The sequence below is a fragment of the Dryas octopetala genome, chromosome 6 (genome assembly GCF_963921425.1).
Source record: "Dryas octopetala chromosome 6, drDryOcto1.1, whole genome shotgun sequence".
Classification (NCBI taxonomy): Eukaryota; Viridiplantae; Streptophyta; class Magnoliopsida; order Rosales; family Rosaceae; genus Dryas; species Dryas octopetala.
The window spans coordinates 1943861-2220567 of record NC_141371.1 but is presented as its reverse complement, the minus strand read 5'-3'; the positions used below and the strand labels follow the sequence as shown (position 1 = coordinate 2220567).

General features: G+C 36.3%; 37 protein-coding genes, 1 long non-coding RNA gene, 2 other non-coding genes and 8 pseudogenes across 51 annotated transcripts; 15 read left to right on the top strand and 33 right to left on the bottom strand.

The window, feature by feature from the left end:
* Positions 1–2008: 2008 nt before the first annotated feature.
* Positions 2009–4756, bottom strand: LOC147280948 (gibberellin receptor GID1C-like). Its single transcript, XM_086246646.1, has 2 exons — positions 4414–4756; positions 2009–3661 (listed from the first exon to the last, which is right to left on the bottom strand). Exons 1-2 carry the CDS (start codon positions 4450–4452, stop codon positions 2657–2659), a joined length of 1044 nt encoding a protein of 347 aa, XP_086102772.1. The 5' UTR covers positions 4453–4756; the 3' UTR covers positions 2009–2656.
* Positions 4757–9925: 5169 nt separating this feature from the next.
* Positions 9926–11018, top strand: LOC147280947 (histone H2AX). The gene is made up of 2 exons (XM_086249376.1): positions 9926–10241; positions 10652–11018. Exons 1-2 carry the CDS (start codon positions 10038–10040, stop codon positions 10871–10873), a joined length of 426 nt encoding a protein of 141 aa, XP_086105502.1. The 5' UTR covers positions 9926–10037; the 3' UTR covers positions 10874–11018.
* A 952-nt stretch (positions 11019–11970) lies between these two features.
* Positions 11971–14144, top strand: LOC147280946 (putative F-box/FBD/LRR-repeat protein At4g03220). Its single transcript, XM_086246448.1, has 3 exons — positions 11971–13017; positions 13437–13622; positions 13789–14144. Exons 1-3 carry the CDS (start codon positions 11971–11973, stop codon positions 14056–14058), a joined length of 1503 nt encoding a protein of 500 aa, XP_086102574.1. The 3' UTR covers positions 14059–14144.
* A 2188-nt stretch (positions 14145–16332) lies between these two features.
* Positions 16333–18951, top strand: LOC147280945 (stress regulated protein). Its single transcript, XM_086247364.1, has 7 exons — positions 16333–16651; positions 16989–17207; positions 17563–17649; positions 17897–18043; positions 18270–18296; positions 18390–18485; positions 18602–18951. Exons 1-7 carry the CDS (start codon positions 16415–16417, stop codon positions 18800–18802), a joined length of 1014 nt encoding a protein of 337 aa, XP_086103490.1. The 5' UTR covers positions 16333–16414; the 3' UTR covers positions 18803–18951.
* Positions 18952–19437: 486 nt separating this feature from the next.
* On the top strand, positions 19438–23516 carry LOC147280944 (DHHC-type zinc finger family protein). The gene is made up of 10 exons (XM_086247586.1): positions 19438–19630; positions 19722–19815; positions 20692–20786; positions 20892–21059; positions 21230–21302; positions 21407–21459; positions 21924–22015; positions 22100–22152; positions 22529–22654; positions 22866–23516. The coding sequence occupies exons 1-10, from the start codon at positions 19482–19484 to the stop codon at positions 23142–23144; spliced, it is 1182 nt and encodes a 393-aa protein (XP_086103712.1). The 5' UTR covers positions 19438–19481; the 3' UTR covers positions 23145–23516.
* Positions 23517–25648: 2132 nt separating this feature from the next.
* LOC147280943 (cyclin-L1-1-like) lies at positions 25649–29693 on the top strand. Its single transcript, XM_086247021.1, has 9 exons — positions 25649–25848; positions 25968–26129; positions 26243–26324; positions 26914–27054; positions 27307–27476; positions 28091–28364; positions 28713–29124; positions 29269–29307; positions 29409–29693. The coding sequence occupies exons 2-9, from the start codon at positions 25978–25980 to the stop codon at positions 29477–29479; spliced, it is 1341 nt and encodes a 446-aa protein (XP_086103147.1). The 5' UTR covers positions 25649–25848; positions 25968–25977; the 3' UTR covers positions 29480–29693.
* A 641-nt stretch (positions 29694–30334) lies between these two features.
* BON3 (Calcium-dependent phospholipid-binding Copine family protein) lies at positions 30335–36321 on the bottom strand. 2 transcript variants are annotated; one of them, XM_086246761.1, is made up of 16 exons: positions 36119–36321; positions 34712–34759; positions 34168–34316; positions 33979–34027; positions 33821–33877; positions 33273–33452; positions 33037–33171; positions 32861–32922; positions 32644–32740; positions 32447–32561; positions 32270–32346; positions 31659–31796; positions 31376–31540; positions 31179–31292; positions 30968–31064; positions 30335–30883 (listed from the first exon to the last, which is right to left on the bottom strand). In XM_086246761.1, exons 1-16 carry the CDS (start codon positions 36281–36283, stop codon positions 30756–30758), a joined length of 1776 nt encoding a protein of 591 aa, XP_086102887.1. In that variant the 5' UTR covers positions 36284–36321; the 3' UTR covers positions 30335–30755. The 2 variants fall into 2 exon arrangements, with proteins under 2 accessions (XP_086102887.1, XP_086102888.1); XM_086246762.1 differs by having other exon boundaries at positions 30335–30874.
* Positions 36322–38620: 2299 nt separating this feature from the next.
* Positions 38621–45461, bottom strand: LOC147280941 (uncharacterized). 2 transcript variants are annotated; one of them, XM_086246760.1, is made up of 6 exons: positions 45349–45461; positions 45136–45174; positions 40266–41500; positions 40065–40181; positions 39063–39951; positions 38624–38810 (listed from the first exon to the last, which is right to left on the bottom strand). In XM_086246760.1, the coding sequence occupies exons 3-5, from the start codon at positions 41457–41459 to the stop codon at positions 39094–39096; spliced, it is 2169 nt and encodes a 722-aa protein (XP_086102886.1). In that variant the 5' UTR covers positions 41460–41500; positions 45136–45174; positions 45349–45461; the 3' UTR covers positions 38624–38810; positions 39063–39093. The 2 variants fall into 2 exon arrangements, with proteins under 2 accessions (XP_086102885.1, XP_086102886.1); XM_086246759.1 differs by having other exon boundaries at positions 38621–39951; positions 45349–45460.
* Positions 45462–46892: 1431 nt separating this feature from the next.
* On the bottom strand, positions 46893–48825 carry LOC147280940 (Ribosomal L18p/L5e family protein). Of its 2 annotated transcripts, XM_086248069.1 has the most exons (4): positions 48737–48786; positions 48404–48541; positions 48105–48286; positions 46893–47484 (listed from the first exon to the last, which is right to left on the bottom strand). In XM_086248069.1, the coding sequence occupies exons 3-4, from the start codon at positions 48213–48215 to the stop codon at positions 47032–47034; spliced, it is 564 nt and encodes a 187-aa protein (XP_086104195.1). In that variant the 5' UTR covers positions 48216–48286; positions 48404–48541; positions 48737–48786; the 3' UTR covers positions 46893–47031. The 2 variants fall into 2 exon arrangements, with proteins under 2 accessions (XP_086104195.1, XP_086104194.1); XM_086248068.1 differs by lacking the exon at positions 48404–48541 and having other exon boundaries at positions 48737–48825.
* Positions 48826–48931: 106 nt separating this feature from the next.
* TRNAP-UGG (transfer RNA proline (anticodon UGG)) lies at positions 48932–49003 on the top strand. Its single transcript has one exon. It is a non-coding gene; the product is annotated as a tRNA-Pro (tRNA).
* Positions 49004–51262: 2259 nt separating this feature from the next.
* On the top strand, positions 51263–52379 carry LOC147280938 (uncharacterized protein At2g29880 pseudogene; annotated as a pseudogene).
* A 2515-nt stretch (positions 52380–54894) lies between these two features.
* Positions 54895–59702, bottom strand: LOC147280937 (uncharacterized). Of its 2 annotated transcripts, XM_086248798.1 has the most exons (3): positions 59585–59687; positions 58521–58676; positions 54895–58431 (listed from the first exon to the last, which is right to left on the bottom strand). In XM_086248798.1, the coding sequence occupies exon 3, from the start codon at positions 58314–58316 to the stop codon at positions 54984–54986; it is 3333 nt and encodes a 1110-aa protein (XP_086104924.1). In that variant the 5' UTR covers positions 58317–58431; positions 58521–58676; positions 59585–59687; the 3' UTR covers positions 54895–54983. The 2 variants fall into 2 exon arrangements, with proteins under 2 accessions (XP_086104924.1, XP_086104925.1); XM_086248799.1 differs by lacking the exon at positions 58521–58676 and having other exon boundaries at positions 59585–59702.
* Positions 59703–60929: 1227 nt separating this feature from the next.
* Positions 60930–66238, bottom strand: LOC147280936 (bifunctional 3-dehydroquinate dehydratase/shikimate dehydrogenase, chloroplastic-like). Its single transcript, XM_086246795.1, has 11 exons — positions 65984–66238; positions 65277–65509; positions 64604–64709; positions 64122–64340; positions 63480–63826; positions 63009–63072; positions 62731–62839; positions 62502–62645; positions 61797–61945; positions 61383–61545; positions 60930–61270 (listed from the first exon to the last, which is right to left on the bottom strand). Exons 1-11 carry the CDS (start codon positions 66002–66004, stop codon positions 61227–61229), a joined length of 1599 nt encoding a protein of 532 aa, XP_086102921.1. The 5' UTR covers positions 66005–66238; the 3' UTR covers positions 60930–61226.
* A 1544-nt stretch (positions 66239–67782) lies between these two features.
* LOC147280935 (bifunctional 3-dehydroquinate dehydratase/shikimate dehydrogenase, chloroplastic-like) lies at positions 67783–71011 on the bottom strand. The gene is made up of 11 exons (XM_086248015.1): positions 70997–71011; positions 70648–70883; positions 70446–70551; positions 69890–70108; positions 69439–69785; positions 69126–69189; positions 68931–69036; positions 68695–68838; positions 68273–68421; positions 67927–68089; positions 67783–67826 (listed from the first exon to the last, which is right to left on the bottom strand). The coding sequence occupies exons 1-11, from the start codon at positions 71009–71011 to the stop codon at positions 67783–67785; spliced, it is 1593 nt and encodes a 530-aa protein (XP_086104141.1).
* Positions 71012–73261: 2250 nt separating this feature from the next.
* LOC147280934 (uncharacterized) lies at positions 73262–76329 on the bottom strand. Its single transcript, XM_086246446.1, has 3 exons — positions 74697–76329; positions 73904–74076; positions 73262–73822 (listed from the first exon to the last, which is right to left on the bottom strand). Exons 1-3 carry the CDS (start codon positions 76327–76329, stop codon positions 73262–73264), a joined length of 2367 nt encoding a protein of 788 aa, XP_086102572.1.
* A 1313-nt stretch (positions 76330–77642) lies between these two features.
* Positions 77643–82191, bottom strand: LOC147280933 (uncharacterized; annotated as a pseudogene). The gene is made up of 6 exons (XR_015122821.1): positions 82008–82191; positions 80755–81916; positions 80580–80720; positions 79248–79802; positions 78557–78720; positions 77643–78447 (listed from the first exon to the last, which is right to left on the bottom strand). The product of XR_015122821.1 is annotated as an uncharacterized LOC147280933 (transcript).
* Positions 82192–86763: 4572 nt separating this feature from the next.
* Positions 86764–91272, bottom strand: LOC147280932 (uncharacterized). The gene is made up of 4 exons (XM_086248684.1): positions 89555–91272; positions 88530–89102; positions 87736–87896; positions 86764–87622 (listed from the first exon to the last, which is right to left on the bottom strand). The coding sequence occupies exons 1-4, from the start codon at positions 91185–91187 to the stop codon at positions 87113–87115; spliced, it is 2877 nt and encodes a 958-aa protein (XP_086104810.1). The 5' UTR covers positions 91188–91272; the 3' UTR covers positions 86764–87112.
* Positions 91273–92287: 1015 nt separating this feature from the next.
* LOC147280931 (uncharacterized) lies at positions 92288–102132 on the bottom strand. The gene is made up of 7 exons (XM_086246444.1): positions 101953–102132; positions 95030–96479; positions 93749–94285; positions 93420–93580; positions 92932–93310; positions 92568–92618; positions 92288–92427 (listed from the first exon to the last, which is right to left on the bottom strand). The coding sequence occupies exons 1-7, from the start codon at positions 102130–102132 to the stop codon at positions 92288–92290; spliced, it is 2898 nt and encodes a 965-aa protein (XP_086102570.1).
* Positions 102133–103668: 1536 nt separating this feature from the next.
* On the bottom strand, positions 103669–112010 carry LOC147280930 (uncharacterized; annotated as a pseudogene).
* A 1292-nt stretch (positions 112011–113302) lies between these two features.
* On the bottom strand, positions 113303–118428 carry LOC147280929 (uncharacterized). The gene is made up of 4 exons (XM_086246486.1): positions 116571–118428; positions 114930–115508; positions 114297–114469; positions 113303–114195 (listed from the first exon to the last, which is right to left on the bottom strand). Exons 1-4 carry the CDS (start codon positions 118318–118320, stop codon positions 113500–113502), a joined length of 3198 nt encoding a protein of 1065 aa, XP_086102612.1. The 5' UTR covers positions 118321–118428; the 3' UTR covers positions 113303–113499.
* A 1328-nt stretch (positions 118429–119756) lies between these two features.
* LOC147280928 (uncharacterized) lies at positions 119757–125622 on the bottom strand. The gene is made up of 4 exons (XM_086246487.1): positions 123589–125622; positions 122774–122920; positions 120990–121162; positions 119757–120852 (listed from the first exon to the last, which is right to left on the bottom strand). The coding sequence occupies exons 1-4, from the start codon at positions 125447–125449 to the stop codon at positions 120028–120030; spliced, it is 3006 nt and encodes a 1001-aa protein (XP_086102613.1). The 5' UTR covers positions 125450–125622; the 3' UTR covers positions 119757–120027.
* A 901-nt stretch (positions 125623–126523) lies between these two features.
* LOC147280927 (uncharacterized) lies at positions 126524–127478 on the top strand (annotated as a pseudogene).
* A 45-nt stretch (positions 127479–127523) lies between these two features.
* Positions 127524–130220, bottom strand: LOC147280926 (Transport protein particle (TRAPP) component). The gene is made up of 4 exons (XM_086246883.1): positions 130006–130220; positions 129434–129551; positions 129122–129353; positions 127524–127904 (listed from the first exon to the last, which is right to left on the bottom strand). Exons 1-4 carry the CDS (start codon positions 130155–130157, stop codon positions 127876–127878), a joined length of 531 nt encoding a protein of 176 aa, XP_086103009.1. The 5' UTR covers positions 130158–130220; the 3' UTR covers positions 127524–127875.
* A 12880-nt stretch (positions 130221–143100) lies between these two features.
* LOC147280925 (cysteine proteinase inhibitor 5 pseudogene) lies at positions 143101–143445 on the bottom strand (annotated as a pseudogene).
* Positions 143446–145794: 2349 nt separating this feature from the next.
* LOC147280922 (uncharacterized) lies at positions 145795–158473 on the bottom strand. Of its 2 annotated transcripts, none has more exons than XM_086249356.1 (13): positions 158341–158473; positions 157221–158261; positions 156760–156834; positions 151442–151597; positions 150412–150685; positions 150179–150278; positions 149971–150095; positions 149800–149881; positions 149580–149712; positions 148352–148515; positions 147141–147641; positions 146892–147023; positions 145795–146188 (listed from the first exon to the last, which is right to left on the bottom strand). In XM_086249356.1, exons 4-13 carry the CDS (start codon positions 151583–151585, stop codon positions 146038–146040), a joined length of 1806 nt encoding a protein of 601 aa, XP_086105482.1. In that variant the 5' UTR covers positions 151586–151597; positions 156760–156834; positions 157221–158261; positions 158341–158473; the 3' UTR covers positions 145795–146037. The 2 variants fall into 2 exon arrangements, with proteins under 2 accessions (XP_086105482.1, XP_086105483.1); XM_086249357.1 differs by having other exon boundaries at positions 146892–147020.
* Positions 151597–154749, bottom strand: LOC147280924 (uncharacterized; the record flags this gene model as incomplete). The annotated part of the gene is made up of 1 exon (XM_086246439.1): positions 151597–154749. A coding segment is annotated over exon 1 (2817 nt), but the record flags the coding sequence as incomplete, so codon positions are not given.
* On the bottom strand, positions 154667–156552 carry LOC147280923 (uncharacterized). The gene is made up of 2 exons (XM_086246438.1): positions 156180–156552; positions 154667–156069 (listed from the first exon to the last, which is right to left on the bottom strand). The coding sequence occupies exons 1-2, from the start codon at positions 156550–156552 to the stop codon at positions 154667–154669; spliced, it is 1776 nt and encodes a 591-aa protein (XP_086102564.1).
* Positions 158474–163246: 4773 nt separating the features above from the next.
* LOC147280921 (aspartic proteinase nepenthesin-1-like) lies at positions 163247–164530 on the top strand. The gene is made up of 2 exons (XM_086246437.1): positions 163247–163892; positions 163995–164530. Exons 1-2 carry the CDS (start codon positions 163247–163249, stop codon positions 164528–164530), a joined length of 1182 nt encoding a protein of 393 aa, XP_086102563.1.
* Positions 164531–165282: 752 nt separating this feature from the next.
* LOC147280920 (cysteine proteinase inhibitor 5-like) lies at positions 165283–165633 on the bottom strand. Its single transcript, XM_086246435.1, has one exon. It carries the CDS (start codon positions 165631–165633, stop codon positions 165283–165285), a length of 351 nt encoding a protein of 116 aa, XP_086102561.1.
* Positions 165634–166412: 779 nt separating this feature from the next.
* Positions 166413–174557, bottom strand: LOC147280919 (uncharacterized; annotated as a pseudogene). The gene is made up of 14 exons (XR_015122819.1): positions 174300–174557; positions 173727–173836; positions 173080–173150; positions 172887–172968; positions 172330–172445; positions 172058–172240; positions 171271–171744; positions 170839–170916; positions 169903–170003; positions 167850–167979; positions 167446–167726; positions 167121–167379; positions 166679–166756; positions 166413–166566 (listed from the first exon to the last, which is right to left on the bottom strand). The product of XR_015122819.1 is annotated as an uncharacterized LOC147280919 (transcript).
* A 1763-nt stretch (positions 174558–176320) lies between these two features.
* On the top strand, positions 176321–176392 carry TRNAM-CAU (transfer RNA methionine (anticodon CAU)). Its single transcript has one exon. It is a non-coding gene; the product is annotated as a tRNA-Met (tRNA).
* Positions 176393–176739: 347 nt separating this feature from the next.
* On the top strand, positions 176740–178733 carry ACP1 (acyl carrier protein 1). The gene is made up of 4 exons (XM_086246414.1): positions 176740–176910; positions 177386–177496; positions 177851–177973; positions 178442–178733. Exons 1-4 carry the CDS (start codon positions 176842–176844, stop codon positions 178562–178564), a joined length of 426 nt encoding a protein of 141 aa, XP_086102540.1. The 5' UTR covers positions 176740–176841; the 3' UTR covers positions 178565–178733.
* Positions 178734–179287: 554 nt separating this feature from the next.
* On the bottom strand, positions 179288–182452 carry CAND2 (Protein of unknown function, transmembrane-40). Its single transcript, XM_086247276.1, has 6 exons — positions 181996–182452; positions 180620–180811; positions 180088–180250; positions 179912–180014; positions 179732–179813; positions 179288–179648 (listed from the first exon to the last, which is right to left on the bottom strand). The coding sequence occupies exons 1-6, from the start codon at positions 182290–182292 to the stop codon at positions 179571–179573; spliced, it is 915 nt and encodes a 304-aa protein (XP_086103402.1). The 5' UTR covers positions 182293–182452; the 3' UTR covers positions 179288–179570.
* Positions 182453–184536: 2084 nt separating this feature from the next.
* LOC147280915 (uncharacterized) lies at positions 184537–191139 on the top strand. Its single transcript, XM_086246434.1, has 17 exons — positions 184537–184845; positions 184983–185247; positions 185347–185656; positions 186287–186359; positions 186546–186587; positions 186923–186985; positions 187306–187355; positions 187439–187466; positions 187940–188053; positions 188139–188199; positions 188890–188997; positions 189195–189316; positions 189529–189598; positions 190239–190277; positions 190460–190500; positions 190698–190827; positions 191021–191139. The coding sequence occupies exons 1-17, from the start codon at positions 184537–184539 to the stop codon at positions 191137–191139; spliced, it is 1944 nt and encodes a 647-aa protein (XP_086102560.1).
* Positions 191140–192268: 1129 nt separating this feature from the next.
* CSD1 (copper/zinc superoxide dismutase 1) lies at positions 192269–195069 on the top strand. The gene is made up of 8 exons (XM_086249332.1): positions 192269–192402; positions 193207–193299; positions 193386–193487; positions 193576–193671; positions 193925–193956; positions 194073–194148; positions 194405–194458; positions 194810–195069. The coding sequence occupies exons 2-8, from the start codon at positions 193224–193226 to the stop codon at positions 194830–194832; spliced, it is 459 nt and encodes a 152-aa protein (XP_086105458.1). The 5' UTR covers positions 192269–192402; positions 193207–193223; the 3' UTR covers positions 194833–195069.
* A 1839-nt stretch (positions 195070–196908) lies between these two features.
* On the top strand, positions 196909–200898 carry LOC147280913 (FRIGIDA-like protein 2). Its single transcript, XM_086247766.1, has 3 exons — positions 196909–197861; positions 199421–199596; positions 199691–200898. The coding sequence occupies exons 1-3, from the start codon at positions 197003–197005 to the stop codon at positions 200654–200656; spliced, it is 2001 nt and encodes a 666-aa protein (XP_086103892.1). The 5' UTR covers positions 196909–197002; the 3' UTR covers positions 200657–200898.
* Positions 200899–204165: 3267 nt separating this feature from the next.
* On the bottom strand, positions 204166–207929 carry LOC147280912 (putative nucleolar protein 5-2). 2 transcript variants are annotated; one of them, XM_086248654.1, is made up of 8 exons: positions 207843–207929; positions 207582–207623; positions 206745–206924; positions 206440–206604; positions 205652–205852; positions 204811–205311; positions 204589–204723; positions 204166–204510 (listed from the first exon to the last, which is right to left on the bottom strand). In XM_086248654.1, the coding sequence occupies exons 1-8, from the start codon at positions 207927–207929 to the stop codon at positions 204166–204168; spliced, it is 1656 nt and encodes a 551-aa protein (XP_086104780.1). The 2 variants fall into 2 exon arrangements, with proteins under 2 accessions (XP_086104780.1, XP_086104781.1); XM_086248655.1 differs by having other exon boundaries at positions 207852–207929.
* A 5052-nt stretch (positions 207930–212981) lies between these two features.
* NHX2 (sodium hydrogen exchanger 2) lies at positions 212982–218126 on the bottom strand. Its single transcript, XM_086246583.1, has 15 exons — positions 217719–218126; positions 216987–217293; positions 216747–216865; positions 216079–216176; positions 215868–215927; positions 215748–215794; positions 215464–215658; positions 215326–215372; positions 215090–215156; positions 214862–214962; positions 214647–214748; positions 214352–214490; positions 214181–214243; positions 213778–213861; positions 212982–213657 (listed from the first exon to the last, which is right to left on the bottom strand). The coding sequence occupies exons 2-15, from the start codon at positions 217158–217160 to the stop codon at positions 213334–213336; spliced, it is 1620 nt and encodes a 539-aa protein (XP_086102709.1). The 5' UTR covers positions 217161–217293; positions 217719–218126; the 3' UTR covers positions 212982–213333.
* A 7827-nt stretch (positions 218127–225953) lies between these two features.
* On the top strand, positions 225954–234373 carry LOC147280910 (Trimeric LpxA-like enzyme). 2 transcript variants are annotated; one of them, XM_086247601.1, is made up of 15 exons: positions 225954–226264; positions 226872–227102; positions 227486–227800; positions 228076–228183; positions 228649–228838; positions 229387–229649; positions 229882–230011; positions 230733–230812; positions 231358–231609; positions 231697–231773; positions 232172–232263; positions 232803–232885; positions 233178–233249; positions 233588–233713; positions 234106–234373. In XM_086247601.1, exons 1-15 carry the CDS (start codon positions 226130–226132, stop codon positions 234163–234165), a joined length of 2214 nt encoding a protein of 737 aa, XP_086103727.1. In that variant the 5' UTR covers positions 225954–226129; the 3' UTR covers positions 234166–234373. The 2 variants fall into 2 exon arrangements, with proteins under 2 accessions (XP_086103727.1, XP_086103728.1); XM_086247602.1 differs by lacking the exon at positions 227486–227800.
* Positions 234374–234501: 128 nt separating this feature from the next.
* LOC147280909 (uncharacterized) lies at positions 234502–236309 on the bottom strand. Its single transcript, XR_015122878.1, has 2 exons — positions 235131–236309; positions 234502–234807 (listed from the first exon to the last, which is right to left on the bottom strand). It is a non-coding gene; the product is annotated as an uncharacterized LOC147280909 (long non-coding RNA).
* Positions 236310–238065: 1756 nt separating this feature from the next.
* On the bottom strand, positions 238066–239254 carry LOC147280908 (uncharacterized). The gene is made up of 2 exons (XM_086248931.1): positions 238997–239254; positions 238066–238478 (listed from the first exon to the last, which is right to left on the bottom strand). The coding sequence occupies exons 1-2, from the start codon at positions 239086–239088 to the stop codon at positions 238265–238267; spliced, it is 306 nt and encodes a 101-aa protein (XP_086105057.1). The 5' UTR covers positions 239089–239254; the 3' UTR covers positions 238066–238264.
* Positions 239255–240078: 824 nt separating this feature from the next.
* LOC147280907 (ARM repeat superfamily protein) lies at positions 240079–249781 on the bottom strand. 3 transcript variants are annotated; one of them, XM_086249201.1, is made up of 22 exons: positions 249460–249781; positions 248375–248476; positions 247565–247708; positions 247399–247479; positions 247241–247310; positions 247030–247100; positions 246791–246954; positions 246621–246692; positions 246265–246502; positions 246014–246076; positions 245639–245926; positions 245083–245196; positions 244855–244981; positions 244598–244767; positions 244415–244519; positions 243660–243763; positions 243284–243578; positions 242904–243148; positions 241583–242086; positions 241157–241451; positions 240866–241049; positions 240079–240538 (listed from the first exon to the last, which is right to left on the bottom strand). In XM_086249201.1, the coding sequence occupies exons 1-22, from the start codon at positions 249577–249579 to the stop codon at positions 240459–240461; spliced, it is 3636 nt and encodes a 1211-aa protein (XP_086105327.1). In that variant the 5' UTR covers positions 249580–249781; the 3' UTR covers positions 240079–240458. The 3 variants fall into 3 exon arrangements, with proteins under 3 accessions (XP_086105327.1, XP_086105328.1, XP_086105329.1); XM_086249202.1 differs by having other exon boundaries at positions 244415–244516; XM_086249203.1 differs by lacking the exons at positions 248375–248476; positions 249460–249781 and adding an exon at positions 247819–248354.
* Positions 249782–250867: 1086 nt separating this feature from the next.
* Positions 250868–255540, bottom strand: LOC147280906 (putative serine/threonine-protein kinase At1g54610). Its single transcript, XM_086249204.1, has 8 exons — positions 255364–255540; positions 254507–254949; positions 253787–254071; positions 253357–253674; positions 252687–252914; positions 252130–252230; positions 251831–251948; positions 250868–251469 (listed from the first exon to the last, which is right to left on the bottom strand). Exons 2-8 carry the CDS (start codon positions 254876–254878, stop codon positions 251158–251160), a joined length of 1734 nt encoding a protein of 577 aa, XP_086105330.1. The 5' UTR covers positions 254879–254949; positions 255364–255540; the 3' UTR covers positions 250868–251157.
* A 797-nt stretch (positions 255541–256337) lies between these two features.
* On the bottom strand, positions 256338–259628 carry LOC147280905 (putative nucleolar protein 5-2; annotated as a pseudogene).
* A 1352-nt stretch (positions 259629–260980) lies between these two features.
* Positions 260981–264609, bottom strand: LOC147280904 (putative nucleolar protein 5-2). Its single transcript, XM_086246909.1, has 9 exons — positions 264514–264609; positions 264122–264221; positions 263883–263924; positions 263585–263764; positions 263282–263446; positions 262718–262918; positions 261894–262391; positions 261687–261821; positions 260981–261589 (listed from the first exon to the last, which is right to left on the bottom strand). The coding sequence occupies exons 2-9, from the start codon at positions 264197–264199 to the stop codon at positions 261209–261211; spliced, it is 1680 nt and encodes a 559-aa protein (XP_086103035.1). The 5' UTR covers positions 264200–264221; positions 264514–264609; the 3' UTR covers positions 260981–261208.
* Positions 264610–266582: 1973 nt separating this feature from the next.
* Positions 266583–270911, bottom strand: LOC147280903 (double-stranded RNA-binding protein 2-like). The gene is made up of 4 exons (XM_086247783.1): positions 270724–270911; positions 269635–269882; positions 268338–268557; positions 266583–268123 (listed from the first exon to the last, which is right to left on the bottom strand). Exons 2-4 carry the CDS (start codon positions 269878–269880, stop codon positions 266961–266963), a joined length of 1629 nt encoding a protein of 542 aa, XP_086103909.1. The 5' UTR covers positions 269881–269882; positions 270724–270911; the 3' UTR covers positions 266583–266960.
* A 624-nt stretch (positions 270912–271535) lies between these two features.
* On the bottom strand, positions 271536–274276 carry LOC147280902 (pentatricopeptide repeat-containing protein At3g12770 pseudogene; annotated as a pseudogene).
* A 1107-nt stretch (positions 274277–275383) lies between these two features.
* LOC147280901 (aspartic proteinase nepenthesin-1-like) lies at positions 275384–276435 on the bottom strand. The gene is made up of 2 exons (XM_086246433.1): positions 276036–276435; positions 275384–275898 (listed from the first exon to the last, which is right to left on the bottom strand). Exons 1-2 carry the CDS (start codon positions 276433–276435, stop codon positions 275384–275386), a joined length of 915 nt encoding a protein of 304 aa, XP_086102559.1.
* Positions 276436–276707: the final 272 nt, after the last annotated feature.

Here is a 276707-nt window from a genome sequence, read left to right as displayed (position 1 = left end):
ATCCAAAAAGAAAAAGAAAAACTTAGTCATTCTGCCCAAATTATAGCAGTCAAAAGTCTTACTTCAAACGTGGAACGGATGATCAGTACAACGTAAGTTTGATCTCATACTTTCTTGTTATTTTTAATTTTTTTTGTTATGGCCAAAATAAAATTCTCCTTTTCCTTCTGCACTTAACAATAGGAATAATGATAAATCTAATTGAACTCTCAAGCTATTTTATCGATTATTTGACATGTTCATGATATTTTTGTATTCGAAACTTGTGTACGTACGTAGCTCTTAATTAAATCTAATTATATTAATATATATCCTTGTTTTTTTTTTTTAATCTTGATAGGTCTACATATATATACAATTTCTAAATCTTAGCCTCGATCTGGCCGGCCATTATATATTAATCGTTTTGCTTGACTAGATCGAGCACTTCATTGAATCTTTGCACTCAAATTAATATCCTTGACATATAGTCCGGAGTCGAATTGATCATAACTCAAATTGTCATATATACTATCAAATATATTTATATAACAATCAAAATAGCTCAAGTGATTTAAACTACGTACGTCACTCTTCTTCTTTTCTTCCATAATGACTTTACCGGATTCAAAAGTCAAAACGATTAAGAATCAACAACCCAACTCTTACACTTTTGGGACCATATAGCATGCCTATTTTATATGTACCTGAAATATATACACTGCTCAGCTGTGTATGACAAATAAAAAAACAAGGTAGATTAGGAAAACATGGTTTGTATTCCATCATATTAGAAGTATGATGAAGACTTTCAATGCCTGAATACGTTTTTGTGTAATGCTGTCGTCATTTACTATATATATAATTTGTATTCTAGTTTTTCTATTTTTTTATGTACGTGTTTCTTTCATTGGTTTTGTTTGATCCTAAAATTGCCTCTACTTTGTTTTTTAATCATTATTATGTGGCAGGTCATGGTGAATGATGCACTGCCATGAGATACTTGTTTGATGTGAAAGTCTGCCCTAACTTATTTTCTACCCATTGGAGAACTTGTGTGGGATGCTAGTTTATTTACATAAATATGTTCTAGCTGTTCTAGACTTGTAGTAGTTAGATGACTGCTTTCTTGAAAGCGAGTTTGGTAGTATATGTTGGAGAAAATTCTCTTGAACACTCAGTTCCTTCTCTTCCTTCCCTAATTTTTTTTTTCTTCACTAATGATTATATTATGTGAAACATAATATAATGCGAGGACTTCTTTGCTTGGTGGTTAGAGAAGTGTAGCTTTTGTTATTTGGCACTGTCTCATTTCTTTTTATATTTTAGTGGTCTAGTTTTATTCTATGGACCAACCATTGCCGGCCCATGTCTCACTACCCAATATTATCCTGGTCCAACCTCACCCACTTGTAGCCTGTAATATGATTTTGTTTTTTGTTTTTTTACTTAAAAGTTAAAACCCCAAATATGACTTTTAAAAGATAAAACTTCATTTATTTTGTCTCCAAATCTATGACTAATGAGTAATGATCAGAAGCACTAAATTTTCACAGAAAATTATCATTTTTAAACTGGTCAGAAAACAAACGAGGATGAGTGATGATGGGGAACAAAAAAATTTATGCATGCATGATTGCAGCACTCTTAAATGTTAGAAGCAAGGGAGAGTAAGTGTACAAATATCAACAAATGAAACTTGGAAAACTGCTCAGGAAACTTCTATAGAATTCAATTCTATGTTCATGATCATGTTCAAGAATCATGGGTCAAGCCTCTCAACTTTATTGAGTTGAATGTTTGTGGGGAACGCACGTGACAAGGCCTTTGCCCCATTATTGAGTTGAGTGTTTAGTATATACAAAAAAATTGCATTACTCATTTGGTTTAACAAAAGAAATTATTCAGCAACTTCTCATTCTGCACTATTATCACTCAGTTTCACACCTATAATCCCCGTCAAGTATATAAACCATCTTTTGTCAACTTCCAAGGAATGAAGCTAAGTAAGCAACATTAATTCAAGCTTTTCTTAATAAGTAGACATAACAATTACATTTGCCAATACTGCCAATCATTACCATACCAAGAAACTGAAGAGCTTCAGAAACAATGGCAACGGTCAATACCCAAACATTTTATATAATCTAGAACATATTTGTATAAACAATACAAGATCACAAAACCATGGATGCTTTTCCATCCATGTTCAGAAATTAGATTTAGCTATATATAACATTAGCCAGTCACTGACTCATCGATCAGCCACTAAATATTACACAAACAATCCAGTCTTTCTCTTCACCTTGCCAGAAGTTGAAATCCATAAACTTAAAAGTTCGTGGGACTGCTATACGTAGTTGAAAAGATCCTGCTGTCTGCAAAGCTTTATTGAACCCAATTACCAAATTTCAGAAACTCTGATTTCCACCAGAACATGCTGATCCAGCCAGATGCAGATCCATAAATACCTTTGCAACAACCAAGCCTAGCCCTCCTCAGGCCAAGAACCAGACCCCAGCAGGATCTTAGTACCACAATTATCGGTACAACAGTAATTACTATAACTACACAATCTTACAAACTGCAAACAAACCCTTCGTTACGCCGGCCAAAATGTCAAGCTTAGGTTATATATATATATATAGATCACCACAAGTTGGCAAAGTCAATTCTATTAACAGTCGGAAGACTCGGAACACACAAAATTACTTATCTGATCCATTACCGTATAGAAATGGTCATTATTTGGCAGCAAGTAGAAACCAATTGTGGCTTGCTCAAGATATAGAAGTTTAACATTTTTTCCGGCCTTCTCAAGCCCTTTAGCATAAGCCAATTGCCAGTCCTGAACAAGATCCAAACCAGCTACCACAACAAGGCTCTTTGGGAACTTGATAGCTTCAAGGCTTTTACCCCTTGGACCAAAAGGGTTACATGCTGGATGGTCCCTATCTTCCCCTTCAGGGAGAAAAGCTCTCCAATACCAGTCTCGGTCTTGGATGGTGACAAAGTATTTCCCATCTAATCGCTTCTCAGATTCAGTTCTCTCCAGGCCACCAAACATTGGGTTGAGCAGTATATTTCCTAATACATCAATTTCAGATTCTACTGCTCTTAAAGCAACATTGTGTACAATGTTCCCACCAGAGCTATCACCAGCCAGATATATATGAACTTTTGAGTCCTTTGTACTTTGAAGCCAGGATCTAGAGCTCACCCACTTCAGGGCTGCCCATCCATCATCATAGGCACATGGAAATCGATTTTCAGGTGCCCGACGATAATTTACCGAGACCACTACAGCCTTGCAAATACCAACTAGTCGGCGGCACAGAATATCATATATACCACTGTTTGCAGAGGAGTGTGCAAAGCTTCCACCATGAAAGAAAATTATTACAGGAACAACTTCATCACTTGCAGGCTTCTCAAGATCAATAATATTCAGCTGAGATACAGCAGCGTTAGCTGGTTGATAGATTCGACTGAGTAGGCTCGTTTCACGGTCAATGATGACATCAAATGAGACAACCCCATCAACTGGTTTTGCATTGGCTGGCACTTTCCGATCAAGGAACTCTGCCAAGTGGCGGTTAAAAGTCCCATCAGGGCGACGAAGAAGATTGTAGGACAACTTGAAATTGGAGATGAGGACCCATGTATTCAATGGAACCACCATCTGAAAAGAGCACAAGACCCAGGAAATAATAGAGATATTAATTTCATATTTCAACATAACAAGATAAACATGACTAAAAATCGAGAAAAGAAACTAATACCAATGTAATCATATCTGAAAACAAAGCTTTTTGCTATGATTCATAGGGGCATAGACATCATGGAACCATCACAATTGAAGCATGTAAACACTTTGAAAAGAAAGCACAAAAATAGAAATAAACTGAAACATTCCCATAAAGCAGTGGAATTGGTCATACAGGCCGAAAATACATTACCATGTTCATCAAATCATACATCTCGAAGCTGAAGCTAAAATCAGAAAAAAAAAAAAAAAAAAAAAAAAAAATTCAGGCTCCTAATGACAAAACAACAGCTCTAAATCCATCACTCAACTCTATTTTGATTATCAAATCCAATCAAATCTCCAAACAAGAACAGCTCCAAAACATGATCTAACCTAATTTAGCAACAAAACCACGAGTGTAAACACACACGATGAAGAGCTCAAACAAGTAGAAAACAAACCCAACATCATATCCATGTCAAAATCCAAAAGAAAAACTTGTCAAAACCTGAGCATGAACAAGAACAAATACAGCTATCTATAACATAGTCACAAACCAAACCTCATATCACAGATAAACAACCATTACGATATCCATATAACATTAGAAACCCAAATCAAAGAAAAATCAGCAAAAAGGAATCAAACTTTCAGTCAGAAAATCCAAATCAAAGAAAAGTGGTTACCCTGGATTCATTGAGGTTGATTTCATTACTCCCAGCCATGAAACTGGTCTTGAAAAACTTCCACAGCAAAACCTTAGCTAGTAGAAAACCCAATATAGATCCTTTGGGAGCAAACCCACTCCACAAAAAGTTCACACATTCAAACTCTGACACGAATAAAACCAACAACCAACCAGACGAACCCAAGAACTTAACTTTGATTCTCTCAAAGATCCCACTTCCTCAACTCATTGGTCCCAGACAAAAACAAGCCCCTAACCTCTAGGGGAAAGCCTTTCACCAAATTCATGTGATGAAATGACAAATCTCACTGCAATAAAACAGAGCAATGGAGAGTGTGTGTGTTTGTGCGGGAGGTGAAGGATAAAGGGATAGTGTAGGTTAGTAAACGTGTAAGGATGAATGCTAACGTGCTCCTTAAGTGAACATGGACGCGAGAGAGAGAGAGAGAGAGAGAGAGCGGAAGGGGACAAAGTGAGCGGCCGAAAGAAACACGGTTAGTGGAACCCACCTATCCAAAAGAAATTAAATGCGGTAATTAGTTTTATGTTTTATGTTTAAGAATTAATTAATAAAGGAGAATTATTAATTTTTAATGAAAATAAAGAAGAAACAGAGGAATTTAAAATTTTGGATGGATGGATGGGGCAATAAAAGCTTCAGGGCGTGTGGTGGAAGGAAGGGCACGTGAGGACAAACAGAGTACGTCCGAACACAAGGTACTACTACTTTTGGCGGTGCCAAAATGACCATTTTGTCTCTCTCCTTAGCTTTTATTTACCGAAATATCTTTTTGGATTAATGTGAGTATCTATTTTTAAGACTTTTAGTAGACATTTTGCCACTAAATCATGATAAATTATTACGTATAACTGATACACGGTCATGTTATATAATTAACTTATATATTATAATGTGAGTAGACATTATTAATACTAAGGATAGAATCACTTTGATAACTAAACTGATTGGCTAGGACTGCTACTGAACCGACATAAAAGGAATGCCACATAAAAAAACCGCCACTGTACCGACATTTTCAAGTTTGATTGGGTTTGGTTGACGATATTGATGGTGTAGTTCAGATTTTTGGTGTTTTGAGGGAGGTGGTATCCAAATCGTTCCAGACCCCGATCGAGGCGGTGCAGTTTGGTTCACCAACCGAAATTAAAAAAGATGCAAACAACACCAAACTGATCGGCTCGGTAAGCAGTTTTTTATGGTAAAAAAACTCAACTTTAATTAATAGTATACCCTACAAATATAAACATGCCGTCCAACAATACATTTACACGTTAAATTAATTACATCACATAACAATATGTCGGTTATACTCTATAAATTTTTCTCAATTATGATATGTGTGTCTAAATGTTTTTAAAATTAAAAATTCATTAAATTAAAGTTTCAAACTTTTTTAAAATGAGTAAGTTGCATTTGTTTGTCAATTTCTTAATTTCATCTAAATATTTGTTTAAAATATGTCACGTTATATATTTATGAACAATACTTAGGTCACTCCTTGGGGGTACCTCAAGGTCACCCCATCCCCCTCAAATCATGATTTCAGCAATGTCAGCGCATAATCGGAACCGTTCACTTTTTAGATAACATATTAAAGATCATTTCTGCAAAAAATCAAATCAATCGGAAATCGTTAAGTTATATAACTGTTGTCAATTAAATAGAAAAAATAGATGGTTTTCAATTAAAGAGTGATTTTTTTACCAAACCGTTGATTTTTTTTATTTAATTGACAACAGTTATATAACCACATAATTTTCAATTGATTTGATTTTTTGCAAAGATAATCTTTAATATGTTATCTAAAAATTGAACGGTTCCAATTATACACTGATATTGCCGAAATCATAATTTGGAGAGGTGGGTAACCCAAGTATTTTTCTATATTTATTATGTCATATGACATAATAAAAATTGTGATATGTCGGTGAACAAAGCCAGGCGTACAAAACATCTTTGACATTAAAATTCTCATATATAGATTGATGTGATTATTTATTATGAGAATAACTTTATATACATTTGTTTTAATTACGTAAAAATTTCTCATGTTAGTGGTCTAATTAAGGTTCTATGAACTCGTTGCCAAAATAAGTTCTTTGAACTTCCCTTTAGTTGAGTACATACATTGCCTTAAATTTCTAAGGTTTTGCATAGCTCAATGACCATTTAAAGCCACAATTTTTATTATTTTTCCAACATAATTCGTTGTACACTTCCATTTTGGAGAATAAAAGCAAAAGATTATGATTCACAATCAATCAATCAATCACTCATGAGGGAAGTAATTGCTTCTTAAGAGGATATAATGCATGTGACAACTGACAATACTTAAACAGTAAGCCAAACCACTCTTTATGCTTTTTCCTCCTTCCAAAATCCATTTGGACAAGGTTTCACTGTCATATTTAGTCATTGTCATTAAGTCCATAACAAGCAGTGGCCTAAAAAAAAAAAAGTCCATAACAAGCAATGCTAAAGACACTTATATTTGAACCTCTTTCTGCTTTAATACTGTCATCAACTTTTTAATGAAAGCAATTTTACATGCTTTCATGATCAATCCAATGCATATTCTTTTGTATTCTGAACATTATTATCTTTTGGCCAGCACATCTACATGATTAGTATTTGTTACCCATTTATAGTGATCATTTGTGTAGTCTATTTTTTTCTATTTAAATTATTTTAAAACGTACATAGCTTTGTTTAAGATTAATTAAATAGGAAAAACAATTTTCATTAATTAAAAGTTAAGTAGACAGACTCATAGATATTTTCATGTGTGTGATCAATACAAGATCCAAAACCTATATGGGCAGGATTTGTAGAAGAGTAGCGTATGCCATTGGATATAATATACATGTGCCGCTCCTTCCTTTCTTTTTAAAGAGACAGTATGGTCTAACTTTCATTGTGTTTCTCATGAATCTCATGTGAGAAAACAAATATTTCTTTTGTCAAACATAAATTTGCATTTTGCATATCCAATATTGTCTTATTCCATTGTTCAATTAATTGAAAGTCCATAAAATTGATAAATTTATTTTTTATGTGATCCAAATTAATTTAGTACTGGTCCCAATTATTTTGGTGGACTGCCATGTCCTTTATAATTTAATTGCTTGTAAAGAAGTAGGAAAACTATTCAATACCAAAAGGAAAAAAACAAATAGTAGAACTTAATAGTAGTAGTATTGTAGTGATGAAGCAACCAAACGAAACAAGCACGCGCCTAGCATCTAGTTCTCTGTTCTCAAGTCAGTAGTCACTGTCCATGAAGCTCACTATCAATGGTCTACTTTGGGTGGGACTTTCACTATTATTATTGCAGACCAGTGGGTTTGGAAGCATTGGTGTAAGTGTTAGGTCAACAATTAGGAACAGTTTTTGGATTCTTGTGGCTTTTTCTTTTTCCTTTCTGCCAACTGATAAAAGTTTTGGAAAATAATTTCATTCATACCCACTCTCTCTTATTCACACCCAGCTGCCCTTAATAAGGGCATATTGTATCATGTGTATTTATATGGCCCAAGATTCAGCACATAGTACCCTTTCTTTTTCCCTCTATCTCATTATTTTTGTCTGTTTCTGCATTTTTGGCTCTCCTGTTGACACCTTGCTGTTCTCTCTCTCTCTCTCTCTCTCTCTCTCTCTCTCTCTCTCTCTCTCTCTCTCTCTCTCTCTTGTCATTTTGGGCCCTGCCTTGTTGTGGGTATTGGCTATGGGTGTTCATGGAATGGGCTTAGACATATTTGGGTCAAATTGGAGATGATCAAGCCCTATAATAGTATAATTCATATATGTGAACCTACTTAAGCAATTAAGATGCATGCTATTCATCCTACTAAGGCCCTGTTTGGGATTGCGGTGGAGGACCCAAAAGATACTATGGATGACAATTGTCAATCACCTACAGCATTTTTGGTGTTTGGTAAAAAAATAAAAAACTGATTTTCTCCACAATTCTCAACTCTCCACAACAAAAACAGAAAGCATATTTTTAGGTGCTTTTAAAAGCTGCAGTGACTCACAGCAACAATTATGATAATTAAAAAATGAATATTTGTACCTAGAAATTATGGGTAAAATAAAATATTCATTGTACCTAGGTTTCTAGGTACAATGAATATTTTATTTTACCCATAATACCTTCATTGATTTCTATAATTTTATTTGTTTATTTTAAATTAAAAAATATGTTCATTGTTAGTTTTATTTTATATTATGATAATTAATTATGATATTTTATGTACATGATTAAAATTATAATATACCTAACAAAATAATAAGCATACTTATTTAATAATGTTGTTCTTAAAAAAATTAATGCTAATAAAAATTTGTAGCAAAAAATTTCAAAAACAAGTAAAAACACATTTTATTTTTACCAAACAAATAAGTGAAATGCACTTTCAGCATCATGTCCATTTTAGTAATTATACACAGTCACATCATTTTTATATTAACATTTACCAAACACTTTGATACTGTTTTTTGCACTCACAATACTTTTGAAAACATAGTTTACCAAACACTTAATTGCTTTACTTTACAACTGACTTTATTTTACAGCTGTTTTTTCTCACATAAATACCAAATTGGCCCTAATTCATTAGGAAATACCTAGAAGCCTAGAAAGATTTTCCTATGGTGTGGAATTTGAAAGAGCGTAAGCGTTTGTTCTCTCACATTCTGCAATTGAATAATTTGGTTGTAATATCGCTATATGGTGTTTAATTATATTATAATACATGCATATTTATTAAGATTATATTTAAAAAATCTAAATCAATTGTGTGTTCATATTATAACACATAAATTAATAAGGATAGTCTTAAGTCACATCCGTTGAATGTATATACAATAAAGAGTGTCTCTATTAGTTAGAAATGGAATCTCTATCAAGAGTCCTTTTTGTCCTGTGATTCTAAGCCAACAAGAAAACATACTATACATGGTTGGTGCCTACTGGATCTCACCCAGTGCCAAAGCATGTACAGTAAAATGGTACTGTAAAACAGAGGGTAACAGTAAAATTTCCCAATGGTACAGCTTCATGCTGCAGCTCAGAGATTCGAGAATCATACTATGCGGTGGGGGCAGATAACCAATCTAGTGCATGCATGCTTGGACCAATTGGGCAACCAATCTATTAAGGAGCCATGCAGATAGGCCCATAACATAGCCCCAAAAAGAATTACTTTAGGCCCAGCCAAAATAATTTCTTGACTACGGAACGGCGTCATCTCATCGCTCCAGAGTCTACTGTCGCCTATTACAATTTTACAAAAGATAAACCCGCGAAACGAGAAAGTCAAAAGAAAACCTAAAATCGTGGAAAACCAAAAATTCAATTTCCCGCGAATTTCCAAAGTGGGTGCCACGCTGGCAATCCCCGTGACCGAACCATCCACCAATCAGCGGACACCTTCACGTCCTATATATTGCAAACCCCACTCGCGTTTCATTTCCAAACAACTCCATCACTCTTTCTCTCTCTCACTCGCACACCCTCTCCTTTGCCAACCACTTGGTCTGTTCTAGGGTTAGGGTTTCTTCGTTAAATTTGTGTGATTTCTTCGCCGATTTTTGATAAAATGAGTTCCAAGGAAGGTGGGTCGACGAAGGGAGGCAGAGGCAAACCCAAGGCCTCCAAGTCTGTGTCGAGGTCTCACAAAGCGGGGCTCCAATTTCCAGTCGGTAGGATCGCCCGGTTCCTCAAGGCCGGCAAGTACGCTGAGCGTGTCGGTGCTGGTGCCCCTGTCTATCTCTCTGCTGTGCTTGAATACCTTGCTGCTGAGGTTCGTTTAATTTTGCTTTAGATGGGTTTTCTGATTATACTTTTAATCGGTTTTGTGTTAGTAATTAGGGTTATGGATTTGTGTGGATTTGAGGTTTTATGGGTGATAATGGCGTGGCTTTGCTTTTGGATTCGATGGGCTTTCATGGTTTTAGGGCTTGGTCGAATTTCAAAATGATTTCTATTTTCTGGGGTTTATTGGGTATTGATGTCAGTTATGTTGGAATCCGATGGTTTTCCCATTTCTCTGTTCAAATGAATTGGATTTGGTTTCTTTAATTTCAAATTTGTTTGTATTGGCGGTTTTGATTTATTTAAATTTGAATTGTTTACTGATTCCGTGTAATGGGTAATTCGCTTTCAGAAATTTTGATGGGTCTGATCTGATTTTTTCTGTGAAATTGTGTTTAGGTATTGGAGCTTGCTGGGAACGCTGCTAGGGATAACAAGAAAAATCGTATTGTACCAAGGCACATCCAACTGGCAGTGAGGAACGATGAGGAGTTGAGCAAGCTTTTGGGGGCTGTGACCATTGCCAATGGAGGAGTGTTGCCCAATATCCACCAAACTCTTTTGCCTAAGAAGGTGGGCAAAGGCAAGGGCGATATTGGATCCGCTTCTCAGGAGTTCTAGGTCTCCCTTTACAAGGCTTTATTTGCTTCTATGGAGATGTTTAGATACTGAGGTTGTAACATATGTTGCTTTCTTTATTTTGTTTGTGTTTAGGCACATGGGATTTGAAGGTTATAAATGAATGATTCTGTTAGTCTTTGCTTAATTTCTGTTGATTTATAAATTCATATCTTTTGGAACTTGAGGAAAAAAATTGTTAATTCTGCTGAAATAGTTCATAGAGAACTCTCTTTAATTCTCAACCTTAGATTTATGGAGTGCCTATTGATTTATATGATCCAAATTTTATTTTGTCATAGATTTGAATCTGGTCAGGAAAAACAAGGTACAGTGTCGGGAGAACTAGTTATTGATGCAAGGTAGTGTATGTACTTGTCATTAAGGATGAACTGAGAACATAAATTTTGTACATACAAAATATAAGGTTTCAACATACATGATTACATGAAAGGTTTTTTTTTTGGCTAAGGATTACATGAAAGGTTTAGACCAAGAAAATACATCGAATATAGTCAAACGACATCGCGCATCAGTTGGACCACTGAACTCATTGCAGTGACAGCTATAACCTATAGTAGAAGATTGAAGCATCAGTACAAGACAAAACGACTTCCAACTGGAGACTAGGTTATGGGTCAAGCTAGTCTGACCCATTTAGCTGATGGGCTTAACAATTATTATATCCAGAAAGTCCAACAGAGTCAAACACCAGTTATAATCATATATATTATATACGCACCCTAAATTAACAAACAACATAAAATTTGGGTTCTCTGTGCTCTGCTTCGGGTGGGAACGCGATTGTCTTGGGTACAACACATGAATGGTACGCACTTGTATCCATCAACAATACTAATTCTTAGTTCTACTGTCTTTTATTTTGCAGTGTATATATGGATGAATGCAAATAATCTTTTGAATCAGTATTTTACTTCCCCTTACCTGACTTCTCTGTTTACACAACTTTGTTATTTTTTTTGATGATTAGATGGGAGCTGACCAATAACCTTTTTTAAGTTCCAATTCCCGTTTGTATCATATCCATAAATTTTTGGAAGGCAAAGACTAAAGAGGGTCCGCTGTAGTATATTCTACTAATGGCTAATTATCCAGCAACGAGGGCACACATGCGTATGCTGCGTAGCTTAATGGCTACTGCAAGTTCTGATGTTCATACTGAACGTACTACAGTAGACAGACTTAGTAATCTTCCAGACGAACTTACTCATCACGTTCTTTCCTTGCTTGCTATAACAGACCTCACCCGTTTTGGCACTGTATCCAAAAGATGCAGACAACTTTATCTGTCAACTCCGTCATTGAATTTTGGTGAATTTGTCCACACGGATTTATCCACGTGTGATAAGCGGTTAAGATTGTTGAATTCTTTTAATACGTTCTTGAATCTTCGTGGGGAGAATAGGATGCAGCACTTTCGTATCAATTGGTGTCCTCCTTTTAAAACGCAATGCTTTTGTGGTGATGAGAAATCTCGAATAATCTTGTTCATCAACAATGCCATAAGGTGTAAGGTTGAAGAGCTTGATGTTGACATGTCTTTTGAGGACACATCAACTCCATATGCATTTGCACTTCCATCTTGCATCCTTGTTTGTGGAACTTTGAGGTCTCTGTCGATGAGCACGTGGAATGCATTTATCAAAACACCCTCCGTGCCTTGTTCGTCTAATCTAGAATACTTGAATTTGACATATACTGATGTGGATGAGGAGTTCTTCAAATGGATCTCAGCGTCCTGCAAATGCATTAAGAAAATACATCTGGAACATCTTTATAGGTCAAGGAATATCAACATTCAAAGCTCATCTTTGAAATCCTTTAGCATTGTGTCTGGCAATGAACTTTGTCATCTTAAAATCTCAGGTGAGAAGCTTGAAGATATACATATAAACTGGTGGACTGGTTTACGTTGCTGCAAATCGTTAAATATTTTTGCTCCAAATCTTAAATATTTGGAATGGATCGGGAATACAGTTGATTACCAGCTGGGAAAATTATCCTGTTTAGAAAAAGCAGGCATTCTTCTGGTTCCTAAAGATGAATTTTACAAAAAGGAATTTGAGGTTCTTTGCAGTATACGCAGGGTTCAAGTTCTTACTCTATATGATGCTACTACCATCATGGTAAACCGACAACTCTTCAGGCTGAATTTTTTTCTTTTTGTCAACAACTACATATTTTGCAATTTGGTCTTATTTGGATTATAGTCTTTCCTGCCATGGTATGCAACAGAACTAGTTAATTTATGTATCTTAAATTTCAGAATCTTTTTAAAGTTGAGTGATGTCATTGATTTTACATTATTAATGGCCACACTTACTAGAATCAACATTCACATTTATGTGCTAGTTTAGTTTGAGGGATCAGTCAGAGAAGAGGGCTTTGTATTACTCTAACCAAGTAAGTAAATTAAGAAACATGATATGGTTTACCGTTGGCCAAGTAATATATGTTGTACTTGATTTTGGTGAATATGCTGCATATAGTTTTTATTACTTTTTTCCCTTTATTCTATTTAGATTTTTCCTTTATAACATTGCAGGGTCTGTTTGAGGGAGGATTCATGCCAGCGCCATTAGCTGATGTTTCCTATTTGCGTATTGATAATATTGACAGCTTTTTTGATAAGTTAGTCCCGGCAATGATCTCTCTTTTTAGGGGAATGCCTAATTTGAGTACTTTGTACATGAAATCTACTCCACAATGCAAATACTACTTGAAAGCTGATGTAAGTAAATTTTCATTTTCCCATTTTTCATTCCTGGAATTAGATGAATAACTGCATATTGATCATGGTTACTTAATAGTGCACTTGTCTTCTTTATATATGGAGAATTATTAGTTTCTTGAGATTTTTTGGAAATTTGTAATTGACTTGCTTGTTGTCTTTTCAGTGTTCTGGGTTTAATATGGAAGATTGGAAGTTGCAAAACCTTGCTTTTGTTTCTCAACTTAAGGAGGTAACCATAGAGCTTAATGAGTTTTCCATTGGATCTAACACAATCGAGTTTTCAAGGTTTATCCTTGAGCATGCTCAGAACTTGAAGAAAATGGTCATTGTTCATTCATCCCGGTTGCCACGATTGTATTTGAGGAAGTTAAAGAAAAGCAAGATGACTTCCAATGCCATAGTTGTATTCTATGAAACAGGGAAAATAAAGTAGAGAGGAAAAACAAGGCAGGTTGATGTTAATGCTATCGAAACTGCCGTGTGGGTGTTGATAGATCCATTGGTGGCATTTATATTGAATTAGAGGGAAAAATCCTTTTGTTTTTTACATTGTATTTAGAGGCTTGAGTACATCATCAATATTATTTTGTTCGATGTACTGTCACAATATAACTGAAGGATGTATTTCATCTATAAATCAATTGAGTATGACGGCTTTATTTTTTATTGCGTTCAATGTACCATTTCAATTGGATAATACGTGTTATTGGAAAGAAAAAAATTACTTAAGATGATTACATGAAAATGAGTTATTGAGAGACTGTTCAACTTGTAAGATTGAGAGGTAAATAGGATATAAAAGTATAAGAGCACTAAACGCATGTGTATCTTTGAGGTCTCTGTTCAACTTGTGGATCTTTGAGGTCTCTGTTCGTGAGAACTTGGAATACAATTTTTAAACCGCCTTCCTTAGATTGTTCGTCTAATTTGGAATACTTGAGTTTGGCATATTGTGAATTAGATGAGGGGTTCTTCAAATGGATCTCATCATCATGCAAATGCATCAAGGAATTGCGTCTTGAACATCTTCACAGGTCATATAATATCGACATTCAAAGCTCGTCTTTGAACTCCTTTAGCATTGTGTCCGCAAATGAACTTTTTCATCTTCAAATATCAGGTGAGAATTTTGAACATATACATGTAAGTTGGTGGAGTTATTTACGTTGCTGCAGATCATTAAATATTTTTGCTCCAAATCTTAAATATTTCGAATGGAGTGGGGATACAGTCAATCACCAGCTGGGAAAATTTTTGCATTTAGAAAAAGCTGAGGTGTATCTAGTTCCTAGAGATGACTTTGACAAGGTATTTGAGGCTTTTTGCAGTATACGCAGGGTTCAAGTTCATACGTACTCTTGAAGATACTACCATCCTGGTAAAGAGACTACTCTTCAGGCTGATTTTGTTTATTTTTGTTTTGTCAAAAACTACATATTTTGCGTTTGGTCTTACTTGGTTTATAATCTTTCCATGATTGGTGTGCAATAGAGATAGTTATTTATGTGTCTTAAATTTCAGAATTGTTTTAAATTTGAGTGATGTCATTGTTTTCACATTATTAACGGCCATGCTAGCTAGAATGAACAGTTGTATTTGAGGAAGTTAAATAAAAGCAAGATGACTTCCAATGCCACAGTTGTATTTGAGGATGTAGAGAAAATAAAGTAGAGAGGGAAAAGAAGGCAGGTTTCACATTTTCCAGAAGAATTTATGTATGCTAATACTATAGCAACTGTAGTGTGGATTTTGATATATCCTTTGTGTCATTTGTATGGATGTACAGTGTACTGTAACAATGCAATCGAAGTATGCTCTTTTTTTTTTACTGTGTTCAGAGTAATTCATCAGATCTCAAGGTATCAAAACACAAATTTATGAAAGATAAGGATTGTCATTCTAATGAGATAGCCTATACAGAATTCTAGGAATTTGCTTGAATTCCTTGAATTACCATTGTTATTTTGTTTTTCGAAACCAAATTACCATTGATCTCATGGCATGCATCAAAGATTTATACATTTTCCATTGGTTTGTATATAAAAGAAAAATTGCCTTCGATATGAATCTGGTCAGGTCGATCAAGCGTTTACTAGTTGGTTCTTGTTCCTCCACAGCTGAATAGTAATCACATAATCATGATTAGAAAAAAAAAAAAAAAACTTTAAACGATTACATGATATGATGATAATGAGTTATTTGCCATGAATAATGATAAAGTTTAATAATGTCTTATAGTATAGATTTATTTAAATACCATTCAAAAATGTCTTAAATTTTGGAAAAGGTCTTAAATTGGAATCCCGGCCCCTCTTCAATACTTCAATACAACAATATCCCGGGGTCCGAGCTTGTCCTCAACCAGTAATCTCAATATCGGCTCAGGGCCTAGAGGCCTACTTTGGCAGATTGAATTATGAATATGAGCATAGCAAGCTGAGAAAGCTGACATACAAATTAATATCACTCACATATTACATATATATTTTTTTTTGGGATTTACATGGGAAGTGTTTTGGGAATTAGGCAGAGATTTTACATGGGATTTTAGGTAATATATAATCCATACATACCACCTATGTGTTATTGTGTTATTAGTATCAACTGAGTTACGATGGTTTCAATTTTTCATTATGAAAATAATATGGAATATCCATTTTGTGTGGCTCAAAAGATTGCAACAAAGTAGTCCCAAAAACCGCATACTGTGCGTTTACAGAGTAAGTAATAGCCATTCTTTTTCATTAGTTGGTGAGGTGATGTGTTCTACTGGTCTGAACCTTCTTTGAATGGGTACTGTGGTGCATTATTATGCAGGAGCAGCAGGACTATCATATAGACCCCAACTGAGATTTCCCACATTTGGAATCATATGTTCATCATCTGAGGTTAGTGTATCAAGGGGACAAGTCCTGAAGCAAGTGGATAAGGAGTTGGCCAATGGGGATGAGAGGGCAGCTCTCTTACTTGTTAAAGATTTGCAAGGCAAGCCTGGTGGCCTCAGATGTTTTGGTGCTGCTAGACAGGTTTGCGATACTCTGACTCTCTTTCGCTAACATTTTGCTACACAATCAGGAAATGTTTGTTGCAGATTGTTGTTCGTTTCCCAGTTTAGGTTACATAAAAATGGCACTCTGGGTTTGCTGCTTTGCAACTAGTTTTAAGGAGTAATTTATTTAAGAAATTTGTTGAATGGGTTATAAATGCTTTGCCTTTTTGTTCATCATGCTCAAATTGTTTTGCAAATCATGGAGTTACATCTCTGTTTTAGGTTTGTAGATGAACTAGTGCATGTGTGTCAAATTACACATAGTTAGGTGTCTCTCTAATGTCGCAGGAATAAGTAATATAATGTTTGTGCAGGTACCCCAAAGGCTTTACACCTTGGATGAGCTAAAGCTGAATGGAATAGAAGCATCATCTCTTCTATCACCAGTAGATGCCACTCTTGGTTCCATAGAAAGAAACCTTCAGATTGCTGCTGTGCTAGGAGGTGTTTCTGCATGGAATGTGTTTGGGTTTAGTCCACAACAAATTTTCTATCTTTCTTTAGGATTGTTGTTTCTGTGGACTTTGGACTCGGTAACTTCCTTATGCTTGTCTAAGAATGTGTCTTGAGAATCAATATCAATGAAAATCTTAAGCTGATGTTGGAGGCACTAGCAAAGATATATGAATTAATCAAGATATTGTCACCATGTAATATGACATCAAGTATTTCAAATTATTTGTTCGCTTCATATATGTTTTGTCCATCCTAGTGATTTCTTGGTCTGTTCTCCCCTTTCTAGACTGCTAGAATGGGTTTCTTGTTTGAAGTCATCTCTAGCACTTGACATTTCAATTTTTGCTTAATTACAATGGTCATTTTAATTATAATAACAAAGAAGAATTCTTAATGTTTTTCATACCTTACTATGTCATCAAATTCTCATAGGTATCTTTCAATGGAGGAGTTAGTAGCTTGGTTCTAGATATGATTGGCCACACCTTCAGTCAGAAGTACCACAATAGGGTCATTCAAGTAAAATCTCTCTCTCTCTCTCTCTCTCTCTCTCTCTCTCTCTCTCTCTCTCTCTCTCTCTCTCTCTCTCTCTCTATCTCTCTTTCTCTCTCCCCCCCTCTCCCTCTCCCTCTTGTGTTAAATTCCTTCATTATCATATATGTTCTTTGTGTGTACCCACCTGTCTACGTATAGTTCTGAAATCTTCGTATCATGTTTATGAGGATATCATCATGAAGTGTTCATCTAAAAGAAAAAAATTTTGCAGCACGAAGCTGGCCATTTCTTAATTGCCTACTTGGTTGGTATTCTTCCTAAGGGATATACACTATCTAGTTTGGAAGCTTTGAAGAAGGAAGGATCTCTCAATGTTCAAGCAGGGACCGCTTTTGTGGATTTTGAGTTTCTTGAAGAGGTATGTTGCTTTCTTCAATCTGAAATATATGTTCAAAGTTCAAGCATCACTCTAGAGTATCCTGTTCTGTCATTGTTTTTTTGTGCCCGTTGGTTTGGAAGGTGGAAATGACTCCTCTTTTCAGACCTGTTTCAAGAAAAATGGAATCACTGTTTAAAGCTAGTCATTTTAACCGATGGGAGTAATGGCAGAACCTCTGATTTATAGAAGTCCCCATTGCATGCAGGTTAATTCAGGAAAAGTATCAGCAACTGTATGTTATCTACCCTTGATTCCTAAATTTCTTCTTACATCTCCCTTCTTTTGAAATGAGAAACGTTCATGAATTGGGAATGCATCTTATTAGACGCTGAACAGATTTGCATGCGTAGCGCTAGCGGGTGTTGCTGCTGAATATCTTTTATATGGATATGCTGAGGGTGGTCTTTCTGATATTAACCAGGTTTTACTTGATTCCATTACTTGGTTGGCTGTACAAATAAAGCTACAACAAGTCTTAGTAAGATGAACAACATTGTGCAAGAAGATACTAATTAGATGTGTTTGCTCTTAAAACAGTTGGATTCATTGTATAGAAGCTTAGGCTTCACACAGAAGAAAACAGATTCTCAAGTCAGATGGTCTGTACTAAACACCGTCCTAATTTTGCGCCGCCATGAAGTAGCACGAGCTAAACTTGCAGAGGCGATGTCAGCGGGGAAATCTGTAGGAGCTTGCATTGAAATCATAGAGGATACCATAGACAATGCAGATGTTTAATGCAGCCAGATTTTTGTTGATGCCAGAAACTTGAGCTCTGCTAACATTTTCTATTCTTTCATTTATCTTCCATGGCTGTATAAATATACCAACTTTGTTTTGCCATTTTTAGAGAATTTGTAATGAAGATGATGGTCAATTTAGAGCAATCCAATAATGTTGTAGAACTTCTCAGTTATCTCATGTGTAATAGTAATGTTCTAATGGTACTATATAGCCTTTGGATTATGCTTCCAATTCTTGGTTTATTTTTGTGACCTTTGTATAACTAAAGCTTTTGTTTTTCTTCCGGGTACGGACAAAACTCTCACAACTTAACTTTCTTATCTGAGTACAAAATTTTAAAGAAAATCACAAATACCTAATCAACTGTATGGTATAAATTCGTGATTACAAATGTTATAACTAAAATTTTCACACAAAGAAAGATGATAACTTTGCATTTAAAGACTCAATCGAAAGGTAAAATTTTTAAAGATTAGTCAAATTTTACTTTTCATTAAAGACTTTTCAACATTTTTTTTAGAATCTTTTACCAAAAACAGAGCCCCCGTAATTTACCAAAAACGCCCTCTGCAATCAGCCCCCACCAAGTACCCACTGCCAACCTACCAAGACTGCAAGTGCAAGTCGTCAACCCCCTCATCTCTCTCACACACGCGTAAAAGTCAGAGTGAGAATGGGCGTACAGTGGCTTCTGGTGTGCCATGGTTTAGTGACACTGCTCATTGTAGTATCCTTCCTCTGTGGTCAATGGCCCATCTTTCAGGGCACCCCCATCCAACGCATCCACCACTTCCTCACCTTCGGCGCCTACGATTACTTTCAGTACACCTCTCTCTCTCTCTCTCTCTCTCTCTCTCTCTTCCAATCACTCTCTCTTTCTGCTGGGTTGTTAATCTGCTGTTTTTTTTTGCAGGCGGTTTGTTGGGTTTGTGTTTGGGGCCAAGGGGACTAATGCGATTCTCTCCGTGGAGTCTTTCTGTTGTGATCGACCCAATCCAATTTTACAGGTTTTCTATTTTCTTCAAACAAATTTGTGTTAATTTTTGTGATTGAAACTGAGAATTGGGTTCTAATTGGTTGATTTTGTTCAGTTTGGTTGTGAATTTTGTGGGGTTTGGGGAGTTGAATTGTGGCTGCATTCACGGGTTGATTCACTGCTATTGGTCAAACTCCTTGTTTTTCTGGATGACCCAGTAAAAAGTTTTTGTTTTGTTTGGTCTGGTTTTCCTTTGTTTTTCACTGTATATGCATTTGCAATGTGCTCTTTGTGCTATTTGATAGTGCATTTTGTTAAATTTGCGGTTATCTTCTTGCTTAGAGTAAGGGCTGCGGGCGTTGAGATTTTGATAATGGTTATAATTGTTTATTTACTATGAAAATTGGCTTTTCCGTCAAAGCATAAACAAAAGTGGAATTCAATGTTTGAATACCTTCATGGTGTGTGATCCAGTGACGATATCAAGCTAATAAGATATCTTATATAGCTAGTAGGAAATCAGAAAGCGTGAGAGGAGAGGCAAAGTGAGGAAAATGTGGTAAAATTACTGAGAATTGAGAAATTGATTGAGGATCTGATGCTCCAAGTTACAATATTTCCACCTAATGATTTATGAATGTGCTCAAAAGTTAGGTAATTTGAAAGAATCTAGAGATGAAGGGATGAAATGAGGTTTGAGTTTTCTTTATTGAAGGGTTGTTGTCAAACACTGTAATTCGTGACAGGAATTAGATGGATTCCGTAAGGTATCATATTTGAAGGTATAGTGAGAAGAAACATGTATGTTTGTGGTTTGAAATTTTTACTTTTCAAGCTTCTAGATCTAGGAAAGATTTTTTTCTCTCTTAAATTCAGGATTAATCTTTAGTTTTCTGTTTCATTTCAGATCATATATCTTGCCATAGTAGGAGGAACCTATTACTTAGTTGCAAAGTCTTCCTTCATTTACATTCCTGGCTATTATATAAGTGAAATTCACAGGTATACATGAAAGAGACTGTTTACGTACTCCCTTATTTTATTTAGTGTTTTTTTATTCTCCCAGTTTTTAGCACTGAATGCCCTAGACATTTTGTGTTCTTGCAGGTACATAAGCTTGTTGGCTGTTGGCATCGGTGTTCTGCTCTTTCTATTAACTAGCTTTTCTGATCCAGGAACAGTGAAGGCTGATAATGTTTCTCACTATCTCTCTGTTTACCCTTATGACAATATCATATACTCTGAGAAAGAATGTTCAACATGCAAAATTCCAAAGTGAGTACAGACCCCCCCCCCCCCCCCCCAAAAAAAAAAAAATCCCTTTTTTTCCACACCGCAATTGCTTCAGTGATTTGTATCCGTATCCGAGTTTTTTTTTAATCCACACTAATTGATTTTTGTTTTTTCTTAATTTATCTTTTTTCCTTTCTTCCTCTGTGGTTCAGACCTGCCAGGTCTAAGCATTGCAGCATATGTGGTCACTGTGTTGCCCGTTTTGACCATCATTGTGGATGGATGGTTTGAAATTCTCCAAATTTTATTCTTCTTCCCCACCCCCTCTCCTATAAATTGAACATTCTATATGGTGCTTATTGTAAATTTAACGTTTGGTTTGATTGCAGAATAATTGCATAGGCGAGAGAAACACCAATTACTTCTTGGCTTTTCTTTTGTGGTGAGTGCTATCTGATGCACCAACAGTATGCGTGTGTCACACTTTGATAGTGGATTACGATGGGTAGCAAATCAGTTTTTACGGATTGGAAATGTAGACTGATAATCAAGGTTATCATCTACAATGTTGAAATTTAAACCATACAATCTTCACGTATAAAGTTAACATGTTTAAAATATGAAAAATTTTAGAGGTTATGATTATGAGATTTCGAATTTGTATATTGCATTTACAATTGCACTCTTGAAATTCACTGCAAACACTTGATAAGCTCCAAGCTATTGCCTTAAAATTTTCACAAATGTGTTGATTCCAAACTATGAATGAGCATTGTTTATCTTTGTTTTCTGTTTACTGAATTGCTCTGTCAATTTCAGCTTTATTTTAGCTGCGAGTAATATACTATACTCTTTTTGTTTGTTTGTTTGTTTGTTATGCATTTCTTTAGTGTTTTTTTTTTTCAGGCACACTTTACTTTGCATATACGGAGCAGTTGCCATTGGGTTAATTCTTGCTGGACAAGTTAAAGAATTTAGAGTTATTTATATTCTAACTGGTAAATTGATTTACATATCAAGCCTTGTAGTTGATGATTTTGTTGCATGTGGACATAAATGACATTCCTTTTTCTTCATTGCAGTTGATTATGGTGTAGAAAATTCTTTTCGTCGTTTATCACCACATGTTGTACAGGTGAGCTAATTTATTTTGTTTTGGCAATTTAGACAAGTAATAAATTTTAATGCTATCACAGTTGTTATTCATGGGACAGTTAAATTTAAATCGATAATAGTTCAATTTCTAAATGACAATAGAATTTCATCAGTTTTTTTAATACGATTCAAAAACATATTCATAATTAGTATAGTGAGTAAAATAAAAAGAAAATTTGCAAGCTCTATTAAGTGTCAAGCTGATTTGCCGAACATCTGGCTGAGCCTTTTGTGATGGTGTGTGCATTTGTTACTTTTTCGCATATGGATGTTTGTTTATTAATTTATTTTAATCAAGTATTTTTTTTCCCTTTTTCATGTTGTTCGTTGCTTAATTCTTTTATGATGTTTGACAGTGGATGTTGGGGGCCTACAACACTCAAATACTTCTCATGATGTTTCTTGCAATAGTTTCACTGCTATTGGCGGGTTTCTTTGGTTACCATGCCCAACTTTGTCTCACAAATACTACCACTAATGAGGTCTACTTCTCTATCTGACTTTGTTGAACTATTTAATTTGTTATCTCTTGGTAAAATCCTGAAACCCGCTGCCGGGGGGTCGGGTAGGGATAATAAGTAATGATGTGGGAATTGTTGATTGCTTTTCAAATAGTATATTTTGGTCTAGAAGTGCTAATATGTTGAACTAACTCTTAAAACTTATTTAGAGTGTGCACTTATTTTGAAACAGACTTTCAAGTGGCAAGAGTATGTAAGCTGGCAGAGGAAGCTAAATGAAGTGAGGGCAAGTTCTGCAGCACTCAAAGCAAGTATCAATGGGATGAGTAGTGAAAGAAAACCTCCAGAGAGCAAATGGAGAGCCATGTTCCGAAGATCCCCACTCGAAGATGTTGAGGTTGTGGTTAAGAATAACATGTACGATAAAGGATTCTTCCAGAACACTCTTGAGATCATCATTCCCCTCTCAAGAAGACAGTTGTGCTTGCGAACCAAATCAAAGTCTGGCTAAGATTGCTGTCCAGTCAATGTTGTATGCTTTGCTTCTTCTTGTTTCTTCCAAGCAATTGAACAGCTTCATAGCTGGTTCTCGCAATTTTCCATGCTGTAGATGGCCAGCAACAGCAAAGGAGTGAGCTTTGTCGGGTTAGATCTAGCAAGATCAGATGCTTGTTGTGGCCTTCTGTAACATAATATTTATTGCAGTCATCTGTGCCTGTAGGTTATGGCTGACTGGTTGTGATTCGTTTTAGGATATAATGAAGTACTTGCAAATACAATAGACATTCATTTTGTAATCTTAGCAATTAGCATAGGAAATTTTTCTTGTAAAGCTGACATTTTTTTTTTTTTGGTCGAATGACATTTTTCTTTCATTTTGTAATTTATGTGATTATTAATCACTTAGTCAAAAGAAGAATAATTCATCCTTCTATTCCAACTAAATAAGTGAAAGAGTGAGGCTATGCAGACCACCTTCAGCTGCTGAGTTGACCACCCTAATAAATTTTGAGTGCTGCTATTTGCACACCCTTATTTTTCTTTTTGCACACCCCTATTAAAAAAATAAAAATAAACACAAAGAAAAAGACCCTACAGCCCCTCCCTTTTTTTCTCTTTTTTCTCTGGTGCACACCCCCCCTTCTTCTTCTTCTCCCCCCTACCCGAGCCAAACAGCCACCACCACCAAAACAGCCCATCCACCAGTCCAAGTTTATTTCCTGAAATTCGATCCAATTTTAACCATATAAGACAACTTCCATGCTTATATGCACATTGCTTATATCAGTTTCCTTTCCCACTCGATCCAAATCATTCAAATCAAAGTCATCATTTCCAAATTCCCAGAAAAAAAAAAATGGCAGCAATCTCATAAATATAAAAAGAACCCATAACGATTTAAAGAAAGAATTACCCTAAATGATCAGTAACAGTCCTAGAAATCCTCATCTTCCTTCTAGTCCCTCTGTAAAGATCTTGCGAAAAAAAAAATTAGGAGCAGTTGGTTCGGCAGACCAGTGCCGAACCCGTTGGTTTTGTTCGGCAGGTGCCCACCGAACATACCAGGTTTGTTCGACGGGTACCTGCCGAACGAAATCGACGGGTTCGGCACTGGTCTGCCGAACCACTGCACCCAATTTGTTTTCCAGAAGAGCCGATTCCTTTCTGAGGCGCTTGGCTGGAAGCCTTCTTTTGATTTTTTCGTACAAGCTCCTATCTAACCTGGAAGGCCTACTGGAAAACCTGTCTCCGTTTATATATGAAATTTTTGAATTCTTTTGGCCCGCTCCTCCGCCTCCGCCGGAGCCAACCGCTGTAGAACAAATAAAAGAGCTAGCCTGGAACATCTTGGCAAAACTTAAAGAGGTCTTTATTCGGTAAAAAAGGAAGCAAAAGCGCAAACCCATTCATTTCTTTGCACCTAAAGGAGAATTTGGTGTCTTTCTGGTCAGTAATGGAAGCAATCGTCCCTACCGTCGTAAAATAAGAGCATCTGGCTCTGCCCATTCACAAGGACTCGATTCTATGTCCAAACATCACATGCCAGCAGATGTGGTCACCATCATAGGTACTCAAGATATTGTGTCTGGAGAGGTGGATAGATAGGACTACTAGTTGCTCGATCAGAAAAAAGAAGGTGGTGGTGGTGTTTGTGGTGCCGTGGTGATGGTGCATGCGGAGAGAGAGAGAAGGAAGAAGGTGATGGCTCGGGTAGGGAGAAGAAGAAGAAGAAAAAAAAATGGGAGGGGGTGTGTACGGGAGAAAAAAAAAATTGTGGGGATGTATTGTTTAAATGAATTAAGTGGGGTGTGTAAGAGAAATTTGTTAAGATTAATGAATTAGGGTATTTAGGTAATTGAGAGGGGTGTGTATATGAGAAATTTTAATAGTGGGGAAAGTGTGAGGGTGTGAAGTAAGAAAAATGGTGAAAAGGGTGTGCAAAAAGAAAAAAAAGGGTGTGCAAATAGCAGTACTCTAAATTTTGTCCAACTTTTTTATTTATTTTACCCTTTATTATAAAAACAGAATGAAATCATTCAGATTCATTCAGTGGTTATTTACCAAAACATTCACCAATATTCAGCAGATGAGTGTCGAATAAACACAAACATTTCGATAGATAACTGTCGAATGCCTTTTTCATTTCTATTTGGTGGTTATCAACCAAATAATCCACCAATGTTCAGCAAATAATTGTCGAATAATCATAAATATTTTGGTAGATAATTATCGAATGACTTGACGAACAAAATTGAAATTTTTTGTTTTAAGGGTAAAGTTGAAATTTTGAAATAGGGTAGTCAATTCAGCAATTTAGGGTGGTCGAAATAGCACTGGCCTAAGGGAAATGTGTACTGCTGATATTTGGGTCTCCCATGGGCCATGGTGTCTAGTAATAAAATTAAAGCCCAATAAAAAAGCCCAAATAAAAAATAAAAGCAATTCTCAAATAACATAAAAAAGAACTTAAAATACGAAACGGCGGCGTCGTAAGATCACAAAACTAAAGTAGAGTTCCACGAGGACCACGATCTTTCATTAGCTTCTGTTTGGGGGCCGAGAAAATTAGAGAAAGTGAAGGACTAGAAGTCTAGAACGATCCTTCAACAACTCACTGATCAAGATATTAGATTTGATATCTCTTCGTTCAACTTCTGGGCTGCCAAACCAAACCTTTCGGCTCATTCTCTCTCTCTCTCTGGGTTTAAACGGGGGTAAGCCTCTATTTGGTTGATATTAGTTTTACAAAATTTCTATTTTAGATTTCGAAACTTTAGTTTTTTTGATATTCGATTAAATTTTTTAAATTCTCTTTTTTCTGAAATCTTGTTAGGGTTGTTACGATGATATACACGGCAATAGACACGTTCTATCTGACGGATGAGCAATTACAGAACTCTCCGTCAAGAAAGGACGGTATAGATGAAGCCACGGAGACCACGCTCAGAATCTACGGCTGTGATTTGATCCAAGAAAGCGGCATTTTGCTCAGATTGTATGCTCTCACTAAGTTAATTTTGTTTTGTTTTATTTTAATGTTTTATCACTGTTCTTTTGCTTAAGGGTGCTGTTTGTCTAATTTTGTTTGCTTAATTTGATCACTTACAGACCTCAAGCTGTGATGGCCACTGGTCAGGTTCTGTTTCACCGTTTTTATTGCAAGAAATCCTTTGCACGCTTCAATGTCAAGGTATATTTTATTTTTGTTATATATATACACACACATTTACTCTTTTAACCCTTTTTTTGGATGCTTCCAAATTGTGAAAAATTATGAGGAAATGAAAAATACTTTTAATTTTAGACATGTTGATTTATGTTGGGATTGTGAAAGGCAAGTACTAGTACTTTCAACAAGCCCATGTAGTTGTGCCCGTGTTTCAAAATTGAGAGGAATGAAAAATTCTTTTAACCTTTTTCCTTGTGGTGTTTTTGTTTTGGGTAGTGAAGCTGCAAAGTACCATGTACCTAATATAAGCTGCAAGCCCATGTACTTTCTTGTTATGTTTTTGTTTTTGTGATTTCGGGTTTTTGATAAGTAATGAAGACATTTATTAAAAAAGAAGATGCACCCCTTGTTTACAGGAAGTAATCAAGCCATAGGGTTATGAACAGCTTTTATTTCTCAAACGCATGTTTTGAAATGTCTGTATGTGGTCTCCAATCTCTTATTTTGAGAATGAAGGATACATTGTTTAGTATGACTATAAGAAGCATACTATTGACAACTGTTGCATTAATAATGTGATGTTTTCACTGGGTGCAATGCGTTCTTGTAGAAAGTTGCAGCTAGCTGTGTGTGGCTTGCATCAAAACTGGAGGAATGCCCTAAGAAAGCTAGACAGGTGATCATTGTTTTCCACAGAATGGAATGTAGGAGGGAGAACTTGCCTATTGAGCCTTTGGACCCATATTCAAAGGTTAGTAGCTCCTATTTGTTATATGTGTATTGTACTACAATCATTGTTTTTCATTATCATCCTTTTGAGATCAAAGAATCAAATCTACTGCGTTGCAGCATAAATAGATTTCCTTTCCTGTCCTCCCCTCCCTCTTTGTTCTGCATAAATGATGTTTAGGCCATTTATTCCCATTGCATTTATAGAGGGCTATTGTCTTTTCCTTTAAAAGTATATGTCATGGTTTCAAGATGTTTGTCTTGTTTTTGACAGAAATATTCAGACTTGAAGATGGAATTAAGTAGAACAGAAAGACATATTCTGAAAGAGATGGGTTTCATATGTCATGTTGAACATCCTCACAAATTTATATCAAATTACCTTGCCACTCTTGAAACACCTCCGGATTTAACGCAAGAAGCCTGGAATCTAGCAAATGACAGGTGCTTCTCTCAAAATACACCAATTACTTATTTTATTTTGTTGTTGCTTGGTTTTTTACTTTTGACTTTGACACTTTTGAATTTGAAATTGGTGTTTATTTATTTAAAAGTTCTGTTTTACCTGGAATATGTTTGATTATTACTCTATTATGTGATGCTTATTGATGTAGTTACATTTTAAGAGATGAAGTAGGTGATTTACAATCAATTAATTAGAATTCCAAAGTCTGTTCTGTAGAGTGGGGCTGGAAGTGGTATGTGTATGTTTGCATGTGTATCTGCGAATTTAGGATGGATGAGAAGACCAATGCTATGAGCCTCTGCCCTGTGGTATAGCTAAGCTACCTTCTTCTGGTAGACTGGGATGGGATCAATAAAGCCAATTTGTAGAAAATAGAATGTTGAATTAAATGACAAAGCTTCACCTATATATTGAAAGTTGCTGAACTTAGAATATGTTGGAATTCACTTCATCCTTTCATTGTTCCGCAAAAGTTTGAGGTGTTTTAATGGTCTTTTGATTTGTAGTAGTTGGATTCTGTTTTTCACTAGAATATCTCAAGAATGTTGTTGGTTTAATTCTTAGTTTTTCTCCAACTTTTTACTTGGTGCAGTTTGCGTACAACATTGTGTGTGCGATTCAAGAGTGAGGTTGTTGCTTGTGGTGTTGTATATGCGGCTGCTCGGAGGTTTCAAGTACCCCTTCCTGAGAATCCGCCATGGTGGAAGGCATTTGATGCTGAGAAATCAGGGATTGACGAAGTTTGTAGGGTTCTGGCTCATCTGTACAGCCTTCCTAAAGCGCTGTACATACTGGTCTGTAAGGATGGAGATTCATTTACATTTTCTAACAAGTCATGGAATTCACAGTCCCAGTCAATTTTGAAGGTAATTATTTTTTTTTTTCTTTGGGTTCTTCCCTCTCCCCCTGTATTACTCAGGATTTATTCAGAGCTGGGGGCTCTACAATATTCTTTTTATCATCACTGCAGTTGCCCACTTGTCAGCATATCGTATCATGATACTGCAAATGCTGCTATTTTTCTCTAAGGACTGTTAAATTCATTCAATCACTTGCTTCTTATTGGTGGTTTAACAGCAGCACCGCTGGCTGTGACTAGAGAAAGGATAACAGCAAGGGTGGCAACTGCAGGATGAAGAGAATCTTCTCTATGTTGCTTCAGATTGAAATTACTTTAGTAATGTGGAGCTTTTTTTCTCATTGCTGTTCCGTAGGAAGTTCCTAAGAACACCTCACCTGCTATTGATGATACTTCTAATTCCAAGGCACAGACAGCAGCAGTCAATCCTGAATCTGGTGGATCAAAGGGTGTATTGGTTAAGGCAGCGATTGACAAGCTGAAGGAAACTAAAGAGAGTGATGATGAATCTAAGAGCATGCCTATTGAGGGAGAGGCAAGAGACGATTTCATTTTGAAATCCAAGTCTGAACGCAGAATGGAAACCAGTGGTGACAAAAGCAAGGACAGGGAAAGGGAGAGGGAGAGAGACAGGGACAGGGATAGAATAAAGGTCCGGGATCGTGATAGGGGAAGGGATTCCGACCGGGAGCGAGATCGAGAGGAGGCCGAGAGGGACAGAACCAAGGACCGAGGCCATCGTTCCAAGGATAGAGCAAAAGATTCAGGTTTGTTATGGGTTTTTTTTTCTTCGATTCATTGACCACTTGTAACATATCCATTTCTGCATTTGTTTTGTGAATGTCTTATTTCAATTTTTTTTACATCTGAAACTTTGTAACCTGAATTTCTATGTTGAATGCACAATGCAGGTGGGCATTCAGAGAAATCAAGACATCACTCATCCCGAGGTATGCATATTCAAGAATAGTTCATATGTTTGTTTCTTTTTCTCAATAGTGTGGCTGTGTGGTTTGAGTCCCATCAACTGACACTTATCCTTGTTTTGCAGATCGTGACTATCACAGTTCCTCCTATTCTTCACGGGAGAAGGATCGTCATAGATATCATCCTTATGCTTGAACTGATCATCAACACCTCTCTCCTTTTTTCTCCTGTACGAACTGAAAATATTTGGATTTGTTGGCAGAAAATGTGATGAAAGTGTTATTGAAGAATGAGAACTGTATTCGGGCTGGGTGTTCAACATTGATGTTTAAATCTTCATTCTGTTATTGGATAATTGAATTACTTATAATAATTACTCAACGGCATGAAAAAGTTTTGTTATTGAGAACTAATGTAGAACACTGATGGTTATTAAGGTGGTCTTTGAATTGTTCCTAAAAAAATTGAAATGGTTATTTAAGGACTACTTTTAAAGACAAAAATGATTTGCATTGCCTATTTTCTCATTGCCACAAGGGAGAAAATGCCTCAAATCCCTTGCGCATCAGAATCACACTGTTTTTCACTGTTGGTGTATGTCTTTCGTCAAGGATGTTTCCCTTGTGATACATGTGGGAATCTTTCCTTTGATTTTTTTTTTTTTTTTTTTTCGGTTATATTGTAAGGAATCAAATCATTGGCTTATCAGTTATAGTTCTAAATCATCTCCTCATTCTCTTACACCATTTATTATGAGCATGTTGAAAAATTATTGTTGGCATATTAAGTTTTCACACATTTGTTGCATTAATCATCATCATTAATTATCTTTTGAAATACCTAGTTCTTTAATATTAATTTTTTTGTTTGATTTAATAAAGAGGTTATAATTAAAAAAATTGGGCTTTGAAGAGGTCTGGTTTTTAAAACAAAAGAAATCACAAGAATAAATCACCAATAACTGTAGTTTTTTATTTGGTACTTCATTAAGGTTGCTGAAAATCCGAGAAAAGTACATCATAGAGCCAAGGAGGCCCATCTTCAATCAAAACGTGAAGGTCGGGAGGCATAAGCGCATTCTTAGTAATTTCCCAGTTACCTTCATGATGTACATATTGACATACAATAGAATGGAAATGACTAAATAACTTAAGAACATCTATTAGAGCACCCTAAAAAAATACATACGAAAAGTTCAATCAAGTAAAACCCACTCATAAGTGGCCAAAAAAGAAAAAATAAACCTCACTCTTAACCAAAACACAAAAAGGGAGGCAATACTAATCAATTAAATACAAAAAGGAAAATAATAAAGTCGTATTACCCATAACTATAAAAACTAAGTATCCAAATAATGTTGTGAGATTTGAGTTATGTGGCATTTGATTTAAAAGAATAGAATTGAAAGGGAAGGAAAAATGTATTTACAAGCGACACATATGATAATGTATTTACAAGTGACACATTTGATTTAGGCAGATGCTTGGGTTGCGTGGAAGGTGAGTGGCTTGATGTCTCGGCTGCGCATGTAGGTCAAGAACTGTCCAGGCAGCTCTTCCAAAAGAGCTTGAACAACAGAAATCTGCCCACCTGTTACAACTTAAAACACCAATGAATTTCTAAGATGCAGTTTAAGGTACTATGAATGTTGTGGAGAGAAAAATGGAGGTCATTTGTACTTACTATGCACGTCTCTCATGGGAACGAACTGTACAATGTCCCTTGTAGCTATACGACCAGTAGAACTCTCTAACCGGTGTCCATTGTCAGCATCAAGGATCTGCCAAAAACAAGAATCAGACCACAAGTTCATTATGTAGAAATCAAATATCTAGCAAAAAAGAAATGAAGATATGGTGAAAGTTAAAGATAAACAAAAGCATTAGTGCATTACCTCCATTTCTTTGAAATCTGCATTACCCACTCCAACTATTAGGACTGACAGGGGAAGATCAGATGCCCTCACCAAAGCATCTTTTGTTTCTTGAAGGTCTGAAAGGATTCCATCCTAGAACAAGATTGGCATTTATATTAATACTAAACAAAGATCACAGAAGACAGAAATGCAAATAAAATTCATCCTCCTCTTACCGTTAAGATAAGCAAGACAAAGTACTTCTTGTTGTTGTACTTGACGGACTGCCCAGCAATCTCCGCAGCCCTGTTAACCACTTGGCCAAATAAAGTGGGTCCCGCCAGAGTTACATTCTGTAGAGCACTGGCATAAGCAGCCATTATGCCTTCAACTCCTTCAACCTTATTAAATAAATGAAACAATTTACTAAGAAGGTCCAAGAATACAAGTTCAAATGTATTGAATAAGTCTGCAAAAGAGGGTAAAGAAGAATTGCAAAGAGCTAGATGGCTCAATTACCTCAAATCCACTTGCACTTCCATTCAAGTTAAAACAGTGTGACACAGCACCATTAACTGTCCTTCCTCCAAATCCCCAAGCAGGAAAGCGTTTATCAGCATCATAAAAATGAATGACTCCACCTACTTCTGTTATAGCCTGCAAATGATTCAGTTGATTAATCAGACAACATCCCAACAATCAATATGATTTCTTTAAATATTTAGGAACAGAACCACCCCCCCCCCCCCCCCCCCCCCAAAAAAAAATAAAAAAGAACAAATAATGACCTATGTATACAAAAATCCAATACACGTCTTCAAATAATAAGGTGGACAAGCTAGAACAACCAAATATTGGTTCCAGTTACAAAGAAAACTTGAACAGCCTGGTTTGATCATTTTTAACAAGCGTTTTACAGCAGTAGTAAACATATCAACTAATCATTCTCCCACTTTAAATAATGACTGTATAATATTGGTGTCCCATGCAATTATCATTATTATATTAGTGGCCCATGAGTTGTATATAGCTCAAGTGGCATTGGGTGAGATGGGGAAGGGGCTGGGAACCTAGGTTCAAGTCTCCTTTCTATTAGTGTAACTACTACGCCTATTATAGCACCTACTTACCTGTTGGTAAGAATTCAACCGGCCATAAGGATCGATATAGTGCAAAGAATCAGGACTTCGAGGATTTCCATTTGAAGCTGAACAAAATTCAATATTCACAGAATGAACATATATCAATACCATATATATGTAAAGTGAAAATTGAAAACCTATTCCAAAATATGAGAAGTTACTTACCCGTAAAATCAACAGCAACCATGAAGTTAAGCTCAAATCCACTAGAAATATAATCTAGAAAGCTGGATTGCTCCTTCTCACAAAATTGATCCACAAACAGCTGACCCTTCAAAGCCTATGTTGGCAAATTATAAAGAAAAAGTGTGAGTAAATTGACATGCAATACTAAGAAATCAACTGCAAGCTTGAATATACACCTTTTCATGACCACGATGAGAAGATGGAATGACAAAATTCACCCCACTTCTTTCTTTGTATAATTTTTCCAAGTCTGCCACTGACTTTTGGAGTTTCCTGTATAGGACCAAGATTTAAGTTCCAAAACATTATTCTATTCTTCTGGTCCAGGCACAAAGCAATGATAAGTTAAAAGCAAAAAAATAAACACTAGGCACAAATAATTTAAAAAATTACCCAATTAGAACATGGTTGCCATTGTTGTTGAAATCAAAACACTCGATAACTAATGGGTTATCCTGCATCAAGTTGAAGTTCAGAAAGTTACATGAATTTGTCTACCCTATTTGTCGGTTACCAGACTTATAGACTCTAATTTAACAGGTAGGCCAGAAATAATTTGACAAGCTTACCTTGCTTCCAAACTGCTGCATACTCAGGCTTAGTGGTTTCCAAATGGGATTTAAATTGTTATCTACCACTTCAGTCTTGCAAATCGGAACAGAACCTCCAGTCTCAACAATTCTAGATATTCTTAAGAAAGGATCCTAAAGTAAAAGAATGGAGAAGCAATTTAAGGATCATACAGAAATAGAAATCTGTATCCACAAGTAAAGAGATCACAAGACCGCTGTGTGAAAGCACATACACTTTTAGAAAAGAGGTCTTTGTTCTCCAAGTTGGAACAGTGGAATTTTATCTCAACAGAACTCCTAGAAGCAATTGTTTCCTCAGCATGGACTGTGAGTGTTCCTAAGTTTCTCAAACCTCCATGTCCAATTCTGTTATGGAGATTTAAGTTTAAACTCCGACTTTGTTTAGTCACAATCTGCCATTAAACAAGCGAACAAGTACACCCACAAAAATTGTTAGCATTTAGGAATTGATGACTAAAAATCTATGAAATCTGAGCCACTGATTTCAATACAATTCCATTGGCAAACATCTTTGCAAATAATTATATAGAGGAAAATACTACATGCTACAGCCTTATCTTACTTTAGCTGCATCAATGGTGAGCAGTGTAGCTAGAAGCTATATAACAATAATCATTACACCATTGAAATTTAAACTGGAAAATAAACATATACTCTGAAATATGAATTAAGCAACTCTATAGTCTATACACATACTGCACCAGCTCAATGAAAATAACCTATGTTTTTAATTGAGATATGCTGAATTCAAGGTGACTACCTCTGAAAGAACACAATTGCCTTCCCCAAGAAATTCTTGATCCTTCAAATTCAGTGTCTGCAGGCAACATAATAAGAAGGAACCTTCAATAAGATTTTTCTTTGGTTTTATTCGGAATGAAATGCTAAAATTGAAAGAAGAAAACATGTTATATGTACCTTCACAGGTACATTGTGATATTTTGTATCAACATCGTAAACATGAAATCTTCGGGGAGAACACACGAAAAGAAAAAAGGAACACGTGAGTCAAGCACAGCCAAATCAAAACCAACCTTACCAGATACAATTAATACAAGATATATCTTCAGAAACATTTAGGTGCAAAATAAAATCTGAGAAACTTACATAAGTGGCTGCACAATCTCAAACTGATATGCAACTCCAACTTTCTCTATCCATGCAGGACTCAAACTATTCAGTATTACTTCAGTTCTCCCTAATTCCTCTAGCTTACCATCTAATTTCTTTGCATAGACAACAACCATGGGGTCACTCTGCAATAAAATGAAAGAAGTTAAAAAAACTATTTCAGGATAAACCATATTACGATAAGTCTCACCACGATACAGTACCATATATGTCATACAAGTACATAGACATACAACCATAGATTGGAGAAAATAATTAATTTTTTAAACTCAATTATAAGTGTTCAAAATAATGTGATAACCCTTCCATGTGTTAGGTTAGTGATGATAGCACTCATTATTAATTTATTATAGAACAGGAAAAGGTAGTGCTCATATGACATTGTTACAATATTTTAATTACTATGCTAAACAGGTATAAACTATATATAGCAGAGTAAAAAATTATGCTGATAAAACCTTACTATTTAAATTAGTATGATATATATAAGGAGTAAGGTGACATGGATATATGAACATACCTTTGAAGTGATGTCACGATCACGCAAGTTAGATGCTGAAAAGGATAACTGTAGCACAAAATTGAAATACATGAATACATTTCAAAGAATCCATTGTATAGAAAACCATAAAAAAAAAAAAAAAAAAATGAAGACAACTAAAAACAAGAGAGCTATCCATGCATTTGAAAAGCCCATAGTGATCATATAAATGGCACACAAACATCAAACTTAGCGCATCCATCAAGTATTATATTTATATTGGGAATTTAACATTTATTTAATTAACATGTCGCAGCTTGATGGTTCAATGCATGTTTAAGCATGAAAGTATAGGTACTGTGGAGAGTGGATCCTCATGAAGTATAAGTAAAGACTTTTAGCCTGCTGGTACATCATTTAAAATTTAGCATTTGATGTCAAGGGGAGAAAGAAAAAGAAAGAGAGACAAAAAGCATTAAGGTTTTTGGAAACATTGAAATTCTAAAAGCTGGCCGGCCCCAGATAAGTAGCACATTGCCACACATCTAAGTGATAACAGTATTCTGAGAACAACGGTTTCGTCCTATATATATGCTCCCAAGTCAAATTGGCATCAACAAAATGAGAATCTTGCATGTTGGGGAGCTCGACATGCAGCCTGAGATTCTAGTCACGTAACACCAATCATTTGCTGTCACATCAACTAATGATTGTCAATGTTGTTATTTCCAAGGCACGTAGAGCCAAAATATTATAGTGAAACATAATATATATGTTGTGGACCAAATAAAACTTATTTCTGTCCTAAACATTAGAGTTGTTCAATTGTTGTAACAAAACCATTGACAATGTGCTTAAGTGGGTATTGAAAATGTATGTAATATATGGTATTAAAACCATCAACCAACATGACCGCAGATAGCTTGGGTTGACTTTTCCACCTTTATCTCATCAAACACGAGAGCACTGGAGATCTATTCAAAAAAATACAAAGAGAATAGATTTTTCAATTGATGGGCTATCCTATGTCGCAAGCAGCTACGTACACAATTCTTGGAACATTAATTTTGTAGAATCGAAATCCAATATTGTCTAAACAGCTACCACCTACCACCCAACACTTATAATAGAGGGGCACATAAATATATATAAATTTTATAAAAAAAAAAAGAATAAGTATTACAAAAATTCAAACCAGAAAAATTCCAAAATACAACAAAAAAAGTTAGGATTCTCAATGTAGGATATAAGAGAATATAAGAGAAAGCATCTTTTTTAGGTTTTATAAGCGAAAAATAAATAAAGAAAAGTAAAAACTAGTAAACATAGATGATAGACCCAATGCAGGTACAAAAATAATAACGTTTTATGATAAATAAAAAATTGAGACACCTCCAATTGAGAGAAGGTTTTGTATGATGGAAGGTGACATTGCATAGCATATACCTCCAATTGAGTGAACAGTGGAAAACTACCATTCGACCTGTGGAAGAACTCAACGGCGTCGTTATGAGCGCCGTCGTCGTTAGTGTTTGGCGCTGGTGTGGGCCTCTGTTGGGCCCCCCCTATGGCCTGCTTCCCTCCGCTCACGTCCGAAAAGCAACCCCCCATCTCTCTCTCTCTCGCTCTGCAAAAATCCCAAACTTTTATTGCTCTCTCTCTCTCTCTCTCTCTCTCTCTCTCTCTCTCTCTCTCTCTCTCTCCTCCAAATTCCAAAACCCTAATTATGTCTCTGTCCTCAAAATTGTAGATACGTTGCAGACTTGCAGTCTAAAAGTAAAAACCAATGCTTTTTGTTTTAGTTGAAACCGCCGGAAGATTACGCGTGTTTTTATTCAATGAACTTTGATCGCTAAGAAGGCATATATTTATAGCTTTGGGATTGTTTGGTTTCGCAGAAGCTTTCAAGTTTTCCTTACCAAAATCTCTATCTCTTCACGTTTTCGGTGTAACTAATGCGCTCTAATAAATATATTTTATAATATAAATAAATATTATTAATATTATATTTAAAAAAATTAATTATGTCATATAACAACATCCTCATATAATAAATTAATTATACCATATAACAATATATTATTTTAAAAAATTCTCTACTTCTCTTATATCAAGGAAATAAAATGACCCATTCATTAGTCTTCTCTTGTCCTTTCCTTTTTTTTTTTTTTTTCTTTTTTTAATCAAACAGTTTTATTTGTTATTTTTTTAAGAAGACACTTTTATTGGTCTTTCAGTACGAATCCTTTTAACTTTTAAGAGTCTTCTTATATGTACAAAAAATATAAAGTCTTTGAAATAATCGAAAAAGTTTAGAAATGGAATTTCCCGAGAATACACAATTACAATTTACAAACGTTATTTCTATAGAACTTGACAACTTGTTTGTGAAAATACTTTATAATGTCACGACTTGGAAATGAATTTACGTTATGAGCTGCCTGGACAGGCTGGACTGCAGCTTAAAAATTTTGTTTTTGTTTTTGTTTTTTTTCCTGCTGTACATTAACCAAAGAATAAACAATTTGTTTCCTTATTGTTTGGCCGCTCCAATGATTGAACTGGAGACTCGAATTCAAGTGTCTGGATTTATAACTACACCAATTCCTCTAATACCTTAGAGTTGACTTTTAATGATAATTTCACAAGAAGAGTGAAATTGAAAACATATTAAACTAGAAGTGTATGATTAAAAGTTTTTAAACCGCAAATGTAACATTAAAACATCACCCAAACCACAAGTACCATTTATGAAATTTGGCCAAATTTTGATTAAAATATCAAACACATATCCAAGTGATTCTCCATAAAACACTTGATCGATCTATATGTGCCAAATGCAATCGGAAGATTTCTCCTTTTCTTACCAGCTTCTTTAATTTGTGTGATTCTTTTCTCATGGTTCCGTTGGGATTGGATTAAAAGAGAAGCCAACAGTGGTGCGGATCGAGAGACGGACCTCCTTGCCCTCCAAGTTAGCAGCTCTGCCTGCATATATATGTTGGTTCTTCTTTTGTTCTTTTGATGTTATTTATCTTAATTTGCTCTTATTTTGCTTTGTTGGCCTGATTGTTTAATTTGCTGGTTTTATTAAGTTTAGCTCTTGTTTTCTTCTTTTGCGGGTTCCTTCCCCCTCTCCTCCATGCCTCTCTTGTATTTTTCTCCTCGATCTTCGATCTGCCTTTGTGGCTTACGAATTATATATCTTTGACCAAAACAAAAAATGACTACTTGTACCACTCGCGGCGTCCCCTTGGTCAATATTAATGAATGCATATTTTGAATGTGTGCGTTAATATTACAAGATAGATAGGATTATTTGCTTGGAAAGTACGTATGAATATCAATATACTTGCTTAATCTAAACCAATATATCACATGAAACTTGTGGTGTACGGACGTGCATCGTTGACTGTGGACTAGTCGGATCGGTCAAAGGAGATTCTTTTTTTTTTTTTTTTTTTGACATTAAACTAGCCGATGCATGCATGCATGAATATTGAGTTTATTATAATTTTTGGGGAATATTGATCGATGTCTTGGAATTGGAAGCAATTTCCAAGTTGATTCCAACATTTACCATTCTAATTTAATTGCAGTATTTCCCTGGAGGGAATTTGTGAGAAGCTAGCGGATGCATGCATGTATGGTCAAGTCAAATGAGAATGAAATCGAAGAGAAATAATGCAGCAATTCAAAGGTCTTTTCTTTTTTCGCTTGTTCCTTGCGCAATACATAGTTGATTGTTGCCCCTGTCCACACCTTTTAAGCTTTAAAGAGAGAAGGAGAGCAGCCCGTGTTGAAGTTTCCATTTCTGAGTGCCTACGGACCCAAATTTTCCAATTTAATTACCATGTGTAATTGGAACTGGATTATTACTCAAAACAATAAACGGCACAATAATCCCAAACCCTAAAATCAAAATTTTCCATAATGAACTTGTATTGTATTTTAAGTTTTTAACCAACAAAAAAACAAAAAAAAACTTGTATTGTATCATATGGACATGTTAGTGTCCAAATACTACTGACTTTCTTGGGCTCAACAACCAAATCCCCATTCTTCGCCGGCCCAAATGCAATCCAATTCTCATGCCCGCATTACGCCTTGCTTTGGTCCATTCAATCTTATCCGCATCCTACCAACATTTATCAAACAATACAATGAGCTATGATTTCAAATGCAAACCACTACGTTGTCCAAAACTTGGCTATCCTTTGCTATTTAAACTTGCTAAAGGCTAAAGCCATTAAAAACAACATAAAATCACAAGTTCAAACATTTATCTTTTTCTTCTTTTGCCAGAAGTTAAATATTTGTCATATGGTTTATTGTTTCTTTTTTCTTTTTCTTTTTTTAAAGAAAAACACAAATAAAAGAAAAGCCTCACATAGAGGGCTGTAAGCACTCCATTTAAGCATTTAGCGATAGGAGTATGATGGACCGGCAAAAGCATAGCGAGATGAAACTGGCGCAGGCACAGCTTCAGGCTTGGCCCCCTGGTTCAGGCTTGGGTTATAACCTAATGCAGCCTCAGCAGCAGAATATGTTGAGTATAATCTCTCTGTACGATCACTTTCTCTCCTTTGCAAAGGATCCCTCTCAATCAGGTAACTCTCTCTCCTTCCACCAACAGAGTAAGATCCTGAACAAGCATCCTCTCTCCTCTGAAGTGCCAGATATGGATCCGACGATGAACCATAATGGTAACCATAATATGGATCCCTTGCATACACGTCTACAGCAGTAGCAGATGTTTCAGGTGGCAACTCACGTCTAGCAGCAAGAGAATAAGCCGGGTACTCTTTCTCATTCAAGTAGAGAGGGTCAGAATGAACAGCTTCTCGATGTGCAGGGACAGCCTCCCTGTAAATGAGGTTTGTCTGTCTTAAGAGATGCTCTCTTTCATACTCTCTGTGGTGAGCTTCTAAAGCTGGAGTAATGATGTGAGGAGCCAAGTTTCTTCTCTCTCCCTGAAGACCATAAGCTCGATATTCCTTTTCAGTAAGGTATAAATCACGATTTTCCTCTCTCCTTACAGGTACCACATCCCGGTATGCAACATGCTGGTCCCTTTCATGAGATAACACTGGGTAAGCCCTAGCATCACCATTGGCATAAGGATCTCTAGCATGTGGATCCCTGTGTGCATGTGGCAGTGATTCTCTTACTCCCTCATGAATTCCCCTATCCCGATTTTTTGCCCCAAGTGGGGAACGGGTGGGTAGAGCAGTTGAATGGACTTGAGCTGGTCGGAAAAGTGCTGTCAGCTTCCTGACCTGTAAGGAAAATATTTATCATCATTCTAGAGCAATGATCACCTCACTCCAGAAAAAAATAATAATAATAAAAAATAAATAAATAAATAAATGGCGGGGGCGGGTCATCTCACTTGTCTAACTGTAAGTTCTGTTTTGAACTTGTTTTTCTCATTATAGTTTTCCTTTATTGCCTTCCTGAAAACACTCTCAGGTAGAGGTAGGCAATCTTTCTCCACATTGAACCGCACCTGAAGTTTGAAAGTCATCAGCACACAAATCTGGTTAACCATACAAAGAAAACAATTTAGGAGATAGATCTAAGAAAATGTGACCTGAGCAGGGAAGGCCCCACCAAAAGCTTTTGGCTCGATTTTTAAGCCACCAGAAGAGGATGCCTTGTAAACCCCATATAAAAGCTTAAGGTCAAAATCATAGAGAAAAAGCTTCAACCCAGGTCTGATACCCAAAACAAGGTCTTTTTTACCCATCGAAACACCCATGATACAATAATTGAAACAGTCTGGCTTTGTCTTTCCACTGCACATGAAGATCATACCACCAAGCTTTTCACTCTTTTCATCGTGCTTTTCTCTGTTCTTTTGACTCTTTACACCCTTTTCTGACCCATGGCGTTTTTCTGTATTCTTCTGTTTTTGTTGGCTCTTTCTGAGTTCATCAATCTTTCCTTGATCCTTTTGAGCCTGATTGCTCTTCTCAGTATGCTCTTCATTGGTAATATTCTGTTGGTTATCCTTTCTTGAATTCAGCTTCTTAGAATTTTCTGCTCTTTTGTTGATACCCTCTCTGTTACCCCTATCCCTCCTCCTTTTCCTCCCATGAGTCTGTGAACCACCTATAGCTTTGCTAGATTTCAAATTGTTATCAGGCGGAGGTTTCTTCATTATTTTAGATTTTCCCTTCAATGATTTTGGGGTTTTCTTTCTAGCATTGGATGCTTCTGCAGCAGAGGGGGTTTTCTTTTCAGACGAATCAGGTTTATAAGCCGCTTCTGCAGTAGAGGACATTTCCTTTTCAGCTGACTCGGGTCCACTGAATGCTTCAGCAGAAGAGGGGATCTTCAGTTCAGATGACTCTGGTTGGTCAGATGCTTCTGCAAAAGAGAGGATCTTCAGTTCAGATGAATCTGGTTTGTCAGATGCTTCCACAGGAGAGGGGATCTTCAGTTCAGATGACTCTGGTTTGTTGGATGCTTCCACATGAGAGGGGATCTTCAGTTCAGATGACTCTGGTTTGTCGGATGCTTCCACAGGAGAAGGGATCTTCAGTTCAGATGACTCTGGTTTGTAGGATGCTTCAGCAGGAGAGGGGATCTTCAGTTCAGATGACTCTGGGTTGTCGGATGCTTCTGCAGGAGAGGGGATCTTCACTTCAAATGACTCTGGTTTTCCGGATGCTGCTGCAGGAGAGGGGATTTGTTCAGATGACTCTGGATTGTTCAACACTTCTGTAGGACTCTTTAATTCCTTCCTGCTATCTGTTTCCATATAGTTATCATCATGTTCCATAGTCTACTAAAGAATCAGGCTCACAAAGTCAAATACATCCTGCAAATAATTTGCTATTGAAGTGATCTTTTGTTTTATATCAGAAAGGGAAACACACAGGGTTAACATAAACACAAAAGGAATAAACTGAAACGAGAAGAAACAAAATGAGTATAAATACAAAAAAAAAGTCACAAGCTTGCATGTAATGCTGATCCTGTTACTGCATTTATCATGAATGAAATAAAGAAATGATGACTATCTTTAACTTTTCACTTTGATTGTCTTGAATTTTACATAGTTGTGAAAATTATAGTCAAAATTCTGGAAGCCCAGGGCAATTATTAGAATTAAGACAACTGCTAAACCAGTCAAATCGCTGATCAGTTTCCTCTCAAACTTAGAATCAAATAATTTTGTCCAAATTAAACATAAACACCAAAGCAAGATGTTTCACCAACCATAATTTCAAGAAGACCAACTTCAACAATTAGACCAATAAACAGTAAATTTTTAAATCTTCTAGGTCATTCATTTTCCACCACACAAAATCCTTAAAATATTGTAAATTTTTTCTTTTGATAAGCAAATTGATTATAATTCTCTTACATCATTAACTATTTAATTTTATTTACACTTCTTTCCTCGATCATCAGCAGAGACTTATAAATTAAAGCTAGGAGACAGTAATGGTAACACAGGTAATATTGTAATCCAATAGACCACAGAATACTTCTTCAGTCAAGTTGTCAGTAAAGATAGTTGGTCTCTAATAGACCACAGAAGATATGATTTGTATTATAAGTTTATAACTAAACTGAAAGACTAAACAAAGGCTCGGTAATCACTTTACTTTTCCTTTCTTTTTCTTTTTTCCTTGTTCTGGCGCCTAATTACCAAAAGCATGAAGCAAGGCTTCAAGTAAATAAGATAGATACTCCATATAAGCGTGTGCACACGCACACTACACATATACACTCTGTAACAGGAAAGAAAAGGAAAGGAAGTGAAGGAAAAAGAATCTTCCACCCTTTTTTTTTTTGGGGGAGGAGACAGTAAATCCAATTGTGATTTGTGACTATTTAGCTAAGTGGAAAGGTATCAATGTCATTTCAAAGACCACTTAAGTCAGAATCCTCTTCCTAATATTTCAATCAGTGCATATAAGAGGTTTCTAACTTTATGCCCTTTTCCTATGTCAATCAGTTTAAATACTGAAAAACCACTAACTGTAGATGCACAAATCGTAGAAGGAGAAATGATGGATGGTAAAAAAAAATTGATCATCTACTAGGAGAGATTGATCTTTCAAAAATAAAAAAGGTAGAAAGAAACTCAAAAAAACATGCATGATTGGGTAGCTTTATTTCATGACAAACTGCATTGCAAGCATCTGTACATAATAGTTTAATTTGTACAGTTCGAATGCATAAAGTATTCAAACAAACACAGATATAACTGTGTGCATGTGTATGCGTATACTTATGTATATATGAATATATGTGCAGTGTACATACATATACATGCATGAATCTGTGTGTGAGTGAGTGTGTGCGTGTGTGTGTATTCATGTATATGAAAAGAACAATAAACTGCACACCATTATGCGGGTGTTATATCCCCCATTTATATACAACAACAAATACCCCTCCCGCCTCAAAAAAATAAAGTTATTGTAATTTCACAAAAAAATATGAGAACGGCAGATCTCTTTATCCATGAAACCCTTCAAATCCCAATAACTCTCCTTCTCTCTCTTGCACTGCTCCATCAAAATTGTTTTCCATTCTATTTTTCTCCTTGCCATTCCTCAAAGGCTCAATCCTTTGAAAATCATGAAGCTCAAGTACACCCCTGAGATCTATCCCTGCAGGTAATTATCCTGATTTTTCAACATCGTATCTTATGCAAGAGACACCCAAACCCAAAGTGTCAAGCGATATTTGTTGCACCCAGAAATTCGCCATTTGGATTGAAATGCAAGTTTCAGTTTAAGGTCTGTATCTCTGGATTTGGTGTGTTGTCTATAGGTTTATCTAAGCTCCACTATAATATGCATATTCTCAACCAAAATCACATTATCTTTGATGGTAGAGGAAGTGCCAACAAATTCAGAGTCAGACCAACTCTAGAAGACGCTCTACTGCTACTATAACTGCTACTATATTGTAGCCACTTAAACTAATAGTGTCACATTTAATAACACAGAAGACTCTAAATAAACAACCGAAGGCAACTTGTAATTGCTAGGTTCACTCCATTATAGCAGCAACAACCGTATATCCTAAAACACAAAATATAAGATCCGCAACGATGAAGAGTACTAATTTTACTAATGCAATTGCTTGCGCTCCTTCCAATTTCCATTTTGATTTGAATGCACTACTATATGCCTATACAGGTTGCAGTAACATATGGGCTTGTGATTTAAGCCTTTCATGATAGATAGTAAATACCAACTTAATTTCTTTATTTTACTTCCAATCTTCACACTTAATTAGATTTCACTACTTTAATCTAAGGAACCTGATTTGTTTATATTGATCTACTCAATTATGCCACAATGAATGACTAATCAAAATCATGACGAAGGATTTGACTACTGAATATTTTTCTGTACTTGTCGGCTGGGCAGAAACATGCTATACGTGCAACTTTGGTACATTTGAATAATTTCACTACCTCATTCTGAGGAACCCGCTTTCTTATAGTTGATCTACTCAATTAAACCGCAATGAATGACTAAAAGAAATCATGATGAAGGCTTTGACTACTAAATATTTTGCAATACTTGTCAGATGGCCAGAAACATGCTACATGTGTGCTTTAGTACATCTGACAGCATCAAGGCCAATTAATTTATTTACACACTTTCTTTTCCTGTTCTCTCGTTCTACCGCTATTACTGAGATTTAAATTATTTCCTATGTAACTCCTCTGGGCCGCAAAATAACGGTTAAAATCTAACGTTCAATATACCATTAGGTCTCCTGATTTGGAGAAAATGCCAGAACCTTCCAACATGACAAAAGAAGTGTGTGTGTCTTTGTTAGTTATTACCGGTAAATACGTAATCTCCCACCATAACTACTCTAGGCACAAGATAAAGATTACAAACACATTTAAAGCACTTAATATCTTTATTTCTCATACTTAGAATGCAATGCCAAAACTTTTTGGATCAAGCCTCACATAACCACATGTGGTGATGAAAGATATGCCCAACAAAAATGAAACCTAGATGCATATTCCCGAATAACAACAAAAAAAAAAAAACAAATCTTTGCTCATCTCGCAAGTGAAACCAATCATTTATTCAAAACCCAGTTTTGATCATGCAAATAATTTGTAAACTAAAATTACAATAAAAAAAAACACTGTTAGATGGACACATAGAGATGAAAAACTGAATTAAGTTTAAAACCGACCCAGAATCATGCAAATAATCAAGCAAACCTTTCGAACACACAATTCGACAAACCTCTGTTTGGCTGCCCATTAAAGAAAGAGAAGCAGAAAATAAACAATTTCCATGACTCAGATCTCATAGCATTTTTATTGAGCAGAATTATACGAGTTAAGTTCAATTTAGCCACAACATTAAAAGGGTCAATTCAGTGGAAAAAATTCATACTGAGCTTGCAAACACATGTATGTCAAGCACACTGTAAATTCAATATCCTTCCGTTTCCATACCTTTTTTTTTTCCAGAACAACCAAACAGATGCCAAAGAATCTGAAACCAATACCAAAATTAAAATTCTAATCAGTGAGAAAGATGTTAGGGTTAGAGAGAGAGAGAGAGAGAGAGAGAGAGAGAGAGAGAGAGAGAGAGAGAGAGAGAGAGAGAGAGAGAGAGAGAGAGAGAGAGAGAGAGAGAGAGAGAGAGAGAGAGAGAGAGGGAGAGTACCTTGGGGAAGCTTGAAGAGAAACTGATATAATCTGAGGAACGTTGCACAGAGAGAAAATCTAGAAAACGAACAAAGATAAGAAAATTATGAATGATGCGCTCTTTCTCTCAGTCTAGAATTCAGCAAATGACGAAACTGGCCTCCTTTTATACCTGCGATTCCATTACCGAAGCATATTTCGCGCACTTCTTTTTTCTTTTTCCTTCTTTTTAAGGCATGCAGAAAAATAGCTATCCCAAAAAAAGTTAAAGAAAGAAAAAGAAAAACTATGCCTCCTTATAAAAATAAATAAATAAATGTTTGTGTTATCAAGAAAACTAAAAACAAAACAAACTTTTCAATAAGTATGATTGAAAAGTTTTGGGGTAAAGGACTTGTAAAAAACAAACCTTTTTAGCATGATTGAAATGAGTAAATAATTTTGGGGTAAAGGACTTGTAATGCTCCATGAAGTAATACCTAATAACAAGTGTTTTTTCAATAAGTTCAATGGTGGGTATGAACGACATCTACAATTTTGTTAGGTTTCCAAATGACAATACAAGAAACACTTGAGAGAATGAAAATGAGAGGTGAGTACGAAAGACTAAGAATTGATAAAATTATAATTAAATGTTTTTTTTCTTTTGCTAAAAAACTTAATTATTTTCTCGATAAGGTTAAAATTATAAATTTAAATAAATTACTCGTAAGCCTAATTTTTGAAAGATTTTTATTGAAAGCCCAATCAAATAAAAAATTAAGGTTTCAGCTTAATCTGTCTGTGTACGTGGACGCAGAATAGAAAAACTACATTACCGAGTACTCGGTGTATGCAGATGCACTTGCTTGCAGATGATTTTTTTGCTTGCAGATGCGGGTTGTATCTACAAGCGCCGAGCGTTTGGTGGACAGTTTAAGTTTCTACTTAAGTTTTGAACCGATTGGGATTTGGCTTAATTTTCTTCCTCATTTTGAGCTTCTAATTAAGAACCCCTTCTCATTTTCCTCTCCCTCCCCCCATTTGGTATTTGATTAAAACAAAAACAAAAAAATGTTACTAAACAAACCATTAGGTTTTAAAAGAAATTCTTCATATAATATTGACAAAAACACTATTGAATAGAAATTCATAAAAGATTTCTCTCAAAACGACTCCACAAAATTGTCCCCACGTCATGCAAAGAGAAGTGTGCCATGCGACAGAAGGATTGGACTATATGATTTTGTGTAGCTAAATTTTAGTACTTTCTTCCAAATTTAGATATTTTCCAAATCAATTTTCTCTATAACCAAACATCATTTGTATTTGTCCAAATAAATGTATGGAATGAAATTCCATCTTCATTTCATTTCATTTTCCTGTGAACTACCTGTCCAAATTATTTAATCCAACTCATTTCATACCCCACGTGGCAGGCATTCAGCATGAATACTGTGCTGCCAAGCCTACGCGGCAGACATTCAGCAGAGTGTTGTACTGACATGCTGACATGGTCTGGCCACGTCACTGAAACACTGACCAACCTAAAACAATACATACTGAACATATGGCAATGAGAGAGAGCAGAAAGTAGTCACCTATATATAATCGATCATCGGAAATTGGCTATAACGCCTTTATAATCACATACAACAGTTACATACAAAACCTCCCAAAGGGTCCAAAGAAAACTAAAATTCAAAGGAAAAGGAAAACTAATTCAGTCAAGATAAATTTTAACATCAATCCCATTATCAATGAGGGATTGGACAACTGCTCTAATCTTCCCTTCAAACTTGTCCCTGTCCCTGGGAGTATAAGAAGCAGTGTAGACATCAGCTTCTCTTGCCCTATCGGCTAGAATTTGGCCGACGGACAAACAGGCAGGTATATCACACCGGGACTTGAGTACAGCTTTTATGTCTTTGGAGTTGGTACCAGCAACTGCAACCTGCTTGCTTGTGACCCTGTGGGTGATTGAGGCTGAAACAAACCGCTTTGAGATGTACACATCAAGTGTAAATGGTTCTAAGTAGGCTATGGTTCGCTGCTTAAATGATACATGCTTGTGTGGATTTTTTGACTTCTTCTCCTTCTGGTAAGTGTATGGCCGGCTATTATTATCGTCAAGGAAATCCTCTACCCCGAAAAAACTTCTCTGTGCACAATGAGCCTGTAAATTGCACAATTAGATAGTAGTTCACTTCATCAAACGGTTTCTAATAAGAAAATTTTTAGATACATTCCAATTTGAGCAACTGTAGCCATTTCAGAATTGGACTCAGCATTTTAACAGAGAATGGAAAATATGTTCACTCTTAGGAATCAGAGGTTGCAAACAGAAAAAGTGCCTGATACACCCCAACACTGGGATTCGATATTTAAGCAGGTGACAATGGACTTGCTGTAAAATTTTAGTAATCAAAATCTAACGTCTTACATGTGTGATTGGGGAGCTTGGAAGCAAGTAATATCATTCTACAAACCATGAAGCAAGTACTAAATACGAGGACAACGACATAAATATGCTTAGGAAAGGGAAGAAGGGAGACTAATTCAGCATGTGGTTGCTAGCAGATCTTCATGGCATTATGTATACACAAAAAAAGTACAAATTCTGTTTAAACATGCTTCTTCAACCCAAATAATTAGGGGAAAGAAAGCATTCATGCATCAATCTTCTTAGATTTGTTCAAATCAAATTATTGGGTTGAAACTAACAAAAGACATTGTGATAATAAAATTTGAGAATATAAGAAAAATGGTTACAGGAAACTGGGATTTGAAATGTACCTGTCCACTGTGGAAACCACTTGTGGGCACATACAAGCAAGGCCTAAGTCTGTCTCCTCCATACACATAAACCCCTTTGTTCCACGCCTTCCCAAAGACGCGCTTCAACATTTTTTTCCCTCACACACAAGACACCTTGATGAACAGAAAAGAAGCCTATGGTTCCACTTGAGTTTAATAACCTGAAAAAAAAAAAAAAATACAATAAACAAAGAAAGGTAATTAGAACACCTTTGAGAAATCTGAGTTCAGTAATGCAATGCCTTTTAAAATTTACCAACACAGTGAGAGAGACTCACTTAATTGAGGCATTATGTCGAATAGGTATGAGGCAATGGAAGATGTACCAAAATTGTGACGATCAAAAATTTTTGTTTCCAAATTTATTTCCTTTTATGTGAGCAAATGGAGCACTAGAAATACAGAGCTAACCATGGCTACCCAATCACAGAGACACAGAAACAGCTTAGGAGAAGTATAACACAACACCCACTACTGGAAATTAATATGAGTATCTTCAAAGTCACCCACCCATAGTGCAATCGAAGGGAGCATATTATAGAAACAGGGAGAGGGAGAGAGAGAGAGAGAGAGAGAGAGAGAGAGAGAGAGAGAGAGAGAGAGAGAGAGACCTGGTGATGAGAGACAGAGAGAAGTCTTCTTCAGCGTGTGGAAAGAGACGGCGTCGTACTGGATTATGGACTATGGTGCGGTGGTCGAAACAAATCAAAAGAAAAACAAGAAGAAAAGAGGCCAGGACTGAAGTCAGAACAATGAGAAATTATAAATTTAGATAAATATATATTTGGGGATTGTAATTAACAAGAGGGCATTTGGTCTAGTGGTATGATTCTCGCTTTGGGTGCGAGAGGTCCCGAGTTCGATTCTCGGAATGCCCCACCACTACCTCTTTTTTAATTTATATTTTTTGAACTTTGAAGAGTTCCATACCCTGTTGTTTGAACAAAACGACATGTGTGATGCAACGTTTGGCCATGAAACTTAGGTAATTCTTCGACCAAAAAAATACTTAGGTAATTTTTTTTCTTGTTAGGTATATCAGTATATGAGCGGGCCTAATGAAACTTAAGTAATTTTAACTCAACTTTATTTCATAATTTGTTCGGCAGCAAATCTGAATTTTACCAAAATAGGAACGCCAAGCAAACCTCATACTACATGCCTTTTACTATCTTACAGGATACAGCCATACAGATTATGCAAGCACTACTGCACTAGGAGTGTCATTTGGAGAAATGGCTGACACGAGCTACCAGCATGAACAATTACAAGTGTAGAGCTTTATCACTGTCCCAACCCAACAATTAGGGGGGTATCCCCAACTCAGATTTTAAAAGAGTTTAATGGATTTTAAAATCCATAGAATTCATCAAAATCTAAAGGGGGTGTCCCCAACTCAGATTTCATTGGATTTTAAAAGTCCAATGAAATTTAGGTGTCCTCAATTAGGATTTTAATGGATTCCAACAAAATCAAGGTGTCCTCAACTTGGATTTTAAAGAATTCCAATGAAATTTAGGTGTCCTCAAAAATTATGGATTTCAAAGGATTTCATTAAGTAGTGGAATTTGGATGGAATTGGATGGATTTTTAGGTGAGTGATATAAATACCAAAGCCCATGAGAATTCCAGCCCTCCCCCCTCAGATTTCCAACGTGCTCTCTCTCTCCTGAGAACATGAACAGACGTGCACATGAACAGACCTGCTTGACTGCTTAAGGTATGCTATTTTTGCTATTTTTTCTCACAATTTTCATAGAATCACAGTAATGATGCTACGCTTGAATGCAAGACGTTTTCTGCTTTACGATAAATTTTCATTGACCTGCGTACAATCACCTATTCGTTCAGTACGTTTTCACAAAGCACAGAGCTTCACGCCTTCACGTATGTTTTCACCTATTCGTTTGACTAATGGACAGTGATTGTGAATCGGTGATTCTTTCTTTGATTGGAGAGAGGTAAGGGCCACCAGACAATGCCATGGCAACATATATCCTTCACGTAATCTAGGGACACTCCGATCTCCTCCCTTTATTTTTTTCAGCTCTTTAATTAGCTTCTTTCCCACAGTTGAATATTTGATTGTGGCGAGACATTGTTTGCTAATTTGGTTAGTTGGTTTGTTTTGTCTTGGGCTTTATCCCCAGTTCACCAAAAGAAAACATTCGATTATGGGTTTGATTCAATTAAAAAAAAACTTGGGCTTTCATCAGTAAACATGGCAACAAATTAAAGTATGGCTATCAACACAATAAGGATTCAGTTTTCTAATCATATGTGTAATAATGTAATCAGACTTGTACATCTTGAGGAGCTGAACATGACAAGAACGTTTGTACATCTTCATAATCTCTTTGAATACTTCATTGTGGTATATATAATTCTTATGTTTATGAGTATTAATATTTATATAAGTATCATATATAAAATATAAATGCAATATAAAAGATGATATCGCTGGACGACAAACTTTTATTTTTGTTGTCCCCAACAAGCAATTATGATAATGTTGGGGAAATTGAGTCATTTCCTGTACGCATTGGCTGGTTTGATTACACTAGTACTTATTAGTTTCAATTTTGGTTCACTTTTGTATAACTAATTAATAAGGCATGCATCTCTCTTGTCTATCTGTCTCAAGCTTCATTAGTAATTTTTATGGGGAGGAACAATATGAGGAACTGTATGAGTTAATGTGTTAATTTGATTTTATTTGATAAATAGTCATTGATTTCACATGCATGTTATGTACAGTTGTGCTGAGAAAGTATAGGAGAAAGAATCAGGTATTACAAGAACAAGTTTCTAGTGTCAACAAGGTTAGTGGCATTCTTTTCATGTCATGCTTTTTATTCTTGTTTTTATATTCATATTTCTTATTTTTTGTAAATATGTTAAGGGTTTCATAATGGCAGTTGTGTGCTTTCAATGAATGTTTTTGATTGGATTGAATATTTTCTATTGCTTTATAAAAAAGTATATAACTTATTGGATTGAATATTTTCTATTGCTTGATTGGATTGAATATTTTCTATTGCTTTATAAATACTTGCCATATCCATGTCCATGCATTAATGACATAAAAAAGTATATAACTTATTAAATATTTCATGGACAATATAGTGAGATTATAAATGGGAGATTCACAAGGAAAGGGTAGAATTGGGTATAACCCGTGGAGCGCAGAAGAGAGCTCTATGTTGTTAGAGCTTATGGTTGATGCCGCCAATCGTGGATGGCGTGATAGCAATGGTTTGCTAAGCAGACAAACAGTAGAAAAAAAGATACTTCCTATTCTGAATGAAAGGCTTGGTTGTGCAAAGAATTATGCTCAGTACCAGAGCCGATTGAAATGGTTTAAGCAACGGTATCACAATTATTCTGATCTTATGCGATATAGCTCTGGTTTTGGGTGGGACTCAAGCACAAAGAAATTCACTGCTAGTGATGAAGTATGGGAAAATTACTTTAAGGTGAGATTTTGATTTTATATTTTTATTTATTTATATGATAACTTACAGTGTGCTTATGCACTAATGAGATCGAACTAATTATTATATGTTTGTTCTTTTATAGTCTCACCCAAATCAAAAGCACCTTCGTACTGATACGATTGCTGACTATGAGGATTTGAGAATAGCAATTGGGAATGGAACTGCTACTGGGAGAAACTCAATTGGATTGGGCGATGAAACAGATGCAAGGATATATGGGGTTGAAGAGAACAGACATGTCAGGATAGAAGACTATATATTTGATGAGAGTCATGGGGGATATGTCCAAAGTCAAAATGAACAGTCATACGAAGCTCCATTACATGAACATTATACTTCATCCCCACCTATCATGGAAACTGATATGGAGGTTCCCTTAGAAAACAGTGGTCCGAAAAAACGAACTAGAAGCGAGTATGAAGGGAACTCTAGCTCATTTGATACCATGAGTACTCGAGCCGATGTTCTAGAAAAGATTTCTCTTGGCATGGATTCAATTAGTGCAATTGCAACTGACATTCGAGGAATGCATAATCTGATGGAGAAAAGAGAAAGAGATAGAGAGAAAAGTGAAATAGAGAAAAAGGAAAGAGAGAACAAGAACAATATATGGAATGCTATCAAGGAGACCCCAAACTTGGATAGTCGCACTCGCTACAAAGCAGGTGCATTTATTCATAAATTGGGAATGAAAGATGCCTTTTTGAAAATGTCACTTGAAGAGCGTTTGGAGTGGATAACTTATAATGTGGAATGAGTGTGGTTATTTAAGAAAATGTTTAATATTTTGGAGTATTTTGGAGTACTTTGTTGAAACTTTAATTTGGTTTGGATGACTTTGTTTAAACTTTGATTTGGAATACTTTGTTGAAACTTTAATTTGGTTTGGAATACTTTGTTTAAACTTTGATTTGGTTTGAATCAGTGAACCTATTTGAATGCTTTTATAGTTTCATTGTTCATATACATACCTTTTTGGTTTGTTTGTTGACAATTTATACAGGTATGTTATTGATATTGTTAGTCGACAATCACTGTTAGATGCTGCAGGTTGCTAATTATTGGGGTAGATATACATACATTTTTAGTTTGTTAGTTGACAATTTATACAGGTATATTATTGATATTGTTAGTCAACATGCAATCACTATCATGTAAGGAATTTAGATGCTGCAAGTAAAAGGTGAGAATTTAGATGCTGCAGGTTATTAGTTATTGGGCTAGATATAGTTTTTTATTGTATGATACATTAGCCAGACTAATATAGGATCAAAAAGATGCTGCAGGTTACTAGTTATTGGGGTAGATATAAAGTGTAATATTTTTTTATTTTTTATTTTTGTTTAGGTGGGAGAAGAAATGGAGGGAGAAGAAATGGACGAAGAAATGGTGGGAGAAGAAATGGTGAGAGAAGAAATAGACGAAGAAATGGAGGAAGCATTTTATGAAACCATTAAGTTAGTGTTAATGGCAGTTCAAGCAATACTTCAAGTGTTAAATGGGTTAATGGTTATTATACGGGGTGAACGTATTGAACGTCCAACTCGACGACCAATTAGTACGATTGGATATGATTATATTCATAAGGTATTGAATGAGGATCCTCAACACTTCCGACAGGTGTATAGGATGTATCCTGATGTGTTTCTAAAATTGTGCAAAATTATTAGAGAAAAAACACATTTGCGAGATACAAGATATATTTGTGTTGAAGAAATGCTTGCAACATTTTTACTCACCATTGGTCAAAGTTCTCGATATTGCTTAACTCGTAAGACGTTTGATCGAGCACATTCCACAGCAAGCAGAAATTTCAACAAAGTTCTAAAGGCCTTGAATACAATTGCACCAGATATGATGGTCAAACCTGGATCCACAGTGCCAAATAAAATAAGAGAAAGTACAAGGTTTTATCCTTACTTTAAGGTAAGAGATAAAATATTTTATTATAAAATGCATTCAAATTCATCCAAATCTATTAAAATCCTTCACTTAATGAAATCCATGACTTTTTGAGGACACCTGGATTTCATTGGAATCCATTCAAATCTAAGTTAGGGACACCTAAATTTCATTGGACTTTTAAAATCCAATGAAATCTAAGTTGGGAAGAATCAGAAGACGCGGGGAATGAGGTTTTGTAGAAAAAGAAGAGAGGCGGGATCTGAAGCAGAAAAAAACAAAAAAAGAGAAGAACAAGTAGAAAGAAGATGGGATCTAAATGAGGGAAAAAAATTCTTGGGTTTGTACGGAATGGTGTGGTGAGGGAGATTTGTACGGGGTGGGTGTAGGAAGGGAGAATTCTTGATTTTTTGTTTTGTTTTATACTTGTGGATCTGAAATTAAAAAAAAAAAAAAGAGAGAGAGAGAGAGAGAGAGAAGAAGATGGGGATATGTAAAGAAGAAGAAGGCGACGTTGATGTGTAGGTTGTTGTAGAGGTTAACAGAAAATGAAGAAGGAGCAGGTGGCGTGTAGGTTGCTGAGTTTCTGTGGAGGTTAAGCGAAAAAGAAGAAAGAAGGAAGTTATGGTGCCGGCGTGGGTGGGTGGGGCCTTAGACTGCAGAGAAGAAATAAGATAATTTTGGACATACTTAACCCTGAGTTCTGTTAACAAATTGAATGGAAATTGAATTAGGTACTTATTAGACATAAAATAAAAATTTAAGTATCCAATTGGGTCAAATCAAAGTCCAGGTATAAGTTGAAATAAAGTTTAGATACCAAATTTGAAAAAAACACTAGTTTAAAAGTAGATCGATTGCAAGGTTGAGCAGGTGAGCATCAGATGGTCATGCTCCACCATCTGCAAAACACCAAAGCTTTTTCCTGATGCATGATTCACAAGCATGAGCATCACACCACAAAAAAACTACCAAAATAAAATTTTCAAAGGACATTGATTTCCTTTGATCCAGACCAGAAGGACATCTTGTATGGCAATTTGATTTTTTTTCCAGAATCAGCTTCCTCAAACACCAAGAGCACAAATGTTCCTTCCGTCATAATACCTGCTCTACAGTGTTAAGAAACTGATCTCTCAGTCATAATACACTAATGTGCAGTCCCCAAATGGATTCAATCTTCCCCACATATACAAAGATGCTCCCTTCTAGGAATTATCATGGTTCAGTCATACCCTACATCATCCATGAAGCCAATCTAAAATGCAAGGCAAGCAAACAAACAAAAAGGAAAAGAAAGAAAATAGCACATGCATATGAGAAAACCAGTACTTGCCACTTGTTAACAGCATTAAATTTGCACCAAGAAATAGACAGAGCTAGTGGTTCAGGCAAAATTCATCAGTTATACCAACGGTATACAAAGGATGCTACAAGTTACCACATTGCCGATTTCAAACTAAACACAAATTATAATACCAGGAATAGATGACGGATCAAGCTCCCAACAGCCTGCAAGTCGACTGTCACTCTCCCCAGTATGCTGAAAAGCAGGAAGTTGGTGAGAAAATCTACCTAACTCAGCCCGCGGTATATCGATGACACCACTTCTTGATCTCTGGATTCTTGGAGCTTTAAATACTGATTTAAATCCATTAAGCTGTGTCAGAACCACAACCTTTGTGCTCAAGTCATTATCTTCCAGCACTTCCACTATTTCACATTCACCCTTCCCCGGGTTAGGACAGGACATCTCAGGGTTGTGGTTCTTGTATAGTGCCCAAACTTCACCTTTCCTAGGGTTTATTTCAAACATCTTCTCACCAACAGGTTTGGCTTTTAAACAATGAGAAATTGAGGTGCGGGAGAAGACCATGGTTTGACCATTTTTGACTTTAAATGTCCCACAACAAACTGGTTCAAACATGTTTCTCGGTTCTGAGCAAGGCTCAAGCAATGCCATATGCAATTGAAAATTTGGCCTCGACCGAATCCACTTAACTTGAGCATAAGTGTTAGGCATCCCACTCCTATCACTATACAATGCCCATATTTGACCAAGCTGAAATTTCTCCTCAGATTTTTGCACATTAAAGTCATAGAACTGGGTTTGAGATAATCTGCAGGCAGGTGATGAAGATGGAGGGGAAACAGGGCTTTTCATGGAACTGATAGAATGCTGATCATTCATTCTGTCATCAGACTGACTAAAAAAAGAGTTTATTTTAGACTGAGTCAAGCGGGGATGGTTGTCATCGTTAGCGGAAACTGGGTGCTTCATACTTACATTTGCTCTGGTATTGTCCTTGCTTATATCCCTTGGTGATCTTCTAAGCCTAAAATTCTCTCTCTCAAAATCAGTGTTCTGATGGTTCTTTGGTGTGTTGATACTCTCAGCCTGAAATGGAGTAGCACTTCCACTGGGTTGAATGTGGTTGCCCAGGTTTATGTTTTTTATGCCATTGTCTACAGTAACACATTGCCTTGCTTCTAGTTTAACAGACTTCACAAACTCACTATTTGACTTTCTTGGAGATCTAGGCATTGAAGTCTCTCTTCCAGAATAATTCTTCTCCTGTTTCTTAGCTGTGCGTGTCCCCCCAGAACCCATTACAATTTTAGGTTCACTTTCTAGGAATTCACGAGACAAACCATTAGTTTCAGTATTCATGCTTCTGTTATCCATTTTCAAATCACCTCGATCACTGGATTCATCAAGATTGGTATGGAAAGCAGCAGGATCAAACTCAAAGGATCCTTTTGGAACACCATATCCTTCATCACCAGTCATCTTGAAAGAGGGAATTTGATGAGAAAATCTATAAAGCTCATTAGGTGGCACTTGAAACTGGACGACCCCATGCTGCTCAGTTCGCTCAAACAGACTGACAAATCCTTTTACTTTGCCTAAATACGCTACTCCAACGCCAATATTTTCACGAAAATCTGACAGGACTTCCACAAATTCAAATTTGTATGGTATGTGCTTTTCAGGCTCAGAACTCCATCCAATATCCCAATTCTGGTAGATGGCCCAAGTTTCTCCCTTTCTAGGATATACCAGGAAAGAGCTTTTACCACTGCCTTTTGTGCAGTGCATCTGATGAGAAAACACAAGATGATCTGTAAATTCGTCGGTGTGCCCAAGTTTGAACTTACCACAAGCAACTGGCAACTCCTTGTTATGCCAATGAATCTCACCTTGGTCAACTGGATTGGGCTCCAGCCAGGTGATTTTCAACTTAAATCCAGGCCTGAATACTTTTTTGACGCAAGCATAGAATCTTGGCATGCCATCTAATGGATCATAAAGAGCCCATATTTGATTAGTATTGAAAATGCTTTGTAACCTATCCTCATCAAGCGCAAACTTATTGAATTCAGGATCAGGAACCACAACAACCTTTGGCATGGATGCATCATTTGAATTTGGTCCAGGACCACCATCAGCTTTGGACTTATTGTCATTGTTATCTGGCATGGCTGCTTCCTTTACCTTTAACTCAAATTCACCAGTTTTACTTTTTTTGCTGGGCAAATTTTCATCTAGAGGGGCACTCACTTTTTTGTTTGCTTCTTTCTTATGTCCATCCACAGAAGCAGCAGCAGAATCGGTTTGCCAATCATTTTTAGATACCCCACCCTCCATTGCTGCATTCTTCCTCTCCTTTTCAGTAGCACTGGAAAACTGGCTCTCCTTCGACCTCTTTGGAGGACTCAAAAAAACATCATCATCATCATCAGGATTTTCATTGGAAGAAAGACCCTGCCTTTTTCTTGACGATCTCCTATGGTGATGGCCTCCATTGAGTTCAGAAGGATTACTGACCTTTTCTTGAATAACATGTTCAGAATCAGCTTTAGCTGTACTTCCAGTACAACTTTCACCAGATTCAAAAACTGAATTCCTTCCTCTTCTATTGTTCATATTTCTTGAAGTTCCTGAATCCTTGGACTTCATTGAACCAGACTTGAACATTTCAACACCTTCCTTCCCTACTCCAAACCCATGCCCAACATCTTTCTTTTCAGTTTTAGAAACCCCACTGACACCAACAAAACTTCCCACCTTTGAAGGACCCTGACTTGGAGGCTCTGTGCGATTAGGAAATTGATTCCTGAGAGATTCCGGACACACACCTTGAATACCCAATTCATGAGCAATAAAGGGTCTTCGGCATCTTTGGCAGCGTAACAATCGATTTGCAAAGTCTTTGTAGTATTGGTACTTAATACCACAAAAGGGGCAACATGTCCAGAATGTGTCTTTTGGCACCTGTTGATGTTGATTCAAGGTAGAGTACTGTGACTGAGGAATATTCTGAGCATTGCTTGCAGCATCACGATGTTTCCTGACAAATATGTCTCCATTTGGTCCACCAGTTCTTTTTAGAGCTCTACACTTCGCGTCATATATAGAACGTTTTGCTTGGTCCGCCAGCACCCTGTTTCCTTCGCAGATCAGCTTAAAAGCAGCCTCAGCACCGCCAAACTTATTCTTATCAGGATGAAGTAACAGCGCAAGTTTTCTGTATTGTTTCTTGATGGTTGCCTCATTATCATGTTCTTTAATCTGAAGAATTCTATACCAGTCCATTTCAGATCCACCTACCTTGTTCCCTGTTGAACAGTGAACTTCACAGACTGCAAGTAATTGAGAAATGTTCTCGAGCTCAGGGAAGAGTTGTTGAGCCTTCTGTGCCATTTTCATTGCTCCTGTAAAATCATTCTTTTGCATCTTTATTTCTGAAAGTTGCATTGCCCTGACTGCCTCTTCTTTGTTGCACTCCATGGGTGATTTAGAATTAAAAAGTTGCCTAGGTTCTCTCACATACAGGATATACACCAAGACAAAAAAAGAAATCTACCCCTGCCTCTCCACAGTCCAGTCATCCAGACTCTTCACCCTGCACAAATACAAACCAAGCAAGTTAAGTCGAACATTCCCACCAGCTATGTATATATCTAATTAACATGAAACAACATATTCACTTACCATTCAGTAATTATTATCAGAATGGGCTGAAGGAAAGCTGTCCTATAAAAGTATGAGAAACAAAAATCTGGCTTTCCCAACCAAGAGGTTCAGGACAGCCCCATTGCATGAAAATACCACCCAAAACCACAGAAGCCCAAACCTGAGATCTCAAACCTGCCGCCCAAATGCATATCCAAAGAATCAGAAACAATTACCATACGTACATTATGTTAATTGTACATATGTATAAACATACATATATTTGTATTTAATAAGTAGATATGTACTTTTAAACAAAATTTATTTACATATGAAAAATATAAATAAAGTGCGTATGCAATAAACGAAGATTACAGATAATCTAATCCCTTCTGAAAGTATCAGTATCTGATACATCCACCTAGACTCTAAAACTATTCTATGAACCCAAAAATAAAACTGAAAAAGAAATAGCCAACCACATTATACCAAAGACCAAAGTACTTCCAAACACGAATTTGAAGTCAATCAGACCCACCCTTTTCCTCTAGTATCTTAATCTACCCCACAAACTCATTATTTACTTCACCCCACATTGATCAACCAAGTACCCCCCCGATTCCTTGTATGCCTTTCCTTGATTCATCTATCATTTTAATGAAGTCAAACAAGCCTCGTGTAGAATAGTCATCATATTGAAAAAACAAAAAACACTTGAGCACTTAACTTTCTTCTTCTTTCCTCCATTCTATTCAGCTACCAATCATACCCTCACAAACAGCCATATTCGTAACACGTACAACAAAAGCAACACAAACCCAAATATATACAAATATATATATATATATATATTCAATATGTTTAAAAAAAAAAACAAATTAAGTAAATGCAGGATTGCAGGATTAGAAGTCCAGAGCTTGAGAAGCAAAACAGCCAAAATGAAGCTCGTGCAAGAAGAAATGAACAAGTAAGGGCGTTCGTAATTACCAAGGAGCGAAGGGCAATTATGTAATTAAGCAGAAATTTCAAAAACCCTAAAAATCGTGCTGGCGAGAGGAAGCTCAGAGAGAGAGTGAGAGACAGAGAGAAGAAGAACAACTTACTTTGGGTTTCCGCTTTAGAGAAAGAGAGGGAGAGAGCGAGAACCGAAACTCAGCAAAAAATATTCGGAGGCAGAGCGGAAGGAGAAGGGGGGAGGAGTCCCTGAGTTCCTGTGAAATTGCAATTTTAGCAGGACATCCCAAATTTGTATTTGGGATCCCAAATGTGTGGCAGTATATGTAATTTTGGATTCAAATGATGACGTGGCAGTATATATTTTAGTATTTTACTTGTAAATAAATGAACCGTAGTTAGTTAATTTGCGTACTATACAAGTTTGTACATTTTTTTTTCAAAAAGACTTTCATTTTCCGAACAATTTTATAAATACGAAAAAATTTATAAAATACTATTGCATTCTTTACATTCAAATTTGAGACACAAATTCGTTTTTCTTATTTTAAAAATGGGGAGTCAAAAATCAAAATTAAGAACTCTTCAAATATTGAAATAACAAACCATAATTTGAGACACGAATTTAAGAGTAGTACTTCTCTTAAAATTTTGTTTTCTAGGTCAATGTGGTTAATGATAGTTTTCTACTATGTCATTGGGCTGATTTTAAAATTTCAGGAAATGTCTAGAAATTGTGGTCAGGATCTCAAATAAAGACGGTTGGATTAGATGATTCTTTCCACATCTAGATTTTGCAAGTTTAAGTTCATGCCTTAGAGTGTCCTTGACTATCACTGTGATCATAGATTCATATTTCTTTTCCATGTATATTTTTACTACAATGTCATGCACACAAGATGCATTTCCAATAGAAAAATATTAAGGAGTGTATAAACCAAAAAGTCGCGGATTTATAATACCTTTTTGGTATGTATAAGGTCACATTTATAGTTGTATAATCTTTAATTTGTAATACATAATTAGAATTGAAGCACATAATTTATTTCTAATACTTTTGCTCATATTTTGACCCACTTATTAAACTCATTATTTGTAACAAGTAACAAGCTGTCAACTTTTGTGCTCCCTAATTTTGTATCAAAAAGCTGAAGCAAGTGTTGGTGTATAAAGTGAGGAGAAAATAAGTAGTAGTAGTTGCGAGAATATTAGATAAGGTGGGCGGTGAGAAATTGAACAAACTTTTGAATCATAGCAATGAAACACAAAGAACATGTAAAAGAATTAAAATTGTGCAACTTAGAGAGCTTTGCAAGCTGGCAAGAATATTACAACTTGAATATTGGATACAAGGTGAATGGAACATTTCATTGGTGGGTCTAATGCCAACTTTGTAGATAAAGGGTTACTTCATCAATTGCTGAAGCTATATTAATATCTTGAAGCTACTGCAATATAATGTCAAAAATCAGATTCAGATTGAAACAAAAGAGATAAAAATGAACTTCCTTTGATGTATTGACTTAGAAACATTGTCCAGAAGTTCTGGGAGTAGGCTACAAAATCCTTTCATGGGGAATGACCCTAACTATGGCCAAATATTTACGGCCAACGGTAACATTGAAAACTTATGAATTCATGTTCACAAGATATTCCATATGTGAAATTGGAAATTTATTGGTACAACAGGATAAGTGAACAGGAACTTGCAAAAATCATAATCCAAATGAGTTGGCTGCAACTGGAAAGCACAGGATTAGCTGCAACAGCAGAGTTGAGACAAATTCCTCCTTATGTATTTCTGGCCAACACATCTCTGATCAGTTGCTTTGGTGCTGCATTAATAAACAATGATGCAAAGAACATGACAAGTTAAAAGTGTGGTTAAAATAAAAGGTCTTACAGAGATGATTACTTGAATTGTTAAAACTTTCATATTAAACTTACCAGGTACACCAGAAAACTTTTCAACCTGTACAAATGCTTGATTGAGGAACATTTCTGTCCCAAAAACAACGGCTGCTCCAGACTCTTTTGCTTCTTGTAAGAGTCTGGTCCATTTAGGTGTATAAATGGCATCAAATACCAAAGAGTAGTGTTTCAGAGCTTTCTGTCAGAGGAAAAAAAAGAAAAAGATATGTCAACTTAATTCAGCATATGAAGATTAGAAGTCAACATGGGGGTCATCACTCATCAGTGCAATGCATTTGCAAAGAATTTTATACATAAATACCTACAAAAAAATAACTAGAATTACACTTAAATCCTAATTGCAATATATGGATAAAACTTCAGCGAAAACATTATCTTTTATCAAATTGGCCACTGCATATGTAACCAGAAAATATGACGGGAGGCAACCTTGGATAGGGGTGTTTGATCAATTCTTGGTTTCATTCCAACAGATGTGGTATTTGCAACAACCATTCCTTCCTCTGGATGAAAATTTTCCAATTCTGCAAGTGTAATAGCCTCTCCTCCAACTTTATTTGCAAGTGCCTTGGCTTTGTCTAGCAGTTAGGAAAAAAATGAACTTGCTAAGAAATAGAATACTCAATTCCATCTGACAAGGTAAATTTCACTTCAAATTAAATGAAGAGAGAGAGAGAGAGAGAGAGAGAGAGAGAGAGAGAGAGAGAGAGAGAGAGAGAGAGAGAGAGAGAGAGAGAGAGAGAGAGAGAGAGAGAGAGAACATATTTAAATCAATGAAACGATAACAATAAATCATTGTTTTTTTATTGGTTATCATGCCACAAAACATTTTAAACTTTTTTAGATCAAGACACAAAGAAAATGTACAAGCCATGGAGAAAACTGAAAAGAAGGTAACAATAACTCCATTTTGCATCCAAACAATAGTTACTCTCCATTTCAATAAAAGAAAGCTTTCTTTTCACATGCTTGTTCTTGCTCGTTAATTAAACTTACAACATGTTTTAAATTTTATTATTCTTATAAGAATTTGGTAGAAGAGATGCTTTCTAGCATTATAGTTTGTAATTCATTAAGGACTAAGACCAAGAAAAATGGCTGGCAAAGTAATAGCGTACGACTGAAGATTCTCACCGTATGTGCGATTGGCAACTACCACTCTTGCTCCCTTTTCTTTTCCACCATATGCAAGTGCTTTTCCAGCACCACCAGCTCCCATGACCACAAATAATTTACCAGCTAACGGGGAACCAGATATATTATCCGACATGTTTAATGCTGCCAAGAAAATTATTATGGTTATTCAACCTTCCAAAATAGCTTAGTCGATGAATATTGAATAGCTTGAAAAATCTATAGAAACCTCGAAGTCCTTCCTCAATAGCTGCAATTGCCCCAAGATAGTCCACATTGTAGCCCATTAACTTCCCATCTGTCGGGCTCCTGATCATGCAACTAATAGCTCCTATTTCCTGTAAAAAAGGATCAAAGTTAGAAATTATTTTAAAGATGCATGACATTTAGATGAGCTCTGAATGACCTCCCTAGACAAATTTTATGGCAAACTATTCATAGGTCAAAGGATGGGCTGCTATGGCAATATTTCAGAAAAGATAACAAAGAAAGTAAGTAATCATGTACCTTGGCACTTGGAGCCATTTCATCACAGCATTTAAATCCAGCCTCCTTGTGAGGAATTGTATAACTGTGTTTCAAATAAATAAATATTATTCCCATTTACAAAACAAATCTTCAGGGAATTCAGGATTTGTTATGCTGTCTAAATTAACCATATAAACTGAAATTTATCATTGTTTAAATTTCATATATCCAAAGAATTTGTAAGAAGGTACATTATTTTTATTACTTGCATTGACTTCTAAAAAATTTAACATCTTAAATCAACATCCAAAGCTGCTGAGATTTAAAATGAAGTCAACGACTAACAAGCAATAACTTGCTTGTAAAAAGAATACAAAACTAAAGTGACTCTTGAAGACACCAAGATTTGACACTCCATATGCAGAATTCAAACATTGACAGAAAGGACCATAGACCTAAAATATAAAGAAAAGTACAGGTTAGGCTGAAGCTTCTGAGATCAGATTTTACCTGTATCCGACAAAATCTGGGGAGTTATAGGTGTCAAGAAAATTTGCAACGCTATCAACCAGCAAAGGCAAATAAATCCCATTGAAATTAATTGATTTAAATGCTGCATTGTAAAGATGAGGACTTTTGCTGTGACCAATAGGATTTCCTATCACACCATGTACTTTGGTATCAGCCCCTATCAGTCTGAAATTGTACAAGTCCAACAGATCTGTTACAGTTGGTTGGCCTGGAGCTGACACCACTCCTGCCTCTAGTGTACCAAATGTGAGAAATGCACCATATTTTGCACTAAGTATGCGTGAGATAAAACCCTTCTCTCCCATAACAAGTCCTATTATTGGGACCTACAGTTTCAGTTGAAATGTCATTCACACTGTAGAAGATGTCGTATAACCAGATAACTCAAAATCAGAAGAAATATTATTTCATATTTTTTAGTTTACTCAAAGAAAAAGTCAAATCTGGATCTCTGCTAAAAATTTTGTTTTTATATTTACAGGTTCAACAAATTAATTTTATCTTGTTTTCATGTCCATTGTCATTACCGATCATGTTCATCACAATATACCAATAGTTCAAATGCTACATGAAAAGAGTCCTTAGTTTCATAAAGCAGATCAATGGGTTTGAGTCACTTACTTGAGAACGCACTAGTACTTGAAATATGCGTGCAGAGTCAGTGATGTCTAAGGCAGTTGTTGCGACCTTCACTATGTCAGCTCCAGTAGCTTGTATCTTTGCAACAAGATTACCAATTTCCTCAGCTGGTGGAGTATTCTGATAGTTGTGTGAAGAAACAATGATTTTGACTTTTTCTGGCTTCTTCCCTTCAATGGAACTGTAGAAGTCATTGGCTACCTTCAAGAGAAAAACTTGAAAGTCTTAGTGACTAGATTATCAGAACTGCCAACTTGAGTTCTGATTGACCAATTTTCTAAAAGCAAATTCCAACTTTTATTCTTTCATGCCGTTCTGTCTATGCTTTATGCTATTCAGTTTGTTGGTTATATATCATTAAAGGTTGCATATATGCAGTGGACATGAAGATTAAAATAAATAAATAAACATTTCAACTGTAACTACACAACTTTGTGAATTTCACAGATACATGAGATTCCTACCTTCAATTCAACATCAATATAATCTGCTCCCAATTCCATGGCTAGACGCAGTGCATCTTGTCGCTTGTTGTCATCACCATCAAATTGACCACCTTCCCATACTGGCCTATAAGGTATATGATGCATAAGAAAGATTGCTAAATTGCACTTAATGGAGATATTTCAATGCAAAATAGTTCCAAACTACTTCCAATAAAATAGGAAAACATGTTTAAGCAGCAATTCCAATACATGATGCATACTTGGAGAGGAATTTTTGTCCCTACAAACAATCCTTGAAACCAATAACAGTAACCCATGGCCATCATCACACTCAAATTTTTAATGATAATGCCCCATTTAGTTGTTGAGATAACGAAAAGAAAAGATGAAATTTAGGGTGTGAACCTTTCTACTGTTGAGAACCCACAAAATTGAGTTTCGAAGTGAGTTTTCAATATGAAGTAACTAAAACAACATAAACAAAACAATGAACTACTCTTGTCACCCAATATTTATTGAACTTTCTCAGCAACTAAAAGCATAACTTGAGATTTGGTATACATTATTCAGTCCCCTAGCCATAAAGGGCATAAGTTTGTAGTCAAATTCTTGAACACTGCAATTTTGACTAGTATATATACTAAACAGATTTTATTAAACTAAACGATAAATCAATAGGTTCAATAATTACCTGTAAGTGACAAGAGTTGGCAAAGGACAATGTTTGATCAATATTTCCAGATCTTGTCTTGGACTGAAGTTCTTCAAGAAGTCTAACCGAATCTCAACAAGGTCAGCACCGACTTCCTTCGCCTTTTGCATTTGGACCAGCATCTGATCAACTGATTCCGCCATTACTGGCGCGCAGATTAGTGTTGAATTTCTCCGAGTTCCATTGTTGGTTTGAAGATCCAAAGCAGCAAACTAGCAGTTCACCCAATGAGTTCAAGAAAAATGAGCATACAATTTACAGCAGGGTGCTATTATACTAACTTTAACAACAGGGGAAAAAAAATGAAAGCCTAACTTTCTCACTTTGGTTTTGTGAATAGTACAAATGAAAGTAAAATAAAGCTTAAACACCTAAGCATATGCTAATTTTTCCACTGAATTTTCTTAGAAGGCAGAAAGAATGAAGCAAAATATATCAAATTTTTAAACATACGAAGCAAAAATGAATTGTCTTTTTGGTTACTGGGAAAAGTCTCTCAACCGAAAACAGCAAGAACCATAAAACCCAAAACCCATTTTCTGTTCGAAACAACAATTCACACACCTTGACCCTATATTGATATCACAATCCTCGCTGCCCTCAAAAACCAGATTCTTAGAAACAGAAATGAAAAGACATGGGCAGAGGGAGAATCTCAAATCTGAATGCAGAAGTAGAAGTGTTACCGGGACGCTGCCGAGAGTCATTGTGTGTCAATTGCTTGAGGTTTGAGCTCCGAAGATGGCGACCACTGTCAGCAAACTTTAATGCTTTTGGTGCGTGAGAGATAGAGAGAGAGTGAAAGACCGCGGTTGGTGGGTCGGGTTAGGTGTATATATATGGGAGAGTAGAAGCTGCCATGACTACTACATATATATAACACCGTAACTTTCTTCATCTCTATCACGAACTTGCTTAACCAACTAACTTTTGAATTTTGGAATCGGTAATTCATCGGCAGAGCCACAGACGCAGAGAGGTAGGTAGGTGAAGGTGAAGGCCTGATTGCTTGAAGCACAAGGCCGTCACGTGAGCGGTCAACGTCTCTTTGACTCTGTCACTCTGCCTAGACGATGGCGATCTTTTAAGAAGCTGGTTTTACCAAACTGTCCTTCACTTTGGCCCCATCCAATTGGGAATTGGGGGTTCCCTAATTTTTTTATTAATACCTAATTTCTTGTCTTTTCCCAATTGCGAGTCTTGGGGTAATAAATTAAGGATAACCTGTATAAACCACCATAACCTGTAGAGTGTAGATGTGTGACCAACAGTTCACAAATGTTTGGTGTGGCTGCCCAATTACATTTCCAAGTCTTTTGTTTTTTTGTTTTTTCTTTCTAAAGGTGGGTGTCTATCAAACATAGATTATTATAATAATCGATATGCTAATTAATTTGACAAGAGACTATGAGATTATATTTTATGTTCCTAGATATATTATTTTTGTTGGACACCACCATATGGATCTTTGATTCTTTGTCATTCTGTGGCAAATACTTGCCTTTCTTCGGAAAATAAAAAGTTAGGTTTGGAACTTTGGATGGTCTTGGTTTGAAACAAAAGTACAACTCCCTTCAATCCCAGATTGTTAGTACGGTGAATTTTTGTCAATCCAAAGAATTGGTATGGACAGGACTATCTTAAGTGATTTCAAATCTAATTGCACATAAACTTCTCCTTTTGCAATCCAAATTTTCCTAATATGATCAATTTTTTATTATTTTAAAAACACCACATCTGCGTTTCTTTAACTTTAATAGTACCGAAAACTATATATGAAAAACAAAGCATAAGAATGTACCTACAAAAATAATGTGGTGAAAATTAATGTTATGTACATCATACTATTGAGATGGGGTCACCATATCTTTGAATTTGATATTTTAACTGCAGGATTCAAAAGTTTGGAAAGTTTCTCTGCAGGTGCTACCATTGACATGAGTTTAAAATCATTGTATCCTCCAATCTATTTTTCTTGTTAGTCTTCCCCTAGATTAAATTTTACATCCTTCCAGGGTCATATCCTTACCCTCATGTGATAATAGTTCTGATGTATGGCCCAATATATTGAATATTGGAATACCAGATTTTGACTGATGAAAAATTACATTTTATAGTTGCAATTTATTCATTGATTTTATGCCTCATTAAGTTCAATGAATCAATGATATTAACCTCTGCAAGATTGGTTTCATTATGGACTGATACCATAAGAATTAAGGTAAAGATCCTTGCATAATTGCATAACAATACCATTTGATTAATCCCACATAAGTTCTTTTAACTTGTTCTCATCATATCCAGTTATCAAGGTTTGCCATCCATTTTTTTGAAGCTTTTCCAGAGATGAAAACAAAATGTTTATTCATACAGCAAAATCAAATCTTATCACATTGTGCAAAAAGCAAAGAAAATCTGCTGCAGTTGAGAAGCATATATAGCATAGAATCAGATGCAACAGTAGAGTGTCCATGCAAATCCTCGCTTATGCATGTTCCTCCATGAGCTGCCTAAACAATTCTTCAGGTGCTGCAATAGGAATAAAACAAAAAAGAATAAGTAAATAATAAGAGCCATTAAATGGGAAAAAGACTTTTAGATAAGACTCGGTAAATTTTGTTCATTTTACCTGGCAAACCAGTGAAGTTTTTGTATTGTTCAAAGCCTTGTCTGATCAACATCTCTGTCCCAAATACAACAGCAGCTCCAGTCTCTTTTGCTTCCCGCAGGAGTCTAGTCTCTTTTGGTGTATAAATGGCATCAAAAACTAAGCAATAGTGCCTCAGAGCTTGCTGCAGAATAAAAAAGATCATACTACTTTAGAATTTACTGTTGATGAAGACATGAGGTCACATATGGTTAGAGTGAATATATAGGGTAAACATATAACCGAGGAACAGTGACAACTGTCTCTTCAATCTTTAAAAGCAAACTCAGCAATGAATGTAAGATGAACAACATAGAAGAAAACTGACCTTAGATATAGGGGTATCATCAATTTTAGGCTTCATTCCCACAGATGTAGTGTTTGCAAGAACCATTCCTTCTTCTGGGTGGAAATTATCCACTTCAGCAAGAGTCATAGCTTGTCCACCAACTTTGTCAGCCAGCTCCTTAGCTCGTTCTGCAGCAGTTATAAAACGCAGACTTTAATCGGGACTATCACAATGAATAAGAAATTGTAGATAAAACTCCCCAAGTATGGCACACTGTTTCCTATAGGACCATTTTACGCATTACATGTTCCTAGAGGAACTTCCCTTAGCACCTTTCTTTTCAGCCATTAGAATAGTACAATTATTGAATATTGACACAAAATCCCAAGAATTATAATTCACTAAATGTTATAGAAAGGGACGTATATCTACAACGGTACAACACAGTTCTAGAATTTTACCATATGTGCGGTTGGCAACTACAACTCTTGCTCCCTTTTGTGCAGCACCATATGCAAGTGACTTGCCAGCACCACCAGCTCCCAAGACCACAAACAACTTTCCAGCCAAGGGTGATTTACCTTCAGGAATTGCACCATTCATACCTGTAAAGGAACAAACTGTGTCAGAGGCACAATATCTGATATTCTATTAACAGAATTTGAATAGCATAGTAGCATGAAAAAGATGGTAGGACCTCGTAATCCATCCTCAATTCCAGCGATGGCACCAATGTAGTCCGTGTTGAAAGCAACTAACGTCCCATCAGGTCTCCTGACAATATTATTGATAGCTCCTATTTTCTGTAAAAATCAAGAACATAATGTAAACCAAGTTCTGATATGTAGGACAATATCTATATGAATGCTGCAAGGTGAAATTAATCAAATACCTTGGCAATGGAATCAATCTCATCCATGCATTTGAGTGCTGCCTCCTTATGTGGAATAGTACAACTGTATTTCAAATTAATCTGAGTTATTTTTCCTTTATCAAGAAATACAAGTACTAATTATATTATTATTACTAGAAACTGTATTCCAAATAAGTTCCAGTTATTTCTCCACCAGAAAAGTTCTCAATGATACATATATGATGTCTAAAAGCAAAACCAATTAGTTTATGCAGTAATCAAGTGTATGAACCAAATTATGAATCATGAGAAATGTCACACTATAGTAAGACTCTCTGGAAGAAGATAATACCTGCATCCAGAAAAATCAACAGATGAATAGGTATTGAAAAACTTTTCAACATCATCCACCAAAAAATGCACATAAACTGCATTAAGACCAACTGACTTGAATGCTGCATTGAATAGTAGAGGACTCTTGCTGTGGCCAACAGGCTTCCCAATAATCCCATATACTTTGGTATCAGGCCTAATGAGTCTAAAGTTGTATAAATCCAACAAATCTCTTGCAGTTGGTTGCCCAGGAGCTGATATTGCGCCAGCTTCTAATGCACCATAAGTAAGATATCCACCAAACTTGGGGCTAAGTAATCGCGAGATCAAACCTCTCTCTCCCATAACAATACCTATTGTTGGCACCTACAAATTGAAAAATATGTCACTTGCAAACTCATAAAATCTTTTTAAGAAAATAGTACATAAGCAAGGAAAGGATAACAATACTAATGTGGAATTTGCATTACCTGTGAATGCACAGTAATCTGAAAAATTCGTGCACAATCTGTAATGTCCAATGCAGTGGTCGCAATCTTCACAATGTCTGCTCCAGTGGCCTGGATTCTTGCCACAAGATTGCCAATGGCCTCGGCAGATGGAGTGTTATGAAAATTGTGAGAAGAAACAATAACTTTGAAGTTCTCAGGCTTCTTTTCATAGATGGAATTGTTGAAATCATGGGCAACCTGTGAAAGTAGGTAAGCATAAAAATCCAAGTAACATGTTACTTAAGTCATATTATTTTTCTTTACTTTGATTTCAACACACAGAGAGAGTCAGGCACCAGAGATTTCTTGTAAAACAGAAGAACTAAGTCTGCAAGGATTATGCAGACTCCTAGTTTTACACCTCCACAAAAAAATTGATGTGCAACAGTGCAAGTCAATGAACATTTAGAATTCACAAATCCATTTGTTAATTCAATGTTACCTTTCAATGCAAGAAAAAGAATTTCTTAACTTGGTTGGTCAATAATGTATGTTTTATGTGAAGGGATTGTTAACAACATAGCTAGCTAGGTACCTCAAGCTCAATATCAATGTAATTAGCTCCCAATTCCATTGCTAAGCGAAGTGCATCTTGTCGCTTGGTTTCATCACCTTCATATTGGCCACCTTCCCATACTGGCCTGAAATGTACTTGAAGATGGTAATTACTTAGGGCAAAGTTATGAAACACAAGCATCTAGCTTAAATTTTCAGGCTAAAACTTGATTGTTCATTACCTATAAGTGACAAGAGTGGGCAGAGGACTCTGCTTAATAAGACTTCCCAGATCTGCATGAGGATTGAAGTTTCTCAAACAGTCAAGCCTGATCTCTACAAGGTCAGCTCCAATTTCCTTAGCCTTGTGCATCTCAATCAGCATTTGGTCCACTGTGGTTCCCATTAGTGGTGTACATAGCAATGTGGGACTGCTCTGAAATCCGCTAGTGATCGTGTGAAGATCAGAGGTGGTAAACTAAAATCACACACCAACGCAAGTAAGAAAGATATAAACATAATTGAACATGCATATCTTCTTTGAACAAGAAATTTGGAATTAAAAAGAATATGAAAAACAGAAAGATTTACCGGAAGGCTTCCCATGTTGTTAACTTGGTCTAGTGAGTGGTGTGAGTTTTCTGGGTCTGCTTCAAATGTTAGGAGGAGTATCAGGTAGTTCAAGCATGCAGTTCGGTATATATGGAAGAATGCCTGATTTTTATGGGACTTTGTGTTCTAGTAATATTTAATATTAGAGCATGCATGTGGGTTAAGTATATATAAATTAGACAAATCAAAATCTTGGTTATCACAAACGGTGTGAAAGGAAAGGTTGTTTAGGTGTTGGAATGACAATTATAAGCCATCAAAGTATCAACCCAATTTAATATTTCAAGAGGTTCATCAGAATATCATCTCAGAACATTAGGTGGTTTATGGCAGGAAGGTCAAAGACTGATCAATTTGTGCATATTGTTTATTGAAACCATATCTAAATTTCATCATCCAAATCTAGCTTTTTAGCATAATATAACTTATACAAAGCTCTAGCAAACAAAATACATAATATAGCTTTTTAGCATAATATAACTTATATAAAACGTGTCATGTTGGTTTGTTGGGAATTCAAAAGCCTAAATCTCCAATTCTCAATTACCAAGATCCAACAAAAAACACACAATCATAAAGCAAATGTTATGGGTTTCATCCCACATAAAGTTGCTTTTATGGGGATGATGATCTGAAACCAGTGAACAAAATACAGTAATGTTCTTTTGTCACACCGTTTCTTTGTCATTGTTCTGAATAGAAACCTTACATGCACCTAAAGGTCCTAACTAAATAGTAAACAGTACTATATAAAACTTAACCCTCTAATTCTACTTTCTCACACCTTTTCTCTGTCATGTTTTGAATAAAAACCTCATATGCACCTAAAGGTCCTAAACTAAATAGTAAATAGTACTATATAAAACTCAACCTCTAATTCTATATATTATATTGAACTTGGTCCATCAAATGTAAGAAATAAACATAAACAATCTACTAAATTAGTTCTTATTAAACATTATCAAGCATTAGACGATAAGAGATGGCAATCGCCCGACAAATTGCATGACAATCGGGAGGTCAAAAAATTAAGGGCCTATTTGGTATTCTATTCAAAAACAAAAAAACAAGTTTTAGTCAAGAAAACATGCCTCTTTTTAAAAAATGATAAAACATCGTTTTTTTTTTTTTACACTTCCTTATTTTTTAGCTGTCATCATTTTTAAAATTTAAAAACTATTTTCAAATTTCATACCAAACAAGTTTTCAAATTTTAAAAATTAATTTTGGAAAAACTCAGATTTAAAAAAAAAAATCTTAATTTTGAAAAAAAAAAAAATTTGAATAGGATACCAAATAGGCCCTAAAAACCCACCTGTTATTCAATTATAAAGTTATTGTAGCACGGGCCAACCCAAGACCGGTGACCAAAAGTCACACAAACATTGAGGAGGGGGCCTCTGTGGTTTTGTGATCTCTACCCACTTCCACTTGATACTTGGACTCACATTTTTAGATTGCCCATTTTGCCCTGCATATATATGTTTACAATATCTATAATATAATGTAAAGAAATCCACAGTTGGTGATGATGATATCTAATGTAACCATAGTCTTGTATTAACAAGAATTGATCAGACTAAAATTCTTGGATTTAAGGAGGTTGAACATTTATTTCAAACCCAGAATATCGCTTGTTCTGAAGAAAGGCAAGTATTTGACACCCATAACAAAGATCCACAAGGGGGTCCTGCTCCAGCCGAAAAAAATTTAGGATTGTCAAATTAGGTACGTACCACAGTTTTAGACCAAAAAGGTACATACCACAGCTGACTTTGGTCTAGTACAAAATAAAACTTTTAACTTGGCTTAAAAAATAGACAGCTTTTGATTTGACCATCGAAAGTAAGGGTTTAAACCACTCTAAAGTTTACAGCCATATCCCTCAAGGTTGTACAACATAACATATTTCCTCATAGAATCAGTTCACACACAATAAGTTGTGCTTACATTGCTTTTAAAAAGAGCATTAGAATCTGCATTAATTCAATCAAGGTCAACCAAATATAACAAAATGGCTTAGAGGGCGCCAATGAGACACTGCATTGAAAAATCATCACTATGCTGTAATCAGCATAACGTCCTAACCGGAATCATATAACAGCTAAAGCCATCCTATTAACACTAAGCATGTACATTAAGGTTTTCAAAATATTTTAATTACTCCATCTATGCCTAGGATTTCTACAATAAATATTTCAAGGCCAAAGATGGTTTTCGGAATTACAATATATATACACCGGTTTAGTTAGGGCCATTATGACAATGAGTGGGCAAGTATTGATCCGGATTATGCACTCCAGCATTCTGTGTGGCACCCAAATTAGCACCACTTGCAGCCATACCAAAATGCCCAGGGTGTCCATGATTTTCAGCAACCTGCCCACAGTGTCCATGATTTTCTGCAAACTGCTCACGGTGTCCATGATTTTCTGCAAACTGCCCAGTCTGTCCAGAAACATACAGAGATCTTGCCTGCAGATAGACAGGGGTGAAAGTTAGCAATGGATGGGGTCCAGCGTCCGATACAGCTGCCCGATGACATATATTTTTTGGCTGTTGTTGTGGTTGAAACTCCAAGGGGTTAAAAGTGCTGGTGCTGCGTTTCTTTCCTTTTTCCTGCTCTTGTCTTTCAACATTGGAGGCAATAGATGGCGATACAAGTCTCCAATTCTCCTTTAGTTTTTCCAGCCGACCAATTTGTGTTTCAATGTCCCTGGATGGGTATTCAGACTCAAGCTTGTAGTCTTTGATGCATTGAATCACAGCTCTTAGAACACCTATTTGGTAGTCTACAGCCATATCCTGTGAGCCAAAGTAAGCTTTGATAGATGTACATTTAACTATTTAAGAAGAAATTCGATGTCCAAAGAAGAGCTAAGGTACCTTTTCTTCAAGTGATTTCTTTTGCATGCGCATTTCCCTGGAAAACTTATTTAAATCCGCCACATATGCTTCTAAGAGTGGTACAGGGGGGAACTTGTCAAGTAACTTGAAGGTGAAAATCAATCTAACAGCCTCAATCACTTGCTTCCTTTCAGTAAGATTCTGAATAAAATCTGCTACATGTAAAACAAAATTGCAGCATTCATCAACCTGCTCCAGACAAGTTTCAAAAGGAGAACTGCATGGTAGCACCACCCAAACTTAAAGGTAATATTAACAAAAGCATAATTAAGATGGAAAACAAGAAACTAGAACACAAATCATAATTGTGAAAGGAAAACACAGAATACCAGTGAGGAAAGAACATAAACTCATGAACTCTCATGCTAGGAGAGAATAACCGTTCCAAATCAACTAGATATCAAAATCAAACCAGTCAAAAGTTAAAAAACATCCACTTAAATAAGTATGTAAATCTCTTACTTAACTTCATTTAAATTTTCCTAACACCTTATCATGTATCATGAAGCTTATCTTAGGTCTCTCAATCATCTTCAAGCCATTTGCTAATATTCAATCCATTGGCTCCTGAAGGCAGTAAAAACCAACCCAAAGATAACAATCACCCTAGCACAAGGGACACAAGAATGGAATCTAGGACACTCATATTTACAAAAACCAATAGACAAATTATTGTACATTACAGAAAGAAATGAAATAGCCCACCTTGAAATAAATAAGAGTAATTGTAAGTGGAACACAAACAGCGAAAGCTAAATTTCAGGAAACTTACAAGGGATCTTATCTGCAAAACCGAGTGTCTGACATAATTTTAGCGCCTCTTTATTCTGATAAAGCCTCCTAAGAAGCACTACAATCTCATCTACATCAAAGGCAGAAAGCAATCCATATGTAGATACAAAATGAAAAAAGCCCAAAAGCTCCAATGAGTTTTCAGAATTGGCTCCCATTCCTTGTTTCCACTGGATTGCTATCTTCATTGCATCTTTTTTCACACCAGGTTCAACACACGGAGAGAGTCTCATTAGCTTATCCAATAAGGAAATGTAACCCGACATGAGAGCTGCTTTGGAACCAACATCTCCTTTTTTCCAGTATTCAGAAAAACATGTTTGCATCAAATCCAACACAAGTTTTGCTGGGTCTGATGCCAAAGATTTATTATGGATTAAATAATTCCCACTTGAATTTTCATTTAGAAAACCCTGAAAATTCCCTGCATCTGCAGTGGCAGTTAGTTGAACATTTGGGTCGGATTGATCACTTGAGGATGGAGGAACAGTGACATTGTTAGCAGGAGGGATATATTCCAATTGCTCAATCCTCATTCCAGAATCAAGGATGTTAGTAGATTTTCGAATTGAATCAAATTGCTTCTGCTGCGATTCAAGCTCTTTGGCCTGTTGAACCAAATGCTTTTCGCGTTCTTGTAACAATTTTTCGAGTGACTCAAAATGTCTCTCTTTCAACTGAACCTCATTGAGGCATTCATTGACCCTCTTGTGAATCAAATGAAGTTCCTCAACTTTTGACTCAAATTGTTTCTCTTTCGATTCAAGCTTCTCAACCCATTGTTCAAGTTCCCTCTCTTTCAACTCAAGTTTACAGGACCATTCCTCCATTGATTTCCTATGCAAACAAAAGTCTTTCACTTTCAAATCCATTTCCCTAATTACTTTCTCTTTTGAACTCAGTGTACTAGAACATTCCTCTATCGATTTCTGAATCAAACTAAGTTTCTCCTTTTTCAATTTCATCTCTTTCTCCCATTCTTTCATTTGATCTTCTTTCAGGCCATACTCTGTCTTGTGCTCCTGAATGGACCCCATAATCAAATTCAATTGCCTCTCCTTTAACTCAAGGTACTCACTGCACTTGTCCAACATTTGTTCAACCTCTTTGACCTTCTTCTCCTTAGACTCAAGCTCCATCGACTTTTCGTCCACAGTTTTCTCAACCCAATTCAATTTCACAATGCCCTCTTCAAAACGTACTTGGACAAAGTCATAATCCCTCTCCTTCTCCCAAACTAACTCAATAACTTCCTCTAACCTCTTCCCTTTAACTTCAATCTCTTGGTTATGTTCATCAATCAATGACTTTAGAGAATGCAAGTGGGTCTCACCTTTTTCAACTTGTTGTCGTTTCTCTGCGATCAACTGCTCAATCTCATGCAAGGCGTTGGCTTTGGACTCCATCTCCAACTTAAAGTTCGTTTCTTTAGCTTCCAACTCCTTCTCACGATCATGGAGGTCTTGGAGTCGGGTCAGGAGGGAGCTCCGGAAGGAATCAAAGTGGTCGTATAAGTACTTCCACTGCACGGTCAAGCTCTTCTCTGCATTGTCGATGTTGCTCTGCTTCTTCAACTCCGTCGACATTTCCGAGTCCGAGATCATCTTCTCCATTGTAACAAAAACCCTAACTATATAGTGGTGGGTGGAGGATGAGAAATGAAAGTTGGAAGAAAAGTAGGAAACCCTAATGGTCAGACTAGGCTACTTCATTTTCTAAAACCGTCTCACAGAGAAGAAAGGAAATGGGTTCTGCGTTCCATGTCCATCACGTACACAAAAGTAGAAACCATATCTGTACGGACCAAAAAAAAAAGAACAGCTGTTTTGGTTAGGAGTTTGGAACCACGCAAGCATGCAAGATGCCACGTGTCTAACTTTTTTCCATAGATCAGAGTCAGTCTTTCTTTCCCTGTTTGACTTTGAGTTTGGCGTTTAATTTACTCTCTTCTTTTCTTAATTCTTCAATAAGTTATTACTTAATACATTCCACACAAAAAAAAAAAAAATGTTGTTACTGATTTGATTAAGTTATTCCTTTTTACTGACAATTAGAAATTGCCCCCATTGATATTATAATTATAAACTTCATTACCACCCTTTTCATTTTCTCGTGAGGGAAAATACATTTCAATAATGAAATTAGGGGTATGGTCCATTCCTTAGAAGTGTATTCCCCCAAGATAAAAAAAGAGCTGTTTTGGGTAGAGATGGAAGAAAAATTAGTTTTGTGCGGATGGGTAAAAATATTTGGTTAAATATAAAAATGATCAATTTTATAATAAATCTCAATTTAATTTACTAATTATAAAAAGTGTAAATTTGGTCTACGAATTTTTTAAGTTATACTAAAACAGTACAAACGTTGACTTACATAAAAAAATTCATTAATTTTCAGTGAAAATTAACGTTTGTACTGTTTTGAACTTTTGATACAACTTGAAAAATTCATGAATCAAATTGACACATTTTATAATTAATGGACAAAATTGACATTCACAATAAAGTTCATAGACCTTTTTTATATTTAACCCAAAATATCTTCTCCCTTCATTATTAGTTAGTGGAACATTTGGTTGCATTTATTACTAAGAGTTAACCATAGTTAATATAGTAATTACACTTACACCCTCTGAGGTTTATCGTTTTTTCACATACTCCCTAGGGTTTCAACAATTACACATACACCTTCTGAGGTTTCAAAACTGTTACATATAACCCCTTATAGTGAGACGAAAAATGATGAGAAATTATACAAAAATGCATGCTAAGGAGTGAAATAGCCTAATAAGATTACTCAAGGTGTAAGGTTCAACCTCAATACAAATATATTTTTTTTATTTTTTTTTTCTCTTGTAGGAAGTTTATATGCAATAGTTTTGAAATCTCAGGAGGAGTATATGTAATTTTTGAAACCCCAGGGGATGTATGTGAAAAAACGATAAACCTCAAAAGACGTAAGTGTAATTACAATAAAGAACAAATTTGCCCAGCTCACATGACATGATACATTTTCAATAGAGAACAAATTTGCCCAGCTCACTCCCATCAACTGTGGTGTAGTATCACAAACATCATCCTCTAAGCATGTACATGATCAGTACATACACACCCTTCTCTAACCTCTCTAAGCATGCATATCTATATATATATATATACATATTTTTGGTCTGATAAGCATGTACATATAGACTAAGTTAATCTTACATTAATTTTGGTTTAGTTAGGGCCATAACGACGATGACTGGGCAAGTTTTGATACGGATTATGCCCTCCAGCATTTTGTATGGCACCAAAACTAGCACCAATTTCATAGTCGTTGCCAGCCATAGCAAACTGCCCACGGTGTCCATGATTTTCTGCAACCTGCCCAGTCTGTCCAGAAATTTCATATAGAGATCTTGGCTGCAGATAGACAGGGGTGAAAGTTGGCAATGGACGGGGTCGAGCTTCCGATACAGCTACTCGATGACATACATTTTTCCGCTGTTGATGTGGTTGAAACTCAGGGCCAAAAGTGCTGGTACTCCGTTTTTTTCCTTTTTCTTGCTCTTGTCTTTCAACATTGGAGGTAATAGATGGTGCCGGAAGTCTCCAATTTGCCTTTAGTTTTTCCAGCTGAACAATTTGTATTTCAATGTTCTTGGATCGGTATTCAGACTCAAGGTTGTAGTCTTTCATGCATTGAGTCACAACTCTTAAAACAGCTATTTGGTGGTCTATAACCTTATCCTGTGAACAAAAGTAAGCTTTGATAGATGTACATTTACAATGAGGATGGGGTCCAAGATTTAACTATTTAAGAGGAAGATATTTGATGTCCAAAGAAGAGCTAAGGTACCTTTTCATCAAGTGATTTCTTTTTCAACATAGAAATTTTCTTTGCATCCTCCACACATTCTTCCAAGAGTTGTACAGGGGGGAACTTGTCAACTAGCTTGAAGCTGCAAATCAATCTAACAGCGTCAACCAGTTGCTTCCTTTCAATAAGTTTCTGAATAAAATCTGCTACATGTAAAACAAACTTGCAGGGTTCATTAGACTGCTCCAGAGAAGTTCTAAAAGGAGGATTGGCATGGCAGTGCCACTAAAACTTAAAGGTATATTAGCAAATACATAATATACTTAACTAAAGAAAGCATATTTAAGATGGAAAAGAAGACAGTAGAACACAATCATAATTATGCAAGGAAATCACAGAATACCAGTGAGGAAAGAAACAAGAAGGGTTCTATGAAGAGCAGCCTATTGCAAAAGATATGACTCATGTTCAATCCTAAATTCCTAATACCTTAGCCTATATCACGAAGTATACCTTTGGTTTCTCAACCACCCCAAACATAACTGTAACCCTAGCACAAGGACACGAGAATGGAATCTACTATCTAGGACACTCATATTTACAAACACCTATGGCCAATATATTGTACATTGCAGAAAGAAATTAAATAGCACACAAAGAAATAAAAAAGAGTAATGGTAAGTGGAACACAAAACAGCACATTATGAAGGCTAATTTTCAAGAAACTTACAGGGGATCTTATCATGACAAAATTCTAGAATCTGTTTATGCTGAGAATTCCTCCTAAGAAGCACTGCAATCTCATCTCCAGTAAAGGTACAAAGCAATCCATATGTAGCTATAAAATGCAGAAAACACAAAACCTCCAATGATTCAGTATTGGGTCTCATTTTTGCTTTCCACTGGATTGCAAGCTTTCTTGCATCTTCTTTCACAGGAGGCTCAACATGTGCAGAGACTCTCATTAGCTGATCCAAGAGGGAAATGTAAGTCATCATGCAAGCTGCGTTGGAACCAACATCTCTTTTTGTCCAGTATTCAGCAAAATATTTTTGCATCACACCCAACACAAGTTTTTCCGGGTCGGATGAATACTTAAGAGCATCCAAAGGATTATTATGCATTAAATGATTCCCACTCAAATTCTCATTTGGAAAACCATGAAAATTCCTTGCATCTGTGGTGGCAGTTAGTTGAAGATTTGGAGAAGAACAAGTCACTGCATTTTTTACCAGTGAAGGTTCTGGTTCCTCAATTGCAACAGGAGAACAAATGACACTGCTTGCTATGCAATTGTAAGAAACAAACAAAAGGCAGTTGACAGGTTAGTGAGTGAATAATTTTGAATTTAACATACCAAAAGATATTTATAGCATATGTGCCACTTGTGCTTTGACTCAAGTGGTAAGCCGTGGGGTGGGGGTGGCCATGGCTGTTAGGTTCAAATCTTACCAACCAAAACTCAAGATAAATAAGAAGGCTGTTTCACATATGTCAAAGAATCAGATGGTATTATGCACAATTTGGAGATAAAGAATGCCTAAAAGACCAATTTAGAAGTATATGCAAAATTTATAATAACAAGATCTATGATGAAATGGTATCAACATAGGACATATGTGGCACCAGATATGTCTTGAGATTCTTATGAGATAAATGAGAAGAAAACATGCAACATGAGATGCTATAAACCTCAACTAAAATTACATGAGGCACAACATAAACATTTCAGAACTCTTCTTTCTGACATGTATGGGTCATTAATGTTATAAAATGAGAAAGATTAACAGGCCTCTACCATACCATTACATGTAAACGGCATTATAGCTGCTGATATAGATGTCTATTTATTGACTTAACAATGATAAGGAATATGATCAAAACCTATATGACTCTTCAAACATTCAGAAGTTGATTAGAAAATCAAGTTTTTGCAGATGAACCACTCTAGAGAATTATTCAATGTATATATACATATTCAAAATACAGAGAGTATTATATAAATCAGAAATTCAGATATAAATATGAAAAACTAAATAAATAAATAAGTAAAAGAGCTTACCAGGTGCCTTATCTGTGATACCAAGTCACGACATAAATCAGTTGTGTGCTGAGGAACTATAGCAAGAAGATTTTGAAGCTCCTTCACATCATAAGTAGAGGTCAATTCAAACGCAGCAAGAAGCCGCAAAAAGCCCAAAACCTCCAACATATTCTCAGTCGCCAAAGCCCAAAACCTCCAACATATTCTCAGTAGCCTTCCAATCAGCCGCCAACTTCACTGCTTCTTCTTTCACCAGAAGATTAATCTGTGGTGAGAATCTCTTTAAATCCTCCAACAAAAGAATGCAACTCCTTCTAATAACCCTCAAATCAAAATAAAACTCCCTGCTGTCCACAGTTGAATTTGAAGGGTAAAACCCCTGCATTGCATCCAAAACCAGTTTTGCTGGGTCTGATGAGGCTTGAAGAATAGCTCTCATTTGGCTACCAAGTAAATCAATTCTCTTCAAATGCTTTTTGATGAACAACTGCAAGCCTCTACCATTGCTACTGATGCTGGATCCAAATTGCTCAATCTTCACTTCAGAATCAAGGATATTAGCCTTCTCCTTTGATTTCAATTTTTGGGTTTGTTTTTCAGTGGACTTTTGAATTGACTCAGATTCTTTTTGCTTCTCTTGAAGCTCTCTGGCTTGTTGTTCAAGTTGCCTTTCTTTTATTTCAAGTTCATGGGAACATTCTTGTACCGACTTTACGAGTGACTCCACATGCTTTTCCCGTTCTTGTACCTTATTGAGGCATTCATTGATCCTTATATCAATCAAATTAAGTTCCTCAACTTCCGACTCAATTTGTTTCTCTTTCAGTTCAAGCTTGTCAAGAATCTCAACCCATCCTTCAAGTCCCCTCTCTTTCAACTCAAGTGTACAGGACCACTCCTCCATTGATTGCCTATGCAAACAAAAGTCTTTCACTTTCAAATCCATTTCCCTAATTATTTTCTCTTTTGAACTCAGTGTACTAGAACATTCCACAATCAATTGCTGGATCAAACAAAGTTTCTCCTCTTGCAATTTCATCTCTTTGTCCAATTCTTCAATTTGCTCTTGTTCCAAATCAAATTCTTTCTTACACTCCTCAACCGACCCCAAAATCTCATTTAATTGGTTCTCTTTCAATTCAGCAACCTCAATGCACTTGTCCAACACTCGTTGGACCCTTTTCACTTCCTCCTCCTTAAACTCAACCTCTTTTGACTTGTCTTTTACAGTATTCTCCACCCATTTCAATTCCTTTTGCGCACTTTAAAACGTTGTTGGGTCAAACCATACTCCCTCTCCTTGTCCCAAACTAATGGTAAGGATAATATAGTGACCTTCAGTGCGAAGAGTAAATCTTCCAAGTTGTGGAAAATCAGAGAAATTCTCAAGGCATATTAAGTTACCCACCTGCAGGAACAGATTTGCACAAGGGTATCAAAATAAACCAAGTATAACACAGACGCACAAAATTATTTGCCTGGCAGGCGGCATTTCTGGGTCTCCCCTTCCCCTCTGCCTCTCCCTCATCACCGTAACTCTAAAAAGTGGCAGGCTGTATTTCTGGGTCATGTGAGCTCCTCCCTCCCTCTCCCTCTGCCTCTGCCTCTCCCTCATATAACAAGGTACCATAACTCTAAAAAGTGGCAGGCTGTATTTCTGGATATGTGAGCTCCCCCCCCTCTCTCTCTCTCTCTCTCTCTCTCTCTCTCTCTCTCTCTCTCTCTCCATTTCCTTTCAGGGTGTAAAAAAACCAAGAATTATGAGTAACTTCATATCAGGGGAGGAAGAGAGATTAAAAGGTGCTGCAGGAGGATCACAAATTATGCAAGGATGTAACAAGACTAATGACAAGAACTATGAGAATCTTCTATTTGGGGGAGAAAGCCGGGAGGATAACAAATTATGCAAGGATGTAAAGACTAAAGACAGCCAACACAGACACCATGAACCTTGCTCGGAATGTGAAATTGAGAACCCGCGCAGAGAGAACCGTGATGAAGAAATAGAAGAAATACCTCAGAATCCGTGATGAAGCTTCGAATTGGAGAGAAGCAGAGAGAACCCGCGCAGAAATGGAGAGTGAGAGGGTTTTTATAAAAGAAACAAAAAGGAAAAAGAAAATATGCAGGGAAGAAAGGAATGTTTACAGATTTTCTACTTGTTTCTTTTGGTTTATTAATAGGAGATTGAAGGAGGGTTGGATCAGATGGGCTTGTTGGCGAAAAACTTGGATGGAAACTGAATTCAATGTGAGAATTGAGATGGGGCAAAATAAAGGTACAACTTGAAATAAGATAAATACAATCAATGTTACAGATCAGAAACAAATTAAAATTGGTTCAGCGGTATGGCACCTCCTCACTACCCAGCAGGACCGCGGTTCGATTGCCCAGCATGCAGATGAGATTTTGTTAAATTAAAATGGCCAAAGATGACACGTGGCAGCTTCCGTTGGAAGCCCGCGGACCCACAATTCCCACGTGGAAGCCCGCGGGCCCCCCTTGCGCCACGTGGCAGCCAACCGTTGGAAGCCCGCGGGCCCACTTTGGCCACGTGTCAGCCCACCGTTGAAAGCCTGCGGGCCCCCTTGCGCCACGTGTCAACACGATGGAAGCCCGCGGGCCCCCTTGCGCCCCACTTCGGCCACGTGGCAGCCCACCGTTGAAAGCCCGCGGGCCCCCTTGCCCCACGTGTCAACCCTTGCGCCACGTGTCGGCCCACCGTTGTAAGCCCGCGGGCCCACTTGGGCCACGTGTCCCCCCACCATTGGAAGCCCGCGCGCCCCTTGCGCCCCACTTCGGCCACGTGGCAGCCCACCGTTGGAAGCCCGCGGGCCCCCTTCCGCCACGTGTCAGCCCACCGTTGAAAGCCCGCGGGCCCCCTTGCCCCACGTGTCAACCACCGTTGGAAGCCCGCGGGCCCACTTAGGCCACGTGTCACCCCACCGTTGGAAGCCCGCGGGCCCACTTAGGCCCCACTTCGGCCACGTGGCAGCCCACCGTTGGAAGCCCGCGGGCCCCTTCCGCCACGTGTCAGCCCACCGTTGAAAGCCCGCGGGCCCCCTTGCCCCACGTGTCAACCACCGTTGGAAGCCCGCGGGCCCACTTAGGCCACGTGTCACCCCACCGTTGGAAGCCCACGGGCCCCCTTGCGCCGCGCTTCGGCCACGTGGCAGCCCACCGTTGAAAGCCCGCGGGCCCCCTTTGCCCACGTGTCAACCACCGTTGGAAGCCCGCGGGCCCACTTAGGCCACTTGTCACCCCACCGTTGGAAGCCCGCGGGCCTCTTGCGCCACGTGTCGGCCCACCAATGTAAGCCCGCGGGGCCCGCGGGCCCACTTGGGCCACGTGTCCCCCACCATTGGAAGCCCGCGGGCCCCCTTGCGCCACATGGCAGCCAACCGTTGTAAACCCGCGGGCCCACTTAGGTCACGTGTCAGCCCACCGTTGGAAGCCCGCGGGCCCCCTTGCGCCCCACTTCGGCCACGTGGCAGCCCGCGGGCTTCCAACAGTGGGCTGCCACGTGTCATCTTTGGCCATTTTAATTTAGCAAAATCTCATCTGCATGCTGGGCAATCGAACCGCGGACCTGCTGGGTAGTGAGGAGGTGCCATACCGCTGAACCAATTTTAATTTGTTTCTGATCTGTAACATTGATTGTATTTATCTTATTTCAAGTTGTACCTTTATTTTGCCCCATCTCAATTCTCACATTGAATTCAGTTTCCATCCAAGTTTTTCGCCAACAAGCCCATCTGATCCAACCCTCCTTCAATCTCCTATTAATAAACCAAAAGAAACAAGTAGAAAATCTGTAAACATTCCTTTCTTCCCTGCATATTTTCTTTTTCCTTTTTGTTTCTTTTATAAAAACCCTCTCACTCTCCATTTCTGCGCGGGTTCTCTCTGCTTCTCTCCAATTCGAAGCTTCATCACGGATTCTGAGGTATTTCTTCTATTTCTTCATCACGGTTCTCTCTGCGCGGGTTCTCAATTTCACATTCCGAGCAAGGTTCATGGTGTCTGTGTTGGCTGTCTTTAGTCTTTACATCCTTGCATAATTTGTTATCCTCCCGGCTTTCTCCCCCAAATAGAAGATTCTCATAGTTCTTGTCATTAGTCTTGTTACATCCTTGCATAATTTGTGATCCTCCTGCAGCACCTTTTAATCTCTCTTCCTCCCCTGATATGAAGTTACTCATAATTCTTGGTTTTTTTACACCCTGAAAGGAAATGGAGAGAGAGAGAGAGAGAGAGAGAGAGAGAGAGAGGGGGGGGAGCTCTCTTCTTTCTTTGATTCCTATCTTTCTTATTCTTTGATTTTGACAAATTATGAAATCCCAATTCAGTATTTCGATTTGCATTTCTTGTTCTTCGTTTATCTGTCCATTTGGATATCCTTTCAGTAAGTTCCCCATTTTTCAACCCAGCCCCAATTCTTGGTTCTTGACATTTTCTCTATTCCTTGGATACCCATCTATTGAAATTTGGATTCTTTGAATACCCATTTTGTTTTGTTCAATGGGTAGGCCTGACAGTCTGAAAGTCAGCTAATGGATGCCAAGAGTGATGGGGTTTTCTCTGTTTGTCATTTAGAGTCGACTGGCTTCTGGATCATTGCAAATTTGCAATGGCCGACTCGGTTTCTCTATGGTTGATGTCATCAAGCACAATCTGCAGCATCCTTTGCAAAACTTCCTAACGCTGTTGATGTGAATGCACTGCTGTAACTACACCTTAGTCAAATCTGCAATGTAGCTTGCAGCAACAACCAATCATGTGCAATGATCGAAAGTGAAGCAGAAGAAAACACAATCAAGTGGGTTCAGCCATTAGACATCTGGTCCCTTGGCTGCATCCTTTAGCATATGGTATACTGGGCCTTGGAAGTCCATGAAGTGTGGGCCTTGAAACAACAACTGCATTTCTGGTACCCATGATCAACAACTTCAGTTTTGCTGCTTTGTATCAACTCAAATTAGCAGCATGAAGAGTGGATTGAATCAGGCTTGGTGGCAACCTTTGTGCACTTGTTTGAACTTGTTTCCAACACCTTTTGTAGCCACTAAGGAACTAAAGACAATCTCATGCTAGGTTCCCTATCATGAGCTTGAGGGGGCTGTTAGTGTATGAGTTAGTAGTTCATAAGTTTGACTGTTACAGTTAGTTACTAAGAGTATATGAAGTCATGTCCTCTCCCTCTATAAGACTTACATGAAGCAATGTAGTCTCTTTAGATTTTTCCTACTTTCTCTCCTCTCTCTTACTCTCATTTTCTCAGCAATCCTAACACCAACTTCTTCTCACGGCCATGGAGGTTCTGGAGTTGGGTCCGGAGCGAGCTCCGGAAGAAATCAAGGTGGTCGTCGAAGTGCTTCCACAGAAGGGTCAAGCTCTCCTCCTCTGCTTCGTCGATGCTGCTCTGCTTCTTCAACTCGGTCGACAATTCCGAATCCGATGAGGCCATCTTCTCCATTGTATAAAATAAGAACCCTAACTGTAAGGAAGTAAAGGAAATAGAAAACCCTAATGATGGCTAGTGGAGGAGGTGTCTCACACTGTCTCAGTCTCTCGCCTGTTCATTTTGTGTTAAGCCTGTCTCACAGAGAAGAAGGGAAATGCTGTTGGGACCTTCCCAAACCAGAGTTTAGGTGGGACCACATAGCATGCAAGATGCCACGTGTCCAAATTTTTCTTATTTTTTTGTTTTTTTTTTTGGTCGAACTTTTTCAAATCTTGGTCTTGGTCTATTCCATTGATCAGTCTTTCTTTCCTGTTTGACTTTGAATTTTAGCGTTTTATCTCTTATTATTTTCTTTAACAAGTGATTACTGATTTGATTATGTTCTTATGCCTCCCTTCAGAAAAAAAAAAAAAAAAAAAAGAGAGAACAAACAAACGCTAAGCAAAAGGAAAAGGGTGAGTTCCATTAAAACTAATTATGTATTAGTTTCTTTTGTTTTCTCTCCTCTTACAAATCCTAACCATCCTAGCTCATTCATTAAACAAGATCTTAAGGCCTTCTTTCACAGAAAAAATTGTTGATCCAAAAGGTGGCCCTGGAGTTCCAACTAAAAGACTATATCAATATAGGATTGTCAAATTAGGTTCACAGTAGAGTTTCTGTGCTGGGGCATGGGGTACACCTCATTTTAAAGGCTCCCACGCAACAAACTATGCTTACATTCATTTTAAAAGAGCATTAGAATCTGCATCACTACAATCAAGGTCAACCAAATATAACAAAAGAGCTTAAGAGTGCACCATTCAGACATTGCCTTGAAAAATCATCACTATGCATGCGGGAATCATATATCAGCCAAAGCCTAAAGCCATCCTATTAACAGTAAGCATGCACATTAAGGTTTTCAAAACATTTCAAGTACTCCATCTATGTCTAGGGTGTCTACAATAAACTCAGTCAAAATGTTAGTAATGCAACTTAGAAAGAGAGCAGCTGACAACCTACCAAAAGTGTGTCATCAGTAAAATTAGGGGTGATTCAACGCTAATGCTAGAGGATGGTTTTCAGAATTACAATATGCACTGGTTTAGTTAGGACCATAACGATGATGACTGGGCAAGTATTGATACGGATTATGCACTGCAGCATTCGGTATGGTACCAAAATTAACACCCATTTCATGGTGTCCATGATTTTCTGCAAACTGCCCAGGGTGTCCATTATTTTCTGCAAACAGCCCAGTCTGTCCAGAAATTTCATACGGAAATCTTGACTGCAGATAGACAGGAGTGAATGTTGGTAACGGATGGGGTCCAGCATCCGATACAGCTGCCCGATGACATATATTTTTCCGCTGTTGTGTTTGAAACTCAGAGGCAAAAGTGCTGCTACTACGTTTCTTCCCTTTTTCCTGCCCTTGTTTTTCAACATTGGAGGGAAGAGATGCTGCCGCAAGTCTCCAATTCTCCTTCAGTTTTTCCAGATGAACAATTTGTATTTCAATGCCCCTGGATGGGTATTCAGACTCGAGGTTGTAGTCTTTGATGCATTGAATCACAGCTCTTAGCACAGCAATTTGGTAGTCTACAACCATATCCTGTGAGCAAAAGTGAGCTTTCATAGATGTACGTACATTTACAATGAGGATGGGGTCAAAGATTTAACTATTTAAGAAGAAGATATTGAATGTCCAAAGAAGTGCTAAGGTACCTTTTCATCAAGTGAAATCATTTCCCTGCAAACACTATTTGCATACGCCACATATGCTTCTAATAGTGGTACAGGGGGGTACTTGTCAATTAAATTGAAGTTGAAAATCAATCTAACAGCCTCTATCACTTGCTTCATTTCAATAAGATTCTGAATAAACTCTGCTACATGTAAAACAAAATTGCAGGATTCATCAAACTGCTCCAGAGAAGTTTCAAAAGGAGAATTCCATGGTAACACCACCAAAACTTAAAGGTAATAAATATCAACAAATGCATAATTAACCAACGAAAGCATATTTATGATGAAAAAGAAGAAACTAGAACACAAATCATAATTACGCAAGGAAAACGCAGAATACCTGCCAGGAAAGAACATACATTCATGAACTCTCATCCTAGGAGAGAATAACCGTTCCCAATCAACTAGATATCAAAATCAAACCAAAATTTACAAAGCTTCTAAACCACAATATAAAACATCCCCTTAAATAAGTCTGTAAATAATCTCTTCATTTTAAATTTTCCTAATACCTTATCCTGTGTCATGAAGTTTACCTTAGGTTTCTCAATCATCTTCAAGCCATTTGCTAATATTCAACCCATTAGCTTCTGAAGACAGCATAAAACCAACCCGAAGATAACTATCACACTAGCACAAGGGAGACAAGAATGGTATCCAGGACACTCATATTTACAAACACAAATAGACAAAATATTGTACATTACAGAAAGAAATATAATAGCCCACACCAAGAAATAAATAAGAGTGAACTTATTTTCCAAGAAACTTACCGGAGATCTTATCTGCTAAACCAAGTGTCCGACATAATTCTAGAGCCTGTTTATTTTGAGATATCCTCCCAAGAAGTACTGCAATCTCATCTCCATTGAATGCAAAAAGCAATCCATATGTAGCTATAAAATGCAAAAAGCCCAAAAGCTCTAATGAATTTTCAGTATTGGCTCCCATTCCTTGTTTCCACTGGATTGCTATCTTTATTGCATCTTTTTTCACACCAGGTTCGACATGCGGAGAGACTGTCATTAGCTGATCCAATAGGGAAATGTAACCCGACATGACAGTTGCTTTGAAACCAACATCTCCTTTTTTCCAGTATTCAACAAAAGATGTTTGCATCAAATCCAACACAAGTTTTGCCGGGTCTGATGAATATTGAAGAGCAGCCAAAGTTATTTTCTGTGTTAAATGATTCCCACTTAAATTCTCATTTAAAAAACCCTGAAAATTCCTCGCATCTGCGTTGGCTGTTAGTATAACACTTGGAGAAGATGAAGTTGCTACATTTTTTGCCAGAGAAGGTTCTGGTTCCTCAATTTCAACAGGGGAACAAATGGCGCTGCTCGCTATGCAATTGCAAGAAACAAAGAAAAGGCAGTAGACAGGTTAGTGGGTGATCATTCGTGAATTTAACATATCAAAATATCTTTATAGCATTATGTGTGCCATTTGTGCTTCAATTCAAGTGGTACATTGTGGGGTGGGGGTGGGCATGGCTACTAGGTTCAAATTTACCAACCAAAACAAAAGATAAAAAAGAAAAGGCCTGTTTTACATGTGTCAAAGAATAAGATGAATGGTATCAAAAGAAGAGCATATGTGGCGCTAGATGTCAATTGAGATTCTTATGAGATAAACGAGAAAAAAACATGCAACATGAGATGCTATAAGCCTTGACTATAATCATACAATTACGCTATATATATATTTTATACAAACAAGAAATTCAGATATAAGTGTAAATATAAATAAATAAATATTGTACTAAGAGAAAATGAAATAAGTAAAAAGAGGTTACCTGGTGCCTTATCTGTGATACCAAGGTCCGGACATAATTCAGTTGCATGCTCAGGAACTATAGTAAGAAGAGTTTGAAGCGCATTCACATCATAAATAGAGGTCAATTCATACGCAGCAAGCAGGCGCAAAAAGCCCAAAACCTCCAACCTATTCTCAGTCGTCACTGTCATCTTAGCCTTCCAATCAGCCGCCAACTTCATTGCTTGTTCTTTCACCAAAGGACTAATTTGGGGTGACATTCTCTTTAACTCCTCTAACAAAAGAATACAACTTTTTCGAATAACATTCAACTCAAAATCAAACCTGCTGCTGTCCACAGTCGGGTTTGAAGGGTAAAACCCTTGCATTGCATCCAAAACCAAATTTGCTGGGTCTGGTGACCCTTGAAGAAGAGCTGCCAGTTCCATACCCACTGAATTAATTCTATTCAAACGCTCTTTCATGAACAACTGCAAGGCTCTACCATCCCTATTGATGCTGGATTGATTACTTGTGGGTGGAGGAACAGTGGCATTGTTAGCAGGGATATGCTCCGAGTGCTCAATCTTCACCTTAAATTGTGTCTGCTTCAATTCAAGCTCTCTGGCCTGTTGTTCAAGTTGCCTCTCTTTTATTTCAAGTCTATGGGAACATTCTTGCACCGACTTTTCTATTGAATCCAAATGTTTTTCTCGTTGTTGTACCTCATTGAAGCATTCATAGACCCTCTTCTCAATCAAATTAAGTTCCTCAACTTTTGACTCAAATTGTTTCTCTTTCTGTTCAAGCTTCTCAAACCATCCTTCAAGTTCCCTCCTTTTCAACTCAAGTTTACAGGACCACTCCACCATTGACTTCTTATGCAAACAAAAATCTTTCACTTTCATATCGATTTCCTTAACCATTTTCTCTTTTGAATCCAGTGTTTTAGAGCATTCCACTACCGATTCAGAAATCGAACAAAGTTTCTTCTCTTTCAATTGCATCTCTTTGTGACATTCTGCAATCAATCTTTTCGACACTTTAATTTTGTCTCCTATCAATTCAAATATTTTCTTGCGCACATCAATGGACCCCAGAATTGCATTTAATTGCTTCTCCTTCAATTCAACATCCCCAGTGAACTTGCTCAACACTCGTTTGACCCTTTTGATTTCCCACTCCTTAGACTCAACCTCTTTCGACTTGTGTTTTAAAGTTTTCTCAGCAGTATTCAATTTCCTAGTTTTCTCTTTAAAACGATTTTTGATCAACTCATATTCCCTCTCCTTCTCCCCAACTAATTTTCCAACTTCCACCAACCTTTTCTCTTTAACATCAATCTCTTCGTTATATTCTTGAATCAATGAGTTAATCGAGTGCAATTGGTTCTTACCTTCATAAACTTGTTGTAGTTTCTCCTCGATCAATTTCTCAATCCCATGCAATTCTTTGGCTCTGGATTCCATCTCCGAATTAAAGTTCATACTTTTTTCTTCCAACTCCTTCTGACGCTCCAGGAGCTCTTGGAATCGGGTCTGGACCAAATCCCGAGTGGATTGAAAGCGCTCGTCGAGGTCCTTCCACAGCAGGGCCAAGCTCTCCTCTGCTCGACCGACATTGCTCTGCTTCAACTCCTCCGAAGCTTCCGAATCGGAGGCCATCTTCTCCATTTTCTTCAGCTCCTGCAGAACGATTGGCGGTGGAGTATGGAGAGCAAAACTTGAAGAAAATGAACAAACCCTAATGCCTAGTGAAGCAGCTTTCTGTCTCAGTCCTGCCACTTCTTCTGCATTTTCACAGAGGAGAGAAAGAAAGAGTTCTGCATTTTCACGTTCACATACAGCACAAATAGAAACCGCGTGTTATTTCTGTACGGACAACAAAAAAGAATATCGGTTTTGATTGGCGCCACGCCGCCACGCAAGCAATGCAAGGTGCCACGTGTCCAACCTTTTCCATTCTTGGTCCAATCGGTCTTTCCCTTTATGTTTGACTTAGTATTTATTGCTTAATCTCTTCTTTTCTTTAATAAGTGGGTTGATTAAAACAATCTAGATCATGTTGTACATGTGTTAGAATTTACGTGAGTCCAATTTTTTTGCAATTTAAACCAAATTGGTCTTTCTCTTTATGTTTTAGAATTTTTTTTTTTGGCCATATGTTCGACTTAGAATTTAACCTTTAATCACTTATTTTCTCTAATAAGTGTTGAATTTTTAAAATCAGAACCAAATAAATTGATTATTACCTTAAGAGATAAGAACTTACCTGCTATCCCCTCCTCTCTTCTCTCTCTCTAATTGAGATAACACATATCCCTATAACAGAGACATGTAAGTTATTCTCGCCTTAAGAGGTATTTGTGATATATTCTTGTTTGGGATAAAGATGGAACAACAATTATTTTTGTGTGGATAGGTAAATTTCTCTCTCTTCATTATTTAGTTGAATATTTAGTTGTATTTATTACTAATAGTTGGTTAACTATTGTATTCATTACTAAGAATAGGTTAACTATAGTTGTATTTATTACCAAGAGTTGACATGTATTTACTACCAAGACCTAACTAGAGTTGTATTTATTACCAAGAGCTACCCAGAGTTGTATTTGTTGGAAAGTAAGTCTTCCGTATTTTAGGGAGAATGTTTTCTTCCCTAAAACTCCTATTTATTTCTATTGCTTCAATGGAGGTATAAATAGGAATACAGGAATGAAATAAAACACGATTACATAAAACAAGGAAACATTCTTCCCTAAAATAAGGAAGACTCACTTTCCAACAGTATTTATCATTAGCCAAGAGTTAAACGATATTGCTAACGCACCACCACAGTGTGTAGAATCATCATCATCCTCCAAGCTTGTAGCTTGTACCTTGTAGTTTGTAGTCTTGTACATAGCGACAATCTCTACGTACAACACACAATACATTTGTGCTGTTTAAAAGGAGCATTAAATTCTGCATCGATGCGATCATGGACATCCAAACATAACACAAGACACAAGAGCTTTCAGTGCACGAATAAGAGACACTGCCTTGAAAAATTACCGCTATGCTGTAAGCCTGTAACAATAATTAATCTAACATATACGTTCTGACCTGGAATCATATAGCAACCAGCTTAAACAGTTAAACCATCTAATAACATTAAACATCTATTCATGGTTTCAAAACATTCCAAGTACCCCATCTATGATTCTATGTCCAAGGTTTCTACAATAAAGTCCGTCAAAATAGATGCTTTTCCTAAATGGAGGTAATGCAACTCAAAAAGTAAGCAGGAAGGCACCCAAGCAAAGTTGCACCATCAATAGAATTAGGGGTAACGGTACCAAGATGGTAAGAATCAAAACTCATCAGCATTCTGTATGGCACCCAAATTAGGATCAATTTCAGTCATTGGCAACCATACCAAACTGCCCAGGGTGTCCATGATTATCTGCAAACTGCTTAGTCTGTCCAGAAATTTCATTCACCAATCTTGACTGCAGAAAGCCGGGGGGTCCAGCATCCGATAAGGCTGCCCCATGACATATACTTATCCGCTGTTGTTGTGGTTGAAACTCGGGGGCAAAAGTGCTGCTACTGCGTTTCTTCCCTTTTTTCTGCTCTTGTCTTTCAACATTGGAGGCAATAGATGGTGCCACAAGTCTCCGATTCTCTTTTAGTTTTTCCAGCCCAACTATTTGCACTTCAATGTCTCTAGATGGATATTCAGACTCAAGGTTGTACTCTTTGATGCATTGAATCACAGCTCTGAGAACAGCAATTTTGTAGTCTACAACCATTTCCTGTGAGCAAAAGTAAGCTTTCATAGATGTACATTTACAGTGAGGATAGGGTCCAAGATTTAACTATTTAAGAAGAAGATATTGGATGTCCAAAGAAGTGCTGAGGTACCTTGTCATCAAGTGAATTCCTTTCCCTTAAAAAAATATTTGTATACTCCACATATGCTTCTAAGAGTGGTATAGGGGGGAACTTGTCAATTAACTCGAAGGTGAAAATCAATCTAACAGCCTCAATAAATTTCTTCCTTTCAATAAGATTTTGAATAAAATCTGCTACATGTAAAACAAAATTTCAGGATTAATCAAACAGCTTGAGAGAAGTTTCAAAAGGATAACTGCATGGTAGCACACCAAAACTTGAAGGTAATATGAACAAATGCACAATGGTAAATGGAACACAAATAGCACACTACAAAGGCTAATTTTCAAGAAACTTACTAGGGATTTTATCTGCAAAACAGAGTGTCTGAAAAATTTCTAGAGCCTGTTTATGCTGAGAAATCCTCCCAAGAAGCACTGAAATCTCTCCTCCATTAAAGGTAGAAAGAAATCCATATGTAGCTATAAATTGCAAAAAACCCAAAACTTCCAATGAATTTTCAGCATGGGCTCCCAATTCTGCTTTCCACTGGATTGCTAGCTTCATTGCATCTTCTTTCACATCAGGTCCAACATGCGGAGAGACTCTCATCAGTTGATCCAACAGGGAAATGTTACTCAACATGGCAGTTGCTTTGGAACCAACATCTCCTTTTGTCCAGTATTCAGCCAAAGATGTTTGCATCACATCCAACACAAGTTTTGCTGGGTCTGATGACCTTTCAGAAGTATCCGAAGTTTCATTCCGCATTAAATGATTCCTTGCATCTGTGGTGGAAATTATCTGAGTTTTCGAAGAAGAAAAAGTTTCTGCATTTTTTGCTAGTGAAGATTCTGGTGTCTCAATTTCAACAGGGGAGCAGATGATGCTGCTTGCTATGCAATTGTAAAAAACAAAGAAAAGGCAGTAGAAAGGTAGTGAGTAAATTAATTAATCATGAATTCAACATATCAAAAGATATTTTAGCATTATGTGACCACTTGCGCTTTGGCTCAAGTGGTAAGGTGTGGGGTGGGGTGGTAAAAATAAATAAGAAAAGGCTGTTTCACATATGTCAAATGTGCAAATTGGAGATAATTAAAGACTGTCTTAAAGACCAATTTAGAACTATATGCAAAATTTTCAATAACAAGATCTATGATGTTTTGGTATCAACAGAATATTATATGTGGCACCAGATATGTCTACTGAGATTCTTATGAGATAAATGAGGAGAAAATATGCAACATGAGATGTTATAAACCTCAACTATAATCACTCAATTTGTTTGTTTGTTTTTTTTTAGCTGTAAAAAGAAGCTCACATGAGGCACAACAGGAACATTTCAGAACTTTTCTTTTAGACATCTATGGGTCATCAATGTTATAAACATCCCATGACATGTAAAGGGCACATTGTAGCTGCTGATATAGATGTCTATTTATTAACTTAACAATGACAAGAAATATAATAATAACCCATTTGACTCTTCAAACGTTCAGTAGGAATCAGAAAATCAAGTTTTTGCAGACGGTCCACTCTAGAGAATAATTCAATGTATATATACATATTCAAAATAAAGAGAGTATTATACAAATAAGAAATTCAGAAGTAAATATGAAAAAATAAAAAGAGCTTACCAGGTGCCTTATCTGTGATACCAAGGTCCTGACACAATTCAGTTGCATGCTCAGGAACTATAGCAAGAAGAGTTTGAAGCTCGTTCACATCATAAGTAGAAGTCAATTCATATGCAGCAAGCAGGCGCAATAAACCCAAAACCTCCAACCTATTATCAGTCGCCCCTGTCATCTTAGCCTTCCAATCAGCCGCCAACTTCATTGCTTGTTCTTTCGCCAAAGGATTAATTTGGGGTGACATTCTCTTTAACCCCTCTAACAACAGAATACAACTTTTCCTAATAACATTCAACTCAAAATCAAACTTCCTGCTGTCCACAGTCGGATTTGAAGGGTAAAACCCTTGCATTGCATCCAAAACCAAATTTGCTGGGTCTGGTGACCCTTGAAGAAGAGCTGCCAGTTCCACACCCACTGAATTAATTCTATTCAAATGCTCCTTCATGAACAGCTGCAAGGCTCTACCATCAATATTGATGCTGGATGGATTACTCGTGGACAGAGGAAAAATGGCATGGTCAGCAGGGCTATGCTCCCCATGCTCAATCTTCACTTGAGAAGCAAGGATATTAGTCTTCTCCTTGGATTTTTTAGTAGACTCGAATTGTTTCTGTTTCAAGTCAAGCTCTCTGGCCTGTTTTTCAAGTTGCCTTTCTTTGATTTCAAGTCCATGGGAACATTCTTGTACCGACTTTTCGAGTGAGTCCAAATGCTTTTCTCGTTCTTGTACCTGAGTGAGGCATTCATTGACCCTCTTATCAATCAAATTAAGTTCCTTAACTTTTGACTCAATTTGTTTCTCTTTCAGTTCAAGCTTCTCAACCCATCCTTCAAGTTTGCTCTCTTTCAATTCAAGTTTATGGGACCACTCCACCATTGATTTCTGAAGCAAACAAAAATCTCTCACTTTCAAATCAATTGCCTTAATCATTTTTTCTTTTTCATCCAGGTTTTTGGAGCATCCCGCAATCGATTCCTGAAATAAACTAAGTTTCTCCGCTTTCAATTTCATCTCGTTGTCCCATTCTTCCATTGACCTTTGAGTCACTATCATTTGCTCTTGTTTGAAATCATATTCTTTCTTGCGCTCCTCAATCGACCCCTGAATCAAATTTAGTTGCCTCCTTTTGAATTCAATCTCCCCACGGGACTTGTTCAACACTCGTTTAACCCTTTGGATTTCCCTCTCCTTATAGTCAAGCTCTTTCGACTTGTCTTTTAAAGTTTTCTCAACCCATTTCAATTTCCTCTCCTTGACCCCAACCAATTTCCCAGCTTCCTCACACAGACTCTTTTTACCTCGAAGCTCTTCACTATATTCTTGAGTCAATGACTGAATCGAAAGCAAGTCATTCTTACCTTTCTCAGCTTCTTGTTGCCTCTCTTGGATCAACTTGTCTATTTCATGCAATTTTTTGGCTTTGGACTCCATCTGCGAGTTAAAAGTGGTCTCTGTTAAATTCCTAGTCTATATGGGTTTTCTTGTAATTATAGGAATAGATGTATTTGCTATTTAGACCCTCACTTGTACAGGTATAAATACCTTTTTTATGTGATTAATGAAATATGCTGAAATTATTAAACCCTAAACACATTGTTTGACATGGTATCAGAGCCACCCAAACTCCTATTCATCAGACTTAGGTTTTTGGTGGTGTGTTAGGGTTGATCTTGATCTGTTTTCTTGTTCCTTACGTGGGAATCTCTGTGCAAATCCTTGTTGCTGTGTGCATGGGATTTATTTTTTTCAGAGAATACCAGTTACTGTGCTGCCTCCATCGTTTATCTCTTTTCACCGGAACAGTCACTGTGCTACCTTGCTCGTGCCCGCCTGTGCGCCGACGACCTGTGACGGCGATCACCTCCTCCAGTGACGCCGAGTTCTTCCGGTGACGCGACACACCCGACGGCTTGCAGAGACGACGCCGACCCTGTGCGCGTCTTTCCTTGCTGCCGACGCCGATTGTTCCAGAGACGACGCCGACCCTGTGCGCGTCTTCCAGAGACGACGCCGACCCTGTGCGCGTCGACCAGTCGCACCACTCCTGCTTGCAGAGACGACGCCGACCCTGTGCGCGTCTTTCCTTGCTGCCGACGCCGATTGTTCCAGCGACGACGCCGACCGATTGTTCCAGCGACGACGCCGACCCTGTGCGCGTCTTCCAGAGACGACGTCGACCCTGTGCGCGTCGACCAGTCGCACCACTCCTGCGTCGATTGTTCTTCCTACTTGCAGTGCCGCCGTCTTCCCTTGCTGCGCCGTCGTCCATCTCCTGCTTGTAGCGCCGGCGATTATTTGTGCTGCTACTGTGTGGTTTATATACTGACGGCTTCCCTTGCTGCGTGATCAGCCGCTGCGTGATCTCTTCTCTGACTTGTTCCGCTGCTACAAATCCGTTTCTTGGTCTAAGTTTTTTGGTATCATGGCCGACTCTTCCAAGACTGATGGCAAGAAGGCTGAATTGAGTACACCTCCTACACTTCCTCCGGTTACTTTTAATGACTCAGTAATCACTCCAGAAAAGCTTGATGGCACAAACTATGGAGAGTGGGCTTTAAATGCACAGAATAAGATCCGAGGCCGGAAGCGCTGGGGTTTAGTTTCAGGTTCACATCCTATGCCTACGGATCGTGATTCACCTGAATTTGAGGCCTGGGAAGATGAAAATTGCATGGTTAAGTCTTGGCTCTTGGATGCAATGACCAAAGATGTGCGTTCACTGTTCATTCGTATGGCGACAGCCAAGGAGATATGGGAAGCTCTCAAGAGGCAGTATTCTGTGAGTCAGGATGGTTCCAAGGCTTATTCACTCCATTGTCAGGTTATTTCCACTCGTCAAAATGGTCGAACTATTATTGAATATTATGGTATATTGCAGAAACTTTGGCAGGAGGTGGATGCAATTCAACCTTGTCCTATGGAATGTTCGAGAGATATTGGGTTGTATAATGATATTGTTAGTGCTAATCGGCTATATGTTTTTCTGGCTGGACTTGATTCGCATTTGGATAGTGTTAGAGGAAGGATTCTTGCTACCTCTCCTCTGCCTGATCTTCGTACTGCTTATGCTACAGTATGTGCTGAAGCTAATCGCCAGGATGTCATGCTTGGTGGTCCTACTAATACTAGTATGGCCATGGTGGCCAGACCCTCGAGTGGTAACCGGTTTGGTTCTAGAAAGAATGAGACTCAGAAATGTACTCATTGTAATGGTACCAATCATGTGGTAGAGAAGTGTTTTCAACTTCATGGGTATCCGGAATGGCATCTGAAAGGCATGAAGGCATCCCCAGGGGACTCTCCTTTTAAGGCTACCCAACCGGCTCCCAAGGGAAATTTGGTCAATACTTCTATTTTTGCTGCTAAGTCAGGTATATCTTATTGTGCTTTGCGTACTCCTGCTAATTCTTGTACAAATACATGGATAATTGACACAGGTGCCACCGATCATATAACTTGTGATAGATATGCATTCCAATCCTTGTCATCTAGTAGTCCCAAACCATTCATCACTAATGCCAATGGTGTGTCTTCTCCAGTTCTTGGCATTGGAACTGTGTCTGTTTCGTCTCTTACCTTGTTTAATACCTTGTTTGTTCCGTCCTTAAACTGCAATTTATTGTCTGTTAGTCAACTAACTGCATCTCGTGGTTGTGTTGTTGTTTTCTTTCCTACTCACTGTATTTTTCAGGATATTCATACCAAGGAGAGGATTGGCAGTGGTAGGAGAGATGGGGACTTGTACTATCTGGATGGTGATACTTTGGGTCTGGATGGTGTTAGTCAGGCTCATCATGTTAGTGGTACTCAGTTAGTTGCAAATAAGAAGAAGATCTGGCTCTGGCATCAGCGGTTGGGTCATCCTTCATTTAGTTATCTAAGGCGGTTATTTCCCTCATTGTTTCGTGGTTGTAATTTCCAGGATTTCCAATGTGAAACTTGTGTGTTGGCTAAGAGTCACCGAATAGTGTTTTCTTCTAATGATAATAAATGTGGAATTCCTTTTGGTTTGGTTCACTCTGATGTTTGGGGACCTGCCCCTCTTTCTACTTGTAATGGCGTTCGATGGTTTGTCACGTTCATAGATGATTGCACGCGTATGACCTGGATTTATTTTCTTCATAATAAAAGTGATGTATGTGAAGTATTCCAATTGTTCCATAAGATGGTGAAAACTCAGTTCAATCATTCGATTCGTATTCTCCGCTCGGATAATGGCGGCGAATATGTTAACAAAGGATTGACAGATTACTTTGGTTTACATGGCATTATTCATCAGACATCTTGTTCTTATTCTCCTCAACAGAATGGGGTGGCTGAACGGAAGAATAGACACTTACTAGAGATTGCTCGATCATTGTTGATTGGCGGTCGGGTACCGACCTTCTTATGGGGCGATGCCCTTAGCTCAGCCGTGTACTTAATTAACCGCACTCCATCTAGTGTTCTCGATTTTCGGCGCCCATTGGATGTCCTTGCTGATTCTTGTGAGCTTCCGTCTATTTTGCATTTGGAACCTCGAGTGTTTGGCTGCGTTGTGTATGTCCATTTACATGGGCATCAACGTACCAAATTGGAGCCCCGGGCTTTGAAATGTGTTTTTGTTGGCTATGGTCGTGCTACTAAAGGATACAAGTGCTATCATCCTCCGTCTCGTCGGTTCCATGTCTCTATGGATGTTACATTTCATGAGGAACAATTTTTTTATGAGTGTTCTGCACCTTCCCTTCAGGGGGAGAACGTTGGTGAAGGGACGAATGCCGCCATAGATATGGAGTTTTTCAATGGTTTCAGGTTACAGGACAAAAAGGACTCAGTGGGTACGGTGGGTGAAATACCTCCTCTGGTAGATCAATCTTGCTTACCTACAGACTCGGCGGTGCAGTGTGACAGTGATCTTTCTGACTCTTCCGTGTTTGGAGGTTTGTTTGATGATAGTACAACTCTCAGTCCTCATACTTCACCACTGATACAATCTCTCCAGAGGCGTCTCATGAGGTACATCCTATTTCTCCTTCTTTTTCTGATGATTTGAGTATCCAATCTGAGTCTGAGCCTGACACCTCTAGGTATAAGCTTCCACATAGGTCAACCCGAGGTATTCCACCTACATCTTATGAACCAGATCCTAACGCCAAAGCCAAATACTCTATAAATAGTCATATGTCTTCGCATAGGCTATCCGAGTCATATAAGTCATTTGTGCATCAATTATCTTCTGTATCTGTCCCAAGAAATTTGCAGGATGCTTTAGCAGATTCAAGATGGACTAAGGCAATGGCAGAAGAAATGGAGGCATTGGTGAAAAATAAGACTTGGGAGTTGGTTCAGTTACCTAAAGGGAAGAAACCTGTGGGATGCAGATGGGTCTATGCGGTTAAACATAGAGCTGATGGTTCCATAGAGAGGTATAAAGCTCGGTTGGTTGCCAAGGGGTACACTCAGTCGTATGGAGTTGACTATCAGGAGACATTTGCTCCAGTAGCAAAGTTGAATACTGTGAGGGTGTTGTTGTCTCTAGCTGCTAATCTGGAGTGGCCTCTTCTTCAGTTTGATGTCAAGAATGCATTCTTGCATGGCGACCTTGAAGAAGAGGTCTATATGGATCCTCCTCCTGGAATTCCTGAACTGGAACAGTCAGGTATGGTGTGCAGGCTAAGAAAGGCATTGTATGGCCTAAAGCAATCACCTAGAGCCTGGTTTGGACGGTTCTCCAAGTCTATGAAAGCTGCAGGCTATAAACAAAGTAATTCAGATCATACACTATTCATTAAACGAAGAGGTAACAAGCGTACTGTACTCATTATATATGTGGATGATATGGTTTTGACAGGAGATGATCAGGAGGAGATGGCCTCGCTACAAACTTACCTGGCTTCTGAGTTTGAGATGAAAGAATTAGGTAACCTGAAGTATTTCCTTGGGATTGAAGTAGCGAGATCTTCACATGGAATTTTTTTGTCCCAGAGAAAGTATGTCCTTGATCTCTTGACAGAAACAGGTATGCTTGCCTGTAAGCCTGCTGCAACTCCTATTGAGCAGAACCATAAGTTGTTTGAAAGCTACAATTCTGCTCCGACTGACAGAGGAAGATATCAAAGACTTGTGGGGAAATTAATTTATCTAGCTCACACTCGACCGGATATTGCATATGCTGTTAATGTGGTGAGTCAGTTCATGCATGACCCACGGAAATTACATATGGATGGAGTTGAACGTATCTTGAGGTATCTGAAATCTGCACCAGGTAAATGGTTGTTATTTAGTAAACATGACCATTTGGATGTTATTGGGTTTACAGATGCTGATTGGGCAGGATCAGCAGATGATAGAAGGTCTACAGCTGGGTATTTCACCTTTGTTGGTGGTAATTTAGTTACTTGGCGAAGTAAGAAACAACAGGTGGTGTCTAGATCCAGTGCCGAAGCGGAGTACCGAGGTATGGCAAATGGTATTTGTGAGCTCCTGTGGCTAAGGAGGTTGTTGATAGATTTGGGGTATAAACCCAAGGTCGCTATGAAGTTATTTTGTGATAATAAATCTGCGATTGAGATTGCTCATAATCCGGTTCAACACGATCGTACGAAGCACGTGGAAATTGATCGTCATTTCATTAAGGAGAAATTAGAGGCTAAGATTGTTGATTTCCCTTTTGTGAAATCTGAAGACCAGCTGGCTGATGTTCTTACCAAGGCTGTGTCGAGTAGGATATTTGATTGTTCACTTATCAAGTTGGGCATGTGTGATGTTTATGCACCAACTTGAGGGGGAGTGTTAAATTCCTAGTCTATATGGGTTTTCTTGTAATTATAGGAATAGATGTATTTGCTATTTAGACCCTCACTTGTACAGGTATAAATACCTTTTTTATGTGATTAATGAAATATGCTGAAATTATTAAACCCTAAACACATTGTTTGACAGTCTCTTTTACCTCCACCCGCTTCTCCCGGAAGGCGACGTCCTTCTCACGGTCCTCGAGCTCTCGGAATCGGATCTGGAGCGAGTTCTGGGTCGATTCAAAGTGTTCGTCAAGGTCCTTCCACTGCAGCGTCAAGCTCTCGTACGCTTTGCCGATTTTGCTCTGCTTCAGCCGCGACATTTTCAACTCCGACGCTATATAGTCCATTCTCTGCTGCTCTGCAAAAACCCCCCAACTGTACGGACGTAGTGGTGGTGACGAAAATACAAAACCCTAATGGCTAGTGGAGGTGCCTCTCACTCTATGGCCAGCCCATCCTCTCGCTCACAGAGACAAGCAGAGAAAGCGTTCGGCATTTCACGTTCACGTTTAGCGTAAAAATAGCAACCAAGTCGTACGGACCATAAGAAAATTAGAGCTCTCTCATTGGTACAACGCAGGCATGCAAAATGCCACGTGTCCAACTTTTTTCTATTCTTGGCCTAATCGGTCTTTCCCTTTCTGTTTGACTTGGGTTTTAGCGCTTAATCACTTCTTTTGTTTTGTTTAATAAGTGATTTATTATGCTATCACCGTTTACCACCTTAATATTACAATTATACACTAAATATTGTTTGGGATTTCAAATTTGGATCCAGATGTGGCAGCATATATCTTGCTGTTTTACTATGTGAATAAATGGGTCACAAAGCACCATTTTTAAGTCTGCGCCACATAATTTGAGATCCAAAATTAAACACAATTTTAGGATCTTTAACAATATTATTATTGACTTACTACCCTTTTTTTCATTTTCGCTTTTAATTAGTGGGTTCTAGTGTTGTATGAATTTTCACTCTTTTTGTATGTTTGTTATTTCTGCTTCTAACATATGTGTTAACAAAAGTAGCTAGTTTATCCAACCCAACAAAAAAAACAGAGACTAATACTTTAGTTGATATGATATCTTGTGACGGAAATTACATTTTAGTAATGAAATTACTTGACTTTTTAAAAATCAGAAGCAAATGAATTGGTTATTTCCTTCAGAGGTGTTTATGGTCTATTCCTTTATTCCTATATATGGTCTATTCTTGTTTGTGAGTGAAAATGGAACAAAAAGGATTTTTGTGTGTGGATAGGTAAATTTTTCTCTCTCCATAATTAGGTAGTGGAATATTTGGTTGAATTTATTACTACGAGTTAATTATAGTTGTATTTATTACTAAAGGTAATAGCCTAATAGGGAATGAAAACTCACGGAGCCCAACAGATTTGATCATGCAAAGCATATATGGGTTTAAACTACACTATAGTTCACAACCATATCTCTCAAGCTAGCTCGTACAACATAACATGTTTCTCCTCTCCACGTAAAAATGCATTAGTGCTGCATCAGTGCTGACTGCTGAGGCATGGGGTACAAGCTAGTACAATACACAAATTGAATTGTACATCAATGCAATCATGGTCATCCAAACATAACAAAAGAGCTTTCAGTGTGCAAATCAGAGACACTGCCTTGCAAAATCATCACTATGCTGTACAAGAATCTAACATAAATGTCCAGACCTGGAATCATATAGCAGCTTAAACCATTCTGTTCATGATTTCAAAACATTCGGAGTACTATTTCTCTGTCTAAGGTTTCTACAATGAAGTCAGTAAAAACAGGTGCTTCTCCTAAATGGATGTAATGTAACTCAGAAAGTAAGCAGTCTGGCACCCTAGCAAATTTCAACATCGATAGAATTTGGGGTAACGGTACGAAGATGGTAAGAATCGAAACTGATCAGCATCCTGTATAGCACCAAGATTAGGACCTATTTCAGAGTCATAGGAAGCCATACCAAACTGCCGAGGGTGTCCATGATTTTCTGCAACCTGCCCAATCTGTCCAGAAATTTCATGCACCAATCGTGACTGCAGATAGCCGGGGATGAAGGTTGGCAATGGATGGGGTCCAGCATTCCATACGGCTTCTCGATGGCATATATTTCTCTGCTGTTGTTGTGATTGAAACTCGGGGGCAAAAGTGCTACTACTGCGTTTCTTCCCTTTTTCCGGCTCTTGTCTTTCAACATTAAAGGCAATTGATGGTGCCGCACGTCTCCAATTCTTCCTCAGATTTTCCAGCCCAGCTATTTGTATTTCAATGTCTCGGGATGGGTATTTAGACTCAAGGTTGTAATCTTTGATACATTGAATCACAGCTCTGAGAACAGCAATTTGGTAGTCTACAACCATATCCTGTGAGCAAAAGTAAGCATTCATAGATGTACATTTACAATGAGGATGGGGTCCGAGATTTAACTATTTAAGAAGAAGATATTGGATGTCCAAAGAATTGCTAAGGTAGGTACCTTTTCATCAAGTGAAATCCTTTCCCTGCACATTTCCCTGCAAATATTATTTGTATACTCCACATATGCTTCTAAGAGTGGTACAGGTGGGAATTTTTCAATTAGCTTGAAGGTGAAAATCAATCTAACAGCCTCAATCAATTTCTTCCTTTCAATAAGATTCTGAATAAAATCTGCTACGTGTAAAACAAAATTGCAGGATTCATCAAACTGCTCCAGAGAAGTTTCAAAAGGAGAATTGCATGGTAGCACCACCAAAACTTAAAGGTAATATTAACAAATGCATAATGGTAAGTGGAACACAAACAGCACACTACGGAAGCTAATTTTCAAGAAACTTACCGGGGATTTTATCTGCAAAACAGAGTGACTGACAAAATTCTAGAGTCTGTTTATGCTGAGAAACCCTCCCAAGAAGCACTGCAATCTCATCTCCATTAAAGGAAGAAAGCAATCCATATGTAGCTATAAAATGCAAAAAACCCAAAACCTCCAATGAATTTTCACCATGGGCTACCAATGCTGCTTTCCACTGGATTGCTAGCTTCATTGCATCTTCTTTCACATCAGGTCTAACATGCGGAGAGAGTCTCATCAGCTGATCCAATTGGGAAATGTAACTCAGCATGGCAGTTGCTTTGGAACCAACAACCCGTTTTGTCCAGTATTCAGCAAAAGATGTTTGCATCACATCCAACACATTTTTTGCTGGGTCTGATGATGACCTTTCAGAAGTATCCGAAGGTTCACTTCGTCTTAAATGATTCCAACTCAAATGCTCATCTAGAAACCCTTGCAAATTCCTTGCATCTGTGGTGGAAATTAACTGAAGATTCGGAGAAGAAAAAGTTTCTCCATTTTTTTCCAGTGAACACTCTGGTGTCTCAATTTCGACAGGGGAGCAAATGATGCTGCTTGCTATGCAATTGTAAGAAACAAAGAAAAGGCAGTAGAAAGGTTAGCGAGTAAATAAATCATGAATTTGACATATCAAAAAATATTTACAGCATTATGTGCCACTTGTGCTTTGGATCAAGTGGTAAGGTGTTGGGTGGGGGTGGGAATGACTATTAGGTTCAAATCTTACCAACCAAAACTAAAAATAAATAAGAAAAGGTTGTTTCACATATGTCAAAGAAAAGAAATGGTATTACGTGCAATTTGGAGATAAAGACTGCCTAAAAGACCAATTTAGAAGTATATGCACAATTTGCAATAACAAGATCTATGATGATATGGTATCAACAGAAGAGAATTTGTGGTACCAGATATGTCTACTGAGATTCTTACGAGATAAATGAGAAGAAAACCTGCAACATGAGATGCTATAAACCTCAACTATAATCACTCAAATTTTTTATCCCACTGTCAAAAGAAGCTCACATGAGGCACAACATGAACATTTCAGAACTTTTCTTTCAGACATCTATGGGTCATTAATGTTATAAACATCCCACGACATATAAACGGCATTGTAGCTGCTGATATAGATGTCTATTTATTGACTTAACAATGATAAGAAATATGATATATAACCCATATGACTCTTCAAACGTTCAGTTGTTAATCAGAAAATCAAGGTTTTGCAGACGGTCCACCCTAGAGAATAATTCAATGTATATATTACATACCCAAAATAAAGAGTGTAATATACAAATAAGAAATTCAGATGTAAATATGAAGAAAAATAAAAAGAGCTTACCAGGTGCCTTATTTGTGATACCAAGGTCTCGACATAACTCAGTTGCATGCTCAGGAACTATAGAAAGAAGACTTTGAAGCTCCTTCTCATCATAAGCATTGGCCAATTCATATGCAGCAAGAAGCCACAAAAAACCTAATTCCTCCAACCTGTCCTCAGTCGGCACTGTCATCTTAGCCTTCCAATCAACCGCCAACGTCATTGCTTGTTCTTTCACCAAAGGATTAATTTGGGGTGACGTTCTCTTTAACTCCTCTAACAAAAGAATACAACTCTTTCTAATAACTCTCAACTCAAAATCCCTGCTGTCCACAGTCGGATTTGAAGGGTAAAACCCTTGCATTGCATCTAAAACCAAATTTGCTGGGTCTGGTGACCCTTGAAGAAGAGCTGTCATTTGTATACGCACTAAATTATATCTCTCCACATGCTCTTTCATGAACAGCTGCAAGGCTTTACCATCCCTATTTGCGGACTGAGGAACAATGGCATTGTTGGAAGGGATATGCTCCCCATGCTCAATCTTCACTTGAGAAGCAAGGATATTAGCCTTCTCCTTGGATTTTTGAATAGACTCGAATTGTTTCTGCTTCAATTCAAGCTCTCTGGCCTGTTTTTCAAGTTGCCTTTCTTCCATTTCAAGTCCATGGGAACATTCTTGTACTGACTTCTCGAATGAGTCCAAATGCTTTTCCTGTTCTTGTACCTCATTGAGGCATTCATTGACCCTCTTATCAATCAAATTAAGTTCCTCAAATTTTGACTCAATTTGTTTCTCTTTCTCTTTCAGTTCAAGCTTTTCAACCCATCCTTCAAATTCCCTTGCTTTCAATTCAAGTTTACAAGACCACTCCACCATTGATTTCTTAAGCAAACAAAAATCTTTCACTTTCAAATCCAATTCCTTAATCATTTTCTCTTTTAAATCCAGTGTATTACAACATTCCACTATCGATTTCTCAAACGAACTAAGTTTCTCCTGTTTCAATTTGATCTCTTTGTCACATTGTTCAATCAACCTTTGCGCCACTTTAATTTGCTCTTCTTTCAGATCAAATTCCTTCTTGCGCACCTGAAATTCCTTCTTTTTCAACTCAACATCCTCACTGTACTTGTCCAACACTCGTTGAACCCTTTTGACTTCCTTCTCTTTACACTCAACCTCTTTAGCCATGTCTTCTAAAGTTTCCTCAACCCTATTCAATTTCCTAGTTCGCTCTTTAAAACGATTTTGGATCAAATCATACTCCTTCTCCTTATCCCCAACCAATTTCCTAGCTTCCTCAAACAGCTTCTCTTTAGCTCTAAGCTCTTCACTATATTCTTGAGTCAATGACTGAATCGAAAGCAACTTGTTCTCACCTTTTTCAGCTTCTTGTTGCCTCTCTTGGATCAACTTCTCGATTCCATGCAATTTTTTGGCTTTGGACTCCATCTGCGAGTTGAAGGTGTCCTCTTTTTCTTGCAACTGCTTCTCTCGGTCCTCGAGCTCCTTCAATCGGGTCTGGAGCGAGTTCTGGGTGGACTCATAGTGATCGTCGAGGTCCTTCCACTGCATCGTCAAGCTCTGGTACGTTTTGCCAATGTTGCTCTGCTTCAACCGCGACATTTTCAAATCCGAGGCTATCTTCTCCATTCTCTGCTGCTCTGCAAAAACCCCAACTGTACGGACGTAGTGGTGGTGGAAGTTGAAGAAAGAACGAAACCCTAATGGCTAGTTGAGGTGTCTCAGTCTCAGGCCAGCCCAAATGGGACTTCACTTTCTAAAACCCTCTCACAGAGAGAAGCAGAGAAAGCGTTCTGCATTTCATGTTCACGTATAGCATAAAAATAGCAACCAAGTCGTACGGACCAAAAGCAAAATAGAGGTTTCTGATTGGGACCACGCAAGCATGCAAAATGCGTGTCCAACTTTTTCCAATCTTGGCCTAATCGGTCTTTCCCTTTCTGTTTGACTTGGAATTTCTTAATATTATAATTATAGAATGAAAATGTTTGGATCCCAAATATGTGTCTTATTTGATCCAAATAATGTGGAAGTATATTGTACTCATTTATATAGACAAAATAAACTTATATATTAATATATGCATCATTACCACATAGTTTGAGACCTGAAATATAATTTTAGGATGTAACAGTATTCTTATTGACTTACTACCATTTTTTTTAATTCTTATGTAACAGTATTCTTATTGATCCAAATTTGATTAGTGGCTTTTTATTTTTTATTTTTTTGCTTTTGATTAGTGGGTTGACTGAGTTCTAGACTTCTAGTGCTTTTTGAAAAATTAATTGTTGTGTGGATAGGTGAATTTCTCTCTCTTCATTAATAGTTGGTGGAATATTTGGTAGAATTTATTACCAAGAGTTAACCAATTGCTAAAGGTTAATCCACAGAAGGAATGAATACTTGATGCTTCATGCGTTGGAAAACCAACCGACAATCCTCCACTAAGGAGTAAATTTGATGATGCAAAAGCAAAGCATATGGGTTTAAACTACACTAGAGTTCACAACAATATCTATCGAGGTTGTACAACATAACATGCTTCTCCACATAAAAATGCAATACCAGTGCTGCATGCCTTGGAATAGCATCACTATGCGGTACAATAATCTTACATAAACGTCCTCAGCTGGAATCATATAGCAGCTTAAATCATACTATTCATGGTTTCCAAACATTCCAAGAACTCCATATATGTCTAAGGTTTCTACAATAAATTCAGTATAAACAGGTGCTTCAATTCTCCTAAATGGATGTAACGCAACTCACAAAGTAAGCAGGCTGGCACCCTAGCAAAGTTGCACCATCAATAGAATTAGGGGTGACGGTATGAAGATGGTAAGAATCGAAACTGATCAGCATTCTGTATGGCACCAAAATTAGGAGACTGACCAAAGCATCTGTAATATGCATACAGCCTAGATGACGAACTTGATAGTGGATAGCCAGGGGTGAAAGTTGGTAATCCATAGGGTGGTCTAGCAGCTGAAACCGATGTCTGATGACTTTTATTCATGCACTGTTCTGGTTGAAACATGGTACTACGTTTCTTCCCTTTTTTGTGCTCTTCTTGCTCAACCTTGGAGGCAAGAGACTTTTTCTGTTCTTGTTTTTCAACCTTGGAGCCAGGAGATTTTTTCTGTCCTTGTTGTTCAACCATGGAGGCAACTGATATTTTCTGCTCTTCTTGTTCAACCATGGAGGAAAGAAATTTTTTCTGCTCTTGTTGTTCAACCTTGGAGGCAGGGGACAGCACTGGACATCTCTGGTCCTACTTTAGTTTCTCCAGCGAAACTATTCATATTTCAATGTTCCTGGATGGGCATTCAGACTTGAGGTTGTAGTCTTTGATGCATTGAATCACAGCTCTTAGATCAGCTATTTGGTCGTATAAAACCTTATCCTGTGAGCAAAACAAAAAAAGTAAGCTTAAATGGATGTACATTTACATTGACGATGATCAAGGATTTAACTATTTAAGAAGCAGATATCTGATGTACAAAAAAGAAGAGCTATGGTACCTTTTCATACCCCATTGCATTCTCCACATATTCTTCTAAGAGTGGTACTGGGGGAAACTTGTCAATTAAATTGAAGGTGCAGATCCAACTAACAGCCTCAATCAGTTGCTTCCTTTCAATAAGATTCTGAGTACAATCTGCTACATAGTCTACATGTAAACTTATATAATGTACTGTTGGCAAATGCATGGTACCACACAGATCCAGAGAATTTCAACGAGGATTGCATGGTAGCACAACCCAAACTTATATAATGTACTGTTGGCAAATGCATTAACAAAAGAAGGCATATTTAAGATGGCAAAGAAGAAGTAAGAAGTCTAGGAGTCACAATTTTTAACATGACTTGAACCTCACATAAAATTAGGGGTTTGGATTGACTATTACTTGACATTAATCCGTCCATTAACATAATCACTAAATGGGTTGGATTAGTGGCAAATACGACAAACCGATTTTGATATGATAAACCCGTTTGTCTACTATTATATGAAGAAAACGATTAATCTTTTGTTCATTTCCTAATATGTACTTTATGAATTCTTATACACATATAGGATTTGAATGATTTTGTTAAGATCAAGGGGATTTTCCTTTGTCTCAAGGTAGAACCTTATTAGTCTCAAGGTGCACCTTGCACAACTGTATACCTCAAGGTCCGCCTTGAGGCATCCCAAGGTCCTAATACCTTATATCATAAAGTCTATATGAGGTTTCTAAAACACCTTAAAGCCATTTGCTAATATTCAACCCATTAGCTCATGAAGGCAGTATAAAACCAACCAAAATATAATTATCACCCTAGCACAACGACACACAAATGGCATCTAGGGCACTCATATAGCCAAATTTATGTAAATTTCAGAAGATATTAAACAGCATACCGAGAAATAAACAAGAGTAATGGTAAGTGGAACACAAACAGCATACTATGAAAGCTAATTTTTAAGAAACTTACCACTCAAATGCTCATTTAGAAACCCCTGCAAATACCTTGCATATGGGGTGACAGTTAGTTGAAGATTTGGAGAAGAAAAAGTTGCTGCATTTTTGGGCAGTGAGGGTTCTGGTTTCTCAATTTCGATAGGGGAACAAATGGTGCTGCTTGCTATACAATCGTAAGAAACAAGGAAAAAGGCAGTAGAGAAGTCAGTGAGTAGGTATTTCTAAGTTTAACATATCAAAAGACATTCAAAGCATTATGTGGCACTTGTGCTTTGACACAAGTTTAAAGGTATGGGGAGAAGTGATTGACATAGCTATTAGGTTCAATCATACCAACAAAAAACTATATATAAATAAGAAAAGGCTTGTTTTGCATACGTAAAAGAATTAGATGGTTACTTGGGGACAGAGGAACAATGGCATTGCTAGCAGGGGTATGTTCCAATTGTTTCTGCTTCAATTCAAGTTCTTTGGCTTGTCGTTCAAGTTGCCTCTCTTTCATTTCAAGTCCATGGGAACATTCTTGTACTGACTTTTCGAGAGAATCCAAATGCTTTTCGCGCTCTTGTATCGATTTTTTGAGTGACTCAAAATGTTTCTCTTTCAACTGAACCTCATTGAGGCGTTCATTGACCCTCTTATCAGTCAAATTAAGTTCCTCAACTTTTGACTCAAGTTGTTTCTCTTTCAGTTCAAGTTTACTGGACCACTCCACCATTGATTTCTCAAGCAAACAAAAATCACACTTTCAAATCCATTGCCTTAATCATTTCCTCTTTTGAATCCAGTGTATTAGAGCATTCCACAATCATTTTCTGGATCAAAGTATCAAACTAAGTTTCTCCTCTTTTACTTTCATCTCTTTCTCACATCCTTCAACCAATCTTTAGGCAGCTTTATTTTCTCTTCTTTCCAATCAAGTTCTTTCTTGCTCACCTCAATCGACCGCAGAATCGCATTTAATTGCCCCTCTTTCAACTCAATATCCTCACCATTCTTGTTCAACACTCGTTGAACCCTTTTGACTTGTTCCTCCTTAGACTCAACCTCTTTCAACGTGTCTTCTATAGTTTTCTCAACCCAATTCAATTTCCTTGTGCGCTCTTTGAAACGTTTTTGGACCAAATCATAATCCCTCTCCTTCTCCCCAACCCATTTCTTAACTTCCTTCAACCGCTTCTCCTTAACTTCAATCTCTTCGTTATATTCATGAATCAATGACTTAAGCGAATGCAAGAGGTTGTTACCTTCACCAACTTGTTGTAGTTTCTCTTCGATCAATTTCTCGATTCCATGCAATTCTTCGGCTCTGGATTCCATCTCCGAGTTGAAGTTGAACTCTTTGGTTTCCAGCTCCTTCTGACGCTCCTGGAGCTCTTGGACTTAGGCCTGGAGCGAGTTCCGGGTTGATTCAAAGAGGTCTTCGAGGTCTTTCCACTGCAGGGTCAAGCTCTCGTACGCTTTGCCGATGTTGCTCTGCTTCAGCTCCGACATTTCCAAATGTGAGGCCATCTTCTCCGTTGTCAGCTGCGCCTGTGAAAACCCTAAGTGTACGGACGTAGGGATGGTGGAGGATACCTTGATCACTTCTCACAGAGAAGAAGAAGAAGAAGAAGAAGAAGAAGAAGAAGAAGAGGAAGCGTTCGGCGTTCGGCGTTCCACTGAAAGCATGCAATTTGCCACGTGTCCAAACAGAGGCTTTTCTTTGCTTAATCTCTTCTTTAACGATCTAATCTCTTCTTTTGTTTAACAAGTTATTTGATTATGTTATTCCCTTGTACGAATCGGGACAATTAAATTTCCCCGTTTCAAAAATTCTTAGAAGAGTGGGTTTAATTTTGAATAATGAAAACTTCCACATTATGTTTTTTTAATGAAAAATAATTTGCTTGTTTCCATAATAGGGAGAAAGAAAGAGAGAAGAATGAGAGGAGAGAGAAAGAAAGGGAGTGAGAGAAAAGAGAGAGAGAGCCAATGAGAAGAAGGGAATAGATCCATTGGGGATCAGCTTAAGAAGGAGTTTTGAACACAGTTTGTCTCATGTCCAACAGTCCAAAGACCAATATGTTTGGCAGTAGTGCTGTGATGATCAAGTAGCTGGATTAGATATTAGGGTTTAGAACTTTAGATATATGCATTGTAGTTTCAATTAACACTCACAAGGAATTAATATCCTCTCTTGGTACATTAATCTAGTAAAGTATAGAAATAGTTATGACAGATATGCATAACTTGGTTATTTTCTATATGCTAATTCATGGTTATCCTCTCTGGGTACATCATGTATATATCAACTTATTAACTAACATTGATCTTTAATGTTATGTATTTGTTGACCTTGATAAAATGAAGGAATCAGGAAATTAAGAAAAACATGTAAAATAATAGATGGGCATGTATCTTAATTAGTGTTACCAAGATGACAGGTTTGATGTGGTCGGTTGTGAGATCAAATTGGAGCTCACCGGACTCCTGAAGCTGTAGAAGCACATCAACTAGATCTTCGATCTGTATCATACATTCATACCTCATGATGGTTCGTCGTTAATGGTCTTTCTAGTATGTTTCATTTTGTGATTATTGATGATCTCATCAAGAATGCTGTCAACCGAAGAAAATAGCTGACTAATTATTTTGGGTGGTATGATATCTTGTGACGCAGAATACAGTTTAATAATTAAATTACTAATTTTTTAAAAAAAAAAATCAGAACCAGATGAATTGATTATTGCCTTAAGAGGCGTTTATGGTCTATTAAAGATTGGATTATGAAAAAAAAAAAATTGTGTGGATAGGTAACAGATATGAGACACTGCCTTGAAAGTAAAGCATGGAATCATATAACAGCTAAAACCATACTATTAACATTAAACATGTATAATCAGGTTTTCATAACATTCGTACCCATCTATGTCAAAGGTTTCTACGATGAAGTCGGTCAAAATAGCTGCTTCTCCTAAATAGATGCAATGCAACTTTGAAAAGAAAGCAGGCTGGCAACCTACCAAAGTTGCACCATCAATAAAATTAGGAGTAAGGGTACGAGGATTGTAAACCATAATCAGCACTGTGCACTGGGACTGGGTATTCGGAATTTCCATATCTAGGAGGGCAGGGAAAGAATTGATACGGGTGATGCATTCCAGCATTCTGTATGGCACCAAAATTAGCACCATTTCCATGGTTGTTGGCATTCATACCAAACTGCCCAGGATATCCATAATTTTCATATGGCCAAGACGATGAACATGGTGGCGGATAGCCAGGGGTGAAAGTTGGCAATTCATAGGACGGTCCTGCAGCAGCTGATATGGATGTCTGATGACATTTATTTTTACGCTGTTGTGATTGAACCGTGGTTTTACGTTTCTTCCCTTTTTTCTGCTTTTGTTGCTCAACCATGGAGACAAGTGATTTTTTCTGGTCTTCTTGTTCAACCATGGAGGCAAGTGATTTTCTCTGCTCTTGTTGTTCAACCATGGATGCAAGAGATTTGTTCTGTTCTTTCTGTTCAACCTTGGAGGCAAGAGATATTTTCTGCTCTTGTAGTTCAACCTTGGAGGCAGGAGATGGCACTGAACATCTTCGGTCCTCCTTTAGTTTCTCCAGCCAAGCTATTTGTGTTTCAATGTTCCTGGATGGGTACTCGGACTCGAGGTTGTAGTCTTTGATGCATTGAATCACAGCTCTTAGATCAGCCATTTCGTCATCTATGACCTTCTCCTGTGAGCAAAAGTAAAATGTGAGCTTAAATTAATAGATGTACATTTATTGAGGATGGTCCTAGAAGAAGATATTTGATGTCCAAAGAAGAGCTAAGGTACCTTTTCATCAAGTGATTTCTTTTTCTTGCTAATTTTTATGGCAGACTTCTTTGCATTCTCCACATACTCTTTTAAGAGTGATACTGGGGGAAACTTGTCAATTAACTTGAAGGTGTAGATCAATCTAACAGCCTCAATCAGTTGGTTGCTTTCAATAAGATTTCGAATAAAATCTGCACATGCAAAACAAAATTGCAGGACTTACCAAACAGATCCAGATAAGTTTCAGAAGAAGAATTGCGTGGTAGCACCGCCCAAACTTAAATAAGGTATTGGCAAATGCATTGACAAAAGAAGGCATATTTAAGATGGAAAAGAAGACATTAGAAGTCAAGGAGTGGCAACTTGTACAATCATGAAGTTTAACTTAGGTTTCTAAATCATCTTAAAGCCTTTTGCTGATATTATTCAACTCATTAGCTCCTGAAGAGAGTATAAAACCAACCCAAAGATAACTATCACCTAAGAACAAGGACACGAGATTGGCATCTCAGACACTCATATTACAAACACCAATAGCCAAAATATTGTACATTGCAGAAAGAAATTAAATAGCATACCAAGAAATAAATGAGAGTAATGGTAAGTGGAACACAAACAGCACACTACGAAGCTAATTTTCAAGAATCTTACCAGGGATCTTATCAGCAAAACCAAGTGTCTGACATAATTCTAGAGCCTGATTATGCTGTGAAATCCTACCAAGAAGCATTGCAACCTCATCTATATCGATATTAAAGGTAGAAAGCAACCCATATGTAACTATAAACAGCAAAAAACCCAAAAGCTCAAGTGAATTATCAGTGTCGGCTCCCAATCTTGCTTTCCACTGGATTGCTAGCTTTATTGCATCTATTTTCACTTGCGGTCCAACATGTGGTAAGACTCTCATCAGCCGGTCCAATAGGGAAATGTAATGCAACATGATAGTTTCGTTGGAACGAACATCTCCTTTTCTCCAGTATTGAGCAAAAGAAGTTTGCATCACATTCAACACAAGTTTTGCTGGGTCCAATGACATTTGAAGAGCAGCCAATGTTTCGTCCTGTGTTAAATGATTCCCATTCAAATGCTCATTTAGAAACCCCTGCAAATACCTTGCATCTGGGGTGGCAGTTATTTGAAGATTTGGAGAAGAAAAAGTTGCTGCATTCTTGGCCAGTGAAGGTTCTGTTTCCTCAATTTCGACAGGGGAACAAATGGTGCTGCTCTCTAAGCAATTGTAAGAAACAAAGAAAAGGCAGTAGACAGTGAGTGAATATTTCTAAAGTTTAACATATCAAAATATATTTATAGCATTATGTGTCACTTGTGCTTTGACTCAAGTTATAAGGTATGGGCATAGCTATTAGGTCCAAATCTTACCAAGAAAACTGAATATAAATTAGAAAAGGTTTGTTTTGCGTATGTGAAATCATCAGATGGTATTATGTGCAAATTGGAGATAGAGGCTACCTAAAAGATAACTTTAAAAGTATATGCAAAATTTGCAACAACAAAATTTATGATGGAATGGTATCAAAAGAAGAGCATATGTGCACCAGATATCTCCAGTGAGATTCTTATGGATAAATGAGACAAAAACATGCAAAAAGAGAAGCTGTAAGCCTCAAACAACATAATTATAAAATAGGGACAAATGAAACTGTTTGCGATTTTCAGGCCAGCAAAAAAGATAGAGAATCTGTTTAAAAAAAGAAAAAAGAAATAACTGTTTGCAATATAAAATATCTTTGCAGAATATAACGAGGCCTAATAGACAATTGTTTTGAAACATGTTTAAAAAACATTTCTTGCAAGTTGCAACAACTTCATAAAGTAAATGGCTACTCTACAATGTTTCTCTAAAATGCAAAAGTGTAAGGCATGTCCAATAGGGAATGTAATTAATGCTTTTCTACAGTGGAAAACTATTACCATTCAATTTTACTTTATTTTTCCTTTCTAAAAAGAAGCTCCCATAAGGCACAACATGAACATTTCAGAACCGTTCTTTCTGACATATATGAGTCATCAAAATGAGAAAGATTTGCAGGCCTCTGCAATCCATTACATGTAAAGAGCATAGTAGCTGCTGTTAACAAGGGAAAGAAATATGATAAACGACCCATATGACTCATCAAACTTTGAGAAATTAATAAGAAAATCAAGTTTGAGGACCATCCACTCTAGAGAATTATTCAACATATATATTCAAAATAAAGAGATTATTATACAAATAAAACATACAGATAGAAATCTGAAAAAATAAACAGAGTTTACCAGGTGCCTTACCTGTGATACCAAGGTCCCGACTTAATTCAGTTGCATGCTCATGCTGAGAAACTATAGCAAGAAAAGTTTGAAGCTCCTTCACATCATAAGTAGACGTCAATTCATACGCAGCAAGAAGCCGCAAAAAACCCAAAACCTCCAACCTTTTCTCAGTCGCCACTGTCATCTTAGCCTTCCAATCAGCCGCCAACTTCATTGCTTCTTCTCTTACCTGAGGATTAATTTGTGGTGAGACTCTCTTTAACTCCTCTAACAAAAGAATACAACTCCTTCTAATAACTCTCAAATCAAAATCAAACTCCCTGCTGTCCACAGTCAAATTTGAAGGGTAAAACCCTTGCATTGCATCCAAAACCAACTTTGCTGGGTCTGATGAGGCTTGAAGAACTGCTGTCATTTCGATACCCACTACATCAATTCTCTTCAAATGCTCTTTCATGAACAACTGCAAGCCTTTACCATCCTTATTGGCGCTGGATTGATTACTTGTGGATGAAGGAAGAGTGGCAATGTTAGCAGGGATATGATCCAATTGCTCAATCTTCACATGAGAATCAAGGATATTAGTCTTCTCCTTCGATTTTATATTTTGGGTGTGTTCTTCAGTGGACTTTTGAATCGACTCAAATTGTTTCTGCTTCAATTCAAGCTCTCTGGCCTGTTGTTCAAGGTGCCTCTCTTTCATTTCAAGTCCATCAGAACATTCTTCTACCGACTTTTTGAGCAAATCCAAATGCTTTTCCCTTTCTTGTACCTCATTGAGGCATTCATTGACCCTCTTATCAATCAAATTAAGTTCCTCAACTTTGGACTCAATTTGTTTCTCTTTCAATTCAAGCTTCTCAACCCATCCTTCAAGTTCCCTCTCTTTCAACTCAAGTTTACAGGACCATTCCTCCATTGATTGCCTATGCAAACAAAAGTCTTTCACTTTCAAATCCATGTCATTAATTTTTTTCTCTTTTGTATCCAGTGTATTGGAGCATTCCACTAACGATTTCTCAATCAAAGTAACTTTCTCCTCTTTCAATTTCATCTCTTTGTCACATTCTTCAATCGATCTTTGCGCAGCTTTAATTTGCTCTTCTTTCAAATCAAATTCTTTCTTGCGCTCCTCAACTGACCCCTCTATCTCATTCAATTGTCTCTCTTTCACTTTAATATCCCCATTGTACTTGTTCAACAGTCGTTGAACCCTTTTGACATCCATCTTCTTAGACTCAACCTCTTTGGACTTGTCTTCTATAGTTTTCTCAACCCATTTCAATTTCCTAGTGCGTACCTTAAAACGTTCTTGGACTTTATCATAATCACTCTCCATGTCCCTAACCAGTTTCTGAACTTCCTCGAACCTCTTCTCTTTACCATCAATCTCTTCTCTATAATCTTCAATCAATGACTCAAGTGAATGCAAGTGGTTCTTACCTTCTTCAACTTGCTGTAGTCTCTCTTCGATCAATGCCTCAATTCCATGCAATTCGTTGAATTTGGATTCCATCTGCGAGTTCAAGTCCATCTCTTTGGCTTCCAACTGCTTCTCTTTGAACCCGACTTCCTTGTCGCGATCCTCCAGTTCTCGGAATCGGGACTCGAGCGAGTTCCTGGTGGACTCAAACTGGTCCTCGAGGTCCTTCCACTGCACGGTGAAGAGGAGGACGGAAGAAGCTTGGGCATGCAAGCTCTCGTACGCTTTGCTGAGACTCCTCTGCTTCAACTCCGACTCTTCCAACTCCGATGCTATCTTCTCCATTGTCTGCTGCTCCTCTTGAAACCCTAACTAAACGGTGGTGGTGGTGGTGGTGGTGGTGACGGAGAGTGACAGATATGCAAAAAGCCTAACGCCTAGTGGAGCTGGTGTGTGTGTGTGTGTGTGTGTCTCTCCCTGGTCTCCAGCATCAGGGGCGCTTCATCTTCTCAAAGCCATCTCACTGACAGAGAAGAAAACAAACGAGTCTTAATTCTATACGGACTAAAGAAAAAGAGAGTGGTTTTGAGTGGGACCAAGCAATCATGTAAGTTGCCACGTGCACAACACTTTCCACCCGTTTGACTTGGAAAATAGTGCTTAATCTCATCTATTCTTTAATAAGTGATTTGATTATGTTATTTATTGCTTTGTACAAATTTCCATTTTTCTGGTACAGGATCCTTGTCCTACAAATTAAAACCTGGCCCTGTTCATGGCAAAAAAATAAAAATAAAAATTCTGGCCCTACAAATTAAAATCAGACCTTCTAAGAGTACATTTGGTTCAAGTTTTGAAGGTCTGAAATGATAAATCAATTTCATTTCCACGTTTGATAAGTACAGTAAAAAAAAATCAATTCCTGGCCCAAAAAAATTTGATGTCTTTATTGAGGAAAAAATAAAACTTTTTTGCTCTAGCTTGGATTTTGTTTTTCCTCTCTTAGAAAATCATTTATTGCTTCTTTAAATAAATAATAAATGAAGGTATAATTAAAAAACTGACACTTTTCATTTATAATTCATAGTTTACTTTTCAAAGATTACCAAACATTAGAAAAGAAATTTCACATTTTCATTTTTCTGAAAAATGTAAAGAAATTGATTTTTCAAAAAATTAATTTCGTGAACCAAACGGACCCTAAGTGCTTCATGTAAAAACACTTAAAAGACATGTCTTTCTCAAATAACCATTTAAAAACATTTTTATAACCTAAAAGCATTTTATTTTATTTTTCTTCTGCTAAACGATATTAAAAGCGCTTTCAAATCTTTTAGCAGTTTTAAATGCGGGCTTAAAAACACTGAAGCAAATCTTCTTTAGATTATGGACTTACCAACAAGCCTTTTCATTTACTTATTCGGTTATTCCCCACACACACACACAAAAAAAAAAAAAAAAAAAAAAAAAAAAAAAAAAAAAACCCTTTTTTCATTTACTTTTGAGAATATATAGATATACTCATATACATGATACATCAGCTCCCTTTTCTTTTTGCTTTTGATTAGTGCGTCCTGGTGTTACTAAGTTTTCACTGTTTCTGTATCTATGAGTTCTCATTCCATGTAACTAGTTGGTTCACTCAACCAAAAAAGTACATTTTAATAATGAAATTACTTGAATTTTTAAATCAGCACCAATCCATTGATGCATTAGATTATGCATCAATGCAATGATGGTCAACCAAACATAATAAAACACAGCTTCCGGTGCAAGAATGAGAGACACTACCATGGAAAATCATCATTATGCTGTACAATAACCTAACATAAACATCCTAACCTGGAATCTAATAACAGCTAAAACCATCCCTATTAACCGTCAACATGTACAAAGGTTTCAAAACATTCCAAGTACTCAATCTATATCTAAGGTTTCAAACAATAAAGTCGGTCAAAATAAGTGCTACTCCTAAATGGATGTAATGCAACTCAAAAACAAAGCAGGTTTTCAAAAAAAATTTGGGTAATGTACGAGGATTGTACACCATAATCAGCACCTATGCATCGGGACTGGGTTTTCGGGATTACAGTATCTACGACGGCTGGAATGGAATTGATACGGGTGATGTATTCCAGCATTCTGTACGGCACCAAAATTAGCACCATTTCCATGGTTGTTGGCAGCCATACCAAACTTCCCATGATATCCGTAATTTTCATACGGCCAAGATGATGAACTTGGTGGCTGATAGCCAGGGGTGAATGCTGGCAATTCATAGGGTGGTATAGCAGCTGATTCAGATGTCCGATGACATTTATTGTTACGCTGTTGTGCTTGAAACCTGGAACCACGTTTCTTCCCTTTTTGCAGCCCTTGTGGTTCAACCTTGGAGGCAAGAGGTTTTCTCTGCTCTTGTTGAACAAACTTGGAAGCAAGAGGTTTGTTCTGTTCTTGTTTTTCAACCTTGGAGGCAAGAGATTTTTTCTGTTCTTGTTGTTCAACCATGAAGCCAAGTGATTTTTTCTGCTTATCTTGTTCAACATTGGAGGCTAGAGATGTGCTCTGCTCTTCTTGTCCAACATTGGAGGCAAGAGATCTGTTTTGCTCTTCTTGTTCAACGTTGGAGGCAAGAGATGTGCTCTGCTCTTCTTGTTCAACATTGGAGGCAAGAGATGTGCTCTGCTTTTGTTGATCAACCTTGGAGGCAGGAGATGGCGCTGATTCTGCTGAACGTCTCCGAGCCTCCTTTACTTTCTCCAGCAAAATTATTCGCATTTCAACGTCCCTGGATGGGTATTCGGACTCGAGGTTGTAATCTTTGATACACTGAATCACAGCTCTTAGATCAGCTATTTGGTCATCTGAAACCTTATCCTGTAAACAAAGCAAAAAAGTAAGCTCAAATAGATGTCAATTTATCCTGGCCAAAAAAAAATATAGATGATGAGGATGGTCGTAGATTCAACTATGTAAGAAACAGATATTGGATGTCCAAGAAAGAGCTAAGGTACCTTCACATCAAGTGATTTCTTTCTCCTGCTATTTTTCCTGGACAACATCTTTGCATTCTCCACATATTCTTCTAAGAGTGGTTTTGGGGGAAACTTGTCAATTAACTTGAAGGTGCAGATCAATCTAACAGCCTCAATCAGATGCTTCCTTTTAATAAGATTCTGAATAACATCTGTTACACGTAAAACAAAATTTTAAGACTTACCGAACGGATCCTTAGAAGTTTTAGGGGTTGTTTGGCAGTGCTTTTAGAAGGTTTAAAAAGCGCTTTCAAATAGGCAAAAGCACTTTTGCTTATGTTTGGCAACAAAAATAAGAAGCGTTTTTGGGTTCTAAAAGCACTTGGAAGTGCTTTCGGGTGAAGCACCTGAGTAGGTGCTTCCTTGGGAAGTGCTTCCAGGTATATTAACAATAAGCACTTAATTTTTTTCAAAAAAATCTATGAATTTCTAACAAAAGCGCTTCCGACAGAAGCACTCCCAAACAAGCCCTTAAAAAAGGAATTGCATGGTAGCACCACTCAACCTTAAAAGGATATTGTTGGCATTTGCATTAACAATAAGACATATTTAGGATAGAAAAGAAGTCTACGAGTGACAATTATTAGTACGATATGATAACAAAAATTTAACCCGACATTACATTAGTGGGTTTGGGTTGACTATTATTTAACTCGAAATTTGTACATGACATGACCCACTAACACAATTGGGATGCCTCAAGATGTGGATTCGGATGCCTCAAGGTCCACACTCGGGTGCGTCGGGGTCTACACACTTGGGTGTGTCAAGGTCCACACTAGGGTGCATTGAGGTCCACACTCGGGTGCATCGAGGTCCACACTCTGGTACCTCAAGGCCCACTCTGCCCACACTCGAGTGCCTCAAGGCCCACACTTGGGTATTCCAAGTCTCGGGTGCCTTAAGTCCCACAATCAGGTGCCTTAAGGTCCACACTCAGTGCCTCAAGGTCCATACTCAATGCCTCAAGGTCCACACTCTTTTGCCTCAAGGTCCACACTCCGGTGCCCCAAGGTCCACACTCGGATGACTCAAGAGTCAAGGTCCACCATTCAATGAGTCAAGGTCCACTCTCAGATGCATCAGGCCTCGTTTGGACATGTAAGGACAGGACTATGTCCGATGGTGACCCCACCCCTCAGCTTCAGTCAGCAGTCCTAGCCTATTTGGGATTTATGTCTAACTTAAGTGTCCAGTCCAAAATTCTTCTAAGCCCACCAAATATGGGACAAGTGACTGTTGTATCTTTTAATTGCTTAGTCCTGTGTAGTCCCATCCACCAAACATGGCCTTAAGGTCCAATCTCAGATGCCTCAAGGTCCACCCTTGGATAAACCACATTTATAAAACATTCATTAACAATACATTATAAATCCCCACAAAATCAGTCTGCATAATATCTCTTAGTGACTTGACTTCATTATACATAATCCTAATACATTGTCTCCTATAATGAAGGTTATCTTAGGTTTCTCATATATCTTCAAGCCATTTGCTAATATCTGACCCATTAACTACCTAAGTAAGTATAAAACCAACCGAAAGATAACTATCACCCTAGCACAAGGGACAAAAGAATGACATCTAGGACACTCGTAGCCAAAATATTATAAATTTCATAAACCCTAAACCGAAACCGTAAACACCTATAGCCAAAATATTATAAATTTCATAAAGAAATTAAATAGCATGCTAAGAAATAAACAAGAGAAATTGTAAGTGGCACACAAACACACTATGAAAGCTAATTTCAAGAAACTTACCACTCAAATTCTCATTTAGAAACCCCTGCAAACACCTTGAATCTGCGGTGGCAGTTTCTTGAAGATTTGGAGAAGCAGTTGCTGCATTTTTGCCCAGTGAAGGTTCTGACTTCTCAATTTGTAGAGGGGAACATATTGTGCTGCTGGCTATGCAATTGAAAGAAACAAAGTAGACAGGTTAGTGAGTGAATATTTCTAAATTTAACATATCAAAAGATATTTATAGCATTTTGTGCCACTTGTGCTTTGACTCAAGTTATAAGGAATGGGATGTGGGCAAAGCTATTAGGATCAAATCTTACCAAGAAAAACTTAAATGTAACTAGTAAAAGGCTTGTTTTGCATATATGAAAGCATCAGATGGTATTATGCGCAAATTCGAGATAGTGACGGCCTAAAAGACCCAACTTAGAAGTATATGGAAAATTTGCAATAAGAAGATCTATGATAAAAGGTATCAAAAGAAGAGCATATGTGATATGTCCACTGAGACTCTTATGAGATAAATGAGAAGAAAACATGCAACAAGAGAAGCTATAAAAGCCTTAAACAACATAATCATAAAATAGAGAAAAATAAACTGTTTTTGGTTTTCAGGCCAGCAAAAAGGATAGAGTAGAAATTAAAAAGAAAAAACTGTTTGCAACATTAAAAACAATTGTTTTAAAACATGTTTTAAAAGCATTGCTTGCAAGTTTCATCAACTAATTAAAGTAGATGGCTACTCTAAAATGAAAAAAAGTATTAAGACATTTGTAACCAATGCTCTTCTACAATAAAGAACTATAAATGTGGGAAGAAGAGAGAGAGCTTACCAGGTTGCTTATCTTTGATACCAAGTGCCCGGGATAATTCAGTTGCCTGTTCGTGCTGAGCAACTACAGCAAGAAGATTTTGAAGCTCCTTTGCATCATAATTAGAGGTCAATTCATACGTAGTAAGAAGCCGCAAGAAACCCAAAACCTCCAACCAATTCTCAGTTGCCACCATCATCTTAGCCTTCCAATCACCGGCCAACTTCATTGCTTCTTCTCTCACCTGAGGATTAATTTGTGGTGAGAGTCTCTTTAACTCCTCTAACAAAAGAATACAACTCCTTCTTATAACTCCCAGCTCAAACTCCCTGATGTCCACAGTCGAATTTGAAGGGTAAAACCCTTGCATTGCATCCAAAACCAACTTTGCTGAGTCGGATGAGGCTTGAAGAAGAGATGAGATTTCGATAAACACTAAATCATTTCTCTTCAAATGCTCATTTATGAGCAACTGCAAGCCTCTACCATCCCTATTGATGCTGGATTGGTTACTTGTGGACAGAGGAACACTGGCATTGTTAGCAGGGGTATGTACCAATGGCTCAGTCTTCACTTGAGAAGGAAGGATATTAGTCTTCTCATTCGATTTCGAGTTTTGGGTGTCTTCTTCAGTGGATTTCCGAATCGAATCAAATTGATTTTGTTTCAATTCAAGCTCTTTGGACTGTTTTTCAAGTTGGCTTTCTCTCAGTTGAAGTCCTTGGGAGAGTGAATCCAAATGCTTTTCGCCTTCCTGTATAAATTTTTGGAGTGAATACAAATTCTTTTCTTTCAACCGAACCTCATGGAGGCATTCATTGACTCTCTGATTGATCGAATTAAGTTCCACCATTTTTGACTCAACTTTTTTCTCTTTCACTTCAAGTTCCCTCTCTTTGAACTCAAGTTTACAGGACCACTCCTCGATTGATTTGTTTCGCAAATCAGAATCTTTCTTTTTCAAATCCATCTCCGTAAATGCTTCTTCTCTTGATTCAAGTGTCTTAGAGCACTCCACTATCGATGTCTGAATCAAACTAAGTTTCTCCCCTTGCGATTTCATCTCCTCCTCACCTTCCACTATCGATTTCCGAATCGAACTAAGTTTCTCCTCCTTCGATTCCATCTCTTTCTCACATTCCACTATCAATCCCCGAATCGAACTAAGTTTCTCCTCTTTCGATTTCAGATCTCTCTCAAATTCTTCGATCTTTCTTTGCGCGGCATTAATTTGCTCATTTTGCAAATCAAATTGCTTCTTGCGCTCCTCGATCGACCCAAGAATCTCGTTCAATTGCCCATCTTTCAACCTAATATCCTCACAATACTTGTTCAACAATATTTGAACCCCTTTGGCTTCCTTCTCTTTATCCTCCACAGAATTCTGAACCCAATTCAACTTCAATCTGCGCTCTTTGATACGTTTATCGACCGATTCGTACTCCCTCTCCTTCTCTCTAACTAATTTATCAACTTCCAACACCCGGTTCTCTTTAGCCTTAACTTCTTCGCTATGTTCTTGAACCAATAACTTAAGCGAATTCAAGTGGTTCTTAGTGTCCACCACCTCTTGTATCTTCTCATCGATCAATCTATGAATCCCAATCAACTCATTGGCTTTGGATTCTACCTCAGAGTTGAAGTCGAACACTTTGGCTTCCAACGCCTTCTCTTTGGACCCGACCTCCTTCTCTCGATCCTCGAGTTCTCGGACTCGGGTCCGGAGCGAGTTCCGGAGCGAGTCGAAGTGGTCCTCGAGGTCCTTCCACTGCAAGGTCAGGAGAAGAATGGAAGAAGCCTGGGCATGCAAGCTCTCGTACGCTTTGCCGAGACTCCTCTGCTTCAACTCCGATTCTTTCAAATCGGAGGCTATCTTTTCCATTGCCGCTTAAAAATCCTAACTTTAGAGACGCCGTGGTGGCGGAGAGAGTGAAAAGATGAAGATAATAAGAGAGAAAACCCTAATGAGGCTGGAGGAGGGGTCCAGCCTGGAAGAGAAGACGGTTTGAATTCTCAAAACCCTAAAACAGAGGAGAGGAGAAGAGAAAACCGTTGGTGTGGGTTGTGCTTTGCGTACCACTTCGCCCACGTAGCGTGTAAATAGAAACAGAGTCAAGACGAGTCCTGTTTCCGCAAGGAAAGAGGTGGAGTGGGGTCCACGCAATCGTGCACGTCACTGCCACGCTGGCCGAGTCCTTTTCCTATTTTGACTCGGTGATTCATCCTTTTCCTACTTTGACTCGGTGATATTAATCCTTTTCCTATTTTGACTCGGTGATTAATCCTTTTCCTATTTTGACTGAGAATTCAGACATAGTCAGCACTCAGCACTCAGCACATAGTTGTTTTTTTTGTTACAAAAGGGAGGCAAAGGAAAGACTGAAAGAGGCCTAGAGCCTGGTATTTTATATTTATTTTTTAATAAATTATAATTATATATTTTAATTATGCACTATTTTTTAATTTAGTACATCAAATTTAAAAAGTTATAATTTATATAATTTATATCGGTGCGTGTGTGTGCGCTACACCAAAGAGAGTGGCCCAGCTGGGTGTTGCAGCCAAACCAAGAAAACCAGCAAGGCAGCAAGCAATCTCGTGTGAGAGAACAAGGCTTGGGCATAGTGATTTTCTAGTTGAGAGGGTGTACAATATTGGGTACAAAGGCTTGAGTTTGGATAACTCGTAATACTTGTGGTGAAAACTCTCAGTAGATGTAGGCAGGAATCTTACCGAACCACCCTAAATTCTTGGTGTTCTCTTTTATTGGCTTGTTTAATTGATTCTTTCATCACAATATTTGCTGTGGTGAGAGGATTTATTCCCAACATCAAACTCAATAGTTATTTTATTATGTTTTGAGCGTTGATCAAAAACCATCATAGTTTCTTGTTCAAAGTTGTTGAGGTTGCTGGTAACTTGGTAAAAAGATATTAATGGCGTCAAAAGTGTCAGCTAATACCCATAAATCTGTGCTTGTAAATTCATTCATCTCAAGGGGAATGATGCAATTATTAAACGAGTGTAACGGCAACAAGCAAGCCTGGGTTCTGAACAAATTCCATGGTCAACATTCTTTGAGAGAGAGAGCAAGAAAACTGGACCAGGGGATTTTGATTATAAGGTTTGAGATGCCCTTCAATATATGGTGTGATGGGTGCAATTCTATGATTGCAAAGGGTGTTCGGTTCAATGCAGAAAAAAAGCAAGTGGGAAATTACTACTCTACAAAGATATGGAGGTTTACCATGAAGGCTGCATGTTGCAAACAGGAGATTGTTATTCAGACAGATCCAAAGAACTGTCTGTATGTGATTATTAGTGAGGCCACGCAAAAGACTCAGGACTTTGACATTGAGGATGCAGAAACCTTTGCACTTCCTGCAGATGAAGAAAGAGGTAAGCTTTCGGACCCATGTTATCTTCTTCAACACCAAGAAGAGGATTTGCAATAGAAGAAAGAAACTGAGCCAGTGCTGTTGCACCTACAAAGAGTTTCTGATGCCAGGCATTCAGAGGACTATGCCCTCAACAAGTCTCTCCGGGCCAAACTTAGATCTCAGAAGAAAAGAGTTGCTGAAGAAGAGGCTGCTTCAAGGAGAATTGGCCTTGGTATACGACTGCTTCCAGTGGCAGAAGAGGATGTTGCCACTGCATCGCGTGTGAAGTTTTCTTCCAAGTTTGACACTAGCAAGGATAGAAGAGCTTTGATCAATGCTGCTTTAATTTTTCCTGAGTCATCCAGCGGGGCTTGTACGTCCAATAAGAAAGGTCCAGAACTACAATCGAAGAGAAGCAAAATAAGTGCTGCTGCGGCATCTAACCTACTTGAAGGGAGATTCAAGCCATCATCATGGTCCAAGAATGCTGCTTCTTCAAGCAGGAACAAGGGAACTTCAGTCACCTTTTAAAATAAATTATTTAAATTGTCGATTGTAGAATAACATAATGGTCTATGCAGCCTTGTTCGGGCAAACTTTTATTCTAAGGCAAGAAGAGCATCATCTTAAATTAGGATAATACAATTTTAGTTTCCTAGCATTTGCCTAAAATAGCACCCTCAACACTAGGTACAATCTTGTGATCAACAATTCATCATAGCATCTACAGTATCTGCATCTAGCATCCAAGTTCACTCACGCAACAGAGATTTCTCCCAAATACTCTTTGTTAGTTTGAACGTTACACAGAAATTCTGAAATCCAGTAAACACTCTTGTGCAGAAGAAGAGAAGAGAATATCACAAAGTCTTGATAAGCTGATGAATTAAACCTCAATTTTTCTGCCAGTTCTTTGGAGAAGCATTCATCAGGGCTTGATTCGAACCACAAATGAACCTGCCAAACAACCTTTAATACATCATAACATGCCAGCAAACCAAGAGAATCCTTTTATTGATGCCAAGTTGCCAACTATAGTTGATTTATAAATGATGCCAGAGAACATGTAATATAAGAGAACTAGAATCAATGGCATATTTGTCAAGAATTTCATAAGATTCGTGTCAAATTCAGTGCACAAAATAATAATGTGAAAGATAACGTATAAAAGAAGATAGACACAGATATTTATTGATGTCAAATTGAAATCAACGGAAAGAACCCAAACGGGAAAACTTCACCCATACCTTCTTTATTCAGGATGAAATAATTCATTTCAAGGGACAAATTATGACAGTCATACACATGAATCACAAAGCACAGATACAAAATTTAGAGTCATGGAATAGGCAAAAGACAAGAGGTCTATTTTAAAACAGAAAATAATTTTTTTTTTTTCAAAAAACCTTAGATACATACCACAAATGAAATTTACAAAAACCATCAAAATGCTCAAGGCTTCTGATGCTTGCATTGGGGATAAAATAAATTTTGCGTGATGGGCTATTGGATCAACGGACACCATTGATATTGATATTCCAAGAGATGGTAAAAAATGAAACCTATGATACAACTATCAGAGTCCAAGAATGACTGAATGATGCAGTAGAAAAGTTAACAAGTGTTCCATAAGACACAGATACTTGAGCCTAGAAGCAGGTGTAGAAGATACAAGGTTAAACGGTGCTGCTATCCTGACCGATTATGGCTGAGGCCTTCACTATTTATCTAAAAAATTGGGGATTCTAAGCATGGCTGGACAGCAAACTTTTCCACGAGTTGTCCTCTTTTTACTGTCTACTAAGTCACCCTAAAGTAATTTACAGTTCTCTAATTAAATATGAACTAGCTAGAATAAGCCAAAGACTACTAACAAGTTTTAGTAAGAATGCTGAAATGATATATGCATAGGCTAATTAATTTTGCGAACTGGTGCTTAACATATATGAGGATCGAGGAGGACAAGGACTGTTTACTCAACAAACCACGAATTATTGCACGTAAGTCAAATTATCCAACTTACATGTCATGGAGCTTTTATTCGTAAAAAGTATCCACATAAAGCATTCTTAGCTTGAAAAATGAACAATCCAAAACAATGACCATCATGCAATATAATCTTAACAACCAAAGACAGCTCACAACTCTAAAGCACTACAAAGAGAGCTACTCACACGCAGGAAGGTTGGATGTATCGGCAGAAACAGCACAAGGAATCCCCAAGTTATGAAGAGCCCCCTTTATGACTCCACATGAGAAATGGAGATGCATGTTTGGTACTTGTGCTGCCTTGTTTTCAGCTGAAGCCTCAGAATTTTCTTGAGATAAGTCTACATTTTCAGAAGACGGATCAAGGGACATGCGTGAGAGCCAACGAAACCGATTATCTTGCAACACAAAGGTACCCTACAAGACAAACAAAGGGCACCTTATCAAATTTGCACAAAGACAAACAATCCCAATGCAATATTGGTTCTAGGAAATACCCTATGATTGGTCTTCAAGTTGTCTATCTGCTTCTTGAAAAGCTCGGACCAGAAGTCCTTGCAGATGAACTTAATTGCATCTAGATGATCAGTAAACCGAGGCCGCTCCATTGTATACCTAACAAGTAAAACGTAATCATTACTGACTGCACAAACCCTCCAATCCTCCATTATGATTATAAATTAAAACATACAATCTCACTCCTATTCCAATAATCTGATTAGGAACGCATATACATTTTTCTACCAATTCTCCATATAAAATCTCAATTAGTCTGTATGGTTCTCTAGATTTCCTTGAAATTTTGTGTTGTGTTAATTATAATCAGACCTAAAAACATAAGATTCTAAGTCACGTGTGCTCTGCTTCCCTACATTTCCTAAGCCACCAAACACCCTAAACAAATCATCAACAAACAAAAAAGGGAAAATGTATGAAAACTGATACAAACACAAAATCCAACACTTGAAAAGAGCTATTTCAGATCTAAATCCAAAGCTTGAAATCACACAAAGCCCTAATCAAATACAGTAAAATTGGGGGGTTTGGGATGGTGTGCGGGAAGGTGTACCGCTCGGAGAGTTGGTGGCCGACCTGGTAGCCAATAGCGTCGATCCTACTGGCGGCGAGCTCAGGCTTATTGGCGTATAAGCGATTGCAGTACATAGACACCATCTCTGTTAGCAAACTATCCACGCAGCTCTCTGAGACCTCTCTACCCATTCTCTCTCTCTCTCTCTGTGTCTGTGTACTTCGCTCTGCTTCTTCTTCGTAAACTGAAGTCGTTTTTTTTTCCTTTACCAATTTATGATTTATTGAGTTCTGACCCCCAAAAAAAAAAAACTTCTATGATGGGTTATTGGGCTTATTAAGTCCATACATACTACATGGGCCTGTTGGATCGAACAATTTAATGTTGTTTCATACTATATGGAAATATGGAATGGATCAATTTGAGTACATTAAATTGGCCCATAAACATGGTTACATGATATTTTTATTCGTTTTTTTTTTGTTTGATAAAACATGATCTTTTTATTCGGCAATTAAGCAGTTAATTTGTTTAGTTACAATCACATTGACAATATCCACCGTCACAAATTCCAGGGTTGCATTGGGGAGGGCAGGCATCCCTACAATCATAGTTAGAATCACACAACAAGTGAGCTTTAGGCACCACAAACTCTGACTCTTTGAAATCCATGGACTCTTGCTTTTGGTATTGCTTCTCACATTTGGTTCCCAGAGGCAAACCTATCAATCAATATTTCTCACATAAGAAAAAAAATAAGAAAAATACTCCAAAGTTTAGAGAGAGAGAGAGAGAGATAGATGTTATAACTGGCTGCAATAACTAGGAGGACAAGCAAGCAAACCAATTTGAGTGAAAGCTTAGTCATTTTGTTGGGATGCTGTGGTGAGGTATTGTGGTTATTATCAAGAGTATGCTGAAATTTTGGTTATAGGTAGTGGTTTATGGAACTGGTATGGATTAGGGGATATTTATAGCTTAATTCTAATATTCTTGATATATAACTGCCAAGATTATTGCTATTACTACAAAATTATAGGTTTTAATATCTCTAATTAATTTGAAAATCTTGCAATGTATTAATGGAGTTTTTTTATTTTATTTTGCATATTATTACAAATCTAAAGATTATAATTGTAATGTCATATTTACACTAAAAAAAATGCAATGTCATATACATTGTATTTACTATTTGTACGTTTTTCAAATAACCTTGCATGAATATCTACTCATTTCATATGCATTAAATTCAATAATTTTAAATAAGATTAATGTAAGCCCTTTCTTTATGTGCATTGTTTTGTAAGGCTCAGCCTGCTTAATTAGGTAAAAGGATTTATCACAACCCATTAGGTATCTCTTAAAATTAAAGGATAGATTGGGCTCCAGTTCAACGTTACTAAAACATAAAATCTTCAAATGAAAAATTGAAAAAATTTGTCATTTGATAATTGTGTGTCAAAACCTATTCATATTAAGGTCTCCACACATCAATTCATATATTCTTAGCTCGCCCTTTTTCTAATCAAAATATTCTTAGTTCACCTTAATGCTTTTTAGCCGATAACAATAATTAGATGGTAACCTTTTAGCATATATCATATATGTAAGGATCAATAGACATGTGGGTTGATAGGCAAGTGTATTGGCAAGAAATTGTATTGAAGATAATTAATTGGGCCTCCTCACGACATAGTTACCAAACAGGAAAAGATATTTGGGCCTCGCTGAAATACTCTTGTTAGGTTACCTCTCATGACTAATTAAGATTTATTTCAATTCTATATGTAATTAATTGTATGATAGTTATAGCTGGTGAAGAGAGCATGGCTCTTTCGATCTCTAGTTTGTTTACACATGTGAACAAAGTTCACCACCATCAACATAAATCGTATATATGAATGTAGCTATGTATAAATGTAGCCAGCTTCTCTAAATCAATAATCATTTTCAAGTATATAAAGAGATATCATAACAAAGACTAACATAATAGTGACAGATAACCATTAACCAAACCATGAGCAAGTGGGCTCTTTGGATTTTCTGGTGTAAGGATTCGTCTGCACAATTAGTATGCAATAATAATGAAACCTTATTGCATATTAAAATCAGTAATATAACCATTAAAATTCCTTAGTACATTAAAATTGGTCCAAATTAAAACATGGTTACATGATCTTTTTATTCGGCAATTAAGCAGTTAATTTGTTCAGTTACAATCACATTGACAATATCCACCATCGCAAATTCCAGGGTTGCATTGGGGAGGACAGGCATCCCTACAATCAGAGCCATAATCACACAACAAGCGAGCTTTAGGCACCACAAACTCTGGCTCTTTGGAATCCATGAACTCTTGCTCTTGGTATTGCTTCTCACATTTCGCTCCCAGGGGCAAACCTGTCAATCAATATATTCATCATACTCTTCAAAAATATACAAATATTTCATATTACATAAGGAAAAATAAGAACAAGGTTCCCATTTTTTTTTTTTTTTTTTTGAGAGAGAGATAGATGCTATTACTGGCTGCAATAAGTAGGAGGACAAGGAAGCAAGCCAATTTGAGTGAAAGCTTAGTCATTTTGATGGGGATATTGTGGTAATTATTAAGAGTATGCTGGAATTTTGGTTATAGCTAGTGGTTTGTGGAACTGATCTGGATAGTAGGGCAAATTTATAGGTTTATTTTAAATAATTTTCTTTATATGGCAATGCGAAGATTGTTGCCAACTGTTACAAAATTAGAGGTTTTAATATCTCAATTGATTTGGAAATCTGGCAATGTATTAATGGGGTTTAATTTTAAATTTTCATTTTGTTTAAAAAAAAGAAAATTTCATTGATGATCGAGCAAGTAGTAAAAATTGATAGAAAATCGAAAAAAAAAAGAGATAAATATAATCTATGTATTAAGATAATAATTTTTAAGGCAATCAAAATTAAAGATATATAATCGATCTACAAGATAATATTATTTAAGGCAATAAAAAAATTTAAAATTAACAAAAAGTAAGCATACACATATGAGTAAAATAAACAAAATTTAAATAAATTATTTTCTTTATTTTAGGAGAAACAAAGCCCAGTTCCAACAAGGAGTCCATGCATATATAGTTGTGGTCCTGCTTTCTCTTGCTAGGTAGCGTTTGATGCATCTGTTTTAATTGTTACTTACGAATATATGAATGATGACATATATGCATGTTCGGCCAAAAGGCCTTTTCCACCATAACTATATATCGTCATATATAACTGCTCCTTTCCATTTTTGACTGCCCGAGATGTTGAGTCAGTTTGATGTCAATTCAAATATTCCTGCGTGGAATGGAGGTGGATTAAACTGTAAATTAATGGGGATGGATAAACAGTAATTAAGTAGCTAATTAGAACTGTGAAAGTTTAAGCTATAAATACAAGGTGTGTGTGTGCACACCATCCATTCCAATCATCCATATTGAAAGCTAACTAGCTAGCTTATCCAGAATGAGTCTCCCAACTGCAATGTTGGTGATCTTGTCCCTCCACTTTCCTTTGCAGCATCCGAACAACAACAACAACAACAGCCCCGCCGACACCCACAAGCCGAAGCCGACTCTCAATTTCGGCCATAAAGCAAGAATTTCAGGCCATCATGTGCAGACCGCGTCCTTATTCAAGGCCCAAAACCACCATGTGGTCAACCTGACGTCTCTGACATTCAACGAGACCATCCCGGGTCCGGGTGGAATCACAACCCGAAATGATCAAACAAGAGCTTCAGCAACGATTTGCTGCAAACGACAATGTGGACTGATTAAAATCAAACAAAACCTTATATTGCATCAGCTGGAAGCTGCCCAGGAGGCTCGGACCGATATGCTTCTTGGAAAGAAGGACCATGCAGAATTCGTCCTACTCCGGCAAGAAGAATATCGGTCCGAGCGTCCTGGGCACCTTCTAGCTGATGCAATACAAGTTTCTGTTTGATTTTAATCAGTCCACATTGTCGTTTGCAGCAAATCGTTGCTGAAGCTCTTGTTTGATCATCATCTGTGTTTACTATTATTATCCATCTATATATCTATAGCACATCTACGTGCTTAAATAATCTGTGTACTCATCCATCCACGTTTAATGATGATTATATTATTAATTATTTAGTTATGCTACAGTAATTTCCAGCTTCTTCGATCTCCTGTTTTGTTTTTTTTTTTTTGCTATTTATTTTATTTAATTTCAATTTTTGCGTTAAATATAAGTACTTGATTAATTGTCCAATCTATAAAATATGTGTAAGAAAATGTGAGTTTTTTCTTTTGTACACAAAAAATATGTTTTTTAATATATGATATTAGGCTCCACTATAATCAGGCTGTTCAGGTGCGGACGTTCGCACATGATCGAGCTCTCCACTATAATATTCATATTTATATTAACTCACAGAGAGAATATGGTGATAACGGCCAAAAAAAATAAGAGAGAATATGGTGATGGGCTTTAACAAACTATTTGACTTGGGTTATGGGCTTATGGTAATTTTTTGGGTCAAAAATGGTAATTTAAAGCTAAGGAGGCAGTGGATTGCATTGGGCGTACTCGGCCTAATTTAGCAGCAGGTGGTGTGTTGGGCCTATTGGGCCTGTTGAGCATTGGTCGATTAGGTTCGCTCTTTCATAACGAATCAATATAGACCACATGTAATGTTTCAGCCCGTCGAAACATAACTACATAATGGCTATTTTCTTAATCATAATCTGCTTTAGTTCCAAATTTCCAATTAATGAATGCCAATCTATGACAAATTTAATTCATATTAATAGAAAACTGAAAACATGATTTTGTATTGATTAAATTCAATTTCTTTATTATTCTTTGCTATAAGTCTGTAAAAGTACATTTAGTTGAGACTTAAGACCATTCATACCACAGTGGCCAAAAAAAATAAAAACCATTCATACCATACCAAAAAAAAAAAGGCCAATGTCCTTGGCCGATGAATTTAAAGAATGGGACCTCCATTCTCTCTACTTTGTATTAATTAATTCTATTGGGAACAAGTAAGGGACATAATTTTGTATATGTCCCATCCATCACTTACTTGAAATGAAATTAATCACATATAAATATATAATTGACAAGTATACGTTTGTATCCATTTTTAAAAACCGTGATGTGGGTTAAATTGGTATCTTTAATTTCACACCTTAGAAGTTCCATGTGACCGTCATTGACTTCAATGTATTCACACACTAAAACATACTATATTTGTATCATTTATTCCAACATTAAGGCAAAAGGACTAAGATTTCAATAATTAATTAGTGCTATAAGTTGGTAATAGAGAATACGTATACATAAGAACTTCACACAAGGAGACAACCTATATATAATTAGTGAAATTAACTTCATTAATTAATGAGCCATGCCACTACGCCAATCTTTGTATTTACCCATCATCTAGCTAATGCATGATGATGGTGATCAAGAATATCATATATGACATAAATAGACATAATGTACATAAGAAACTATATATATATGGACCATGCATGTTGAACATCTCTCACAAGCCTTTTCACCCTTTAATATTGAAGTGGAAAATAATACCACATTGACATTGTCAACTACTGCATGTATCAATAGATCAAAGCCATACACACACTGACACACACACACACATATATATATATCTCGATCACGTGCATTAATTAATTTGAGTACTCATGATAGACAGAGAGTTTGGCTGGCAAGCTATATTTTTCCAAGTTGTAGAAACCTAGCTTCCTTCTGCCTATGTAGCCCCAAAACATGCACACAGCTGGTATACTAATTGGTCATATGATGACTAGTTCACATGTACGTATAAGTAGCAATTACTTACACTAGATAAAAATTATTAAGTTAAAATGACATTGCAGATATTTAAATAGCAGCCTAGCTATAACCAGGTAGAACGAGAAACTGATGATCATGAGGAGGTAACTTTAATTCATAAGTATCTGTTACACGTCTCTAGCAAGCGCACCGAGTCCATTCTATGTAGAAGGAATTAATTAATTAGGATCAATCAACAATAAGAATGAATTAATTTTGGGTGTGTGCGTGTGTGAAATTAATTGTGAATTATTGGGATAAACTAATTAATCCTAGTGAACGTATTTTCAGCTATAAATACTGGCCAGGTGCAGCATTTATATGCATATGCATATGCATATCCATTCCAATCATCCATTGAAAGACATGTGGGTTGATAGGCAAGTGTATTGGCAAGGAAATTGTATTGAAGATAATTAATTGGGCCTCCCCACGACATAGTACCAAACAGGAAAAGATAATTGGGCCTCGCTGAAATAGTCTTGTTAGGTTACCTCTCATGACTAATTAAGATTTTTTTCAATTCTATATGTATTTGTATGATAGTTATAGCTAGTGAAAAGAGCATGGCACTTTTTCAATAATAATAAAAAAAAGCATGGCTCTTTCGATCTCTAGTTTGTTCACACATGTGAACGAAGTTTACCACCATCAACATAAATAGTATATATGAATGTAGCTATGTGTAAATAATCAGTTTCTCTAAATCAATAATCATCTTCATATATATAAAAAGATATCATAACAAAGACTAACATAATAGTGACTGATAACCATTAAAGACTAACATAATAGTGACAAATAATAGTGACAGCTTTGACCAAAAAAACCATAATAGTGACAGATAACCATTAACCAAACCATGAGCAAGTGGGCTCTTTGGATTTTCTGGTGTAGGTTCGTCTGCATTGGCTTCCAAGGCACAGTTACTATGAGGACTCACTGAGCTTTACCTCCATGATAACTAGCTAGGCCATTCCCTCTCCTCTGCTTATTTACTGTGAGGATGTAAAAGTAGCCAGGTAGCTACTTGTATATGCCTTGGCAAATGTACAAGACTACAAGTGTGTCATTGATCAGTAATGTAATGGGTGCATGCATATATATATATATATATATATTCTGCTAGTAGTGATCAATATATATTGATCATAACTAGCTAGGCCACTGCCCCTCGCATTCCTATGTCCAATTCATATTCCACCCCTGCCTATCACAAAGCTTAATTTCAATTCTCTATTAATGGTATATATGATAGTTATGATGAAAAGACTCAAAAGAGCATGGCTCTTTCTATCTCTAGTTTGTTCACATGTTTCAACCACTATGTAATTGTATGATAGTTGTAGCTAGTGAAAAGAGCATGGCTCTTTTTCAATAAAAAAAAAAAAAAAAAAGAGAGTATATGGCTCTTTCGATCGATCTCTAGTTTGTTCACACATGCATGTGAACGAAGTTCACCAGTCACCAGTCACCACCATCAACATAAATAGTATATATGAAAGTAGTTATGTATAAATGTAATCAGCTTCTCTAAATCAATAATCATCTTCATGTATATAAAGAGATATCATTACAAAAACTAACATAATAGTGATAGATAACCATTAACCAAACCATGAGCAAGTGGGCTCTTTTGATTTTCTGTTGTGGGTTCGTCTGCACAATTAGTATGCAATAATAAAGAAACCTTATTGCATATCAAAATCAGTAATATAACCATTAAAATTCCTTAGTACATTAAAATTGGTCCAAATTAAAACATGGTTACTTGATCTTTTTTTTCGGCTAGCAGTTAATTTGTTCAGTTACAATCACATTGACAATATTCACCGTCACAAATTCCAGGGTTGCATTGGGGAGGGCATGCATCCCCTACAATCAGAGCCATTATCACACAACAAGCGTGCTTTAGGCACCACAAGCTCTGGCTCTTTGGAATCTATGGACTCTTGCTCTTGGTATTGCTTCTCACATTTCGCTCCCAGGGGCAAACTTGTCGATCAATATATTCATCATACTCTTAAAAATATATAAATATCTGATGGGGATCGATATTGTGGTTATTATTAAGAGTATGCTGGAATTTGGTTATAGGCTTATATCTAGCTAGTGGTTTGTGGAACTGATCTGGATAGTAGGGCAAATTTATAGGTTTATTTTAAGATAATTTTCTTTATACGGCATTGCGAAGATTGTTGCCAACTGTTACAGAATTATAGGTTTTAATATCTCAATTAATTTGGAAATCTGGCAATGTATTAATGGGGTTTAGTTTGAATTTTGATTTTTTTTTTTTAAAAATGAAAATTACAAAAGGTCTATTGATTTTAACTATTAAATTTCATTTAACTTTTTAATTTAGGTATCAAAATTAAATAGCATTTTAGATTAAGTATTAGTTGAAAAGTCAAACAAAATAATAAAGTAAAAGGTATTAGAATTTACAAATATTACATCACATACCACTACAATAAAAAAATAAAAATAATATTACATCACAAATATTACATTAATTTATACTATATTGTATTTAAAAAAAAAAATCAATCTAGTCACAACTTAACTGTGACTGTCTTTGTAAATTAAAAGAGACAACTCACACCACTATACTATGTATTATTTTGAGTAAAAGTATTGTTTTGACCTCTATTTATACTATATTATAGTATAATTTCTCTAAAAAAAACTTCAATTAAGTCACAACTTAATTGTGATTGTCTCACAACTTAAATGTGACTGTCGTTCAATCACAACTAAATTTGAAGTTGTGAGTGTCATACGTACAGTCACAACTAAATGTGAAATTGAGACTACATTAGCAAATTTTCAAGATAATATAAAAGCCTCAAGGGTAATTTTGTCAAAACTTTTTAAATTTTAACTAACATTCATCATATGTGGGGCAAAAGACAAAAATGTCAAATGTAAAAGGCTCAAATTAAAAGGGCCAACATGTTTGTGACCTAATCTAAAACACTAGATTTAAATTTAATAGTTCAATTGAAATATTATATGGTATTCATGGTATACCAAAAAATTATTAGAATTTGGTATTTAATCCTAATTTTCTATTAAAAAAAATGAAAATTTCATTGATGAGCAAGTAAAAATTGATGGAAAATCGAATAAAAAAGAGATGAATATAATCTATTAAGATAATAATTGTTAAGGCAATCAAAATTAAAAATATATAATCTCTAAGATATATAATATTGTTTAATGCAATAAAAAAATTTAAATTAACAAAAACTAAGCATACACATATGAGTAAAATAAAGAAAATTTAAAAATTTCATCTTTATGACTAACAAAGCCCAGTTCCAACAACGAGTCCATGCATAGTTAACTTTGTGGTCCTGCAGCTTTCTCCTGCTAGCGTTTGATGCCTGGGAGTTGTGAATTTTGGGCATCTGTTTTAATTGTTACTTATCAATGAATGATCATGTTCATTGGCTAAAAGCAAAACCCTGAGTCCTTGGCCAATGAATTTAAAGAATGGGACCTCCATTCTCTCTATTTTGTATTAATTTTGTGTATTAGTTTAACCATTGCTTGCATGTGAATATATTGTAAATTACTAGACGGATCGACTGTGTAATTGTTTTCATATATATATAGTTGAATTGAAGAAGCAAAGCTCATGCTCAGTTCGACTTACCAACACAACTGACCACCATGTTGCTTTTAAGGTGCATATTGCATTCTGTTTGTTCTCCAAATTACGGAAGAGTGTTGGCATGGAATTTCATTGAATAAGTTGGAATGCTAGACGGAAATATATATATATATAATTTAACACGCCACTACCCCTGCTTGGCATTCCGGCCTATATATATATGTCCAATATTCCACCTACTGTATTTCAAACAAACTAGAGAAAGAGCCATGCCTTTTCCACCATAACTATCGTCATATATACCTGCTCCTTTCCATTTTTGACTGCCTGAGATGTTGAGTCAGTTTGATGTCAATATATTCAAATATTCCTGCGTGGAATGGAGGTGGATTAAACTGTAAATTAATGGGGATGGATAAACAGTAATTAAGTAGTGAAACTGTAAAAGTTTAAGCTATAAATAGAAGCTGTATGTGTGAAACATTTCTGCACAGTACCATCCATTCCAATCATCCATTGAAAGCTAACTCGCTAGCTTATCCAGAATGAGTCTCCCAATTGCAATGTTGGTGATCTTGTCCCTCCTACTTTCCTTTGCAGCATCCGATCCCACCCCCAGCAGCTTACCCATCAAATCCCAGCTCCCATCAAGTAGTAAAACGTTATTGTTCTATGTTGAACTCCATATAGGAACCCCTCCAGTAAAAACCCACTTGGCCCTGGACACCATGACTCCACTCACATGGGTTCAATGTGCAACATGTGAAGCTTGTGAACCCTCCACTTTACCAGATTACGACCCCAGAAAATCCACCTCCTTCCGACTGCTTCCTCCAACCCACCCCATTTGCAAGCCCCCACTGGCTCAGCCTTTTGGCCCCAGGGAATGCCACTATCACCAGGAATTTATTAGTGACGGACTGTTGGCCATCGACAGGCTTCATTTCTCGGCACCATCCTCTTCCACCAACGCTGTTGCTGCTGCTGCTCATCATAAGTTGGCGCTTGGTTGTGGGATTAACAACTTCGTTGACTTGGGGGTCAATACTTCTGTCGCTGGGCTCATTGGGCTGGCCAAGGGACACCCGGCCAGTATTTTGAGCCAAATGGAGATAGGCAGAATGTCGTTTTGTCTTCCCGGCCCCAACAACAACAGCCCCGCCAAGCCGACTCTCGATTTCGGCCATAAAGCAAGAATTTCAGGCCATCATGTGCAGACCGCGTCCTTATTCAAGGCCCAAAACCACCATGTGGTCAACCTGACGTACGTCTCTGACATTCAACGAGACCATCCCGGGTCCGGGTGGAATCACAACCTCGCTCTCCATGCAAGCAGGTGAAAGCCTGGTTATTGACACCCTCTCGAGGTTGACCGCCGTCAGCGAGGACCTGTATGGAAATCTCAGGGGTGCCGCCATTGACCACTTCCGCAACCTGTACGGGTGGTTGCCGAAGAAGGCCGAAACTTCAGAGTCCGGCTTAGATTTATGCTACAAACTGGGGGCGGTCTCCGCAGATAAGATCAATCTTCCAAGAGTCGGTTTGCACTTTCATGGAGGCGGTACCTTCGAAATGCTCCGACTATTCCAGGCCTTGCCGGAGTACGACGAATTCTGCATGGTCCTTCTTTCCAAGAAGCATATCGGTCCGAGCGTCCTGGGCAGCTTCCAGTTGATGCAATATAAGGTTCTGTTCGATTTTAATAAGTCCACATTGTCTTTTGCAGCGAATCGTTGCTGAAGTTCTTGTTTGATCATCATCTGTGTTTACTATTATTATCCATCTATATATCTAGCTATAGCCCATCTACGTACTTAAATAATCTGTGTACTCATCCATCCACGTTTAATGATGATTATATTATTAATTATTTAGTTATGCTGCAGTAATTTCCAGCTTCTTCGATCTCCTGTTTTTTTTTTTTTTTGCTATTTATTTTTATTAATTTCAATTTTTGGGTTAAATATAAGTACTTGATTAATTGTCCACTCTATAAAATATGTGTAAGAAAATGTGAGTTTTTTCTTTTGTACACAAAAAAATATGTTTTTTAATACATGATATTAGGCTCCACTATAATCAGGCTGTTCAGGTGCGGACGTTCGCACCTGATCCAGCTCTCCACTATAATATTCTTATTTATATTAATTGACAGAGAGAATATGGTGATTTGTTTAACAAACTATTTGACTTGGGTTATGGGCTTATGGTAATTTAAAACTTTTTTTTTTGGGTTAAAAATGGTAATTTAAAGCTCAGGAGTCAGAAGGCAGTGGCCAAAAAAAAAAAAAAAAAGCTAAGGAGGCAGTGGATTGCATTGGGCGTACTCGGCCTAATTTAGCAGCAGGTGGTGTGTTGGGCCTATTGGGCCTGTTAAGCATGTTGGTGGATTAGGTTCGCTCTTTCATAACGAATCAATATAGACCACATGTAATGTTTCAGCCCGTCGAAACATAAATACATAATGGCTATTTTCTTAATCATAATCTGCTTTAGTTCCAAATTTCCAATTAATGAATGCCAATCTATGACAAATTTAATTCATATTAATAGAAAACTGAAAACATGATTTTGTATTGATTAAATTTTTCTCCTGACTCAATTTCTTTATTATTCTTTGCTATAAGTCAGTAAAAGTACATTTAGTTGAGACTATAAGACCATTCATACCACAGTGGCCAAAAAAAAAAACCATTCATACCACACAAAAAAAAAAAAAAAAAAAAGGCTTAAAGACTAATCTCAATCCTAATCAAGCCCAAGGCTTCTAACGCCTAAGTCAAGAAGTCCGCTCAAGTCAATCTTGTGGTTACTTTAGACTTTGAGAGCGACTATAGTGGTCTTTCCCCATCTCAATTAAGGGTACTATCATATTCATTTTTCTTTTAGAAATATCATATTCATCTTCTAATAAAAACAAGTTTGGTATGCACTGATTGATTTTTCGAAGAGTGCTACTATTACCAGGCAAAAAAAAAAAAAAAGTGCTACTATTCCCACGCATCAATCTTATTTTCTCACCCATTTTTTTGTTGAAAAAATTGAACTAAATTGAACTCTTTTATGAAATTACGGAATATGAGTATATGACACATTTAAATTAGAAAAAAAAAACTCTAGGTTAATGGCAGTCCAGCTTCCATGGCAATTCATTCCATGGTAAAAAAAAAAAATTGGTTCCTGATTCCATTTCTCTATTATCCCATTTTTTGCTATGTGTAAGTTAAGACTTAAAGCCCGAGCATATATACCCCCTAAAAAAAAAAAAAAAAAAGACTAATCTCAATCCCACTTGCAGCCCTCCGCTTCCAAGTCAAGAAGCTCTCAAATCAATCCCTCCTTGATTGGTGTTTTTTTTGTTACTTGACCGACTATAATGGTCGCTCGCCATCTCAGGGGTACATCATATTCATTTTTTATTCTTTTAAGATATTAATCTTTATTTTTTTGGTCAAGAGATATTTATCTTCTAATAAAAACAAGTTTGGCATGCACTGATAGATTTTTCAAATCACAAACAAAACAACACCACCGCCAAAAAGGAAAAATAAACACAAAAATATTCAGAATAATTAGTATGAATACCAACTTTTATTATATTTCTTTATTAAAGCAACAAAAATTAACAACCTCCAACAAACATTTGAAACCCGCCAAAATTATTCTTCTTTCTCTATGCCTAAGAAATCCCTAATACCAAAAGAGTGATCCCATACTCCAACTATATATTTTGCAACGGAGGTGGGCAGCGACTCATTCTTGGCCGTAATGTCCAGTTCAAATCTAACGCCTGATATATTGAGCATTCGGCCCTCGATCACGTTTTGAAGAACCAACTTCTTCTCAGTTTGTTTGTTGTACTCTGAGATTGCAAACTCTGCAGTATCTATCACATATGGGTCGCTGATGTTTTTGATGGGATTCCACAAACCGGGGAGATGATCTGCAGCAACAAGTAGAGGAAGGAGGAGAGCAAGTAATGTGAGGAGGACTTGAGGACGCATTGTGACTATCGATTTTTGTTGAAGTTTATTGACTTGGTTTTAGTATATCAAATTTTTGTCTTGAGGGAGATATATATATATATGTTGTTTGATGATTTATATAATAATTGGTTATACATTATTATGGTAAGCAATTAAAAGGATGGATTTTGTTCTATTCACATTCAGTGTGTTTCAATCCAAATATCCAACCAAAAACATATTAATTCAAATGCAATTTATTTTGTAATTGTATGGTTTTCAGTTACTTTTGTCTTTAAGACTTTTCTTCAAATACGTTTTCTTTTTTAAGATGATTTTCGTGTATTAACTTTTAGATTTTATCTGTGGTCTGTGGTTGCAACTTGGATGAAAAAGGATGTATGGTCAGAAAGGATGATGCAACTTGGATGGGCATGTGTTTAGAAGCACTTTTTTTTTTGCTTTTGGGTTAGAAAGGCCAAGGTTTTTTTTTTTAAAGGCAATGCCAAGATTGTTGCCAATTGTTACGTACAAAATTATTGGTTTTAATATGTCTAATTAATTTTAAAATCTGGCCATGTATTAATGGATTTTGTTTTTTTTTTATTTTGCACATTATTACAAATCTAAGGATTATAAATGCATTATCATATTCACACTTAAAAAAAAAAATGCAATGTCATATGTATTGTATTTACTCATTTCATATGCATTAAATTTAATTATTTGAAATACGATTTATTTATGTGCATTGTTTGTAAGCCTTAGCCTGCAGGTATGAGGATTTACCACAGCCCATTGGCATCTCTTATCTTTAAATTAAAAGATTGATTGAACTCTAGCTCAACGTGTTACGAAAACACTAAAAAAAATTGCTTCTATGATGGGTTATTGGGCTTATAGGTTAAGTCCATTGTCCATACACGAGTAGTCCGTTGATACAACATGAGCCGCAGTATGTGACAATTGGTTTGGTTGGATAAGAGAACAATTTAATGTTGGTCCATATTATATAGAATGTATCCATTTCAATTGAGTACATTAAAATGTTGGTCCAGACTGGGATGTTTGCAGAAATTCATGGACACCCTGGGTGGAGGGCATAATATGTATCAAAACTTGCCCAGTCATCGTCGTTATGGTCCTAACTAAACCAGAAGTGTATATTGTAATTCCTGCCAAAATTAATGTAAGCTTAACTTAGTGTATATGTACATGCTTATCAGACCAAAAAATATGTATATATATATATTTATATATGCATGCTTAGAGAGGTTAAAGAAGGGTGTTTTTGTGCTGATGTACATGCTTAGAGGATGATGTTTCTGATGCTACACCGCAGTTAATGGGAGTGAGCTCAGCAAATTTGTTCTCTATTGAAAATGTGTCATGTAATGTGCCAACTATATTAACTGTGGTTAATTAATTAACTCTCGGTAATAAATGCAACCAAATGTTCCACTAACTAATAATGAAGGGAGAAAATATTTTTACCCATCCACACAAAACTAATTTTTCTTCCATCTCTACCCAAAACAGCTCTTTTTTTATTTGGGGGAAAACACTTCTAAGGAATCATAAACACCTAATTTCATTATTGAAATGTATTTTCCCACGCCAAAATATATATTCTCAAAAGAAATGAAAAGGGTGGTAATTGTGAGAATGTGGAGTGTTAATTGGTTTTGGGATGGATACCTAGATTCCTTCACGGTATTAGAGCAAGTTCGCTCACGTGTGTTAGACTAGGCCAAGTGGCCATAAGTGTTCCACGTCACCTAATATGATTTGTCCACGTGTTTGGCTTAAGAGACGCCACACATGCGGGGGCGTGTGAAAATGTGGAGTGTTATCCACTTATTCCACATTGAAAAAGTATAACATTGTATAGTATCTTATAAAAGTCTGGGCTACTCCTCTCATTACTTACCAATTGGTTTTAAGATGAATGTGTTACATGTCATTTTTTATTTTGTTTTAATTATTTAGAGATCTCCTATGTTGACTAGATCTTGAGATAAATATCAGTTAGGATAGAGTTGTGGGCTAATAAGTGGGATTAGTGAGATGATTTTGAACCTGCTTTTAACGTGCGATGGTGTACTTACTAGTTACTAGGATGTTGTTTCCTTATTTTTAAAGATCTTGGTTGTAATAAACACCTGTATAAGGTGTCTACTTAATGAATAAAATGACTATCAGAGAATTAAGTAAATAACGTTATTTAATATTATAGGTCAAAGGCTCCTTTAGCTTTATTACTAGAATTTTTGCCCGCGCGTTGCTGCGGGTAACAACAATTGATAAAACGTTTTAAAGAGAGATGTGTTTGCTTTGTTAAGGTTGTGATGAGATGTTAAAAGAGTTATGAACATTGTAAATATATGATGAGTTGTTGCGTGTCAGATCATTCAAAATATAAGTGCCTTTCATAGGCTGTGTTTAAGTGCCTTTGATCCCCAGGCATGGCTGTTTGTTGTTTTAAGATATTGATGATATCTTAAAAGTGCAAACAGGATTCAAAAAATATTACAATACATGTGAGGAATGTGTGTGATGTTGAACAAAACATAAAGGGATGTACAGTGGTTGATTGTTCAAAAAAGCCATTTATGGTGATTGAGAATGGATTCAAATTGTGCTTGGTGACTTGTCCTCGCTTGCTTTCTGATGAGGGTTGGTTGGTTGCAAGGGGAGATGCTCATCATGTGTTTTTCCTTCTTTTGCTGTGGGGCTTTTGTCTTCTCTGTTAGCTTCTGTTGAGGGGATTTTTTCTGCTGTGCTGCATTTTTTGATGAGTATACAAAGTGTTAGAAATTGGAAGATGTTAGGTTAAAGTTAAGAAAGAAGGAATGAAGAGCAGATATTAATTGTCTTTTTTGTTTGTTGTGTGATTTGTTTTTGAGGTAAAAGAAATAATATATGATTATTAAATGATGAGGATGAAAGAATGAATGTTAAAATTGATGGTTGACTGCAATATGTATAAGATGAAACAAAATGAATAATGCAGGTAAGAATATATGTTTGGTCAAATTGATACATCATGATATGTCAGTGAAGGACTCGATAAAGTTTATTTTCATTACTTTTCTCTCTCAAGTCTCAACCATGAAAAGGTTATGAGAATATAAGATGCAGAGTATATACTTGATTTTATATATAGATAGCCCAAGTTCATTTTTTTTTGCCCATGTCCTGTAAAAAAATTTTCCTTCAAATTCAAGTATTCTCCATGCAGTGAATTGGAAAACTATTTACCATTGGTTGGAAAAGAAATAACCTAATTTCTGCATGGCATCATAAGTAGCAAAAAACAATGGTTGATGATTAAGAAGATTAGTAACTAAACCAAGCAATTTATGGCTATGAAGTGTAGCTTTTGGTTGGGTTTATTTGAATGTAATAATATTGCACCAAAAATTGTGTAAGTATGCAGTGGTGATCAAGAGTATTGTACGTCATCATTTGAGCATGGGTTATACCTGGCTGTGGATTTTGCTGTTTTTTTTTTGAAGGCCACGAGAGGAATGTCATCTGGGCTTGAAATGTCCTCTGTGGGTATTGGATTTGTAGCTGTCTCTGCGCCAGTGATTTCTTTAATTGCTGCTTCTCTGCTGGAGATGGTTTTTGGAACAACAGGGAAAAAAATAATGCATGTTAGAATTCAGAGAAATGTGTTATAAGTTGAATAGTATTAGGATGAGGGGTTAGAGGTTTTACAGATTGGGTACCTTTTGAATTTTTTCCTCACATTCATTAGAGAAGTGAAAAGAGCCCTTTTGACTGCAGCTTTTTTGGGTGATGGGAGAGTGGGGTATTTTGTGGAAGTCCTTGATGAACCAGAAGGTGTTTTTGGGGGGAATTTTTTGAAAGTAGGAGATGGGGTGGAAAGAAGATTTTTTTGGTTCATTTCTTCCGCTTCATGTATAACCATCTGTTGATCTGTGGGAAGAGAGGGTTGTTCAAGGACTTGGGGTTCATCATCAAAAACAGCGTGGATGAGAAGGTCATTTCTTTTGAAATCATTTTTCATGCTGCCAAACCTGATCTGGAAATTTTTAGTTTGGCCTCTAAGTCGAAGGATGTGATCTGGGAATTGATTCTGGTCACTAAAGCCCTGTTCAACAACCAAGCTGAAGCATGATATTCCAAAGAGTTGTTCAGCGGGGTCTCCAATTATGATAACACTGGTTGTGTTAGTTGCATCTGCAATTGCGAAGCTGACCTTGAACCTGTATTTTGAATGCCAGCAGCCATTGTTCAATTGAAGAATGCAAGTTAAGAAAGTATAAGAAGGTTAAACATATTTTATTGTGTGGTATATAGATGTGTTTAATTTTTATTTGATTGTTTGTGGTTGTGGAAATGTTATTAGGTCTGAAAGTTATGAACATTGTATTTTGGTAATATTATGAAGTGCATGCAGAAAAGTGATTATATATACTTTAATTATGTAAGGTGTGTGTTAAGGGATTTGTTATTGATGAAGCTGACCTTGAACCTGTATTTTCAATGGCAGCAGCCATTGTTCAATTGAAGAATGCAAGTTAAGAAAGTAGAAGAAGGTTAAACATATTTTATTCTGTGGTATATAGATGCGTTTAATTTTTATTTGATTGTTTGTAGTTGTGGAAATGTTATAAGCCTGAAAGTTATGAACATTGTATTTTGGTAATATTATGAAGTGCATGCAGAAAAGTGATTATATATACTTTAATTATGTAAGGTGTGTGTTAAGGGATTTGTTATTGATGAAAATAGTGATTATGGATGTGTGTTATAGATGGCAAATATAGGTTTTGTAAATGTGGAGTATGCATGGTATTTTGTAAGAATGCGTTTGATGTACAGCTAATAATCAGACAAAGTGATTATATTGTATGAAGTATACAGTCTATAATTGTTTGGTAAAGGTAAAAAGAAAGAAAAAAAAATTGGTTACCAAGGAATAGGAAGTGTGCTGAGGGTGCCGTGTCTTGGACAAAGGAGTTCATCACTCTGAGGTGAAGGCTTGACTTGTTTGTGGCAAGTTGGACATGCTCTGTACCACCATCCAGCATTTGTGTTGAACCGTGTAATGGTTGCACGGCACATAATCAGTTTGTCCTATAAGTTGTTGCAAATACATAATCAGGGTATTGAACATTTTTACATGAAATGAAAGATTTAAAATGTATGGCTTGACCTATTTGTTTTGATAAAGATGTGCATAAATGACAATGATGATGCAATTAGGAAAATAGGCTGTTTAAGTAAATTATATGAAGTGTATAAGAAAAAATAGACAATTTGATAATGGTTTAATTGAGAGGAGATTTTGATTTTTGGTGGTTTATGTTAGGCAACAGATATGCAGGATTAGAAATGGTTTAAATGCAGAATAATTTGAATAAAACTTTTGTTTAACATATTATATGAAGCGCGAAAGTTAATGGTTTTAGTTGTGTAGAAATGGTTGAGTTTGTGGACAATGGGTAGAAAGTTTTTGGTATTAGTGAAAACATTAAAAACAAATTGAATAAGTGTAAACATTTTTTGAATATTTGTTAGCATTTTATAGTTAATTGTGGAAAACAGGGTTTAGAAATAAATTGTAATCATTTGATGTCAAAATTGATGTTCCATAATTATAAGGATGTTATATTCAATGTTTCATTTTGTGGGAATATAATACATGATTATAAGTATTTTATGTCCATGTTGCTAATGTGTAAGTTATAGTTATTTTATAAGGACTTTAGTTGTCAGGTGGCAGTTAGTTAATATTAATATTTGTAGTTAATTGGTATAGATAGGTCTGTGTAAGCATTGTTTAGCAAGGTGTATTTGGTACAGGTATAGGACAGTCAGTTTGAGAAAGTTTGTATTGTGCAAGTGCCTGTGATTAATTAGTTGGTTAGAATGGATATGCATCGCTGGTAACCAGTGTAAAGCAATGTAGTTAGGCAGTGAGTCAATATTTAGAGACTTTATATTTCAGAAAGGCAAGCAGACATGTGAACATCAGTAAAGATGCCAAACCAGTAAAAGTGTGTAAGTTATGATATTATGAAAGAGTATAGTATAATAATCGTGTTAAAAATGTGAAACTATCGAGAGTTTGTGGCTGATAATCAAAAGAAGAAAAAAATTGTAGATGGTTATAAGATTTTGTTGTGAATGTGCATTACCTTGTGCAAATCTGGATCAAGTATATTCAATTCCGCTATATGCACCTTTTGACTCTCTTTTAATTGTTGATAAGGAAGGTGTACCATTGCTGAAGGTGGAAGTACTTTGATAGCCACTGCATTATCTTTGAAACTGAATTGTTGTTGCAAAAAAGATTGAATTAGAGAGTTATATTAAAAAAGTAGAACTCGTATATTGAAAAAGTTATAAAAATCTTACGCAATCTTGTAGGATTCAAGTTCTGGTATTGGTGGATTGATGAAATACAAGGTTGAGTTAGTGCTGCTAAGAACAGGTTTTCCTGTGCATGGTTAAAAGAAAGATTAAAGAGTTTTTTTAATGAATATTGGAGATGCAAATAATAGGAAGTTGAGAAAAGGTATCAGTTACCTTGATATTCTTTCACTTTGACGCTTGTGAAAACGATAAAAGTTGGTGGCGGCAACTGTTCTATAGCAGCATGATCAAAATTCTTTGCTGCATCGCTCCATAGTGTAATTCTAATTGTTTGATGGCTGCAACAATAAATGCAGGAGAAAATGTTTGAATGGTGATCATAAAAGCGTCAAGTTTGTAAGGTTTTGGTTAATGGTTGTACCTGATGTTTTCTATATACACTTCACATTTGCTCTCCAACCTTGTTTTCTCAATCATCTTTTGTTCCAAACGCTGTATTGCAGTTATGTGTCCCATCACATCTTCCAATGCATGAAAAAATGATAGTCAGTTGTTTAAAGTGTATAAGAGAAGTGTGCAATTAAAATTTGAGTGGTGTAAGAGAATAAAAAAAGGGAATGAAAATAATGGGATTAAATGTGTTCTGATCAGCACCTGTTAGAATGGTGGTTGTATTTATCCGTGCGGATAGTTGATTGTAATCCATGAGATGAAAACGGTGTGCTGGAATTTTTGGTTGAACAACTGTCAATCTCTTGAAGATGGTTCTCTCGTTGAAAATGATAGCAGCAGCATGAGGAACAACTTTGTAGACTGATCTGCTTTTGATTGTGTGAAAGCAGCTTATGTCATAGGCAGCTCCTGATTGTATCTTTGGAGCGACACAATCATAGTCAATCTCTTTGACTGTTGCTTGAATTGCGTCACCCTTGTTTCAGAAGAAAAATAAGGTTAATTAATCATGGTAGAATTGCAGCAATGAAGAAAATACATAAATCTTAAAAGTGCAAATACCAAATGATTGATGATATTGAAATATGAGAAAATGGAGCATAGAATTGATTGGTTTGTATGAGTTATGTGGACAGCATAGTAAGTTATACCTGTGCTATATAAACTTAGTTACATTACTCATGGTATGTGTGGAGCATATTAATTTTGATAATTGAATAAAGCTAGTATTTAGTATTAAAGACAAAATGTAGGTAGTTCAATATTTCACATGTGGAGACAATTTGTAGAGGGATTGTGTAAGGTTTTTTCAGCAGATAATTGTGGGTGTGAAGATCTGAAGTAATTATATATGAGTTTTGTTATTTAAAAGGTTGAAATGATGCTTTAATTATATGTTGTAATTTTGATTAAAAAAGATGGTGGTAGGCAGTATTAGCTTAATTTTGTTGAGATATTTAGATAATGTTAGTAGTATAAAGTGGTTGTGAGGAGTATTGTTTTTGAACATTTGATTTTTCATATGTAATAGTTTGGAAAAAAATATTGTTAGCTATTTAAGTTACATTATTTAGGATGAAAACAGTTTTGCAAGATGTTTTTACATTGAAAAATGGGGTTGGGAAAGTATGTCTGATGTACATTTAGGCAAAAATAATCTGTTTTTTAAAAATAGATTTGTTTAAAGGAACAAGTACATTAGTAGAATAAGTAATGGGGAGAGTTTATTTACCATTGCATCAACCAATATGCATTCTAAACCAGCAAATTGGTGATCAGATCCAAAGACTTTTGGCCTCCAGGTCCTGCAGATCCGAACTCTAATTCTGAGTTTGTCTTGATGAGGTTGCAAGCTCGTTATTGGACTTGTATCCATTGCATCAGTGGGCTGAAAAAACAAAGACATTTTGTGCAAGTAAAGGAAGAAATATATTCTGCTAAATAAGTATAGGTATAAATTATATAGAGATGTTTAGATATGCACGGAGAGAAGTTGAAACCTGAAACTAAATTTTGGAGAACATCTTTATAGACAATGTTTTTAGTGTATTTATTTGGCATCTCTCCATTGTTGTCTATAATTATTTTAAGGCCTTCCCTTGATGTAACCCTAGACAATGCAACATATAGTTGTCCATGGGTGAAGACAGGCTGGGGAAGATATAAACCAACTGTTTTAAGGGATTGTCCTTGGCTCTTATTTATGGTCATTGCATAGCTTGGTCTAATTGGGAATTGACGCCTTTTAAAAGTGAAAGGCCATTTTTTTTCTGTTGCTGTGAGGATGATTCTAGGTATAAAGAATTTATGGCCTATGTTGCTACCAGTTAGTACCTTTGCTTCAATAACCCTATTAGTCATTTGGGTTATGACTAACCTAGTTCCATTACATAGCCCTGAAGATTGATTTAAGTTTCTTAATAACATGATGGGCATGCCTATTTTTAAAGTTAGAGTATGTGGAGGTAAGCCATTGAATTCAAGCTGATTAAGGAATTCTGTGGGATACATCATGGTAAGATTTTCTAAATTTCCAGATGAGGAGCATAGACAATCAGAACTTAAATAAGTTCTGGCTTCTGCAGGTAATAAATTGATGGCATAGTTATTTATCTCAGTGACAGTAGAATTCTTAGGTGTAACTATGGCTCTTTCTCTTAAGTAAGCATAATTGTCAAAGTTGGTAAGAAAATCTGGGTATGCTGCTAAAAAAATTGATTCAACTGGATTTGTGTAAGAGTCAATCAATAAATCTTCAGGAATTTCTACCCAAGAGACCTCTTCATCTGTTTGATCATTTATATCACAGATTTCACCATCACCAATTTTGAGTATCCAAGCAGCAAAGTCTGCAAGTTTTGTTCTTTCCTGAATGTTTAACCCCTCTCTTAACAGCCTCATATTCTCTTTCAAACAAAAAATTTTGAAAGAGGGCCATAAGTATGAACTGTTAAGAGTGGCATGTATTATTTCTTCCCTTGTTCCACCTGGAATAACTGGCAGTATTTGCCTAAAATCACCCCCCAGTAAAAAAGGTTTCCCACCAAATGGGAGAGGTTGACCTGAACTATCTAAATCCGATAAAATATCGCATAATGATTTATCTAGTGCTTCAAAGCAGTCTTTATGATTCATTGGTGCTTCATCCCAAACAACTAAGGCAGCTTTTTCAATCAATTTAGCGAGATGAGTGTGTTTTTTTATTTGACATGTGGAAGAATCAGTCAGATTGAGGGGAATTTGAAACCTAGAATGAGCTGTTCTGCCTCCAGGTAAGAGCAATGATGCAATACCTGATGAAGCAACAGCTAGAACAATTTGACCCTGAGATCTAATTTTATTAATGATTGTGTGCCACAAAAAAGTCTTTCCAGTTCCCCCATGGCCATAAACAAAAAACAAACCAGATTTTTTTTCATTTATGGCAGTGATAACAGAATCATACACGTGTCTTTGTTCTTTGTTGAGTTGAGTGATTAAAACAGAATGCTGATTGGCTAAGTGATGAAGATCATAATTTAATTCTTCCCTTAACAATTTGTTCCTAATTTGTAACATGCTGTGCTCATCAGGAATTGGAAGATTATGATCTTTTAAGCTGCTAGATGATGCATTAAACAATAGCTCAAGCTCATACAGAAGTGAATTTTGTAATTCAGATTGTGGCACAATGAGATTAGGCATACAAAATGTTTTTCTAAGATTATATAACATGTCATCACACATATTTTGCCAATGAGCATTGAAAATGAATGCAGGATCTGCTACATCACAAAACAAAATGATTGTAACAAATAATTGTCTTAATTCAGAGCATGATGCTGCGTCAACAACATTTTCTAAGGCCTCAATCCATTCCTTATCATCCCCTAACAGACCTAAAGACCTACATGCAGACTGATATGATGGGTGTTTAATGCCATTAAGAGTTTTTATATCATCAAAATCAAAGGCACCTTTATGGGAATTTAAAAGCATTCTCAAGTAATATAATTCTCCAGCTGCAGGGTGTACATAGGCTATTCTCCCTATAGATTTCCCTTGTTTTCTAGGTGTCCAAATCTTATCGCGAGAATTCCATACAAATTTAGAAGGAAATTCTGAATAAGATAAGTTTCGTGCTTGAGGATAGTTTTTATTTGCTTGAAACCAACTGGTTAACATCGTATCTTGAATTGTGGCTCGGTTAAGAATTGAATCAAGTGATTGATCTTCAGCGAAGATAACACTTTGGTTTAAAGGCAGATGTATAGGCAATCGTTCAACAGCAGGTTGTCTAGAATGAATGGGAAATTGAAATAATCTCCATGCAGCTTCATATGGTGATATATATCTACAATTAAGATAGGATAATATTTCATCATGTGGCTTGTTTTCAATTATTACCCTAGCTCTATCCGAACCTTTGTTGATGTATTTGAATAAATATTTTATGAGCATTGATTGACAACACAGTTCAACATTTATATGAGCATTATATCTTAGCAGTAACTCTGAATTGTAAGGCACTATAAAGCTGTTATCAAGTTTAATTCCATTTTTGAGCACAAATCTATTAGGATTATCGCGACGCCTATACGTAGGAAAACCACTGGTTTCAAAAACAGTTTCACTTTTGTATTGCTTTGGGAAAAATTTAGAGCACTTTCCTGCTCGCATGCAAGGAGAATTAGGATTTAAATGACCACATGGACCATGGATCATGAACTGATCTACAATATGATAAAGTGTTGGATCCACAGCTTTGTCTGGCAATTCAGCTGAGATTATCGAGTCAATATCTGCTGCAGACAATGACTTGAAATCGTGTTCTAACCAAATGAGGAGGTGACAATGAGGCAAGCCTCTTTTTTGAAATTCAATCGTATGAACTTCTGTTTGATGCAACAGACATGAAAAAAAGGACACGATTAATTAAATTTGTATTTAAAAAGGTAGAAAATCAACAAAGAATAAATTATCTTTGATGAAATTCACCTGCTGCAAGTGGTCCGAAAGGTTGTCCTGATTTGATGTAACTAACCAAGTCATTTAGTTTGATTTTGAATATTCTAGCAATGATATCAGGCCTATCCTCTGGTTTGCAGCCAGGTTTTCTAAGAAGTTCTCTAATAATTTCAGGCCATTTAACATTGGAAGTAAAGGTAATAAAAAGATCTGGATTTCCATAATGCCTACAAATTGCCATAGCATCTTGGTAATTATTAATCATATATCTAGCACTTCCAATGTGTGAGGTTGGCAATATAATCCGCTGTCCTAGATCAGTGGCATTTGTATGACCCATTGAAACTGCATCATAAATGCCTTTATAAACTTCACTTCTGAGATTTTTTTGATTTTTTCTAATGAAATCTAATCTATCCTCTTCAAGAGTTGCATAGGCATCCACTAAAAATTGTTGAAATAATCTACCACCTTTCAACAGTGTACTAAATTCAAATTGTCTCTCCTGAATTTGATAGGCTATAAAGGCTCTCATAGGCACCCTTCCTGTTTTTGGCTGATGACCTTTAAAATCATGATTCCATTTAATATCAGGGCTATAACCATCTTCACCATGAGGAAATAGAATAGGATATTGTAAAGACATGAATTTTGGGTTTAATTTTGTTATTCGTTTCAACTCTCCACTTTGATTTTCTATGACAATATCTCTATTTGAGTCAAACAGACCAATATCTCCCACTATGAGACCAGCAATTTCATCAGATGTTGGGCTTTCATATTGTTTGCCATGATCTAATTGTTTTCCCATTATTCTGACTTTCATATCATTAATAGAAGTGCTTTCTAACTTATCCCTGACTGTTCTAAAGAATTTTACCAAGTCATTTGATTGGTCAAACATTTTAATAAGGCCTTCAACAACTTTTGGATCAAGATTTGTATTATTTTGTTTACAATTAACTGCATTAAGGCGATTCATAACTTCATTATAGGTATCATAGATATAGAGCTGGGCAAATTTTGGAGACTCACCTTCCGGTGGTAACAATGATCCCATTAAATGATGAACCTGCCCACTAATCTTAAAAATGTAAGGACCCGGCCTATTGTTAATCGAATGATCAATTTTGGCTCCCATTGAAGTGAATGCAAACATAGAATTGTATGCCCTAATATTGTCTCTAAATATTGAGCTTTTTTGGCCTTTGCTCGGATCAAGTAAATTGTCTAAAAAGTTGGGAGTTGGTTTGGTAATTGGAAGTTTAACTTTTCCTTGCAAACAACAGAGAGTGAACAAAGGCTGTTTGTCTATAGATTTTTTAGCAATGGATTCATTCAGCCAAAAAAGTGCACCACAGTAAATGCACTTATAATCCTTATCTCCAAAATCTACATATTTGTGAATCATTCCTATGGAAAGAAGAAGTGTAAAAGAAAGAAAGAGTATCAATGCATATTATTATTGATAGGAGAATAATTTAGAAATGCTGAAATAAATTTTAATAAAATATTTAACATACTTTGTCTTTTCTTCTGATAAAATGATTGGCTCCTATAGGTGTGATTTGCAGTGTTTTCATTCAATGTGGAGTTGAGGGGTGGAAGTTCAGAATGTAAAACATTTACATCAGAGGATAGAACATCAGAATCAGAGTCCAATTGTTCCAAAGGGACCTGTTCTGTAGTTGGCTGAATTGGATTAGTATGCGTTAAAGTTGTATTCCTAATAGACTTGTGTTTTTTCCTATGAGTTGGAGGATTTGATTCAGAGGCAGCGGTAGAAAGAACATGACAGACATTTTCAGGGGCAACTTGCACACCAGTTGAAATATGAGGACAGTCATCTTTATCTAACATGAGAAATCTAGCACGAACCCTAGACTTTTTATTCATCACATTCGAAGAAAGAAACCTGAAGCAATCAATAAATAGCTGGAAGAAAAGAAAGACAGACATATAAATAAATTGCAAATTTAATAGAAGATATATATAACAACCAATGAAAAGAAATTCATACTTATCTATGAGCAGAAGAATTCTAAGATGATAAATAACAGATGCATATGAAACACATTTAAAAAACAGGCAGCAGAAAGTGACCTTTTTGCGCAGCAACAACAAATGCCTTAAGAACGCAGCGTGAAGATCAAGCTCAAACAACTAATACAACAGTACCTACAAAACATACATATGAATGTTCGAAGTGAAGCAATCACATAAAAATAAAGGAAAACTTAGATATAGGACAAATAAAAGATTTTAAAAGTATACAAATAAATGTATAAGGGAGCCAATTAAAACTGATTGATTTGAAAGCCAAACATTTAAAAAAACAAAAAGAGATTTTTTATCGATGAGATTGAAAGGAAAAAGCCTGAAGCAATCAATAAATAGGTGGAGGAAAACAAAACAGACATATAAATAGATTACAAATTGAAAAGAAGATATATATAACAACCAATCAATGGAAAATCATATTTATTTATGAGCAGAATATGTCTAAGATGATAAGTAACAAATGCATATCGAAGATATTTAAAAAACAGGTAGCAGAAGCTAACCTTTTTGCGCAGCAAGAACAAATGCCACAACAACGCAGCCTCAAGATGAAGCTCAAACAACTAAGAGAGCAGTACCTAGAAAATATACACATGAATGTTAAAAATCAAGCAATGACATAAAAATAAAGGAAAATTTAGATATAAGAGAAATAAAAGATTAAAAAAGTACAGACATAAAAGTATAACGGAGGCAATTGAAATTGATTTATTTGAAAGCCAAACATGAAAAAAAACAAAAAGAATTGAAGTGGCGGCATAAATCTTAATATTTTTATTCTATCAAATGAAAAAAAAAAATAGATTTAGAATAAGAAAAAATGTTAAGGAAGATAAATAAGAATGGTTGATGGGAATATGTATAGCATGAGAGAAAATTAAGAAGATATGTAGAAAGCAATATTTGATAAGAGTCAAAGACTCTGATGTGCGCCAATATAAACCAAAGCAATGGAACCAGTTAAATTCAGACAGAGAAAGAGAGGAGAAAAAAGGGAAGGTCGAAAAACAAAAAGGCAGTAACATAATCTAATGCATACTAATGAAAGTTGATACCTGTGTAGGCAGCTATATAGCCAATAAAAATGATAGTTAATTAATTTTATGGCTGAAAAAAGTTGATCATGCAAGAACTATATTAAGAGAACAATTAAATAACTGCATAAACTAATTATTTTCATGGAGTGTATAAATTTTTTTCAAGGTAAAGATTTCTAAACAGAACCCAGGAGTACGGCGTAATAGAAAGAAAAAAACAGGAGGCAGACATGAAACACTCACAGAAAAAAACTAATAGAAAATAAACAAAAATGGATATTTAAAGATATAACAATAAATGCAAGCACACACCCAGAGCAATGATACACAAAATGCAAACAGAGACGCAGCGAAGAGAAGCCAAGCAAACAGAAGCAGAATGATATGAAAAAATGAGATAAGAGAGAGATGGAACTTATCTGATAAGGAGCAGGTAGAAACGAAAGGACGGATCTGAATCACACCACCCGAAACACAAACGAACGGCAATCGAAAAGCCAGATGAAGCTGAAACAGTGAAGTTGTCAGTGAGATTTGACAAAAGATAAAAGAAAAAAAAAAAAACCCTAAAAAATTTGTGGCTGACCTCTTCGATGCGATGAATTAATCGCATCATCTGTTTGAAATACTGAACCAGCCCAACACATCAAACGACAAAATAAACCAAGGCAGATTGTTGATCCACTCGGAATCACAACCACACAAATAAATGAAGGTGCGACCCAGTTCGAATCACAACCGGAGGAATACATGAAGGTGGGATCAAAGCCCCCACAGCAGATGGTTCATCTGGTTGAAACATTAACCATGAAGCCAGATAAAGCAAGAGAACACGAATGACCATAAAGCACAGACGCATTTGTGGTATTATCAAAATGGCAAACAGATCAAAAAAAAAAAAGCGTGTGAGAAGAAACCGCAGAGAAATAAAGCAATGGCAGACAATGTAAAAATTTCGAAACAACATGGGCTAGAAACAGACAGGGACGAAATTACAAAAAAGGGCCGAAGAAAAGGGGAAAACTCAAAAGGCGAAGCACGTGTAAATTAAGGCTGTTAGAAGGGCAAAACGGAATTTTCACGATGAACAGGCTATGAACAGTGTGAACAGTGGCGACCGAACCCTGTTTTAGTATATATAGAATTTTTTGAGGTCACAGGGTTTCTCCATAAGCCCCAAATTACAATTTTTCAGACTCTGGCTCTGATCAATGGAAAAAAGTTGAATTAAACAGGGAAAGAAAGACTCTGGCTCTGATCAATGGAAAAAAGTTGGACACGTGGCATCTTGCATGCTTGCGTGGTTCCAAACTCCTAAAATTTCATCGATGAGCAAGTAAAAATTTGATAGAAAATCGAGAAAAAATAGAGATAAATATAATCTATATATTAAAATAATAATTTTTAAGGCAATCAAAATTAAAGATATATAATCGATCTATAAGATAATATTGTTTAAGGCAATAAAAAAATTTAAAATTAACGAAAACGAAGCATACACATATGAGTAAAATAAACAAAATTTAAATAAATTATTTTCTTTATTTTAGGAGAAACAAAGGCCAGTTCCAACAACGAGTCCATGCATATATAGTTGTTGTCCTGCTTTCTCCTGCTAGCTAGCGTTTGATGCATCTGTTTTAATTGTTACTTATGAATATATGAATGATCACATATACCAACAGAGTATACCTCAACATAAATAAGTTGAGATATACCTCAACAGAAAGAGCCTGTATATATATATATACATATGCATGTTCGGCCAAAAGGCCTTTTCCACCATAACTATCGTCATATATACCTGCTCCTTTCCATTTTTGACTGCCCGAGATGTTGATCAGTCGATCAGTTTGATGTCAATTCAAATATTCCTGCGTGGAATGGAGGTGGATTAAACTGTAAATTAATGGGGATGGATAAACAGTAATTAAGTAGCTAATTATAACTGTGAAAGTTTAAGCTATAAATACAAGGTGTATGTGTGTGCACGTACACCATCCATTCCAATCATCCATTGAAAGCTAACTCGCTAGCTTATCCAGAATAAGTCTCCCAACTGCAATGTTGGTGATTTTGTCCCTCCACTTTCCTTTGCAGCATCCGAACAACAACAACAACAGCCCCGCTGACACTCACAAGCCGAAGCCGACTCTCGATTTCGGCCATAAAGCAAGAATTTCAGGCCACCTAGTGGTCAACCTAACGTACGTCTCTGACATTCAACGAGACCATCCCGGGTTCGGGTGGAATCACAACCCGAAATGATCAAACAAGAGCTTCAGAAAACGACAATGTGGACTGATTAAAATCAAACAGAAACTTGTATTGCATCAGCTGGAAGCTGCCCAGGACACTCGGACCGATATGCTTCTCGGAAAGAAGGACCAGGCCTTGCCGAAGTACTGCTATAATTCGTCGTACTCCGGCAAGGCCTGGTCCTTCTTTCCAAGAAGCATATGGGTCCGAGCGTCCTGGGCAGCTTGCAGCTGATGCAATACAAGAGTCTGTTTGATTTTAATATATCAGTCCACATTGTCGTTTGCAGCAAATCGTTGCTGAAGCTCTTGTTTGATCATTTCGGGTTGTGATTCCACCCGGACCCGGGATGGTCTCGTTGAATGTCAGAGACGTCAGGTTGACCACTAGGTGGTTTTGGGCCTTGAATAAGGACGCGGTCTTTACATGATGGCCTGAAATTCTTGCTTTATGGCCGAAATCGGGAGTCGGCTTCAGCTTGTGGGTGTCGGCGGGGCTGTTGTTCATCTGTGTTTACTATTATTATCCATCTATATATCTATAGCCCATCTTCGTAATTAAATACTCTGTGTACTCATCCATCCACGTTTAATGATGATTATATTATTAATTATTTAGTTATGCTGCAGTAATTTCCAGCTTCTTCGATCTCTTGTTTTTACTCTCTAGTGCACCAATTAGTTTTTTTTAATAACAAGGTAAGTTGCAGCTAGCTGGCTTATCTTGAAATCTGGTCAATTGCCATTTTATTTCCTTTTTGTCTTTCTCTTTCTTCTCTCTTCACGTTCATCTTCTCTCTTTATGCATTTATGCCATTTTAAGTCAAACTGCAGTTTTTTGCATTTTTCTGCAGTTTCTAGAACTGCAGTTTTCTGCAGTTTCTGAAACTGCATAAAAAACTGTAGTTTATGCAGTTTACAGTGAACTGAAACTGCAGTTTCTGGAATTACAAGTGAACTTTCTGCAGTTTCTGAAACTGCAAGTGAACTGAAACTGCATAAAAAACTGCAGTTTATGCAGTTTACAGTGAACTGAAACTGCAGTTTCTGGAATTACAAGTGAACTTTCTGCAGTTTCTGAAACTGCAAGTGAACTGAAACTGCATAAAAAACTGCAGTTTATGCAGTTTACAGTGAACTGAAACTGCAGTTTCTGGAATTACAAGTGAACTTTCTGCAGTTTCTGAAACTGCAAGTGAACTGAAACTGCAGTTTCTGGAACTGTAAGTGAACTGAAACTGCAGAAACTACAATTTATTAGAGTTGAAACTGCAGTTTATTGGATGTGCAGTTTCAGTTTATTAGTGTTTTGGCATGTTGCAGCTGGTGAGGACACGGCAGGTATTTTTAATTTTTGTTATCCAGTGGATGTGGTGTCCGCAAAGGAATAATAGAATTGTGATAGTTGGCCCGCAAAGAAAGAAAGGGGTTTGGGTGGTTTTGGTTAATAAATTTAGGTGCTAATACATGTATGTTAATGGACCCTAAAAATTATTAAGTTAAAGTGACATTGCAGATATTTAAATAGCAGCCTAGCTATAACTAGGTACAACGAGAAACTGATGATCATGATGAGGTAACTTTAATGCATAAGTATCTGTTACACGTCTCTAGCAAGCGCACCGAGTCCATTCTATGTAGAAGGAATTAATTAATTAGGATCAATCAACAATAAGAATGAATTAATTTTGGGTGTGTGTGTGTGTGTGAAATTAATTGTGAATTATTGGGATAAACTAATTAATCCTAGTGAACGTATTTTCAGCTATAAATACTGGCCAGGTGCAGCATTTATATGCATATGCATTGAAACCCTACATGATCCCTCTCATTAGAATAGCCATGAATATACAAAATTATGTCGATCCCCTACTTGTCCCCAATAGGATCATGTTTAGCCTGGTTATTGTCTAATTTTTTTTTGGATACACAGAATTACATAAAGAATTAATAATCTCATAACCCATATGTGATAGAGGGATCGTACGTAGAATATAGAAGAATTCATTCAACATTACATATTTCTTAGAAACATACCATTTATATATGCAATTACCACATGGATCCATCTAATTATAATATACATTTATATAGGAATATATAGGCCCATTGCAAGTATATTGGGAACTAAACATGCATTTACCATTGCATTGCAACTTGATATGCATGGTTCCAAACTTCCAAATTTCCAATCAATTAATTAGAATTATTTAAAAAGAACAAAATTTGGAAGAGAAAAGTGAAATGTTGTCAGTGAAGAGAAGAAGATACTGTATGGGAATTAAAAGAACCCACTCAAGTCTCATGGTACTGAGCACGAATTTTTGAAATACAACCCACTCAAGTCTCAAGGTACATCTTATATATATAAATTAAAAGAATGGATTTGGTGTATTAATTTTTTGATTTTGCACATGATTTTTTGTTGGAGGATTTTGATTTTGTGTATTAATAATCTTTTTGTATTTTGCACATTATTACCAAATTTAAGAATTATAAATTGTATTGACAAAAAAAAAGGAATTATAAATTGTACACAATACCACTATTAAGTCTATATGATCTTTAAAATGCTTTTACAGTTAATTCACACAATACCACTATCAAGTCTATATGATCTACAATCTTAATTTGCTCACCTTAATTAATTAAGAATGCTACCTCGAGTAGTAGTCAATTTTTATGAGAGTTTGCTATATATAGCGAAAACTGAAAAGAGCATGGCTCTTTGCCTCTTTCCCTAGCTAGCTAGCTTGTTCACATGTATAGATAATTAAACCACTATATATTTATTGCAGCTAGTTCACCATGATCCGACGTCTAATTAAGTAGTGGAATTATCACATCTCCCCTAGTACTCAACAATATATTGATTCATCACAAATTCACAAGTATACGAAACTAATTTTGTGTATAATTTAGACTATCAACATTTCAAAAAAGAAACCTTCCTGTACATAACAAATATCAAAACAAAGCCTAATAGTGACAGATAACGATTAACCTAACTATGGGCAAGTGGGATGTTTGGATTCCTTTGGTGCTCTGCAGGGGGTTCCAGACTTCCAGGTACAGTTTCTGTGAGACACTTAGCTTTATCGATCTCCATTATAAATAGGACATTCTTCCCTTCCACTGCTCATCGATCCAATCACAAAGTTAAGCTCTTAATTTCTCTCAATTACCATGAATATGATGAGAATGATCATGAGCATTTGTTTGATCACAATCACGATGATGATGGTCATGGGGGAAGCTGGCATAGCCATAGCCCAACCCCAACCCCAATTAGGATTGAGTTTGAAGATGAAACCAATACTGAAACTGCCCTACTTTTCCAACCTGACCGTTGTTCAAATTCACCAAAACTTGAGCCACATCTCCAAAGTTCGTGCACTCTACCTTCAGCGACTACCAAACAATATAAGATCCCCTATTAAAGGTCCATTCGGTTGGCTTTACTACATGGAGGTCGAAATTGGGACACCTCCATTGAAGCTGAATTTGGCCATGGACACTGCAAGCAGTCCCACTTGGGTCCAAAGTGCCCATTGCAGAAAATGTTTCCAAGTCTCCTCACCTAACTTCGACCCCAAGAAATCGACCACATTCCAGCCCATGCCTCATGACAATCCCATGTGCTTTCCTCCATGGCTCACTCCCTCTGGCCGGTTCTGCTCTTATGGGGTGGACTACAGCGAGCACAGCACAAAAGGCAGGTTTGGATTCGACACTTTCACTTTCTTGTCTGGTCATCACCATCAACAAGCAATCCCAAATGTTGCATTTGGTTGTGGCATCTACAATGATTTAATTGACTTGGGAGGCAAGGGCAGTCCAATGGCTGGGATTCTTGGGCTGGGGAGAGATCACCCTTCAAGTATTGTACACCAGTTAAGAGCAACCACACTCCAAAAGTTCTCATACTGTCTGCCTCAAAATCTTAGGGACCAGGCATAGTTGCACTTTGGCAATGATGCAGAGCTCAAAGGTCCTAAAGTGCAAACAACTCCAATTCTGGATGGCCCAGATAAGTTTTATTACTTGGATTTGAAGGGCATCAGTTTGAATGGGACACTCCTCCCAATTGATCCTAAACTATTCAAGTATTCTGGAGGAGGGGTCGTCATTGATTCGGGTTCTTTCTACAGTCACTTTGTGCAGAAAGCATACAGCACCCTAAGGCAAGCTATGGTGAGCTATTTTCTGGGGCAGTATGGATTGCATCCTCTGAAGAAAAGCAAGTCGGGGTTCGACCTCTGCTTTTATATTCCTAAAAATGGAGACCTCTTTTATGAGGCACCATCAATGGTGTTTCATTTTCAAGGAGCCAACTTTAAGCTGAATGGGGATGCAATCTTGCTGGCGTTTCAAGAGGTCGATGAGTTGTGTATGATGATAACACCAGTTGAGGTAATTGGTGTTCCAAATATTCTTGGGGCATTTCAACAGAGGAATTATAGATTCTCTTTTGATGTGGCTGCGTCCACACTGTCCTTTGTTCCTGAGAATTGTTAGATGCATGTCCCAATATTCCTCTGTTGAAAATAAAAGGATATATATGATGTTTATCATATGATTCATATGTATATGCTACTGTTACTACTGCAGCATTAGTAATGATATCCATCTCAGTACTTTAATTACACTTTATCCAGAATCATTCTCCTCTTTTTCCTTTTTTTATTTATTTTATTAATTTTAATTTTGGGCTAAATATAAATAAGGACATTAATTAATTAATTGATTCATTCATTTTCTTATTTTCCCTATTACTTCTGGAGGGCAACTTCAATTAATCAGTGAGTGAATTGCAACAGAAAAGTATTCTTGTTGTTGTAGTGGTATATATGATGGCCTCTATAATTTGGATGTAGTTCTTTTTGGGTGATCAGTTCCAATAAGGGTCATTTCATTTGCACCCTTCCAACCAACCTTAAACTTCCCACAAAGTGGTTTGTACGTACTACGTGCTGATGAATATATCATCAGCCTTGATTTGAAGGATTGGATTGGAGGACTCAGATGGCCAGATGGAGGGTCGAATTGCAATCTGACATTGATATATAAGTTGAGTTGTTCGATCAATAATTCAATACCCTTTCACACTCGACATTGGTTTCAATATTCATGAGACAAACTATGTGGCCACAGAAGAAAAATACTAGATATTCACAAAAATTCACAAAAACCAACCTTTATTCGATATTCCAAATTCATATAAAGATGAGACAATTAAATCAACAGAAATCCTGAAAAGGGACTCAATATCAATTTTTATCTTTATAAAAAGCAGTCAGTTTCACCCTTTCCCCATATCTGGCCCAAATACCAGCCTTATAATTCACAGCAGGGGTAGACAAGGACTCATTCTTGGCCGCAATGACAAGGTCATAAACAGTGCCGGATATGAAGATGGTTTGGCCCCGAACCACGTTTTGAAAGACCAACTTTTTTGTGGCATTCTTGTTGTATTCGGAGACTGCAAACTCTCCGGCCTTCACTATAACTGGGTCGCTGGTATTCTTTATGGGTTGCCAAATACCGGGCGGTGGATCTATGGCAGCGGTAAGGAGGGGCATGAGTAGAGCAACAAGTGCGAGGAAGTAATGAAGATGCATTGTGACTGGCTTTTAATTGTTTGAATCCAATTCGTGTGGAAAATGCATGTTGGTCCATGGTTTATATAGCAGATTGTTGGACGTGAATTAAAGGTATGTAATTGAAGAATGGATTCAGTGTATCATACAAATTAAAAGGGGGGATTTAATGTATTAATTTTCTTTTTATTTTGCACATGGTTCTTAGTTGGAGGATTGTGCTTTAGCCACCCCTAGTGAAATAGTTAAGAATACTAATTAAGCAATACAATAATGTCAGGATAGGCAAGATGCATGGAGAAAGAAAATTAGGTAAGCTGGTAAGGATAACTATGGAGCCTGTGACCCTGCAAAATTGGTAGAATGGTTAAATTCTTTGTATTTATATATAGTCATTTCATATACATTGAATCTATTAATTTCAAATACAGTTTCTGAAACTACTTTCTTTATGTACATTGTTTGTAAGGATTTACCCAGCCCATCTCTTTAAGCTAAAAGATACATTGGGATCCATGTTATTAAAATAGAAAATCTTCAAAGTTTTAAAAAAAAAAAAAAAAAACGGTTATTTGATAATTCTGTGTCAGAGCAGAATTATCAAACATATTTAGGACTTCATACGTAACAACATAAATTTGTATTGATTTTTGTTCGTGCTTCAGTTTCTCTTCTTCTACGGCTTAGATTATAAGTTAAGATCAATCCCTCCTAGGTCACCACTTTACCACCCAAGTCAAAAATCCACTCAAGCCATTTCTTCTTCAGGCACTAACAAAAGCAGCCATAACCATTTCATCTTCAAGAAAACCCCAAGTAGGTAATTTATAGTAGATGTTAAAAAATAAAAGTGCACTTGAATACACACAGTAACAAAGCAAAAATAAAAACTTGATGATCAATTCAACAAACTTAAATGCTCAGATCATTGTGACAGTGGAACTTATCCAAGCCCTACAGAGGCAATAACCAACACAAACAAACAATTCAGACATTGGCAGACACTCGATATTAGACAAACAACAAGAGTTACCAGAAAAGAAAAGGATGGAGTTCAAGAAATTACTAATTGCTCCTGTAAAATTTTTCTCTCTTGAATGCTTGAACTCCTCTCCTCTGTTAGCTTCAAAATAGTAACTTCAGCCTGGAAAAAATTAGAAAAAAACAAAAAACAAAAGGAGCTGGGTTAATATTATATTTTGAAAACTAATCAAGTAGAGACTGGATTCCAGCAGCATGCCTGTACATTGTATGAAGAGTTTGATTATTGATTATTGTCTGATGCACTATTACACTGTCTATCTATGGCTCTACCCCTGCACTTATCACATGCAAGAGTTCTTGCTATGATTCTTTCAAAGTGCTTATTTTTAAATTGAGGCATTAAGATTCACATCTCACAAGAATGCTGCCAGAATCCAGTCTGTAGTTGCAACTTACAGGCAAATACTAAGAACCAAAATAACTAAAACATAAATTCAGAAATTAAAATCTGGAAAGACCAAAACCTGGCTCAGCTTTAATTCAAGTTCATTTAGCTATGATTTCATCTCCAAAATATCTTTAGCTAACTTCAACTCTTTCACATCCTTTGCTGCATTCAACTCCACATCTTGTGCTGCTTTCAACTCCAGATCCTTCGATGGTTTCAACTCCACATCCTTTGCTGGTTTCAGCTCCACATCTTTTGCTGCTTTCAACTCCACATACTTAGCTGGTTTCAACTCCACATATTTTGCAATGAAGCACAACCAAAAGGTACTTTTACTAGTTGAAGATGAAGGGAATCAGTTTGAATGGGACACTCCTCCCAAATTCCCAATTGATCCCAACATCTTCAACAAGTAAAAGTTCCGGGGGCCACCCACAATTGGGGTTGTCTGTAGCTTGCTACCTTTTGGTTGTGCCTCATTGCCAAATTTGAGCAGTGCTTCTTTCTCCCCAAAGTGTTGAGGCAAGCAGTAGGAGAACTTTTGAAGGGTGAGTGAGGCTAGTTGGTGCACAATGCTAGAGGGGCCAAGAACGCCACCAATTGGATTTGCACTGGTTTTGAATGTGCCCGTCATGACATTGTATACACCACAGCCAAACGCAACATTGGGAATTGGATGGTGCTGATGATGATGATTGGACGACAAGAATGCCAAAGTATCAAATCCAAATCTGCCCTTGGTGACTTGCTACTCTTAATTTCTCTCTCTACTTTGTTTTTAAAGGCTCAGATTTAAGCCTGGTACCAACAGAAGCAAAGCAGGAGATCCATTCCTTGGAAAACACTTTTTGCATTGGGCACTTTGGACCCATGTGGGGCTTGTTGCAGTGTCCAATGCCAGGTTCAGCTTTGTTGGAGGTGTGCCGATTTCAAGGCTACATAGCCAAAACAGGGAGAATCATTGAATCAACAAAGATTAATATCATGGAGAGATGAGAAGAAGTTTTTGCAATTTGGAAAATTAATATGTTGTATTATTGGACTACTTAATTAGTACATGTAGCAGCTGCCAGCTTGCCAAGGTGTGTCATCTATGAGTCATATTCATGGTTAATTGATGATGGTTCATAGTCAAATTCGTGTACTAGAAAAATGACCCACGTAGTTTAAACTCATACTAACTATATATGATGGTGAACTCCAATGAATATATATAATAGTGGGTTATTATACATGTGAGCAAGCTAGCTAGTGGTTTCTTGTCAATTCCATCGCACAACAAATATAGGATTACTGTAAATAGGCATCATATATAAATCGATTACAAGTTGCAAATTATTGGTGTAGTTTGTGTCATTACGCTTCGCATGTATAGCTATATATACTGACTATTTATTCCTTCTTCTTCTTGTTAATTGTTTGTTTTTTCTACTTTCTTTTCTGAAGCTATGTAGCTACTTGAAATTAAAGAGTCAAACTTGCTGTACTGTAGCTTGCAGATGGATGCATTTAACATAATGACCCATATATCATGATATGCAAATGCAATTGACATCTTATACATGATGTAGATTATGTCATGGTATATGACGGTTCATGATTGTTACTATATATAATGTACACGTTATCATATACAAGGCATACATATGCGTTCACATAGAAATTTTACGATTTATTATTAGGCTTCAAGGCTAATAATCCTAAAATTATTAAGATTATTAGGCTTCAAGGCATTTTTTTTATCCAGAATCATTCTTCTCTTTTTTCCTTTTTATTTATTTTATTAATTTTAATTTTGGGCTGAGTATATATAAGGTCATTAATTAATTTTCTTATTTTCCCTATTACTTCTGGAGGGCAACTTCAATTAATCAGTGAGTGAGTAGCAACAGAAAAGTATCTTCTTGTTGTGGTGGTATATATGATAGCCTCTATAATTTGGATGTCGTGCTTTTTGGGCGATCACTGATCACTTCCAATACGGATCATTTCATTTACACCCTTCCAACTTCCAAGTTCCAACCAACCTTAAGCTTCCCACAAAGTGGTTTGTGCTGCTAATGAATATATTATCAGCCTTGATTTTAAAGAGTGGATTTGAGAACTAGATGGCCTGATGGAGATCGAATTGCAATCTGACATTGATATATAAGTTGAGTTGTTCAAACAATAATTCGATACCCTTTCACACTCGACATTGGTTTCAAAATTCATAGAGACAAACTATGTGACTACAGAAGAAAAGAACAGGGATTTCCTATTAGATATTCACAAAAACCAACTTTTATTAGATATTTCAAATTCATATAAAGACGAGACAATTAAATCAACAGAAATGAACGAACTCAATATGTTTTTATCTTTAAAAAAAGCAGTCAATTTCACCCTTGGCCACAATGACAAGGTCAAGTGAAGATAGTCTGGCCCCGAACCACTTTTTGAAAGATCAATTTTTTTGGGCTAAAAAGTGTGGATTTCCTCAAGTCAAGAACAACCCAGACAATTATTGCATATATCGTCAATGAGAATATTGATGTCTAAAAGCACAATATAATCAGGATTTGATTTTTCTACGATCATGTTTATGACATTGATTTTCAGAAATCCCATGCATACATGAACCGCAGAATTATCCATACTTCTTACCTGTCAACCCAAGCCTTTCACATCCCTTTTCTTTCTTGTTTTACAGGGCTGAAAAAATGCATATACATGTACTGCACTTGTATATGAGTATATTGGCTATACTGTCCGCTGTATACCTCATCTGTACATTTATAACGAGGAAGAGGTTTTATACCTATATATCTAACTATTGACTCATGGTACTAGCTTCATGCAAATTTTTTCATTGGTGTAGACAGTATCCAAGAACAACACTCACAAGCGCCACCATACAAACAAATAGGAGAGGGAACCCAACTTGGACTCTTTTCACACCTCTTTTGCTCAGTTGTGCCTGCAATAGCAGCAATAACATACAAACCAATGTCATTAATAAGAGTCTTGATCAGGTGCAAAAATAAGTGTGCAGAGAGAGAGAGATTAGCATATGTAGAACATTTGAAAACATGTTGCTGGAATCAGACAAACATAACCAAAGAGTACAGCAGATCAATAAAAAACACAGCCTGCTTTTTTACAAGGAACATGTTTCTGAAATTTCCTGATATAAATGCAATGCAACTGGGTTCCAGAAATATTTAAACAGGTCTATTTCAAATATGGAAGTGAAGATCTGCAATAGGTTCTGAAAAAAACATTATTACTTTATTTTAGCTTGTAAGCACATCAGAGAATAGGGCTGATCCCCCACACACAACCACAATCTCAAAGAACATATTTAGGACTTCATACGTAACAACATAAATTTGTATTGATTTTTGTTCGTGCTTCAGTTTCTCTTCTTCTATGGCTTAGATTATAAGATCAATCCCTCCTAGGTCACCACTTTACCACCCAAGTCAAAAATCCACTCAAGCCATTTCTTCTTCAGGCACTAACAAAAGCAGCCATAACCATTTCATCTTCAAGAAAACCCCAAGTAGGTAATTTATAGTAGATGTTAAAAAATAAAAGTGCACTTGAATACACATAGCAACAAAGCAAAAATAAAAACTTGATGATCAATTCAACAAACTTAAATGCTCAGATCATTGTGACAGTGGAACTTATCCCAGCCATACAGAGGCAATAACCAACACAAACAAACAATTCAGACATTGGCAGACACTCGATATTAGACAAACAACAAGAGTTACTAGAAAAGAAAAGGATGGAGTTCAAGAAATTACTAATTGCTCCTGTAAAATTTTTCTCTCTTGAATGCTTGTACTCCTCTCCTCTGTTAGCTTTAAAATAGTAACTTCAGCCTGGAAAAAATTAGAAAAAAAAAGGAGCTGGGTTAATATTATATTTTGAAAACTAATCAAGTAGAGACTGGATTCCAGCACCATGCCTGTACATTGTATGCAGAGTTTGATTATTGATTATTGTCTGATGCACTATTACACTGTCTATCTATGGCTCTACCCCTGCACTTATCACATGCAAGAGTTCTTGCTACGATTCTTTCAAAGTGCTTATTTTTAAATTGAGGCATTAAGATTCACATCTCACAAGAATGCTGCCAGAATCCACTCTGTAGTTGCAACTTACAGGCAAATACTAAGAACCAAAATAACTAAAACATAAATTCAGAAATTAAAATCTGGAAAGACCAAAACCTGGCTCAGCTTTAATTCAAGTTCATTTAGCTTTGATTTCATCTCCAAAATATCTTTAGCTAACTTCAACTCTTCCACATCCTTTGCTGCATTCAACTCCACATCTAGTGCTGCTTTCAACTCCAGATCCTTGGATGGTTTCAACTCCACATCCTTTGCTGGTTTCAGCTCCACATCTTTTGCTGGTTTCAATTCCACATCTTTTGCTGCTTTCAACTCCACATCCTTAGCTGGTTTCAACTCCACATCTTTTGCTGGTTTCAACTCCACATCTTTTGCTGGTTTCAACTCCACATCTTTTTCCGATTTAAATTCCACATTTTTTTCCGGTTTCAACTCCACATCTTCTGCTGGTTTCAACTCCACATCCTTTGCTGGTTTCAACTCCACATCCTTTGCTGGTTTCGACACAGTATCCTTTAATGGCTTTGACTCTTCACTCTTTACAACTGTGGACTTCACATCCTTTGTAACCTGGTACATTTTAAGATCCACAAAATGACATCCCATATGCAAATTCAGGATATTTGGAGGATGGACTAAAACTACACAACACTACATCAGGAAACTGTCCCTACTAAAAGGGTGTTAAACCCATTGCGTCCTAAAAATTTATTCTCCACTACGTTGTCAAAAGTAGCATATACCTTGCCTAAGTGATAATGCAAGTCCCTTCGAGAAAATGAGAGTGAGAGATATAATAAATTTAGAAAGTGGAAGCAGGGGGGAGGGAGGAGAAAGGGAAAGAGTCCAACATTAATTGTCAAATAAGAAGCGTTTCTCTAACCTTGTTCTGTTGAGGGAGGATTTTGACTCCACCAAATACTTCATCTTTTAGAACTGAAGCTTCATGGCCCAAACCCTGCTTTAGGCCTACCTTGATTGGTGACAGTGTTGGTGAATTGGGCGGGCTAAGAAGGGTTACTCTTAGCTTTTTCTCTTCAACATATTTGCCATCATCTTTAGTAAACTGTGAAATAAACAATGAGAAACCAGTATAGTAACTACCAAGACAGAGACCAATACATCATCTCAAGGCCAATAACTACCAAGACTTACCATGCTAGCTGTAATATCCTCGTCGGCTGTCCCAGAAGAAACAATTGTGCTTTGGATTAAGAACTTATCTCTGCATTCCATATCAGACAGAGCTGTCCGTGGAGCTTGCATTGTAACTACATTGACAAAGGAATTCAAAATGGTTATAACAAAAGCAATTAAAGGAAAAAAAAAATAAACAACCATAAAGTAAAATGCAGAGTAAAACTAAAAAACTATTTTCATTCTCATTCCCATTGTGTCTCCATGTCATGCCGAAATTTTAATCTGTCTAAAGCAGATAGTGCAAATGTTTATACTATGTTAAGCAGATGGTTCCCATTAAATTATGTCCACAAGGACAGAAAGCATGTAGAAATAATGCCAAAGTGCAACCAATATATAGCATGTAATGATTCATAAATTTCATCTTTTTTCTTCTTCCATTTAAAACAAAAATCCTTAAGTGAAACTTAAGCTTCAAATTTCATACTTTATACATAATGATAAAGCAACGTTACATGCACATTCAAACACACACTCACTATATACTCAGTGAAATACATAAAAAAGCATACCTGAAAATTCACAAGTTGATTTTGGTGGGATAACACCTACATTTGGTCTCACACAGTATTTCTTGGGGGATGTAGTTTTAACCTGTGAATGTCATGTTAAATTAGATTTCCGTCTAGCATTCCAACTCATTCAATGAAATTCCATGTCAACACTCTTCAGTAATTTGGAAAACAATCAGAATGCAATATGCACCTTAAAAGCAACATGGTGGTCAGTTGTGTTGGTAAGTCGAACTGAGCATGAGCTTTGCTTCTTCAATTCAACTATGAAAACAATTACACAGTCAGTCTAGTAATTTACAATTCACAAGCAATGGTTAAACTAATACACAAAATTGAATTTAACCTCCATTTCCTTTCAAATATTATCACCAACCAGCCATACATAAGTAACACTACGAAGGGAACACAACCTTTACTTTGATCTAATTATGGAAGTGTAAGTGTGTAACCATTCCAAGCTATAGTCATATAGATTAACCAGAATATGGACTAATCTGTTCAATATTCATAGTTTCAAAATCGATGCTCCTTTGGGGTGAAAAACCCATAGGAAGCTAATTCCATAAATAAAAAAGATAACATAGAAAAAATCAAATTCAAATTAAAAAACAAAACAAAAGAAAACATAGAAAAAATCAAATTCAAATTAAAAAACAAAACAAAAACCTCTACTCCACTGACTATGTCTTTCGACTATGTGGGTCAACTACATGAAATCGGCCAAACCAACAAACACAAAACGTAATAAATCCGAACAATGATTATTATAACGATCACAAAGACACTAGATCAAAAAGAAAATGATTGGAATGGACCATCTACCAATAATGAACTTACATGTGAATTTCAATTCCTTGGGCTGAATCTCCAAAATTTGCGTACTCATTATTGTCTCAACTTCACGACAATCCAATGCTATACACTGATATCCAAATCTCCTTTTTTAACTGCACAGCAATGAAATACAGAGAACATATTAAGACAACTACATCCTCAATTCTTTAAGAAAATAAAAAATTCGTACACATTATGTATAAACATGTCTTATATGTCTGTATCCGCATGTGCATATGTTAATGACTGACCCACCGTTTGGTTGCTGAGAAAATCTTAGGAAGCAAAATATACTAATTGAATATGAATATGGCTAAAATTATGGAGTCCTTGGGACCCAGTATAAATGTATAATAATAATCAAAGAAAATACAAAATACAAAATAGAGAGAGAGAGAGAGAGAGAGGAAAAAGAAATCCAAAAGTTGTAAAAAGTTTCATGCACTAGATCCCAAAACCGAAAGAATAGAATCGTAATAAAGTTGTCGGACCCTCAAAATCAATCAATTCCTATTTCCCGCACTCTGCTTTTCTCAGCAACCAAACACAACACAGCAACGATCAAAATAAACACACCGGGTTGAGAGTTTGACTCGTCTCTCAACTTGGACGGTCAAAACGAGTCAACGGAACGACGACGTGTTAGAAACCAAAGAAGGAGTCAGCTCAACAGCGTTTCAGGTTTCGTCTAGACTGAAGTTGAAACGCTGTTGACACCGTTTATAGGGTCTTCGATCTTCTGAAGACCGAGTCGAAAAGACGGTACTGGTACTCTAAAGCGTGAGGATGGATACGACGGCGTTTGGATCAGAGGGAAAGAGAGACGGAGCGTGAGAAAGCTTACCTGTTTGGAGAGAGAGAGAGAGAGCGAGAAAATCAGAGAGGAATTGAAATGGCGTGGAAATACCGCTTTTGAATGAAGAATAATAATAGAATAATGGGGAAAGCTTTGGATGGAATCGATGATTCCAAGTAGGGGTCAAGCCCTATATTCTAGAGAGAGAGAGAGAGAGAGAGAGAGAGTGGGTGCGTTTGGTGGTCTGAAACATCAAACATTACAGTGGTGTGGTGCTAATATATTGACGGGAGAAGGTGAAAATCAACTAACCAGGTGGTCCAGGTACGCTTGCTGGTGGCGTTAGTTGCACCCGCCGTTAGGAGTTTGGGCGACCGACTCTGCTTCGCTCCACTGGGTCGGGTTTTTCGGATACGGGACCCTATACAGCCTTGTCCTTGACCCATGGGCCTAACCTCTTTGGCCCATTTATAATGCTCGGGCCTGTAGCCTATATAGCCAGTAATTAATTTAATGTAGTCATCATGGGTTAATCAAATCAGTGGTTGAGAACTTGAGGCATGGATCAATTGTTCATCTTCTATTATCAATTTTAACATTTGCTACTAACATTTTCCCTTTTTATAAGCAAACAAGAAAAAAAAAAACCTCTACAGATGTTTTAGTGCTAGAGATTTTAAACTTTAGATTAGCCTCACAAGTGTATACACCTACTCATTCACAACATGTCTTTACATGCTAATCATGTGACCATTAATTATAATAAAGTAGGTATATACACTCATTACATACAAGTTTTCCTCTACTTATAATATTTTTTCTCAAAATTTTTAATGTCATTATGAGATTTGAAATAAAATAGTATCTTAATTTTTAGCTAGTAACTCTTTATGAACTCTCATGATAAATGAAAATAATCTTTCTAGTCAACCCACAAAACTCCCTTTTGTTTTTCTTTCTTCTTCCTTTTTGTTTGGCCATGCTTCTTTCTTCTTATTGTATCCATTATAATACCATTGTGTTTGCTAATTCAACCTTTTCCATATGATTCACAAATCATTGTTTCCATGATCATTATATTGCAATTCATGAACTTATAAATTGGAAGACCAACTTTTAGTTGGGCCTCATATATACATTAGGCAAGCAAACTGAACATTGGGTATGTGAGACGGTTGAAGAGCCAGAACATCATTGTCAAAGGCTTTTAATATTCCCTAACTTTTCACCCATTAAAGATAGATACCTATAAAGCCTATGTCTCATACAAGCCTTTTCCTTAAGTGACGTTTTAGTGTATCGGTGAGTATGAATACACAATTTCAAATAATGAATTCATAACATTTTTTATATGTGTTCACAAAAATATAAGCTGATACTAGATTCTAATATTAATATTGAACAGATACCCTTCTCTTAAATTATGCAAAGAGTAGGAAGGGATAAAAAAAATGAAAGAGCATCAAAGTTTCATCATCAGTCAAAGTTGCCCACATCACAAGAAACTTGGATTGCAACATCAAAATTATTTGCTCATTCATGCATGCGTATGATTGTTCGAGAAGCGCTTTCCCAAACTTCCTTCAACTGCCACTAGAATTTCTGAATTTCATAATAATTTTAATAATCGAATTTACATGTAAATTTCATTGCCATAAAAATGTAATGTTCTACAAGCTTTATTCCAACTTTACCAACTCAAAGTTAAAAAAAAAAAATCACAAGTACATAAATTAAAATTCAGTAATACAAATATATTAGGCACATTTAAATATATCTAAAACTAAATTTATAATAACTAATCAGAGTGGCGCAGCGGAAGCGTGGTGGGCCCATAACCCACAGGTCCCAGGATCGAAACCTGGCTCTGATAAATGAGTTGTTTCTATTTTATGCCCTATTTATCTCATATTTTTTTAAAAAATAATTATCAGTAAAAAGGATCTAAAATAAACTATGGAATTTCAGCCAACCGAGTTTTAAGCCCAATAAGTCACAAGCGTTTATAGCCCAAAACCAATGACATACATGATACACCCAACAAAGCCTATTCAACCGGGTCCGGGAGAAGACCATTTTATTTTCAACTGCCACGTACTCATTCTATTTGCTTCACTCTCTCTTTCTCTCACATAGGACACGTGTCGAACAGAGAACTCATCCTTGGAATACAAATACCCACCTTGGCAATATCGAAAAAAACCAAACATCCCTATAAAAACCCACCAACCAACGACCTCTCTTTTTCACTCTCCTCGTTTTCGCCGTCTCTGTCTTCTTCTCTTCCTGTATCTGCAATCTGCTCTCTCCAGGATCCCATCAATGGCCGCCATCATAGGAGCTTCTTCGATCTCCGTCCGCTCTCGCCCTCATCAGCTTAATCAAAATCTCGTAATCCCACTTTCGATTTCACTAGTACCATCATTTCATTTCTCCTCTTTTTTCTGTAAATTATTATGTTAATATTAGTTTATTTGCTAGTAATTCTTAATTTTAGCAAGAATTATTTAATTTCGTATCATTCTATTATGTTTAATTGGTGTTTCTTGATTATATAGCTTTATTTTTTTATTGGGTTCGATATGGGAATTCTGTGATGTTACATATAATGATATTGTTGAGATTGTACAAGGATTTGGATCATTTATGTTTCTGGGTTTGGTAATCAGCTACCCATGTATTCATTCGTATTGGTTTACCTGAAATTCAGTTGGATCCTCCATAGTGGACCGTTTAGATCTTTGTAGGCGTTTTTCTTTTTGTTTTTGTGTGTGTGAAACAATGTATTGAAGTATTGAACTCTGTTTCTACGCCATCATTGATTTGAATATTTACTGAAGCATTCATGGTCGAACATGTTGAACAGGCAATTTCCAGGACTAATGGTTTCAAGTCAGTTTCACTTTCTGATTATGGAAGAAGTTCCCTTTCCTTTGGGTTGCAGCAACGTTCAGTACGGCTACGGGTTTCCTGCGCTGTATGTTTTTCTGTTCATGAAGTTTTTTTATTTGATGGTCTCGTTTTTACACTTTGATTTGCATGCACAATAAAATGGTGTTGCATTATTGTAAATATCAGAAATAGTTTCAATCTTCAAGGTTCGGTTTACCATTTAAGTATAAAAGCTTGACTTGATGTAAAACGAGTGAACTCTCTTTTGTAGGGAGGTATGCAAATATGTTTTTATATCCTAAACTGAAAAGCCTTCATAATTTGAATTTTACTAAGTCTCTACTTAAAGTAAGCCGAACGTTGTAATAACTAAAAGCATGATATCTTGATGGTCATGAAATCATGGTGACTTGTCATAATGTTAAATGTCCTTGATCAGGCCAAGCCAGAAACAGTGGAAAAGGTGTGTAAGATAGTAAGGAAGCAACTTTCATTACCAGATGACTCTGCAGTTACCAGCGAGTCAAAATTTACAGCACTTGGAGCCGATTCTCTTGATACGGTACATTCAATATTTGCTAACATGCTACTTGCACCACTTTCTTTTCCCTGAATTATTCATCTTCCTACAAGCATGGTGTTTCTCTCTGGTTGTTCACTAGGAAGGTACCACTGATTGGTCTTTAAGGCTGCACTTTGTCTGCAAGATTGCTAAATTATTTTCTTTCATCTGCATTCTCGTGGATTTCTCGTCAAGGCGAGATATCTTATATTTTGTAATTCATACTAGGGATTGAAGAGTGAAGAATTGCACTTTATTGTTGTGCTTCCAATAGCCTATATTGTCCTTATAAAAAAGATATCCTATTTTGGTATGACAAACCTTATCCTTAAGGAATGAACATTGAAAACTCTCGGGATTTTTGTGCCACCTTTAGAATTTTTATGCCTTTATTAGTGTTGGATAGAACAATTTATTATCAGTTTTATAATATGTCACTTCAGTTTATTTTTATAATGCCACTTTCAGGTTGAGATTGTGATGGGACTTGAGGAGGAATTCGGTATTAGTGTGGAAGAGGAGAGTGCCCAGAGCATTGCAACAGTTCAGGATGCTGCGGATCTTATTGAGAAGCTCATTGAGAAAAAGTGAAAACAAGGCGTAGAAGTAATGCGAACAAGAGTCAAAAATAGTATTTTCACATCCTAGCATGCTTTAGATAATTATTTGGTAGACTGGTTATGTACTCAGTCATTTTGGTGTTAAATCTGAACATGGTAGTTGTTGAGTCGTTAAATTATGAATTTATGAGTTTGTGTTTTTGTTGTCGAGCTCATTTTCTCCACTGCACCAGTGGGATTCTGATCAAATAGAGAATGACTTTACAGTTTATAATGTCTGCTGTCTTGTAATGGTGAGAAGTGGCTTATTCTCATCATAAATTTTGGTAGCATCCCAAATTTCTGTTCACATTCAAAATTTGTAAGACATCAGGCCAGTTAACTAATTGAAGTTCCACAGAAAGCTAAACAAACCAAACTGCAAGAACGCCCAAACCACAGAAACTAATCATAAGATGGCATCTGACTGCTTGTTTTAGGCTCTTAACCACTTGCAAAAGAGGATTCGAGGAATGAAAATACTGCATCTAAAGATCCGAGCTTGATTATGTGAAGGGGTGAAATAATTTACCGAGAAGGCAAAATATACTTAAAAGGTCTTGGTGGCTTTAAACTACTTTTACTTCCCACTAATTATGTCGCCCTATAATGGGAAATAAAGAGTAAGGTCCGGTTTCTTCCAACCACCGCACGGTGAATATATTAACAACCTTTGATCATTTCAATTTTGAAATCTACTCCACACTCCCAGGCATACTAAAAAATCAATGCATCAACATATTAAAACCTGCGTACTAAGGCAGTGAGTGCATACATACATTTTTCATTATTTTGCAACTGCAAATCAATAGAAGATACAACATGACATCAAACAAACGCCAAAAGAATACATTCAATTGGGGCATTTTGCTATCCAGTAAAATATTAACTTCTATATACAGTGAGTATGATAAGCAGATCATCTTGTGATTACGTTCTGGAATGCATTCCAGGAAAACCATGACCATATTCGATATGGTATTACGGTGATTACTGCATCATTCCCAATCAGCATCAAAGAAACCAGCATCTTTCATCTCTGAATAATATACATTCTCCAAATGTAAATCTTCCTCCTGTCCATCCAAAGTACAATTACCAATTAACAAAGGAAAAAAAATACAACTATCTTAAAAAGAAACACACAAAGATACAATACCTGGAAGAAGTCTGCCAGAAACGTTACATATAAAAGAGGAAGATACAAGGCATGGTAACAGACAATAGTGGCACCATATAACCTGCAAATCAAAATTTGGGAAATAGGTAAAGAGGCCCTCTAATATTTGAACAGAATATTGAAATGGAAACTTCAGATCAAAGACCAATTTAAAAATACCAGAACCCGAATCCAGCCCCATTTCCAGTTAGTCCACAAGCAAACAGTGCTAGTATGTTCAACAGAAACATGATCACGGTATACTTGTAGAATGCAGGTCTCGCTGCATAAAAGGAAAAGAGACATCCGTTTCTATCAAACAGCTATGGGATTAATGTAAGCATCAATGAAATTACCTGGTAATCTCTCTCTCCATTTGGAATGGTACATGAACAATATGAAGCCATAAACTGCAGTAAGCACTAGCCTGTGGACAACCCACAAGTCCCACTTCATCCGCTGTGCATGGTCATTGTTGTCAACAAACAATGGAATTCCAAATCCAAATAGATAGATTGCCTGGAAGAGGGACAGTATGCAATTATAGGTGCATTATGTAACATGATAAGCATCAATGTGTATTTCCAACAAATATTATGTGAGAACAATATAAGCAGGTTAAAAGAATTAGCATGTGTTCCCATTTGTGCAAAAGGTATCATATTATTTCCATTTCACATTTTGCATCTAACATGGCATAAGAATAAGCATTTGGTCCACCACATACAAGTTGAAAACTAAGAATTTTGATATATGCAACAAGCAGAGTAAGAGTGGGAATGAAAGTCCATGCTACCTCCACTGTCACATGTTAGTATTCCTGAAGTCACTGACAAGCATAGATAACTCACAAGGGTAAAAATCCATTTTGAGAAAAAATAGTGGTACCTTGAGAAGTATATCCATGCCAACAAGGATCCCTGAGACGACAAAAGTCCGTGTCAAACCTTCCAGCCCACTTGCATAATTCCCTTGGAGTAAAAATGCCAGCAAGCTTACTTCCAAAAATAGCATCCCAGAGGTTGTGAACAAAGATAAGACATTCCATGCTAGTTCTTCTCCAGAAGTGCACTCCCATGCCTGTGCCAAAAAAATGGCAATCCAACCTTATCTTAGCAAAATTGTCAGGAAATGCCTCATAAGGAGAACTTTAAACATGAAGTACGAAGCCTATTACACATTATTCACCACCTCAAATACAGCTACTAAACCAACTCAAAAGTAACAAATAACGATCACAGTTTTCAGAGACCAATTACTGTTAAAAAATTGTACAAAGCTTTTGTATGCATTCACAACTTTTTTTTACTAATGAGTAACACCTATACAAGAAGAATCGCACCATTCAGGTACTAGTTTGATACATGAACCTCAAAAAACAATCAAGAAACCTTGTGAAAACTGCAGCCTTGCATTTACTCTTGATAAATTACATGAAATATGTATAACCCAATCTTCACCATCTCAAATTGAGCCATCAAGGCCAAACCCATTAAGAAACCCAACAATGATTACATTTTTTTATATATCACTGTTTTCTTTTTCTTTTTTCTTTTTTTCTTTTTTTTAAAACCCAGTAATCCCTTACTACCAACTTTGCATAACCCTAAATTCACTGCCTCAAATAAATACCCAAACCTAATCATGAATCCCACTCGTGAACTACAACCAAATCAAGAACATGAACAACAATCACACAATCCAAAGACTAATTTAACACCACATATGCATATATTGCATAACCCAATATTGTAAATGATCTTAAGCTCAACGACTAACAATAACCAAACCTGAAGCTACAAACCCACTATTCAGCTCCTAAATCAAGAGCACAAAGGACAATCGGACTAGTTAGAATATAATTTGCCCTTAAAAGTAAAAAAGAAATCTGCATGACCAGAAATTCACCACCTTTATTTCAGCAACTAATAACCAAAGACACTGTTTTCGGATTAAAAAAAACTAATAACCAATGTTATCAGATAAAAAAAAAAAAAAAACTAATAACCAACAATGCTCGTCTAGAAAATCCAAGACAATTATTTCATTATCGCCTACAAGATTCAGTAACAGTATATTGCCTTTACAAGATTCCACCAAAAACTAATAATCCAAATTCACCAGTAGACCGAATTCGCATAACGGACTATCCAAAACCTTAAATTTTAGCTTCAACAATGCTACTATCAGCTAAAAGTTTCAAGATTATTGAAGGATAATAAGTCCATAAAGCTACCAACATTAAAAGGGAAAAAGACATGAACCTGCAAAGAGCACCAAGCAAGATTGAGCAAGCTAACAAGCCAAAGACACCCATAGTAAGCAATCATAATATAAGTCCGGCCATGTGAGAGCTTGGAAAAGCTTTTTCTTGATTGAAAGGCCAAGTACAGTACGAAGAGAAGCGAGGACAAAATCAGAGCAACATTGTGCCAAAACCCATGGCACTCACCGAGCCAGGTGTAGAATCTGGAACCCGAAACCCCTCCATCTAGGGTTGAGCCCTGGAAAACTGAAATTGGAAGCAGAGGTTGTGAGATAGCTTCTTGGAGAGCTCTCATTGTTGCATTTCAGAAAAATATAATGCTAATTTGAGTGAGTATGAGAGCGATTGGGGGGTTCGACTCGAAAACCCTAACCCTAGGATTTGGGGGTGATGGGAATGGGACTTCTATTTTGGGTTTGGTTCTGACTTCTGAGGGATGCAAGAGTCAGAAGAATGTCAGCTGGGATGGGCTTGGGCTGATATACTGATAGAGCAATTCAAGCGAATCAAGCATTCAAGCTCAAGCCCTGTTGTAAATAAATGAGGTTTTTAGTGGTCCACAGACAAATAAGTGATAAACTAGACTTAATTCATATCCAATTATATATAAAATTAGGTTCCTACAAAAAAAAAAAAGGAGGTGATATTCGCACTCCACTTTTGTACACTTGCACTTCTTTTACTATTTTTATTTTATTTATCTCTTTTATTATTTTAAATTTCAAAACTACCCTTAATGACCTATTAATTTTCCGAAACAATGTTTGCTTTATCTTCTCATGTCCTCATTCAAAATCTAATAGCAATTGCATGGAAAATTATATTTAAAATTTTGCTAATGTCAATGCTTAGTAATTCATTAATTGAATGTAGATCACTAAAAGCATGGGTGTGTAGGAAAGGTGGTAGGGCCTGATTCATTATCATTCATATTAGTGTTGGGAAATCTTGATATTGAATATTGTGGATTTTCTTCAAGTAGCCCGACCTCCATGTTAGAAGGGTCATTGAAGATCTCTTCAGGGGTAGCAAAATAGGGACCCTTGTCAAGCTTGATGCAAGAAATAAACCAATTACTCTTTGGAACGCATTAGTTATAGTGATAGTGGTGGATTAGAGGAGAAGGAGAGACGACATTGTCGCACTGATACAAGAGAAATTTGAAAGGAAGATAGATGATGCGGCACAAAAAGGGAAACGAGAACATGGGGCCAACAATGTTTCAGAAAGTCAATAGGTCATTAAGGGTAGTTTTGGAATTTAAAATAATAAAAAGTGATAAATAAAATAAAAATAGTAAAAGGAATGCAAGTGTACAAAAGTGGAGTGCGAATATCGCCTAAGAAAAATTGAATTTAGGTGAGCTCGAATTTAATTATAGATAATGGCGATTAATTATTATACATAACCATGACTTGGTTACGTGATATAACTAATTCACGTACTATAACATGCATGAATATTATTAATACCATACCCTTACATGTATAAACTCGTCATTCACAAATATGCATAATAATATTTCAATTGTGACACCTACAAAATAGAAATAGTTTTTTATCTATAGAATAAACATAAGATGCGATAAAAACATTTGATAAGTATTTGAATGCTAAATGCAGAAAAACGATTATTCGAATTTGAGATTTTTTCTACATGGAGAAATATCATTGAATATTTGAATAATTGAGTGTTTTTTTTTTTTCATAATAAACTTCAGAACTTCTAGTAATATACTAGAAAAAATGATTTTATTTTTTTAATAATTAATGGAGCTTTCACAAAAAGAAATAATAAATGGAACAAAATCTCCATGATATCCTTAATTTAATATCTATCATTATAATTATTTTAAATATAAATCTCATGTACAATAGCTGACAAAATCAGTTGGTTTGGAAACAAAAATAAAATATTTAGTACTAAAACTCAGGGGCATCTACGGTATTTCATAATCTTGAGGGGATGTTTTCTCAGAAACTAACCATTACTGGTTCAACCAAACGTGGCCTAATCAACGACAAAAGCTCCATGTTTACTCCCTCTGTGCCTTAATGTTCGGATCGTATCCCTTCAGCTTAAACTCCAGAATTCCTAAAAGGTTGAAGTTTTGATCAGTTGGGTTTCAATGACGAAAGCGAAATTTGGATAAAAGGCTGTAAAATTCACTGGGTTCATGGTCTTCTCAACATTAGAAAGTTGCAAATGAAGAAATTTTGTGAACTTCTCTTTAGAATTCTGGCTTCAGTTAATTTGGTAGGTTTGAAGTATATTGAAGTATAATGTGTTATTAGTTATTAATGAGTTTCATCGAGAATTCTTGAAGCAATCCGAGTTATCTTGTGCTACAAGTAATGGGGTTCCTCTAAGACAAGGAATTTGAGGCATTAGAACTGTAATTCCCTTTCACTGAAACAGGTTTCTTTCTGATATATAATTCCACTATTTTTTTAAGTTTTGGGTTTTTGTGCATGTAATTGGATTGTTAATTTTTTTCTGGGTGTTTTTATCAATTTTCAATGGCAGTGGGCCAGTGGAAATGGATAGAATGAGGCCGGAGTATGTGAGGCAGAAGAGCGGTACACCCGGCCCGCAGGGACCGCCAACTTCACCGATGATGTCGCCAATGCACCACCATTCGAGGTCGGGGTCGGTTGGAGTGGGAGGTGCCAAGAAAGCACTGAACACAAAAGCTGCGGCGCAAAGGCTTGCACATGTGATGGCACACAAACCCACTGATGATGATGATGATGAGGAGGAGGACGACCTTTCTTATGATATCATGTCAAGCGGCACAGGCAGCATTGGACTTGCAGGTGGAAGAGCAACGAGGCCTCGCTCTCCAATGGTAATGCCCACATATTACTTATCCTATTTGTGTTGTAGCCAAAAATATTTATTACTTTAGGTGCAAGTTAACTATGTGTTGTTTTGATCCACATATGAATGTAATGCTTACTTGAAACCCAAATGTTATTCCACTAGTCAGTTCGTACTGTTCAAGAACAGCCTCAATCTGCACGCCCAACCCCAGTAGGTCGAGTATCTTCTTCTGTCAACTTTGTGGAGCAACCATCATCGGCTCATTCAACACCAGTAGGCCGACCATATCAACCCATCATCACTAAATCCATTAACTCTGTAGAACCACCACATTCTCTTCGTCCTTCGATAACTACTAGACCATCTCAACCTACTAATTCCATTGAACAACCTGGCTCTGCTCGTTCTATATCATCCATTAGCTCTGTAGAACCACCCTATTCTGTTCGTTCTGCAATAGCTACTCGATCATCTCAGCCTACCAATTCCTTTGAACAACCTTCCTCTGCTCGTTCTACAATATCTACTCGATCATCTCAGCCTACCAATTCCTTTGAACAACCTTCCTCTGCTCGTTCTACAATATCTACTCGAACATCTCAGCCTACCAATTCTGTCGAACAACCTACCTCTGCTCGTTCTTTGTCAGCTGGCCGTCCAAACTTAGGAGCCAAGCCAATCCACATGGTACCAGCTAGTGTACCTATATCACTTAGGCCAACCTCTTCTGCAGATGCTCTGGTTGATAATAGGAGAGAGCCGGTACCTATATCAGTTAGGCCATCCGCTCCAGCGATTCTATCAGACGCTGCAGTTGATACTCGAAGAGATAAAAGGTATCAAGCTCTTTAATCTTTACTACTTTGTGAATCATCATCAATGTGTTCATTTATTTCTTTTGGTGTTTTGAGTTTTTCTTTTGTTCTTTTCTTGGGGAAGATGGGCTAGGGGGATTAATGCGGTAACTTAGAAATGCTAATGGTTTTTTTTTTTTTTTTTTTTCAATTTTGAATTATGTTATATGTTCCCCTTATTATGGCCTTTGAAGTCAATGATGCTTTGGAAAACTCAGAAATCCAAGTTTTTTCCTCTGTTAGACGTTATTACTCTTGGGAAATCACAGCAGACATCATCAATGCATGCATTCATGTGTATTTCTTTGCTAGGGAACTTAAGGGACATTGTCTGAGGTTAAACCTAGGTGGGTTTACTACCAAAGTGTTCCCAAAAGGATCATGCCTTCATGTTTCAAGGCTTTTAATAGTTTTTTTCTGTTACTCCTTTATTATATATGGATGTATAATACCGTCTTTAAAGTTTCTCCATTCTTTTCTTGTATGCTGTTTACTCATATAGTAGCTCATGTTTTGATTGATATAAATGAGTTCTATAACGTGGTTCTTTCAATTCTTTTTGACAAATATGGCTTATATATCTCATCCTTTCTAGCTCTGGTCAATTATCAGGTTGTCTTTAGATTTAGGGACTTTTAAGATGAGAGAAAGTGGGACTCAGCGTTCTTCTGCTTTACAAGATGAGGTATGTTCCATGATCTTGGTATGTATTTCCAACTTTTGGATGTTGCTGATACACCTATCTTCTTCTTTTTAATTATTTTTCAAGTTAATAGACTCAAAATATTAAATTCATACGTGAAAACTAGAAAATTGAAAAAAAAAAAAATCTAATGGAAACTCAACTAATGAGGTGTGAATTTCATTGCAGCTTGATATGCTACAGGAAGAAAATGAAAGTTTACTTGAAAAGGTGATGCCAATAAACTAAGCATTCCCTCTATAAATAATGAGAAATCTTGTAAATGTGGTTAATTGCATTTAAATTTTTATAAAACTCATGCACATAAATAAGATTTTCCAGTAATTGACTATCAGAAAGGGCTGCAATAGCTATCTCCAGCTTATCAAATTTAATATAGTGTTCTCACGTGGACATTGCTGTTGCAGCACCATTCATTAAACATAAAGATGATGTGCATTTTGGGAAATATGAGAGTGGTCCATTGGTGTAAATGTAATTTTGATAATTTGCTAGAGTTATCATATATTCTTTTTGGCACTCCATTGTGATATGTGCTTCCCCAGCTTCGACTTGCAGAAGAGAGGTCCAAGGAAACAGAGGCAAGAGCTCGGCAGCTCGAGCAACAGGTAATGTTTTAAATATATATAAAGACAGGCTAGACAGCAATTAATTGGATGTGTCTATGATTGTATCAAATGTTATGCATTCCACTCTCTTTGTTTGTTAGACTGGTAAAATCATGTCATCTGTTCAGGCGTTTAGAATAGATAAGTGCCATGGACTTATTAATTATCAAATTTATTGGTTCATTTGCTGCTCATTTCATGGTGTATAGTTGATTTCAGCATGATCTCTTATATGATGATGTGCTGGACAATGCAGATGTTTGGAAATGTTTATTGCACATACAGTAGTCGTATCTTACTGTTTGTATGTTCTCCTTTAGGTTACTGCTCTTGGAGAAGGTGTAACTTTGGAAGCCCGCCTTATAAGCAGGCAAGCTTCAAAGGTTTCATGGATTTGTATGCCAGTTTGATTATTTCTAGAATGCTAATTTTTATGTTTGTTTTACTCTTCAGAAAGGAGGCTGCACTGCAGCAAAGGGAGGTGTGTGTTTCAAGATATCATTCATATAATTAACTGAACTTCATATGCATACACAGTATGGCCTTTTCTTTGTGTATGTGTAACACATGTTTACTAAATTTATTAAGATTAATTTCTGCATATATGTGTTTGAAATGCCCTGATTTTCACTTGTTATTATACTTTTGTGGATGTAAGAAACATTATTGGGGTTTGCAGCTGACAATAGAAACATTATATGTGTTTAGGCATGTAAGAAACATTATCGGGGTTTGCAGCTGACAATAGATATTTATACAGTTGCTTTGTTTGAGCGCCTACACTGCATGTCGGAAATAGATTATTAGATCTATTTAGTAGTCAAATGATTGCTGTCTCTCATGGTTTGTTGGTTACAAGTGCATTATACATTAGATATCTTCATTCTTTATCTGGTCTAATTCAAGTTGATTAAAACATGACCTGAGTTATTATTTGAACACATTTCCTCACAGGCTGCTTTGAGAGTGGCTGCACAAACTCATGGTGGTAGAAATGATGAAGCTGAGAGCGAACTTAAATCACTTCGGTTTATGGCTCAGAGAATGATACTGACTAGTGAAGAGATGGTTTGTGTTCAATTTTTTGGCTCATATTGTTAGTTGTTTCTTTTCCCTATTTTTTTACGCGATTTTCAGTTCTTTTTTATCTTAGGAGGAGGTGGTTTTGAAGAGATCTTGGCTTGCTCGATACTGGAGTTTATGTGTTGAACATGGTAAATTCATTTCAGTTTTTAATTTATACGGTAAAGTCATTAATTCCATGCTTTTGTGTTGTCTAAATGTGAATTTTTCACTTCTTGTGGACTGTTGGTTCACTTTCATTGCACTCCCTTTTATTAATAAAATCTTTATATTTCCTATCAAAATAAAAAATGTGAAAAATTTCACATGAGGTGAATTATATAATCTCAGATCACAACATCTGAAATCAAGACCTAATCCAACCCTTTTATGTTATGATCCAAGTCCAGGGGCCATATGTATAGTTAGTTACCTATCTTCAACTCAGGCTCAGGACTTGATGGACTCAATTATGCTGAATTGTACATCTCTGATGGCCCTAAGAGCAAAGTTGTGATTCCTATGAAGTTCTATATACTTGAAGTCACACGAGATGTAGTTTTGTGCATACTCAGGGTGACCAGAATCAAACTTCCTACCTGTTGAAAGGTTCTTAAAACATGGAAATTCAAATCCTCTAACGAGTCATCAATATAGGAATCTTTTGGTGAAATATTTATTCTGTTGTTCAACTGAAGGTCTTTCTAACATTAACGGCTTAGGAGTGATTGGACGATCATAGAGTTGCTTTTTCTGTCCTCTGTGTATGAATGGGTAAAACTGCAAAACACATTTCGCATTCAACCATCATGGTTGTAATGGGAAGTACAATATTTTGGCAGGCATTCATGCTGAGATAGCTACAGCAAGATATGAATTCTGGTCAGCTCTTGCTCCTCTTCCTGTTGAAGCTGTATTAGCAGCTGGAGAGAAAGCTAAGAAGGATTTAGGTAGGTTGAGTGCTTCAATCTTTATTGGTTGTTCTGGATGTTTGCTTGTTTACCTTCTCTATTTGAAAGATGATAATGGATTTTTCAATGTTTTTTATTGAATTTTTTACCAACCATTAATCTCTCAGTATCTTTTACCTAAACCTCTAGTGCCTCAGTATTACTCTTTATCTTTCTTTAATTTCGGTTATGATCAGAAAACAATGAGTTAGATGAAAGAGAAGATAGTCCACGAGATTTGAATGATCTCTCAGGAGAGCGAAACATTGAGAGCATGCTTTTAGTGGAGAAAGGTCTGCATGAGCTAGCTTGGTTGAAGGTTTTCTCTCGATTCTATGGTTGAAATTTTGCACATGTATACTTTTATGAATATTATCTGTCTTCTCAATCAATGTCATTACACATTGAGCTGGGGCCTGGGGTGTCTTGGCAAGATTCCCAACTGAGGACTGAACAAGTAAACCTGTTTTAATTGCTATTTGAAGTAGCCATTCCTCGCAATGACTAGTTTTTAGTGTAATTATCTCAAAGGTAGAGGATGCAGTGGCGCTTATGCTGGCTCAACATCGACACCACAGCTCAACGAAGTCTGGTTTATCAGGTGAATGATTCTCAATTTACAATTGAGTAATTCATTGTAATCAAACCATGTGTGTATATGCATTGTGTACTAAAGACCATTATAATTGACATTAGGTGTGTGCAGAAATTGAACCAAAATGATCAACCGAACCAATCCAAACAGAGTTGTGTCCCCTCCAGTTTTGTTAAGAATAGTTGGATTGGTTGAAATTTCCAAAAATTTTAAGTGTGATCTGTTCATATTTGATTTCAGGATTCAGAATTTCCAAACATTTGAAGTGATCTTGAGTTTGGACCATTAATTACATATCTATAGAAGTACAATTTTCATCATCAGAATTCTATATTGTGTCATTATAATATGTTTATTGTTAACTAAAAAAAATTGAATTTAACCCAAGAAATGGATTTTCCTCTATTTTTTATCCATGTTCCCCATGATATATTGATTATTTTCTGTCTCACCTGCTTGTTTCATATGAGGCTCAATTGAAAGCTAAGTTTTTATACACCAAAAAGAAGAAATTAATGTGTCGACTCCCCGACTTCTTAAACTGTTACTGATTACCAAATGAGATATGAATTTCTGTTTTTGTTAATTAACTGAATAATCTTAATAGTCGTCTGACAACTTTTTTCCTCCTTCATCATGGCTGTAGATTTGAAGCTACCAACTGAGGGACTATTTGAAGCATTTGGTAAGATTATCATATAAGCATGATTTAATTATTGTAACTTTGTTTTACTTGCAGTTTATAGATATCTACATTTTCTACATGAATTTTCTTTTTACAGTTTTTAAAAGATAGTTGATATATCATGTACACTAGCTATCCCACTTAATATATGATATAAGAAGTGCCAATGTGTTTGATTTCAGAATTAAGCAAAGAGGAGACTGACGATGTGCTTTTTAAGCAGGTATTTTATGAATTATGACACCTTTTGCTTTCTTATCTCCATTGAAACAAATATATGTGTGAAGAACGCCATTGTAATATTATAGAAACTTTTAGATAGGAGGGCCTGCAATGTTGGTTATTGGGGGAAAAAGAAACATATATTGTTGAGTGATTCCAAATATATAGTTTAGATGGAGTCACTTATAGTTCTTGTAGGCTTGGCTTGCATATTTCTGGAGAAGAGCCAAAATGCATGGGCTGGAACCAGACATAGCAGATGAACGTTTGCAATTCTGGGTCAACCGAAGCTCCAAGTCACCGGCTACTTCACATGATGCAGTTGATGGTGCTCTCTCTCTCTCTCTCTCTCTCTCTCTCTCTCTCTCTCTCTCTCATACAAAAAAAGTCAGTGAATGGTGAATCAATGTTAAAACCTGCACCATTTGCCAAAGACTGAAACTGGTGATCTTCGGTTTTTCTCTTTTTAACATGATAATATGGTATCAGCTTAATTTGATATGGTTGGTTCCAATTTACAGTTGAACGTGGCATGGTGGAGCTGAGGAAGTTGGGCATTGAAACCCAATTATGGAAAGAATCTCGCAGGTGGTTTGAGAATGATTCTATGCATAGAACGCCAAGTCTGTCTGACTTCTGATGGAAAGTTGGGTTTGAATATTGATTGATAATCACAAGAAATGAACTTTGGAACCTCTTCTTCTTCTTCTTCTTCTTCTTCTTGGTGTTTCGTTCAATAACTCATCGAGTGTGGCTTAGTTAGGCTGCATCTTGTGAGCAACATATCAATGTTTAACCATATTAATATACCCTTTAAATGTAAAAGAGGTCTTCAAGGAAACACCAAACTAAATGATTAGATTCATTTGTGTACAAGTTTTCTAGTGTAGAAGATGACAAGACGTAACTGTTATCAATCTTACTGTATTTTTTTCCATTTTCCCATCTTTCTTTCTCAGTTGAGACTTGGATATTTTGTGTGTAAATGTACGCACTAGCGGCTAGTGTTCGTGTAATTGTGATAATTTATTTCTTTAGTTAACTAAAATTTGTTTCTTTTTTAATTCGGACTGGGTTATAATTTCTTTATTTTTCAGTTTGGGCTGGACCACAGCCTAGTGAGGCCTATATATAAGGCTCCATGCTTGGGTATGTGCCACTAGTGTTCCATGCACATATGCGTAGACCGTAAAAGTGTGGTTCCACGTATATAAGATATGATACTTATATGAACACTTGTAAACTCATAAATGCTTACCTCTCTTTCACATGGAAGACATCCAAAATATTATGTATTCTAAGAGACATTATTGTCCCGTACAAATTTGAGAGGGACATAGTGTTCCAGGCACATATGTGTAGACTGTAAAAGTGTGGTTCCATGTAGATAAGATATGATATTTATATGAACACTCGTGAACTCATAAATGCTTACCTCTCTTTCACATGGAAGACATCCAAAATATTATGTATTCTAAGAGACATTATTGTCCCTCTCAAATTTGTACCAAATAATGTGACATGAATCACAAATACTAATTTGAGATCTGTAGCAAGTAATCTTCCCACCATCATTGTCAATGTTATTCTTATCGTTTTATTGTCACTTTGCTTATCTTAAAAAAAAGTGGAAAGGAAAAATTCATTAGTTTGGGCTTGAACTTCAAGCCTGCATGACTCTCAGTCCACTTCAAACTAAGCCCAGCCCACTAAAGTACTGTGAATTCCCCATCTTACCCCAAATTGGGTAGGTGATGGTAAACTCTAGAAGGACGACTGGCTTGAGTCGGTAGTCGCACACTAGTTGTTTAAAAAAGAGTGAAGCATAGAATATCTGCACCTGATTCAGATTGTTCGATCGCCACTCTGCTCTCTTCTTTCTCTATCTAAGGGGTGGACTGAGGTATAGCTCGATTCTTTGGTAGCTTCAAATTTTTTTGAACAAAAAAATTACATTTTTGTGATATGGGTATGATTCTTTGATATGAGTGTGATAATAATAGCTCCTTTCAATTTTTAATTACTTATTCTTGCAATTCTAGTTTGACTTTCATATGATCTGCCTTTTATTCTTCATAATACACCAATTTTTTTTTTCATTTTCTTGTTTTTTTTTCTTCTTAGAGTTAGGGTATCTGAGCTTAATTTCTTGCTTAGTACTTAGATAGTTAGATTTATCATTTAGGGTTTTTATTCTTTGTCTATGTGTTTGTGAGTTCCGTGACTATTCCCAGATGTCATCAGTTCTAGCTCAAGGTGAGCTGGATACTGGTTGCTGGTTGCTGGTTTTTGTTTTATTTTTTTATTTTTTATTTTATTTTTTGAAATTTTCGGTGTGATTATATACTTTCATAGTAATATTCTTCTTCTGATGCTGAGAAATTTGAGGAAATATCTCGAAATTGAAATGGGTATTTAATTAAATTCTTGGTTGCATCTGCTTACTGTTTGGAGTGCGAATGCAACTAAAACTGGAGTGAATAGAGCACTTCATAACTCATCTTAATGACTTTTTTTTTTTTTTTTTTTAATTTAAATCTAATTGAAAGCGAAAAGCATTAGGACTAAAATGTGTTTGTGGGGACAGAGATTATGATGAATTGAACATGTCACTTTTTTAAGTCATTTGCGTAACTTTCCAAAAGTTCTGCTCCATTCCTTTTAATCAGATCTTCCTTGTTCTTTATCTAATAACTGTTTTGTTTAGATCACGTTGAACCAACCATGGTGAAGGCCGTTGCTGTTCTTGGCTCCAGTGAGAGTGTTTGTGGAACTATCAACTTCACCCAGGAGGGAGATGGTATCTTCAATGCTAATTTATTTTTCATGGGATGGATATTTCTATTATACTGTTCAAATTGTTTATTATTATTTTTTATTTTTCAGGCCCAACTACTGTGATTGGAAATATTTCTGGCCTCAAGCCTGGGCTTCACGGTTTCCATGTCCATGCTCTTGGGGACACAACAAACGGTTGCTTGTCAACTGGTATGGATTATTGACCAAAACTTGTTTTCCTTTATGATCTGATGCAGTTGTTTTCTTTGTGTTGTATCTAATAATCAATGTATTGTAGGACCACACTTCAATCCCTCTGGCAAAGAGCATGGTGCCCCTGAAGATGAGATTCGTCATGCTGGTGATCTTGGAAATATCACTGTGGGGGATGATGGTAATATTGTTTTGTTCTTTATCTGTTTCTTAATTGCTTCAATGCCCTTTTTGTTGTTTATCGACAGTGTTATGGTCATCAAATTCAATTAGTCTTCTTTGTTGTGGTTTTATACCTTTTTCTCTTTTTATTACTCTTCATGGGAGGCATGCTTCTTGTTAGTTACACTGATAGGAGGCCTCAACTTCAATCTACATCTAGTGTGTTTGATACTTTCTGGGTGCTGGCAATTTAATATGTTTGTTTGCTTCAGGAACTGCTACCTTCACACTTGTTGACAAACAGGTTTGAGATTGACCTCCCTGTTTATGTTTAGTTTACATTGTTTGTAGAACTGTTATACTCAGCCCCTCCTTTGAATTTCATTTCCTTTTTTCTAAAGGTCACATTATTGTTTGCAGATTCCTCTCACTGGACCACACTCTATCATTGGTAGGGCGGTTGTTGTCCATGGAGACCCCGATGACCTGGGCAAGGGTAATTTTTATATGTTTTACTCATTTAAACTCAGCCTCTCTCTCTTTCTTTCAACTGGTTCCATCTTATAGTAATTAGCAGAGTGAGCTAGTCAGTGCGATGGTGGCTCAAAATTTCTCACAGTTACGAATAGTTTTAGTCTTCTTACCATTCAAATTTGTATAAAATAGTTGCTGGTGATATTTCTCTACTTATTTTGCATTGATCTGGCATCCCATACCCCATCTAATCCAATCTTCAATGTTTTTGTACGCAGGTGGACATGAGCTTAGCAAATCCACTGGAAATGCTGGTGGCAGGGTAGCTTGTGGTAAGCTAATTGGCTTAACTGCATTTAACAAAATCCTTATGTTACAGTAGTTGTCATATAATTTGAACTATTCTTGTTGTAAGATTGTATTAAGGTATTTTCAACATCTATGGAAATTGACAATGATCCATACAAGTACATATGTTGACTGCTTGCAAAATCATGGTTCCTCTTGGTCTCCAATCCAAATGAGGATGGAAACTAAAATTGTATTGATTCCATGTTGTTTATTTATGCACCCTTTATTTTGTGTTCATCTGTTTGATATCTATCTATGTTGCGTAGTATTTATATTGTCTCAGTCCTGTCTACATGCTTCTAATTATGTTCTATTGTTCTATGTTTGTGCAGGTATTATTGGTCTGCAAGGATGAACTTGACCACTAAGCAAAACGCATGCAATTCAGTTGCATGTATAAGTTTCTATGAAGCTTGAGAAAATTGAGTATAGAACCTTTTTGAATATCTGAATAAGAAAATACATTTGTCTGTATGTAGCTTGACCTGTTGCCTTTCCAAGTGTATTCTGTGGTTCTGTTCGACAGTAATTTTGTTGTGTTGATGCCATTGCTAGGATGATTCTCTTTAAATAATGTTCTTGCTTTGGTTCCCCTCTCTCTCTCTCTCTCTCTCTCTGCATCAATATAAAATTAGATTTCTCAAAAAAAAAAAAAAACTAATATTAAGGCCTTGAATGATAGAGCTAATGTGCAGATATAATTATAAATGTAGAATTGGTATTTCGCAGATGTTCTCTATTGAGTTTTATTAAAGTTGAATCCTGCAAAATGCATTGACTGAAAATCATAGGATTTATAGAGGTGCTTGTGGGTTTGGGCATGTGTGTTTGTGTATCTTTCTCACTATTGTTTGCTGGTTCAAACTTCAAACGATAGGAGATTGTAGATGGTGCAGGAGACACAGCATAAACTGAAGATGATTGTTCCCCCAATAGTTGATTAATTTTATTGAGCTAAGATCAATGAAAATTATCCGGTACTTTCTTTTAGTGCTGTTTTCCTAGTGTTTTAATGACAAAAATAATTTATTAAAGTAGCTATCATTAGCTGCTAAAGTATTCACACAATGTCGTTAAACAAATTAGTTGCATTTTTGTGTTCTTGCAAATCCACTTGAAATATTAAAAGAAAATCAAGGCTGCACCACTAATTTAAGATCAAGATTTAGAATTAAAAAAATTAAGATTTAGAGGCATTTTTGAAATATTGGTGGATAAACTGAATAATACCAATTTTTCTTTAAAATTAATCAAGTAGGAAAAAGTGAAAAACCTTTGGTAAGCTTAATAGTACCATTAATTTATTAATAATAATAATTTTTTTGGTACAAATTAATAATTATAAGGGAAACTTAGAGTTTAATTCATTTTATGAGTGTTTTCTAAACTAAGACCGGTAGTGATTTAGAGTTTTTAATTAAGTCTTTTTATTTTTCTTCTTTGACGGCTTTATGTTAGATTTTAACTCCAAGATTTTGGGTTCCGTCCAAAATTTCAGAGTTAAAACCTTGCAGCCTTTACAAAGTCCACTCTACACCCTAGGAGGGGAAATACCCTTCAAATCTGGGAAGGACTTTATTATGAATTGAAAGGATTTTATTCTAATTAAAAAGACTTTATTATGAATTAAAAAGATTTTTTTATAAATTATTATGAATTAAAAGGATTTTCTTATAAATTTTAAAATACCCCCGATCTCGATCTAAAAATTATTTTAGAAAATTAGGATTAAATACCAAATATCATTAGTTTTTCAGTAAAGCAGCAAGACACTAATTTGTTTTAGTTTAGGTACTAACTTAGAGTAAGACATTTTGGATTAGATTACAAATCAGTTTGTTATATAGTTGTGATTGTCGAACAGTCACAGTTGTGATTGAACTGTGACTGTTTCAAATTTATAAAAATTCAAAATTTTTAAAAGTTTAATATTTTTTATTTAGGCTTGGGGGATAAAGTCATATAATTCAAAGACTAAACATTAAAGTTTAAGCCTTGCAAATATTGAAAAAACAACAAATCAATAAAAAAAGTTATAACTGTTAGACAATCACAGTTCGATATAACTATGTTTTTTAAAATTGGTACCTAAATTGAAATTTAGTACCTAAAGTAAAATAACATAAATATTTTGATAGTTAAAATGAAAAAACATTATAATTTGGTACCTAAAATCAATGGACCTAAATTATTTTTCTAAAGTACCTAAACCTAATTATCTCTAATTATAATTAATGTTATGGGCTAGTGGCTACACATCCTTTTTTTGGGCTACACATCTTCGATCCATCCACATATATTTTTTGATTAATTAATAGGAAAATATAAAAACTTTAATTACTTCATAATAATAAACGTTAATATTATTCATTAATAAGAAGGACAAACTTTTTTCTTTTTCTGTTAAAGAACAATGAATAGACCAAATTGGTTGACACTCCCCCATTCCACCCGAAATCCAATCCAAATTTTCCGGGCTCGATTATTGAAACCAGATTACAATCTGCTCCGTTCTCCACTAAGCGATGTCCACCACCATAGACAAACTCTCAGGGGACCTTCATATGAGTCCAGAGCTCCGCAAAGCCTTCAGCCTCCTCAAGACCCATGTCTCCAAAGTCGCCAATTTCACCCTCCAATGGCAGGACCTTGAGGAACACTTCCTCTCCATCGACCACTGTATCCAATCAAAACTCGACCAAATCCAACAGCAACCACAAGCGGAAGTGACCCATGTCACTCCCACTCTACAATCACAACCCAGTACCAAAGAAACCCAATTGAATTGCCAACCCAATTCTAAAGAAACCCAATTCAATTCGAAGGAAACCCAATTCACTGCCACCCTCCAATCCTTGAAAACCCAAGTAAAAAAGGAAGAGTCTTTGCCGAATTGCAATGGTGTTCCAATACATGATGGGAAGGCATTGCTGTTGTATTTGAATGAGCATTTGAAAGAAAGGGAATCGATGCGTGACCTTATTGCAAATGCGCTTAAGGCTTCGGTGGACTCTGCGAAGCTAGTGCTTGAGGCAATAAGATGGTTTTTTCCACCGGAGTCGTATAAGGAAGATATGGACTTTGAGCTCACTGTTGTTAGGAGAAGTTGTGTGCTTTTGTTAGAGGAGCTGAAGAAAGTGAGACCTTTGATTAGACCTGAAATTAGCAAAGAGGCAAAGAAGCTTGCGTTGGATTGGAAGGCAAAGGTGAAAATTGAAACGACGAACTCTTTGGAGGTTTGGGGTTTTTTGCAGCTTTTGGGTGCTTTTGGTTTGGTTGGTGAGTTTGATAGCGATGAGGTTTTGAAGTTTGTTGGTTGCGTAGCGGAGCATAAACAGGCACCGGAGTTGTTTAGGTCTCTTGGTTTCGCCAATAAAGCCTCTGGTGAGTTTTGGGAACCGTTCTTACTGTTCTTGTTTTTTTGTTTTTTTCTCTTCTTCATTTTGCACTTTGTGTATAGTTTGATTTTGCTGTTGATTATTTGTAGTATTTTCTACTCGAATATCTGATCATTATACTGGAAATTGGAAATTGTAAATTGTGTGGCACTGTTCTGCAAACAAAAGTATATAAATCTTTGGGGACGTCTGGTTAGTTTGAGTGCACCTTTCTAAACAAATTTATATAAATATTTGATACAACAAGTGTCACCATGTAAGCTCAGATAGTCTGATGTGATAATGCTTCATTCATTAGAGGATTATTTTAAAGAGGACGGTTCCTTATTTGATCACCCCACGATCCAGCATGGCCTGCCCATGAGACATGCTAGTACTAGTAGCAATGGTAGTTCTAGTTACCAAGATGACATCTTTTGTGGCTGAATGGGTTGCTATGAGATTCAGACTTTTATTACCTTTTGGGATCATGATTACAAATCTATACCTTTTTAGTTCTGTCTCTTTTATTTTATGTTCTCCGTTTATCCTTTCCTTATTTTTCTTTTGTTGGGGGGGGGAATTGGTCTTAAACAATTTTTTTCATGATTATGGTGTTCTGTGAGATGGATATATTTGTCTCTCTCCTGTTCCTTTCTTTTTCCTTCTTTGTTTTCTGTAGTTGTTGGTTTCGCTTAAGGAGTCGTAGACCGTGTGAACCATTGAAGAGTACTATAATAAACTTCAGATAGTTATCAATAATGTAATGAGAAATTAGTCATAACAAAAATGAGATGTTAGGAAAATATAAAATGATCTTTTATGATTTATAGTTTCATTCTAAATGTCAATGATAATCTGTGCTCCTAGAATTCAACTGAAGGTTGCTTCAATTGGCTGGCACATGCTTTATTTTGTTGAAAATTTTGAACAAAAGGTACACAACTTATTTCTGTTGAAAAATTGGGTTCTTATAACCTTGAAATGACACTTAACTGGACATAAACTGGAGTTACGACCCCAATTATAGCATGATATGTTGGTTTTTTGAATGATATATATAGTTTGTCATTTGCAATAGTCTGCTCTATTTCTATGGCAGCAGCAACATTTTTGTGGAATTATTACATCGAACAAATGGAGCCTTGGTATAAGTTGGAAAAATATTTCAGAAGTTTTTTAGAGATATGCAACAGATACTTATTATAAAAAAAAAAAGCAACAGATACTATGCATTCTTGTAGTTTCTGACAAGTCTTTGAGAAGTGATCAGGTAAATGGATACTGGTTCCCTTGATAATTTTAGCAGAAATTCTGCTTATGGGAAGAAAGTTCGTCGTTCTTACGCTCTTGTTATTGTGATTGTCTTCTGTTACATATGCTGTTAGAATTTCTCCTGATAAATTGTGATTTTGCATTTCATCAATGTTTGTGTTTATCTTCATCATTTCAGATGCCAATGTGACTGATTTTATTTATAAGACGCCCTTGAACTAAGTTTTTTTTTTTCCCCTCTATCTCTTTTTGTGTACTCTGCTAAACCTGAAAATTTGTTTTGTGCCGCAGATTTTATCGAAAAACTTGTATCAGAGGATAAGCGACTTGATGCTATTAGATTCATACATGCATTTCAACAGCTTGAAAAGTTCCCTCCTGTACCCCTGCTTAGAGCACATTTGGAGTTTGCCAAGAAGGACGTGAGGATGAGTTACAAGAGGGGGCAAGATCCTCTTAAAGCACAGGTATAGGTGATGTTTATTTTGCCTCATCAACCCGCCTTAGACTCAGGTCAAACAGCCATCTCTTATATACTGCATTTTATTAAATCCCTTGCAGGATGAGACCACAGACAAAGAAATAGTTTCTCTAAGAGGCATAATAAGATGCATTGAAAACTACAAACTTGAAGTTGAACCACAACATTCTCCTGAGAACCTCAGAAAATGCATCAACCAGCTGAAAAGGCAGAGAAAAGAGAGGAAAGCAACATTAACAGCTCCTGGCCCTGAGGCTCAGGTGCACAACGTAAGTGGAAAGAAACGTACTGCCTCTGATTTTAAGGCTCAACAAAATAAGCAGAGCAGAAATAAGCAACGCCGGACAGCTCCATCTTCAGCTGCTCAAAATGCTTCTTTCAGAGCACCAGCCACAGTACACTTAATACAGCCATCTTATCTTCGGCCAGTAGACTTGTTTGAGAGTCGAGGTGCAGATTACTTTCAACCATCAGATGGAATGCGTGGGCAAGCAGCAACTGCTCACAATACTTCTTATGGCACCATTTCCCCCTTTAACTCACTGCGAGCATCTCAACATCAGCACACAGGCTCATTCACAGGTCAAGGTGCAGAGTACCCTGCTGGATACTATGATTCGGCACATTCCATTCCCGATACTCATAATAGCTTAGCAGCTGGGCGCTATGGTTTGTTTGGTTCCTCTCCTGTTACCCATACCCGGCACATGAGCTTGACGGGGGCAGGAGCCTATGGATTGACAGGTTCATCTCTTGTTACCCTACATATGAACTCAACAATTGCATCGTATGGATTGGGGGGCAGTACTTCTGCAACCTCACATATGAGCCCATTAACCAGGCGATATGGGACAAGTTTGGCTGCAAATGGGAGGACTGATTCTCCACCCGTGCGCATTACTAATGCTAGCCCAAGTAGTTCCATCCCTCCTGTCTCTGGGGATCCACTGAGGATACCTAATTACAATGATAGGCCAGTGTCTTCCAGTAGTGGCTATAGCATGCTGTCTCAGTCTCAATGTCCGCCATCAATTTATCACATTTAGCTCAATTCTTTACTTCTGTATATTTTTCAAAAGAAAAATACTTATTTGTAATTGAAGATAGTAACCAACATCTGTTTTATGGGTGTGCGGTTTATGTTTTACAATGCTGTCTTATGAATAATCTCATTTTGCTCACTTTTTACCCTTGTAGAAGATGAGAAAACAATGAGAATTTGGATGTTTAATTCCCCATCTTCAATAATATACAAAAAGCAAGCACAAAACAGAATATTTACGTGGAACACCTAGGCTTTTATGATGTATTGATGGTTGATTTGTGTTGAAATAATTGTGGCTCTTGCCCAACCAATACAGGAATTTTGGTACTTATATCATGGATTGTGTCTAGTAATCTGCCAATAATAAATTATGTGTCTGTGTACAGCCTATACAATCCTTAACAATTCATGAAATCCATGATTCATGTTGGAAGGCCTGAATATGATGAACACATAATTATGGATTGAAAGATAATGAGTTTATCACATCCTCTAATCGAAATGATTTTATCTCCACTTAATTATCTGTTTTTTTTTTCTGCTACATTTATCTCTCTTAAGGTGCATTTAACCCCTTTTCAAATTGCGATACAAACTTTGAGACAAGCCACAAAAGTGGCGTCCTTCACTCATCTATCTCAATTTTTCATCTTTCATTTGAATGCCTTATTTTAGAGAGTAATAGTTGCAAAATAGTGGACTTCCAATCCAAGACTTGTTAACTAGTTCGCAGCCAAGTCTTGAGGGAGAGACTTTTTGGTGCATGATTTATATACATGTTGGTTGGACACGGATAACTATACCCATACATGATTTATAGTCTGAACGGATTGCAAGTACCAGAGATTTATAGCTTGATTCATTCAGACTGATTGTAATTAGCTTAATTGATTAGCCTTGTAATTCCTATATATACCTCCAATTGGAGAATAAGATCATCCAAACAAGAAAAATCAATTAAGACTAACTTTAATTTACATACATGTGAATGAGTTATAAACTTATAACCAAAAAGCTTTGGATATATGGTTATTATTTTAAGGTGTAAACACTATGGCCTCGGTTTATGCAGAATTAGATTGAATATGTTTAAAAATGCTATATTCAGAAGAAGATAAAAAAAAATGAATTCGTCATAAAAGGAGAGATAAATTTCCCCTTATGGCTTATGGTTCTCGAATTTAATTTTCTTAATTTTTTGTTTTTTTGAGAAGCATTATAGCAAAGGTCCTGAAACTTTACTTCGAGTATCATTCTGGTTTACCAACTTGTTTTTGGAATTATATAGTCCACAAACTTTCATTTGTGTATCACTTTAGTCTATTCCGTTAATTTCATCCATATTTTTTTTATCAATTTGATTCATGTATATCACGTTGGGGAAAAAAATAGGGGGTGAGTTACTACTTTTATATTTCAAAAGTGACTCACATGCTTGACACATGACTAAAATTGACGGAAAAAGTTGATGGAATTGACGGAATGAACTTAAGTGATACATGGGTGGAACTTCGTAGATTATAGAAGTCAAAAAACAAGTTTGTGGATCAAAGTGATACTAAAGGTAACAAGCACCATTGTTATCATTTAGTCTTTTGAGAAATACCAGTTAGCATCTCAGCCCAAAATCCAAACCAACCTATCACCAACAAAAAAAAAAAATTCAAACCAACCCTCTCTTCTCATCCCAACCTTAGCCCAGCAATCCAATCCCCAAGCTCGATCGAGCACATCATGTGATCAATCAAATTCTTATATATAGTTCAAGGGAAAATTATATCAAAAAGACTAATATTATACTTATACTTCATTTTCAGTTAACGACTCACATTTCACTTTGATTCAATTGAAAACTAGTATTAACCAAGTGTTTCAATTATGGATATTTCGTTACATCTATCAACATTTCCTTTAAAAACTAATCATGTGACCTACACATTACCAGTTTCATGGGCCAAAAAATATTTTCTCCTAACAAAATTATAAAAAAATAAAACTAAATGAATTTTAAAATTTTGGGTTTTGTGTTCTTGATTTCAATTCAAATTATATCCTGAAAATACTTCATTCAAGAGGAGCCCGTACGTAAAGCAATTTCACGAATGGTTAATTTGTTGCCTTAGACTATCAAATACTATAACTTATATCTTTGAGAATCACTTCAAACTAATTCATAGGGCTTAGGAAGTCGAGAGGGTTATACTGTCGTTGTATTTGGGCCATCATTTTATTTTAGTTTGTATAATGAGCATGAATGTGTACATAAGTACTTGATGAGATTTTTTTTTTTTTGTCAACAGTACTTGATATTGACGTGTCTATTGTGGATGAATAACATGTACATGCATGCAAATGCACATTCGCACATATCATTGGGCTGGCCTTTACTTGTGGTGTTGGGCCTTCTAAAAATATATACAAGTTATATTTCCCAAGCCCAAAAATATACATATATATATAAATGTAAATTTAATTTCCATAATTTTGACAAAATGATATTTAGTTTCACAAAAAAAGAATAATTTTTCGAAATAAGGGATGGGAATTGGGATATCTACAGACAAGCCGACAAGGTTGCGCATAAAACTAGAAATCCTAAGTTTGAGTTTAGGATCGTGATAGCCTGGTTGAGAATCCTGGGAAGCATAACATACTGATGAATGATGATATTCTGTTTTTAGTAACTTTGAGATCTGGCTTGCCTTTAGGTGGTCTAATAATTAGGCTTAGAGTTGTATTCATTTGATTAACCTCCCAAGCTCGATCGAGCACACCATGTGACCAGTTCAATTGGCTGGTTTACTTTTATCTTATTCCAGTTAAGCACACAAAAATCTAAGATTATCAAAAGAAAAACATGAATGTACGTACGAGTTTCAAAAACATGAATAACTACTGCACTTTCTTGATCTTGTTATGCTTGTATATACTACTGCCAAGAAACTTTGTTTTACTTCTTCATTTGGGTTGACTTGTATAATTGTATTGAATCTGTTAGTCCATCACCACAGATTAGGAGGAGAAAGTGCAACGTGTTAGACTAGGAGGAGAAAGTGCTGGATGGATTTTATGATGTATATGGACTGGACTCTCCACAGATTCAGCAGTTCAAGGAAAAATGCCTTTCCTCACTAATCTCCCCTCGATCATACCGCCAACACTCTGTTCTCTCCGTCTCTCTTTCTCTATTTCATTCTCTCTCTCGTCCCTCACTTTCTCTCTCTTTGAAATGGAGCAAAATAAAACACATGCATAATTAATAGGCTCCATGATAGTGCAAAAGGCAAAACCAAATTGTGAAGACAGTGACAATTTGGGTTCTAGTCCTCAAAAAATTTTAAAGGTTCATAGCTAGCTAGGTCTCTTAGCAAAATGAAAAGTGCCTGAAGAACTGAATTCAAGTCTTAAGATTTTAAAGTAGCTTTAAAAACCACACTAGCAAAGGAATGAAACAACATAAGTTGACAAACATAGTCGGTTTGCTGGTCACCACAACTTTGCCAAAATTCCTCAATCCTCATTCTTCTTCGTCTTTTTCTCTTTCTTCTTGCTTGGCATTTCAGATTCTTCTTCAGCATGTTTTCTTTTCCTTTTCTTCTTCTCTCCCACATCAGCATTTTCAAACCCATCCTGTACCTCAACATCCTCAGCTGAATGTTTCTTCTTTTTCTTCTTCACAGGCTCCTCGTCATCAGTCTTCTTCTTCCTTTTCTTCTTCTCCTTATCTTCACCAGTAATAAGAGCCTCCTCCTCTGTTTCCTCAGTCTTAAAGGGTTGTGCTCCATTCTTGTTCTTATCATCTTTATTTCCAGAAGTTGTTTGCCAAAGAACTGAATCTGCTGCAGGATTATATGCCTACAGAGAACAGAAAGAGTTCATAAGTTCATAATAAAAATTGACAAACTGAAGCAAACATACAAACAAATGTCAGACCTTAGCAGCAGTTATCAATCCTCCAGCTCCCTTCTTGCGATCCTTGTCATAGACTTCTATCTTTGGTTTGCCTTTAGCTGATCCAGCAAACCGACCCAATTCTTTGCCTTCAAGATTCCTCAACCGCGCTTCAAGCTATGCAGATGATATAATATCTCTAAGCAGATGCTATCAAAAAGGTAAAGGGAAATTGACAATTAGAAGCAAGTAATTAAGATATACCTTGGCTCGATTTTCCAGTCCCATTGAGTTATCTTGGTTATCATCTGCAAGAGCATCATATCTAATTGCCAATGTGGCTTTTGCAGCAAGTGACCGAGAAATTTTTCCCTTGAGCTTTGGTGCTGCTTGACCAATCAAGGATGCATGGTAGATAAGCCCATATTTTGGAGTTGCATGCTTAGTCTTCAGTGCTCTGAAAAGGGCCTTTTCAGCTCCAAGAATTTGAACTGTGCTCCCAGGCTGCTTTGCAAGGTTCAACAAGCTACCACCATGGGCAATGAGGCGAGCACCAACAAGTTCTCCAACAAGAGCAGTCAAATTCGGTGCAATGGTGTTCATCCTGCTTTTTAGATAATCATATAGCAAGGCTCTGTACTCAGCGAGAGAAAGGAGTAGGTCACAGAATTTTGCGATGTTAATCAGATCAAGGTCACTCAGTTCAGTTCCCATGGATATCATAGCTGCTTCCTTCAATTCAGTCTCGACCTCCTCTGGCAATATCTATTAATTTTGACCCAGAAAAATGCATGTGATTCATTTATCAGCATCACCTTTGCCTTACAACAAATATAGCAAGATCAAAACAGGCATTTTGGTCCAACAATACCCATGGTCTTTTCCAGTTACTGAGATAATGAAATAATTCTACAGATTTGTTCACCAAATTAAGTATAATGAGAACACACAATTCAGGCATCATTCGTAAAGAGCGTTCATCTATAAAAATAGGGTCACAAAGAATGTTCATCTATATATATATATAGAAATAGGGTGAATACACTAGAAACCAATAGAAGACATTACTATGATTACAGGAGCAAAATAAATCACCAACCATTACCTCAGAGAAATCAAGCTTTGCAGCATTAGAACGACATCCCATCAGCTTCACTGCCTTGGCGTAAACAATGTTGTCCTGCACTATCTTTGCAAGCTCTGGAAAATGCCAACCATACCTTTCTCGAACACTCATTGCATATGTGTTTAGCTCTTTATCAAGATCATCAAGCAAACCGATGGCTTGAATAACCATTGTATCAACCTGGAACTCATCAGCATAATTAGGTTTAAACACCCTCCCAAAATTCATCTATCCCTAGCAGACCAGACTAATTTCAATAAGCCACAACAGAGAGTCCAGAAACATCTCTTCATGCAACTAATTAATATATAGTTCATTTACTGAGATCAGTACCAGTCCTTTACTAAGAAGTAAATAAGAAAAAACCATAAATACACTATCCTTCATGCCTTTGATTGTCAATATACATCTTGCATGCAGCAGAGTGAAAAGTACACCACATGCAACAAAGATAAAGCAGAACTAAATGTATTCTCTTTCTTTGTCTTTTCTTTTTTGCTAGAGATTTGAATGACAGCCTCCACCAAAGAAAAATTGCAAAAGGCTCAAAGAATATAAATGATCTGATATATTGGCATTATGACAAAACAAAGCACCATCTAACATCAATAATGTATTCTGACAAAAAAAAGTATTATCAATAAGTCAATAACACACGGGTATAAATGATATTACTTTATTACTACCCTTTCTTTTCTTAAAGGGGAAGAGTCTTCTAAACAAAGTATTCCAGAGCTTACAAGATGTTAGAATTAGGAAACACACACCTTATCAGAACTGAACTTGAGCTTGTATCGAGACAAGCTATGAGATAAACCCAAGCTCATTGGTGCCAAATCTTGAACTTGTAGACCGGATATGAGTTCAGTCAACTGATTTCTTACACCTCTCATTAACTCCATGACAGCATTGTTGTGAATGCAGTCTATTTTCTGCAAGAAATTAAATGCTTTGACTTAAATAATATGAAATTAAGATCAAAACATCATATTACAACATACCAATCTTTCTTTCATAATTAAAATGTTTCACAACAATGCTAAAATTTCTGTAGAGCAGAACAGCAGCAGACCAGTTTTCGGTTAATGACATTTCCAAGCTTTGAATCAGCAACAGCCAGTGTTTCACTATCGCAGTGCACACGTAAGAACTTGCGCAGACCTTTGCTGGGTTTACTGTTAATCAACAAGGTTGCTGCTTCCAAAGCTTCCGATGTATTCTCAAACTTGGAAAAAGCTTTCAGTTTCACAACCTAAAATAAATGAATAATGCTAGGGATTCAAATTTGTGTAAATGATGGGACATATAAATCAATGACATTATTTAGGATCCAAATTTGACACAAATTTGAGATCCTTAACATTACATAGAATAAATTCCCTATAAAATTAGATTTACTAACAAATGTTTAATTCAAGCATAAAACAAGACATATATTGGAGACAGCTGAAATCCAACCAATCTGGAAGCAAAAACTGCATAATACACTATCATGTCTAACAACAATTCTCAAGGGGATATTTTTCAATAAAATAAAGGCTAATTACACCGGTAGTCATTGTGCTCTGACTATTTTTCAAGACAAAATCCCAGTTTTCATGATTTTGAAGAAATAGAGGACTCATGTGCACTTCAACGTGCAGAGGTATAAGTGTCATTTTATCATCATATCACTTAGTCAGATAAATGACTGCCAAACCACATTAATGGGAAAGAAAATTGGACAAAAATCCGACCATCCATAGATTGCAATGGACATTAAGCACAGAGATATTATTAAAAAATTAAAAACACATGTGTAACATTGAAATAATGGTCAAACCACAAATATAAATTTTGACCAAAGTAAGTAAAAGTGTAAAACACATACAAACTCAGAGAGAGAGAGAGAGAAAGAGAGAGAGAGGACCTGTCTGGCTGAGTCTGCACTTGAAAATTCCTTCCATAGGTCCTGCAATACCATTTACGAGTTTAAAAAAAAAAAAAAAACTCAAAACTTAAAAAGTTGAGATTTGTTTTTGAGAAGTAGTTATATATGTTTTCAATTATTTTAAAAACAAACATATGTTTTATTATTTTAAAAATTAAAGATTTCATTTTTTGTCACATATACCTCCACCCTTCTCAGAAATCAAAGAGAAAAAATACTACATATACACAGTTTGAAGACCGTATTTACCTCAACTTTGGAGAGCTTCCCCTCATCCAACACTTTAAATAGAGCAAAACCCGCTGGGGTTTCAAACAACACAAGCATTTTTCTAACCCCTGGAACACACCTACACACAAAAAAATTAATCAATTCAACCCTCGAATCAGTCACTTAAGCAACGGCTTCATACCCATAGTAACCCACAATTATTTCTTTTGGTCAGACACGTACCAACTGTGTTAGCAAAAAAAAAAAAAAAAGATCACACACTAACTCTTATTCATTCTTTTTTTTTTTTTGGTTTGAACTCTTATTCATTCTTACCAATAAACAAACATGGACATGCATACGTATATAATTAATTATAAATATATACAGAGAGAGAAGGGGTAGGCTTTGTTAAATAGTACTCAAAATCATAGTTGCTTACCACTTTCTCTGCTCAGCTGTTGCGTTAGAGAGGGAGAGGAATTGGGGGAGGGGATAAGGAGCGAGGAAGAGAAAGGTCTAGGGTTTATAGTTCAAGTTGTAGAGAAAAGTTCTATGGCTAAATTACGATCTTAGTCTATGTAATTTCGAATAATTGGGTGGACATGGCAATTTAATTTATTTATTGCAATAAAAATCAGAGTATATTAGGCATACTGATCCAATTTCCACAGTTGTAATTACTTCCCGGTGTTGTCTCAGTCTAATTTCCTTATTTGGTCTCTGCTTACCAAAAGCCATGCTTTCCGTTCTTGGCACGGTCATGATGGCTTTCCTTATTAAAGAACGAACAGTTTTAGAGCATGGCAAAAAAAAAAACGAACAGTTTTGTTTTTTGAGTGCTCCGATGGTTGTCGATTTTAAACGCCTGCGTTTTGAGTGCTCCGGTTTAGCTGCTCTATCAAGCAGTTGCAGGGTACTCTGTATTCCTTGCTCATGGCCTCATGGGAGTGCCTATAAGTTGGTCTTAAAAATTAGGAATTTGTTGGGAAAGATGGCGAATAATAAAGTCCAATAAATAATTCGGCAGTCTCCGGATCAAATTTTTCCCACCTTTGTGTAATTAAAATGGGCTAGCTCTCAACTCTCTGAAGTGCTCCTTCGATATCCATGCATCCCAAAATTAAGTTTCTACTCCTCTGTTTTATTACAAAAGCTAACTAGACGAATTAAGAGTGGCGCCCATAATATCCGTCTAGTTAGCTATTGTATTAAAGCAGAGGAGTAGAAACTTAATTTTGGGACGCATAACGCATTAGTGAGTTGAATTAACACCCTTTTAGTCTTTTAGCTAGCATGGACAACTTCCTGATACATACAAGGCCATCATACTGATACATACAAGTATATATATATGCTGAATTATATCCTGATTAATTATTAGTTGAAACCAGAAAATTAAGGCTATCTCTACCCTTGCACTAGAATACTCGATCATCAAATACAATAAATATCTCTTGCTATATATGAGGCTTCCATAGTTCCATATATGCAGACTGACATGGTTATCTAGTAGGTGTTCTGCTACACCTACTCGATCATAAAATACAATAAATACCTCTTTGCTATATATATGAGGCAACTGGCTTCTGCCAGAGCCATTGAAAAAAGCTTGCTTGCCACAGAAATAATTGTAAATAATAAATATAGGGAAAACATATCTTAGAGGGGAGATGTGTTTATTGCAGAAAAGAAAATGGATAAAGAAGATGCAATAAGGAGGTTCAAATGATGAAAATTTCTAATTAAACCTGGTTTGATTGTAACTTAATTACCTTTCAGCTATTAAAGTTATCTCTTTCCATAAAAATTTAATAGAAAAAAGAAAAAAAAAAACAACAACAACAATGTCCAATCAATTGCTTTACGTAGTAATTAGTCATTTTTTTTGTTTTTAAATAAATATATTTGCATCTGGTCATTTCAAATACATGATATCTATAACGGATTATAGTTGACTATATGCAGCAAATCTATACTTTTTAATTTGGAAAGTAACTAATGCATATTTATCCTTTCAATTGCTTACCCGTTATCAATGTCCAATCAACTGTTTTATAAATCATATACCAACGAGTCTTTCCCTGAACCCTTGGATAGATAGCAAGGTATGTTAATTTATAACTAATAAGAAAATTAATTAATTAATTTAAAGAATGGCAATTAATGTCCTTTTATTTGTGACGTCATTTGTTGAGCCCATAGTTAACTCATTCTTTTTTATCTGATGGCTGGCTGTAATTATCTTTCACAAATTAATTTGAATGTCTAATTAAGATAGATTTAATTGTAATTCATAAGTATAAAAATACAAAATATTTTAAAATCATTCGAATCCTAAATGCAATGAATCTGATTTGACTACATTCAACGTAAATTGAAAGTTTAAAACACCAAATTTATTCTTTTAATATGGCAGATAGACCAAATCTATCATTTAATTGCTTGCTTGATATTCATGTCCATCCAACTACTATATAAACCATGCACTGTACAAGACTTGAATTCGAGCCACTACTACCCAATCAACAAAGAAATTTCAACAAAAAAATCAACGGATATGATGCATCCTCATTACCTTCTTGCACTCCTTATTTTACTTTTTCCTTTCATTGTCGCTACCAAAGACCAACCCCCTTTGGGTGGTTTTTGGAAGCCCGTAAACCCAAGTGATCCAGATGTGATAAATGTCGCAAAGTTTGCAGTTTCTGAGTACAACAAGAACGCCACAAAAAAACTAGTATTTCAAAAAGTGGTTTGGGGCCAAACCGCGCCCATATCAGGAATTGTGTTTGACTTTGAAATTGCGGCCAATAATGAGTCGTTGCCTACCTCTTTTGCAAATTATGAAGTTGGTGTTTGGGCACGATGGGGCAATCTAATGAAATTGACTGCATTTAAGATATTTAAGAGATAATTGATGTATTTTTGTGCGTGAATTTCTCATATTTAGTCACAATAAAGAAGAAATTGAGAATAAAATATTGTTGTTATTCTCAATGATCATTATTATTAAATTTCTCAAATTTTGTGTTTTGTGTGGACTGTGGGGGAAGGGTTATCTTGCTTGGTGATTACATTGTTGAATCTACTTGTGCACAGAGTGATATCTAGTTTCCGTAGTTGCCATTTAATCCCAAAGGTAACATTCACCGTTAAATTGGTAGATAACAAATAAAGTGAATAATACTTTCTTGATATTTTGTTTGCAGTCGGAAAATCAAACCAAAACAATTTTTTTGGACCAAAAACCAAAACATTATGAAACCCAGAATAGAAACTCAATTACTAGCTACCTACCACAACTATATTGTGTATTTGTGTTTGAGTGTTACCCAATTAAGGAAAATGGTGTTCAATTCTTATGTTTGAAAATTTTATCTACTGATTAATGGCCAAAAAAATATATCTACTATTTTTCATAACAAGTTATTAATTTATTTTGGTCATAAGATTGAAGTTTTATAAATTTCCACATAAAAAAGGTGTATATTTTTTTTGGCACAAAAACAAGGTGTATATTTGATTTAACAGCCAACTAATTTCAAACAACAAGGCCCATGAATGGTAGAATTAAAACAACAAGGTCCAAAATCCTCACAAGTAGTTTAGGCCCAAGAGCCTAACATGACACACAACAAGAGTAGGCCCAAAAGAAGAACATTCCAAACTAGCCAAACACAAACAGAACAGAATCAGAGGAAAGAGAGGAAAAAGCCTAGTAAATTGGGATTGTATACAAAATTACAAACCCATACATTCAAAACGGCAGTAGCATTATTCATAGGGAAAATGTTAAAAACAACAACAATATCTCCCTCAACATAAAGATGTCGCATACGCATTTTGATTATTATTATCAATAGGAATAATAGCATATGAATCATGAATTGGGAGGCCTGAGTATGAATATATATGGTAACAGGATTATTTGATAACACAGACAATAAGTTATCCTAATAAATAAACAAAGAATCCAAAGAATAGGTTAACCATAGTAGAGCCCAATTGACTATGGTTAGTTTATGGGTTATATGTTACTATTAGCCTTTGTTATGATTTGATTGATATCTGTTGTTATGTGCAGGAAGGTTAATAGGCTGGCTTTGCTATCTGTTCTGCTTTATCCTTATTTCTGTTGATATATGCTATCTCATTCAGTTTCTCAATCCATCAAGTTTTAGCTAGCTATAGCCAATAGGCTGCTTGCTATTTTAAATATCTTTGTCACTTTTAATTTTTATGTACTAGTACTATATAGTAATTACTACTTTTACATACATATAAACCCGCATAGCTAGATGATCATACATATGACCAATTGATTATATGAGTGCCTATTTGTGTAATTGTGCGTAGAAAATGGATTGTGTGCTTTGGGGCTACAAGCCAAAACGGGGAGAATCATTGAATCGACAAGAATTAATATCAGAGAGAGATGATAAGAAGTTTATGTAATTTCAAAAATTAATATGTTGTATTATTGGACTACTTAATTTGTACATGAAGCAACTGCCAGCTTGCCAAGGTGTGTCGTCTGAGTCATATTCATGATTAATTAATGAGAAAAATTAAGGCTAGCTAGCTTTGTAGTTAGGCAAGGGAGGAATTGATCTGATGAATACAATGCATATTGTAGAGAGGGGAAATGGCCAAGTATTATTATAATTTATAATTTAGATCCAAACAAGGTTTATAGTCAAATTCTTGTATGTTAATTCAGAGGATTGAGCCACTTAGTTTACAGTCATACTAGCTATATAGTATATATGATTATATGATGGTGAACTCCAATGAATATATATTATAGTGGTTTATTATACATGTGAACAAGCTACCTAGTGGTTTCTCGTCAATTCCATCTCACAACAAATATAGTATTACCTGCAAATAGGCATCATATATAGTTCGATTACAAATTGCGAAGAATTGGTGTAGTTTGTGCATTACGCTTTGCATATACAGCTATATATACTGACCGAGTATATACTCCTTTTTCTTGTTAATAGTTTGCTTCTTTCTTTTCTGAAGTTATCTAGCTAGCATGGCCACAAAAAAGAAAGTTATCTAGCTGGCTATGTAGCTACTTAAAAGGCTTATAAATTTAGAATGAAACGCATTATTGGTGCTCTGCATACAATGTTCTCATTGTAAGCATCCAACACACAATTAAACCCAACAAAAAAATCCTTTAATAATAATGACAACAGCATTACATCGTTGTTTGAGAAACATTATAAAACATTGAGCTTTGGGGATCTTATGGCCACAGAGAACATTAATGTGACATTGTCAATGGCTGTGTGAGGAAACAAGAAGCAATCCCCATTGGATGATTTGAGCAAATAAAAGAGCTATACAAAATACATAGTAGAGATGTTGACAACATATGGTACAATACCTCCCATGATCCAAAAGCTCGTAAAAATAATCACATGCTAAGTTGAAGTCCTGCATCAGTTGACCTTTTACCAGGATATACACAACTTACAATTATTTCACATCATGCTTGACTATCTTCTCATTGAAATTGAGTGTTAGTCCGTTCGGTTGGTGAGCCAGGAACATAGGGAACAAAACCCCGGCCACCAAACACTGGACGCATGAAGGCGTTATCGAACTTACGCCAATAGCGGTGAACAGTGTGTGTTGGAGTCGTCAGAAGATCACGTATGCTGGCTGGCCGACGGACCTCATTGCCACCAAGATCACCTTCAGAATCCTGCCCAAGAAGTGGAACAATGACCGATTTTGGAGTGCCTGGTTCCGACAACACCATGCTGGTTGTTTGTTTTTGTTGAGGCAGCAAGAACCTTATAAGAGGTTTTGTCATCAAGCCAAACACCTGAACATGATATCCAGTGATAAGAATCATTACCATGTCCAAGATTCTGTGTATCCATACATAACAAAGTACAGTTTGAGATGATGACAGCATACACAACATGGAGACGAGATGCCTTACCACTGTGCTGACAAGAACAACAGTTATTGTGCTAGTGATCAAGATTGCGTTTGATCGCAATTGAGTGTGGCCGGACCTTGTAAACTGCATTCAAAGGAAATTATATTAGATGATAAATTTCTAGTAGATTCGACAGAAGGCCAAAAATTTATCCCTAACATATGTTCTCCAAGTAATGCCCATTTACTATTGATGGTATCTTAACCCCATACAAGGTATTGTCATGTCCAAAAAATACCCGATTACTAGAAGGTGCCACTAAAAACACAAACCTGATATAGTATTTTACATAATTATATTTATTCTGATTTTAATAACGTTTTCATGAGAGGCCAATTTTTTTCCCTGTGACCAGTAGGTAGATTTAAACATATCTCAAAAAGCAACATTTTCCATAACTTGCCTGATTATAAGCAAGTGCTATAGAAACAGCACCTCTCATGAGACCAGCCCACCATATTATCACCTACAATAAGAAAAACGTTGGTGTAATTTGTTAGTTCACTTCACTATAATAAAAAAAAAAAACAAAGCAAAACAAAAGGTAGAGCCATCGAAGAAACAGAAAGCTTACTTGCTGCCGGAGGCTAATTTTCTCCCTTGAATTTTTCTTAGCTAAGTTCGACAAAAATGATAGGGGGAAAACAAAAGCTGCTCTTCCAAGCATAACAAGACTTAGCAGTACTGAACTCACAGCCACTGATGTTCCAGGACTGCAAAATAGACAGTTATCACCACATGTCACACCAATAGACAGTTATTAATTACTCCGTTATGTTCTATAATTTGTGCCAGAGATATGATGAGATAATATTCCAAATGAAAAGATACAAGGTTCAAACATTTTGTGTACATGTACAAGGACATACCTATCACTTACAAATCTCCACTTTTCAATGTCCAAGGCATCCATACCAACATATAGGAAGATAAAAATCTCAGCAACAAATGACAAGGTTGCAAAAGCATGCCTGTAAAAATTTGTCAACAAAGTTAAACAATTAGTTAAACGACCTGTTGATCTGTGTCCTACATATGACCATTGCATTCAAATGGCTTTGAGGTAATCTTCAGGAAGCCATACTTGGTTGTGATTCTTGAACTCTCAGTCACATTGTGCCAGGTGTAATGGGACATCACAATCCCACAAAAGAATACAGTGAGAATGCCACTCAAATAGAATAACTGCAACACACATAAAATATATCATCATGAGTGTTGTTGTTTATATGCCTAAAGCAATAAGATCTATATAGACCACTTGAAGCTAGGAAGGAGGGGGAAGAAGGCCTAGAGTTATAGAGAAGCTTACTTCAGCCAGTATATATGAAAGGTATGCCATGAGCATCATAAGAGCAACCTCACGATCTGTAGAGTGCCTGAATTATGTCAGAAACCATGTTGTCAGGGAAAAAAATCTTCCCAAAACACTGACGCGGTTTCAATAAAGAAATTAACAACCCTATGATACTAAACAAATTGGGATACTATTTTGGCATACCAAGTAAACCAGGCATGGACTTTACTATATTGATTCTAACAACATACCTTCCAAAATAAAGCTTTTTGATAATGTAAGCACTAAGCAGCCCTGCCTGCAAGAGAAACAAGTTATACCCAGGTAAAACACAATATTTACAAATACACACTTGTCTTTGGGCACACAAAAAAGAGAGAGGGGCTTACAAACACTCCTAGCATGGTGCTTGTAAAAAACAAATAAAGTAAGTTTCCCGTAAACTGCAAAGCAATTCTGGAATCAAGGTGAGTGAGGTCAAAGTTCTGGATAGCATTGAAAAGCACCACAGATGTAGCATCATTAACAACACCCTCACCGAATACAAGACTGTATAGTAAAGGTGTCTCATCTTGATTGAGCACCTGGACCATTGGGTAAACAACTTTAGTTTTGATTTGTTAGTGTTTTACTTGTTTGAAAAGTCAGATGTAACATTGATGTGTGACATTACCTGCAACGTGCAGACAGAATCCGTTGCAGCAAATATTGCACCAATTGCTGCAAATGGGAAGTATATTGAGAACACAAATAAAATATAAATACACTAGTGAGACAAAGAAAGTGATAATACCAAGATAATCCCCTAAATCCAGCGAACCAATGTCCAATTTCTTAAAGATTTGCATAGCACCTGAGTCATGCAAAGACAAAGTAAGTTAACTGTTCAGATGCGGGTATCACACTTGTTTTATCCACCAAGAAGAAAGGCATATGTCATAAATCATAAGTCATAACTGCTACTAAGAAGTACTACACATCATGTAAAGAGTTGTGAGCCGTACCTAATGATATGATGGTGCAGGATATTAATGTACCAATAGCACCAAACATTACAATAGTCATGAAGTTAACAAAGAACTGTTTCTTTTTCACCTGAAACCTGGTACAAATAGCAAGGACCAAAGCATGCGTCATAACCTTGGAGAAGAAAAATCTTATTGATTAGTCACCAATATGAGAGTAACCAAGATAATGGCAAATGGAAACCTCAATACTGCTGCTAGCAGGATGGAAGGAAATGATTTTGAGTTGCTTCATTATACAAGAGAATATTCCAATGTTTAACAAAATGATTGTTTTAATTGCTTAAATACTTAAAACAACTGATTTTATCATTTAAAAAAATGGGTCTTGTGACATCCATATGTTATAACATCTCAATAGTTGTACCATCTGCAATAGAAATTAGTTTTGTAGTCTTACCATTTTGGTAGTATCTTGTACTCCTAGTATCCTAAGCTACAAATTTTTTTTAGTTTTATAAAGAACTAAAATCCTATAAAACCCTTGTGTGCTTGTATCATTCTACTCTCTCCACTTAGAACAATCGTCAAGGGGACATATTTCAATCGAATCATTCATGCTATCAGAAACTTCTCTTATTGGTTTCATTGTTTCGCACTTCATATGTAACTTGCAAAAACAACTAGATCAATGACAGAAAACTAACCCGGCATTAAAAATAATAGGTGGCAGAAGGTATATAAAGAAAAGATCTTCACTGAAAACTAAAAGATGCGAGCTTTTTCCTCCACTGATCAGAAGAATGACAACTCCAGTACACACCCCCTGCCAACAAACAACATAAAAGCACTCACAATTTGCCAAAACACACATATAAAATATAATTCAAAACTCTCTTTTCTTATGTTATTTTACATTTTCATCAGTAACCAAAGCAAATACTCACAATCAAAAGGGCAGTGATTGACTCATTCACCCATCGATTCTCCTCAAGAAGATGCCCAATCACAATACAAGCACAAAGAAGCGCCACAAATAGGTTCATGGAAACCACAGAGGCGTGATCGGAAGTGGATAGATTTTGTAATTTGGACATCAAATAGGTCAAATGTGCAGCCATTGTATCCGTCTCTTTAAACAGCCAATACACAATAAATTCAGATTCCCTTAAAAGCCTCGTATTCACTTCACGTTATCTATGTCTCCGAACTGTCCATCTCAATAATCTTTGTATATCATAAACCCTATAAGCCCTGCATCAAAATGACAAGGCATGTTATTCATAACAGCGACCAAAAAGATAAGCTCTTTAATTATTCTCACATTCAATTTCAAAGCTTCTAAAACACATATTCTGAGTTTTCAAAAGCAAATTTTGGAAATCAAAATGCAAAAAGAGAACAAGTTTAGATGATCTTTCAAGAATAGTTTACATACATGTATGTATACAAAATGGAAACCTTTACAACAATGCATTGTTTTTGTAAAGTTTCTTGGCCAGAACAATGCATTGTTTGGTTGGTGAGGAAATGTAGGAAACAGCCACTTTCGGAATGTCTTGGAATTTAAACAACAAATTGCTAGCTTTCCTTCCATTTCCCCAGTTTTCTCGGCAACCACACAAAAAACAAAAAATTATCTCATTTTTAAATGTCATAACTCATAAGAAAATGCTTACCAAAGAGGTTCGAAGAACATGCATAAGCACTCACGGAGCTTGTAATTCGTTGCTATTTCGCAAATTATGCAACTTTATAAAATTGGAGCCTTGTGATTTGGATCGAATGTCAAATTCACGCAGAGAGAGTTCCAACAGAGGAAGCTGGAACTCAATTTCTGCGTTCAAATTCTCGGGAAAACGAAAAGATTCGCAGCTCCGGAAAATTTGCTTTTTGCTAAGACAAACGAAACGAAAATCGAGTTGAAGAAGATGAAGGAAAATGAGAGAGAAAATATTTGCGGATATTTTGATTTATGATTGATTAAACTGCGGAGGATTAGAAGCCTCTAGATAGAGCGAGAAAATGGAAGAAAACTTGTAGAGGGAATTGAAAAAGTTTCGAGAGAGAGAGAGAGGCGTGTGTGATCAACTTAAAGCGCAAGCTGCGGAACACAGAAGGAGTACCCGAAACGAAACAAACAGGAGGTGGTTGATGTTTTATCTGGTACGGCCCGTACTACAAAATGTGCCGGGTGATTTAGATCTGACTGTTGGTTGTAGTGACTGAAACGGTGGGGTTTTTGATCGTGTGGCGGGAGGCTGTTTCTGTAGGGTTCAGCGTGTGGCATCGATGGAGTAAATACCGTTAAGGAAGCCGAAACATACTAAAACTCAGCCACTCGCGTCGCTGTTTGCCTTGTGGGGAAATGACTGTATACACAGTGAATAATGCTATATTTATTATATTTTTATACCACATTTTTATATCAGTTTACGTGTCATTGTTTTATTGGATAAATTTTTTTTTTTTTGTCTAATGTATGAATGTCATGTAAATTGTCACATATAGGATGAAATTGTAATATAAAAATATAGGATGTATAGTAGTACTGATACATAATACATGTAATAATGAGTAATCTATTTTTGACTTTTCTGAGTTATTGTCAAAAAACAAATTAAAAATAAAAATATCATTGCTAAAAAATAAAAAAGAAAACCAAATAATTAAGACCAAATTACTATTGCTTGGACTTCTAAACTTTTACTTTGCTAAGAAAATTATGACCAAAGTCTTAAAATAGGACTAGATAAATCATACATGTGTAATGTAATAACAATTATTGAGAGAAAATTTAACATACTTAAAGTTAGCTCGAGCTTAATATGATTAACTCATACAATATGAATTCAACGTAACTTTTATAACTATTCATGAATTAAGTGTATTCTATTTAGATTGAGTTCCTTTTAAATTTTAGTTTGAGTTTGGATCGACTCCTATACACACTTAGTCCGTTGAGTTGCATTTGTAATATTTTGTTAGTTTTTTTATTGTTCAAGCTGATAAAATGGACCATCTTAAAGTTATACAACAACACAATAAGTTGTGCTAAAGTTTATTGGTGATATATGATTTTTCTATCTAATGAATAAATCATTAAAATTTCTTGAACCAAATACACTAATTAATTGGCTTGAACAATTCAATTGACTAAAACCATAAACAAATATTAATAGGATTGCATTTTCAACAAAAGTATTAATGAAATTAGTTATAAATTTATAATGAACATGTAGTTATATTTGGTCCCTTTATTATAATTAATAATTTTCTTTTGCATATTTGGTCTTATATGTCTCTTTCAATAGGACAATACTTGGGTCACCCCTAGGGATACCTATAGGTCACCCAACTCCCCAAAAAGGCTTGTTTCATGCTCATAATCGGAATTGTTTATTTTTTATATCACTTATTAAATATTATCTCTGTAAAAAAAAAAAATTAATTAGAAATTATTTGATTATATAATTTTAATCGAATAAATAAAATAAATAGACGGTTTTCTTAAGAAATTACTCTTTAAATATAAACTGTCAATTTATTTTATTTATTTAATAATAATTATATAACTAAATAATTTTTGATTAAATTAATTTTTTATAAAAATAATATTTAATAAGTGATATAAAAAATAAACAATTTTGATGTTGAGTGTACACTGCCGGGGGTGGGGTGTATACGGAGGTCACCCCTCAAAGTATCGTCCCTTTTATGACTTAGCTATTCAATTTGTTTCTATTCTGACAAAGAAAAGTCCATAGAAAAGTGTTTTTTAATTATAGTTTGGTAAATTAATCAAAACTAAAATAAAATATAAGGAAATTTCTCTTGCTTTGTTGTGACGCGCTGAGAGTGCATTGTTGGTTTAGGCGTGGTGAAGAGTGCAGAGGGCTTTCCAGTCAGAGTTCCACACCTGGCGAACTGGCAGTGTACTGTCCTCCAAGTTCAAGTAGATCGATTGAATTTGATTCTTTGAAACCCCTATGACTTTAACTTCTTCGACGTCGACGTTGGATGCCAGTCACGTAACTACACATAAAGTTGTGTTTCTTTTTAACTTTTCTTTCTACTTTTCACAATTACAAAAATGCCCCAACTTATTCTATCGGGTCATAACTTGGATTAGATCCACACTGTTGTGTCTAGATCAGTCCACGTGTTATGATGGTGGATTTAGATCTTAGTGGGGTATGATAATAATTAATAAAATGTGGAAAGTGGTAACCCAAAAATAAAATATATAAATGCCCAACTTTATAAATAACGAATCAAGAAATACTAGCATTATGGCGGGGATCACGTGAAAATGCCTCCAAAATATCATATCAACGTTCTTTAAATAAACTCTCAACAAAACTCTGCAAAAGTTTATAGAATTCTTTTTTTTTTTTTAGCCATGAAATGAAGGATTAAAAGTTTATAGAATTCTAATTATGTGCAAATCCTCTTATGACAATTATTTCATCCTTGCACTTTATATTAAAAATAAATAAATGAAATAAACAACCAAGCACTTTTTTTTATTTACTTTTAATAAAATAATGTCCTCACAAGTCACATGGCTAGAAATGTTGGCACATGTAATGCATGCATGCACCAATACTTTGTCCACTGAGGGGTAATTCATAAAAATTATTAACAAGAAAATGTTTTATATAAAATTATATAAAAAATCACTCATGTCACAAGTCACAACAAGGACAAGGAGCCAAGTAAGCCAACAATGTTTAAAAGTCTCGCAGGCAGCTTAACGTGACCTCCCCATGTTGCCAGAGATTTACGAGCATAATGCAAACTAAGAAAATTAGAATCCTTATATATTAGAAATAGCAAGTTCATTTGAATGGTTATCATTTATTACATTAATTGACATTTATTAGCAAAGACCAAATGACAGCTGTTCCTTTTTTCTTTATTTTTTTAGTGAATAAATGATAACTGTTTATGGTGATTTTGATAGGCCATCTTCCTTGAACAAGTAATTGCATATTGAATTGTTGCACTCAACATGCATCTAAGGTCATTTGTTGAGACTTGAAAGCATGCAATTGGAGAACGTACATATATATTTATTTGGTTGCTTTATTATTTCAAAAACATATATGCTTCTCAAAATAGTAGTTATAACCATGAAAAATGTGGAGGAAATATATTATAGATAGTAGTAATAATATATGCATGTATGTATTTCCACATCATATAGACGTATGTATTTTCGCATTAAATTGAATTACGAGTGGAAATTTCGTTACCCATTTTTAAAAATTACATTAAGTTGATGGGATCCATATTTAATAATTTAATTGGTGGGGGGTTCCATAATTATTTAAAACTTCATTTCTTCTTAATAGGACCAACTATTTAGATATAAAAAATAAGAAATATTATTTAACATATACAATTTAGAGAAAATTACAAATTTGGTTCACTTATTTTATATCTAGTTCAATTTTAGTTCACGATCTTTTTAAAGTTCAATTTTGGTCTACTTATGTTATAACTAATTCAATTTTGGTCCACAATCTTTTTTAAGTTATGATTTTAAATCATTTTGATTGTGTTTTCTTCAATTATAATTGAAGTATAAGTTATATTTCATCATTTCTTAGTCATAGGAACCAATTTAGAGTACCAGAATCAAAGAAAATTGAAGTTTGGTGAAATTATCTGAAATTTTTTTAGGAAATTGGTGGTTTCAGATACCCTACTTTGAGGCCAATTATCTTGAGTTTTAGAATTCCGATGTGAATGATCTTTATATGGTTGTAGAAAAGAGATGCATAGCTTTAAAACAAGTATTTGTTTGCTAAATTTAGCTGAGATTTGATAGAGTAAAAACCGAGACAAATTTGAGAAAACAAATATGGATCTTTATTGAACAAGTGAAACAATTAGTGGACCAAAACAGAACTTAAAAAAGATCGTGAACCAAAATTGAACTAGGTATAAAATAAGTGGACCAAATCTGTAATTTCCTCTACAATTTAATACAAAGATCAAGATTATATTCTTAGTTAAAAAAGGAATAAATAAAATATACATTTGAATAAAAATATTTAGTATTTACAAACTTTATTTTTCTAATAAACCATGGTCATATAAAAGCCTGAAGGCTGAAGCCCACGACCTAAGTGTCATTGTATTTGGGCCGTCATTTACACATTTTATTTTAGTTTGTATAATGAGCATGTGTGTGTACATAAGTACTTGATGAGATTTTTTTTTGGTCAACAGTACTAGATGAGATTAATTCATATATTTTGACGTGTCTATTGTGGATGAATAACATGTACATGTACATGCATGCAAATGCACATTCGCACATATCATTGGGCTGGCCTTTACTTGTGGTGTTGGGCCTTCTAACAATATATACAAGTTATATTTCCCAGGCCCAAAAGATATATATATATATAAATGTTAACTTAATTTCCATAATTTTGACAAAATGATATTTAGTTTACATAAAAAAAGAATAATTTTCCGAAATGAGGGGTGGGAATTGGAATATCTACAGACAGGGTTGCACATAAAAAGTGAATTGGGTGGTTGGTCACCAAACTGGTGGATGAATTAAGTTGTGATAAGGACTCTATCTGCCCTCGTTAATTGGTTAACCAATGCCCAGCCATATATGAAGAGGACTCGAGGAGTAGTCAATATCCTTGAATTAAAATGATTTCAATTTTCAAAGACCAGTTTACCTCAATTTCTATTTTGAGGAGCTGTTGGATCACCATGGCTTAGGTCAATCTTTCACTTTCACCATGTATATGGCTAAGTGATCAAAGCTCACAAAGTCCCAAAGATGCTGATCGAGTTCCAAAGTCCCAAAGATGAAAGATGCCCATTCAAGTTCTTCTCCCAGCTCCATTTGTCATCCATCCTTAACTTGTATATTTATCACGAGAAGCTCTTCGTGATTACATGGACTTTCAAGTGCAAATCCAAGCTGCCCTTTCGGTGCGCGAATTCGGCCTGTGGAACGGGGATGTTAGGATATGGTCCGACGTCGACGAAACAGAGGATGAGATTAGAGAAATTGCTCGGCGGAACAACATTGCTCGGAGATGGATTTCCTGCCTACTACACGGAATTGTTTGAGGAGCTGTACCTATGGTTGAGCGAAAGGACCGTCTGCTGGGATACAGTATCATTTTAGTAGCTCTGGTTTCAAAGATTGAGCTGCTGGCTACACTCAAACAGTCTTATGATTGGCATTTCGTCATAACTATTGACGCAAACGCTCATCCTGCAGAAAAGACGACGCATCCGAAACATAGCCAGTGAGCATGACATAGATGTCATCAAACTTTGAGCCTTTGTACCCCCTCTCCGGCAGGGTTTGTTTATTTCCGCGTTTTCTAAGAACAGAACTGTAGGAGTTCTTAGCCCTCTCCGGCTTGGTTGGAGTTTTTTTTTTTTACATCAGATTGTAGGCGGATTGTTGGAGTATTTTTAGTTGAATTTTAGTTTTCAGGAGAAATTATTCTGTGTATCCGATATACCGTTACATAGTGTAATCAATTTAACCGTATAAGGATATTATTATACGATATATTTATATTAATAATTTTTCAATTTTCAATAGTATTAGTTGAATTTTCGTCTTAATAACCTTCAAGCATGTGCTTGTGCTCTTAAATTTCTTTGTATGTTAATTAACTCATTCCACATGTTAACTCATCTTCGGATGTCTTATTTTGGCATTTAAAAATTTGGTGACCCCAAAGAAGTGCCTGACTTTATAGTAGTAGAGATTAGAAATTTGATGAAGACTTTCAAATTTCATTAAGATTTTCTGTTATGCTATAGTCTTTTACTTCAATCTTATATTCTGGTTTTGCTGTTGGTTTTTGTGTTTTTATTGGTAATGCTTAATCTAATGGTTCTCTTACGTTCTTGTCCATAAATTTATTTCCAACAACTCACTGAAAGAATTGTGTGGAATGCTAGTTTATTTAAATATGTTCATGTTCGTTGTTAGATGACTCCCTTTCTGGAAACGGTGTTCGATAGTATGTGTTAGAAAAACTTTTCTTGAACTTTATTTTTTGGTAGACTGCAAAGTCTGCAATAAATGATTTATAATAGGAGGATAATGATGTATTGAGAACTTTATTTAATCACCTGTTTTTTTCCCTTTTGTTTTGGTAAAATTGAGTTTCTCTCCTTCTGCTAAGTCAGTCACCTTTCTAATACAATCACTTCTGATTCTACCATCACTTTTTGCATATGCTTTTACCTAGGTGCTTATGAGTTACATTTCAACTTCTTCAAATATCAAGTTCCCAATATTCTAAAATGAAAGTAGCTTGCAATTTGGGCATGGGGGTTTTCTCAAAAAATGTATTTTAAAACAAGAGATCCCCTCCTGCACTCCATTTCTGATATTAATTTTAAAGTTCAGGTTTTCTGTTTTAGTTTTATTTTTCTAGTTGTACCCTTCAATTTCTTTATCTGGGCATGGGGTAATGACAATGGGTTGTGTAAAATTGCTTTTGTTGTTTTTTTCTTCCATTATCTGTATTTTGTTTTCTTGTAATTCCTTTTGGTTTATGAAAAATCCTTGGAGAATGAAAGTGCATTGCAATTGCAAAATTTTGTTTGAAATTGCAATTTTTTTGCATTTGAAATTCATGTTTATATCCAATTTGGCAATTGCATTATAAATTCATGGCCTGCCTTCATTTCACTGCCTCAGTGGCCTAGGTCTTAATATTTGCTTGGCTTTTATTTGGTTAATTTTTAGTTTGTTTTATTTTAGGGTTTTTTCCCTTTATATTATTGTAACATTTATATTTTGTCTGCCTTGTATCTCAATAGGTCTAATCCAGGGAGGCAGGGACATTCCAACATATCTGCCGTCGGGTTTGGCCAACTCTCATGATTCATAACCTTGCATTATCGTTTTGTAACCTTGCAATGTGTGCAGTTTCTTATAATTTTCGTCTTAATGTCAGTTCATGAGTGACTTTATTTTTTCTTTCAAGTTAATTTGACAAAACCAACTTTCTCATGGTCCCAAGCAACTATGATATACATCCCCTAATTTTCTGCTAGGATTCCAAAATATTAATTCCAAGTGGGTCCTGAGGGAAGTGATTGGGTACGTCTCACCCTTGGTACAGAGCCATCCATTTCTTTTAATCACTGTCCGATCGGATGGATCAATATTCTTAGCTAACCATGTCGTGTGTGTTCAAGGAGCTCAAGTGTTTGGATATACAGGGTAGAAGGGTTGGTCTTTTGCAGAAAAATAAAGCTTTCCAATGGGTGTTGGAGAAGGCTGGGTTTATTAATAAAGAGGGTCTCTTGAATCATTAGGAGAAAATATTTCTTTGTAAAAGGGATGTGTAATCAAAATCGGCAAGTACTTTTTCTTTAATTTGGTAAACTAATAAATAAAATTCACGTGGAGAAAACAATAATGCTAATTGTTTTACATTTTTTTTTTCACATTTGTATACTACTTTATGTGTTATTATTTTACTAGATATGATATTTTTTTTTAAGTTTTATTTTTTATTTTTTAATGTCCAATGTATGAATGTCATGTAAAGTAATATAAAATTATGGTATAAAAATATAATAAGCGTAGTATTACTGCATAGAAAAAGGCATAAATAAATTCATATAAAGCTTCATCCACAAAAAAATAAATAAATTACTCCAATTAAACTGGAGCCCACGACCTAAACTGGGTTTTGTTCGGTCTGATAATCTGTTCAAACTCGTTAGTGAGTCCGTTTAGCCTAATCATCTTGTTATATGGGTTTAACTTGGGTCTTTTTTGAGCCCAGCCCAAGAATTAGGCTAAGCGCAGATGCTTAGTAAGAGTTTCGGACAATACAATATAATGAGAGTGACGTGGCAATTCCTAAATGGTGAGTGAATCTGACGGCGAACTCCGTCACCGCATAGGAAAACAGACCTCCATAGTCCATACACAAGTAACAACAGTCAAATAAGCTTCAGAAGCTGTGTTACACAGTGGGTTTTAATTAGGGTTTTTCTAAATTAACAGCTCCATTCCCTGTACTTCCCGTAGTTTATCGTAATTCATTCGTAGAAGAAGAAGACAATGGGTACACAGAAAAAAGGTGCATCTAGGGGTTCAGAGGACCCTGAGGAATTGGCTCGTGTCCCCTTGCAGGCCATCCTCTTAGCTGATAGTTTTACTACCAAATTTCGACCCATCACCCTCGAACGTCCCAAAGTACCCCTCTCTCTCTCTCTCTCATTATATATATATATATATATTTTATGTATATCCAGATGTGGGTGCTTATGTGTATGCATGTATGTACGTAAGTGCATATGTATATATGTCTTTGAATGTATGTGTGTGCGTGTTTTATTTGTAATGCTGTTTATTGTAATGGATAACAGGAGCTTTCTGAAAATTTTGCAATTTTTGGTCCTCTGTGATAATTTTGGGAAATTCTCAACTAAACAGATGTTAATGTAACCATTTGGGTTAGTATAAATGAAATTTGTCTGTTTTTCTTAGTTTAAAGCAATACAATTGATAATTGATTTAACCAAACTACTTATTTATCTTTGTTTTGTATGCTCCCAAACTGAGCTGATCACCAAGTTTCAAGTACTCTGCTGGGTTGATTTTTTTTTTTTCCATGTTTTCAACCACACAAATGCTAATACTTGATGGTCAAGTTGGAAAACGAAGAAGGGCATTACATATTGATTTTTCTTTGGATTTTTGGTGTACATTAGGTAGTGATTTTGGTATGTCTGGCATTAAGTTATGAATTTATGTAGTTGATGCAAATTGTCATGTTTATTATTTGTCTTTGCTGATGAAGGTACTATTGCCGTTAGTAAATGTCCCGATGATCAATTACACCTTAGCATGGCTTGAGTCTGCGGGTGTTGAGGAGGTTTTTGTTTTTTGCTGTGCTCACTCCAAGCAAGTGATTAATTATTTGGAGAGTTCCGAGTGGTTTTCCCAACCAAACTTCACAGTCACAACAATAGAGTCACACAATTCTGTTAGTGCTGGAGATGCTCTGCGCTTAATATATGAGCGCAATGTGGTATGCTCATATCTCAACCTTCTGTTTCGTATTCTATTTATGATAATTTGGATATATACTCAGACTTAGGCTATATTCTTCATTTTGAGAGAAGATCAATATACACATGATTCTTGTGATTATGAAGAATGTTATACTTTATTTCATCTCAAGCACATGTCTTATGCGTTCTTTACATGGTTAAACTTTAGTTTCTCAGCTTTCTCTCTAATTTTTGGATAAGTAATAGAATCCGAGGTTTTTTAGGGTTCTAGTTTCCCCCCCTTTTGGAGTTAATCTTTTAATTATTTATTTTTATTGAGATTATTTTAAATTTATGAAATTTAAAGTTCCAGCATGTTTCATATAGTAACATTTTTACCATTTTTCTTTTGTCTCTAAAGATACATGGAGATTTTGTCCTAATTAGCGGGGATACCGTGAGCAACATGTCGCTTACTCAGGTGCTTCAAGAACATAAAGAGAGAAGAAAGAAAGATAGTAATGCTGTAATGACCATAGTTATTAGGCGGTCAAAGCCTTCTCAAATCACTCATCAGTCTCGACTTGGCACTGATGAACTGTTTATGGCAATAGATCCTAATACAAAGCAGCTTTTATATTATGAGGACAAGGCAGACCTTGAAAAAGGATCTATATATCTTGATAAGTTGTTGCTCGCTGATAACCCTTCAATTTCTCTGCATAATGACAAACAGGTTAACATCTCAAGTTCTTACCTTGAAATTTTATGGTTAGCTTCAGATTGTTTATTTATCTTTATCGAAAAGTTCTACCTTATTCCTTTTTTGCTGATCTTCAACAGCTCTTAATTTTTTTGGCGATCTCTAGTGGGACTTCTTTTAGTTCTTTCGTTCTCAATACAAAATGCCTGTTGAAGAATCTTTTTGATATTCAACTACTCTGTGAGGTCTATGGTGCAAATCTATTCTAAAAATAGTTGCACCAACTTCTTTTTTTGTCTTACCTGCAGGATTGCCATATTGACATCTGCTCTCCTGAAGTCCTCAGCCTTTTCACAGACAATTTTGATTATCAACATCTACGTCGTCATTTCCTAAAGGGATTGCTTGTTGATGATGTAAGTCTCTTATTAGACATCTTTTTTATTAGCCAAAATGGTCTGCTAAGCATGCACTTGTTTTCACATAATTATTTTAGGAGGGCCTGAGATGGACACAGACACACAAAAACACACAATAGCCACCCCAGTCTCATCTACCTTATTTTGAGACTAGTTATTTTTTTTACACCTTATTCTCTCCTTTCAATTTTTTATCTGGATTTTGTATCTTTTTATTTCTTTATTTGTTTTTTCATTGTGGTAGCATATTTATAATACATGCCATAAATCTGTGATGTGCCTTTGTCTTGTATTGGGGATTTTTCATCAAGTCATTAAAAATTTGTTATTGAAGAAACAGCTTTGTAAATTGTTCAATATTCTGCTTAATCTAGAGATTCTTTATGTTTTTTTTTTTTTTTTTTTTTTTTTTTTTTTTTTTTCACTTTGCAATTCTCCTAAGGGAACTATCTGTCCTTTCAGATTATGGGTTACAAAATATACACACATGAAATTCACTCGAGTTATGCGGCTAGAATTGACAACTTTCGAAGCTATGACACAATTAGTAAGGACATAATTCAGAGATGGACTTACCCATTGGTGCCAGATGTTAAGTTTTTTGGGAATTCTTCAACGAAACTAGAAAGACAGGGGATGTATCGAGCATCAGGTAATGATCAAAATAGTGATGTTTGATATGTATATATTAATTGGTTTGGGGTGATTTTATTCTATTTTTGTGCTACTGTATTTAGGTACATTACCCCAGTGGTTATGTTGATAATTGTTCTTCTAGATGCTGTATACTTAGTGTCCTGCCCTGCCTTTCGAGAAGATTCTGGTTTTCAGTTACATCTAGCCTATATCTGGAAACCATGTTTTGATAGCTCTGTTTGAATTGAACTAATACTTGTTTTCTTTTATTATAAGCATGTGAACTAAAAAAAAGAATACATTCCCCTTCTTACTCACCCGCTGAAATAACATGAACTATACTCAGTGAAGTTAGCATTCACTTGGTATATTAACAAGAATTAGTACCACAATTTAACGATATCTGTTGCATTGTTTCTGCACCTATTAACTTACCAATTTTAGTTGAGTGATGTGCTTTAGCATGACATCCTTGCTTCTGAAATGGTCTGCTAATCGTAAACTTAATCAGTTTGCTATTTTCTATCTCATTATGTTTGATTTGATAAACTAGCTACTCTTCAGAAATAGGGCAATCCCGCTCTGCTCAGATTGGTCCTTTTACAGTCATTGGGAATGGCACCAAGATTGGGAACAACACTAAAATTTTGAACTCTGTTATTGGGAAAGAGTGCTCTATTGGATCAAATGTTTCCATAGAAGGTTCCTATATATGGGATAATGTCACCATTGAAGATGGTTGCAAGCTAAGGCATGCCATAGTATGTAATGGAGTGATAATGAAGTCCGGAGCAGTTTTGGAACCAGGTGTAGTGTTGTCTTTCAAGGTATGTGCCACTAAATCCTGTTGTAGCACTATATGGAACTGCCAGATGCTAGTTCTTCTTTCTTGTCCGTTATAATGCTCCAAAATATAACTGAACAAAATTATACACTGCAAAGCAGTTTACTAGCCCAAAGGCCCCAAATATATACTAGAATCAGAATTTTTGTTACAATGTTATAAATCCATTTTTTTTTTTATTGATTTAAAGGTGTTTTTGATTGTTTACCCTCCAGGTTGTTGTAGGGCAACAATTTATTGTACCTTCATATTCAAAGGTATCTTTACTTCAGCAGCCAACTAAGCAAGATAGTGATGAGGAGCTGGAGTATGCTGACAATAGCAGTGGAATTGCAGAAATATCATGTAATTCTTTTGCATTTTGTCCCTCATCTTCACATTTGGTCCTGTTGAATTCTATTATTTGCAAAAGCATGGCCTTAGCCCAATTATAGTTTTAGGGAATCTTTTATTATCATATAGCTGGTCTTTAGATATTTTAGGTAATTAGACTGTAAACGTTTTGGAACAAGGATGGTTATTTTGAGGTGAATATGGAAATTAAGCAATCGAATGAAAAAAACTGTATTATATTTACTGATTTTTTATTGTTTTGTATGATTGATCGCGATTATTGATTTTCATACCTTTTGACATGTAAGAAATGTTTCCTATGGGGTATGCTACTCATGCTTGCCAATAAGTTCCTGGGACATGTCAGCCAAAATGCAGACCTGTAAATGAATAGCTATTTTCTTTATGGAAACAGTATTTCAAACTAAGGAACTTGAAGGAGGCATAAAGCTTAGACTGTCTTTGTTGGGAAAACTGGAAAATTACTCACCAAATAAGAAAATACTTTGTGTATTGGATATGTGATCTATTGTTCTGATGAAATTTTATTGATCTTCAACTTTGTTTGTCTAGACATAGCTAGTGCATTTGGTATTTATACTTTTTTAGGGACACATCACATATGTGTTTTTAACCTCATTTAATTCCTTTCATTGTACAAGTTATTGATGGTAAAAGATGTGAATTTTTTCTCCCAGTAATATTTGCCCTTATTATGAGTTGTTATGTGCAGCTATTACACATACAGTGGATAAATTAAATGGGGAAATAATGAACCAGCTATTGGAGACACAATGTTGGCCTACATCTGAGGTTAGTGCCCATAGCTATCAAGTTTGGTTCTGTGTTGTTCTCAGTTCACCATCTAGCCTCATTGTGTCAAATATACATGACTTATTTTTTCAGTTGCATTTTTGATAAATTTCTTCTAAAACTATTCCCGACAATCTTGATAGTGGTATCATATTATTAAGGTTAGGGTTCATTTTGGGGAAAAGTTATGATAATCTTGGGGATATAGGGCTTGTAATGGTGTTAGAAGGGAAAAAAGGTTTTGAAATGGAAAATAAGGATTTAAAAGCAGGGATGCTGTCCTGGAGCCACAATGGTCTGAGACAATTTTTTTCTTTTTTAGTACTTTTGGATTTTGCTATGTGTGCTACATAAAGAAACTTGTATAATTCTCCTTAGAGTGGTAATGCTCATGTAATAATTAACTATGACATTGTTCTTGTTCCCATCTTTTCCTCTAGTAAGTAATGAAATAATAGAGCCTCACTAGCCATTTTCTGATATGTTGTTGATTATACTGCTGCATATCTTGACATCCTCTGATACCAGTTGCTATTATTGATCAGCTTGGTACTGGCGGGGTTGGTTATGTTTGGTCAATTTGTGAAGGAGGCTATGATGAAGAGTGGAGGCATTCAGTTGCTCCCATACCTGCAGACAAGCTTGCTGAGGCAATTCATGCTGCAGAAGATGATCTGGAGTTAAATCAAGATGGCAGCACTCTCCCACCTTCAGGAGAGTTGAAACCTGATTCTAATGATTCTGAATATGATGATGATGGAGAGTCTAGAGATGATTCTATCTACTTTGAGAAAGAGGTAAACAATGCCAACTAGAATGCTGATGGTAAATACACACATATGAAGTTACAAACTAAACCCCAACAATTTCATTGTTATCTCCAGGTTGAAGCAACCTTTCTAAGAGCTGTGCATGAAAACATACAAGTAGATCATGTCGTCTTAGAAGTGAATTCACTGAGGTATTCTTTTGGTTTTTTCTTAGAGATCTATCTATTACTTTGTAGCTTACTTTGTAGCTTGTGTTGTAGCTTACTTTGTAGCTTGTGTATTACACCTCTTATTTCTTCTAAAGCTATACAAAACGATGATTAATTTCTGTTGATATTCAAAGTTGTATAATGAAACTGTGATAACTTATGTTTGATTTTTTTAATTAAACCATGCACGATCACTTGATTTCATTCAATGGCTTCATTTCTCACCTGCCCTTTTATCCCCCTGTGTATTTTGATTTTCACTCAACCTCTATAGACATTTTTTCCATCAATCATACAAATTATTTTGATCTTTTTATTAATATAATGCTTTAGCATGTATTCTTTGGCGATTGATGATTGTCACTCTTTGCCCATTGCAGGTTGTCCTACAACAAGGTAGCTGCAGACTGTGCTGGAGCTATATTTTATTCAATGATGAAATTGGCACTAGAAACTCCACATGGCACAGCAAGTAAATTTTCCTCAGCTTGCTATTCTCCCCCCGTTATGTATAGTGTCTGTTTTCATTTAGGGAAAATTCATTATGATTGGAAACCTGAATTTATACTTGAGAAATGTACTTATAAGAGATTATGCTGGGTAGTAATTGATGAGGCCATTTTTTTTTTTTTTTTTTTTTAATAATTTCACTACCTTGTGGATTTGATCAGTGAAAGTATTTCCTATTTAACAATTGGTATTGTTGTCAGAAGTAAAAAGGATTAATTAGATTAGTTGAAAAAAGAAAAGTTTGGCTGGGTGGTTTGGGGTTGGGAATGGGTTTTCTCTATTTTATAGGTTAAGATCACAAAAGGGTAATTCAAATGTACATACACGAAGTAGCCAAGGTTTCATAAGTCTGTTGTACAGCATGAATGTCTTGATTGTACAATTATACTCTTTAATTTTTTGTCAATCTGCAGCATGAATGTCTTCATTTTACAGCACGAATGTCTTGTTTTCTTGTCATATGGTCGTACCAAATTGATGTTTGCTGAATTCTTTTCTTAGGTGAATTGGTTCAAGCTACTACCAATGTAATTACAAAATGGAAAAAACTGCTGAAGTATTACCTACCAGACATAGATGAGGAGGTTTGTTTTTGAATCCTTTTGACTAATACTTGTATGCACATTTTCAACCATTTAAATTTACTTTGTTCTTTTGCATCAGTGAACTTGGTTACATGAAAAATGTCCCTAGTGTGCCAAATATCAAATTTTACCTTGGTTATTTTTGATACATATTAAGTTCACTCATAGGATGATTTCTCACGTATGGAATTAATGTTATACTCACCGTTTTAAAGTTAATATAGTACTGGACACCAAGATCCTGTAGTTTTGATGGTTGCTAATGTGATGCTCATTGTTGAATACTTTTCAGATTGAAGTAATACTTAAATTTGAAGAGATGTGTTTGGAGTCGGCTAAGGAATTCTCCTCTGTGTTTGAGAAGGTTTGTTTGCATACATAATTTGTGATCATGTGTAAAACTAGAAACAACAATTCTACACTCAGTGTTTACTATGTAAAATATCAGAGAAATACATTACTTTTAAATTGCATCAAACTTTTATGTTCCTGGATAAATGGCGAACATGTTTGTGCTTAGTGCTTTGCCAGCCTTTCTTTCTTGAGCAACAAGAAAAGCTATGGATAAACCCATCACAGAAAGATTTCCAAATAAGAGCTTTTCCAAAGTTTGCTGAGTTCTTTTTTTATTTTCTATGGTCAATTGCTTTTGTGGAGTTGACGAGTTTAATTTATTTTGATTACTGTATTTTTCTTTTACAGATATTGTTTGAACTGTATGACCAAGAAGTTATACAAGAAGAAGCTCTTCTAAGGTGGGATGATGAGAAGAAAGAGGCTGAGGAATCAGATAAAGTTTTTGTTAAGCAGGCTGAAAAGTTTATTCAAGTAAGTACTTTTATTCAATTTCTTTTTCAATTATATCTTTATTACCATATGCAATCATATAATGTTCTTTATAATATTTGTTATTTTTTTTTCCAGTTTGGAAACACTTCATATTTTGATATATTAGTGGATGCCTGTATTTGTTTACAAGACAAGTTCCACATATTTATGTGTTTGAGTGTGTATTGATTTATCACTTTTTCGATTTTCATGCATGTAGTAAAAAGTCTTGTCGAAACTTGCTGCATGGCCATAATTTTCAGCATTGTCCATGCATGCGACATGAGACTAATTTGCAATTGATGGCTCACACAGATGATGTATTAATTAAATTTCATATTATGTTAGTCTTGTTTCACAGCTGTTGCATCTTGTTTTTCTTAATGTTGCAGTGGTTGAGAGAGGCACCGGAAGAAGATGATGAAGAAGAAGAGGAAGCAGCTGATTCGTAGGTCCAATTTGGCAGCGGATGCATTTAACAGTGCAGGACACAATGTCGAAGAAGTATTATTTTCTCGGATAATGTTGTATGGTAGAGCAGGAAAAGGCTTATTATGTCCATAGGCTCCAAAATGCGTTTTACAATTGTTTCATGCACTTGCATTGCATGTGTAATTTTTTGACACAAAATCAATAGTTCACATAACATTTTGTGCTCTCTCTTTTTGTGCGAGGAAGGATTATTTCTGATTGTACAATTTTTTTTTCTTTATTCCATTTTTGAACTTCTGATATTGTTAGACTAGCAATAAAAAATGTGGAGTCGCAGTACATGAACAGTTTGGATAAGTATCCATATGAATGATAATTTAGATTTAACAGTTTGGTAAAACCGTAAAAGAACATTTCTCGAATTATTTTCATGATATATAAATTAAAAAAATAATAATTCACAATACATATTTATCTCCAATTGTACTACATGAAACCGAATAGAGTTGTTATACAACAATAGCAAGTAGGTCCAATTAGCAAATTGGGCTGATCAGAAGGGAGGGGGAGGCCCAGGTGGGCCTGGGGGAGGTCCAGGTGGCCCACCAAACACAGGTCCACAGCAGCTCTCTAGGATGCAACAACAGCACAGAAGATAGAAGCTGCAAACATAAATAACGAACAACACCTTATTTCTCAGCCAAAATGTACAAGAAAATACAAATTTGCTACTCATGCACAAAAGCATGATATTAATTAGCAACTGATGGTACTATTCCTTTTGAAATCAAGCAATTGATGAGTTGCTACTTGCTAGTTAATTTGAACTATTTTTTCTTATAGAAAAATAGGTGATCTTCTCAAGTATTATAATGACAACGAGTGCATGCATGCAAGCACAACCACATTGAGAGTTAAAATAAGAACTTTATAAGACAATATTATCGACAGTGGAAGTAAAGATTTGTCTTTAATATGCACTCACCATGAAGATAAAAGCCTGCTTATGCCATCACAACAAAAAGCGCAACAACCGCATGGCCCTGGCGGCCCTGGAGGTCCTCCCGGCGGCGGTCCCCAACCCGGCATCTCTCTCTAAAATACAATTATTCAGCTAATAAAATCTCTCTACAAGTGCAATGCAACTAACAATTTTCAAATTGATCGAACAAATTAAAATATATTGTTGTATATTTATAGAGAAAAGGAGGGAGGGTTTAATTGGAAATTTGGAGTGGAGCTTAATGGGTGAGTGTTCTCGGAATTTCTAGCAGTTTCCTGGACTGGTAAGTAAAGAAGTCAGGCCACCTAACACACATGGTTTAGGAAATTAGGATAAGGCTAGGGTACTCTACTGTTGTACCCATCTACTCTTCTAATAATTTCAACCTATATATATATAGCTAATGCTCAAAATGTTCCAACATTTTTATATGGTTTTGGATACTAACTGACGTGGTAGCATTTGATTTGTTCATATATATATATTTGCTCATACTTGGAATCTTAGTTGTTTTTAGTGATTATTCCATAGTTTGATCTCATAGATTAAATATTGTAATCACGGTCCACGGATACTATTTATTAATGATCACATCAAAAGTCAGAATATGACCGGCCTTATGTTCTTGTTTTCATTTTTAAATAATTTGTTATTATAATTGGCTAGTAATAGTATTTGTTGTTTTTTGGTATATATGTAATTGACTTAATTATTAACTTAAATGGATATAAAAGATTTGATAATATATACTAGAAATTCTACTTAATTACATCTTAGAAATTAGCTAGGGAAATGTACTAATCAAGCCAAAGATTATATATATAATGCCGATCGAAACACCAAATCACAACCTCATTATTGAAACTAATAAAATCATAAGTAAGGTAATTAGGCTTTTGTGATACACATGCATGCATGGCAAACTGAAAAGGAACTGATCAGTTGACCAGCAAGTACAGTCCATACTTCAACTAGGTAAAGAAAATTAATTAAGATAAGAGAGATCGAATATTGATGGAGTTGCAAGTTGCAACAACACATGAGAATAGCAGCAACATGCCAAAATATCGATCGATCACACTTGTTATTACATGTATTCATATATGAGTACCACTCGATCATCAACATCATGAGCAGGACTGATCATGCATGTGATATTGATCAAAAGCGAGGGGGCCCACCAGGACCACCTCCCGGTCCACCAGGACCACCACCCGGCCCACCAAACAATGGTCCACAGCAGCTCTCTAGTAGGCAGCAGCAGCACAGGATATAAGCACTGCACACCAATTAAGATGATACATATATATATAATCAGATGAGCTACATTTTGCAATATTACAATTAATATTGATTAATTGAATATATAGATACAAATGAATTAAAGGTGACTGACCAAGATGATATAAGGCGGCATATACCGTTACAGAGGCCGCCTAAGCAACCAAATCCCGGCGGGCCGCCGCCCCCTCCGGGAGGTCCCCATGGTGGAGGCATCTCGATCTCTCTCTGACTAGCTAGTGAACTTTTGATCGATCGGTTGCTTCCTTTCAATTCTCACGTACTGAAAATGCAATGTGCTAACACTGTCGAATCAAACTGACCTATAGACATGCATATATATATACACATGCACCCACTCCTGTCTTGAAATTAAGAAAGAGAGACAACTATTCAAACCAAATCTTCTCGAGTCTTAACCAAATCTTCACACATGCATATTCAAACCAACCTAACATTCAAACGGTCAAACCCTTTTCTTAAACAACGTACACTGTGCTTAGTTTGGTTGTGCGCGCTACAACAGCGGATTTGTTGAATGCTTTTTGTTCCTAATTGCTTTTAATCTTTTATCACTTGTTTTGGGCTTCTTGTATTTGCAGCCCCTTTTCTTTCCTTGCCTCTTTTGTTGACCTGTGTGTTGACTGTTGTCTGTTGATGATGTTTTGTGGCCTGTTTTGCAATAGTTGATAATCGCCGCTAGCTTAATGTTAACTATTTTCTTTTTCGGTAAAAGAAAAATAATTCCACCTGCCGGATTCGAACCCGGTTTACTTTTGGAAATTACACCACTTTGCGTGTGCTATCGCGGACTTGTTGATTGCTTCTTGTTCTTAATTATTCTTTTTAATCTTTTCTGGCCTATTTTTGGCTGCTCGATCTTGCAGCCCCTTTTGTTTCCTTGCCCTCTTTTGGGTCTTTTTTATGAAGTCCTGCCGTATAATAGGTAGGGCGGATCCATGACATTACAAATTTGACATAATTTTTAACACAATTTTTTAACTATTAGATGATTTAGATCATAACATCATCAATGGCTCATAATAAATCTGATATATTAAAATAGTTTTATCAATTTAAATAAAGTATGCATAGAAAATAACAATTTGACAACTTTATCTATCCTCTCTCTCCTCTCATTAATTGCTTTCAACTTTCTTTTGTCTCTAAAATCTAAAGCACGTTATCAGTAAAAAAGAGTTCTCTCTCTCTCTCTCTCTCTCTTTCCATCCTCTCGGTAAATCTTTAGTAAAATTTCTCATGTGTGCCCGATAAAATCGAGGTTGCAAGTTGCAACAAACCTCAGTGAAATCCAATTTCGACATGGAAACAACATTAATAGTGGCATTGCCAATGGTATCATCGATTCCTTAACTCTGAGTTTGTCTTTTTGTTGGGTATTGTAGAACTCATTTCATTTTATAATAATGGCATTTTCTGGCACGGTTGGCATTTATTAGGGAATAGTAAAATGTAAGCATGTGTGGTCAACACCACCAATGACTTTACCTTCTATCTTGTTATCGTTAGTTCGTTACATAAAATAATTTTTTGAATTTTGTATGTCTATTATATCTCATTGAAAATTCATGTGTGTTTGTTTGTATATAGATATTGTAATAAGTAACCACAAATAAAAGGGAAGTAAATAGCTAGCTCTAAATGGTTGTATTAAGATAATTATCTTATGTGACAAAAGAAATTGAGATGACAAATTGAAAATGGGAATGCCACGAGATTACAACTCTCTTTTACCCAAAGTTTGTCGATATAAAAAACTACATATACAATATAACTGATAAACGGAGGACGAAGGCCCAAGCCTGCCTGCATGATCATGGCGGTCCAGGTGGGCCAGGAGGTCCGCCAGGTGGTCCAGGAGGTCCAGGTGGTCCAGGAGGTCCAGGAGGCCCTGGTGGGCCAAAGGGTATAGGAGGCGCTGGTGGGCCAAGGGGTATAGGAGGTCCAGGTGGTCCAGGAGGTCCAGGAGGCCCTGGTGGGCCACCAAAGCAGTCTTGTAACAGCCAGCAGCAACACACAAAACTCAAACTGCAAAACTCGCATAAACAGAACAACAAATAAATCCATAGAATTTGCTTCAAAGAAGATGATGATGTAGAAATGGGTCAGCCCACTTCCTTGGAAACACTAGCTTATAGAGTCTCACTCACTCACTCACACAAATTGTTTGTTAGTTTTCAATATAAATCATCAATCAACAAGAGAATTTTGTTTTTTTTTTTGGTTGAACAAGAGAAATATAATATAAAGAACTAGCTATATATGAAATTCATGCATCATGGTTCTCATTAATTATGTTTCTTTAATTATCATTTTAGAACATGGTATGTGCATGCCTTATTTTCAACAGAGTAGATGTGATTTTAATTCTGACCCAAAGAAAAAAATAGTGATTTTTAATAACTGGAGGAAATTTCCATAATAACTATCCCATAAGAGAGAGAGAGAGAGAGAGAGAGAGAGAGAGAGAGAGAGAGAGAGAGAGAGAGAGATAACTACTAACTAAGCTCATAAAATCACAAAAACAAAGTTGTAAATGTACATACCAAGAGGCTATAAGGTCACAAAAGCCACCGAAAAAACCAGGCAATCCCGGTCCAGGTGGACCAGGGCCGCCGGGTGGTGGTCCGGGTCTCATGGCAAGCTAGCTACGCTTCTACTACCGCCTTCTTTAACACCAGTCTCACCACACCCACCATACTAAACAAAGCCTACGATATCTGCCTGTGCAGCTGTGCTTAATTTATGTGGAAACTTGTACAAGTTTTAGAAGGTTGTAGAGAGAATAAGTTACACGTACTAGAAGCAACCTTACCTTACTACCTAGTGTTCACATTGGACTATATCCTCTGGTTTTGACCTTTTTACCCTTTTTTTTTTTTTTTTTTTTTTTTTTCCATCTAACACTTTTCACCTGCCATTCCTCTCCAGCAGTCCAGCTACGATTCAAAACTGAAACTGGCTAATATTTCAAATCATACCCATTCAATGATGAAGGAGGTGTTGATGATGGGTCCCAAACTAACAAATGCGTGTCACCCTTTTTCCCTTGGAGTTCATTATGAATTTATAAGAGTAGTTGGTACAGCAGGGTTGAGTACTGTACACAAGATAACATATATGAGATATCCAAGGTACCCAAAGACTTCAATGGCCAAAAAAAAAAGGTACCTAAAGAGTAAAGACTTAGAAAGACATAAACTACGAGAAATGAAAGATAGTTTCCTTGCTTCAGTAAAAAAGTTGACCACAAACCTGTTTTAACAAAGTTTATTCTAAAAAAATTGTGTCCGAATGAGAAAACGACGATATATTTGGCCATTTTATAGATTGATTATCGACCTTTGTTATTTTGGAGTTTGAAAACAACCTTGTTAATCAACGGTGAAATACTTATGATTGGTTCATTATTTTTTATTCTCTTCTCTTATTCCGCAGTTTCAAAACAAGGTTGACATGCGTATGGAAGTGTCAGTGTCATTAATACTCTACTCTACAAATTGCAAACTGTTTGGAGGGGGAGATGGCAATTTGGTTTAGTAATATTTCTCTCCAATTTGTTGGATGAGATTCCAAGGTTAAATTCCTCTCTTAAAACAAAAGCACGAAGAATAAAAGTAAACTGAAATTCAGAAAAATCTCAAATCCAAGGAGCTTTGATTTATAGGATTCTGACTAGCAAACTTAAATGGCATAAATTGCCAAGTGAGGTTTAATCTACCAAAGGAAAAAGAAACATCTATGCCAAAGTATATATTTTTTTGGTAAAGTGCTATACAAAGCAATATACCAGTTTGATAACCTAGTTTCCATGGCAATATAAGCAGGATACAATATAGTACCATGGAAATTCTGAACAATCAATCTTCTTCTATTCGAGTGACCCCATATAAAAGCTCTGTAGACCTGTGGCCAATAAAAAAGACCTTTTACCTCAACGAATTCCGCAAACAAGGTTTCCTTCTTTATAGTTAAACTCATTTTTGTACAAGAAATGTCACATGTACATCATAATATGGCTGCTAGTCCAACAGTATCCCCCTCATCCACTCTGGTTTCTGCAATGTTGACTGTGCTGCGAGGCCTTGCTGAAATTATGATTACAGCAGGCTAATAAATATATACCCAGTTGACTAGCTATCACATAGTTTAGTATTGCACATTTTTTACAAAAAAAGAAAGAAAAAGAAAACACCTCTTCAAATAGAAAAAGAAACAGATCAAGCTGAACCTAAATAATGCATGTATGAAATGAACAAAGAATTCTTTTTTATTTTTTATAAAATATAGTTATTTCATATACAGCATAAGCTGCATAACTAATCAGCTTAAGAACCAATTGGAAGACAATGCTCTTTTAAAAGCTGGAAAACGGAATAGAATGCATGAGATAATTATCAAGTCAGTGTGCTTACTTGATACATTTGTTATGACATTTACGCTTTTCTGAGCAGCAAGCGCTTTTAACTTGTTTCCAGTACCTAATAAGAGCAAGCTTCTCATATGTTGTTTTTGTTCTTTAGGACTGGATGTCTTTGTCAAAGCTTCTTCAAAAGCAAGCAAATCATGCTGTTTGATACAAGGGAGTGAGAGCAGAACCTGAGACAACCAAAGAGCACATCCATTAAGGTAATCATTAATCAGAGTATAATCTACTTAAAAATCATTATCCAAGATATTGGATAGCACAAGGGATCATAACTAACCTGCCTAGGAGCTGGATCTCTATCACAAAAATATATGTATATTTCACGACAAAGACCAACCAAATCAGCGCTGATGATAGCATTTGATTCCAGGGCTAAACCTTGGATAATTGCAGAAAATAGATCCTTAGAAACAAACTGTTGGAGTTCCAGGCTATTTGTTGATATAGCTAGAAGAACCAAAGCAGTACAAAAGGAAGACACTTTTGTCATGGCTTCACCATCTGTCCATGTAAAAGCTTCTAAGCATATCTGCAGCACTGGAAGGGCAAGACCTTTGTGCTTCAAGAGGAAACTGTAAATGGAACACAACTTTGAGACAAAAGAACTTGTGGAGAAAAATAAAATTCAAAAGATTGTACAAGTACTCCTACAGATGAACAGAAAAAGCTACTTGGGAAAGGAATAGTGTCAACTCACACATACCTAACCATGGAACTTGATGCAAATGCATCCAAATCTTTGAGGGAAGACATGTCAACACGGTTGACATGCCCAGAGTGATCCAAGGAAGGAAGCCCCGTATTTAGCTGTGGAGAAGCTATAACAGAAAGGAGCGAACAAATCTCCCGAGTTAGATCTCTAAGTAGCTTTTCTTCCATCACTTCAACTTTTAAGTCGGACCCAGCAAGTATCACATGGGCATCTGGAACCTTTGCTCTACCTTCATGTAGAAGACTGGACCAGGAGCAACTAAGAGCCTGCTGGGAGTGTAGAAATAACGGGTGCAACAGCTTTTCCAACCATTCTTCCCACAAATCCACAGGGCAATATTTAACCAAAGGAATCAAAACTGAATGAACAAGCAGCCTTATATGCCTGAATTCCATTGACTGTATATTCTCCACTAGAGCTAGAGCAACAGAATCACTATCCAAACATTTGTAAAATGAGTCCCCAACAGTGGTTGCCAAGCCCAGTACATTGTACCTAGAATTATAAACAATGCATCAACACTAAATGAAAAACATGGATGATGAACCAGGTAAAGAAGCTAGCTAAAGGATTTATAAGTTCAAGTAGCTTAAACAATGCATCACGTACAGGTATTTTAACAAATATAGTATCTAAATATTATATCCTGCCAGTAAAGTACAGATCACAAATGACCAATAGCATTTTTTTCCTACAACATCTGGTTCCACCCAAGGTAGGACTTCATTCCATAAATAAGCTTCTAGCAATATTAACATGCTGTCCAGAGAGGAAAACCCAATGTCGACATGAAACAAATGAATCTTTTATGCAATAACTAATTGAAATTTTTACAATATAAATGAAATTGATTATTTGTTAATCACCAACATCAATATTTGGAATTTAACTAAAAACAGGTTCAGAGAATACTTAGCATTTTTTAAGCAAAAATAAATTTAGTGTTTTGACACTCTCCAGCATATAAATTTCTGTACCCCAGATATTTGATATGGAAAAGTTACTTTATTTTCAGTTAAGTATGGAAACAGTTAGTTCTTATTATTTAAGGCTATTTGGGGCTTTCATTTAAGGCTATTTGTGTTTCTCAACTTATCCAAAAAAGAAATATAGTATTCCTTGGGTTTAAAATCTTTTCCTCCATTTTTTTATATTTTTATTTTTACATATTACCTTTCTTCCATGACTAAGGGCCAAAAAGGGAAAAAAATTACAAAAATTAAAAGTAGAGAAAATTAGAAATATTACCAGGATGTATTTCAAAGAAAAAATTCCAGCCCTTACAAACCAATTCAAATGCAGTCATACATACCCACTGTCTCTGATGCCTTTCAACCAATTTCGTATGTCTGATTCATTTGGCTCTGTGTATCCTTCCTTGCTCATGGTGAGATGAGATCCATTAACAGAGGTTAATATACCCTTGGACAACTTATGGTTTCCTTCACCAAGAAGACTGAATTGTTCAACATCGCTCATGGTCATTGCAGCTTTAATCTCTCCAGGTAGTGTTTGGGATACAGATAGAGACCAAAGGGAATGTACGGCGCGAAGCAGCTGCAGAGCAACAACATAGAGCAACTATTACCATGTTGTGGTCATAGTGAACATATTTGCATAAGCAAATGGCCTAATATATACCACATTTAGAAGAATACGAATGAGGAACTTTAACATGAATAATATGCATACTTTTGGAAGAGGTGGAAGCATCCATGATAGATGAGAAGCCATGGGGTGAAAGGGAGTAGAAATTGCTGTTGAGTTGTTTTGTAAATTCAAATGGGCTTTTCTAGTTCCACTTCTCTTAAGTGCCTTCTCAAAGAATGTGATAGTATGGAAAATTGACCACATAATTGGGGTCTCAAAGCACAAGCGAACAAGACCTGCTGGTTCAGATAGATAATTATTTTGCCACTCAAGCTGTGTCCATTGCTGGCCCAAGGGTTCCAGTAACCAGGCCAAAACTTCTTGCTGCTGCTGAATTCTGCACCAAGTTTTAAAATGTTCAGTAATAGAATCATTTGATAACAAAAATACAGAGTGGCCCATGTAAGAAAATCATTACCCAGCACCAGAAGCCATGACAAGAAATGCTTCACCTAGAAGATTATGTTCACCACGAAGTAAACGACCTTCTCTTTGCAAAAATGCCATGGTGTCAGCTATACCCTACATAAAACATCACATGACAAGGTGAATGAACAGAATGATATTTTCCAGAACTAAATTCATGGGGTCTCCTCAGTAGGGCTTGTATTGATAGACAACTTTTTTCCCTCAAAGTGAACCTTGAATGTTTACATCATTAATAAGGGGAGCATTCAAAATTCGAATTTCTTGGATAATAATAATTTGCCAAATTGCATAATAATAATTCGCCAAGATTTTATTAAAATTGATAAATTATACAATACAAAACAGAGGACAAAATGTCCACAATGCTTTGCAATAACATATCGTCCCCTCCCTCCCACCCTCCCCCTACCCCCAAATTCTCTTCCACGTTACACAATGATCTACATTATTCTGCAGGAAAGCAAGTTTACATGCAAGGGACATGGTCCCAGCATGGATACGACAGATATGCTTCTTGAAACAGTTAGGTTGATTTGGCAGAGATATGGCAGAGATAGGCCATTCAACATATATCTTATAAAAGATTCTATGCCTACAATTTCCAATAAACCAATTACACAAAGTGTTTTAACTTAATTTTATGTCTATTCCATACTAAATAGCGTATTATAATATTTAATGTATAACAATACTTGTTTATACACAAGTACCAGGCAAACATAAGTGCCAAGAAACTAAAGTCACCTTCATGTGAGGCAGAATACTTTTGTCAGAAGTCTTGGCTATGCGAATAAATGATGTACAAATTTGCAACCTTGCATATCGTGCACTATTTGTAGATGGATCCTGCTAAACAATAATATGCTTTTTAAGATTCTCCAAAAAAAAGTATGAATATTAAAGTGCAATTAGATAATTGAAACGAACCTTAGCAACAAAAGGAAGCGAATTTAGGAGCTCAAATAATTTATTGATGACACTGCCCGCTGCATCTGGGAAATACTTTAAAAATGGACCCATTGCATCCAAGTAGTGCCCAAGTACTTCTACAAGGGCTGGCTCTGTCCACTTCAAAGAAAGAAGTTGCTGGAGAAAACCTTTAAGTCAAGTAACCAGGTGTGTTAGAAACCCAAGATATAAAAATCTAAACCTCTAGCAACATATAAAGAAGCTTCCAAATAAACCTTCAAATATTCTGCACACTCCCAGTTGAACTTCAGAACAACTCCCACCAATTTCATTTGATCCATCGAAAATAGTGCTTACTACAATTTCTAAAGCCGACTGCATGCTTTCCATCACAGCTAAATCCTGGAATTAGACAGAAGATGGACATAAGAACCATCAATGCAAGAGATACTGGCAACTCCAAAGACATCAAATCAAATCGAGAAAAGTGCTTCTAACCGAACCTGAGAAGGCATTGGAGACAGCAAGAGGCTTTTGATGATTGTATCGATTCTTTCACAAACCTTAGCACCAGCTATAAGAGGCTTGTATGAAGTGACAAACTTGATCAGTTCTAACTGCATTAAGACCATGCATCAGTGGGACATACTTTTGAAAAATACAGGTCAAGGAAGGCAAACTGGTTATTCTTATAACCTCTGCTAAAAAGAGTCGTAAAATAATCTCATCCCAATATCACCTGGCCAATACTATTATAAACCAGAGCAGAGAAAGAAATCTCTATATGATGCAAGAGAACATAAATGTTTAATATGAAGAAAAAGATGAGCTAGATTTCAGGGTTATTGCACAGCTCCTCTAATCTGAGCGGCAGTTACTAACACAATCAAGGAAGGGGGCCATCCATCCATATGTCTGCACATGGATTTAATAGAAGCCTACTCCAAAGACATCATACATGTCGTACGAACTTTAATGCTTTCTGAATCAGAAGAAGCCTAATCTAAGCTAAGATGCAGAAAACAAAGATATCCAAATTCATATCTATGAATTACTTACCAGCTTTGAACGATACTGGCCAAAATTTCCCTTGCCCTCAATATCATCACTCCATAACTCTAATGGACCCAAACAAAATGTTGTTCCATTAACCTTTTCTCTCTTGAGCATGTGTTGGAAGGATACATCCAGAATTGCACTACATATGTCATCGTTCACAAAACTTAAGATCTTCCTCTTTTCATTATCAACTGGGTCAGAACAAAAGCTCATAACTTTGACAGCAGGACCATCTCCAGCTGAGTGTGCAACAGCCTTCGTCCTTGATATCAAGTCTCTCATTAGTCCCTAAACAAGCGTACAAAGATGATCACATATGGCATAGCCTCAATTATTGACACATTATAACAATAACATGGAATATTGTATTCGTACCAGCCAAAAATGGAGAGATTGAAAATGAAGAGCTAGCTTAAAATGTTGAAAAAACCCAAGCATCTGAAAAAATAAAATAAGTTATATACTTATATTGCATTGTATTTCAATATCCATTACTTGCAAATGTTCAATAACGAAAAAAAAAAAAAAAAGTTCCATGACATGAGGTACGTTCCCCCTAACAGCTTTCACACACATTCTTCATATATATGTATACATCAACAAACATACCCTGATGTTCTAGTTACCTGTTGCAAATAAAGAGGTAGTATGGTGCTATCACCAGCAATACATTGCAAGTTTGTAGAACCCAAAGACACCATACTTTCACATATATATTCCGCAAACTCAATGTCACTTTCATCAATTACCCCAGCAATTGGGCTAGATCTGTTCAAAAATTCTTTGGAGACATTCATCAATATCTGAAAGATATTACTCATTGCAGAATCATATTCAGGAACAGAAGTATCAATAGGTCTCTTCCTGCATGTCATAATTCAGAATCACACAAATGTCATGAAATGTCTTAACAAGGGGGAAAACAATGCTTTAGAACTTTATAGAACATTGAACAAGCTATTGAAAATACTATAGTGCATACCTTGGGGAAACAAGTTTGAAAAACTCACAAGCATGAAGACGGAAGTCAGGTGAAGAAAGTAAGAAACCACACCTGGGCAGGCAGAGAGAGAGAGAGAGAGGATATGAAACTGACACTTTCCAAAGGCTTCAAATCAGACTCTGTCAAAACTTCAAAGAAGCATACCATACCCATTAATTATACCATATTTAGCAAGATCAGGCAAAGGAGCCCATTCAGAATATGCATTTATAGCATTCAAAATAGCTGTTACTGTAGCTACATGCTGTTTCGCAAGGTCCAATTGTTGATTTCCTGCTTCACCAAACGCAGCTCCAAAGTGCCTCTCTAGCAACTGCATCACATAATCAAGCCATTATGATAATGCCATTATATGCATTTTCCATTAAAAGTAAAGGACCCGGCTTACAGTGTATAATAGAGGCAAAATTTCTGGTAAAGATTCGGTCAGTCCACGCAACAATAGCCTTCTCCGATCACCTGTATTAACCATTCAGAATCAGACAAAGGCATGCAGCAATCTAAATACAGAAAAAGCATCACTAATGCACACACGCACTCCACTCCCAATTCACAAGTCATAAAAAAGAAGCGTGCACAAGACATATTTCTGGATAAACCTTCCAAATCTTCATTGTGAACGGTAATATCTTCAGGAAGCCACCTCAGCATCATGGAGACCAACTCAGCCTAACATAAAGAAGATTGAATAACAAGGTAATTTGCATTATGCATTTTTAGAATGAAATATAGTTTGAACTAGGGGAAAGAATATTACCTGTATAGGACCCTTGCCAGATAAGGAAACCAGAGTTGGAAGCAGTTCTTGCCATAGATTTAGTCCTTCTCTTCTAACTATCTATAACAGAGGAAAACAAGTCAGTATTACAGCATAAATATAAGCTTGGCAGTTTAAACAAAGTCAAGAGGAATGCTGCATAAACCTCTGCAACAAGGGCTGCTGTCTGACTTTTCAAAGCCCACTCCTCGCTAGGATTTGCAATATCGGACATTATATCAACAGTGACATTTGCAAAATTTCTACGTTCTGTAGGGCTTAATTCCTCCCACCGCAACCGAACCAAATGCTGCACAAATATATGTCTATTCTGGTGACGCCACTCAATTATCACAGAACTTTACATGGTTATATAATTAGATGCTAATTTTCAGGTAGATTTAAAAAGGGCAATCGTACCATTTGACTACTAGCAGGGGGGAGAATGAAAACCTATTTTGGTGATCTTTGTCGCAAGCACATTAACATCAAACTGAGATTTTGGGAGGGAATTGAAATTATATCTCTCTTTGTAAAGCTTCAACCTTTTCTTTAGTAGAAACTACATGAACATTGCCCTTCTTCCTTTATTATGATGCCAATCAGGTGGGAACAAAACTTGAAATATGAAATCAAGTTCAAATTAATTTACATTACCAAAGGCAGTTGGCAGTTAAAGGAATTTAGTCCCACAATTGAGACAACTTGATCATAGATCTTATTATCAAACCAACTAATTGCCATCTCCAACAGTCCAACTAGACCACTTAAATAGCTACATAACATGATAAATCTCATACATTATTAAACAAAACAAAAAGAATAATTGAAACGATTAAGTTTTAATTCCTAGTCAACTGAACCTTGTACTTTCCGATATAAAACCCCAACAATGGCCTTTGGGTCATGTGGAAACAGAAAGATACTAATAAATCAAATAAAAGGCTATATAAAGACCATTCATATGAGCATAAACCTGTAACATTTTAAATGCATGCAACCGAATTTCGGAAGACCAATCCTTTTTCACCAGAAGGAATGATGTGTTTGCCAAAACCCGTACATCTCCAGCTTTAACCTGGATATAGTGAACAGAAGGTAATGATCAACAATGGAAAATAATAACAGGTAGATACAGCTGCTTAAACCAATCAATAGATTGCATGACATCATAACCTTAGAGTTCAACCTTTATAAATTACAAAAGTTAACATACCCCACAGTAAAACAATGAGATCATCCAATAAACTCTGTATACTGGAAATTCTATAGAATTTTTTAAATTTCATGAAGCTATACAAGAGAAAATCATGTGATTCGATCAATGGTATTTCTATTTTTCAAAACCAAACTTCCTAGTATGGTGGCATATTCTTTGATTTTCAAAATTATCTCAGATTAAAAAAAAAAAAAAAAAAAGAAGAGAAAGTAACATGTTCTACAATATCTCCCAAGATACCCTATATTTTGCAATGCACACATTAGTGCTCAAAATTGAGCCAATTTAGACCAATAAAAGAGTAAACTTCGATCTTAAGTTCTGAAGATTCTACCAGTCAAATGCTAGTACTGCTCTCGAACTTTAATCAAATTATTAATCACCGCTGGGAAATGCATATTTATAAAATCAAAATCCCCATATTTTTTAAAAGAAAAAGAAAACTCACCATTTGAAGTGTTATACAGAAAATTAAAGAAAAATAATGGCATACAGTACCACTCCAATCTGTATAACACAGTAATTCAATCACTAATTCACAATCCCTTTAACTCAATCGAAACACTAAACACTGCCAAACACATAATTTAAAACAGAAACATATCCCAACCACTTCGAAAATAAAAATCGCATTTAAAATTCTCAAAATCACAAACTTCATATAAATTTAAAAACCCCACAAGCACAATAAACCAATATCGTTCGCAAAAGCCAGCCAAATTACAAATACCAACATTTCCAATACCCCAACAGAGCCAAAACGATCACAAAGTTAACTTATTCTAACAAAGCACTGAGAGAGTGACCACAAGGTAAAGTTATTAAAGAGAGAGAGGAAATACGGATTCAAGGAAAGCGACGGCTGCTTTGCGAGCGTCTGGAGTAGAGCTCCAGTCGAGAGCTACTGCAATGGCTTGGGCCACGTTGCTAGCCACGTTGCTGCTATTGTTTCCCTCTTCCATTGCTTACTCACTGGTTTCTATGGTTGTAGCCAAGCTTTTTTTGGGTTTTCAGAGAAGAAAGAAATGAGATTATTGAGGGTTTCACAGAACAGAGCAGAGAGAGAGAGAGGATGCTGTGTTTAGTGGCGGTTTAACATTAGGCAATACAACCTATCAACTTTCCTCGGTCTTTTTCCCCCTAGAACCTCAGCTTTTTTCTTCTCCTTTCTTTTTCCTTTCGTTTTTTTTTTTGTCCCTCTTTGCTTTTTTTGGTCTGATTTTTTCCCCCTTTGCTAAGCAATACAAAATCAAGGATTTTCTTAAATAATGCTAAAGAAATCAGATAATTTCAAAATGATTATGTTATTCTTTATTTTCTTTTAAACATTATGGAAGTTGTTTATAAAAAATCGGGTGTAACGCTAGTATATGCCTAACGGTTTTTTAAATAATAATGCTAGTAGTTCGGTACACGTAATGTATATATAAAGAAAATTTAGTTTCTTAATAAGTCTTCCCGCGCATATTAGTAGTAATTTTATATGAAAAATACTTGGATACTCAATTTTGAGTATCAATCTCGTACTTATCACCAATTACATGAGCTTGTGATGAAGTCTACCATCTTTTCTCTTATGATGGACCTCATTATGAGCTCATGTGATTAGTAATGAACATAAGGTGATACTCAAAGTTAAATACCCAAATTGTGCCCATTTTATACTGTGCACTAAAGAATAAAATGTGTTTGTTACAAAAAGTTTTTGCCTTTCTTTTAATGTTATTTAATTTAGTGTTTTGTCCTTTTTCAATTAAATTAAATTATTGTGATTATTTTCTAATAAAGGGTATTTCCAAAACTTTGAAAAAGAAGAAGAAGAGTGAAACAGATGTTAGAAAAAAAATATGAGGTAAGTAAGTTTAATATGAATGTGATGAATTAGATGAAATTATCAAAATATCCTTAATTCTAAAATTCATCATTCTAAATTTCTAATTGCTAAAAGTACCAAGACAATTCTTGAGAATTTTTATAAACGGTTGACAAAAAGTTGTTTTCCTTGATTATAGTATTTAGTATAGATTCGATCAATAAGCTATTGAAAGTGCCAATCCCTTGCACTAAGAGGTCATCTACCTCAAGAAGTTATTCCGAAAATCAAAAGCTGACAACCAAAAAAGAATGAAAAATCAAAAGCAATAACACAGCAGACGGATGAGGCTCTTGATGATTTATTAAATCGTTTTACTATTCTAAACAGTAAGTTTCCAACACCACAAATTTGGAAAAAGAATCAAGACGAAAATATACAGAATAGAGGCAGTGTCTCTCACCAATTCACCATCCAACAAATTGAACATGAACAAAAAAATCAATATCTTCTAAAGATGGAAAAAAAAAAACATAAATGGGATTATAAAACGAAAAATTGTTTGTACCCCTGCACTTCTAATGAGACAATTACACTGTGTGAGAAGAAGCTGGGGTTGATTAATTCACTTTTATCTAGTAACAATAAGACTCCCACGGGGTAGGATTGGAAGTGGCGTCCAACAGTCCACAATTATGTTCCCACTTCCCCCGGTATTAACTCAGCTCTAAGCTGCACTTTTCTTTCCTCTAACCCGAGCATCATGATGTTTCTCTTTATGGCTTCCGGTATGAGATTTTGAAGGTTTCCGTCTTGGACCACCAACACTAGCAGAATCAATCAGCGGGCCTGACCAAGTTTGTATTGGTTCTTTAGGATAACCGAATGAGGTTGTACTGAATGGTACATCTGGAGGTACAATGGCAGGATCTATATGATGTGAAGATCCCAGAGGGTATCCAACTGCCCCATCCTGGTGTGGCGGAGGAAACTTTTCGCTTTTGCTCTTTGCATTTGCATGCGTAATTAGACGCCTTCTCTGTTTCAGAAGAAAACCAACGTATTAACATACTTGAATCTAAACCTGAATCAAATAGCTAATTCCAAAATTGTTCAAATGGACATGTTATCCCTAAGCTTGTAGAGCTTTTAGATTACGCGTGGCAAGTAGACAAGCCTAGGCTGCATTTTCAAGCATGTTGAAGTGGCAAACCAAAAAGGTTAAGTTGAATGCAACCAGTACCATTGACATCTTATCAGTACTCTTAAAATAATGCTAGACCACTTCTTTTGATTATCTTTTTGTAAAGGATTCTGTAATCTAAAAGTGTGTTTAGATAAATCAAACTGCCAAAGTTAAAAGATGACAATGAGTGATAGAAACAACTTATCAGACATACATCAATATTAGATTGAAGCTCGGCATTGGCTTCCGGAGCCGGCATACCCCTAGGAGCACGTTCACGTGTGCGCGTTTTCTTTGCACCATCAGCCTGGGCTCTACCAGCAGCTCTTAGTCTGCACAACGACAAAAATTATGCTTCTCATATTTCACACATCGTTACAGATAAGTGAGTTTATGAAATTAATTTCACATATACTCTTACCTCAAGCAACATGCTTGATTTATTCTAAATAAGTAGCCATTAACAGCAAGATATCAGAAGTTGGTAAAAAGCAAATTCTACAAGATCCATACCTACGAGCTTCATCATCCCGGCGTTTAGCATCAATTTCTTTGGTTGGGGGATACTGTGGAAGACTAGAAGGTTCACAAGCATAAGGCTCTGTCATGAAAAACTGCAAATGAGGAAAGAAAGAGAAAAACAGAGAATATAAGCACATTTCTCAGAAGGAACCATCAACCAAATTAGCTTTGCATAACCACCAACTGGCACACAGTATGCATGATTGTCGCCAATGCGGTCATGAATTGGCATATGGAACCAATCAGCACAACAATAGTGACGGTTAGGGAACACACTACCAGGTAAGACTTGCACCCTAATTCTACACCGGTAAGTGGGTGACCATCAAAGGGTTACAGGTCTTAGTTTCACCAACATAAATCAAGGAAATGTTGAAAGTACAGAGACTGACACAAAAAATGCATTATGGTTGATTGTGTTTGTAGAAAGAAATAGAATACATGGAAAGAAGCCATACTATCAAGATCTTGAAATGAGAAAAGATGGAAACACCAAACGGCATATTAATTAGAGCAGAAACAATAAGGGGCATAGTGTTAGACCTCACCTCACTTCTTAATGCAGCTGTGGCTGTCTGACGCTCTGCTGGATCAATTGCAAGAAGAGATTCAATAAGGGGCAGTGATGATGGGGGAAAATCTTTAAATGTCTCTCTTATTGATCTTCTGTAAGGCTCCCGGGGCTTAAATAGAGTTGCGTTGGGCAACTTCGCTTTTTTCCAGTATTCATCTGAAGGTGAGCCACATAGTTTGTATATCTTGTGTAGTTGCTCCACCTATGTGAGCAGTAAATATGTTAGACATGCTCTACAATCGGTAGTTAAAATATTTATGATGGAAATGCAGCAAACAAGGAATACCATATAATGTCCATAATATGTTATCATATCAGCATTTTAAACTTCAAAAACACTGACAAGAAGGAGAAGAAAATGGAAAAGTTTTATTTTCATACATCTATATTAACCAACTAAACACGAGAAAAGATTTTTCAGTCTTAAAGCTAGAATGAAAGTCAACTCAGCGACCATTCCAAAGCAATAATTCCTTCATATACCATGGGAGAGAGACATTGGGAAAATCAACCTAGATATATGATCCTACAGCCAAAGCAAAGGCAATAACTATAAATTACCTGGCGATAGTTAAATTTTTTACAGATTCTCTTACGAAGCAAGGACAAAAGTAAAACCCAAAAAAAGAAGGTTAACAAGTTACCTCTGTACGACCAGGCATGATCGGCTTCCCAGCTAGTAACTCTGCCAAAATGCAACCTGCACTCCAGAGGTCCACACCCACACCATAATCAGTAGCCCCAAGAAGAAGCTCAGGAGGTCGATACCATAGAGTAACCACCCGACTAGTCATGGGATGCTTGTGGTTTGGATCAAAGAAAGAAGCCAGTCCAAAGTCAGCAATCTTAAGTACTCCCCCGTTGTCAATCAGAAGATTTGATCCCTTAATATCACGATGGAGCACACCACGGTTGTGACAGTGCTCAAGTCCAGATAGTAGTTGATGCATGTAACATTTGACCTGATATGTGAGGTGCATGCATCAAATTACGAGAATATCAGAGTAGTTGCTATAAACATTTAGTAGTAAAAGTGTTAATTGGATTTCAAAGTACAGGAAAATAGTGGCTAACCTGAGGTTCTGTGAATTTAATTTCTGGGCTTGCAGCAAGTCCAGCTAGATCATGCTCCATATATTCAAGCACCAGATACAAACTACATGACATCCTTGACGTAACTAGACCCTCCAACTTTACAACATTAGTATGATCCAGCCTCCGCAAAATTAGAATTTCTCTAGCCATAAATTTCACGCTCTCAGGTTCCATATTGTCAAATCTAACTTTCTTTAGAGCAACAATTTTTCCCGTCAACATATCTTTAGCTTTGTACACATTACTATATGTTCCTGACCCAATCTAGCATTAGGAAGAAAAATTAAAGTTAAAAAAGAAAAAGAAAGAAAGGACTAAAATAATGCACAAACAGAAGTACATAAATTAAGAGCACAGAAATGCATAATGAAGCATCCATAAGAAAATGATGTGACCCATCAAGTTTAGTTCCATCTTAACTATTCAAAATAGTGCAATTAATTGCAAAACTGTTATGGCCACATCATTTATGATAGGCATTCCAAATAGGAAGTTCTCCAAGAACGCATCTCAAATGACTTGACCAATCACGCTTTCCCTTACAATTCATAACAAATTACCATAATTATGTCATCAGTTATAAAAACCATTGTTAATAAAATTCCAAGAGACCATCTTGGCCACATCATGTGAGAAACCGAAATGAAAGCAAGAATCACAATATTGATTCACTTCAGGGAAAAACAAAGAAAAGCTCACCTTATCAATTTTCTCAAACGTATCTGCTTTCCGTGGAATCCACCCATTGAGCGCCTCCCCGCACACTCCTGTGAGCCAGGGTGGCCACCCTGCTGCCACCTGCTCACCACGCAATTGCTTTGGTAAATTACTCAACCTTGGGTTTGGCTTGGACCTCCTTCTCTCCCCCCTTGGAGGCCGCTGACCTCCATCACCATTCTCCTCCTTCTGAGCCTCACCCCCACCAACGTGAACATCACCAATACCACTATCTACATTCCCCACCACAACATCATCTACCTTCCTATTAGGTTCTACGCTCAAATCCTTCCTCTCCCCCTTAGACTCAGACTCTACTCCTGAGGACGCTTCTCTGCTAATCACACAGCCCATTTCTTGAATCTAAGCCTCATCTCTCAACATGGTCTATACAAAAAGCTCTTCCTTTACTCACAAACTATTCACTACAAAACCAACCAATTTGCAAGCATAGATGGTTAAATAAATACCCTCCACAAATCTACAACTTAAAGCCCCAAGAATCAGTCTATATAACTAAAAAATATCAGAAAGTGAGTATAATAACCTCCACAGATCAATCTGTTCGCTAAAAAAGTATATAAATGCAAGTGATCAAAAACCCAATAAACAAAATCATCAAACTAACATTAAATACAAGAAAGAGTAGCTGAAAGTTAAAGTTGAGGCAAATAGGAATGGGTTTTCTTCGAGATTCACTAACAAGTCAAAAATTTGATCTGGGTATTGAGAGAGTAAGTGAAGAAAGAGATTTTCCAAAGAAAGTGACAGAGTTCTAAAGGGAGAGACATAGTAAGATGGGAAAAGCAAGTGATTTATAGAAAGAGAGTTAAACTTACTGTGCTTGAATCTGTGTCTGTGATTGGTAAGATTTGTTATGTTTTTTGTTGTGGTATGGTCTTTGGCGTCCTTTCTGGCTCGTCGGACAAGAGGACGAATAAAAAGAAAAGAGTAGCAGATCTCCCAATTTTCATAAGTCAAACCCGACAACTCTCTCTAATCTCTATAACTCTCCAAAATAAGGAATGGATTTATATTACTAAATTTATGGACAGGACAGATAGAATTTGTTTTTTATTTTTATTTTTTCTCCTAAAGGTTGTATTTCAGTTTATCACTAAAGAGTTACTATATCTATATCACAACTCTATAAACTTTCCAAATTTCTTCTCATAAAAATGCATCTCTATAACTTTTCCAGATCGATATCGTAAAAAAATACCTCTTTAAAACTCTTTCAGACAAAAAGAAGAATTTGTTGTCACTAAATTAATAGTTAATTACTTTGTATCTCGAAGTCAAAAGATATAGTTCAACCATAAAAATTTAAAAATAACATTTGTTCTAATTTTTGTTATATATCCTAAAAGCTCATTATACTTGGTGTTTTAAAAATTCTTATTTTATTAATAAATAAAATAAAAATAAAAACTAATAAAATTAAAAAGGGAGAAGAAAACAAAAAAGTCCAAAACCTACCCCACCCATGATTGGATCCCCCACCCTCCACCGTCAGCCACTGGCCACCTCTCCCCCTCCCCTCACACCGCCAACGCTACTCTCTCCCTCTCTCTTTCTCTCTATTTCCCTCACTTTCTTTCTCTTTGCACTGGAGCCAACAAATTTAAAAAAACACATGTAAAATTAATAGGCTCCACGACAATGCAAAAGGCAAAATCAATTTGTTAAGAGACAGACAAAATGAGTTCAAGTCCTCAAAAAATATTATTATAGCGTCATTGGTCTCTTTGCAAAATGCAAAGTTACTAAAGTAGCTTGAAAAACCAAGCTAGCAAAAATGAAACAATAAATACTAGATTTCTTGAGCATGTTTTCTCTTCCTTTTCTTCTTCTGTACCTCAACAGCCTCAGCTGAATGTTTCTTCTTTTCCTTCTTCACAGGCTCCTCCTCATCATCAGTCTTCTTCTTCCTTTTCTTCTTCTCCTTATCTTCACCAGTAACAGGAGCCTCCTCCTCTGTTTCCCCAGTCTGAGATGGTTGTGCTCCATTCTTGTTCTTATCATCTTTATTTCCACAAGTTGTTTGCCAAAGAACTGAATCTGCTGCAGGATTATATGCCTACAGAGAACAGAAAGAGTTCAATGGGGCGAGCACCAACAAGAGCACTCAAATTCGGTGCAATGGCGCTCATCCTGTTTTTTATAAAATCATATAGCTTTGCTCTGCCCTCAGCGGCACAAAGGACTTGGTCACAGGTGTCTCTGATGTTCATCAAATCAAGGTCACTAATTTCAGTTCCCATGGATATCATAGCTGCTTCCTTCAATTCAGTCTCGACCTCCTCTGGCAATATCTGTTATATTTTGACCACAAATATTTATCAGCATCACCCTTGCCTTATAACAGATATAATAATATCAAAACTTACAATATCGTTCATATCTTTGATGGTTATTATACCTCGTACACGCAGCAGGGTCAAAAATTACACACAACATGCAACAAAGATAAAACAGAACAAAATGTAGTCTCTTTCTCTGTCTTTCCTTTTTTGCTAGAGATTTAAATGGCAGCCTCCACCCAAGAAAAAAAAATGCAAAAGGTTCAAAGAGCTTAAATGATCTAATATACTGGCATTATGACAAAACAAAGCACTATCTAACATCATTAATGTATTCTGACATAAAAATGCATTACCAATAGCACGAAGGTTCACGCACACATAGGGGTGTCAACGAGTCGAGCCAAGCTGAATACCACCATGCTCAAGCTTAACTTGTTTTAAATTTTTTGAGCTTGAGCTTGGCTTGGTTTGTTTTTTATACGAGCCGAGCTCGAACGAGCTAAAAAAAAATTGAACCTTATTAAACTCGAGCTGTATCAAGCTTTTTCACATAATTTTATTGAAGATATTTTATTAGTTACTATTTTAAAAAAATATTAATTTCTATCGAACATTTTCTTCTTGAAAGTATTATAATATGTTTATTTAACTTAGTTAATATATATTTTTAATTAAATTAGATAGGCACCAAAGACTTTTTTAAAACACTATATAAATGAATATGACTTTCATGAAATACAACTGTACTAAATAATTCTATCTAAATATTGATAACTTATAACATTTGCAAAAATTCTCATTAAAAAAGAGACGTAAGGTAGTAGAAGTTTTATAACCAAACATTACAAAAACAAAGTAGGAAATAAAAATAGCAAGTCCTCATATAAGGTATGAAAAATGAGGTATAGAACATATAAACTAGAAAATACGAGTTGTTTACGAGCTTTCCGAGCCGAACATACTAAAGCTCAAGCTTGGCTTGTTTCTTAAACGAGAAAGCTTCGGCTTGGCTTATTATTTTTTTTTTTTTTTGAGCCAAGCTTAAACGAACCAAGTTCGAGCCGAACTCGAACTGTGTCGAGTCAATTTACAGCCTTACGCACACACGCAAATCGTACACACCTGTATGAATAAATGACTTTACTTTATTCCTCCACTTTGTTTCTTAAGGGGAAGAGTCTTCTGATCACATATATTCCCGAGCTTACAAGATGTTAAAATTAGGAAACACACCCCTTATCAGGACTGAACTTGAGCTTGTATTGAGACAAGCTATGAGATAAACCCAAGCTCATTGGTGCCAAATCTTGAACTTGTAGACCAGGCATGAGTTGAGTCAACTGATTTCTTACACCTCTCATTAACTCCTTAACACCATTGTTGTAAAGGCACTCTACTCCCTGCAACATTGACTTAATCAAAGGTTTCAAAACAATGCTAAATTTCTGTAGAGCATAACAGCAGCATACCAGTTTTTCCTTAATGGCATTTCCAAGCATTGAATCAGCAACAGCTAGTGTTTCACCATCGTAGTGCGCACGTAAGAACTTGCGCAGACCTTTGTTGGCTTTAAATCAATCAAATGGTTTGCTGCTTCCATAGCTTTCAATGTATTCTCAAACTTGGAAAAAGCTTTCAGTTTCAAAATCTAAAATAAATGAATAATTGCTAGTGATTCCAAATTTGTGTATCAACTTGGATCCCAAATGATGTGACAGTATATGTTTCAAATTTTACTTGTAAATAAATGAGCACTAGAGTAGATCCATATATAAATCAATGAAACACTTTCACATTTGAGATTCAAATTTAGTATCTAACAATACTCAAAATTAGATAAACTAACAAAATACTTAAATCAAGCATAAAACAAGACAAATATATTGGAGCCAGAAATCGAACCAATCTGAAAGCAAAAACTGCATGATGCACTACCATGCCTAACAACAATTCTCAAGGGAAGGGTTTCAATAAAATAAAGGCTAATTACATGGTCAGTCCTTGTGGTTTGGCCATTTTTCAAGACAAAATCTCAATTTTCGTCTCATTTAAGTAATAGAGGACTCTTTCGACCAAAAAAAAAAAAGTAATAGAGGATTCATGTGCACTTCGCGTGCAGGGTTATAAGCGTCATTTGTCATCATATCTTAGTCAGGCTTATGACTGCCAAACCACATGAAAGGATAAAAAATTAGACGAAAGTTGGACAAAAATTGGACTTTGTTCTTGGATTTTAAGAACATTAACCGCAAGGATATTATTAAAACAATTAAACCCACATGGGTAACATCGAAATAATGGTAAAGCCACAACTAAACGTAAAATTTGGCCTAAAATAAATAAAACAAATACTAACACAGAGAGAGGGAGAGAGAAAGAGAGAGATGACCTGTCTAGCTGAGTCTGCACTTGAAAATTCCTTCCATAAGTCCTGCAATACCATTTAAGAGTTTTTTTTTTTTTTTTAAATCCAAAACTCAAAAGTCAAAAAGAAAAAAAAAATTGTTTGAGAGGTAGCTTATATATGTTTTTAATCATTTTTACAAACTTAAGATTCCATTTTGTCACATACTCCTCCACTCTTCTCATAAATCAAACAGAACATACATACACATATGACATATACACAGTTTTAAGACCGTAATTACCTCAAATTTGGAGAGCTTCCCTTCATCCAACACTTTAAATAGGGCAAAACCCGCCGGGGTTTCAAACAATACAAAGCATTTTCCAACCCTCGATGTATACCTCGCAAAAACAAAAACAAAAAACCTCAAATCATACCTTGAAGCAATCATTTAACCCAAGCTTCAAACCCATAATAACCCACAATTTATTTCTTATGATCGCACACCAACTCCGTTAGCAACAGAAGAAAAGGAAAAAAAGCATGAAAAATTCAGACTAACTCTTACAAATTTTTACCAGTACACCCATAAAAAAGAAAAACTCAAACTTTAGGACTGGATATACTTATACTATGAAAAAACACGCGCAATTCACAAGAACATGTATATGCTAATATGCTTATAGTGCGTAAACAAAACCATAATTGCTTTAAATACCTCTTTAATTTTCTGCTCAGCTAGGTTAGAGAAGGGTAGATTGGAGAGGAATAGGAAGAGAGGGAGAGACAGCAAGGATTTAGGGTTTAGAGTTTAGGCCAATTGCAGTTGTGGAGAAAAGTTGTAAATTTATATGGTGGTTTCTCTCATTAAGATGCTTGTGAATGAAGTCATTGACCGAGGGTATTTTGGAGGTCATGGTAGTTTCTGTGGATATTCTTGTCCTAAAAGTTCCAACAAAGTAATTACAGCGCCTTATATGGCAAGCTTACAAAACGGGTGTAAAATATAACATTGGGCATACACGTATGCGATTAAAGTTCTTGATCCATTAGGGATTTTGGGATTCACATACAAGTCAAGCAAATCATATATATGCAGTATGCTTCTTATAAATTAACATATACTTAACTATAATCGAATAGCTAATTCCAAGTTGGTCAAATGGACATGTTATTCTAAGCATGTATTACTATGAATTGAACTATTTACATTAAATCAAAACTCATTTACATACGTGTGACAAATGGATAAGCGTAGGAGTAACTTTTCGGCTAGTATTGTGATCGCATCGAAAATTTCATCAAGCTAGCATGTCGTTGAAGTGGCAAACCGAAAGATAATCAAGCTCGATCAATGAAACCCAATACCATTGATTTATATCTTAGCAAGTACTATTTGATATATAATGCTAGACCACTTCTTTTGATTTCCTTTTAATTTGTATACAGTATACCACTAGAGAGTTACTATATCAGAACTCTTTAAATTTTCTGAAATTGATATCATAAAAATGTACCTCTACCCTTCAAAAGTACATTAAGTTCTCCAGTTTTGACATCATAAAAAATGTACCTAACGAAATACTCCTCGAACATTTGCAACAAAACAAAATATCTTTGTTTGAGTTTGTAATAGAAACTTTTACCCAGTTTTCCAACAGTAAACACTGTAAATTCATTTAAAACTTTGTGTTTAACGTGACAAATATATTATATTTATGCCCTTCATTTTTACAGCCGCAGGCAGATGAAACTTGGAATCAGACTTTGAAAGGAGAGACAAAAACACGGAGAACACTTGAATAGGCCAACTGCCATTGCAGCAATATCTACTCTCCCTTAACCAACTTCATGCCACAGTTGTCCATAAGAAATTAGAGGTTACAGAAGAACTACAGAAGTAGCTTGAAAAACCACACTAGCAAAGGAATGAAACAACAGAAGACAGATTTTATATATAGAAAAATTGACTGATTGCCTAAGTTGACCAAAATTGTCGGTTTGCCGGTCACCACAACTTGCCGAAATTCCTCAATCCTCAGTTTTCTTCTTCTTCTTTTCTTTCTTCTTGCTTGGCATTTCAGATTCTTCTTCAGCATGTTTTCTTTTCCTTTTCTTCTTCGCTCCCACATCATCATTTTCCTGTACCTCAACATCCTCAGCTGAATGTTTCTTCTTTTTCTTTTTTTCCTTCTTCACAGGCTCCTCACCTTCTGCTTCCCCATTGGCATTTCCGTCATTTGCCACAGGCATGTCCACGTCATCAGCCTTCTTCTTCTTTTTCTTCTTCTCCTTCTTATCTTCACCAGTAACAGGAGCCTCCTCTGCTGTTTCCTCAGTCTTGTTCTTCTCATATTTATTTGCAGGAGTTGTCGTTTGCCCAAGAACTGAATCTGCTGCAGGATTATATGCCTGCAAGTAACAGAGAGTTCATAATAATCAACTGACAAACTGAAGTAAATAACAAAACAAATGTCATACCTTATTGAGACAAAAAAAAATGTCATACCTTGGCAGCAGTTATCAATCCTCCAGCTCCCTTCTTGCGATCCTTGTCATAGACTTCTATCTTTGGTTTGCCTTTAGCAGATCCAGAAAACCGACCCAATTCTTTGCCTTCAAGATTCCTTAACCGTGCTTCAAGCTGTGAAGATGATTATGTCTAAGCAGACGCTTTCAAAAAGGTAAAAGCAAAACATTGAGAAGGAAGATATACCTTGGCTCGATTTTCCAATCCCATTGAATTATCTTGGTTATCTCCAAGAGCATCATATCTGATTGCCAATGCAGCTTTTGCAGCAAGTGACCGAGAAATTTTTCCTTTGAGCTTTGGTGCTGCTTGACCAATCAAGGATGCATGATAGATAAGCCCATATTTTGGAGTTGCATGCTTAGTCTTCAGTGCTCTGAAGAGGGCCTTTTCAGCTCCAAGAATCTGAACTGTGCTCCCAGGCTGCTTTGCAAGGTTCAACAAGCTACCACCATGGGCAATGAGGCGAGCACCAACAAGCTCTCCAACAAGAGCAGTCAAATTCGGTGCAATGGTGTTCATCCTGCTTTTTAGATAATCATATAGCTGAGCTCTGTACTCAGCGAGAGAAAGGACTTGGTCACACAGTTCTTTGATGTTCATCAAATCAAGGTCACTAATTTCAGTTCCCATGGATATCATAGCTGCTTCCTTCAATTCAGTCTCAACCTCCTCTGGCAATATCTGTTATATTTTGACCAAGAAAAATGTGATTCATTTTTATCAGCATCACTCTTTGCCTTATAACAGATACAATAAGATCAAAACTAACATTATGATCCAATAGTACCCATGGTCTTTCTGGCAGAGGAGATCAAGAACATAAGTCTAAAGATGTGTTCGGCAAACTATGATGAGAACACATAATTAAGTCACCCTTTGTAAAGAGTATTCATCTATATAAATAGGGTCATAAAGAATATTCAACCATAGAAAAAGGGTGAATACACTGGAAACCCATAAGAGTCACTATTATGATTACAACAGCAAAATAAATCACTAAGTACTACCTCAGAAAAATCAAGCTTTGCAGCATTAGAACGATAACCCATCAGCTTCACTGCCTTGGCATAAACAATGTTGTCCTGCACTATCTTAGCAAGCTCTGGAAAATGCCAACCGTACCATTCTCGAACCCTCATTGCATATGTGTTTAGCTCTTTATCAAGATCATCAAGCAAACCGATGGCTTGAATAACCATTGTATCAACCTGGAAGTCAAAAACATAAATTAGATTTACAGCACCCTCCCAAAATTATCTATCACATAGAAATCAGACTAGAGATTTGAATGGCACCCTTCACCCAAAACAAAATGCAGAAGGCTCAAATAACTTAATTGATTTTATATACTGGCATTATGACAAAACAAAGCACCGCCCAACATCATTAATGTAATCGGACAGAAAAATGTATTATCAATAACTCGAGGGTGCACACACACGCGTGCGCAAACACACCTGTGTATATAAATGAATTTACTTTATTCCTCCCCATTTTCTCTCAAGGGGAAGAATCTTCTAATCACATACTATTCCAGAGCTAACAAGATGTTAAAATCAGGAAACACACACCTTATCAGCACTGAACTTGAGCTTGTACCGAGATAAGCTATGAGATAACCCCAAGCTCATTGGTGCCAAATCTTGAACTTGTAGACCAGATATGAGTTCAGTCAACTGATTTCTTACACCTCTCATCAACTCCATAACAGCATTGTTGTGCACGCAGTCTATTTTCTGCAAGAAATTAAATGAATTGACTTAAATAATATGAAATAAACATCAAAACATCAAATTACAACAGACTACTCTCTCCTTAATCATTAAAAGGTTTCACAACAATGTAAATTTCTGTAGAGAAGAACAGTGGCAAACCAGTTTGTCCTTAATGACATTTCCAAGCTTTGAATCAGCAACAGCCAGTGTTTCACCATCGCAGTGGGCACGTAAGAACTTGCGCAGACCTTTGGTGGGTTTACTGTCAATCAACAAGGTTGCTGCTTCCAAAGCCTCTGCTGTATTCTCAAACTTGGAAAAAGCTTTCAATTTCACAACCTAATATCAATACCATATAAAATTAGATTAACTAAAAAATTGCACAAATCAAGCATAAAAAAAGACAAATACATTGGAAAAAGAAATCCACAGAAACACACACACAAGGAGATATTACCTGTCTAGCTGAGTCTGTACTTGAAAATTCCTTCCATAAGTCCTGCAATACCATTTAAGAGTTAGAAAACAAAAATACCCAAAACTTAAAAGCTGAGAACTTCTTTTAGAGGCAGCTCATATATGTTTTCAATCACTGTAAAACAGACTTAAAGTTCCATTCTGTCACACATTCCGCCACTCTTCTCAGAAATCAAACAGAAAATACATACACATATACAGTTTGAAGACCGTACTTACCTCAACTTTGGAGAGCTTCCCTTCATCCAACACTTTAAATAGGGCAAAACCCGCCGGGGTTTCAAACAACACAAGCATTTTTCCAACCCCTCGAACACACCTACACAAAATGAAAAACAAAATCATCCCTCGAATCAATCATTTAAGAACCAGCTTCATGCCCATAATTTATTTCTTATGATAACACACCAATCTTTAAGAAAAAATACACTAGTACCAATTTTTACCAAAACACAAACATGGGCATTTATAAGTATATATATATATATATAGAGAGAGAGAGAGAGAGAGAGAGAGAGAGAGAGAGAGAGCGAGAGAGAGAGACAGAGACAGACAGAGAGAAGGGGCAGGTTTTGTCAACAAAGAATAGTAATCAAACGATGATTGCTTACCTCTTTCTCTGCTCAGCTGCGTTAGAGAGGGTGAGGACTGGGAACAGAGAGAGCAAGGAAGAGAAGGGTCTAGGGTTTAAAGGTTTCAGTGGTAGAGAAAAGTTGTATATTTATATGGTGATTTCTCTAAGACTACTGAAAAACATGCGCGAGATGTTTGTGAAGGACATCTGTCACCGGCCGAGGGTACTTTGGGGTATTTGGTAATTTTCTCTGGGCATTCTTGTCCCAATAGTCGCAATAAATTACGGCGCCTCGTTACGTGGCAAACGTACAAGGCGGGTGCAAATTGTAAGCTTGGACATATGATACATACTTCCAGTTACATTAGGGTTTTTGGGGGTTTTTCATAAGTTTTTTCTTTTTTGTTTTTTTCTTCGTTTTTCTTTCCGCAAAAAATTATGTTTTTTTTTTTTTTCCGAAAAAAAAAATTATGTTTTTTAAGTCAGAGCATAACACTGGTGTTAGGTGTGGATTGGTCTGAGGTGTGCAATTATTTGAACCCATTTTTGCTCTCTTTTGGGCAATTGACTTCCCATTTGACCATATTTATAATTTCTCTTTCTTATGATAATAAGCTTTTTCCCTGTCTTATAAGTTATAATTTGAAAAACATGGCAAAAGAAAAGAAAAGAAATATACTTTCTAAGTATTTATATAAAGTATAATTCTGTTTATGATGTTATATCGTGTATACTGAGCGTTTTCCTGTATAACGAGCATTTTCCCGTGCACGAGTATCATTGGCATTTTCCTATGTGCGGGGCGTCTTCCTATGCACTCATATCTGAGACGTTTTCTCATATTTGAGACGTTTTCCTATATAAGGGGTGTTTTTTCGTATATGTAAAGTTTTCCTGTATAAGGAGTGTTTTCACATACACTTGCATAATAGACATTTTTCGTACAAGGGGCATTTTTTTTTTTATGTACACATCAAAAGAGTTTTGCCGTATAAGGGGCATTTTCCCGTATAAGAGGGATATTTTTCTATACAATGGGCAATTTATGGTATAAATGGTGATTTCCCGTATTTGGGGCATTTTCTTGTGCACATGAATTAGGGGTGTTTTCCTATATAAGGGGCATTTACCCATTTGATTAAATTACCATTATTTTCAAGTATTTATCAAAAATATTTTGTTTGCAAGAATAATCTTTGAATAGAGACCTACAAAATAAATAGAAAATTATGATTAAATAGCAAATCCCAATAATTTTTTGGTATAGCATAAAAACCATATAATATTTCAATTGAACTACCAAATTTAAATATAGTTTTTTAGATTATGTCACAAATATGTTGGCTCCTTTGATTTGAACCTTTTCCATTTGACATTTTTATCCTTTGACCCACATATGATGAGTATTAGTTAAAATTTATAAGGTTTTGACAAAATTGCCCTTGAGGCTTTTATATTATCTTGAAAATTTGCTAATATAGTCTTAACTTCACATTTAGTTGTGACTGTATGACACTCACAATTTCAAATTTAGTTGTGACTGAATGACAGTCACATCTAAGTTGTGAGACAGTCACAGTTAAGTTGTGACTTAATTGAATTTTTTTAAGAGAAATTATACTACAATATAGTATAAATAGAGGTTAAAACAATATTTTTACTCAAAATAATATATAGTATAGTGGTGTGAGTTGTCTCTTTCAATTTACCAAGACAGTCACAGTTAAGTTGTGACTGAATTGATTTTTTTTTTAATACAATATAGTATAAATTAATGTAATATTTGTGATGTAATATTTTTTTTATTTTTTTATTGTAGTGGCATGTGATATAATATTTGTAAATTCTAATACCTTTTACTTTATTAATTTGTTTGACTTTTTAACAAGTACCTAATCTAAAATACTATTTAATTTTGGTACCTAAACTAAAAAATTATTGAAATTTAGTAGTTAAAATTAATGGACCTCAAAATAAATTATTCGGATTATTAAAATACCATATAGAGTGAGCCCCATAAGACATCCCTTAAATAAAATTATTTGAGGAATCCCTTATACATATATAATGGAGTACACTCTTTTGTGAAGCAAATCATGAGAGTGGGAAAAAAGAATAAAAGGAGACTACAAGGACTTCTCGAAATTGCACCAAAAATTATACACTGCAATTTCTCCCACCACTTCTCTGATCAGACCTCTCTTTAAACTGATATATCATTCATATATGAAAAATCAGAATGAATGTTACAACCCTGATTAAGCTCAAAGAATATAATCTCAAATTTATTAAGAGAATTCCCAAAAAACTACTCATTAATTTATTCTAATTAATTACTTTGCAGAAGCATCAACGGCTTCTCATAAACCTATTGCTCACAACATCAACTACCCATATCTCATTTCTAAAAGGACTTGTGTATTATCTATACTTGGTTCATATTTGAAGCTTACCAAGCTCTGAACTTGTTTTCGAAATGTCTTCTCAATTGGTATCTTTCTTCTCCATGTTGGGTAACACTCTCTCCTGGCTGCAACTTGGCAATTTTCTTGCTGGTGGAGCTGAACAAACTGGTACAACTGATCTAATTCGAACAGCTGGTGCCATGAAACTAGGCCGTAGTCCTCCTAGTTCTATTCTTTCAGGCATGGGTGTGGCTGAACATGAAGGCATCCCACTTCTCATTCTTGGTGGAGCAGGAATCCTGGTTTGCAAATTTTGTGGTCTAGACCCCAGTGAAGAAGTGGACCTTATAGTTCTGATCATTACAGGATCTGCAGCAGATGGTGGTCTTAGGCTTCTAGGAGAACTCACTCTCGGAGGATTTTGGGGTCTCAAATTGGGCCTACAAGAGTCAAAACCACGGGGATTTTGTAATTGAAAGTCAACTGGCTTAAAACCAGAAGAATCCATGGTCCTAGGGTGAGACCATTCAAATTGCCTAGTTGGGTTCCCTTCCAGCTGAAGGTTCCCAATTTTTCTTCCTGACTCACCAAGCTTCTGTTTCTCATCCTGAACTTGTTCCTGAATTCTTAGTTCAGTATTCCTGTTTCCAAGACCAAAGGGATCTGACACTACAGATGGAGAGTACTCAGGTGATTCTTCTGGTTTTTCTTCCTGTATCTCTTGAATAGTCACCGTGGACTTGCCCCTGATCGCATTAGGAACCAAATGGTTGGAGAAGCAGAATGATGGGCCTGAGGTAGCAATTGTAATTCTGGGTCCCATAGAGGTTGACTCTTGCTCCCTGGCTGGAAAATATAGACAGTGATCTGGCCGGAGCACAGATTGCATAAATGGAAATATCTGAGGAAGAGATGGAGTAGCTGGTGCAACAGGAAGTGCCAGCAGGCGATGTTGGTGCTGTAATAATTGCTCTTGCTGCCACAACTGGTACATGGCTATTTCATGGGAATAATTAGAGTAAGCCCAGTTATGGAATTGCATAGGATATAAGCTTGGTGTTGTTGGTAGGGTAGATTTGTTGCAGATGGGTATGTATCTCTGTTGCTCATGTCCGCGATCATTTTGAGTTTTCTTAGACCCAGATGGACGTAGACGTCCAAGAATACGAGCAATAATGACTTGGTCCTGTTCTTCATTGGCTTTAGACTCCACTGGAGCAGAAGAGGAGCCACGTTGAACCACTGCAGGAGTAACATGGAATGATATACATATATAGGAGTTTACCTTCCTGAATTCCAAAGTTAGGAAATTTCCTTGATTGAATTGATAAGCAGCCAAAAGCAGGAAACAAGGCATGCGATCTTTCAAGGCAACCCACAAAATGGTTGTTTGGTTCCAACAAAACTAGAGCACTCAGAACTAAAAGAAAAAAGATAATAAGGAGAAAGTGCATACATCTTTTTAAGGCTACCCAAGCAGCCATTGCAGCATTTTTCTGAGCTTGTTTCTTTGTCCTAGCCGGTTCCCCCATAAAGCTCATTCCTGCTAGCTCAACAGTACACGAGAACACAGGAACATGGCCTGGTCCAGATCGAACAGTGGTATAAACAGGAAGGTTCAAGCCAGCTCTGTGAGCAGTCTCCTGAAGCAAGTTCTTGTAAACTCCAGTCTCATCCTGTGTAGCAAAATGCACAATACTAATTATTATTTTTTTTGGCCATCAATACTAATTATTGATCAACTATGTTCTTTGGCAGTTTCTATTTAGTTATAAGGAAAAGAAAGGAAAAATTTGGACAATAAGAATAAGCGACATATCATGAGAGGTCACATGTTTATAAAATGAGGTCACGGCAACAAGTGGGGACCCAAAATATTAGTTTTCTTGAACATGTTTTCTCATATTTTCCCTTCCTGGGGTTTTCTATCAACTAAATTCTTCTGAACCTTCATCCACCCCAAGTAGCATATAGATCCCACCATAACAAGAGGGGACCAGAATATAATTAGCTTGAACAGGTTTTCTCATAATTTTTCCTTCCAGGTTTTCTATCAAACTAAATTCTTCTGAACCTTTATCCACCTCAAGTAGCATTCATTTTGTCAAAAGGCTGAAACATTTCCAAAGATATTGACAACTAAGGATCAGAATGTGTTGGGGGAAGGAATTCAAATAGAAGTATGAAACTTTGAATGCAACATTTATGCTGAGACTTCTTTAATTTTTGGGTTGAATGGTGGGGAAGAGGAGGAATAAATTCTCAGAGGATGCATGATCAATTCCAATAGGTAAAAAAAGAAAGCAGCCTAATGAATAATGCTCCTGCTAATGCAGGGTCTATAAAGAATAAGACATATGTAGCTATACCCCTGTTTCGAGAAAGGCTGTTTCTGAAAATTGAATCTGCGACCACCAGGTTGCTTGGGGCAAACCATCATTGTGCCAAGGCTCACCCTCATCAATTCTCATTCATAATTTTTGGGAAAAAGAAAAGATAGTAAAGTCTTGTACCAGTTTTCCCATACAGTTCAAATTATGTTTGGGGAAGGGGGGGCTCTACACTCATTGGGATTATCTTATCATACATATAAAATAAAAAAGACATATGATCAAGGGTATTAATCATTTACTCCAAAACATAAAAAAAGAATCATCGACCTCTAGCTACCTGAAACTAACAAATTGTGAACACATAAAGCAACTTGGCCCCAAAACTAAAAGAAATAAAGCACTACTATTTTTGCTACTCACCAAAACTCTTGCAGCCAATGCTCTGGAAGGTCCTCTTTTTGCAAGTGTGTTCAATGCTACCTCTGCCGCAGCATGTTCTGCCTGTCTAAGTGTAGAGCAAAATTTAGGACTTTCAAAAGTTTCTCCATTGAAGTTAACGGTTACTTTGAATCGAGGGGCATGATCTGGTCCTTCCCGGATGCATGAATAAGACGGCAAATTGAAGCAACTTCTCTGAGCTAACTCTTGCAATTGGTTCTTATACATGCCTGTAACATTCTATACAACAATTAAAAGGTGTTCTGTTTTCAAAAGATTAGAGAGAGAGAGCTTTCAAATTCAACACGAATGGCAAAGATATCCTCAGTTTAACAAAACAAACATTGGCCAGATGCTAGGAACAGTTTATCTAAACAACAAGCAAATCTTCAGTATTTTGATGTGTCATAAGTAAGCTCTGATTAGACCGGAAATCTCACAGTAGAGCAAGAGCATAAAAAATATATATAAATTAATCAACACCTTCATCCAAACTCAAGTCAAATAGGTTGTTTTTCGGTGGGCATTTCTGGTTCCATTTCAAAACTCATATTTCCAGTGAGAGCAGCTTCTGGAAACCAAATGTTTCCAATTCCTCTAAAACTGCCCTCTTCCCAGAACATTAAGAAGTCATTTCTGCAATTCCATTTTCAGATTGCAATTGCATCTTTGAAAACAAAATGAAGCAAACAGCTAACCACTTTCCATTTTTATCGATTTCTATTGTCAAAATTAATGTGGATTCTCAAAATTTTCAAACGAGAACTTAAAGTAACCAAAGAAACCATCAAAAAACACATTTTCTCGGCAGAATAACATATCCATCATCATCATGAAGTTAAAAGTCGACCCATTAACAATATTCAATTCCACATCGATCACACCCAATTAACACCAAAATAAGCATAAAGTAATCACAGAGACCCAATTGACAATTTGACATCACCAATTGGAAACATCAAATTAGATAAAAAAAAAACAAACAAGAACCAACTAAAACTCCGAGTAACAGCATAAACAAATGAGAAAAACGATCTGTGAATGAGCTTAAATAGTGACTGAATCACTCACCTTCAATTCAATACTCCGAGGTTGAGAAACTAATTTTCCCGAGAAAGTGAAGGAAAAAGCAGCAAGAAAGTGAAAGACAACAGTATAGTAAAGTGGACTGTGGACCTTTTGTTTTTAATGTTTTTTTTTTTTTTTCACTCCATTCTATAATTTTCTCTCTCTAATTTCTTTGTCACCTGCTGACGGAAGGAGCTGTAGGCCTGGAGAGAGAGAGTGTGTTGTGTATACTACAGAGTACAGTTTGAACTCTGTTATTTTATACGTCGGAGAGGTAGTTGCCTGTTGGTGAAGTAGACACATGAAGCGTCGTCGTCTTCTTGGTTACGCTGAGTCGCTGACTACTCGCAAATATTACTTCATTTTTTTTCCTGGTAAAAATTAATTGCTCCTTTTCTCGGTAAAGTAGATTAGTTCATTAATTAAACATGGTACAGACTGTACAGTTTGCGGAGGACAATGTAATTGGCAAAATAAATTGTGCCACCAATTATATAACAAGATAAGTCAAGCGTTCAATTCCCTAATTTACCAACAAAAATTATATGATAATGTCTTCATAATAGGTCTATATACAAATCGTAATAATTAATATACATAATTTTTTTATAAAAATGTAATTGTAGTATCATTCTTTGTTCATTATCATTGATTGATTAAAGATTGATTTTTTTTTTCTTTTAAACAATATAATATAACATTAAAAAAACTTGGGTGAGATGATCTCATCACGTTATCACGTTGATATAGTAAAATCAACTACTAATAAAAAGTCATGTGTTAGTAATGCATAATTAACTTCATTTTGTCTATTAAAAACTACAAACTTTTTAAATATAACTTCTTACAAGTAGTTGATCCTACCACGTCAACTTGATGACGTGGGACACTAGGACCGTCCCACTCAGTTTTGGGTGGTCTTGACAATAACTATCTGGGACATGAGTGTACAAACTACAAATAAGGAGATGAGCTTTGAACTTCCTGTTGTTGCCATGTACTTAGGAGAAGACCCCCCTCATCACCAGTAATCATTGCAGGAGCATTTCCCATTGACAAAGTGATGGAAACGATTTGCATCTCTCACAATAAGTTCCCTCCTCACTATTCTGGATATATATTTAGTCACATTGTGACAGTCAACACATACACGCAGGTTCTTTGTGATCCTAATCAAGCTTCCAGCAGGTGTGCTTAGAAGCCCAAATGCAATGGCTAATCTCTCGCTATGGCCCCATAGCAACTTTACCTTCATTGCCTCATCCATATCACGAAGAACACAACTTGTATCAGGCACATAACCACAAGCCTCCACCTCTACTCTTAAGTTCTCTAAATGCTGATAAATCTCTGCCCAATTCGGATGCAAATTGTCTCCTGCAAAAAATGTGTAAACCTGGTTTCCTACTTCAATCAAGCTATACCCGGGTGTTTTCCTTAGTCCCCTTGTCCTCATAAGGCTTCGAATGTGATTTACTGCATCCCATCTCCTTGCTTGAGCATAAATGTTTGATAACACAACATAAATTCCAGGGTTCATGGAGTCAATACAGAGTACTCTATCTGCTGTCTTTATACCCAGATCAATGTTCTTGTGAGCTTGACATCCACTCAGCAATGCTTCAAGAACAAAACTTCCTGGTTCAAAAGGCATTTGTTTAATCAATGCCTCGGCTTCTTCAAACCGGCCTGCTCGGCTTAAAAGATCCACAAAACTAGCATAGTGTTTTTCATTCAGCCTAATGTCATGGTCTCTCTCCATGCCGTGGAACAATCCAATGCCCTCTTCCACTAGTCCTGAGTGACTACAAGCAGTTAGAAGAGAAAGAAAGGAGGTTTCATTTGGCTTAAATCCCTCCTCCTTCATTCTTCTGTAGACACCAAGAGCTTGCTGTCCATAGCCATGTATACCATAGCTTGTTATCATAGAATTCCATAGTATAACATCTCTGCAAATTGAGCCATTGTCAAATATCCTCTCAGCATACTTTATTTTTCCACACTTGGCATACATATCAACCAAGGCCGTCATGTTAACAACATCAAATGCATGGCCATGCCGGATTAAATGAGCATGAACACTCCTTCCTTTCTTCAGAGAGCCCAAATGGGCACAAGAATGGACTAAACTAACAAGAGTCACTGAATTGGCCACAACTCCCTCTTTTCGCATCTGACAGAATAGTTTCAAGGCTTCTTCTGCATGCCCATTTTGTGTCAAACCTACCAGCATAGCAGTCCATGTAATCACGTTCCTCCCTTTCATTCTGTCAAAAACAAAAGTTGCTTGCCTTACTGCACCACATTTGGAGTACAAATCAACAATGGCAGTAGACAAAATGGGATTTAGCTCAAAACCCCTCCTGAAAACACAACAATGTAGGACTTTTCCACTTTCCAAATCAGCTGTTTGAGAACATCCCTGAATAAGGCTCACCATAGTTCCTGAATCAAACCCACCACCACTGGTTACTAATCTATGGAAGAAGGCAAAAGATTCATGTACCAGACCATTTTGAATGCATCCCGAGATTATGACATTCCACGAAACCAAATTTCTTCTGGGCATGGTCTCAAAAACCCAACAGGCACTTTGCATGTCACCCATATTACTATACATATCAACCAATGAGGTAAGCACCAAAACCTCATCATTCATTCCCAGTCCAACTATGCAACCATGAACGCATTTTCCAAGCTTGAAGTCCTCACTTTTAATGCATACTTGAATTATGCTCAGCATAGTTACTGGACTCGGCCTAATCCCACAATTACACATTTCAAGAAACATATCCAATGCCTTACCAAACTGACTAGATTGCACATAGCCAGCAATAATTGAATTCCAACAGACAACATCTCTTTCCGGCATCCTATCAAAAACCCTTTGCGCATCACCAATTTTACCAAATTTCACCAAGAAATTAATCATTGAACTCCCTAAGAACCCATTACTTTCAAATCTTTTATCCGCAGCCCTCTTAATAACTTCCATACCCATTTTATAATCCGATAAACCCGTGCACGCCTTAAGCGCATAATTACACGTATAACTATCAATCTCCACGTTACAAGAACCCATCAATCTAAACAACTCTAGGGTCTCATTGTATCTCCCTTTTCTTAAATACCCATAAATCATGGCATTGTAAAGAATGGTTTTTGGCTGACAAAATTGATCAAACACCTGACGGGCATCAACCAAACTACCCAAATCAGAGTATACTCTGACGAGTTGTGTAGTCAAAGTTTGGCCTTTGAATATACCATTGGTGATAATTTGGGCATGAATGGACTTGACCCAGATAAGGCTTTTTGAAAATTGTTGTAAGACTGACAAGAATTTGGAAACAGTATCCGGTGATTGGTTGAACTGGGCAAATGTGATTGTAGAAGAAGAAGCATAGGCTGAGAAGCAAGACGAGGGGCTGAGTTTGAAGGGTATTGCGGGAGCAAAGCGGTGGATATTAAGGAATAGGGAACGCATGAAGAAGACGAAGATAAAAAGCGCGGGAAGAAAGTGGTTCTTAGTAGAAGACATACGGTAGTCTCTGTTTCTAGCAATAGAGGCGCTAATGCGATTTTCATTTTTAAATGGTTTTTTATCACAAATAGTTCACAACTTTTATCAAAATATCAATTTGATTCTTAAATTGCATTTTCACTGTCATCTTTTATTTTTGTTATTGAACATCAATTTAATTATTAGATATATTTTGAAAATTCGTCAAATATAGTTCAAGGTATGAAAAAATTCTTTGAAAATTCTTATAGACTTGTCTTGACTACTACTATTTTTATATAGGGTCAAATTATCAAATTGACGTCTAGTATTTTCTAAAAAATTCGAGAAATTAGTTTGAGAATTCCAAATTTTCTGAAAAATTAATTTGATAATTTAACCTCCAATAAAATAGTAGTAGTCAAGAAGAGTCCGTATGAATTTTTGGAAATTTTTTTCGTATTCCAAACTATTTTTAACGAATTTTCAAAGTGTATTTAGAGACCAAATTAATGTTCAATGACAAAGATGAAGGATGCAATTTTTTAAAAATGCACTTTAGGAACCAATTTGATGTTTGAATGAAAATAGAAGGACTATTGGTGATAAAAGGCCTTTCTAAATTTAGTGGTTTTTTTAATGATTTAAAATTTAACGGTCATGTTGTAGTTGTATTCCTTTTAATACAAGCTTAATATTTGTTACCAAAAAATAAAACACAAGCTTGAACTTTTATACTTAATATTTAGGAGATTCTATTGTTGGGAAATTAGTTTAAGATTATCAATTAAAAAAGTAGAAAAATTCATATTTCAAGGCTTCTTGCTTGATACTTTTTCAAATATTTGCATGACTAACATATCTCGAAATGTTGTCCACTCTAACATGTGGCGTGTATATGTGGAATGCAAGGTGTGCAGGGGCAAAGAGAGAACTAACATTTCTCTGGGAGATATAATTGTCAAAATTTTCTAATATTAAATAAAAACCTTATTAGATCACATAAAATTTTATTGGTGGCATATCTCTGAAGCAAAGGAAACTATAGATTGTCTAACATCAAACAAGAAGTGATGATCTGCCTGCTGAAATGCCCCTAGGATATTTAGTCGTGCATCACCAACAGGCAAGATCGCCATGCAAAGAGCAGTATTAATAGGTTCAAAAACACTTAGAATGCAGAAAAAGGTCAGCTCCTTCAAAGTGATATGTCATGGATGGCAAAGTGTCATATCCCCATCTTAATGGTCTAAAGCAAAGGTCAAGTGGACCTTCCCTTTCTTGCAGAGGACGTCGTCCATAACGTACCAGAGCATACTTCACCATTTCTTCTCTCAAAATCCTACATGCACTCTTAACAAGAACAGTATAAGGAGAACCAGAGTCTATGAAAAACCCACCACTAGGGCCACGTCTCACCCTGAAAAGTACTGGATCTATATTAAGGCGCTTTTCTCCAATACGAATACCCAACAGATTGACATTGTATGCAGGAATGTTGGGTACAGGTACTAGCCGGGTTGTCTGTGTGCTTCCTCTTATTTGTGCATCATTACCAAAATGTATCAATGTATGTATTCCCCTTGGTGTTGTCCATGATGGTAGGCCATAAGAGAAGTGCCCATTGGTCTGACTAACTAGTTGCTTTAGGATGGACCGCGGTCCTGACCCTAAGCCTAATATACCAGCAATTATATTGTTGGGTCCATAGTTTGCACCAAAATGTATGTTCTGATTATCAAAGCCACAACAAATGCTACTGGGAACTTTTGGTTAGTGCCTAAGAAAGTGAAGGTGTCAGTTGAAACCCAACCCTCACTGCTGCTGTTCCCGAGGTATTCATTCTTGTAGAGACACAGCCCATTACGAGTACATAATTTGGGAACACATAGTGGGTGGCTACAAGGTAAGTTTCGGTATGATGAGGATTCTCTGTATCTGAAATTTCCTCCCCTTGCAGGAAAGCAATTGGTGCATCCTTCACACTGAACCCATGTATCATCACTGTCTGTATCCACTATTAAGTAGGTTGAATACAGTTTTGAGCCAATGGCAATTGATGATATGTAGAAATTACTTAGAGCACGTAGAATGGGAGCTTGTATTGTATTGGGTGCATTCTTCATTAAGTACTCTTCTGTTGAGTTGAATATTGCTCTGGCTGGACTGATGGACTTGAGATTAAGAACTCGATTTCTTGATATTTCAGCCATTATGTGATGTCTTTCTTCCCCAGTGAAGTTTCTTGGGAAGAGAACTGAATCAATTGGGGTGAGCTGGAGGCTAAAACCACAGGTTCCAATGGGTAGGGTGGTAGTGAGCCTTACAAGGCTAAGTCCATATATATGAAATAATTGGGCCTTACAAAGATGGAATTTATTCATTTTCAGTTTGGTGCCTATGAAGTGTTCTTAAAGTGGCACTGGAGAAGAGTACTTTTTACTTTTCAGCAACATAAATAAAAAATGGAGAATATCAGTAATTT

Bases quoted from the DNA above. Each gene is read 5' to 3' on its own strand.
- LOC147280929 (XM_086246486.1), bottom strand. From the start codon at position 118,320: ATGGAGAAGATAGCATCGGAGTTGGAAGAGTCGGAGTTGAAGCAGAGG. The intron at 114,470-114,929 runs GTAAGATTCTTG...TTGCATGTGCAG, and splicing joins TTTTGCTGATAAGATCCCTG to ATTTTATTCGAAATCTTATT. The intron at 114,196-114,296 runs GTACCTTAGCTC...TTTTGCTCACAG, and splicing joins AGAAATCACTTGATGAAAAG to GAGAAGGTCATAGATGACGA.
- LOC147280946 (XM_086246448.1), top strand. From the start codon at position 11,971: ATGGCTAATTATCCAGCAACGAGGGCACACATGCGTATGCTGCGTAGC. The intron at 13,018-13,436 runs GTAAACCGACAA...ATAACATTGCAG, and splicing joins ATGATGCTACTACCATCATG to GGTCTGTTTGAGGGAGGATT. The intron at 13,623-13,788 runs GTAAGTAAATTT...TTGTCTTTTCAG, and splicing joins AATACTACTTGAAAGCTGAT to TGTTCTGGGTTTAATATGGA.
- LOC147280904 (XM_086246909.1), bottom strand. From the start codon at position 264,199: ATGCTTGTGTTGTTTGAAACCCCGGCGGGTTTTGCCCTATTTAAAGTG. The intron at 262,919-263,281 runs GTGTGTGTTTCC...TTTGACTTCCAG, and splicing joins TCAAGTTCAGTGCTGATAAG to GTTGATACAATGGTTATTCA. The intron at 262,392-262,717 runs GTAGTACTTAGT...AAAATATAACAG, and splicing joins CAAAGCTTGATTTTTCTGAG to ATATTGCCAGAGGAGGTTGA.
- LOC147280910 (XM_086247601.1), top strand. From the start codon at position 226,130: ATGGGTACACAGAAAAAAGGTGCATCTAGGGGTTCAGAGGACCCTGAG. The intron at 226,265-226,871 runs GTACCCCTCTCT...TTGCTGATGAAG, and splicing joins TCACCCTCGAACGTCCCAAA to GTACTATTGCCGTTAGTAAA. The intron at 228,184-228,648 runs GTAAGTCTCTTA...CTGTCCTTTCAG, and splicing joins AGGGATTGCTTGTTGATGAT to ATTATGGGTTACAAAATATA.
- LOC147280940 (XM_086248068.1), bottom strand. From the start codon at position 48,215: ATGTTGAAGCGCGTCTTTGGGAAGGCGTGGAACAAAGGGGTTTATGTG. The intron at 47,485-48,104 runs GTACATTTCAAA...TGCAATTTACAG, and splicing joins GTGGTTTCCACAGTGGACAG to GCTCATTGTGCACAGAGAAG.
- BON3 (XM_086246761.1), bottom strand. From the start codon at position 36,283: ATGGGGGGTTGCTTTTCGGACGTGAGCGGAGGGAAGCAGGCCATAGGG. The intron at 33,172-33,272 runs GTATGTGCTTTC...CTTTTACTTTAG, and splicing joins AAGACCTCTTTTCTAAAAGT to GATCCTTTCTTAAGAATATC. The intron at 31,797-32,269 runs GTAAGTAGGTGC...AATCATTTGCAG, and splicing joins GGTTGAATTCTTACCAACAG to GCTATAACAGAAGTAGGTGG.
- LOC147280901 (XM_086246433.1), bottom strand. From the start codon at position 276,435: ATGGCTGAAATATCAAGAAATCGAGTTCTTAATCTCAAGTCCATCAGT. The intron at 275,899-276,035 runs GTTGGGTTTCAA...CTGGTATATTAG, and splicing joins CGGGAACAGCAGCAGTGAGG to GCTTAGGGTCAGGACCGCGG.
- LOC147280935 (XM_086248015.1), bottom strand. The intron at 70,552-70,647 runs GTAATGAACAAT...AGTACATTTCAG, and splicing joins CCCACTCTTGTCACTTATAG to GCCAGTATGGGAAGGTGGCC. The intron at 67,827-67,926 runs GTAAAATGAACA...TTCCTATTGCAG, and splicing joins AAACTTCACTGGTTTGCCAG to CACCTGAAGAATTGTTTAGG.
- LOC147280937 (XM_086248799.1), bottom strand. From the start codon at position 58,316: ATGGAGTGCAACAAAGAAGAGGCAGTCAGGGCAATGCAACTTTCAGAA.
- LOC147280947 (XM_086249376.1), top strand. From the start codon at position 10,038: ATGAGTTCCAAGGAAGGTGGGTCGACGAAGGGAGGCAGAGGCAAACCC. The intron at 10,242-10,651 runs GTTCGTTTAATT...AATTGTGTTTAG, and splicing joins TTGAATACCTTGCTGCTGAG to GTATTGGAGCTTGCTGGGAA.
- LOC147280908 (XM_086248931.1), bottom strand. From the start codon at position 239,088: ATGAGACCCGGACCACCACCCGGCGGCCCTGGTCCACCTGGACCGGGA. The intron at 238,479-238,996 runs GTATGTACATTT...CGAGTTTTGCAG, and splicing joins TGTGACCTTATAGCCTCTTG to TTTGAGTTTTGTGTGTTGCT.
- LOC147280921 (XM_086246437.1), top strand. From the start codon at position 163,247: ATGATGATGGTCATGGGGGAAGCTGGCATAGCCATAGCCCAACCCCAA. The intron at 163,893-163,994 runs GTATTGTACACC...GCAATGATGCAG, and splicing joins GGGGAGAGATCACCCTTCAA to AGCTCAAAGGTCCTAAAGTG.
- LOC147280931 (XM_086246444.1), bottom strand. From the start codon at position 102,132: ATGTCGCGGCTGAAGCAGAGCAAAATCGGCAAAGCGTACGAGAGCTTG. The intron at 96,480-101,952 runs GTCAAACAATGT...AATTTAACAGAG, and splicing joins GGGTGGAGGTAAAAGAGACT to ACCACTTTTAACTCGCAGAT. The intron at 93,311-93,419 runs GTACCTCAGCAC...TTTTGCTCACAG, and splicing joins GGAATTCACTTGATGACAAG to GAAATGGTTGTAGACTACAA.
- LOC147280943 (XM_086247021.1), top strand. From the start codon at position 25,978: ATGATATACACGGCAATAGACACGTTCTATCTGACGGATGAGCAATTA. The intron at 28,365-28,712 runs GTAATTATTTTT...GCTGTTCCGTAG, and splicing joins AGTCCCAGTCAATTTTGAAG to GAAGTTCCTAAGAACACCTC. The intron at 29,125-29,268 runs GTTTGTTATGGG...TGCACAATGCAG, and splicing joins GGATAGAGCAAAAGATTCAG to GTGGGCATTCAGAGAAATCA.
- CSD1 (XM_086249332.1), top strand. From the start codon at position 193,224: ATGGTGAAGGCCGTTGCTGTTCTTGGCTCCAGTGAGAGTGTTTGTGGA. The intron at 193,957-194,072 runs GTTTGAGATTGA...TATTGTTTGCAG, and splicing joins TCACACTTGTTGACAAACAG to ATTCCTCTCACTGGACCACA. The intron at 194,459-194,809 runs GTAAGCTAATTG...ATGTTTGTGCAG, and splicing joins TGGTGGCAGGGTAGCTTGTG to GTATTATTGGTCTGCAAGGA.
- LOC147280928 (XM_086246487.1), bottom strand. From the start codon at position 125,449: ATGGAAAAGATAGCCTCCGATTTGAAAGAATCGGAGTTGAAGCAGAGG. The intron at 121,163-122,773 runs GTAAGTTTCTTG...TACGTGTAACAG, and splicing joins TCTAAATGAGAATTTGAGTG to ATGTTATTCAGAATCTTATT. The intron at 120,853-120,989 runs GTACCTTAGCTC...CTTTGTTTACAG, and splicing joins AGAAATCACTTGATGTGAAG to GATAAGGTTTCAGATGACCA.
- LOC147280941 (XM_086246760.1), bottom strand. From the start codon at position 41,459: ATGGAACATGATGATAACTATATGGAAACAGATAGCAGGAAGGAATTA. The intron at 40,182-40,265 runs GTCACATTTTCT...TTCAAACTTCAG, and splicing joins GTGGGGCCTTCCCTGCTCAG to GTGCGGTTCAATGTGGAGAA. The intron at 39,952-40,064 runs GTGAGATGACCC...TTTTCCTTACAG, and splicing joins CAGAACTTACAGTTAGACAA to GTCAGGAAGCTGACAGCACT.
- LOC147280936 (XM_086246795.1), bottom strand. From the start codon at position 66,004: ATGACTCTCGGCAGCGTCCCG. The intron at 64,710-65,276 runs GTAATTATTGAA...TATACCTTATAG, and splicing joins CCAACTCTTGTCACTTACAG to GCCAGTATGGGAAGGTGGTC. The intron at 61,271-61,382 runs GTAAGTTTAATA...TTATTAATGCAG, and splicing joins AAAGTTTTCTGGTGTACCTG to CACCAAAGCAACTGATCAGA.
- LOC147280923 (XM_086246438.1), bottom strand. From the start codon at position 156,552: ATGAATAAAAAGTCTAGGGTTCGTGCTAGATTTCTCATGTTAGATAAA. The intron at 156,070-156,179 runs GTATGTTAAATA...TTCTTTCCATAG, and splicing joins TTATCAGAAGAAAAGACAAA to GAATGATTCACAAATATGTA.
- LOC147280934 (XM_086246446.1), bottom strand. From the start codon at position 76,329: ATGGAGAAGATGATCTCGGACTCGGAAATGTCGACGGAGTTGAAGAAG. The intron at 74,077-74,696 runs GTAAGTTTCCTG...TACATGTAGCAG, and splicing joins TTTTGCAGATAAGATCCCTT to ATTTTATTCAGAATCTTACT. The intron at 73,823-73,903 runs GTACCTTAGCTC...TTTGGCTCACAG, and splicing joins AGAAATCACTTGAAGAAAAG to GATATGGCTGTAGACTACCA.
- LOC147280926 (XM_086246883.1), bottom strand. From the start codon at position 130,157: ATGGGTAGAGAGGTCTCAGAGAGCTGCGTGGATAGTTTGCTAACAGAG. The intron at 129,354-129,433 runs GTATTTCCTAGA...TTTGTCTTGTAG, and splicing joins ACTTGAAGACCAATCATAGG to GGTACCTTTGTGTTGCAAGA. The intron at 127,905-129,121 runs GTGAGTAGCTCT...GTTGTTTGGCAG, and splicing joins TACATCCAACCTTCCTGCGT to GTTCATTTGTGGTTCGAATC.
- ACP1 (XM_086246414.1), top strand. From the start codon at position 176,842: ATGGCCGCCATCATAGGAGCTTCTTCGATCTCCGTCCGCTCTCGCCCT. The intron at 176,911-177,385 runs GTAATCCCACTT...CATGTTGAACAG, and splicing joins ATCAGCTTAATCAAAATCTC to GCAATTTCCAGGACTAATGG. The intron at 177,497-177,850 runs GTATGTTTTTCT...GTCCTTGATCAG, and splicing joins GGCTACGGGTTTCCTGCGCT to GCCAAGCCAGAAACAGTGGA.
- LOC147280922 (XM_086249356.1), bottom strand. From the start codon at position 151,585: ATGGATACAAGTCCAATAACGAGCTTGCAACCTCATCAAGACAAACTC. The intron at 150,686-151,441 runs GTAAATAAACTC...TTCTGAAACAAG, and splicing joins GCATATTGGTTGATGCAATG to GGTGACGCAATTCAAGCAAC. The intron at 147,024-147,140 runs GTACCCAATCTG...AACCATCTCCAG, and splicing joins GTGAGGAAAAAATTCAAAAG to CAGAGAAGCAGCAATTAAAG.
- LOC147280920 (XM_086246435.1), bottom strand. From the start codon at position 165,633: ATGCATCTTCATTACTTCCTCGCACTTGTTGCTCTACTCATGCCCCTC.
- LOC147280906 (XM_086249204.1), bottom strand. From the start codon at position 254,878: ATGGGCTGTGTGATTAGCAGAGAAGCGTCCTCAGGAGTAGAGTCTGAG. The intron at 254,072-254,506 runs GTGAGCTTTTCT...TCCTAATGCTAG, and splicing joins CGTTTGAGAAAATTGATAAG to ATTGGGTCAGGAACATATAG. The intron at 252,231-252,686 runs GTGAGGTCTAAC...CCTCATTTGCAG, and splicing joins CAGCTGCATTAAGAAGTGAG to TTTTTCATGACAGAGCCTTA.
- LOC147280945 (XM_086247364.1), top strand. From the start codon at position 16,415: ATGGGTACTGTGGTGCATTATTATGCAGGAGCAGCAGGACTATCATAT. The intron at 16,652-16,988 runs GTTTGCGATACT...ATGTTTGTGCAG, and splicing joins GTTTTGGTGCTGCTAGACAG to GTACCCCAAAGGCTTTACAC. The intron at 18,044-18,269 runs GTATGTTGCTTT...CATTGCATGCAG, and splicing joins ATTTTGAGTTTCTTGAAGAG to GTTAATTCAGGAAAAGTATC.
- LOC147280903 (XM_086247783.1), bottom strand. From the start codon at position 269,880: ATGTATAAGAACCAATTGCAAGAGTTAGCTCAGAGAAGTTGCTTCAAT. The intron at 268,558-269,634 runs GTGAGTAGCAAA...TTTGCTACACAG, and splicing joins CATTGGCTGCAAGAGTTTTG to GATGAGACTGGAGTTTACAA. The intron at 268,124-268,337 runs GTATGCACTTTC...TTACTCCTGCAG, and splicing joins TTGGGTAGCCTTAAAAAGAT to TGGTTCAACGTGGCTCCTCT.
- LOC147280944 (XM_086247586.1), top strand. From the start codon at position 19,482: ATGGGCGTACAGTGGCTTCTGGTGTGCCATGGTTTAGTGACACTGCTC. The intron at 21,303-21,406 runs GTTTGAAATTCT...GTTTGATTGCAG, and splicing joins ACCATCATTGTGGATGGATG to AATAATTGCATAGGCGAGAG. The intron at 22,655-22,865 runs GTCTACTTCTCT...ATTTTGAAACAG, and splicing joins CAAATACTACCACTAATGAG to ACTTTCAAGTGGCAAGAGTA.
- LOC147280948 (XM_086246646.1), bottom strand. From the start codon at position 4,452: ATGGCTGGGAGTAATGAAATCAACCTCAATGAATCCAGG. The intron at 3,662-4,413 runs GTAACCACTTTT...TGCTCTTTTCAG, and splicing joins TCAACCTCAATGAATCCAGG to ATGGTGGTTCCATTGAATAC.
- LOC147280912 (XM_086248654.1), bottom strand. From the start codon at position 207,929: ATGCTTGTGTTGTTTGAAACCCCAGCGGGTTTTGCTCTATTTAAAGTG. The intron at 205,853-206,439 runs GTGTGTGTTTCC...GATGAGTTCCAG, and splicing joins TCAAGTTCAGTTCTGATAAG to GTTGATACAATGGTTATTCA. The intron at 204,511-204,588 runs GTCTGACATTTG...TGTTCTCTGTAG, and splicing joins GATTGATAACTGCTGCTAAG to GCATATAATCCTGCAGCAGA.
- NHX2 (XM_086246583.1), bottom strand. From the start codon at position 217,160: ATGGCTGCACATTTGACCTATTTGATGTCCAAATTACAAAATCTATCC. The intron at 215,928-216,078 runs GTACGGCTCACA...TGCATGACTCAG, and splicing joins CTGCACCATCATATCATTAG to GTGCTATGCAAATCTTTAAG. The intron at 214,963-215,089 runs GTAAGCTTCTCT...TGTGTGTTGCAG, and splicing joins TTTCATATATACTGGCTGAA to TTATTCTATTTGAGTGGCAT.
- CAND2 (XM_086247276.1), bottom strand. From the start codon at position 182,292: ATGAGAGCTCTCCAAGAAGCTATCTCACAACCTCTGCTTCCAATTTCA. The intron at 179,814-179,911 runs GTATTTTTAAAT...TTTGATTTGCAG, and splicing joins GGGGCTGGATTCGGGTTCTG to GTTATATGGTGCCACTATTG. The intron at 179,649-179,731 runs GTATTGTATCTT...TTGGATGGACAG, and splicing joins TTCTGGCAGACTTCTTCCAG to GAGGAAGATTTACATTTGGA.
- LOC147280913 (XM_086247766.1), top strand. From the start codon at position 197,003: ATGTCCACCACCATAGACAAACTCTCAGGGGACCTTCATATGAGTCCA. The intron at 197,862-199,420 runs GTGAGTTTTGGG...TTTGTGCCGCAG, and splicing joins TTTCGCCAATAAAGCCTCTG to ATTTTATCGAAAAACTTGTA. The intron at 199,597-199,690 runs GTATAGGTGATG...AATCCCTTGCAG, and splicing joins AAGATCCTCTTAAAGCACAG to GATGAGACCACAGACAAAGA.
- LOC147280915 (XM_086246434.1), top strand. From the start codon at position 184,537: ATGGATAGAATGAGGCCGGAGTATGTGAGGCAGAAGAGCGGTACACCC. The intron at 187,467-187,939 runs GTGTGTGTTTCA...ATTTCCTCACAG, and splicing joins CTGCACTGCAGCAAAGGGAG to GCTGCTTTGAGAGTGGCTGC. The intron at 190,828-191,020 runs GTGCTCTCTCTC...TCCAATTTACAG, and splicing joins TTCACATGATGCAGTTGATG to TTGAACGTGGCATGGTGGAG.
- LOC147280907 (XM_086249201.1), bottom strand. From the start codon at position 249,579: ATGGAAGAGGGAAACAATAGCAGCAACGTGGCTAGCAACGTGGCCCAA. The intron at 248,477-249,459 runs GTATTTCCTCTC...CACTATATCCAG, and splicing joins CCGTCGCTTTCCTTGAATCC to GTTAAAGCTGGAGATGTACG. The intron at 246,077-246,264 runs GTAACTAGAACA...TTATTTTTTCAG, and splicing joins TACCTCTTTATTTGCAACAG to ATGCTTGGGTTTTTTCAACA.
- LOC147280932 (XM_086248684.1), bottom strand. From the start codon at position 91,187: ATGGAGAAGATGGCCTCCGATTCGGAAGCTTCGGAGGAGTTGAAGCAG. The intron at 89,103-89,554 runs GTAACCTCTTTT...GCAATTGCATAG, and splicing joins TATCACAGATAAGGCACCAG to CGAGCAGCGCCATTTGTTCC. The intron at 87,623-87,735 runs GTACCTTAGCAC...TTTTGCTCACAG, and splicing joins TGATTTCACTTGATGAAAAG to GATATGGTTGTAGACTACCA.